This window comes from Anguilla rostrata, chromosome 3 (genome assembly GCF_018555375.3).
Source record: "Anguilla rostrata isolate EN2019 chromosome 3, ASM1855537v3, whole genome shotgun sequence".
Lineage (NCBI taxonomy): Eukaryota > Metazoa > Chordata > Actinopteri > Anguilliformes > Anguillidae > Anguilla > Anguilla rostrata.
In genome coordinates, this window is record NC_057935.1 from 49,691,328 (window position 1) to 49,925,375 (window position 234,048).

General features: G+C 38.9%; 5 protein-coding genes across 8 annotated transcripts; all 5 read left to right on the forward strand.

The window, feature by feature from the left end:
- The first annotated feature begins 32,804 nt into the window (after nt 1-32,804).
- htr4 (5-hydroxytryptamine receptor 4) lies at nt 32,805-148,228 on the forward strand. 3 transcript variants are annotated; one of them, XM_064328052.1, is made up of 8 exons: nt 32,805-32,977; nt 67,550-67,625; nt 79,997-80,125; nt 87,067-87,267; nt 96,878-97,031; nt 101,392-101,951; nt 122,621-122,695; nt 141,305-148,228. In XM_064328052.1, exons 1-7 carry the CDS (start codon nt 32,887-32,889, stop codon nt 122,682-122,684), a joined length of 1,275 nt encoding a protein of 424 aa, XP_064184122.1. In that variant the 5' UTR covers nt 32,805-32,886; the 3' UTR covers nt 122,685-122,695; nt 141,305-148,228. The 3 variants fall into 3 exon arrangements, with proteins under 3 accessions (XP_064184122.1, XP_064184121.1, XP_064184123.1); XM_064328051.1 differs by lacking the exon at nt 122,621-122,695; XM_064328053.1 differs by lacking the exons at nt 32,805-32,977; nt 122,621-122,695 and adding an exon at nt 45,391-45,639.
- Nucleotides 148,229-160,510: 12,282 nt separating this feature from the next.
- Nucleotides 160,511-169,936, forward strand: lman2 (lectin, mannose-binding 2). Of its 2 annotated transcripts, none has more exons than XM_064328055.1 (8): nt 160,511-160,741; nt 160,887-161,005; nt 161,647-161,764; nt 162,110-162,189; nt 165,770-165,931; nt 166,100-166,214; nt 167,421-167,540; nt 168,231-169,936. In XM_064328055.1, exons 1-8 carry the CDS (start codon nt 160,543-160,545, stop codon nt 168,389-168,391), a joined length of 1,074 nt encoding a protein of 357 aa, XP_064184125.1. In that variant the 5' UTR covers nt 160,511-160,542; the 3' UTR covers nt 168,392-169,936. The 2 variants fall into 2 exon arrangements, with proteins under 2 accessions (XP_064184125.1, XP_064184124.1); XM_064328054.1 differs by lacking the exon at nt 162,110-162,189 and adding an exon at nt 161,981-162,063 and having other exon boundaries at nt 160,513-160,741.
- Nucleotides 169,937-170,481: 545 nt separating this feature from the next.
- Nucleotides 170,482-175,109, forward strand: tmed9 (transmembrane p24 trafficking protein 9). Its single transcript, XM_064328058.1, has 5 exons — nt 170,482-170,689; nt 171,722-171,822; nt 172,170-172,295; nt 172,554-172,700; nt 172,867-175,109. Exons 1-5 carry the CDS (start codon nt 170,542-170,544, stop codon nt 173,014-173,016), a joined length of 672 nt encoding a protein of 223 aa, XP_064184128.1. The 5' UTR covers nt 170,482-170,541; the 3' UTR covers nt 173,017-175,109.
- A 391-nt stretch (nt 175,110-175,500) lies between these two features.
- Nucleotides 175,501-181,771, forward strand: b4galt7 (xylosylprotein beta 1,4-galactosyltransferase, polypeptide 7 (galactosyltransferase I)). Its single transcript, XM_064328057.1, has 6 exons — nt 175,501-176,144; nt 177,577-177,909; nt 178,354-178,579; nt 178,686-178,769; nt 178,947-179,051; nt 180,545-181,771. Exons 1-6 carry the CDS (start codon nt 176,092-176,094, stop codon nt 180,698-180,700), a joined length of 957 nt encoding a protein of 318 aa, XP_064184127.1. The 5' UTR covers nt 175,501-176,091; the 3' UTR covers nt 180,701-181,771.
- A 9,720-nt stretch (nt 181,772-191,491) lies between these two features.
- On the forward strand, nt 191,492-204,986 carry emx3 (empty spiracles homeobox 3). The gene is made up of 3 exons (XM_064328059.1): nt 191,492-192,378; nt 201,521-201,705; nt 203,244-204,986. Exons 1-3 carry the CDS (start codon nt 192,036-192,038, stop codon nt 203,409-203,411), a joined length of 696 nt encoding a protein of 231 aa, XP_064184129.1. The 5' UTR covers nt 191,492-192,035; the 3' UTR covers nt 203,412-204,986.
- The last annotated feature ends 29,062 nt before the right edge of the window (nt 204,987-234,048 follow it).

Genomic DNA, 234,048 nt, shown 5'->3' on the forward strand with positions numbered 1-234,048 from the left:
TTTCACAGTTATGACCAAATATCGACCTTTTTGCCTCACATGTCCTCGACTTGGAGGAAACCAGCCATGGGAAAAAAAAAGAAGCAATCACGCTGAACGCCGATATGCCACACGGCCTGTGATCTCTCCATCAGCAACATCTCTGAGGGGCTACGGTCAGAGATCATGCCTGGGTCACTGGGAGAAAAACATCGTCCCTGTGCTTAATTAAGAGTAGCTCCGTGTCCACACTTGCCATTGTATTGAGTCATATGCAGGGGTGTAGCACAAAATTCTGGGTCCTATACATAAGCAGTCTCTGTGGGCCCCTTTCCTCTCTTGATCCATGTCTCTCATACATCATTCCGGGCTTTTCGAGGGCCCTCCCCCCCCATTCGGGCCCTGGGTAGTCAGTCCCACTTTTCCCCCCACTACGACGCCCCTGGTCACATGGACGGTGGTGGATAGTGTGATAGGCTAGGGGGGGAGGGCCTGTAGGAGAGGCTGCTCTGTAGAGATACGTACGGGGCACACTGAACCAGGCGGCAGAGTGGATGATGCAGTGTGGATGATGACCTTTTCCCCGTCCCTGAGGAAAGCGGATGCGCCACTGTCAGAGGCCGGCTTCTACCGCAGTCACTGTTGATGCAACAAGACACTGGGGCCCCACAACAGTGGGAGGGCCCTCCAACATTCTTCCAGAGCGGGCAGGTCAGAGACCTCCACTGGCCTTCATTCGTCATGCTGTGGGACATGTGACATTGCCACCACACTCACCAAGCTTCCAGGCCCCATAACTCTCTAGCACCACAGGATCTGCAGTACAGTGCTCCTCATATATTTTCAGCCTTTGGAGAGCATAGATCTCCGTTGAGCTTAGAGGATTTTTTTTTCTTTTTATGCGCTGTCAATTTTCCAAATAAGGAAGTCAACACAATGGGAAAAAATAAAACGACAAACATTTCAATCTAAAAATATCACAGCTATAAATGTAAAAAAATATATCAAAAGGTCTGACATACATCAGTACAGTACAATTTACTGACAAAAGTGATGCATACTCTCACAAACATAATCCTATCAGCATTGCTGATTTACAATAAGGTGCTTAATATGAGAAATCCCCAAAACAAACAGAAATTCAGGATTTAAACGCTGTGTCTTCATCACCAACTATTTTAGCTGGCAGCTATACCACATGTTGACTTTCTCCTGCCTGATGACTGAAACTAAGGGCTGGATCAGTGACAGCATCAGCTACTGTAGTAGTATTGCTGGCTGTTGCACTGCAGTCTTACAGTACATAACTATGGCTCTGACTAGTGCACACTTGCTAACAAGCCAGGAAGCCAGCTGACAAGCCTGCTTACTGCTAATAACAATTCAATGTTAGCCCTTCAAATAAGTTGGATCTCGGTCAAGTTTAGACCATCAGAGCCAATGTTAGCAAATGTTAGGTTATCTTTGGGGCATGTGTTGAGAAGCACAAAGCACATATAATAACAGCTACTGTTTCATGCTTAAATGAATGAATTCATTTGAATGCTTCATTCTGTCGGCTAGCAGCATTGTCACATTTTTATTGTTTGCCTGTAATTGAAGCACATTATTTATTTGTTTTCCACTTTTTAGACATTTAACACTTTTATCTTGAGCACATTATCACACAGCTTTGCATTTCTACATTCAATGCATTTATACAGCTGCATATTTATTAAAGCAATTTGGGTTAAATATCTCAATGATACAACAGCATTGTACCAGCTAGGAACTGAACGTAAAACCTCAGAAATACAAGCCCAGGCAGCACCTCTAGCTATTAGGCTATACTGGCTGGATTAACGGTAATGTTTGTTGAGCAGGAACAGCATGTTATTTTTATTGCATCAGTAAACTGGACATAATGTGTTTCAGATAATTCTGATGTAAATTCTGATGTATGTCCATGTATGAGTGGGATATGCTTTTCTGATGTGGTGTCTGGGCTGACCTGCTTTGTGTGCAGGTCTCTTTTCTGTCTGAAAATATCTATAAAAATGTATATAAAAGTAAAAATTTTTTTTTATATAATACAGCCTTTTATCTTGCCCTGTTTAATCTAATATGCGTCATAGAAGTACATCCAAGACTATAGTACATACAGCTAAGTGACATTGCCCCTGCAGGCTTGTCACCCTTTGTCACCCTTTTGTCACATTTACAATGGGCTATTTTGTTCTCTTTCAGTTTGCTGCTTCCTTCTCTGAATAGACCCGTCACTGCTGTTATCTAATAAAATTCACTATCCAATTTGTTTTGCAAGCTGTTATTGTGTTCATCAATATTCTGTTTCCCTTGTATGTTAATTTCTCCTTGATATTTTGCATGCATTTGAAACAAGCAGCAAGTAAATATGTGAGTCCGTAAAACTGAATGGCAGAAGCGTCAATCATTTAAAGCACGCCAGGCATAGCACTGAATTCCTAGTGTCTGAAATTAAACTGAAAAAGAACTATTTACATTTAAACAACTCTACAGAGCCAGCACTTCTCCTGACGCATCTCGAATAAGCATAAGCTCTTGAGCTATGTGTACACAGTCGGACTTTTCGTGTAGTCTGGGTGAATGTCTCTCGCAGGTAATACAGTGGGCAGCACTTTGATTTTCAAGTTGACTTGAGAGAAAAAATACATTTCAGTGAAAATAACAGTCAAAATTCCAGGTTCAGGTCAATTGTGGTAATTGACTGTAATAGGAAAGGTTTCTTTTACGGCATCCTAGTAGTAAGAGGACACAGCCCTGAAGACACATTCATCTGTCAGAATACCCCACATGAAGCTGTTAAGTCAAGTTTAAAGTGTTTTAAAGTGGCAAACAGCACCAGCCCCTACAGTGGCACCATAATAGAAATGATCTCTTTCAGAGCTCTGGAGGGAGAGTACCTTGAAACCGGACATTTGTTAAAATTATTTGGGCAAATGTCTCATTTGACAGCGAGAACAATACATGCTTTTAAAAGCAAAAAGCGCAGAGGAAATTATTAATGGGTACGTGTTGTAAATGTCGCGGATGCTATTACAGTGCAATACACACTGTCTAAAGAGCCTTTTATAAACAGAGCCATTACGCACACTATGATGATATGAGTTGTCTTTGGCTAGAACGTAAGGATGCTAAATCTGAATCCACCCCTGCACAGACTGTTTATCTGAACTTACGCAGCATCATACGTTCTAATAGATTTGAAAGATGCTGCATTTAAGATTAAAAGCAGGCACTCTAATGTAAACAGTTGTACAGTACTTTTTGTAGTCGATATAAATTCATCATCACAAGGAAAGCTTTTGCAAAGTGGTTTCTCATTGCTGAGACTATTTCGTAGATTTATAGGGTATGACTGTTGTGTCTAGGAACACAAACATAAACTGATGTGGGATTTTCACGGGAAAATTCATACATGGTATGTATCCATAAAAAAACAGTTACATAATTGTCGTAAAAAGGATTCATAGCATACTTTTCAAAGTACAATTGCTGACTTTTTTTGTTCTCTGTCTGCTTCCTTCAAATCTGAAATATTATCGCAGGAAAAAATGACTCGAGTGTAAAAACCTGACAGAACAGGGACCTGCACTTCTCTGTCTCTCAGCACTACACATGGAAATTGGCGTCAGGTAATCATCTCCAATCATTCTCACCGAAATAAAATGCACCATCTTTGTTGCCCTGTTATAGCTCCCTGAGGCAACTGCCTAACAAAACATATAATTTGCCTGTGGTGAAAACCACAGAAAGTATCAAGACAAACTCAAACACCTGCATAGGTGCTGTTGAATGGCACTGACAAATTGCAGATGATACAGTAACAATCTGGACGGATTAGAGTAGGGATACTCATATCTGACCCTCAAGGCCGTCAGTACTGCTGGTTTTCTTTAAAATCACATCGTTAATTGATTGATTAATGTCACTTTTTAGTCAGAGACTTTATTTCCCCATTGTCTCAGCTCTCATCAGTCCCTGAGTCAAAGGTAAGAATGAAAACCAGCAGTACTATTGCACCGAGGGCCAGAGTTGGATTTGAGTAAGAAGCATGGGACCCATGTTACCTGGGTTACCAGAAAGAAAGAAAAATAACCTGACTCCTGTGACACAAGCACAGCCTGCTTTGCCAGCGCACCCATATCCACAGAGTGGCAGGACTGAGAGAAGAAATACTGTCCTATTAGCTGACTCCAGATTTTATGTCAATGCATCTAACCCAGCACATCGAAAACTGTGCATGTACTGCAGGTGTACAGCTCACCAGTGACATCACAGCAAAAACACAAGGTATTATGTTCATTGACACATAGCTGCTGCTAATGGGTGGCAGTGTAACATAGTGGGTAAGCAACTGGGCTTGTAACCGAAAAGTCATTGGTTCGATTCCTGGTACCATTGTACCCTTTGCTTTGCTTCTGTATATATATATATATATATATATATATAAAATGGATACAATGTAAATGTAAAAAAAAAAGTGTAAGTCACCCTGAATAAAAGCGTCTGCTAAATGCCTTTAATGTATTGCGATGCAGTGCTTCTGAGGAGGCTAATACGCATTTCATCTATTCCAGTGGACTGGGTCTTTCAGGACCAGGTGCGTGGCCATGACTACAGCACCTCAGTCCAGGAGCGCCCTGCGTCAGAGCAAACTAAACCCACAGGGATTTCCTAGGAGTGCCGTGTGGGGGGCGGGGAGAAAGGGCTCTCTATCCACACGCACGCTGCCAAGGACAGACGTCAGACTGGGCCATTCTTCTGGGAAAAGACATGCGCTGATTAGAGGAGACTTTGCAGAGGATGGCGATGGCGAGACTGCCCCAGCGGTGTCTCCACGGAGCCCACACAGGATGATGCTAAACTGTCCTGATCACAGAGGGTGAGAGTTCGCTCGGTGTGTAAGAAGCTGCTCATTGACAATACTGCAGTCTACACTGCTCTGCCTGAGAGGAGAAACCTATATTCTGCTTTCAAGGGATTTAAAATAATACGGTACGTATAAACACATGTTTAACACATATAAAATAGCACATGCAGCCAATATCATTTTCGTTTATGTAGAGATGTAGCAAACAGAACAATACTGATGTATCTGTAGTCCATAAATGAGGGCATGACCTCATTGATAGACATTTATACTAAAACATACAGTAGATATTTCCTGTAATACAGTGCTACTCATATATGAATCAATAAAGCAAACAACTTATTACATTTCATATGTAAAGAATGATTTCTCTTTTCTATTCCAGTAGTCACAGACCTGTTGTTCAGAATTTGTTTCCTGCATGTACTACTCCATAATTTGCTTGTTAATTTAAGCTACCAGGCTGAAATGAATTACAGCTCAGTGTACTGCAGGCCTTGAGGAAGTGCAAGACTGATAGAGATAATTAATTAGATCTGAGATTCTCCTCATCGCATCTTCCCCTCCACTAATCACAGTAATGAGGTGTACATCCTAAAAAAAATGGGCTGAGCCGATGACTCTGAGGGACAAGTGAGAAAGAAGATTAAGTCATTCCGAAAGACATGCAAAAAGCACACATTCCTTTTTTTACGATCTGAATGTAGTGTTTTCCGTTGGAAATGACTAACATATTGTTAACACTGATCCACTCCGGTATGCTTCACATATTGAAAAAGAAAAACAACTCCTGCCCAAAACCAATACCAAGGAAATGTTGTCCTTGTCAGTGTGATTAGTGTGTCTAATATCGGTGCTGGCTGAATTCATGGAGGGGAAAGAGAAAAAGAGGGCAATTGAATGTATTTATGGGAATTACTGTGCATTTCCTCCTGGGAAATGTTTTCCTCCAGAGCAGGGTGTCATTACAGAGTTGGGTCACATGACTATTTGTAGGTCTTTGTTGTTTCCATACATCTTCAACCCGAGAATGCCACTTATGTGTTAGTACAGAGCTGGTGGCAGTGTACACTATGGCAACAGTGGCAGAATACTTGGTCTGGTGGGTATTTACTTAAATTTATAATTGACTTTTGTATAGTAAAAGGAATGCTGTAGTGGCACATAACTCACTGGCAAAAAAAAACAAAAAAATTGTGTCATGATTTTATAGGCTAATTTCCACCAAAGAATCTACATTTCAACTCAGAATAATCTATTTCAACTCTAAAACACTGTTTTTATGAATTCACATTTCTTTACAAAAGATTCTTGTCAGAAAATCAAGCCTGTCACATCCTTACAAAATGTGGCTGTACATGATCCCTGTCTGAGCTGGACTGGTGAGGGACAGGGGCAAGTTACAGATTATGTTCAGCAATTCTGTTGCTACCCAAACAATGTGAGAGATTCAGCGTGATTATGGTTGCCATGGATTCTTTGGTAATTGCAAGATGGCTGTCAATACCGTACAGTAGTTTCATGCCAGACCACTTTCCCTTTCCCTTTACCTTTGCTTGTCTGGTTTTTATTTTTATTCTTGCTTTAGACAAATGAATGCACTTATCATTGAAAACTGAAAGACATCACTGCAAACCTGGATAATAATAATTTCAAACATTTCACGCACTTCAAATGCATTTAGTTAATTTATTTATAGAGACAATGTACAAATAAAATCATTTAACTTTGTTAATTTTGAAATTTCGCAGATGATTTGATTTATTTCAAAGCATTCAAATATTTGAAACAAGATATCTTCAATTTTTATTTCATTTTATAAGGTCATTTCAAATATCCAGTGTCCATTGTTACTCCAACTCTAATACAGCACATACAGTACTGTGAGAAAGTATTTGCACCCTTCCTGATTTCCTCCGTTATTGCATATTTGTCACACTAGTTTCAGACCTTTAGACAACATGTAATATGAGACAAAGGGAACCTGAGTAAACACAAAATACATTTTTAAAATGTATTATTGCATTTATTTAATGAAAAAAGGCATCAAACACCAATATCACTCGTGAAAAAGTAATTGCCCCATAGTATTAACAACTAGTCGAACCACCTTTAGCAGCAATAACTGTAACCAAACGCTCCCTATAATTTGGTATAAGTCTTTCACATCACTGTGGAGAAATTTTATCCCACTCTTCTTTGCAGAACGGGTCCTGCCACAGCATCTCTGTTGGAATCAGGTCAGGACTTTGACTAGGCCACTCCAAAACTTTAATTTTGTTTCTTTTCAGCCATTCAGATGTGAACTTGCTTTTGTGTTTTGGATAATGGTCTTTCTGCATAACCAAATTATGCTTCAGCTTCAGCTCACAGATGACCAGACATTCTCCTTCTCCTGTGGTACAGAATTCAACTTTTTAATATCAATTGATTCAGGTCCCGAGGTGCATGTTTTCATGAGTTGGAATGATGGAATGATAATTTACACACTGTTTTAGACATGATATACCTTGTCATCAGCCAAGCTTTTAATGGATAGCCAGTGTCCCCTAACAGCCATACCTCCAGGGATGACAGAGCTGGTCAATATAAAAGAATGATGGCTTGATCCAGGATAATTTGTGAACATGTGTGTAAGCTTCCATGTAGCTTTGCAAATCACCTGGTGTTACGAGGAACTGAATTTACAGCAAATCTAGCCCCAGGTAGATTTGACAAAAGCACAAAATAAACTGAAATAAACTGCCATCTAGTACAGAATATTCAGCAAATTCATTTAAATTTGTTTAAATGACACCTTTCGCCAAAGCCTGATTTATATTTGTCACACGACCATTTCGACAAGTGTCGTGCTTCAAAAATGAAAGTGTCGCACAACATTTTGCATTTATACTTCGACAAAAAAATTGTGGGGAGATTTCTGTTGTCTAAGGTAATGAGATGCCAAATTGCTGATGTTTCATCTGTGAAAACATGGTGGCACCCAGTGAAATTACTTGTCAAAAGGGTTGTGCGACAAAGTATAAATCAGGCTTAAGGACTACTCACAATGGTTTGTGTATGTGTGTGTGTATGTCTGTGTGTTTTGTATTTAGAATGTAATTCATAAGTATATATCAATGCCGTTCTTATTCTGAAAATAGATGGGCAAGAAAATTCCCTATTAAACTCATACATATAAATAAACTGAAAAATATAAATGTATAAACGTTGACCATGTCCTGTTTCAATTAATTTTCATTGATAAATAACACAACAATTAATTAACCAAATACTCAATACCATTAGCTCTCCAGTTCTTCTAAATTAGGCTGTTTAGGCAAATAATAAATGTATTTTTATTCGCATCACAGAATTGCACACATTTCATCAACATTATTTAAAATTATGGATACATATACTCTTTGTTCTCTGCACTGACAAGCAGAAAATATAAAGTGAATGCAATGCATGCATTCTTTAATTTAAATGACCCTGAAGTGCTTGTTAGATGGCCTTTACTGTGGGCTTTGCTGAAAACCAGTGTGGTTAACAGAGTGATGTACCTTTACTCGTTTAGTGCATACTTAATGATCAAAACCGATTTTTCCAAGTTTAGTTTAGATGAGAACAAAGAAGCAGTGTCTTTAGCTGTCAATAGATTATTCAGATCAATGGCACCTGTGTTAATCAAGAAAAATCAATGAAAACAGGTTGAGGCTGATAATCAGTTTCAAGGGATTTTTTCCACTCTGTTTGTTGGCAGGTCAACAACCATCACTAATACATATAGTCAGTACATCAGTACATTACATCCAGAGAGGAAGTGGCTTATCAAAGACAGAAATAACAGTTTGGTGACCGCCTGCACGAGGCAGATAAAATCATTTATTAGGTACAGCTAAGGTCAACTACTGTGAGTCATCATGAAAAACATCCCATTCGTTAGCCATAGCCAGACAGGGCACAAATTCTTTCAGCAATATCTTTGGACCAGTGATATCCACAGTGATCCAGAAGGCCATAATAGGCTGATAGTGGAGGCAGGTTCCTTCGACGGGCTGAGAGGGTAAGGCAATTATTTCTTTAAACAATTTATTGATTTGCAGAATGCAGATTACTGACTTCCTGCTGCACGAGAGATTTATAAGGATGATTTTTGAAAGTCCATCTGTAAATGCAACTTGTCGACTGTGGTGTGGTTATTTGTGATGCACGGCAGAATATACAGTCTGGGCCATTACTATATTCATTGGCATGTCGTTCTAGGCTTGAGGTAACTGCATGTGTGGCCAAACTTGCGTCAGATTGGGACAAGCCTTTAATTGAGCTTAGGGGACACTGGAACAACCCACTGGTAAAAAAATAATATAGCGTAGCCGTGACTTTCACCGCACCGGGTAGTGGATTGGAACACCACGCATTCTTCTCCAGCTCATCTGCCGAGAGATGACAGATGTTTGCTACAGACGGTCAGCATAAGCACAATTAAAGGCGCCATTCCCCTTTGCTGAGGAACGGGTATATGGTCTTTGGCCAATGGACCCTCACAGCCGCTAAACTAAAACAACAAACTAAAATAAGAAAGACAATAGAAAGTAAAATGGAGCTCTGTCATGGAGCCTCTATTCAGCGAGCCACTTGTAGCTCCTACTTTTCAGTGGTTATTTAATTTCTCTGTCACGTTCAGACAAACAAACTTAAACAAAACAAAGCAAAAATCTAAAATTGCTCTATCAGTGTGTGTGCTCTCAGTATGGAGCCCAAACTGTGGAGAGAAAGACACTCCTTTAAGACACCTGGGCTGATTAGTTAATGTAACCCAGATGCATGTGCTCTCTCCACAAGCCGGCACAGCTTGGCATTGTATTGACATTTTTCGCTTGACAGACACCGTCATACTCATTCTGTTTAAATACTGATTAGCAACTGTATTGCCATGATTGATTGATAATGAACTATAATTAATTTTATTTGCCATTACTGCAATTCTCTACTTCGATCAATATTATGAATAACCAGTATGACATATTTTTTATTATAGTATATAGTACTGTAATAATGTTTCATATTGTAATCTTGATGTTTTTATTCATGTTTGTGTACACTCCTGTGTGCACACTCACCTATGTAGACACATTACAATCTTAATACTGTGCCCTCAAAGTGACAATAAAACAGCCGCAACATGACTTAAAACCAAGTTTTTGTTGGTTTTACTGAAAACGCTTTCAGTATCAAATTAGCAATAGGGCAACAATGCGCCTAACCACACCTCACATTTAAACCAACTTGCCCACTGGGTGCATGTTCATTTGGACTGCATTTATATAGCGCTTTTATCCAAAGCGCTTTACAATTGATGCCTCTCATTCGCCAGAGCAGTTAGGGGTTAGGTGTCTTGCTCAAGGACACTTCGACATGCCTAGGGCGGGGTTTGAACCAGCAACCCTCCGACTGCCAGACAATCGGTCTTACCTCCTGAGCTATGTCACCAATTGCTACTTAAACAACAACGTGGGTACTCTGTGTCAGTCTAAAACTAGCAAAGACACTTTCGTTTGCGTTAGCGTCACTTCGCGCCAAGTGCAAGAGCCCAGAAAAGGTAGGAAATAATGATTAATTTGGAGACACTCCTATTGAATCAAATATATTTAAAATTGTATTTTTATTTCTAAAGTATGCCTATTTGAAGTAATTATACAGAACACATTTATACTTCAATATTTTATTAATACCTTAAAAATATGTCAAATAAAAGGAATTGGTCTTCCCTGGTTTATTTCAAAATCACTGCAATGCACCAAACAAATATTTTAAATGAAAATGATTTGATTAGTGTCTGTATTCGATCCAGGTCTGCTGTAAACAAGATTTCAGACACGTGAGCTCAATCAATGCACCCACTGGGGAATGCCCTGAGATCTGACTGGTTGATGTCTCTCTAAGAAGTACTGAGAGTTAACATGCCCTCATTGGAGAGAAAAAATTGAGCAGACTGCAGATGGGCTACATTGGATGCATCAGGCCCCATGGGTACCCACTGCTCGCATAATTTGGCAGCAAATCAAAATTTGGGCATTTGACTTTACTCAACCATTTTAAATAACCTTTTTTATAAAAAAAAAATGGACTGGAAAATATTCCTGAGAATATTAATTTCCTAACATCTCCTATTTGTCTTCTTCTTCCTCCTCTTCCTCTTCTTCTTCTTCCTCATCCTCTTCTTCTTCCTCCTTTTCTTCTTCATCTTCTTCCTCCTCCAAATAATAATAACAACAACAACAACAATAATAATAATAATAATAATAATAATAATCATAATCCCAATCATAATCATATTAAAACCTGGCAAGTACAGCAAATGTGATGCCTATCCTGGGGTTATATTTGCATGGTTCCATAGCAGCACCTTCACCTGCTATTATTTCCTCCGATGATATTTTGAGCTTTTTGTCCCGTTTTATTAGATTTTTCAGCCATTACAACCATACCACAGCACCATAGTGACACATATTTTGTCCTGTAATCATGTGTTGAGCATGCCTCAGAATGGTTCTTATTTAAAACGTGAAAGCATAATGATTATAGCACTGTTAAAATGACAGCTGCATGAAATATCCAATTTCTGTTTCTGCTTGTGTGACTCAACTTGTTCTTTATGTACATGCAGGCTGGAAATCAAACGATATTTTAATATATGCAAGACAGGGAAATGTTTGAATATATTCAAGCCTCATATTTCATGCTAAATATGCCTCACGTTGGCTAAACTCAGTTCCATTAAACTGACAACAACTGTGCAATATAAATTTAATACACTGTATAAAATTATGTGTTTTAACGTACACTATGTAAATGTGTACGTTACATTTTCTGAAATAATACATCACTAAATTCAGCTGTAAGAGGAGATGAGTTTAAAGTGTTAAGACATAAAAACACAAGCTTGTGACAAAATATGTTTGCACCTGTTATTTGCAGCAGTATCTCATTAAAATTCCTGTAGCATTTTATTTTCCTGCTGAATTATAAAGTAGGCCATTTGATTATTCTGTTAGAGAATTCATTTCAAAATATTTTTTCTTCATCAGTTAACATCTATGCTCATTTTCTTCATGGACATGCAGTTTAAAAACAGGGCAGCATTAGCAACATACAGGCAAATATTGATTATTGGTACCGACCCCATAATCTCAACCTTTCCAGAGCATTCCTAGTCCTTATCCCCTCATTAAAATTCAGTTCCTCATTGTGTTATATTTTGTGCAATATATTATTTTCAGACAGTTGGTTGAAAACGTGTTGAACTACTTTTAAACTAGGAGGGTTTGTGCACTAGCGCAACTGAAGGAATGCCTATCTTGTGGGGCTTAAATCTTACTTTTAAACCAATAGTTGCTCTCAACAAGTTTTATTTTTCTTAAGAATCAAGCAATTAATTTGCTGAACAATCCCCATCAATTGCTGGCTAATTCTACTTCAGTATATATACATATTATTTCTTTACATCTCAAGTGTTTAATTAAGATGTTTAATAATGACAATATATTATTTTCTTTGCACACCTGCAACCAAGAAAAGGTGATGGCGTAACAAAACAAAAATGTTAATATTTTGAATTTTAAATGCTTGAAAAAAAAAAACACACCCACAGATTTTTCGATATTTTGTGTTAGCCCCTTAGCTTTTGTTGTTCTGAATATGTGTGCGACATGTGGTTGTCCCTTTGAGTTAAAAATGTATTCTGTGTGAATGTGTTTCCAAGTTATTTATCCGTTTTAAAATTTTGTTTTTAAGCTTATTTTTTATATCTTTGGTTTTTATAATTACATACTGTGTTTTTTAAAAACTGTGCTTCACAATTAATTGCTCTTCAGGGACATTAAGGATTTGTCGATTGAATAGATTTTACTGAATTGACCTTTGTCCTATCATTTAAATTCTCTAACATGAGATAAAAGAAAGCTAATGAAAATGCTCAGTTAAGCAAAATGGATTTACCTGCCAACAGACATGGATTATTCAGATAATTACCTGATAAAACACCTGTCTATCAAGCTTAATGAAAAAAAAATGAAAAAAAGAGTGAGACCAATGATGAGTATAAAGGTACTGCTTTGTTATCTGGTAAAAATGTGTGGTAAAGCTCAGTCTTTGCTTCTTCTCCATTCTGGCTCCACTGTTCATTATGGTTTCTCCTCAAAAGGTTCCACTGATGATCATGCATGCCAGGAGCAGATATCTTTTATAATAAATAAATAAATTAACTAGTTCAAAGTACTAAGCTGTAGACAGATTATTTATTTATAAGTGATTTTGAGTTGGATTGAATAACCTCCCATGACCTGGCAATTTATTTTTTAACGTAGAGGACATGAGTCTTTGGCCTTAATCTCAAAAACCAAATTCTGCTCTTCTGAAATCTTCACAACAAGGGACTATAAAATACAATAAATAAAAATACAATAAATAATATCTTTGAAAATATTTTCACTGCAGCATGTCTTTGTCACCCAAGACACTTGTATTATGTAAAGCACTGTGATATATTTCTGCCAAGTGTCAGGAGAACATCTGAGTGCTTTACCATTGTTTCAGTAGAAAAGCGCATCCCTGGAAGTTACTTTACTCTGTAGCCTAAAGTGTCTTTGTGACAGTTCTTTGTAAAAAGCGGCACACAAATAAAATTTAATTGAACTGAATCGGAAGTTGAGTGGACTTACCTCACATAGCAGTGTCCATCTGGTCAGACTCATTATTTTTTAGGATTATGAGCTTCAGAAGTAAGGCCAGATTTAGAAAATCCTCAAAATTGATAATGAATGCTGTACTTATTGCACTTTAATTCATCATTTCATGTTCCATTTTTAATGCTGTGAGAACCTCTTAGACATTTGATTTGCTGGTGTTGTTATCACTCTGTTATTACTATTAATGTTTTTCTTTTTAAAGTTTGGTACATTACCCCTTTGTTCATTCAATGCTAAACTCAGTATATAACTCAGACTATAACACTTTTAAGAAAGAAAAAAGGATGGTAATAGAGAATTACATTTTTAAACTGATACATGTAAGCTGGATAACTGGTCATCCTTAAATTCTTTATTTATTTTGTGGGGGCGATGGCTGTTTAATGGGAATAATAAATGCATCACCAAACCAAAAAAAACATGGGAAACATTTCTTAGAGTTAACGATCTGCATCATCATAACCATAACATGTCCCTTTGCACTAACATAGCAGCTGCACCATTGTGTCTCACTGGCCTGCATCAATCCCCCCATGATATCAGAATGCAATTTCCCACTGAAAAAAATTATTTCTGTCCAGAAGAACGCTGTGCTCCTCCAAAACTCTCGTCCCATAGGAAGATGACTGTGTGTCCGAGCGTTCTGGAAAAATTGAGGCATTATAGGGTATGTGTTACTTCGGTGAGGTAGATGTGGCCCATAGTCCAGCAGATTACATGGTCCACTAACTGTATTGGCAACATGTAAATAAAAGCGCAGTTTCTAAGTGGTTACGTGGGTCTGGCCTTACTGGAATACGATGACATGATGCATGAATTTGTTTGCTTCCTGGCTCCAGTAGATTTGAGTCATTAACCTCCATACGTAATGGGCCGTCACTGCGCATTCGCGGCCATATACAACTGGCATCTGTGGGTCTCAACCACAGGTAACCTTTCACCTTTGCACATACATAAAACAAGAGTGATGGGTTAGGCAATACTCCCCTTGGGCCTCTTGTTTCCTAACTTTCACTCAAAAAGATCTCTTTTTTTGTGCATGAGCCCATGGTGGCCTTTTACATTATTCTAGAGCAATGGGAATGCTCGGGTTTGTATTAATAAAAGTCTTAAGAATTACTGTCAGAGGTAGAGCCCACTTATTTTTGGCGATCCTCTGTCAGGTTGTGCAATTTTGTTTCTCACAATCCATATGAAATATCCATCACACACATTTAAGCAATGCGTTACAGGAAAAGCCAAGGGTACATTAGCCCGTGGGGAGAGAATTCATCGAGCTAACCAATCTGAACTTGATGGGAAAGAGCCTTCGTGGGCTTGTCACCTATTTTTAGTTAAGATTTATTTCACGTGCACTTATGTATACACACGTGCATACACAGCCAGATACATTCATTTACATGCGTATACACATCCAAACCCACCCTTATTGTAATTAATGGCAAATGACAACATGATTATTGGAGCTAGACCTAGACCTACCCTCCCAACAATAACCTTATATCTGTTGGCATGTGAAAAATGAACATGTCTAAGAGCAACTGAAGCATTAACGGCAGTGTATGACGTATGCAGTGAGCTGTTTTCAGTTCTGTCCGTCTCCCTGACAATGTCAGGAATTACATTGTAATTTATGGTTGAGTGTATCTGTGTGGAAATAAGGAGTCACATTATCTGGAGTTCATCAGAATTTCTCAAATTCCTCCCAAACTTTCCCACTTTCTTCCTCTCGCAAAGTTGTCTAGTATCATGCCAGCTGTCATCACATCAATGCATAATTATTAAGCCTCCTCAACAGTCAAACCCCACTGCTACAGTGTCATATTTGCATGCTCTTGTGTCTGCCAAGAAATGAATGTGCCAATCAGATACTGATTTGAGATTCAACCTCATTTCGCTCTTCTAGGCCCCGGAGTTTACAGCGAGCATGAGGGCATCATCACGGTATTCACATCATTTTTATTTTCTTTCTGCTTTGTTGCACACTCATTTTCATCAGTTTCACACTGCTGATGCTGTGGGAAGACATTATGGCGTAACCATAGAAAAAGGACGGGCTTGCCGTGTGTGATCACAAATGAGGAAACTGAACGCAACAGATAAGTCAAAGTCATAATAGTAGAATTTGAATAAATAGAAGGGCTTAAAAAATATGCTGGAGAAAATTCAAACAGAATTTAGGGTTGGTTGATGCTGGAGGCACATCAAACATATTAACATCTAACATCATATTAAACATCTCTAGTAACTGAACGAAACATTAAAAAGCCACGGAAGGGTAAATGTTTAGCGTCTGATTTTTACGTAAGTTTTTTTTTTAAACCAATCTGTTTAGCTCCGCTTCTATTTCTGGTGCTGTGACGGTTTTGTGCATGACAGGGACACCCCTGCTATGCTGCCCCCTGCACCTTCATACCAGATCTGTCGTATTGTTCCTCCGGCAATCAAATTAAGTGCTCCTTTCAATCGCACTGTGGGTTGCCATTGAAATTCATGAGAGCTCTATTCAAAATCATGGTTCATCACACTCTGCATTGTATTATTTTGCTTAGTTTATTCTAGAATAAAGGATAAATATTGCTTGTGTGTGTGTGCATGCGTGTGTCTCTGTACGTGCCTGTGTGTGTACGTGCGCGTATGTGTGCACGTGTCTGTTTGCGCACGCATGTCTGTAAACATGCGTATGAATATGTATGCGTGCGCTCTGTGATTCATCTACCGCCCTAGCCACTTATCTTGAATGATGAAAACTGTCACAATTATCTGTCTAATCCGTCACAAGCATTGTGAGTTGGATCCCATGGTATGTGCAGCTTTGATGAGCGGCAATTGACATTTCCGTTGTCTCCTCTTACAGACACCTGAAGAAACCCATGTGTTTTTTAATGCATTGGGGGGGGGGGGGGTGTAAGTGTAAATTCCAATGGAGTGGTGTAACATCTGAAGCAATCTGACTGGGCTTCAGTGGCTCAATTCTGTGCATAAACCTTGAAATTGAAAGTGAACACTGTTTGATAAAATGAGCCGTGTTCAAGTCTTCATGCTACCTTGGCCATGGGCAAGTAACCATACTGGTTAAATCTGCAAAACGCAGACCATAAGCGCATGCTTTGCATTTGCATGTAACTTACAAAGTGGTTTACACGTTGCACTGCCTGGCACAAATATGCAAACATGGCTGCAGCAGTGATATTAAGAAGCATATGAACTATGAATACCAGTGCCTGGAGACGATATATCGGATTTTTGGGTCAGCGAGGCCACAGATACAGTATGTAGAAGAGTGGGTCAGCAAATGACCTGTGGCTAAAAGAAAGCAGGTTCGTTGCTGTCAGCCCTTGAGCAAAGTAATTTGCCTGAAATACCCATGTGGAGAACTCAGCTGCATAAGTGGGACAGAAGGGTAATGCAAGCAGTCTAAGTCACCCTAATTTAGGGTGAAATAATGAGACTTCCCTCCACACACAAACATGAATGCCTTTATAAAGGTTATGCTTGCCAATATGGCTACCAAAGTTAGCAGACTGTGGGGTCAGAGACAGGGCCTCCGCGAACGCACTAACAACCCCTCACCCCCACCCACCCACGCACACGCACACACACACACACACACACATAACTGAGCTCTCCCGTAGCATATGCACACTCGCATGTTGCACAATGAGCAAGCAGGGTAGATGTCAATACAACAAAACTTATCCTTTAGGCAAGCCAAAGCATTAAAGTGATCGCGCTAGTCCATTGAATGCTGCACCTTTGGAACACAGGACAGTTCAGAATCTGCATTTTACACCGATTAACTTAACAGCATTCTGTTAAAAATAAGTATTTTTGTGCAAGTGTCTGCATTCCTGTGCTGACTGTTTTTTACATTATGAAATTGCATATTTCCATTAGAGTAAGTTTGTACAGAGACTGAGTTGAATGAGTAGCATTACGCAATCACAGGTAACGTGGACTTATACCATTTAAGAAATCTTTTAACATTTATTTAAATGCCTTCAGTAACACTTTACAATAAGGGCACATGAATTGGTATTAATGAATGCAGTTGGTAACATGAATTAATGACGTACAAATACATTAACAAAGCCGTATGGATTAACTTCAGTGGTTAGTAGTTAACAACTACACTGGTTAATGCCAATTCATGTGACCTTATTGTAAAGTGTTACCATTCCTTTAATGCTCAGGCATGGACCCTTCTGTAAAATTGGAGATGGCAGATTTGGTTGTTTTCAGGCACTAGGCTGTTGCAGCTGAGTCACTGAGGCCATTCACCCCCAATCTGCCTTTCTCTAAAGCTAATTCTAAAGCTAATTCTGACAGTGTTCACCAACCTGTTCAGTCTCTTTTCATTTTCTGCATAGTCCCGGTAAGTTCACCGGGTGTGGGCCTGAGTCTCTCTGACAGGTTTCCTGGCCAGTGCAATGTTCCCTCCTGTCAGCCTGCTTACTTTTTGGCTCAAGACCATGGTTCAGACTGCAGACTGAAAACATAGGGTAAAAAAAAAAAAATGTGGAAAAGTAACAACGGAAAATTGTTATTTTCATCAAAATGCTCTACGCAGCAGAAACCACGGAGAATAACTGCCACAAAAAGACATCCTGATGCTCTCTCTGTGAGCTCGCAGGGAGCATCAGGAACAGTTCACATACAGTTATTCTTACTTTGAAATCAGATTTTTAACCTTCACATTCCATGTGAAATAAAATAGTTTACTTCAGTGTACTTACAGTATAATTACACTAACTTGTATACTAAATATAAAATAGCATACTTTGAGTATACATCAGCATAGATTTTGTTTTTTCCACATGGGATATCTAAGAGATATTGATTTATTTTCTAGATACTTCTGCACGTGTGATGACAACATGTAAAAGATGTGTATCATTTAATGAGCACTCCCAATTTCTGAGGTCACATGTCTGCCATGTCAAAAATCCCACAGGAGAGATTTTATATTGTTGCCGCTTGAATGGGGGATAACTAATCCTCTGGAAAACATCAGGATATAAGGAGCTGTTTATATTGATCTAGACTTTCCATTTGACTGCTGCCCAGAGACTGTATTATGGAAGGGAGAGCCCTATGCCTGTGCCAGTGCTCCAGGCATCCGATACAATCTAGCACACCTAATACAAGCCTGTTGGAGACAGCATGACAGGGGAGGGTGAAAGGCTAATTATTTTTACTGAACATTTGTTCCTACTTCGTTCAACAAGCTCCACACTGGTCTCACTTGGACTAACATCAATCCAGGATAGCGGCCATGAGGCTCAAATGTATGCAGCCGTGTGTTAAAATGTCCCCATGGGAAAGGATTTTGGGGTTTTTAAGTGGAGTTGGAAATTTTGACTTTCATTGTCATTGCTTTACCGTGTGTAGCATATGCCCTGATCTCTGTGTAATTTGCTAAGAAATAAGGTACCGATGCACAAGGACCCGCCTTGTTGTGAGCCAGTAAGTTTCACACAGCACTGTGTGAGGCCGAGTCCTGTGGGTGGATAAAATTCCAAGAGAGGGGGATTGATGGAAAAACATTGTTGTGCAGAAAAGTGAGAGAGTGACAGACAAGCACAGCACAAGGGGCTGAGGTCGACTGCTGCACAAATAACAGGAGATCCAAGCTGTACTAACTGCAAATTTCAGTAAGTGTAAATAAAAAATTACAATTTACAACATACTTTATGTATAAGCTTAGGTTTGTATTTTTTATATACCAATAATATACCTCATGCTCTGAAAATCTATTTGGTTACAACCTACTTGTTAATTGAAAAAGCAATGTATCTGTGGGTTGTGTAATTGAAGTCTGACAATTGTTGTGGTCAGACTATGAAAAGGTGAACCTGGTTATATATATATTATATAGCTTCCAGAATTCCTGTCTTCCCTGTGGGTTGCTGTTTCTGGGTAAACAGGAACACTTTCAGCAGTGAGAATGTAAATGTTTCCCTGAAAAAAGCCTCCGTGTAGCTGAACAATGTGACCGAATCACCCGCCTCCCTTTTGCAACCGCCGCGCAGTGATCTCACATGACAGGCAACGATAGTGGAGACAAAAGCAATTTCATAGATAATGGCGGATCGGAGATGAATGCCGTGTCCTGTGATGTTCTCCATTCATTTACGTGGTTTGAGTTTCATAATGTGCAGTGAAAAGATTCAAATTGCCACTGAAAGAAGGCGCATTGAGAGCCATATTGAGCCTCAAATGAGTTCCTTTTGTTCCATTCCTTTTTTTACCCTCTAATGCGACCATTTTCCTCTAAATCGGTTGACTTGAGTTTCGCGGATCACGTCGAAAAGCTGCGGATGGTGCTTGACGCATTCATATCCGTACGTTTTCAGTTGTTTTTGTTTTCCAGTTTTGCTCCTCTGTGAGTGCGAGTGAGAGATGGCAAAAATGACTGAAGTGTGTGTCAGCCTTTTCCCAGTTCCTCTTTAATGCAGATGCCTCTCATTGTGCATCTTAAAGAAACGCTTTGTATCGCCTCCATTTCCTCGCCATTTCTTTATCCCGTTCTGCACATGGTCCAAGTTATCATTTCGCAAAATATTCTGATCATTAGCTATGCACAAGTATTCAGCCAAACACTGATGGTGAATAGCCTCCGCAGAGCCTTTATCCCCTTCGGTGTAGATACAGTAGGGGGGTACATATCTTACATCACATGTTATCTGTTCGATGGGCCTGAATCCAGACCTCGACCAATTTGTTGCGGATCTGTACAAGCAGAAATACCATTGATTCATCCAGGAGAATTCAGTCTGATAGGAAACTGATTTGACACAGGAACTCTCGATCCCCTTTCACACATGCATCTAAACCCGAGAATGTTCCGGTAATTTCTCATGCTGGTGTTATGAGTTGAACAGGAGCGGGAGTCCGTTTTCTGTGTAAGATGTTCCTCCAGTTTGCCAGGACAGGACCAAGGCCATGTCTGAAGTAATGCACTTGCACACTATTGAGTAGAATTGTTGAGTACGCTGGATGAGAAAGTTGTTAAGAAGGTGAAATTTTCTCTAACTGTAGTGTACTTAAAATCTCCGGATGATAAATGTATTATTTTGGTTTCGCTGAGTATATTTTTCAGGAAGTAAAAGACTATTTTGGTCCCATAAATATGCTGTGCAGCTTGTGTACTTCTTTCTGTCACTTTTCATTACAAAGAGATTGCCTTTATAAGATCAGATTTGATACTTTTTTTTACATAACATTCTGGCTTGCCTAATGTATCTGGAGTGGTCATATTCAAGTATGAACGAACTCAACATGGAATTGTTTCATTGTAATAGGAGACCTATGTGTGAATGGAGAATAACACTACCTAATTGAACTTGGCAATGTTGTGAAATGGGTGTTTGTGTGCCCCCCCCAGTCTGTCATTTCTTTATTTCAGTATTGAGGAAAACCCCTTAATATCTCCATCGCCTTAATTACTCCATTGGATCACCATTTGTAAAAAAAATAAATAAATAAAAAAAAATAAAAAGTTGAGGATATTACCCAGAATGTGATATTTAATGTGTTTGGTTTACACAGCAAGATATGTTTTTACAAGTTTGAAAAGGGCATAACTTAAAACACTGTGATATTAAAACAAATGAGAAATTATCAGTATTCTACTGCGAAAGACATGCATTTGGAATGGATGTTCTAAGGTCCTAGTTCAAAATTTGTGCATACTGTAGGACTGAAATAAATGCTTTTCTTACTTTATTGGAGAGGCCATAACGCATTACTAATTCAGGCACAAGGTTAGCAAAGAATACAAAAATAAATACAAGCACTTAAATTATTTTTTTTTATCACTTCGGACTTACCTTAGAATGAATTTAATCTAGCAGCACTTACTGTTGCAAAATGCATATTTATTTCCACTTTAAGCTGTAGAATCTTCATTGTGCAAATGAATTACAGGCTGAGCCACAGCAGGGACCACACACTTAGTGCGACCTATTAAGAGTAGAATAGACCACTTTAACACACTATCTGTTATTCATGCAAACATACTTATTACAGCCAATGTGAGGAGTAATAATCTATAAAATGTAAATTATGTCAACATGGTATGGCAAACTAAAGCATTAATTGCCAGCATAAATCAGCATGCTTTCAATCATTGCTTTAAATATTTTTTTTTATTCTATTATGCTCTTTACTGTGGTTTGTTGTAAAGCACTTGGTAACACTTTTGAAAAGTGCTAAATAATAATAATAATAATAATAATAAAATAATAAAAATAACATACACCTAATATACACCTTTGTTATCAACACCCTAAGGAAAGGGAAATAATGGAATAGATAACTGAATAAAAACTAATAGATATACGTTGACTGAGATGGACCATGGTACTTAAATCCAAAGCCATTTTAGTTATAGTAAATTCCAGATTCTCACTGAATCATCATAATTACAAATATCAAAGGATAATGGCTGTGTTACTCCGTGTATCTGTAGCAACCGAGGTGTATTACATTTAATTGCCCTGGGGTTATCAAGCAAAGCAACACATCACTCAGCAGTAATTCAGTCATGTGTATATTTTTCAATGGCCTGGGTAATTTTAGCTTCTTCATGGTTGTTGCATTGCCTAAATTCCCTTGACAGAGGAAAAAAAGTAAAAGTATAAAAAAAGTATAAGGAATGCAGTTCGACACTGGTGTTTTACAATTTCTTGAAAATCTCCCAGGAGTTATTTGTAAAAATTGGCAGGAACATCCTGCTCATTTTTAACAACTCACAGAGGCATCATCTCGATGGTTACTGCAATCGTGCTTATCATAAATTGTTGCATTTATATGACAAGCATTTGAGCAGCTAGTCTTGTAGTGAGATTTGCAGAGTGATTGTAAGACATGTTTGTGGGGATAGATAGGTGTGATTCACCAACTGCCATAGACTCACCTGGTAAGAAGAATGATGACCAAATCTTGAAAGGGTGTCAAGGAAAGGCCAAGTTCTGTACCACAAAACTACATATTTTTACAGATGGTATGAACCTCATCCACATTATTCTGGAAATGTGCAGCCTTTTCCTTTAACAATGAAACCCAAGTTAGTTCAATTTCAAGGTTAATTTCAAGTTGTTTGTAAGCAACGTGACTCAGAATGAGAAAGCACACCAATTACACACTTTTAAATCGGAAAGTAAACATTTATTCAGGAAAAAAGTTACCACCTACATTAGGCCTCTAAGGTCACATTTAGAAAATATTCAGACTGATTTTGTCCCTCACATAGGCAACCCTGTCGAGTTTGTTAGAACAGTGTCAACAGCAAAAGCTATGAGGCAGTTTAAATATGAGCCACATCTGGATGTGGAAATAAATTGGATGCATAGTCATACGACTTGGATGTGACTTGCATGCGGATGCTGCTCATATCGAAATTGTTCAGCCCATGCATGCGTTTAGTACACCACTGTACACCAATTAGGTGGGGTATGCCACTGATGAACAGAATTGGTACAGAAGGGCATTTCTGACTTAAATTTTGCTGTTTATACATTGGATAAGAAAAGATTTTTTCATGAACGATTCAAATGAGATTTATGTCTGATCATCACAAGAGTCTAAATGTTTTGCCAAAAAACATTTTGACTTCTTTCTGTAGTTGCTACATTCCCTCTTTCTCAATAATATTCTAAGAAAAGGTCTATTTTCACATCCACAAAATCCCACCAAGGAATTGACTGATTATGGACAAGTGAAGATTCACGGCAAGGCACAAAATCATTCAACCCTTGTAACGGTACGGGTGCTGGGACCCAGGCGCAGAGTGGGAAAAAAAAACACGAAACTCAAAAAGGGGAAAATTAACAAAGACTTTACTAACGACAGGTGAACAAACAGGGAACAGACAAGGCCACAATGGGCAAAAACACAAACTCAAAAAATAATCTAATGAAACAGAAAACAACAGGAACTCAAAAACACAGGCAAGGCAGAACACGGGAAGGCAGAGCACAAGGGAAGGTCAAACAAAACACATGTCAGGAACAAAATACAGGCAGGTACATACGGTTTGCAAAAAACAGAATTCGGGAACAAACACAAGGAACCAGCACCCGAGTCAAGGGGACAAAGAACTTAAATAGACAAGACACAGGTGAACTCAAAAAACAATCAAACCAGAAGGAGGGGATAACAAGACGCAGGTGGGAACAATGATGGGATAACGAGACAATTGAAAACAATCATACAATTAACAGGGGGGGAGCAGGACACAAAACAGAAGTGCCGCCATCTGGCGGCCCAACAAGGGAAACACAGACAGGAACACCGGAACATGACAACCCAGCCATGATGTTGCACAAAAACTCATTTCAGTTTAGAACTTTCACATTCCTCAGCACCCATTTTGCAATCTGTTTATCCACATGTATATTTGAATTGAGCCAAATATTTATTGGCTTCATTTATTGAACTATTGTCACTTTTATTATTGTGACATCAGTTGTGATATCAATTACAGTTTAGTAATTCAATGCTGGGAATTGTGTATAAAAATCTGAAGATCAGTTTGATAGGACAAACTGATTTCATGTTCAGAACTATTAATTTGAGATCATGTAAACATGCAAACACATCTACTGAATGATGAACTTTTGAACAAAACCCTACAGGGTATGGACCCCCTTTTGTCTTCAGAACAACCTGAATTTTTCACTGAATTGGTGTAATGATATGCTGAGAACATTCCTTTTTGTTTGGTTTTTGATTTTGACCCATGCTGACTTGATAGCATCATGTAGTTCCTGCAGATTTTTTGGCTACACACTCATGCTGTAAACCTCCCACTCCACATCTTCCCAAAGGTGCTACATTGGATTGAGGTCTGGTGACTGTGCAGGCCAATGGAGTAAACTGATATCATGCTTGTGGAACCTGCTTCAGGTGATGCATTGTTTGTGAAGCTGATTATGCTGCTGGATGTTTCTGTATGAAAAAAGGTCAACTGTGGCCATAAAGGGATGTACAGGGTCAGCAACAATGCTATAGTACATAACTAAAAGTATATGAACACCCCTTCTAATTAATGGGTTTGACCACACCCATTGCTAACATGGGCGTAAAATCAAACATACGTCCTTTCAATCTCTATTGACAAACATTGGTAGTAGAATGGATCATACTGAAGAGCTCAGTGACTTTCAACATAGCACTGCTGAAGGATGCCACCCTTTCATCAAGTCAGTTCATCAAATTTCTGCCCTGCTAGAGCAGCCCTGATCAACTGTAAGTGCTTTTATTGTCAAGAGGAAATGTCTAGGAGCAACAACCGAGCAGCCGCTCACAAGCCTAAGATCACCATGCGCAATGCCAAGTATTGGCTGGAGCAGTGGAAGCACATTCTCTGGAGTGATGGAGGGATGGCGAATGCCAGAAGAATGCTACTTGCTCGAATGCATAGTGTCAGCTGTAAAGTTTGTTGAAGGACAAATAAAGGTCTGTAAAATAAAATATAAGTATGGGACTGGTTTCCATGGTTTTGGCTAAGCTCCTGCGTTCCAGTGAAGGAAACTCTTAATGACATTCTGGAGAATCGGTATGCTTCCAATTTAATGAGGAACGCCCTTTCAGCATGGCAACGCCCCCATGCACAAGTGAGGTCTAAAAAGAAATGTTTTTTGTTGTTTTTAGCTGATAGGAATGGAAACCTGCAGCTTCCTGTAGAAAACAAATCTTGGGTATAGGTCTTTCTAAGATGTTAGGCTGTTTGAAGATGAACTGTATGCACAAGTCTCCAGAACTCCAGAACTCTCCCCATTACCAGGAGCCTTGAGGATCTGTAGAATCAACAACTAGGACAATGCCCCCTGAGATAGAACTTCTTTTGATCTTTGACTCATTTTATCTCTCTTGCATTAAAGGCAGATATTCCTGTGTTCACCTTTTCCAAAAGAGTTCGGTTATGTATCACACCTGCCCTTCTTAATGCCTGAAATCCTCCATTCTCTTGAGTCCAGGTGGCCTTCAAGAGAAGAAGGTGGTTTGTTTCAAGATCCACTGGATTCTCAGATAGCTTAGTAATGGATCAGTTGGTCAGAATTGCTTCCACTTTGCACAAGATGGTTTGCAATCCTTAATTGTCCAGAATTGTCTGTTGTAGAACAGAATTGAACACATTGCAGACCATATGGGTAAGCCTTTCCCACACTCCTTTGTGGTGGGATCCTGCAGGGAGATTGAGGTCCCTTGACTCCTTCTTGTATAAGTGCGCTCTGTATTATGTTATGCAAGGCAGTGAGAGCTTCCCTTAGTTTTCCTTCCACTCAGAGAAAATCTGTGCCATTATCTGATCTGATAGACAAAACATAACTTTATCAACAAATAAATCTCTGCCGTGCATGAATGCAAGAGTTAAGAGTGTCAAGTGAATGCACCACTTCAATATGTACTGCCCTACTTGACATGTAGGTGAATATTATACCAAACCTCTTGACCAGACTTTGTCATCTCTTGACTTCTGTTGGGTTGAATTAGTCCACTCCCACATTAGTAAATGGTGGCATATCTAGCAGAATCCTCTCCTTTGGTAAATCCGCTATCTTTTGCTCTCCAATCCATCCTTGTGGCAGTCTCCACTGAGCAATTCAGATATCCCTTGTTGCAGTGTTTTGCATTAGTGATCCAGTATATCTTATAGAGTCAAAGGATCACAGGATGTTGCTCCTTGTGATATAAAAATTATGCTTGTGTATATATTAATGGAAAATTACTGGTTGGTAAAGAAGAACATGTGCAAAACATTGCGCGGCCAATGTTGGGTAGACACACCAACCAGAAGATTTTATCTTTGATGCACACACAGCTGCAACACCCCAAATAGCCTTTCTGTGTATCAGCTTCAAACCACCGAGCATGAATGAGCTGTTTTACAAGACCCAAACCCCTATAAAAGGGAAGTCCCTGAGATGCAACTCAGGACACTAGGTGAGCAAACATTAAAGCTTGAACTGAATATTGGGCATTAGTCTCTTGACTCTTCTCACCACTGGTGGATGCAGATGAAATTTCCACCACATTCTCAGTCAACGCGGACCTGTTCAGTCTTCCTCCCATTCTCAAATGTCCAGTGTCCAGTGTCCAGTACTGGATCCAGTTTGTAGTGACTGTTATTTTTCTGCATTAGATAGTCCTGTTGCCGATGTATTCATTTCTTCTGGGAATCACTGTTTCTGGTTGAAACAAATTATTGATCGCTCAACTTTGTCAAGACCTTCAGTTGACAAGTTTGGCTTCCTAGTGTGGCTTTGATCTTGCATCCATTGTTGAACTGAGCTTTGATGTTTACTCTGGTATCTTTCAACCATGCACATGGTGACCTCAAATCAAGTCATTCTCTCTTCCTAATCCAAAAGTAGTTGATCAGCAGGCTTATTGAATTCCCCTCTACAATCATATTGTTCACTGTGATTTCTTTCCTTACCTCTGGAACATCTCGTTCTGAAGAGAATGAACCACGGGTTATCCACAGGTTGTCGTGATCATTCCTCTTCAGGCCTCCAAAGAAAATCAGGGCCATTGATCCAACCTTTGCACCTGAAGAAGTCATCAGCCTTCAGTCCTCTTAAAGCAGCGTTTCCCAACCAGTCAGGTGTGCCGTGTGAAAAATCCTTAAAAAAATGTAATGTTCAAATTAATTTAAAAAACTTAAATGAACAAACCCCATTCACAAAAGCCAAAATAAATGTCATTAAAATGCATATCGCTTAATTAAAACCCCAAAAGAACATTTGGGCCTACTGTTGGCACGTCACATCTGACGCTGCAGGGTGTTTATTTTTTATGCTTTAGAGAGTGGTGTGCCATGAGATTCTGTAAATTTGGAAAGTGTGCCGCGGAAGGAAAAAGGTTGGGAAACGCTGTCTTAAAGCATTGTCAGTAGGATTGAGTTTGGTGTTGACATAAATTCACTGTGTGCTTTTTGTAGCTTCTTGAATGACTGAGGGCCTATTTGCAACAAAGGTGTAGAATCTTTTCATTTAATTTCCAATGTATTTCAGTACCAGTGTACTGTCAGTCCAAAAAAAAACAGATTTTTGTTGCCCTAACTGTAACTCTGGTTTCAGCATTTTATCCAGTCAAACAGTAAACACTTCTGCTGCCAATTCCTTGGTATGGTCACCTGCTTTAAAGACGCAACCATCCTGGCTAGCAACAGAGAACTGATGCGGCTGTGCAGACTTGAGTTCTCTGAAAGTCAATTCACCGGTTTACCTTGAATGCAGAGAATTTCTGTAAATCTGTTAACCATGTTTACCATTGCAGTGTAACAGTTGCTGGGACTGTGTCATCCCAACCACAGGTTCTCCAATTCAACTCTTGAAGCATTAGCATGGCTGTTGAAGTGAATGGAACAATAAGTCCCAATGAGTCACACACAGAGCGGATGACCGACAGAATACCTCTTCTGGTATGTAGTCGTTTATGGATGTTCATCCTATAACTTGAACTTGAAAACATGGTGATAGTCTCATGTTAGTTTGTGATCATAGAGAATGAGCATAGTGAAACATCTTTAGCTTTGCCTCCATGGCTGCCAACTCAGAATCCAGATTATTTTTTTCTTCTGTTTCTTTAATGCTGTATAGGGATGGGGCATGCCCCGCCATGGCATAACTTGGCTGGATGGCATACCTGCCATCCCAATTCCTCCTCTTCTGCTTCAAGGTCATGCTTTTGCTTTAAAGCAGCAATCTGTGCCCGAAGTGCTGTTTGTTTAGCCTCAGCCTGAATGCGTGCTGATGCAATTGAAAATACACTGGCATTTGATTGGCTTGATCTCCTGCCAGACACCCTGCTGGCTATGGCTGAAACACTGTCATTAGGCCCAACTTCATGTTCATCATTTTCATAGTGAATGCATGGGTTTTCAGCATCAACATCTGTCATCTATTTTTTAGCATTAGCAATGCAATCTTAATAATATGTCACTTTTGGTTCCCACCACTTAGTTTGATCACTTTCCTTTTCCTCTTCTGGTAATACATTTTGCAAAGAAGCATGCAATACATTAAACTCTTTAAACAGTGAACTGAACTTTTCCATGTTGGATGTGGCTTCATGTGCATTTTCACATGCTTCTTCACAATATGATGTGAACTCTTTAATTATATTGGAAAAGTTGTCCTAGCTTTGCCTTTCTGCAATCCTTATTCTCACAATCTGCTCTCCCAATAACTTAGCAGTATGCTCCACAATCCTTCTTTCATCAATTTCTGCATGTTTTTTAAATGACTGTGTTGGTCATTTAAACCTACACCCTGAGCCGACCAGTGGAGGATGGGTTCCCTCCTTGAGTCTGGTTCCTTCCAAGGTTTCTTCCTATCTGTTTTCAGGAAGTTTTTCCTTGCCTCTGTTTCCTTAGGCTTGCTCCAGTTGGGGGATAGGCCAGGATTGTCTGTGAACCGTACTGTGACAATTGTTTGTGAAATGCGCAATGTAAATACATTTTGATTTGATTTGATTAATATTTCATTCATTAATGTTTGGAGCGTACCTGCTAATATTGCAATCAGGTGGACATAGACATTCGTAGATGAAACACCTATATTAAATTTTAACAAAGGTGGTATTGTCATCAAACATGAACCAGGATTTGTCCAGTGTTGTGGCTGTGGCTCCATTGTGATTCTAAGCCCACCAGGCACAGCGGCAAGCATCCGTATCTACTCAAAAAACTATTTTTTCTCAACTCTTTTAGCTGAGAAAAAACTTCCACTTCCACTGCATTTTTGAGTGATATTTTCAGCTTGTTTGAAAAAGGGGTTACCTCAGAAGGATAGACTATTTTCAAAGGTTCAAATATTTTATTTGAGTGTGTATCAGGTGTTGCCCAAATTAAGTTAAAGTCTTTGTTTCCTGTAGTGTTCTAAGGTGCCCACATTGTGCATTTATTATGTGTGAAAAAAGATTTGTTTATTAATTGCGCTGATATATCTGACTATATAACATCATTCCTCCATCCCATACAAAGTATCACATTCAATCATTACAACCGTCTGTAAAGCCTAACGTAAACCATTTTTTACGTTTGGCTGTTAAATGTCTATGACCAATAAACTTCCTAATATATGATCACAAACGAATGGGATAATCACATAAAAGAGAAATAAGGATCAGAAAGGATTTCTAGAGACTAGTTTCCCACAAAATAGTCTCTCTCGCTAGATGTCTTTCAAGTTTCCTTCATGCCGCGGCGGCGCACTATTGGCAATTTGCTGTGCAGGATGAAACGAGGAGAGTCGGAGTGAATTTGTGGGAGTGTGGACAATACCACAAAGCCAATTTGTGTGAAGGCAGACGCTGCTTCCTGAGGTGCCCTTGATGTTGCCTGCGGCCTGCTTTTAAGTGCCTTGTTTGCCTGTGTGCGGTGCACAGAAAAAAGGCCTAAAATGCCGGGCAGAGAGAAGGATGCGAACTTTCAGGAAAGATGATCAAAGGCAACTGTTTTGTCGCTCCCGTAAACACTCCTAATAACAGAGGCCGCCTGACATCACACAAATATGAAATCTTGCTCTAGGCTGTTCCTTTATCGGAACACTTGCGGGAACAGGAATTTTACATAGGAGTTTTATTTTATTTTTAAATTGCTTCACTAACTATTCACAACATTTGCAATAAATATTCACTACTTATTTAATTCACATGTACCATTGTGTCACAATTGCTTTAGACAGACATAAGCATGGAGCTGAAAAACACTTACCTTCAAGTCATTGTAACAGAATGTGCTATTACAACAGACCCTCCCACTTAATGCGATACTGGATGATAATAAAGTGGCTCATTCACTTTCACTTCATGGTACAGTGCTGGGTTCAGGTTCATCTGAGAGTGTTTTTTTTAAGGGGTGGAGGGGGTGGATACTGGGACTGGGTCTTGATTCATTGTGTCCCTGTGCCACCTAAACTTGGACTCGACTTGCCTTAATTCTACTGCTGGAGCTTGTTGACTGACATTAGAGAGTTTGCCCATTTCTGCCAGAGCTTGCAATTGGTCTTTTGCTTTTAAGAAACAATACCATGCATTCAAATCCCAGGACTTTTAGTCAGATAGCTCAATTAAAACTTTCATATTCTGTAATGTGCTATTTGGCAAATAATTCCTTTTAAAAGAGGTTAGTCACTGAATAAATTATAGAATGAACAGTAAAATAAGGGTGCTAATTGCTAAACGTGTGGAAAACTGTTTACGCTAAACGTTAACACTAAACCATTCATAAAAAATCTAAGACTTTAAAGACAGATCAAATGGCAATGAGCAAAACCTACAGTACATAAATTAGGTTCTAAGGAAAAATATGCAAGAACTTTTTCAACATTTTCAAAAACTTTAACAGATGAAGAGATTGTGGTTGACAAAAAAAAAAACAAAAAAACACAGTAGTTCCCCAGTACTGAGTTTGAAAAACCCCTGAATGATAATGTGTGTACTGTCCACACATGCCTGACGGAGACATTTGGACAAATGGGTTGATTTTGAAATGGGGTGAAGTTTTGAATATAATGACCATTGAGACTTAACTGTGTTAGAAGCCAGTGTATGGCAGTTATTTGACTCCAAATACCTGGCTGACTCCTAAAAATATCTTCTGTCTTGTGAACTGATATTTTGAGTTTTGAGTTCATTCTTGGCCTGAAGTTTGAAGATTATATGCTTTGTATAACTAAGATCATATGCTTAATTATACTGATAAAGTACTGATAAAGTACATGGTTATGATGTAAATAGTGCTGATTTGGCATTTGAATTCAACATTGATTTTGTGGTTAGAATATCAGTGACTATGCAGCTCCCCTTTCGCAACCCTTTCTTGTGTCAGTGTTACACTGAAGACGTGTAGCCTTGAGATGGAAGATACTGGCCGTCTGCAGGGTATTCATTAAAACCTTCATTAAATGTTTTAATAGAGCGAGTTTAAAATGCCCCCTCAGCCCTCAGTGGTTTATTTTACGGTTATTATAAAATTTCTGAGCAGATAGCTACATCCAGGTCATTGCACACAGGTTTAATTTTTGCGTAAGTGGAATACTATCCAGCTGAGGCACTTAGCACAGTCATGAACCCAACAGTCCAGATCTGTCCTGTGCATTTCAGAAGATGTGAGTGCAATTGTGCAGTTGCCAAAATTATATAGGATGTTGCTGCTGTGATATGGGGGACACAATTGTGAATTTGTTTTTTCAAATATGGGGGAGGAAAATAAGGTCTAAAAGAAGTAGTTCTGGTTGAATATTTTGATCGAGTGTATAGTCCCCTGTTGGAAGCTTAACCAACGCATTTGTGGTTGATTTGGTTTAACATATCAAGTGGTAATGAATAGATAGGAATCCAGAACCCAGCGGTGTATAATTTCAAGAAACATTTCTTCAATTACAATTCTGATGGAGTTAACCTCTGCACTAAAAAATCTCCAGAGTGTTGTTTCTGCGTGAGAAGATGCATCAATAATTTAATTTTCTATTGAATTAACCGTGACTTCTGTTACATTTTCTGAATGCTTGACTGATAAAGAAAGATAGAGAAATAATCCCTCTTGAGGAAACAGGCCTAAAATAATTTCTCAGAAACAAGGTCACTTCAGCAATGTTTAGCAAACCTATTATTTATGTTTATACAACTCAGCTGCTGCAAAAACAATAATTAAAAAAATACAAAATGTAATCTGGTTTAAATAACAGTAACGCACATGCATCTAAATTAAACCATTTGAACACCAGTCACATGAATATTGAAATAAAACATTAAAATGTCAAATAACCTATTAGTCTAAAGGTTAAAAATAGATTGAAATTACATTTATTATATCTCAGCTTACTAAATGACACATACTTCTTTAATAGGCTGTGACTCAAACTCACTCAAAGCTCTTCTCTTAGGGACATAGAGCTTGACTGTAGCACAAATGGAACAAAATTGTGTCTGAAGTGGGTACCATAGTGCACCTGTAATCAGAACTGACTGAAGCCCAATAAATCCTAGATCCTAAGGAAAAAGAGTCATGGTTACCAAAACTCATATTCAGGGCATCACAAATTCAATTTAAAAAATGGGTTCTCAGGCTGCATCGAATCTGTCCGGTAACTCTGACAAATGTAGTTAGTACACTCCACCACTGGAGGGCGAGAACAGAGAAAGGGGATGTCTGTCTCTTTGGGGAATGAACTGCTGGAGGACAAGTCGTTTGTGGTTGCAGACCAGAGAGGTCATGCATGGGTGCAGGGTTTGGTAACATGCTGGAAGCAGGGGTGATCTGTCCCCATGGATGCTCGTGTACTGGCCAACATCACTGTTTTAAATCTATTGGGCGCTACGACCAGAAGCCAATGGAAGTTGTGGCCTGAGTATTTTGGTAAGTTCTGGACATATTCAACCGCTTGATTCAGCATAAACTGGAGAATCTTGGTGACACATGCAAAGCTAAAGTTCCAGAAGTTTAGTGCAGTCCCGAAACACTGAAGCTGTATTATTAGCATAAGACACCCTATACTGATAAAAATTGTGTTTTTATCTCACTGATGTTCTTAAAACTGAAAGATGCAGATGAAAAAACACTATTATTAATAAACCCAGTGGCTATTGTAGCATGCTATGTGTTTTGAACAGTTCACTTTTTGAAGTTGTTATATTGTTTCAGTGTATGTTTTTTAATGACCCAGGCAGCTTTTGAGTGTGAATAAGGATATTTTAGATACCTGATTAACTGCCAGGTTTACAATGGAAATTATCAGAGGATGGGGGCTTCATGGTTTAAAGTATAAAAATACCCTTCAAGTAACTACAGAGCAGCTAGCACAGTGACATTATACCCGCAGAGGAAGTAAGTGTGTATGTTTCATGATTGTTTTTTTTTTTTTTCTTCAAAAATTTACATTTATCCTGGGTGGCATAGTGGTGCAGTGGGTAGCACTGGTCGTGGGTTCGAATCTCAGCTTGTGACCTTTCTGTGTGGAGTTTGCATGTTCTCCCTGTGTTTGCGTGGGTTTCCACCATGTACTTTGGTGTTCTCCCACAGTCTAAAGTTGTGCAGGTAGGCTAATTGGAGACTCTAAATTGCCCATAGGTATTAGTGTGTGAGTGAATGGTGTGTGTGCCCTGCGATAGATTGTGGCCTGTCCAGGGTGTATTCCTGCTTCTCGCACAATGCACGTTGGGATAGGCTCGAGCACCCCCACAACCATGCTCAGGATAAGCGGGTATAGATAATGGATGGATGGATGGACATTTGTAGTATCCTTTCTGTTGGAACCAATTCCAATGACACCAGCAGTATAAGACTGCTGCACTCTAAGAAAGAAATGGCTTGGTTTTTGATAATGACAGTACGTACATAAATTTGAGAGAAGCAAATTACATTCAATTACATTATTGTATTGTACAGTGCTAAATTGCTTTAATACATTAGTTCAAACATTGCGAGATCTCAAACCATCAACAAATCTACAGGACTGAAAATGGCTTGTTATTGTACAATTCCAAAATGTGTGGAAAATAAAATGCAAAAATAGCCTTCATGTCTCTTTCTCCGACTACCTTGAGTCAACTCAGATCTGTGGTCATTTGTCCTCAAAAGGTAAATCATATCATTTCACCTTCAGCCTCTATCTACGGTAACTCCTCATCAATAAATTTGACCGTCCTTAAGTAAGGTTCAGCACTGTAACTGAAACCCTCTTCTGTTTCATAGTCTGACATAACTGTAGCTTCGATTTTAATATATAAGTAGCTGGGCTAATATTAGGCAGTGCAGTAGACTGCTCCTTGGCCTGGCCAGCTTTATCTAAAACACACCTATATAAGAACAATATAAGAACAGAATTTTATGTTTACAATTGTGAATAAAGGCCATAAATGAATTTGTTTATATGCAGTCTCTGGAAAGATGCTGCCTTTGTGCAAGCTGTCTTCAAGTTACTTGAAGTGTATTTTCTTGCTTTTTGAGCCCTTGAATGCCTTCATGCCTATCATTGTTAAACAAGTCTAAAATGTCCTCTGTGACACACAAAAACTGCATGGACCAATCAAGACCATACTTTAAAACTGAAATAATATTTTTAATAAAACTTAAGTAAGAGACTATTTCTTTTAGCTTAAAGTACAACCATTATTGTTGGACGAGGGTGCAGTTTTAGAAGTGAAGTAATAAGCTAAACTATTTAGTAAGCTAAATAGTTTTTTCATTATTATAATAATAATAATAATAATAATAATAATAATAATAATAATAATAATAATAATAATGAAAACATATCTAATAATTATGTTTTATTAGCTTTTATCTTTAAAATTCAGCTTTTTGTGTTGATTTTTATAATGCTTTTACATCGCATCCATGTGGCTGTTACCACTCTGTATTTAACTTCTCAGCATTGCAGTTTAAATCCTTCTGTGATTATAGATTACTTTCTAAACCAAACTGTATCCCCCTATTTATGCTCCAAATTTAGGATGCTTAGTCATAATTGCAGCCCAGTCTTGTCACCGATGTCCTCCGTTGATTCAGGGGGGCACAGCATGAGTGCCCTCTGAATCATGAAATGCCAACTGCCCCTTTTCACTCCGCCATGGAAAAAAGTCGATAAACAAATTTTATTTGCACACTGATAATGCTTTTGTAATGGTTATAGGAACATAACGTAAACAAAATGAGATATGCTTCAACGTAGATTCGGGTAGGTAGTGATCAAACGGTTCCCTGAAACTCCTGTTTTACACCGAACACGCAGTTTAAATCTGGAATTAACTAGCCAAGACGAACGACCTGTGACACAGCAAACAGGGATTAAGAAGATGAAAATGCAAGCAAGCCATACCCCTGCTACTAAATAAATGCTAACACAGGAGGTTAATAGAATGCTTAAAAATCAAGTGTTACTCTGTTATTTAAGAGCTAAAAATTTAATTAAATTTCTAGATCACTGAGAAAATACAGAGGATAATTGCAGTGTTAATCCCTTTCGGATAACAGGATGGCTTCTCCCTATGCTACTAGATTTCACTGTAAATTTGAACATGTGCCCAGTCATCTCCCAAGGGTTCATTACATTGTTTTGATAGAGACAGCATAAAGTGCTAATGTCAGCTTCTGGAGGATCGTTTGCAAGGTAGCAGATTTGCTCGCAGTCGTCTGTGGAGGCAGAGGTCTGCTGTTTTGGCTTTCTGTGCCAAGCGAATCCTTTCAAAATGAAGTAGGTGGTAAATTGCTGGTGAGAGCCAGCCAGCCATTGCAAGAGTAATAACTGGTGTGACATGTGCTCAAATGGCAATTTATTAAATTTTCACTACAACTGGATCATCAGAGAGCGAAACAAGAATTTTGTGCCATTGTAGGTTTTGCTGCCTCTGGTCATTGAACATTTCTTTGCCAAGTTGTAGTTCCTAACAAGAACATAAAATGCATTAAATCTGAAAGCTAAATGTGTTAAAGGGAAAGTCAGCTACTACTGCTTATAGTCCACTTTACTGGACTCCCTTCACGCTTTGTGTTACACTTCATGTACTGTTAATCTTTCACAATTACACTTGACTTCCATGATTACCAGCATACACATAGATGCCATAGGTATAGAATGCAATATAATATGCAATGGCTTCACCATTCGTCACTACAGCAGACATGAGGCTGTGAGGTCAATGCTGTAAAGACAGAACTCCGGCAAACTGGTCATTTTTGGCACTGTTCATTATTAGCATAGTAGTACCTCCAAGATACAAACGCATCTGCAAACATGTTCAAAACTATGTTTGAAACTTCAAAAGTGGTGTGAAAATACACCTGTTTTATAATCTTTTATTTTTCGGAATTGTGTAATTAAATTGTGGTAGCCTTATTTTTAAAATTGACTACTTATCATTTCATATCTACAATTCTTAGTCGAAACTAAAAACTACTAATTAAACCAGTGGCAGTCTAGATCTCACAGATGGTTTTTACACAGTGTATGACTGTGTATGCCATTACATTTCTTTACATTAAAGTATCAATAAATGGTATAAATTATTTTTTAAGAAAATACCTACAATGGTTTAAACTGGATTACACAGATTTAAAAGATCATTTGTCACTATGGTAACAACAGTCAAACAACCGTTGCTAAATTCAAAGGGGAAAAAATATTTACTATTTCATGTCCAATAGAGTGCTGACATATTAATGGCTGTCAGACCACCTTCTTAACTCTACAGTTCAGAAAAGGGTAATCTGATTGTGAATCAGTAATGGATTGATCTGGGAAGATTTTTTGTTTGTTTGCTTGATTCCAAAAAGATGCCATTGAGGTTTTGATTGGATGCGAGATTAGAAATTCCAAATGAAACCAAGATTACATAAAGAAACAAGGAATAATATTATGTCTATTGTTCTTCATCAAAAGCATATCTTCACTAACAAATGTTTAATTTTAATTCGAAATATCAGACAGGTGCTTCTAGCAGGTCCATTTAAGTTTCTGGTGGACAAATTTCATAGCTGGCTTGTAAAATGACTCACCCTTATAAAAAGCGCTGTAGTTACTGACTGACAACAGTAATAAACTAGCTTGCCAGTTATTAATGAAGTCCACCTGGCTACCTCTGCCTGGCTGCTCGAGCACAGCTGCCCATGGGAACTGTTTTCTTGTAGTCTTAAACCATCATTTCTGCAGCAAATTGGCAACTGGCTCTCTAAGGGAGCCCACTGGTACCAGGGTGCTGCATTAAGACACCAAATGATGATGAGGATGATGAAGATGATGACGATAACGGTTGTTGTTGTTGTTGTTGTTGTTGTTATTATTATTATTATTACCACTTTCTGTGGTAATAATAATAAAGTATTACAATTACACATGCAGACATTGTATGCATCATGTAAGCTTTACATAAAAAGCTTGATGACTTTAAAGTTCAGACTCATTTAACTTTGATAAAACAGCAAAACCCCGCCACTCAGGACCAGGTATGGAGTCCTCTGCCCTGATGTGCCACATCATAGTCTACTGATGTCATTCCATATCAAATAATGAAGCTTCTGTAAGGTGTTCAAATGATGTATCAAAGGTTGAAATGGTTTCACAGAGCCAGAAAGGCATCACAGCTTCGCACAACTAAAAAAAGATAAATTTCCTCAGCTTGTCAAATACTGGTTGCTGAGGCTTAGTCTTGCGACTTCATAATGACTCATTTTGCAGTACAGACACAAGGTTGAATTGACATCCACATATCTAGCAACTTCTTTTTTTAAAGTCACATTGTAATTATGTACTGCTTTCCAGCACTGGGCGTACAATGCTTGTAACACAAAGTAAAATTCCTTTTATTTTAAAAATATAAAACCATTCAGGTTCGAAACACACTGAGGAACAACCATGGGATCATGAATACAAATCTGAATTCTGGATAACAGAACCTATTAAATGAAAAACTTCAGGGCTTGAATAAATATGACTGCATTAAAAACTAGTCCTGAATTACTAAAATATCACTATGTTGAGATACTTGACTGTTACAATAAGCCCAAAGTAATAATTTTATCTGAAGCTGAAGCTAATTTTCATTCATTTGCTCAACATGTTTGCAGTACCTCGTGAACATATTAATCTGAGAATGAGAAATAGATGCCTGAATGTTTTGAATGAGAGTTTCAGGTACCTGCTTTTGTCGATGATTCTTAAATCACATTAATTTTTAGAAACGCTACACTGCAATATAAAATGAAACGTAAACAAATGATTCTGTTCCCATTATGCAAATAACATACTGTAATTCTCCCATTAGCTCAGTTAAATTCAGGTGAATAGCTTCTTTCTATATTTGGCAATTGTGAGGTCTTACAAATAGTACAGACAAAACGATGGACAGGGCAAGCAGCAATTCCCACTCAAATAGCTGTGGGGGCTATAAAAGCTAGGGTCAATGCATCAGACCTCTAGACTTTTTTATGGCTAGAGGGTAGCAGGGCACATGACTGGGTCTATGTTTCTTCAGAATCCATTTACATTTATGTCCACTTACAGCATTATACTTTTTCAAATACGCTGCGTACGTTTTTTCACTGCAGCATTGCTATCTGCAGTGAGACAGAGCTACAGATAAGCATCCTGCACCTAAATTAATTAAGCGTGGTGCTCATTATAATATGATGCAATTAGCCAGGGGTGCACAATGAGTGTACTTTTTGGAATTTCATACCAACTATTTAATCAGCCCAGTCATTTATTTGATCTGAAATTTCCTATAAAGTCATGAGTTTCAGCTGCAGACTGCACATGTATCCTGGGTGAAAACATTTTGCTCTCGTATGCTGTTTACATATTTAAAAGTCAGAATATGTACACCTTCAGGAATCAAGATGCGCACCTCTGCATTAAGTCATGGGCTTCTTCATGTAGCATCCCAGAATGCGACTAAAACCATATAGGAGACAGATGTATAACATAATAATAAGACCCATAAATAGCCTATAAATTTGGATAGTTATTCTCCTCAGAACTGATCCATGTCACTTTAATGATACAGAGGCTTTAGGGATGTTTCCAAATACCAACCATTTTGAATTGTGGGATTTAGTTTAGACCCCATGGCCAGTATTAACACAGTGGACAGGGATATGTGTGACTGTATAAATGGATTAAATGCAAAAAATATGGAAAGTAATGCACAAAAATGAGGAAGTGCCAGCAGACCTTTAAGTTGTTTACTTAAGATGGAAAAAAGATGATATGATATGATGTTATATGATATTATCTGATATTGTATTCTCTCTGCATAATATGCACTATAAAATGCAGTATATGCACCCTGGCTGACAAGAAAACATAATAATAATAATAATAATAATAATAATAACAACAACAACAACAACACAGCACTCAAACTGGAATATGGGCTTAATAAATGAATAAGCATACATAACCAGGTGCTTCTCCAAAGTTCACCTTCTTATTTAACAGTATACTGTGCCCTGATTGAACTCAGGAGCAAATAGAGCCCTCCCTCTCTGGTTACTAGAGCTGATTACACACAGGGTTGCAGACCATAGTCTGTACAGCAAGACCATAAGACAATGAAGTTCAACCCATATACGGCATTAACTATTGTTGCATGGCTTTGTCGAATGCTCGATTCTGATTGGTCACTTCAGGTGTCAAGTATGTATGGGATGGTCCTCCGCTTCGCGTTGGGACATTCTTTGCCTCTGCGGTGTTCATTATTTCCCGATAGCTGACCACCTCTTTGGGGATCATCTCTTACTTAAAGCCTCCAGGTTATTCACTTTTATAACTCTTATGAATGCACCAGCAGTTCCAAATGCTAAACTGGAGAGAGTAATTCAATTTTACATGGCAGTACTTTTTTTTTTTTGCTACTTCGGAAATTTGTCATGTTTTATCTCCTTCCTTGAAAATCCCTTTCATCTGCAAATGCTATGAATGCGTTATATACTGCAGAAATGTATTTATTCATTACTTTTTATTCAGAATAATTAGAAAGTAAACAACTCATGTGACTGATTTATAGGGGATTACAAATCGCTGACATGGCTGATGCACAGCAGGGTAAAGAAATCAGTGACAAGGTTGATTCACAGTGCACTAAAATCAAACATGCTGGCCATATTTAATACACTCAGAAACACACTTTAATACAACCATGTAATATGAAGCTTTGAAAATAATCTAAACATTGGTACATTACACTGTGAAATGAAGTTGTTGGATGGATAATTGTAAAGTCATGGAGTGCCTTTCTCCCATTGTAGAATAAGCGTGATTCACATGATTGACTGAGGAAGAGCCTGTGTCACCACTCTGGGAATCTCTGGATTGGTTTTAAATGTTTCCAGCTTTCCTGCTGTCTGGGCTGCTTGTCTGATGTGAGCACAAAATCTCAGTTGGAGGTTGAGCCTGACAATGGCTCTAGATTCCAGTTCTGGTGCTTGTTGCGGATGAGGTAGCTCCAGCCTCCAGGAGGAAGCAGGACTCCTTATTAGCTTGGCCAGAAGCAGGCACTCACTGCAAATGATGGTTGACTCCTATAGCCACAATTTCATAATTTCAAGCTTGGGCTATTTAATTTGTTGGTTATGGCTGGAACACAATTTCCTTCAAAACACATGGCACAGGGCAGCTTTAAATGGTCTATGTTTGTATGGGTTTATGCTACATTAATTTTTATTCAAGAGGCAGCAGACTACAGAATATCAACATGGTGAGTTATAGCTCATGGTAGTCTAGCTTTTACTGTAGGTGAGTGTATTAGATGACAGTATGTACTTCAGTTGCAATGGCACTCATGTAAGGTACAGGTACTACTCCAGAGAAACAATGGTAAATACCAAATTTAAGAAAAGAATTATGGTGATTATTTTCACCTCTGTCACCACTGTGGGTGGAGTGGGTGTGAATTTAGCAGGACACAAAATAAGTGGCTTTGAAACACCTTTAATCAGGAATGCTGTGAAGGGTCCCTGAAATCTGGTCATGTGGTTTAAGAAAGAGATGAAGAAATACAGGTCAGTTACATACAACTTTCACCTGGTTATCAATGCAAAACATCTCTGAACTCAGCAAACTCGGCACTGAAAAAGAGTAAAACAATTCCTTGCATTTTACATTTAAAGATTGATGTTAAATACAGGCCAGGCTTCAGTCAGGAATGCACAAGGAAAGAAAATACACTCTCAAGAGCCCCTTTATGCTTTTCCCTCTTTTCACATTAGAGTCTCAGAAAGTGAGAAATTAGTGGACTGAAGTGTAAGAAAAAAACAGCAGCCTTAGCTATTACAGCCCTCTTTGCTTCTTTTCTTTGCTAGAAACTTTCAGTTTACACACAGATGCAGATTTTGGAAACGTCATCCTGGAATGGACATGTACTGCGGCAAAACTTAAAAGAGCGGATGTTGATTCTTAGAAAGAGTTCTGCAATGAATATCAGAGTCATTTTGAAGGAGCGTTGTGCATGGCACATTATTGAGGGGTCAAACTGGTGGACAAACGTAGGGCAATTACGTGTCTTCACTGAAATGAGGGACTGAATACAGATACTTTCTGCTACTCAGTACTGTCTTTTGAATATAATTTCACTGCCTCGACTATTCAGAGAAGGGTTTTAAAGGAGTACCATGGTGGTTGAATGTGACACTTCCCAGTTGTCTTCAGGCAACAACAAAACAAATGTGCATAATTTTTTTATTCTTCAGTCATTTCAATGTACTTTAAAACATATTTTTCTAAGCCTAAATTTCCCACGATAAAAATTCACCCGAACCGTCTGGGCGTGGTAATGAGAACTGTCAGTTAGCTATGATTGACAGACCGTGCCCCGTTACCATAGCTAGCCCCATGATAAGCGCTATTTTTGGGAGACTGAATTTTCACAAGCTAGCTACCTTAGTAGTATATCAAGTATCGATAGATAGCTAAGGTAAGGACGTTGACTTATATCCAATTATAATTTTTGCTATCTAGCTAGCCAAGATAAAAGCACAACTATAACGTCCTCATAAAAGCAAACTAGCAAGCTAACGTTATCGATAACATTGCCTTATGAAAGCGAACCTCCTAGCTAGCTAACGTTAGCTAGCTAGCTAAATGAATTTAACCAGAAATAATCTAAAGCCACTCTAATTTAAGTGAACCTAACGTTAGTCAAATATTTGCATTGTCTGAACAGCAGGACGGTGTTTTCCTGTCAGATTTCTTTACGGGGCGTGGAAATGGGAGTGGTTACTGTATTCGTGACGTAGCAAAATGACAACTTTCTCAACCGGTTGAAAATAGGACGATGAATTTAAAACGCATATTTCTCCAAAAATACAGAACAGACATATTTAATACTTTGCTCATTGTGTTTCTTCAATGCCTCTTGTGCAAATAGCACATAAAACCGATAAAGTGTGAAAATCACCATGGTACTCCTTTAAAGACTGACTGCAAATGCTGTTCACTTGTCTGGTTACAGTGAGATTTTCTGTATCTGTGTGAATCTCACAAATGGAAAAGAATTCAAAAAATGAAAATGCTTTAGAGCACACGAAGGAGACTTGTAGAGCATGATGATTAAATGCCAGGAGAATGATATACACAAGCATCATAGGCTGGCTGCACGGTTTCCCATTCTCAAAACCCTAAAAGATGGATAACCACAGATGAACTGGGCACTATGTAGTTCTTTAATAAATATTCCTTTTTCGAAAGTGTAATTTGTTCCACCTGTATTCCTCAAGCGGAGTGCTATAAAGATAATGACAAGATGCTGGAAAAGGAGGCGAGTTGATTGCGTGACTAATTTTTCACTGCACGTTCTGGAGCACCTTATATTCAAGTACAATGAAATGAAATCCCATGCACACCTTTAACAGGTATAGCTATCTGAAGGCTTCCTAAATTTTTGTCTCGCAGTTTACCTCAGAATTTGGAGGCTGATTAAACTCTGGTTGGAAATAAGGCCAGAATTACCTTTGGATTTTTGAGTGCCCATTTCTTGACAATTTGTTTCTTCAAAGCTTTCTTAAAAAACAAACAAACTCTGCTAAGCAATTTTTATTAGTGGACACATGGGAAATTACATTGTTTTCCAGCTTAAATTGCAGAGAATGGGTGATTCGTCCATTAATATGGAAACTGGTTTCTGATAAGGATAGCATTTTAGCTGTCAGGATGATTCTTGTAATGCATTACTGAATTTGAATGAATTCTCAAATGAATGTCTCAAAAAGCTGCACCATTATCTGGAAGTGCAGTTTTTATTATTCCGAGAAAGGATGGTAACAATACAGCTAAAACAATCAAAATATTCAGTGCATACTCTATCCCTCTGTCTGTGCGTGTTTGTGTGTGTCTGTGCATGTGCGTGTGTGTGTGTGTGTGTGAGAGAGAGAGAGAGAGAGAGAGAGAGAGAGAGAGAGTGTGTGAGTGACCGGGTCCCTGCAGAATCATTGGGTCACACACGCTTTGCCAGCAGTGGAGCGCTGTGGTAGAACAATCAGGTTGTCACTGTGAATTTTACAGAACATGCTAGCTTGCTCAGAGGTATTATAACTAAAGAACATCTTTCAATTCTGTGCAATTTGGGACTGCAAAAGCTCTCACATCATTTCTTACCTCATAATCTTGCTGGATTCTGCTTTTTCATTTTTTAGGTGTGTATAAGAGTAAAAAGGGAGGAATGGGGCTGGGTTAGATCAATACACCTTTCCAAAATCAAACCATCAAAGAAATGAGACAACCCAACTAAGGACACATTAATGGTGAGCCATGCCTTTCAGGATTGATTTAGTCAAAAAAGTCCGGCCAAAAAACATGCATCTTGTGTATATTTACTGGAATTGCATTGCAATCCCCAAAAGCGCATGCATGCACCTCTATTTGCTACAAATATTAGAGCACATCCTCCAGTAATTTGGAAAAGGACATACTGCAGGTTTTCTTCTGGGCTCTTGACCATATGACAAATCCTTGCCTTCAAGCTTAGCCAGAACATTAATAAGTTCTCGGCAGAGGAAGCCAAGCGGAAAAATTACATTATAGAAATTTACCAGCTGCGATTATCCAGAGCGACTTACACAACTCTTTTGCTTTGTCACATTGTATCAATATATACAGCTGGATATATACTGTAGCAACAGTAGGTTACGCACCTTGGACTTTGGTATTCTTCAGTTTTCAACCCAAGCCCAGCTTTCTAACCATTATACTACAGTGTCACTATATCAAACTTGATAAAGCTTTTGATGAAGCTTTTTTCGTACTCTTACTGAGGACAAAGCACCAGTGTTATCCAAGGTAAACGTTTTGCTAAGCTAATAATAATAATAATAATAATAATAATAATAATAATAATAATAATAATAATCAACATGTATTTATATGACACATTTCACTAACAGTTGTCACAATACATTTGACCGACAACCCTGGCCGAAATGCCCACAGGAGCCTAAGGCAACTTTGGCAAGGAAAAAACTCCCTGGTAACAGATAGGAAGAAACCTTGGAAGGAACCAGACTCAAGGGGGGAACTCATCCTGCTTTCGTCAGCTCAGGGTTTATGTTTAAATGACCAACACAGGCATGTTCATATTGATTAATTATTATTATTATTATTATTATTATTATTATTATTATTATTATTATTATTATTATTATTACTTTTTAAAAAGTACATATATATGTGTTCACACATTTAGAGAAATAATCAACTTAGTGCCGCCATAATATTACCTACGACCTTAGAAAATAAATAAAATTTGTTCTTTGTTGTGTAATTTCCCTTGTTATCTGATATTTAAAATTTTAAGGAGCTATTCAACTAAATGCTCGAGGTGTAAACAAACTTCGAACAACATGCATCTTTCCATCGTGCATAATATGGAGAAATTTGGGTGAAAACAGCTTTGCGCGACTGTGTGTATATTAGTCATAGTATTACCATGGGGACTGCTTAGGTATAAAGAACACACGAGAAACAGAAGCCAGATCAAACAAATATGCAGCCATGCAACGGCGAGACTGTACTCTTGTCCTACTGCACGTCATTATCATGGGAGACTCATACAGTGTTTGCGTTTTGCTTCCATGGCACTTAAAGGCGACTTAATTTTTACTACTATTTCCTTTAACTTGCCATATACTTTAAAAGCATGTTAGAGGAATGAGAGTTTTTTCCGCATGCCGGTGTTAACTAGCTGTGCCTCTGCCCACAACGACACTTGAGTCAGAGAAAAGAGGAGGGACTTGGAAGGTGCAGGTTCAGTTATCTGAAGCGGACGGTCTATGTCTACTTCCACGCGCTCAAAGGTTACATCGAGCCCTCTTTTGCGCACAGGCTTTTCGTCTGGCTGCGCGCGGGCATCGCGTAGAAAGCGGTTCCTCTTCCTCTTCATGATAACGAATATTCGCTAAATTAACACCGGGACTAAACAAACATTTTCAGTTTCCTGAGTCGCATTATTTTTGAACGCGAAGATGTGATTTCTCCAATAAGGAATTTGGAATCATAAAATGGTATTCAAACCTGGGGTCTCCACAAAGAAATGGTAAGAAATGGCATTTACTATACATGAACGAAACAGCTTCACGTTTATTCTGATAAGTTAATTTTAAAGCATCTCACCATTGATTTGCTATCTCACCTGTCTAAAAAACTTCATTTCAGGGTATGCGAACAAAACGAAACACTGAAACACAACACTAATCAACACGCTTTAGCGGTAATTATTTGAAAGAATACCAAAGGTGGTATTGAACTGACTATCGGAATACAATGAAATTGAAACTGAAGTGTGCTTTTATGTTGTTACCTTTGACAACAGTGTCCACTTACCAGAGTCAATACACCGTAAAGTACTATAGACATATTTTTCAGAAGCAGTTTTATGAGTGTTTTATTTGCGCAAGTTTGAGCCCTCACTAACACCACATTTAATTTGAGCTGTAATGATTTTGTCAGCGTATAAAATATGATAAAAAACGTATACATTAAATAATGTGGTATTTTTATTAAGACTAAATTCGGTTCACCAATTAGTTCTTCAGTAAAATGAAAATGATTACTGATTGAATTACATTATATGACCATGTTTTTGTATGGCTCAGTATACTCAAAAAGTTTCTACTACATAAAGTCAGATATATAACATTACAAGTTATTACAAGTATAATTGTAATATCAACAGGTTGTATAAAGCAATCATTGTTTAATTATTTATTCAACATATATTACCACTTCATACTGCCAAGCAGTTGCCAAGCAACTATAAGGATAATCTAAACAAGTGATGGAAATGGCCCATGCATTCAATAACAACTTTTAGCATTGTGCATGTTTAATATAGTCCAAGAGTTTATTCTTTCCTGTATTAAATTAAAATACAACATTTCAAAATGTCTAGATTAGTTGAGAGGCATTTCAGTAGAGTTTTCGGCATTAGCCCATCTAGGAATAACTTAATGTGTGTACACTTGTGCTGACTGTCATGGTTATGTTCAAACAGTTCATATACTCAATTTTTCAAATATCAAGTATCAAATCATGAATACGGTTATTGTTTTGTGGCATGCAAATCCAAAAATAATTAACTTCTTTGATTTTCATTATAAATCCAAAATATAAATAACTACTCATTGGCCTACCATGAAGTGACTTTAAAACAATAACTAGTCCCAACGTATGTGATCTCAATGATTGTTACATGCCTTTTTATATGTCACTGAACTGTATGTGCTCCTTCTGGATTTAAATAGTTATGGTGTAAATCTAGTATTTTGAATGGGCAGTACTCATTTGTAGCATGTGAAAGGTGTGAAACAAAATCGCACCTGCGAGTCTTACTGAAAGGATTTTGGTATTTTATGGCTCATATAACACTGTAACATGCTTACTAATTCATTTATTTGTAGGTATGATTTGCCTTACTGTGTCTGATGTCCAGATAAAAATCTGGTTTCTTTATATTAGCAATTTCTTTTCTCTCTGGGAAACGTCAATCCCAAATGACTAGCTTGCACTCTGATTGCAAATGATGCTAAGCTAAATAAAAGTGATTGATACCTCTAGTAATTTATTTATGCATTAGAGGCTTTTTACCCCACCTTTTTTTCAAGAGCAGAAAGGTACTGCATGTCACATGCAATCGTCGTCACTGGAGAGAACTTAACTTTTTGCCATGGCTAATGAGATGTTTTGGTCTACCTGGATGAGGTGCTAATCTGTGTTTATCAGCAGGCTATTTGACCTGTGAGTAGCTGGCGAGCGTTGGGTTTACAAACCACATGTGATTTTTAATCAATATCTCAGCAGAATGGCTGGGGAAAGGCACTAAGCTGATGAATTAACTGAGACCAGGGGAATTCACGACTGCTCCTCGGCGTGGGGCCTGGTCAGAGTCGGGGCGCTTATGCAATGGTGAAGCACTCGATACTGTAGCGCCAGGTATAGTTGGGATGTGTGCTTTTGTTGAATAGAACGGCACGAACTGGCTTCCGCAGGACCGATCGATATGGAGCCACTTTCAGATAGCATTAGGTGTCGGCACTGAGCAAACAAAGCCAAAAAACTTGCTAAAAAAAAGAAAAGAAAACCAGAATGTGAGCATCTGAACCTTCCAACCTTTCTCAAAACTTCGCAAAACCCATTCCACAGATGAATTGCTTTTCTGCAACCAACCAAGAGACTGACCATTTTGATTGATTGCACATAGAAATGTATGCATGCAGAAACAAAGCAAAACTGGACATTTAGTGTTTTTTGTTCAATGGTGCAGTGCTCGTTAATAAAACATTCTGGAGTGGCATGTTCACACATGCAACACACATCCTTACTCTGGAGTGGCATGCTTGCAAAGGCTGCACACATCCTAACACCGTCCGGAGTGGCGTGTTCACAAATGAAACACAGGTCCTAAAACCATCTGTAGTGGCGTGTTCACAAATTAAACATGAACTCTAAAACCAGATGTCTGAGATATCTGGAAATGCTGAGAAAGCATTTGGATGTCTTTCCCATCCGATGTTTTATGTCAATAATTCTGTTGAGGTCGGAACAAAAGAATGCTGTGGAAACGGATATAGATGCATTGTGGTTGAAGCAGGTACTTTATTTTTGCCAAGGACTTGTGGTCATAATATTAAAATAAAATCCCAAGAGGTTCAGCCGTGAAGTAAATAACAGCCTCATCCATAATTTACATTCTTAATTAATTAATTATAGATGGCTGTATTTTGTTTTCTTTCTACTGTTACACCAAGCCTGTTCAGAAGTTATCTGATTTAAAAAATGTACATCAGTTCAAAGTTTGTCATAGAAATACCTCTTCTTAAAGGTACTTAATGATTTTATTCCATGACTACCGCCCCCCCCCCCCCCCAAAAGAAAAAATAAATTAAAAAGATCTGCTTGTAATATCACGCTTTACTTTTCCACTTCATTGCACGTTGAGCAAGTGACTTTGCTGGGTCAAGGTTGAGCTGAGTGGACTGAGTGGAGTGAACTAGGTATCATTTAATATGTGTTCTTCCCTCTTTTGATAGGAAAGTGTAGATGCAAAAAAATCCTTCCATAATTACACTGGACTGCGACGGTGTGGTCATGTAGGACAAATCTCAGACTGACCAAACAGATTATTGAGAGAAACATTTTCGCTGGACGTCAGGAATAATTTTTTCACTGAGACACAGTTGTGGTTCAAACAGTGCCGATTCAGACAGATATAGTGCAGGCTGGGACTAATAATGAAAAATAAATAAACAATATACTATTTTTAATGTGACTGATAGTATAATTTATCTTGCATAATAACTTTGCTTCAGTTGAAACCGTAGTCTGTTGCAAGACTCTAAGATCTAAAGTCTAAAAGTTATTAAGAGGAAGTAATCACAAGCAGTTGCATATAACAATGATTAACATGCAATTGTATGAGAGAAAAGTATAGTGAACCTGATTTTTAATTCCCTAGTTATTTTTATGAACTGCAAAAGGGGATTGAAATGCAAATGACCATATCATGAATTATGCTCATATATTCAAAATTCTAATCTGAACTGCCTACGTACATTTTCAGTTAAACTGATTAAAGTGGCAACATAACATCCTTAAGGTATATCCAGTTTAGCATTATTTGTGATTTCAAATCTCACTGAGACTGTCACTTGTCTGTCAGTGTGGGGGCTAGGCTGCTACATTATAGTTTTTACAAGTTCAGACCTATGAAAGGAGGATATTTACAACAGCCGTTACCTTACAGTACGGCCCACCTGTCTTTTAAGTGGTTCATACTGGGATGAGCTTGAAACCATTCAATCAAGCAGTCAATTTGGAGCAGCTTTAGAAATACAAACTTTGTTTCTTGCATGCTTTTGATAATGGTGACACACAGTGCAGTACTTTCCGAGCCCCAGAGAGCTTGAACACCTGACCTACAGGACACTGAATAAAATACACACACACACCAGTGCAGATTAAATTTATGGTTACTAAACTGCAGTAGATTTATCGCCCCCATTCAGGCTCAAGTAGTTCATTTCTCAGTTTTGATTAACTTCCGATGAGTCATATGTTACAGTAAAAAAGGCACATTGGCCAGACCTATGTTCAAACAGTTTTTTTTTTTTTTTTTTTTTGAAGAGGTACTGGGTTATAATGTAACACAAGTCTTTGCTTGGTAGTTCATGATCATTAGATAAATGCAAGGGGTTGATATGAGGAGTGAGGGTACATTTTTTGTTTACTGTATGTAGTAAAGGACATCTATTTTTCCAGACACTGCTCCCATGCTATCTTTAGATATTTTATTAGGCAGGGGGCACAGTTCACTTTATTTTGTTTTGCAAATAAAATGCCTATCCTTATGAGCCCATACCTATAATTAGCTATTCCCATCAGCAGTTTGAAGATGCATAAGGAAATGAGAAATGGAAAACTACAATAATACCCAAAAGTAGCAGGAAGATTAAGAGCCTTTATACCTGTGCTGTCATTAGAGATTGTAGCATTAATGAATACTTTTTTAAATTCCACAGGCAGCTGAGGTTTATGCCAGCTTGTCAGTGGCCTCTCATTGGCTTCTGCAAACCTTTGCCTTGCTTGCTTTCATGTAAGGGAACCATGCGTCTTCTCTCTGTCCTGTCGGCTCGTATTCAGACACTGCTGAGAGATGAATCAGTGCCCAATTAATTTCTGCCACAAGGCATTTGGCAATGTCTACAATTCAGCATTTCTTTCTGAAAGCCCTTTTGTTTTTGGAAGGATCAGTGCTGTTTTTTTCCAGTTGTAAGGCTGTCATGTTTTTTTTTTCCCCCACAAACATACAGACAGGACACCTTACCCCCCACATCATGACCTCTTAGATTCTTTCCTATTCACCGTGTTTACAAGGCAGGCAACAGTTCCAAATGTGAATGTTTGACTGAAACACATATGATTTCCATTTGAACGTCTATTAAAAAGAATCAAAAACATATTGACAAAAGACAAGGGGTTGACATTTATGTCGTCCGCATTTCATTGGTATAAATAGCTCATTTTGGTGTTGTTATCACTAGAAATTTGAAAAGTCTTTTGAAAGAGTTTATCCCATTATCTTTCTTTACACAATACATTTTTTTACATACACACACACGCACACATGCACACACACCGCTAATTTACTCCAAGTGGACTAAGCAATCAGATTATTCAGTTGACATTTTTACATTTAAATTGGTTATTCACAGAATGTTCCAGCCAATGTATTCTTATTCTTTCACATTCAGAATGTTACCTCACCCTAAGCATTCATTCTAAATGGGTTGTGGGTATACAGTAACCCTATATTGTTTGAGTTCTGCAAAAATATATAATTAAATATACTAGAATATTGAGGTGATTGCTGAGCCCAACCTGCATTATTATTTCATGCAACTTTATCTTTTGAATATACTTTTTCTGCTGTTTACTGTACAGTGCCATGAAAAATTATGTGCTTCCTGATTTCCTCTGTTATTGCATATTTGTCACTTTGTATGGTTTCAGGACTTTTAGACAAAATGCAATATTAGGCAAAGGGAACCTGAGTACAGAAACACATTTAAAATTTTATTTTAAATGAATATTTAATTAGTTTTATAAAAAACACCCATATTTATTATTCTTGATAAAAATGTTACAGAATATATTTTCCTAGCTATATGTTTCTGCACTTTTAGAAACATTGCACATGTGAAACATATTGCATGCAGACATTGGCAGGTGGAGAAAGCATGACCATCCTCAGAATTATTTTTTAATTGTTTTGGATTTTGGTGATGAGTATAATATCAGTCTATTTTTTTCCACTACATTTATTAGATTTGTCTGTCTGAACTTAATTCCCACCTTGCTGTGGACAAGTGAAAAACAAGAATATGAAGGAACGCATTCTAAGAGTGCTATAGTAATCATATATCAAACAATATTTATTTCCTTTCCAAACCATGCAGGCCACTTTCAGTTTGATAACATACAGAAAGCATGCTTTTTAAGACCTTTACTGTTTCCTTTTAGTAAAGGTCAGTAAGCAAATTAACGGGCACTGCACAGTACAGGACGCCACAAGGCAAATTCCAATCTCATTGAGAGGAGCAGAGAAATGGCCCTTCCGTGCAATTTGCAGTGAGTGTCAGCAAGCCCAGATGGAGTGAATTCAATTTAGGCACTATACTGCAACATTCTCATACATTATCTTTATTGCATTTCTCCTGCATCACAGTGACCATTCCAGAGCACTGCGCTGCGTGGTGTGCTGGTCATAACAGCGATAAAGCCAGTGCATGGAGAGCTGAGCGTGGGGATGGGGTAGCATAAAGTAAAAGGCTCAAAGCCTTTGCATTCTCTCAGACATTACTGTGAGATGTGACTCTTTCTGAGCCTCATGACAAACGGAAAGTCCATATCCCAGCACGTGTTTCATTAAATCTGGAATCTAATGGCGACAGGTTAACTGATAGTCTCTGAGAGTAGGTGATTTGTTGCTAATTGGTGTTTGTTTGGAAGTCATTACCCACTGTCAGACCGGTCTGACAGAAGAATGACTTTACTCTTTAGTCCAGAGCGACTTAGAATGCGGGGTGTAGAAATGCAGAAACAGAAATATTTAAGAGGTTTTCAGTACTGGGGACTGGATTTCTCAACAGCTGCCATAGGCGTTATCTGTCACTCATGTTTGAGAAAACCTGTTGGGTTTTACTACATACTGTCAAATGGGCTCAAGGGTAAACAATGGAGTGAAACCTGTGGATCATATTGATTATTTGAGAAGCATGTGCACAGGAGGTTAATTTAACATTGGTGTTACATAGCATACAGTCAGTAACCTGGAAGGCACATTCTTGCTATGCAGCCCATTTGGGATTGTTTACAGTACATCCAGAGATATTAAGAAACATAAACTTGCTGGGCCAAAAGCCAAAAATCAGGAGAAAACAAAACCAGGAGAAAATAGAGATAGAGAACAAGCCCAGGACTACAGTGCTCGTGTTGTTGCTCTACCATCGGACAGCCTACCTTGCGCAAACTCAGTTGACTCCGCCCCTCAAGATTTACAGCCGTAGGCCTGTGCCATACCTGTCACTCATAATAGGGTCATGGACAGTTCCTCATGTTATAGGCCAGATCAGTATTGTTAACTGGGCTCAAAAACAAGATGTAAATTTGTTGAAATACACCAATGAAAGTGTGTTGGGAGTTTATCGGCATGTTGCTATGGCAGGCTGGCGTTGAGTCAAAGCATGGTTCTTGAGTGCCTTATCTACTCTTTGTTTTACCCTTCATTGCCCTCCCCCATTACCTTTTTACAGCTTCTAATTTTTACTGGAGTCTGATGAATGGAAGCGGTGGCAGCATAAACCAATAACCAGGCCAACTGGTTAATTTCCAGAACAAGCAGGGTTTTGGTCTGCCCGTCATTTCCCTTCTCAGTCTCACTCTATTCATACAGTTTCATTCCGCCATCCTTTGGAAATGATGAAAGAGAAAAAAAAATGAAACATCATTATGTCATCAGGCTTCAGCCAGTGTACATTATGTCAGAATTAAAAAAAAAAACAATGTAAATGCTGCGTTCTGGTGCGCACACAGCAATGCCACGGCTATAGTGCTGCTTCAGGGTACTTTTAGAGCAGCATTTGTATGATGCATTAGAACTGAGTGCTAGATATGCAGGAGAGATGAATCTCGTCTGTATTTGCTTTCCCCCCAAACCTTAACTTATTAGGTCTGTTAGGAAGGGACCGGATTGCATACATTTAGTCCAGCAGAGACTGCCCTGATCCATCATGCTCTTCTCCTTCCTGCCTGGGTGGATGGTTTGTGTATGCTTGGGCAGGAGGTGCAAAGTCAGAATTCCTTGGCCTTGCAAAAACCAAAGGTCCAAATATAACACTTAGACATAAGAGTCTATGAAAACCAGACAGCAAACTGTGAACTATTTACTCTAAAGCAAGGCAAGTGAGAAATCATCGTAATATGTGCTGGCAGTGGCTAGCGTGCACTTCCTTACCTCTGTGTGAGATGGCACCCTGTCTTCCCCTGGTGATCCCTGAGCTCTTCACCATATTAAAAATAAACATTTGAAAATTTCTGAACATCTGCTTCCCCAGATTGTGTTTTTCTTCCACTGTAAGTATCATCTGCAGTTTTGAAATTTAATGATGTACCATTAGCTTGAAATTTTCGTGAAGATTACAGAAGCCCAAAGAACTCCCCAATTTGTCATGGAATGAATAGATAACACAACAATAGCAATGATTAAAAATTAAACACACAAATTGAAATATTGGCTGTGTTTACCTTTCTGCAGTCTGTAGCTATCTTCACAGTCGTTGATGTGTGTGCCCATTTTTGGAATCTCCCTCAAGTTTATTGTATTTCTTGGAAAACATGTTTAAAGAAAGTCTTCCTTTATTAACTCAGCTGGATATTGGAAAAACATAAACACATGTGAATTTATAAGTATTATTTTTAATATACTGGAGAATGTTGCTTGTTTTCAAAGTGATGACTTCAACAATAATAAAGTCTCTTTATTGGAGTGTAGAGGCTGGGTTCACTAATACTGATTTATAAATCATGTTAAATTTGAAATGATTCAGATGTTTTGTCATAAGCGTCTGATTTTTTGTACAAAAATGGTTTAAAACTGCCGATAATTTCCTGCTCGCTGCCCTTATGTCTCATCCACCTGTTCATCAAAGTTATAAAGCATGTCATTGAAGTAACTAGTTAGATGTACGTGTAATACAAATTTTCTGCAGGTTTTACAGAGCCGCAGAAGTTTACTGTTTTTGTCATTTACTTCTTAATAATGTCATTTTCTTAGAAGTGGGAAAACCAGACACAGGGTCTAAGATCATTCTGTTTTTAACCAAAACAACTGTCCAGTACTGTGTCTGGAATGCTACTCTGGAGCTGTGGCACAGGGAGACCAACGCTAACATTGTGCTCTCATTAGCACACTGGGGCTGAACAGAGCAGTGGACTGTTACACCGTGACTGGGAAGATAAATGCTAACTTTTGATGTGCAGTTCTTGTTTGGACCACATGCCTTTGAAGACGAACAACCAAAACAAACCTTTTTCATCTGAATAATGCAGTATAGACAAATTGGAAAAGAAAAAAAAAAAACAATAACAAAACCATGCAGCACTGTCTTGCGTTTTCTTCTGTTAGTGACTAGAATTGGATTATGTGAATGTGTCCCTAGCATGGGTCAGATGCTACAGTAGAGTGGAGTGGAGGATGGCATCTGCTTACAAGATGAGGGTTAGGGGGTGCCTGGGAAGCTGGGATATACCAGTGGCTGATTCAAGGTAGTGATTGCAATGAGTTTTCATATGGAGCAGAGTTTTGCTCATAGTGAACCATCCTGGAGCCAGACACTTCTGGACCGGAAAGATGATGACATAGAAGTCAGGGCCTACAACGCTGTATCCTGGACAGTGCGACTGTACATTCATTTATCAGTTGCTCTTTTCTAGAGCGCCTTAGGACGTTTAGCACAACTGAATGCTAAAGGCGGCTTGACCATTATAGTAATAACAAAATGTTTGAATGTCATACACCCATTTAGGTCCTTGTTGATTGACCTGGTGTTGACTGATATATATGGCAAGGGGGGTTAATCCAAATGATGTCAGTGATTATTATGTTGATGCTGTTGATTGCATTACAAACACAAACCAAGTCTTTACCAAGTTCCAGTGTAGCATGCAACTTTAAACAGATAATGAGCAAGCATTTCCTCATGATGCATTCCCTTATGATTTGAGTAGTATGAAGCTTACCCCTGATGTTGAATTAGCTTGGATCCAATTTTGGTCCTGATTCTTAGCACTCAAACAAGCGAGGCCCTCTGAGGAATTTCAAACTGAAACGGGAGGAAACCCTTGGGTTTCAGAGGATCTTATAAACTCCCTACACTCTCTGGGCAAAAGCTTATCAATATAATTCAGTCAAGCTATTTCTGGTTCAGCTCAGTTCTTAAACTGTGCTATTGTCCATTTTCATGTCACTGTCTGGCTCTGGTTTCATGCCACTGTCTGGTTATTACATACTTTATGTACTATAAGGAAAACATTTTATATTTGTTTTTAATTACTGTGGTTGCACTTTCCCTCATTTTTACCACCAAATGCAAGATATCAATTAGCAACTTGTGGGCAGAGTTCCACGATACTCTTCCTAAACAAAGCGCATGTTTAGAAAGCTTTATTACGATGGAAAATTAATATTGTAGAAGAACTTTACATTCAAGGAAACAGGGCCCTCAGATTCAAATGCAAGCGACATTGCTACTTATACATAGTGAAAAAACAGATTAGCTTTTGGCACCACTGCTCAACAATATGCTATGGTAAAGGCTTTTAAAACACTAACACCATAATAATAACAGCATTTCTGATTGCGCCTGGAGATTGTCTTTATTAATGAATTTGTGTTATGCGAAGTTGTTCTTGTGGCTGTTTCCAGCTACAGTTGTGTAAACGTAATTGACATATCGATATGATTACACCTTTAATCTTCGTAAAGGTCAATGACTCATTAATGATGTCTGATCTTTCTGAAGAAACCAGGCAACTGCAAAGCAAGCCGGGTTCTTAATCCAGAATGGGTTTAATGCATGACCTTTACCTAGTGCACTGTAGACACAGTGGAAGCGCCCTGTCTGAAATGAAGATCTGTTCCACGTGCTAAGAGGCTCAACTGGGTAATGGGGAAAAACAAGTGCTATTCCTTGTCTGAAATTCCTGTGGGTATGTGCTTTTGAGGACAGGGACCTTCTCCATAAACCATTAATGGCGTGAGCAAACACACTTTAAAGATGCCATGAGTCACAGTGGCAGTTAAATAAATCACTACCACTAATCTAAGCTCAGGGGATTTGCATTCAGACTATTGATTACTTGAGTGTTTTTAGACAGAATTCTGTTTGTGGTTTTTCTTTCACTTAAAGAGATGTTATACTTTTTTTGTAATTCTAGCATGGAAGTTGTTTTGTGGCTGCCAGTCTTATATTAGGCAAATTTTTTCAGATGAATGACATTTGCTTATTTGTTTCACGAAGTTAGGACGGTGGCCAGTAGACAAAGCAAAAAAAGACTGAATTTCCATCTGAGCTTCACAGATCGACATCAAAAACTGAAGCGTGCTATCTCTCCCACATTTATCTGTTGGCCCACATATATAAAATGAAACTAAATACTGGAAGTCACTGGCTTCTTCCTGAAGATTTGGAATTCAGAATCTCTGAAGATAATGGACTGTAAAATTTTTGGGGGTGTGAAATTGTAAAAAAAAAAAAAAAAACATTGGGTCAATTAGACACTATGCTGGAAGCTGCATTGTTCCAGTGGAAGTATATTACATACAATAATACATTAACAAGACATGTTACCTCCCCGTAGTAGTAACTTTGACATCCAAAATCTGCTTTTCGTTATGGGAAAAGACCCCCTCCCCCCCTGCATAAATGTGGAAAAAACACCCTCTGGGAGTTTTACCTCATTATGGTTTTACTGAAAGTGCAAACCAACTCCATGTCAGTGGATACTGTGTAGATTGTCAGGTTAAACGTTGATGGATTTTGATGGATTACTCACAGCTTGCTCATTGTTAGGCTTAGCAGTGAGCTGCTCATTGAGCACAGATGCTTATTTGTCTTTATGAAGCTGGAAGCTAATGCTCAAGGAATTAGTGTAAATCAAACTCGATTGACAGCTGCCTTACTCTTTTAGGTTGTAAGTGTAGGTTTGAGGTTTTTTTCCTTGCAAAATCACTTTTGTTTTCTTTTGAATTGAAGGGGTGGGACCACACCGCAATCACAAATCCACAAAAGGTACCCTTACTGAAGCTGTAAGGCACTTTAGACACTTTCTCTGGGAATATGTGCCGTGTGCATCTGTCATTTGAATGAGGTAAATGGAGGTTTTGACAAAACTAGGACAACACTGTAGATCAGACAGTGTAATCATCTGTCATTTGCATTCCCTGTCCACTTTGTTAACCCCTGGTCATTACTGCAAATGAAAAAAGTTCTTATTTTACCAACCTGTTAAATAAAGACAAACACTGGTTTGCAGTTATTGTGAGCTTTTTTGTGCGTTGGCCTACATATTTATTTTCTGTTTTGTGTGTAAATAACAAAAATAAATAAATATTCTAGTATTGAATGCATATAAGTACAAGTGCCTTGCACTGATTAGGTCATGCCATTATTTTAAATGAATCCAAATTGCGGATTGCTGTGGTTTCAGTTAAATATTTTTTTTGAATGACCAGAGATTGTGTTATTGCAATGTTCCTTGCAAGCCTTTTCTCACAGAATCAGTTGCCATTTAAGGCTCAGATGTGATACTGTGCCGAGACCACTCTGACAAGCTTGACAATTGTTGAATTCATACCAACGGTGCACTCAACACAACTAGCCTGATTCATTCTTCCTTTTGTTAGATGTGCTGCAAGTGCAGTCTGACATTTATATATCTGGGAGCTAGAGAGTTTGAAAGGGTAGTCGAAAAGGACGGAGACTTAGACTGAGTTTATCCCTCTAGAGGCACTTGGCTAAAGAATGGCCTTTTATTGGTCTGCACTAGCATATGGTATTTCATCAACAGATGAGTCATTGTAAAAGCATAATTATAAGCATGGCCGCGGCATGGTCCTGTAGGTATGGTTTTGAAACTTGATTATTGGGGCGGAATTATTGGATTCATTTTGCTTCAGTGTGGAGTTAGTATCTGTTTTCTGGAGGACTACATGGCACCTGTTGGATTACATTTTAGTACATTGGGTTTATTTCCCAACATTATTCACCCTGAACTATTTTTTTTCCATAATGACTGCTATAGTGATACACAACCTCAGGGGCTGAATGTGGACTTGGTCCAACATTGTTAGGTAGACATTGTTTCAGTATGTGCATTTTTATGCATGGAACATCAGCATTCCAAAATGTTCTGTAACATATATCTCTCGAAAATGCAGGCTGGCTTATTGTACTGTGAAATATGGCATACTCATATTGTAAATTGTTGTGATGCATTGTGTTCAGTGCTCTGTAATTTCTGTGAAAAATTAAGTCTTCTTTGAGCAGACCCAGTATCGGAACACATCGGTGCAACAAGCCATAGACTTCAGGGAAAACCGTCCATAGAAGTAACACCAACACACTTAATCGCAAGTATAATCGCAATATCAAGTCAAATAATTGGAAGAATCAACCTGTCTGAGCTATAAGTGTACGTCCATTTTAAATGATTTTTTTATTTTTGGATTCAATTAATGCAAAGCGGTTCAGAGAAAGCTGTGTAAAGAGACGAAAGACACATTCTGCTCTTGGCAAAATAAGGGCCAGTTTATAAGCACTGTGAAAAAGTACACTGGAGCCCTTGCTTCCAATTAGAGGGACAAAAAAAGTAATAGTAATGACAGCAGTGAGCAGAATTGCTAACGGAGTAGAAAGAAAACATGAGTTAATTGCTGGAAGCACTGAGGGTCACTGGCTGATTTAACCCCAGCCTCGGATGAGAACTAGCAAAGCACACACGATTCTGCTCCAGTGAATTTCTGTTGCATCCAGAATGGTGATGTGGAAAATTATAGCAGGGCACAGGGCTGTCAGAGAGGTCAGATTCTCTCTGTGCAAAAGGTCCTGATTAGGTTCTGGGATTAAGAAGCTCCAATCTCCAGTGGTCATGGGAGACGGGCGATTCCACACGGCGCCCGGACGTGCCGTCCTGTAGCCATCCCACGGAAAAATCTGGCCATAACGCACGAGAATGTGAAATGTTACTCTTGCTTCCTGTATCGGCTTGCAGCAGACAAATCGCTCCAGTGAGTCAACCTCACTCACCCTCCCAGTGAAGAGGCACAAAATATCTGAATAATGGCAGCTGGTGTGCTGCTTTCAGCAATCGTTTCTGTATTGCTTAGCCCTAAAAGTGGGGCTCATTTAGTGCTCCAGTAACGATGATGGCTGTGCGCTCTGAATTTCTTCCATAAGGAATTTGATCCATAATGGTGAGATAGACAGAGAGTGTGAAAAGGGAAGAGGTGCCGAATGTTTTCAGTGAAAACGAAAAAAAAAAAAAAAACTGGCTACTGCATTCTACCTTTTTTCTTGCCCCAGCTCATATTTATAGCCCCAAATCAGCGTCGGTTTATTGCATAGACATCTTTGTACTGTTCAACGGATCAAAAGTCAAACACTTAATTACATGTTATGCAACTGCGAAAGTGCTGAAATGACTACTGAAAACATTTCTCTTGAACAACGTTCACTGAGTAGGGACGTTCTAATAGTTAAATATCAGCTGAGATTAAATATATATAAAAAAGGAAAATTACATAGGATGATGCAACGTTAAATAAATCTTTAAGTAGCCTACTTTTGCAGCCTTTGAGCTATTTGCACTTGAAATGAATAGTAAAAGCCTGTGGGACTTGTAATGTAATTTACAGTCCGTCCGTTCTTCCTTTTTTCTTGGTAATTCAATGCAGAGTGAAGGAATTCTCCAGACATCCTCCAACTTTCCCAAGAATCACTGGACACTTAAGTAAAGTAGAGGTTTCTGAACTGTCCTCCAGGCTGAGAAATGGACCTGTCCTTTAAATTGTACAAGCAATTTTAGCTGGAAATGGCATTTGAAAGTGATTTGTGTCAGACGGAGGCAGATCTTCCAATGGTCGTGTTTTGTCTTTGAAATGGGAATAGATTGCCCTTCTAAGGCAAGCCCCATGTCACACATTATGAGAAAACCTGAGCGGGCTCAGTGATATTTGCCCACTCATTTCTCTCTCTCTTTGGACCTCAGATTCTAATCATTGGCATTTGAATAAAAAAAATAAAAATAGCAGGGCCATCTTAAAACATCTCACACTGTCTGACCCCTGGATGACCAGCCCCTTTCATTATGCCGTGAGCCAGGAAAGAGCATTGTCATTCATACTCTATGCATTTTGGAATTTATGGCAGCATTTAAGGGCACGGCAGGTTGGACTGTGTACCAGGGATGGGGTGTGGTGTGTCATAAACTGGGTTCAGCCTTTGACCTGCTTCAGTGCCTTGGCCTGCTGCTATCGCGCCCCTGCAGCGAACAGACTGAGCACGCTCAGCACTCCAGGCTCCATCTGTCTGCTCGGGGGTGCCGGGAAATCACCTGTGACTGCTCTGCCCAGTCTGGGGAAGCACAGGGACACCCTGCTGCTGCACACGGACAGAGAAAGAAACTGAACTGCCGTTCAGTTAGTTACTACTACTTGTTTTTCTGTGTATGTTACTCATTTGTTCAGGTTTTCTGGTTTCACATGATTTTCTTGAGGAAAATTTACTAACGTTTTTGGAGACATTGCTAACTTTCTTTAAGTAGAAGCAAGACTTTCTCTCTTGGTCTCTCTACCTCTCTCTTTCTCTCTCTAATTCTCTCATTCTCATATATTTTTGGGTGATGGTCATGGAAAGACCATCGTCTTACAGGAGAATATGATTAACAAGGAACTACATGAAACCTGCTGCTGCACATTTATTTATTTGAATTAGAAACACATTTTGAAATTAATGGGGTGGCAAATTTAGTGTGGTACCGTGCATTTTAATCAGTGCATTGCATTGTCCCAGAAGTCTCCTTGGAACAAGGACAAACTGTGACCTAAATACAAAGGATTGTTGACAAGCAAGTGCGTCATTTGCCTGCAGAAAATGTGGAAAAATTAAAAATTAAATTCTAAAGAAATCAAAAAATGCTAGAAATTATATTTCAATGAAGATTAAAAGCAACCTCACCAGGAAAACTAACCTTCATCTCTAAATATAGAATTCTGCACAATATGCTCTCATTTTAATGCACTGCTTTTTTTCTTCCTCTGTCCTTTCTCACAGTCCTCTTATCCTCTATGTGAAGCATAAACACCTGTGAAAATCAATCAAGCAGACCACCCTCTCATTTCTAATGGCTATTAGACACCTTATTCTGAAGAACCTCACTGTAGAGATTAGAATCACAATCACCACTAAACACAAACACTTAATCTATTGTCCCTTGAAGTGCTAACGCATAAAAGGAAGGCTCTTGTTGATTGCATAAGCTTAGTTAACAAAAGGGTGCCTGAAATGGCTGAATTGAGGGGAGTATTCACATAATGGGGCGACATAGCTCAGGAGGTAAGAGCAGTTGTCTGGCAGTCGGAGGGTTGCCGATTCGCCCTGGGCATGTCGAAGTGTCCCTGAGCAAGACACCTAACCCCTGATTGCTCCCAACAAGCTGGTTGGTACCTTGCATGGCAGCCTTTCACGTTGGTGTGTGAGTGTGTGTGTGAATGGGTGAATGAGAGGCCTCAATTGTGAAGTGCTTTGGATAAAAGCGCTATATAAATGCAGTCCATTTACCATTTTAAAATGTGTATTTACAGTAAAGAAAGGGAAGTATCTGATTGGATGGCTTGTATTATCAGTGTACAGCATGCTGAAGTCTGCAGTTCTAAAGTGGTCCCTGCATCACTGTCTTTGTGGTACTTGTAAGAGGTTAAGGCAGTGGTGACCAACGCTGTTCCTGGAAAAGAGCTCTGTCATCCTGTAGGTTTTCATTTCAACATTAATGTAGCACACCTGACACTACTAATTAGCAGGTCGACAAGATGTCTAGCTTTCGAATTAAGTGTGCTTAGTAAATTCAAAACAATGAAACAGTTTCAGTTTCATATCAACTCCTTTCACTTAAAATGTTTTATTTTTTATTTTTTTAGTTTCAAATTTTATCAACCAACTTTTGGCCTTGTTTTGGAGTTTTAGAGTGGGGTGAGGTTTAGAAGAGAAGGGCATGATGGGGTATGGTATCCACTGAATGACAGTATATGTCATCCAAACCTCAGAAACTAGGCTATTGACTGGGAGCATTGTCAACACGCTACTGTAACTTTTTCACATTTATTGACTTAATTTGGTTATCATACTGTGGCACATGGGTTGAAAACTATTGTCTGAATTATTCAGTCTGGTATTTATGATTTAATTCCACTCCTGGGGCAGATAGTCAATTGTCTCCTTTATCCTGAAGCTTAAACAGTTTAAGACAGTGGCTGAGGTTTGCTTCTTTATCCTTGTGGATAAGTTCATCAGAACATTATCTCCATATATTTGTCTCTAACGTCTCTGACTTCTTTGAAGTCCCAAATATGATGTGCTTGAAAACTGAATTAACAAGGATATGGGTATTAGAACTGGGGATATTTAGTTATTTTGACAACTAAAGCTGAAAATGGAAAGTGTGTATTAGAACACTTGAATGCACAGTGATTTCCTTAATTGGTGCAGGGTATGCAGTCCGTGTAAATAACGGTTCTCCATGTGGACGTCTGAATGAGAACATGAAAGGCACAAAACGTTTGCTTGTTTTTCTGTCTTATCTTGCAACTACTAGGCACATCTATAGAAACAAATTCAGAGCAGTACCAAACTCCAAAATAAATCCTGTTTTACCTTTTCCGCAGTAGGCATAGCAGGAGATCACTTGGCTATAATTGACGGCTTGGAACCAGAAGGGTGTGTGTGGCATTTGGAAAACTTCACAGGAGAGCCAAAAGCAATGATCACCTATCATCTGAGTGAATATTTCTGAGGAGAACAGTGAAAACAGCATTGAATCAACAGCAGAGGCCATGTTCAATGAAGGACTTGATCCCATTTTATATCGGTGAGCATCTAAATACATTCTCATAATATTTGTATTATTATTCAGTACTCTTATAAATAAGGAGCAGGCATACTGAATGACAATAAAAATACACTATATGACCAAATGTATCTGGACACACCTTGGTCTGGGGCTGTTTTTCATGGTTTGGGCTGGTCCACTTTTGTGACTTTGGCTGCATTGTATTTCAACCTAGTCCGCCTAGCACAGACACAAGCTATTTCCACTTCAAAAAAACAAACAAACAAAAAAAAAAACCTTTCAGGTTAGAAAAAAATACTTCCACTGTGTTCAAGTTTCTGTTACTTTATTTGAGTAATATGTGTAGTAATCTTCCAAGTCTCTTGGAAGACAAACTCCCAAGGGTTACCTTTCAGACGAGATCAAGTCAAAATGGTTCAAGAATAGCAGCCATTTTATTTTGGGCATGTCACTTACAGGCTTGCGTTAAAAGGGGGTGCTACTTCAGGGGTTAAACCATAACACTGGACCCACAAATGTGCATCAAAGAATTATTACTAACTGAACAACATTTTTACAATTAAATATAAAAAAAATGGAAAAATATTAAAATTATGGCAAGACAGTATCAAGGCAGCAAGAATTTCCTTGTCCTAATGTGTAAACAAGGGTGCAATTTTGTACACATACTGTGTACAGATAATACTGTACACAGTATTATCTCTGCATGAACACATTTCATTTTCAATCATCATTTCATGTAAATGTGTCCAATGCATTTCTCATCATTTTTTTCCTCGGTATGTTCCATTTTCAATTTCCATTCAGTTTAATTCACATTGTTGTGAGTCTGTGCATTGACCACATTCAAAGCCTCGTAGAATTTTACATATGACTGAGGAATACTCCCTTTCATGCACAGAGAAAACACGTCTTTTTTATTCAAGGCATTGATTCTGGGAACTCATTCATGGCTTTAAATGCAAAGTACTTCCTTACTACTTCCTTACTTGGGGACATATGAAAGGGAGCCTGTACAAAACTGTCTTTCTGTACAGTACAGTACTGCTGGATGTTCTTATTTTCAGGGTCATTTCAGTTCATGTTTTGTGAAAGTATTACTTGCCATAATTCAGTGTAATTAACTGTTCTTCATCAGTAAACACAGAACTTTCTGTAGGAGCAAAATGTGTCACAAGCTGTGGGCAGCAGCTTGAGTGTGCAGTTATAGCTCAGGACACTTGACCAGAGAGAGAGCAGGTGCTTGCCATGCCAAGCCATTTTCTACAGCTTGGGAACTTTATTCCCCATCCACACACACACACACACATACACACCTACACACACACACAAACACACACACACGAACACACACACCTACACACATGCACGCACACACACGCATGCACGCACAGGCACACACCCACACACACACACAGGCACACCACACACCTACACACACACGCGTACACACACACACGTACACACATACGCATAGATACACACACACAGCCACACACACACACGCACACACACTTGTAAAAAGTCAGTTATACATTCACCTCTAGAATGCATAAAAACATTGCTGTTTGCGTTTTTATCTGGAGTTGAACAAATGAATAATGTAAACCTTATTTTAGAATTCTCTTTAGAAAAAATATTCCATGATGCTCTCAAGATGCATTTCGTATTGCCACTGAAATGTCTGATCAGCAGCCGTATCTTGCTTAGTAACTATTTAATGAGAACAATATTTGCTGCCATATACAGTCAGACCCAGATTATTAGCACCCTTGATAAAGACGCACATACCATGAATAGAAACCACATGACAGCGTTACTGCAGTATATTGTAATTTTCCCACATGCAGCCCTGTGATTAGTACTTGGTGCAGCCTCCCCTTGCAAGGATAACAGCACTAACCCTTTTTCTATAATGTCTTATAAGGTTGGAGAACTCATAGATGCATTTAGAGCTTCATCTGCATGGAGGTGGTGTTTTATGGTTCATTTTAAGACTTGGTGGACTCTGCAGTTCTTGAACTGTGATTATTGGGTTCTTCTTCACTATCTTCCTCAATGTGCAACATGCACTTGTGTCTTCTTCCTGGAGACAGCACAAAGTTCTAGATGTTTTAAATTTTTTGCTTAGTGCTGTTTAATCAGTTATATATTTTGTACTCATTACCTGATTTGTGTAGGTCATCAACCACCTATCTGCTTTAATTTGACAATGCTTTGGCTTTCCCCATGGTGATGGATGACAAAGGAATTTAACTCGTGTGTTACCTCATTTTTATACCCTCCTGAAACAGGAAATGTTAGAAAACCACAGTATTTTTCCTAAATGCTGATATGCATTTATTTAAATTAAATTTTATTACAGATTAGACATTATTTAATTAAAAGGAATCTTTATGCGAGCCAATAATATTGACAATTATATACCAATAAAGCATATCATTTCCCATGTGTTTCCATGAACTCAAATATACTGAATTATTTGTGTTTTGCAATGTGTACAGGATTTTTGCTAATTTTCCTCAAGGGTGTTGATAATTGTGGACCTGGCTGTATCCAAAGGGGCATCCGAAGGTCAGCATGGGGTTTTAGATCCAGTGAGTTTAAATAATACAAAATGATTTGTGATTATGTGACACCACTAGCTGTAATTCTCTTGAATGGGTGGACAAATTAACAATATTATCAATAATTTAATGATTATTGTTTTCTTTCAATTATTCAATGTGAGGTCCAAATATTGCTATAGTACATACATACCGGGGAACAGAATTTTGTCACAGAATAATCTAATTAGCTTAGTAGTTCTTCAACAGCCAAACAAGTTGCCAAATATGGATAGTTGAGTGCATGTTCCAAATTCCATGTTGCGTGCTTCCTGCTGAAAGATGACATGAAAACAGATTGGATTGGTTAACATTTCCTCTTTGACTGGTTTGATTCCATGAGTGTGTAGTATTCTCTAAATAGTCTCTAAATGTTTTAGCAACCAGAGAGAGGATTTTCAAGTATGATTTAAAACTCACAAAACATTTCAGGCACAAGCAGCTCATTGGCTTGCCAGTGGGGACCCAAATGAAGGCCCGTTAGATTACATTTACACCTACAGATTGCTGCCACAGTCGTGCTGGAAAAGTGTGATTCAGCTCTTAACAAATTGTTATTTGCTGCAAACATAAAGGTTATGGTCAATTTGCGAACTAATACATTGACAATAGTACTCTCAGGTGTTTGATATGAATTTATTGTTTAATTATAATTGAACTGCAGACCCACGGCCTGTGTAATATGATTTTGAGGTCTTTCTAAATAAATTCACTGCTGAGGGAACATGGCAGCTAGTACAAGCTGGGCTATCAACTTAACTTTGTACAAGCTATCTGGAGCTACTGTTTGGTGTGCTGTTATTGTGACTTCCTCTTCAGCGAAACCTACAGGCTGGAGCCCGTATCCAAGGAGCAAGACTGGAGCTGGACTCTGCTGATAATTTAGGTCTTTCAGTCAGACGTTCTTCTGACCCGACCCGACCCCAGCTGACTGTGTGCATCTGTCGCCTTGTACTGCCTGCTGCCCTTTCCTTGCCCCTCCATTATACAAAAAAATACAAACCAAAAAGCATGTTTGTAAGGTCACCGTCCAGCTGTGAAGGGCGGCATGACACCAAGTGGCGTCGGCTGACATTTAACAGCTGGGCCAGCATATATAATTCACGCCCGTCCCCAGAAACTGCTTGTGAGATTTTGTGAAGTGGGCGAATATGACCGTTTCTGGTCCCTGGACATTTGTTAGCTGTTTACCTGAAGCTGCATGCTCTTTAGTCATTACTTAGGCTAGTTAAGTGCTTATTTATGATAAAAACCCACATTTTTCAGGATCAGTGGTATTTGCTTCTGCAAACAGCAGGTTGTTTTTTTGTTAATAATTGATGGTACCTGTTGAAGCTCAGTGGCTGCTCATGTCTACCAACCGAGAACAGGGGAACAGTGCTATCGCTACCCTGTTTTACATCAAGCTAATGTGTCACACAGAATTATTCAGTCATTTTATGTGAAATAATTTTCATTTCTGTTTGAAATTTGAAATGGCAGGCTTCCTCACTGTATATGCACTCTTTGCATTGAAGTCCAGTGAAAGAGCTTTTGGGAGTGATTTTAAGGCCACTATATAAGCAACAGTAAGACAAGCTCTGCGTGGTATTATGGGCAGGGATGTGCAGGATCCAGTACATCCCCCCTCTCAGTAACCTTTTCCCTCTGCTTGACTGACAGGGAGCCTGCATATCTATGGGCACATGAATCTGAGATTGTGGGGCCAGATGCCTGTGATGGACAATGCCAATGAGAGGTAAGAAACGGTGATTGCCGCCTGTCCATTGGCTACTGCTTTCTGTGAATGAAATGAATGGTTTCTAATGAAATAACTGGTACTGTGAGGTTTGCACTTTGAAGTTGTTTTTATTATATGGATGGTTCATAATCGGTTGGTCCTCAATAGGTTTCTAATCGTTATGTCTTTGACGGTGTAATTAAATCATTTAAACTAATAATAACCTTTCTCACCGGGACTAAGGTGCATCTCTGTACTGAGCAGTGAGGCTTGGTTTCCTGGGTACAAATCCAGACCGGGAGAGTTTAAGTCACTGGTGGGTGGCCTTCAGCACCTTTCCATTGCTGTCTATTTTTCCATTGTCTCTGCAATGGGAGATTTACTCATCTGAGAAGCACATATAAGAGAGTGCATAATACTAGAGCAGATCAGTGAGTGGACCATAAGAGGAGCCTTCGCGTCTTAAACAGGAGGGGGCCAAGAGGCAGGAGATGGGAGAGATAGGGGAAGTGGAAGGTGAAGCTGAGGTCCCAGGAAAGGTTAGCATTTGTGGCTAGCCCCAGGATAAGACAGCACATGTGGTTAGCCCAGGAAAGGTCAGTATGTGCGGCTAGCCCCAGGGTAAGATAGCATGTGTGGTTAGCCCAGGAAAGGTTAGCATGTGTGCTCAGCCCCAGTATAAGATAGCATGTGTGGTTAGCCCAGGAAAGGTTAGCATGTGTGCTTAGCCCCAGTATAAGATAGCATGTGTGGTTAGCCCAGGAAAGGTTAGCATGTGTGCTTAGCCCCAGTATAAGATAGCATGTGTGCTTAGCCCAGGAAAGGTTAGCATGTGTGCGTAGCCCCAGGATAAGATAGAATGTGTGCTTAGCCCCAAGAAAAGAAAAACTGCTTTAGAATGCTGGATTTTGTAGTGCATTGATTTTAGAACTGTTAAAAGGCCAAGGTGTCCCTTTACTGAGAAATAACTTGTTGCCAGGTTAAAAAAAAAAATGCATTAAAAAAAAAAAACCTGGACTGGAAGAAAGAAAAAAATATGGACTGGACAAAAAAAAAAACCCGGACTGGAAGATAAAAAACATGGACTGTTTTGAAAACAATTCAATAGTCTGCTAGCTAGCTAGCTCGCCAGCCGGAACAGTAAGCATGCCGTGAGACCATTCTGACCTAAAACCAAGAATATTAATATAGGCTAGGTAACCAGTGAGGCTGAAACTATTGCAGCAAAACAATACTCCATCAGGAAGCTGCTCGTAGGCAGCTCAGAACTCAATGAAACTTTATTGAGGAATAAAACTGTAAGTAATATAATCCAAAGATTCACACTTCGCCATAGCGAACAGCAGAGAAGCCCCCCTGTACAGCACCGCTGGTTCACTCAGGGCAACATATATAAAACTAAACTAAAAGAAACAAACACAATTCCGCTAGCACAAGAACACATATTTACACACAATGAATTCACTTTTTACAGGTATTTACAATTTACAGTCACACACAAACTATTTACAAAAGTCTGCGCGCCGTGCATTCTGGGAGCTGCCGGCACAGCCTGCCGGAACAGGCCCCGGACGTCACACTATCATAAAGCTAGCTGGCATTCAAAACCCATTTCAGAGGGTTTTCCAATAACGGGACAGCCTGTCGTGGTTTATTCCTTACATGTAACCAGACCCGATGCAGGTCTACATTATTTTCCAATAACGGGACAGCTCGGAGGGGTTTATCCCACTGTTACAACGGGTTACCAACAATGACTATATATGGTTACTTTTATATTTATTGATTTTTATAGATTTAATCAGCTGAAAGTGAAATATTCCTCCGCGGTCGTTTGGGCATATTATTTTACCGTTGTCAAGCAAAACTCTGGTTGGTAGTTCTATTTGGACCGTCGTTATGCAGAAACTCTGGTTGGTAGTTCTATTTGCACCGTTGTTGAACAAAAACCTCTGGTAGTTAATTCTATGAAAACAATGATTCTATCAAGCAAAAAATAGTTCCTTTTTGTTTTATACCATAGCCTACAATTAGTTTATACCAGGTATAGGCTCCATACATTTTTTGTCATTACATTATTTAATAAAACTGCATGAATAAGTCAAGCAAATTCATCTCCCTAGCACTGTCTTGCTTATTAAATGGTGTGGTCGCGCAGTGTAGACATAACGTCTTTCTAAGACCCTCTGAAACGGGTTTTGAATGCCAGCTAGCTTTATGATAGGTTCGCCGTCACGAGGCAGCTGCTATGTGCCGGAGGTCCAGATACTCTCTCTGTCTCTGTCTGTAATGTTAGATAGAGGCTATGAGAGCTTGACATCGGCCATTTAAAAAATGATCTCCTCAAATTTGTTAATGAGTTAGCTGTCAGAGACAGACACAGTGTGTTTATGACGCTACTCCTCTCTGCCTTCCTGCAGACATCGCTTTCTAAAGAAGATCCAAAAACTTCAGTGCCTATTTTAAGATGAACTAATTCAACTAATGTTTTCTGTCATTTTGACAAGGAGTCCCTCTATGAATACTTATTATAAAAATAAATATATAAAAATAAAAATTGTCTGGGCATCTCTCCATGTGTTGATGACAAATCAGAGTTCTGCCACAATCCAACAAAGCGGTTAAAATCCTCCTCTGATTAAACACAGCTCTCCCAATCCTGGTGGAATATTCTCACTTCCAGCCAGAGCCCAGAAACACAGTCTGTTTTTTCACACTCTGCCATTCAGCTCCCAGAATCTGGTTCCATTGCTTCATAAGTTGCTGTATTTATCTGTTCTGCAAAATTACTTTCTTGGTTTGAAATAAATTGATTTTATTCAGATCATTTATTAATTATTGAAGATAAAGAAAACCTAATTGTGAATAAATGATTAAACTATTAATTTCTTAATAATACAGATATGTTTTGCCCCATATTTAGAATTTGGGAGGACATGGAACAGTTACTCTTTGGTGTGGGCTTGGACAGTAGAGCTTCAGATGACTGCTGCCATACGTATTTATGTGAGGATGTAGCCTATAGCTTTTGATTCTGCCATAAGGCAGATAAGTTGTACCGTTTCTGAAAGGTCTCTCAAACGTGTAAATGAGCCACATGAAGGGGTACGCTCCTGTGTGTTACCTGGGTTGTGTCCCTGTCTGCAAATGATTACATCAGAGATATGAGAAATGCTGTAAAAAGGACTACGAAGCTCACTGAAAAGAAAAGAGATTACTGTATACAGGTAGAAGTGTTGAGGAAGTCTTTGCTCTTTCATGTGCTGTATGGGTTGGTGGGTGTGTGAGTGCATGCATGTGTGTTTGTGTGTGTGAAAGAGAGAGAGAGAGAGAGAGAGAGAGTTTTTGTAGGTGTGATTTGCTGGTTGATAGATTTTACGGTTGCTCTGTTTCAGTTTGACCTGCATTTCCATCCAATGAAGCAGTCATGCCCAAGAGCCTTCATCTATAACTGATCATTAAGTTCACAGCCTGAAAGCTTTTTTTTTTCGTTTATCGTTTCCCCCCTCCCCTGTTCCACAATTTAGAACTACCAGGTGTAGTTCTCAGCTTACTGCTGTGAAACCTATTGAACACTGTTGCTAAAGCATGTGCACTCCCCTGTGAGCTAGTGATTTTTATGCATTTCCCCTTCATACCATGGCACTGAGAAAGGGTATAACATGGCACTGAGAAAGGGTGCAGCATGGCACTGAGAAAGGGTGTAGCATGGCACTGAAAATGGGTGTTGCATGGCACTGAGAAAGGGCATGGCATGGCACTGAAAACGGGTATGGCATGGCACTGAGAAAGGGCATGGCATGGCACTGAAAACGGGTATGGCATGGCACTGAGAAAGGATACATTGAATGTTGGCTCCCTTGGCTCACAGTGAGTAGAAAACTCCTTTTTGGTGCGTTTGAGAGAGGAAGCCAGCCAATCAAAGCTCTGAACCAGACAAACAAGGGTGACAGTAACATATATGTGAGGAGGGACTAGCTCAGTGACTCCCCTCTGTCTGGATCCTAATTAAAGCAACCTGGACAATGTCCTCCCAAAAATGGCCCCTCCAGAGACTAATTAAAAGGGACGGGAGCAATTCTAAGGGGCTGGAGGTGTTTTGAGGGAGTTCCAGGAGAGGTAATTGTCCTTGATGCTTGAACTGTCGCTGCTGAAGTGTGACACTCTTCACAGGTCTCCTCCCATGCTGGAAAGATTACCTGAAGGGAGTGGGAGAGACCTGCTCACTTCAGCCGGAGTTTGATGGGCTATGACTGGACGAGACGGCCACACTGAGCCAGAGAGTGAAGGGAAAGAGACAGAGAGAGATGACAGAAAAAGTGAAGGAGAGAGACAGAGAGAGAGAGTGAGATGGAGAGAGAGAGACTGACAGGATACTTCTGTCCTGCTGCACTTTACATCCTTCTCCAGTGGAGTTTTAGGAAGTGGATAGAGCAGTTCCCCAGCATTGCTGGGGTCATGCAGACTGCCAGGCCAGCCTCCTCCTCCACCATCACCACGTGGGAGGAGCTCGCTCCGAGCGCCTGGGTCACTCTTGTGAAACCCCGCAGCTGTGCGACCCCCAAAGGGACGGAGCCGCCGGTGGAGGAACGGGCCGGAAAACAATGGGGAGACACATTCCCAGCCTGCCTCCCGTCCTCCCCGCGGCGGCCGCCGTCCCCTCGCCCCCAGCGCTTTGTTCCCCCCCCGCCCGTCGGGCGTGGGAACGCGGGGACGGGCCCGAAATGAAGCGATCGGCGGAGCAGGCGCCGCTGGTGAACGGGCGGGTTCAATTTAGGACGGGGGTCTTGGGCTGCCCTCCGCCCGCTGGACGCTGATGGAACGTCTAACGCCCGTCTGACGTGTCTCCAAGAGCAGCCGCCTGATGGAAAGGACTGATACTGCCACACATAATCAGTCAGGAAATCTCTAATTGACTGGCTGGAACCTTGCCTCTCCATTTACAACTGGCGTGTAAGGAGGGATTCCAGTACAAAATGGGGCCTGGGCGAAGTGCATCAGTCCGGACGCCATGCTGATTATCGTTATTGGATAATCATAAAAGTCTATTTTTTTGTGGCTAATGAGGTAGTAATTACATGAATCACTAGCAGTTGCATTCATATAGGCCTGATTAATATTAGACGAGGCTTGGCTGAAATACAATACTTTGAAACTGAAAAACTCACATTTATGTGGATGGGTTTGTTTTATTGTTCTCTACAGTACATTTCCAGTTGAGATTTTCTGAGTTTTTTTAAATAGATATACTCGGTGCACTGTGTTCTTTTCATACAAACTTTGCGCAGAGTTTGAAACTAACAGAAGAGAACAGCACTTTGGTTTTTTCCATTTTTACCTCGCTCTCAAGATTCAGACAAACACCGATGCCCGTTCCTATAAAGGACCAGCAGAACAATAAAGTTTTTCCTCTGCCGGTAAACAGGGTTAATTCTGTTGTCGCCGTGCATCAGTGCGACAGCAGGGCGATCATTGTGCCTAGCATGGCATCCTTCAAAACTTAACGTGGTTAAGGGGCCGTCTGGCGCCATGACAAAGGCTTGTGTTTATCTGGAATTTTTACATGTAGGTCAGAGTGATTTGAGATTTTAGCGGAAAGGACTGTTTATAGATTTGTACCTGTCTTTCTAATCAGGAGTGCCGGAGCTTTCTCAGGTTCGTCTGGCTCATCAGCTTCCTTTTGTGTGGCTGGGAAAATGGCGGGCCGGCTGCGTCATACCCGGTCTCCTGGAAACTGCCGTGTGAGGGGGCGGGCCTCCAGTTCTTCCAAGTTTGAGCTGTGAACCCCAGTGTGGCGAGAACCTCGGGACAGAGAATATGGCCTGTGCTTTTCTGCAATGTCCTGAAACATCTTCTCTCCTGAGACGTTGTGTTTATTAGAATGTGGGTCTTCCCCCGCTCTGGTCCCAAAGCGTGAGCTCCTGCCAACTGCAGTTGCCGGAGAGGCAGAACACAGTGATTAGGAGGTTTATGGGGGAGACTGTCCCTGTGAGAACATGAGAGTGAGGTCATGCATTTGCTGCTATGCCACATGAGCATCGGCAGAGCCTGCCGAAAGGAGAACTATGCTATCTCCTGTGCTAACCTATGCTATTTCAAGTCACGTTTTGTTCTCATATGTGAAAATTGTAGTACACATTTTAAAAATTCTGTGACATCTGAAAATGTGAAGATGCAATGACTCAATGCGACTTATTTTCTTTTCCCATGTGGAAGTTATCAAAAAAAGCAAATCACATGTCAAAATGTCCAGCACATGTGACATGTTCTTTTCACGTGAACATTTTAATTCATTAATTGTCAGAATGTTAAATTCACATGTGAAATTGCATGTGAAAAGATAAATTTGACATTTTTTCGTAAGGGTGAGAGACCCTTTAATCAGTAGATGATTGCTGACACCCAGCTGCTTGAGTGCATGCTGAACTGATTGCTTCGTGTTAACCCAAATGCCTTTGCGACTTTATTTTCAGAACAATAGGAAGCAGAGACTCATGCTTCTATTAAACATGGAGGTTGGCAACCATGGAGGTTGCTTTTTGCTGTCATCAACATCAGACATGTTCATTCTTTGTTAGGAATGAAATGAAAATAAATTGATTCAAAAGTCTGACTGTCAAGCTCCATGTTTGGTGATGACTGTACGGGTGCCCCTGCTTCCTTTTCCCCTTTTCTCTATTTTGAAATACTGTACAGATGCACCAAAGTCTGCATCTCATTTTTTATTATTTTTTTATTTTTTATTTTTTATTTTTTTTGTGCTTGTGGTGCCTGTGAATGATGACTTACTGTATATTAGAAAACATAGATTGTTGCTAGGCAACCTGTATTACCAATGCATTTTTTTTCAATAGCAGAGGATTATCATTATTAACTCTGATTATCATCTTGAATTCTGTCCTAAACCCTAAGGGATATAATGTGTGTAACTATGAGTTTAAACTTATTGCTGGCCTCAAAGCATGTGTAGCATTATTAACAATGAACAAAGAGTAATTTGTGACTATTTACAATAACTAATTACATTAACAATTACAGTAACAAAGCTTCTCTTTTTTACCTCACTCGGTAGCATCCCTTTATATCCATATTTTATAGGGTCAAGTCTGAATATACAAAATTCAATTGATTAAAATCAGTTAAACCATTTCAAAGAATATGTTCAATTAACATTAACAATGTTAAACGAATTAAATCTCGAAACATTTTTGTGCCAGTTTTAAAAATAACATGCACTAAAGAATAGCATGCAAACTTCAGAAATGTGCTGCTTAATTCTGTGTTGTATTCCTTGATTTTGTGCATGGTGAACAACAAGTGCATTAATCAGTTTGAATCATCCATTCCATAACAACTGCACAATTTTGTTATGGAATAAATATAATTCTTGTTATACTGGAATATGATAAATCTTGGCTGTGTACCTGGGTGAGTTGGTGTGGAAATGTGAGAGATTGTTTATATACAAAATTGCATAGGTCCAACACAAAAGTAAAAGCAAACCAAGCCTGAAAGCTTTTTCATTTATGTGCCATATACTGTACAAAGCATTTGCAAAAAAACAAAACAAAAAAAGTTTGAGATTTACTACATAGTTTTATTAGCTGGTAAATTGTGCTGAAATTTAATTGTGCTTGTGTTATTATCATTGGCTTGATTACTCTGAAAACCAATTAAAATGTTGGTAATGAGGTAATAATTTTAAAATGCCTTTAGGTATGGCATCTTTTTATAAAGTGATACCTAAGAGTAAAAATAGCAAAATTACTTTAATTCCCTGCAATAATAATACTGCATTCACAATGCTGTCTCTACCTTAAATACTCCTCCATCTTTGCCAAGACCATCAAATACCTTGGTTTGAATTGAGACTGACACAAGGTGCAGTCATCCCCCTCTCCAGGTGCACGCAATTTCCTAGATCAGATTTCAGATTTCCATTAATTAAACACCGCAAAACATGACGAGGAAAACAGATGTCATGTCATTACAAGGAAATGGATTAATCGCTGTGATTCCACTGTAATTTTATGCGTACGTCTGCCGAAGTTAGAATCAATTGACCTTTGACATTTCCCCCCCCCCCACTAGATCGCCTACTTCCTTTACATGTGTGCTAGAGCAGAAAGCATTCACGTGCGGATTACTGGTGTTTGAATTAAGGCACGCCGGAGGATATGTGCTAATGAGCAAATTCTCTCTCAAGTAAAATTTAAACCTTGACATCCTGTATCCATTTAATATTCCACCCTCATATTACTTGCTTCAGTTGTATGAGATGGATCGGCGCAGTGCATGTTGTGCATGATGCATACTAATGTGTAACACTGTGTGTAAAATCACATTGCAGTGCCACCTTTTTGTTTGGATTTTTCTAAAAAGAAAAAGAACCAGATTGATTATCGTCCTTAAAAATTTTTTAAAAAAATCTTAGGATATTGCACGTAGCTTAACATCTTGAAAATGTTCTTAAAGTCTCAGGGTCCACGGCACTCCCACAGTATATGAGCAAACCCACCCCACACAGGATCTGGTGGCTTTTCTCGCAAGAAATGAAAGCTGCTGATTTTGTGATCATTTTGTTTGATTTTCATCGCAATGTTGGGTTCAGTCCAGCTTAATTAGAGATAGAGAGTCCAGCGGGACCGTTTCTCTGGGATGTTATAATCTGAGATGGTGTTGCTAACACAGGGCAGTGTCTCGGGAGGAGTATGTACCTCTGTCTGAGAACAGCCTGCTAGGGGTGTTGTGCTTTCACACAGGCCTCTCCTCGCTGCTCTGCAAAGCAGTATGGGGCCAAAAGCTCACTGACCTAAATACAGCATCTGATGTAAAGCCACCGTTGGCAAACTGTCTTTTCAGAAAAGTGGACATGTGCAACTTAACAGAGTGGAAAAGTGGGCATAATTGGTGTTTGCTATAAGCTTGTGGGGAGGAAATGTCCTCTCATTACACTTGGAGGGGGAGAACCAGCAAAGTTACGGATCTTGATTGTGAAAGTTTGTAGACCCAATGTAATTGTTGGGAGAGCCAACTCAATTTGTTGGACAAATATACAGCATAGCATGGTGAGTCACCCTACATTCCCAAAAGTCCAATTTTGTTGCAGAGCTCTGAAAATGATATGCTACATCATCTGCATTATTGGATTTCTTTGCAATTGATGCTTACTGTAGGTACCATCTTCTTACTTTTCCGTAAATTAATAACTGGAATCACGTGAGAGGAAATTAGAAAAAATGTTTTGTGGTTGTAACATTTGCAGCCATAACAGTAAGTGAATAAAAGTGCAATAGCAATGCATTTTATGACGTTTTATTGCTGAGCAATGGCAGTAATGCTTTTTGCCAAGGCTGTATTGGCAATCTTTAATTCTGCATTTGTGAAAAATCAATGATGTGAAATGATGTCAAAATTGCAGACCTCCTCTCCATAATACTTGCCTATTTTCTGGACTACTTTGAGCCATGTCAAAGGGCAGTCGGTCCTGCTAAATACAGAGAAGTTTAATAGTAGACACATTTTTCAACATGAAATTAAACTAGAAGTAGAAGGCTTAACAGGCAAGATATAATTGCCTTGTGACCCCTTCTGAAAAACACTGTCTTTTCTCCTTTTTTTTGTCCTGAAACTAGCAGAAGCTTGTCATTGAGAGAACAATGTTTAGCAGACTGGAAATCCCGCATGGCTTGACATAAAAAAGGAAGAGATCTGAAAAGCTTCCAAATAGTCAAGATGCAGTTAAGGAAACAGATGAAGCATAAACTTAAGTGGTGAAGCCCGTGAGCTGGGATGACTAAATGATACTTGGATCATTTAACTTTTTACCATTACAAAGAAACAGATGCTGAGCTTTTTTCTTATGTTTGTAGCAACATTGGTTGAACTGCGGACATTAATTGGCAATGGATAGATATTTTCATATGGATTAGTATATGTAATGGACATCTCATTTAATGAAAAGATAAGGAATTTGACAGCATTGTAGGTTAAGTCATGTTTTCTCATTTCTATCAGAATGAAACTCCAGTAAAGAAGATCCTTACATGAATCTCAACTCAAACCATGGACCAGCTCACAGTATCAATGTTCCAACCCTGCCTTTATGATAACCACTTACAGTACAGTATTACTTTGCATTACATTATATTACATTACATTACAGTATTATACTCCTGGCGAGTCTCACCTCCACTCTTCAAAAAGTATGGTTTTTGCTGTCGTTTGTGCTTAGATAATCATTGCTTCCGTTTACTGTGTTTAAAAAAATAAATTCTGAAGGTGGATGCAGTATTTCATTTCAACAGCTTTATTTTATGGAACCAAGAAAATAGTCATTATCCCCAAAATTCATTGTGACAGGATTCTAAATTTAGAGTTTTGGGCAATATCATAACTGTGCAGAAGATTGAAATGAATATATCAGACTTGGCACCTGGCACAATGTGACAGGCTGATTGGATTTGCAAATATTCAGCCATTGTGATAACAATTCTGGTAACAGTCTGCAATGAAGCTAACTACCAGTGAATTGCGCTATTGGAGTTCAAACTAGTTTGCTTAGTTTTGATAATCCTACCCCAAAGAAAAATTCACTCTTACAATAAAATAAGCATCTGAACCTATTTTCTACACACAAGGGTCAACTGACTCTCAGTGCTTGACTGACTATTTTAGATCACCGTACTGGTAAACCAAATTGGTAAATATAAATGATCAGCTTTAGACTTCTTTCTCTCGGTCAATCCCATATTACTTGAGTTCAACCGAAAACTTGACTATAACATGGCATTTAAAATGCTATTGAATCCATGAGCCATTAATATGTATAATTGTGTGAAATGAACGAATCAACCATCATTATCTGTATGCTTAAAAACGGTATTTACTCCTTTGCTCTGTAAAGTTTACTTCAGTGCTTTAACTGAATAAATAATAAAAAATGTATATAATATACGAACAACAACACTGTGAATTGTGTAGCTGTATTGCATGTCTGGGGGAAAGGCAAGGTATTGATAAATGCTCTTGGAAATGTGAGTCATTCTAAAAAAATACCAATACATTACAAATGTCATTGCTTTAAAAGCTGTGGTAGATTGCATGCTGTTCATCTCATCTGGAATCAATGTTTAAACTAATTGGAAACACAGGGGCAATGCATCTTATATCAATACATGTGCTTGAATGACTAAATAGTGTGTTTCACTGTCTGCCTACTAGTATCTGTGGAGAAGCCTTCAAATTCATTTGATAGGGCAGTGAAAAATTAAATTGTTTTTCTGCCAGTCAACTGGAAAAGTAATACAAAGTAAAAGTTTGTAGCTGTTGCCCTTTGCTTTTATAAAGCTTTCACACTCTTGTAGTTTTTTTGTTGTTTTACTTTTTTTTTTAAGAAGGGCAGTATTTCATATTTCAAAAACATTTTTCATTCTTTCTGAACCATACCTGAAAATGAGATGTAATGTTTTCTATCTAAAACCAATCACGCTAGATAGAGCAATGCACCTAGAAAAGGAATGCAGTTGCGCCTCAGACCAGACCAAATGCTTAATGAAACTGCCACAATGAGCGCACTGCCCAGTGGAGGAGATGATAGGGGTGTTTTAGAACCCTCGAAAAGCCTTAATGGGAATGGCCTCTAATTCAATTTCTGTGTCTAGAAAGTAATTATTGTGTAAATGGTCAAAATGATTGCAGTGTAGAGAGAAGGCCTGTGACACCAAGAGGCCATTCACAATCTTGCGATGAGCAAGTGTTTCTGAATGTGAAAAAAGTGTGCGTAGTCACAGCCTGCGTGAATGATTCATGATGTCATTTCACTGACAGTGAACATTTCAGAAGTGCATTTATTTTGGCTCAGTTGCACTGTTCTGTTGTGTTTGTCTGCCTGATCAAAATGTAAGCTGTTCCTCTAGGCCGTGTAAACTTTACGAACCATTCTCATCTACCAGTGACCTTGACCTCATTAAAAGTATACTGAGCCATGTTGCGATAAGGAACTGGCTAACCCATAACTGTGCTACCGATTGTATCTGTTTGCCTCATTATATTTGGGAGTTGAACTTAAAGTGAAGGTAAGAACTACAGTCAATATACATTCATAAAATGGCCTACCTGGGAGATATTTGAACACCGAACACATGTTTAAAACATAGATATTGTTCAACACCGCTCAACAGCTTTTTGTCTTTACTTGGTGTTAAAGTATAGCTGCAGTTCACCACCGGCATATGCGTTGTGTTTGAATCTGCAGCCAATCGACAATCCTGAACGATGATTTCTCCTGACACAGAGGTGCCGCCCTCTGCCCTCATGGTTTGTTTTTAAAATGCACTGCGTGTGATTGGTCGCTGAAATCTCGTGTGCTTGTGTTCCTTCTCTCCCAGTATCCCAGCGCCAGCGTTCAGCATGCCGGAAAGGATCGCCCTCATGGCCTTCCTGTCCCTCGTCATGCTCATGAGCGTCCTGGGGAACCTCCTGGTCATGGTGGCCGTCTGCAAGGACCGCCAGCTGAGGTCAGTCAAGCCCTTTTAACGCGCAGCCGAGCCTGCTGGGTAATACCCTGTCGAGAGGGAAGCCCGCATTCTGATCCTGCGTGGTTTTAGCGGCTTGCTCATTACTGCTTTGAGCCGCCATGTTGTGCCGCCTGGTCTCACTTTTAGGTCGTTCTGAGGTGAATGTCAGATTAAAGAGTGCCTACGGTCCTCCATGATCCTCCAGTAGCAATACTAGCATCCCTGGCTCTGCATTTAAAGCAAGGCTTCACAATGCCTTCACGGTGCTCTGCAATGCAATGCCTGAGAGAGAGGATTCGTGTTGTGCCTGTCTGTTGTGTTGTCAAGATTCAACCATGCACTTTGCCACATTAATTAAGCTGATATCATCATTATTCCTAACCCAAACTCCACACATTCATTCAACATCCGAGTTCTATGAACACTGTTTAATGAGCTATTCATGGCCTGGGCAGGATGGTCAGTTTATTGTGGTATATGATTTTTTATCTTTTTTTTGTCAGCAAAACAGTCGGTACTGTCTTTATTCTGGGCCTCTGCATGTGTACAGTCAACTATCTGGCATATATTTACAATCCACTTATCTCCCCACTCAGTCAGCACTAGGTGAATACTTATTGCTCTTGACAGGCAGAGATGGAGAGTGAAAACTGTGATCGGTAAAGATAGGAGCCCCAAGAGGAATGGCTTTGAAATCATATCAAGGGATCACTTAACTTCACAGGCCACGCCGCTGAGTAGACTGTGGGATTGTTCTGTACAATGATGGATGAATACTGTTTCCAGAACAGTGCTTATCCATGTAGATCACAATAGCTCTTCTTCAAAAGGCCTACTCAAAGCCAGTGGAATAAAATCACTTATTTAGCTTTTTTTTTTTTGCAGTGTATGTCCTGGCTTATGAGTTAAACCCACTGTACTAAACAATGTCCTGCTTTATCATAATTAAACATTTCCACACACTGCATTATATTTTTTCTACCCTTTTTCTGTCTGGGTGAATACTTCAGTTTCCGCCTATTTCTCTTCATTAACTGTTTATTAACCAGTTAAAAAAAAGTATTATGTCTCACAGGGGAAACGGGAAACATTGTGATGAAGTAGCTTTTTTTCTGAAAAATGTAATTGTTTACACATATGGTAGTTTATTTACACAGCTGTTAAAGGATGGCCAGATATCATCCATCAGTATGGGGTGTGTGTCCTGGAGATAGTGACTGTGGACCCATTTGGTGACCCCCCCCTCTCCAGACAGATGCCACCCTAGGCGTGTGTGACGGCCTGTGTCAGCTATGCCTAGAGCCAGTCCTACTGCAGTAACACGGCTTCTGGCTGAATGACAGTTCAGTTCTAGCTGGGTTCAAAGTTCTCTCTGTGCGCTATTTATAGGATCCTTTTTTTACAGTGCCTTTCACAGTCAGGTACCTCACCCTGTATTTCATTAGGCACTAATGGAGTGCCTAAGGCTCTGGTCTTTCTCATGTTGAATGAAATGGGGGTGAACTCCCCACTGGCAGGTCACCATCTAGCAGTGTGTCACATACCCTTCTGTCATGTTCTTATTCTTTCTTTCTTTCTTTCTTACTTTCTTCTTTCCAGATGTGTGTGACTAATTCATATACTGTGTCTTTCGCTATATACAATGGGCTGCACAATGTTTTTGACAAAGACATATTTTTCTCTTGATTTGGGTCTGTACTCCACAATTTTATATTCGTAATCAAACAAATTAAATGTGCTTAAAGTACAGATTATCAGAATTTATTTAAGGGTATTTTTAATACATTTTGGTTTCACCATGTAGAAATGACAGTTTTTATACTTAGACACCCCACCCCCCCTCCTCATTTCAAGGTACCCTAATAATTGAGACATATTAATGTTTATGTAAATGTAAGTAATCATCTTCAGCCCCTGGTTGTTTTGGGGGCTAATTGCCTTAGATTTTCTCTAAAGCATACTGTATGAAATGCATGTTCAGGTGGATTCAGATTGGGTGAATAACTTGGCCAATCAAGAATTTTCCATTTTTTTCGTTTTGCAAAACTCCTTTGTTGCTTTAGCAGTATGTCTGAGATTATTGTCTTACTGTAGGAAGAATCGCTGTCCAGTGAGTTTTGAGGCATTTTCTTGAAGTTGAGCAGATAAGGTGCTTCTGTACACTTCAGAATTCATTCCGCTTCTGCTATCAGCAGTTAAATCATCACTCAAGACAAGTGAACCAGTACCCATGACACCTCCACCAGCATGTTTCACAGGTGATGGCTGATGATTTGTATCTTTGGAAATTCTTTTTTGCCTCCACACACTCTGATAACAAGTGATTCTTGGTCACATCTGTCCACAAGACCTTTTCCAAGAACTTTGCAGGCTCTTTTAGGCACTTCTTAGCAAGCTGTGACCTGGCCATCCTTTGCAGCTAATAGTGGTTTGCATCTTGCAGTGTAGCCTCTGCACAAGTTTTGGTCTATTTCTCTCTTTTTTTCTTGTTTCTTAGCCTCATAATGGCTTCCTTGACTTTCACTGGTGCAACTCTGGTCCTCATGATGACAAATGCCAATAACAGACTCCTAAGGGGAGAATCAAGTCTAGTTACTGAAAGCTCTCCTATACCTGAACGAAGGAAACAATTGAACACACTTGACTAATCAAAAACATATGTGAAGCCATTCGTCACTAACTTTATGGTGCCCTGAAATTGGGAGCTTGGTATGAAAAGTGCTGTAATTTCTACAGTCCCGAAACCAAAATGTATTAACCCTTTTATTAAAGGGTACTTATTAAAGTACCCTTTAATAAAAGTTGAGAATGTGCTCTATATATTATGTGCATTGGATTGTTTGATTACAAATCTGAAATTGTGGAGTATAGAGTCAATTCAAGAGATGATTTTTAAAATATGTCTTTGTCCCAAACATTATGGAGCTCACTGTATATCATGTCTCGCACTCTCTATCTCTCCCTCAATCATGCTCTGTCTTGCGTTCTCTGAATTTGACAATTTCCATTTTCATTCTTTCTGTCACTAATTCATATTCCTCTCACCATTTATCTTTTCTGTCTTGCAGACTGCCAGTCTCTTTCTCTCTTTCTGTCTCACTCTCTGTCCAATTCCAACTTCAATTCCAAAAATGCTTCATTGGCAAGAAAAACTTTATACAGCAAATATTGGCAATGCTTGTAGCAGTAAAACAACAACAGCATAATACTACTACTACTTCTACTACTACTACTACTAATAATAATAATAATGTCAACAAAAGAGATGATTGAAAAGAATGATGAGAAAAGTAATGAAATAAGTGTTTGTGGTCACTCATCATCCCTCAGGTTGATATGTATTTTGCTGCATTTTGATTAAAATCCAAATAACATTATGCCAAAAGGCTTGGAGATCATCCAGGTGCTTTTATTTATTTATTTTTTTTAAAATTATTATTATTATTTTTTTTACAGATGTGAGACAAGCATTAATGTTTTTCTTGGTCACCAGTGTTATCTCCCTTGCTACTCTCCCATTAATCCCATTTTTGCCTAGTCTTGTTGTGGAGTCATACACACTGACCTTAGCTAATGCTAGAGAGGCCTACTGTTCATTGGATGTTCTTCTGGGATCTTTTGTGACTTCCTGGATGAGTTGTTGCTGCAACCTTGATGAAATGTATGCATCCTAGTAACTCCTAAGAAGATTCGGCAAGTGTTCTCCATTTGGAGATATTGGCTCTCACTGTGGCTCGGTGGAGTCCCAGAGCATTAGAAATGGCTTTGTAACCTTTTTCAGGCTGATGTACTTCTCATCTCTTCTAGAATTTCATTTGATCATGACATAGTGTGCTTGTAGAAACTTTGGGGTGACTACTTCACTGTGATGATGAGGTTCAATATGAGTGAGGTTTAGATGCAACAGGACTGGGTCAGCTTAGTCTAATTTAAATAAAATTTTGTTAATTTGTTGATGGAGCAACTAAGGGGGGAATTACTGTTTCACATGGATGATATGGGTGTTTGATAACTTCTTTCATTTAAAAAATGAAATTAAAAAATTTGTTTGTGTTTATTCGGTTTCTCTTTGTCTAATATTACATTTTGTCTAAAAATCTGAAACCATTTAGTGTGACAAATAAGCAATAATGGAGGAAATCAGTAAGGGGCAAATACTTTTTCATGCCACTGTATTCAGCTCACGTGTAGTTTATTTTAGGGCCTGATAGCAAGCAAGTTTGTTTTGTGTTTCGGTTGCATCATCCCAATATTCCGGATAGGTGGTTTTGGTTTGTTTAGTGATTTAGTTTGCTCTGGTTATTTGCTGGTAAGCAGTGCTTGTATGAAACTGGTGCGTTCATGGTGTTAATGCTGCCTTCAGTGCTAGCTGACTGAGGGCTGTTTTCATAACTGAGCTCGTGGGCTTTCATTGCCTTGAATAGGATTGTGACTTGAGGGCTAGATTTGAGGTGTATCCATAATTTTAATGTTCTTTTTTGCATATGAATCATCAATAAATAATAGCCTAATTCTGCCCTGCATGCATTATTTGAAGTTTTCCTCTGCACTTGCGGAATGTTTCTACAGAATTCTGCATGCAGGGTCTTTGTTGGATGCTTGTCCCATAGCTGTGCTGGCTGAGTGCACCACATACAGTACCTCATTTCTGTACAGTGAAATGGATTGGATGACACTGTCAAAGATTTTTAACTGGAATTTAATTTGTATGTCAATTTTATTTTATTTTTATGGCATAGAGTTCTCTTTGAGCTTTTTATTGTAATGCATTCAGTGCCTCGGTAAAGCTCCCTGATCCTGTGATTGTCAGTGTAATTTAGGGTGTGTTCTAGGATGGTGATGCCTAGAAAAAATTGGAGCCTGTTTTCCTGACATCTGGCTTTTTTGGAGGATCATTACTTTTGTATTTTTTAGGTTTACAGTCAGTGACCGGTTCTAACAGAAATCCTTCATCAGAGCCAGACCGTTTCGAACCACGTTCGGTGGATGGCAACAGAACCAGGTTATCAGCATAGAGAAGGAATTTTGCTTTTGTGTCATATAAGAGAGGGGCCAGGGCCAGGCACTGTAGGCTGTTCCAACTGCACTACTTACTCTTTAATATAAATGTTTGACAATGTTGGACTCAGGTTACAGCGCTGCCTCACCCCACATTTTTTATGTGAATAATTCTGTTCTTTGGTTGCCCATATTTACTCCACATTTATTTGTGACATTGGTTTAACAGCATCTTTAACAATATCTTACGTTTTTCCCCACTTTGGAGAATTTTGCAAAATATCACCGCCTTTTGATTCATGAAGGATTCAAAGAAAAGGATAAAAAAAAAAAAAATCCAGGTTTTTTCTTTGATGGGCATGTTTATTACAGTGTGTGGGGGTAAATATGATGTGTGTATGATATATTTGGATGGAAACCATTTTACCTTTCACTCAGGATGTTGTGTTCATTATGGAAGGTTACAATTCCTGAATATCTTCCCCAGATTTCTGCACAATTGCCTCTGCAATTATTAGGGTCTATTTTGTCTCCAGTTTTATAAACTGGGGATATAAGCCCCTGAGATTCCAGATGTCAGGGAAGCATCCTGAACTTGTACTAGGTTGAACAATTTAAGCATGGCCTTTTGCATCTCTCTCTCTCTCTCTCTCTCTCTCTCTCACACACACTCCAACTCCACTGTCAAATGTGGGTAAATGTCTACGGGGGGTAATTTAATCTGCTTTGACAGCAGCTTCAGTGCACGGTCACTGCCATATTCAAATCAAGTTGGGCCCTCTTGTTTCGAGTACAGTGGGCTACAGAATATCCTGTGAGATAAAATAGACAATAAGGCTTCCGTTAGAATTGCAGCTTAATTGCAGTTCTGCTAGGATTGATTGTGTTCCGAAGCTCAAAAATCACTTTCCCTATTCTAGTTTTAGCGTGGGCCAGCGCTAACCCACTGTGATGGTTAGTTGAGATTCGAAAACACATTCGAAGGGTTAGCCAAGCCACCCAATTAAAATGGAAAATTAAAAAAAAAAATTACAAGAGGGAATTAAAAAATAAAATTCAATATGTAAAATGTTGCCAATGCCGATTAGACAAAGGAACGGTTGCTTTCTGAAGGTGAGGATATGAATTAGCTGCCAATGAACGATGGTGATTACCTCACTACTTTATTTGTGGCAACATTCGTCAAGAGCTATTATCCACTTTTGCACTTGCCCATGTCACAGTTTCACACTTTCCCCGATGTCCACCTTCGCTCGGTCATTTATATTTTTATGATTTTAGCTAAGTGAATTTTGTATGCTAAAATAATTGTTTACTACTTTTTTGCAGCAGGTAAAAATGAGTGGTCTTCTTTATCCACCTGCTAGTATAAAAAATACAATTGTAACACTTGACACTGACACAGCTTACGGCGTATGATAAATATAAATACACTTTCATAATTAGTCAGCTTTTGTACAAGCTCATTCGGTCACATTAGATTAAATCCAGTTTGGTTCAACTGACCCAATAAATTTGTTTCATTGAGCATGAATGTATTTTCATTTTTTGAACAGATCAATAACTATCACTGAAAATGCCTCATTAATTAATACTTGCTTACAAATTAATTGTCTTCACTTGCAAGGCCAAATCTTTGCGCCAATCTATATTAACCTAATAATTCTTGAAGTCATATAATTATAATTTGTTTTTTTTAATAAATCCTCAGTGCAAGTCTGTGAACAGATCAATAACTACCCATGAAAATGGCTCATTAATTAATACGTGCTTACAAATGAATTGTCCTTCACTTGCAACAACTGAATCTCTGCATTATTCTGTATTAACCTAATGATTCTGGAAATCATATAATCATCATTCGTATGTTTTTTTTTTGTTGAGAAAATGGTGCACATTTCCGAATGAGCGTTTCAACCATATCTCTCTCTGCCCTTTCGCAGGAAAATCAAGACCAACTACTTCATAGTGTCGCTGGCGTTTGCGGACCTGCTGGTGTCGGTGCTGGTGATGCCCTTCGGCGCCATCGAGCTCATCCGCCAGAACTGGAACTACGGGGGGACGTTCTGCCTGGTCCGGACCTCCCTGGACGTGCTGCTGACCACCGCTTCCATCCTGCACCTGTGCTGCATCTCCCTGGACAGGTGAGGCGGTCGCAGTGCATTATCGCAGCGGGGGAAGCCAGAGCGCGAGGCCAATTGGCTCTGCTTCAGCTCCCAGTGTTTTTGTCCGTAATGCTGGATAATGGGGGCGCCGGGCTGCTTTGATTGGTGTGTACGTTGGAAGGCTTGGCAGCGTTCCAGCTCAACCCCGGAACACAAGTCGTGACTGTCTGCAGGAGTGGAAATGATAGAGTTTCATTCAATTATCCAGCAAGGGAGCACAGAGTACATGCATTACTACCAATTTATAACCATTTAGTGTTGAGACACGGGCTATTTGCAAAACATTTTTAAAAATGCATTTTCTTGTTGTTTTTTTTTCAGATTTCCCTTTTTAAATATGACAAAGAAAACAACCCACATTGTTTAAATTTATAGGTGGCATAATAGAGCTCATTACAGGCTGTCTCCAAATGTCTGTGATTGAAGCAAATCGCCAAATACTAGCTGCTGCTTTTCTGTATTTTGAGTGGAATTTGCATACTGCAAGTGGGTTTAAGAATTGTTTGGAAAATGTTTTTCAGATTCCATAGAATTTTTTATCAGTGTGAGTAGTGGGGAGGTGTGGAGTTGCATGGCACTGCCAAACATTATGCAGATACACAATAACAACTAATTTAATAATGTTCCACACTCAAAAACCTAATTGAATTTCATACAGTAAATCCATCTGTTCTCCATGTGTTGTCATTAGCTGCCCAGGATCCTGTCAGCAGTGGAGGTTGCCTTATGAGCTCCTGGGGACAGAACTGCTTTCTGGCTTATATAAGCTCCCAGGACCCTGCAGCTAAACAGGCAACCTTTAGCTGGTCATGGCAGAGGTCAGAAGGCCAGATGTGACAGAATAGAGACAGAGACGATTCGGACATTATTGTACTTTTAGTCACAGTTAGCTAGAGAGTTAGCTGGGAATAAGCTGTTCGAAAAGCAATGCTTTTCATATCCATCCCACTTCTCTTGACAGACATAATCTGACATAATATTTTATTCACTTTACAGGCCTGACTTGGGTTAAATGATTGGTGTGATATTCCCTGTAATATGTTCTGTGCTGATATAATTCTTTGTCCTGTCCCCTGTCAGCTGTTGAACATTGTACAATTAGGTCTGTACAGTTAATGATCTCCTGTTAAGGTTTGGGGAGGGGGTGTTTATATTCCAGTAAATGGGCACTCTTTCCAGCCTGGCAGACAGTTTTTACAAGTGCATCTTTTCCCTTTTTTTTTTGGTAATTTCACAACCAATTTGTCATTGTGAGCCTTAACAATGAGGGAGGTTAGTGCAACACAAACTGTTCTGGCTCCCGGAAGCTCTGCTGGCTGTCACTTATAAGCCAATATTAGCCGTGTCGTTTCATTTTAAAGTGTGCGAAACATCAGGCGTCTTGTCTCTGAACAGCTCTCTGCTTTTATGTTTCCACCACCCCCCTCAGGCTCTGAATACTCAAATCACATCTCTAGATTCTTTTATTACAGTCTTTTATTTGGAGAACTGTGTGCTTTTGAATGCTGGATTGGCCTTTCTCGCGGTTTGCTTTGAATCTCAACGACCTACCGAGTTATTTTTGAGCCTCATAGGTCCTGACTGAATATTTTACAGATTGTGAAAAGATAAAGTGCCCCTCAAAAAGTCATTCAGTTTTGCAAAAAAATAATAAATTCATGAAAAAACTCCGAAACTAATGACTAATATAATTTCATAGAATTTAAAGATTTTAAGGAACAGACAAGTAGTTTAAGACATGTATTTAACATTCAGTTGCTCGATATTTGTTAGAAGGCAGCAGGTATTTTTAAGAAAATACTTTAGAAAGTACCCAGTGAGCTGCCTCATGCGGTCCCACTGTAAAATTAGTCTAAATATAGCACGTAAGAGCGGCGAGGTTACTCAGCAGAATGAAAAGAACACGAGTCCCCATTAATCCCCCATGGCACCACGTGGCCTAATGGAACCGGCAGTCTTTTGCATAACAAGTGCCTCTCAGTGGGCAATCATAAATACACATTCAGTTTGCCTCTCATCCACGGCCCCCCCGCCCGCTGCAGTTCTGTCATCCCCCATTATGGATTGCACATTGTGTTCCTAACCTCCGTCTGAAAAGCATGCTTTGGAGTGATCCCCCCAGCATTCTGCCACGCGGTTTGATTGTAGGGTGATTGATAGCGTGAGCCAAAGCAACGGCAATTTACTCAGAGGCCTGTCATTGATTTCAGCTGCTCCTTTTCTTTAAGCCCCCTCCCCCCTCATAGGTAAATGGGCTTTGCGGTGACCTGGTTTCGGTGAATACCTTTTGTGCCTTATCGCGGGCGCGATCAGCGCTGCCATGTCAGGACTGGCCTGCGTCTTATCCGGGGCTGGATCGCAGACAGAGCCCTCGGGGCGAGATAAGGGGTCCCCGCTATCTTGAAACGTAAAGGTCAGCCAATGCTGAGACTGGCCCCGGTTAGCCTGCAAACAGCGTCTCGAAAAAAAAAGGAAAAAAAAGGCAGGATTCAAATTCGTGAAGCCGGACGATTGAGTCGGGCGTCTGCGCGGTACGCTCCGTAAAAGGTGGCGGAGACGGGGGGAAGAACGCTCGCGCACGACGCCCGCGAACTGCACGGCTTTGGACTGGACGGGCTTTAAAGTTTCCTGGGGAAAACAGAATCCACATATTTTAACAGTGCGCTGTGGTGACGCAGCACGTCAGCTCTCACATAAGTCAGGGAGATTTACCTCGACCGACGGGTTTGTTTGTCACGTTCGCGGTGATGCATTGGTCTGCGAGCGTAAAGTTCCTATTTTCAGGGCCTTCGTAGGAGACAGATGCCTTTCTCGTTCAGTCAGGCTTTGAATGTTCCATTCCCCCCCAGAGGAACACGCTGTCAGTTTTTATGGGCGTGTTTTATGGCGCGGGCATGGACTCCTTGTGACTTAAATTGAGACAACCGCTGCGAGAGCGATGTAGATGATGGTCAAAGTGCGGGCCTTGACAGAAACTGGAAGCTTAAAAGCCGCGGGATTTAGAGCCGTTCACTCACTCATAGACGCCGAGAGAATAAAAGCGCAGGGGCCAGAAATAGCAGCCCTGACCGGTGGCGGCGTTTCCAGGTGCTTTGTGATGACAGCTAAATTCAGCCAGTCTGTCTCCTGGCAGAATAATTCAGAGCTGAGGAGAGGGCGCTTGATTAATCACTGTGTTTATGCAGCGCAGAGAGGGGGGTGGATGGGGAGTTTGGAGGTGGTGGTGGTGGCGTGGGTGGAGGAGACAGTGTGTGGGGGCTTCCCTGTAATCAGAATCTAACTCTTGTCATGTCTCAGGAGGAAGACTAGAATAGCAGAATACAAGTGATTAATGTCTTTTTTGTTGTTGTTACAACTCCATTTTAAGGATGCTTTTAACTGTGACATTATCATGTGATTTAAAAATAGCAAATAGGATACCATATAGCATCTTCCATTTTTGTTTATCAATGCTTCCTGCTGTTTATACTGCCTCTGTCATATGCAGAGATCATAGTAATTAACTGGCAGATTTGAACTGTGGCAGTCCGAGTAAACAAATTAGAGTGTTTATAGGCAGCTAATAAAAACAAACAAAAAAACCCCAGTCTTCACTACATTGTAATAGGAATACTGTAAAATTTACAGTAACTTGCTGGCAGCAATTAGTTTGTAAGTTGCGGTAATACATTTAGCAAATTGTCTACTTTAATAGCAATTATGGGACTGGGTGCTGTAATTGTATTTACACTAAGCTTTCTATGAAATGTGTTAAAGCAACTTACGAACTAATTGCTGCCAGCAAGTTGCTGTAAATTTTACAGTATTCCTTTAACAGTTATTTTCTGGCAGCTACACAATTATTCAAAATACATCTTACTGATATTTCACTTTTACCCAAATTATAGCCACGCATTATCTAACCCGCTTATTGTTGGTCTGGGTGGGGGGTGGGGGTGGGGCTGGAGTCTACCCCAGCATGCATTGGGTGAGAGGCAGAAATACACCCTGTGCAGGTCACCAGTTCCATTGCAGAGTTCACACACTCTTCTACAATTTACAGTCTCCAATTAACCGAGCCTGCATGTCTTTGGACTGTGGGAGGAAAACTGGAGTACCCAGAGAACATGCAAACAGCTTCTACTGTACGGATTTGTTCATTATACAGTAATATTTCTGGGGAAATAATTTACAGTATATGCCTGAACTGAAGGCACTCAACTGCATTCCACTCAGGGCGCTGCTCTTACAGAACTTCCCTTGCATCTGCCCAAGATTGACCGCTCAGCTTGGGGCTAGCAGCCAGGTGGACAGACAGACAGGCAGACTGACAGGTGAGCCCTCTCATCTCAGCGGGCTTGAGCCCAGGTGAAAGCGCACGTGACCGGCTCTCACAGAAGCTCAGACCGCCACGGGCTCGCGTCTGTGAAAGACTGCGTACGGCTCCGCGCGGGAGAACCAGTGACGCTCAGTTAGCTGAGCCTGGAGATGCAGCTCAGGTCCGTTTGCTCCCGATGGCCTCCAACGAAAAAAAACCACTGTCAAAAACAGAGGAAAGCAACTCGCAATTTCAGAGCTCGATGGGAACAGGTGTCAGAAAAGTAGGGTTTGTATTTTCTGTTCAAGTAATTCTCGCCCACAAGATATGAGCAAATCGCTCGTTTTCAGATTACTGACTTTTTAATCTGGAGTGTGAGTGAAATTAGCCAGGTGGTTGGACCTATTCAAGACAAACGCAGCAGCATTAAGTGAGCTGATTCTCAGTAATACGCCAGCTCTATGCCAGCTTTACCCTCAGAGGTGCACAGAGCGGTGTGATCAGACAGTAAATCGGATCAGTGGATCGAAAGATGATGCTGCGTCTCAAAGTCAATGTATAGTGTTACAGCCGGCCTTCGCCTCTTCCAGTGGCCAATGTGAGCAGCGGAGAGATTAAAGCGTGCTCGGAATATCACACGGAGCGGCTATACCGGTGTGGATAAACACTGGCTGTGGCAGGGCATGCGCGCGTGACAGATCTGGGTCAGTTCAGAATGAAATCCTCTCTGTCCGGTGAGATTGACAGCGGGGAGATGGGCCTCAGTCCTCTGTGATGACCAGCTTGTTTGTCCAGAACAATAGTCTCAGTAGCACTGACTGGAAAAATCAGGACATTCTTAGCCTTCCCCTCAAGCTTTCAGACCTCTATATTGTATGTAATCTGGCCATAGTCCATGCCATGTAAAATGGTGTAAATGCAGTTCTTTTACAACGGATTGCAGGATTGAAAAGTTTGTGACACATACTGCAAAGGTGAGACACTACCTCACCATGTAGGCCGGCTATAATTTTGAGTGGAAATAACCATAGCAGAAAGATAATTATGTTATAAAGTTAATTATGTCATCAGTGGCCCACATCCTGAGGTTTCAGCTGTTTAAACACAGGTAGTATAAACGGTCGGTACATGAAGGCATACTCTGGTTTTAAAAGAGGGAAGAAGAGAGCAGGATGGACTGCTTTGGCAAGATCGCTCTCACAGAAAAGGGTAAAGACTTAGCCTCCACGTCCTGTTCAGCATGCCTGAGTAGTTTAAAAAGATATCTACTGAGTTTCTGTAGATATCTGCTGTTGTTTCTGTATGGCTTTAAGAAAAGGTGTTTCTATATTACTTTAAGAAAACGGTGTCTCTGTATGACTTTAAGAACGGGGTGTTTCTGGATGAGTTTCAGAAAAGGTGTATATGTATTACTTTAAGAAAAGGTGTTTCTGTATGACTTTAAGAATGGGGTGTTTCTGGATGAGTTTTAGAAAAGGTGTATATGTATTACTTTAAGAAAAGGTGTTTCTGTATGACTTTAAGGATGGGGTGTTTCTGTATGACTTTAAGAATGGGGTGTTTACGGATGACTTTAAGAAAAAAAATTTTTTTACTTCTGTATTATACCTGTTATACCAAGCAATATTTCAGGCATCTGAAACTCCAATATTGCAGTATATCCATGGTGTGACAATACAACAGGACACATTTTAATAGCTCTGTGGCTGCATGATTGCAACAACAGCTAAGTGTTTTAACAGCATTTTCTAAATGAAAGACGTTCATTCAAAGTAGCAATTTCAAAATTGTATCTGAAGTAAAATGGCAACAAAATATAGTCACACATATTATATAATAAATCATGAAAAACCATCTCTGCCTGGTTTCCATGGTCACATTGCCATAGAAACACATAGTCCCCAGTAATCTTTGGGGACTTGAGCTGAAGTGGAACAATGCGGCCATAGTCCCAGTTTTTAAGGTTCTGTTGTAAATATGGCATACACAATGCAGTGACATTCTGAATAACATTGATGCATATTAGTGCAATCAGCACATACTATTAGCATCATTTTTATAATTTGAAAGGCACACAGCATGCAGCAGGGAAACTACGCTCTGGAAAAATGGATGAATTTTGGTCAATCCATGGGTCCAGTCCAAGTTACAGCCAGAGTACCTGCAAAAGATGCTAGCAAATTTTTCTACATGAAATTTATGTGAATAAAATAATGCTAAGCATTACCACAGGTGAACTCTCCCTTCCCCCCATTCATTTTTTAATGAATGCATTTTCTATTATTTAAAATTAATTTCTTTGTTTATTTTTACAGTACACACTATATACACTTTAAGGCTCTTTTTTCACACAGACAAACTCACACACAAATGCACACATACGCACATGCACACGAGCACACACACACGCACATTGTGGTAGTATTGGAGGTCTAAAACTAAAAATAATTAAAGCTGTTCAACAAATGTAAACATGGAAAGCATTATTAAGGGCATGGATTACTGACAACTGGAAGCAGCTTTCAATAGGCTTAATGAAAAATGTGAGTAAGTTAAATGCATTTCCTGACATTTTGCCAGACCTTGCTACTGATGGGGCCTGTTGTTATGGCTTCCACAATACTGAATGCCTGGCTGAACTATATGTACATTTATGCATAACAATACATTTGCTGTTGCTTTTGGTTCTGTAATTTTATAAAGCTGGGCTAAAATAGACTGTTCATTATAATGAACTTGCCTTTCTGTCACACGTCTGTGTCAACCACAGAATTTGTGTTTATACCAAATGTAGAAACCCAGAGTAATCATTTTTATCAATTATACTTTTTATTTTTACACATATTGTGAGGTATATTAGCATATAATTTAAATAGCAGTTACAGACTGTGTGTGTGTGTGTGTGTGTGTGTGTGCGTGTGTGTTTGTGTGTTTAACCATGATGCTACTTAGTTGTATGGATACTCCTTTGGCATTGGAGCTTCAGCGTTGTGTTTTATTTATAATTAATGTGGAAAAATGGCAGTATTATGTTGAATAAAGGTATTCTCTGATTTTCAGTCTGGCCACCTGCCTTGATTTGTAAATACTGTTTCATCACTGCCAAACAATCGTGGTTTTATTGGGGTGTTTATGGGGTTATAGGACATACAGCATTAAATATATACATAAATATTGTCCCATCTGTACTGAGCTGTTTTAATAAAATACCACCAGGTTGTGCTCCATCCATTGACACTCTTATTTACAAACATTGAGAGACTTTTTTTGGCATACAGGAATACCTAATTTGCAGTATATTAAATATAATATAAGTATTACATTAAGAGTATGACAGAAAATACTGTTTAGTCCCCTCATTTAAGTCCAAGAAGCAGCAACATTTTTTTACTTTATAGATTGTATATAATACAGCAAAAGAGTTATAGCCGAACTGGAAATGATTAATTTCTAACAGCTGTTCCCCATGTGTGGATCGGAGATAATTGGGTGGAAATTTGAAAGTTAATCAGTAGGATTATCTTTCATATACATATATGTCTTTGGTTGCCATATCATTTTCAGCAACAACAACAAAAAAAAACTGATTACATTCATTACTCTTGGTGTGAAAAACAACAAGGACTGCAGCCAATTGCTTAAAAAATTACTGTGTGTGGATATTCTCTGTGTTTTGGAACACTGAGAACATTAAAACTCTTCTTGAAGTTGTCTGGTAACAACCTCATTCAGTCTTGCCTGTATATTTTACATTAAGTAGGCGGGATAATAGCCTTTCTCAGCAACCATGTCTAACCTTTCAACAGAAGAACGGAACAGAAGAAGGCACAGAGGCTGGGTCATATATGGTGATTGTGGACCGCTGGCTTGAATAACAGTCCCTGCTTCACTGAACCCGCAGACAACCCATAATCCAGTTGAGATGCTTAGTTTGATTGTATACAAGCAGAAGACCATGATTGCAAGAACAGGCATACAGAAGACATTTTGAAAAACAGCCAAAACTGTTAGATTGGCTCTGAATAGGCAGTTCCGGCCGAAGACTTGGAATCCAAATGTACTTGTTGGCTTTTGCGTGTGAAAGATTCTTGTGTGGTGCTCCTAGCCAATTTTTTCCTTGCTCTTCATTTGAGATATAGGTTGTGTGGGTGAGACTACTGTATGACCATGAATCAGAGGGAATGTATTATGAGGTTCAATGTCTTAAGAATAAGTGTTAAGAGACAATGTAGCAAGAGTGTGAAAAATGGCAGCAGGGGGGTGTTTAACGAGACCACAGGTGTGATGATGACAAATATCAGCGGCGATTGAGCTGAATTCAAAGAATCTGTGGGTGGATGAAGACAGAGCGGAGTCACATGTCATGGTGTCATATGCATTATAATAAAGCCACTGGTCAAAGGGCCGGAGATCACAATGCCTGGCTCATAGTCACCCGTTAACCGTATAATAATCTAAATAAAATTTAATTTTACATGTCATAGACCAAACATTTAGATTTTCAATAGACATATTCATAGCCAGCTGATTGTTGTAGGGGTGATGTGAAGATCCTATACATCACGTGTCAAGCTTGCAGGCCTTGGAAATTGTGATCCTGCATATTTATCCAAATAATCAATTAAGTCTAGCCTGTGATATAGTGTGGATGTTTAGCCCCTGGTGATATTCATTTGCAGCACAGGGCATGCTGTACACTATGCAGCATTGGCGAAAGGAATGGTGTGGCGTAGGGCGAGCACCCACCCTCCCAAATCCACCCCTTCCCCATGCGTACCTACTCTCATTTGCTTTAAGCAATCTTGGCTCTAAGTTAATCTGATAGATCTTTCTCACGTGAGTGCTGTTCAGAAATTTACAAAAAGTAGTGTGGCAAAACTTCAGTCAGCTGTTAATAATGATTGACAACAATGACGCAAAACAAAGTTTCCAGTTTTTGTTGTATACCTTTATTCACCTTCAGTGAATGACTGAACTAGAAAATGAAAAGTCATTTTCTACTTGAGTGAAAAAACTAGAAGCTTTGCCTCATTGTTGCCAATCATTGTTGACAACTGGCGAAATTTGTGTTGCTGCGCTACTGTTGGTAAACTTCCTGGTTCATAGTGCTTACATGATCGTTAGAGATTAGCAATGAACAACTGAATACTGTGGTTGTAAATCTACAATGATTGCTCAAAAAGGGTTTTGAAAAATGAGTCCAATAACAAGAAGATTTTAAAAACTTTGAAAGAAAGCCAATGTCCTAAAAGCCACCTTTCTGCCATGACACCACCTGCTTTCTCTTCTCAGGTACTATGCCATCTGCTGCCAGCCCCTGGTCTACAGGAATAAAATGACTCCCATGAGAGTGGCTCTCATGTTAGGAGGGTGCTGGGTAATCCCAACGTTTATATCCTTCCTGCCCATAATGCTAGGCTGGAACAGTATCGGAATAGAAGATTTGGTGAGTTAAACATTAAAAAAATATCTTGTGTTGAATCAATGCATTTCCCCTCTTCCCTTTTCTTGAAAATAGTTTCAGAATCAATAAACCCGCCAAAAGCAACATAAGGCAAGTGTAGGCTTTGCTTCAAAGATTATAACATTTTTGAGAGCCCATTCTTCTATAAATCATGTCTCTTAATAACAGTATCCTCTGAGGTAATCCTTTAGGTTTTGCTTTTAAAATGGTGTACATAAATAATAAGTATATTCTGGGGTTATCAGTAAACAATCATATTAAATATACTTTTGTTAGACTCAATCAGTAGAACTAATTTCTGAGTATGAGCTTCATAAAAGCTTTCAGTGAATGCTATCATGAACTTGTTAGAATGAAACTGGCCAAATGAATGTTGAAATATTAGTCCATTATTTCTGTCGAGACAAACGCGTGCTTTGGTTAGATAATTAATGCAATGGCTTCCACATATTTCTAGTAAAAAGGAGTACTTGTCATTTGAGTCATCTAATTGGATTTACATATTTCTGCCTATTAATAAGACAGCGCTCTGCCAACATTTTCTTTTTTAGATGAACGATGGGTGTTACAGGCCATGAGCACATTTGTTCTTTCTTTTAATTATTCTCCTGACGCTTGGCAGAAAGTTTCTGCCATAATACAAGTATCTCAGAAAAATCTTATTGCAGTAAAAATATTTTCAATTTTTAAAAAATTTTTTATAGAATGACCCTTCTAGTGCAAGATTAGACTGAATGCAAGACCAGAGACTCACGTCTGCTACATGGGACAAAAATAAATCTTAGTTGGATAAATGCCCAATTATATTTGTCAGCCATTTACAGTGCAACTATGGCATCCTCTGTAAATTACAGAGTGCGTAGGCTTGAGCACATGTTCATGCAGGCAAATGTATGTTGCCAGCTGCCACTGATTATCTGTAGCTGTGCTTCATGTGTCATTACACTATAGGACTGCACCACTCACACTATTGTGCCCAATGAGAAGGGGAAATTCAGCCGACTGACACCCCCTCACCCTAGGAGTCACTCCGGTTAATTAGGTCCCGCCCTATGGGGCTCCTGGTCGCAAGGAGCACTGACGACAGTAGTGCAGGGCACATCACTCCACACAATGCTTAGCCAGAGTACTCATGAAAACACTCATTCAGGGTAAGATAAGTTACATCATTACTAGCACATGTGCTTGACTTGACTATGTTTCTGTGTAGTTAACAGATACAATAAATGGAACCCATAACCAAGTAAAGAAAAAGTGCAAAAAATATAATGAATTATAAAAATAATAAAATAATGATCAAGGTTTTTCCTTTGTGCATATATGCTCATTGAAAATATCACAGTGTGAATTCTTTATGTCAAATATGGTCCCCAAGAAAACCATAATTTCCACTGGGCTATTTATCCATAATTGCACATAATTGCACGGGAGTACGTACATCTTCAGTGAAGACATTAACTGATGGGTAGATTTGTCCAAAATAATTTTCATTCTAAGAGGAAGAGATGTTTTTTGCTTTTGGCTTTTGCTTTTATGTGCTTAACTTTTAAGTTAATTTGCACAGATGAAATTCTTAGTTCATGATTAAAGGAGCTCTTTCTGTCTTTGCTTCAACTTTTTTCTCTTTACACTGTTGATGGGCTACCCTTCGCAGTACATTTTAAAGATAATTAATCAGACTGTTAAACTTGCTCAGTTAATAAACACATGTGTTCATGTTCAAGTTTGTTTTTACTATCATGTTATCAACCCTCTGAACTGACAATTGATCTTTGACAATTAAGAATTGATTGTTCACGATCATACTTTATTGCATTACATATCAACATTTAGCAATCCCTCTTATCCAGAACATCTTACAGCATTTTTTTTTTCATTTTATCAATTTATACAGCCACATAATGATAGCTCCCCAGCTGGGAATCTAATCCACAGCCTTTGAGTTACTAGACCTGTTACCTGACCATTATCCTACGCCGATGTAATTGAACAGTAATATTAATCCTTTTAGTTTCAAGGGATCATCTGGATGGGCTGTCATTCTCATTAAAATGATATGTTCGTATTCCATGTGATTGCTAAATAGAGCACTGTTAAAATGGAAACTGCCCCAAAAATCTCAAACAGCATTTCACACTGCTTCAGGCCAAAGGTGCAGTTCACCTCTTTGCTCTACGTTGTGCTTTCAGTGAAATATGGCTCAGTCAGATAAGACCGTATACACTTTAAATTCATGGAAGAACTGCATGGAAATCACGTGGGAGTCTACAAAGCAGCACATCATGGTCTATGAGAATCTGTGTGGATGGAGGTCAGCTCTTTAAAACCGTCTCCGTGACGCTTCATCCCAGGCACGCAGGCTCATTATGCAAATTAATTTATATTTCAGACTGCCAAATAAACAACACATTTGATGGTGAGAGGCATCAGGCAACGGGCCATATTTTCAGACTGGCCTCCTCAAAGGAGCTAATTAGCTTTATAATACTGGCCATGATGATATTACATGACATTACATTGCAGATGCTTTGCTGATCCTAGTTAAAAAAAAAAAAAAAATAATAATAATTTTACAAAATTTAAATTATTTATTGTTCCTTTGGCCAGCTCGTTTCAAAAAGTTTTGGGCTTTTTTAGAAACAGAGACGCAAAGATTTAGAGGCAGAAAGGTAGGAAGTGGGGATGGAAAGACATTTAACAGTCATTTTTGCAAAGCTAATTATATTCAGAATGTATCCTCCAAAAATGAAATGGATCGTAATTATGCTGTCACAGACATGCCAAGAAATCTTTTTTAATTTTTTAATTTTACATTTTTTTAAAAATACACTTAATATAACAAAAGGAATGGCTGTGTTCAGTAACAATTCGCCGCTGTTCCGCACACCAATGAAGGCCTGGGACTGATGGATATAAATTGTTAAAAGGAATATTAATATTTTAGTCTGTAGTAGTAACACAATACCCAATGCCTTATAATTAATTACATAGGACAGAATTCCCCAAAGGGGCTTATGCACAGGGGGAATGATAGTGCAGATTTGGAGAGGGTGATAGTTGCCAAGACAAGCCAATATTTCAATATGGTAATCTGCCAACACTAACCAATTAAAAAAACTCATATACATGTCATGCATAAGTATTTACATTGCTCTGTAAAAAATTAAATAACGTAATGAAAAAATAAAACCAATTATCTTCCCCATGCATGGAGAGGGTTTATTTTGCTTGAGTAAATGTTGCAGTTTGCAAACTGTTGTGCCTTGCAGACACAGGAAGTGTGGTGTGATTAGGAAAGAGGTTAAACAGCACACAGAGAGAGAGAGAGAGAGAGATATTTGCTGCTAGATGGTGAGCACTTGCCATTGGACGATGGGGAGTCAACCTCCATTTCATTCAACCTGAGAAAGGGAGAATAGAGAGAGAGAAAATAATGTGAGTATGAATATATGAATATATACTCAGCAAGATAATATTAGCATCTTTTACGGCTCACAACTTGGGGGCAGCCTTATGAATGCACTGCGGTGCATAGCTTGGCTTCACAGAGCAATAAAGAGGATCGATGATAATTACAAATGAACTCAGGTAGTCTTTTATATAAAGTTAAGGTAGCTTTAATTAATGAGATCGGTTTCAATCACACCATGACTATGACCCCCTGTTTATATCAAGGTTGCCGGCATTTTGTTGGAAGCGGTCATTCCATAAAATAATTGAATAGGCTATTTATATCCATTGCAACGAGCCACATGAGTCAGACTCCATGATTCAACGCACAAAGCTCAGAGGCTTCCTCAATCTTCATCTTGCTATTTCAGTGAACCAATGTTTTTAAATAATGTATATGTGTTTTGTGTGCGTGTATTTTTATGTTCATGTATGATGTGTGTGTGGGTGGGTGGGTGCGTGTATCGTGTTTGTGTGTGTGTGTGTGTGCGGGGGGGGTGTGCGTGGTGTATGTGCATGTATGTATGTATGTGTTCTGTATGATGTCTATGTGTGTACATGTATTTGTGTTGTGCGTGTATGTGTGTGTGTATGTGTGTGTGTGCGCGTGTGTGTGTGTATGTTTGTGGGCACACTGTGCAATCGTGATGTGTGGGCGCATGTGTGTGTACATGTGTGTGTGTGTGCGTGTGTTTGTGCGTGTGTGCGTGCATGCGTGTGTGTGTGTTGTGCATGTATGTATGTGTGTGTGTGTGTGGGTGCGTATTTGTGTGTGTGTGCGTTTGTGTGTGTGTGTGTGTGTGTGTGTATGCGTGTGCGTGACTGTGTGTGTGGTGGGTGTGTGGGCGCGCTGTGCATTGGTGATGTGTGGGTGCATGTGATTCCTCGGCAGATCGAGCAGCGGACGAGCAGCGGGGACCCTAATGTGACGCAGTGCGTCTTCATGGTGAACAAGCCCTACGCCCTGACCTGCTCTGTGGTGGCCTTCTACATCCCGCTGGGCCTCATGGTGCTGGCCTACCAGCGCATTTATGTGACTGCGCGGGAGCACGCCCGCCAGATCAGTGTGCTGCAGCGGGCCGGCGCCTCCTCGTCCGACAGCGCCGACCACCAGCGCAACCACCGCATGCGCACCGAGACCAAGGCCGCCAAGACGCTGTGCATCATCATGGGCTGCTTCTGCCTGTGCTGGGCGCCCTTCTTCATCACCAACGTGGTGGACCCCTTCATCGACTACACGGTGCCGGACAAGCTGTGGACTGCCTGTCTGTGGCTGGGCTACATCAACTCCATGCTCAACCCCATCCTCTACGCCTTCCTCAACAAGTCCTTCCGCCGTGCCTTCCTCATCATCCTCTGCTGCGGCGACAAGCGATACCGCCGGCCCTCCATCCTGGGCCCCGGGGCCCCCTGCACCGCCACTCAGATCAACGGCTCCACGCATGTGCTCAAGTAGGTGGCCTTTCCCCTGTTCTGCTTTACTTTTCACTGCTTTACTCAGGGTGCAGTCTCACCAAACCCGACAGCCCACCTCAAATGAAAAGAAAGGTCCATGAAACTGAAATCTGTCAGTTCTTTGCTGTTGTCTTGTTTTAATACTTTCTTTGTATTCCCAGAAAGAATTTAAGAAATATTTTTAAGTGATTCTTGCAAAAAAAAAAAAAAGAAGTATAATAGCCTGTGCCGAAATTGACTTGGTTTCCCCCTTGGCTAAATGCCAGATTTTCAGGGTGGGGTTAACTGGGTCTTCGTTACACAACAAGAACTTTAAGTCCAGTAAAATCCTTATAATTTATAAATGATGTTCTTTCCACTTTTGTGCCCCTTCTCTGGATGCAGAGAAAGCAATATGCTTTTTTCCCAAAAATTAAGAGACCCACGGGGCGCTGCAATATTACAATAACCTGTACTATTTGCAGTGCCCATCTTTGCCTGGAACTTGTCGCAGAACATGGTGGATTGGCAAGTAGGCCTACCGCTAGCTAGCTATAATTAAATACCTTTCAAGCTTAGACATGTGGAATCAAAGGCCTTATTTATTTGGGTTGTACTGTCTTGTAATGGCTATAACTGGATTAGTAACTATAAATTAGAAATATTAATATTACAATCAATTGTCACTTCAGGGGAATATAACCATTTGAATCCAGTTTTCTGGACCTTTAACGCAACAAAGCAGTTGTACGCAGTGCAATGTTTAATGTCTCTAACAGAGTCCATTTTGGATCATATGTGCAGATATTTTTCTGAGTACATATGAACCTGTGAAAGTGGGATCATACGTGGTATTTGCTCTATCGCAGTTTATTTAACACTGAACATTTTACTGCATACCAGTAATTTCCAGCCTTTAATACCAGCGCTGAGTAAAGTTAGGTGCACCTTCTTTTATAGAGATCCTTTCTGTATCATGACATAATAATGGCTGTATAAGGTAATTCATGACAAAGGTAATATTTTGACAGAAGATTATTTGTGGAGAAAAGCCATCCTTAGGCCTTTATTTAAAATATGTACCTTTTCTTGACTTGATGAAAGTCTCGCTTTCTGAGACTACATATTCTTGTGATATTGTCCTTTCATTCACTGTCCATTAAAGTTTTAGCAGACTTATCGAATTAACCTGTGTTTGTACAGGCTATATCATGCTCTTCGTATCATTTTTATTAATTCAGATATTTTTAACTGGTGTTTTTACTTTCAGTCCTAGTCATGATTTAATGGTGAACGTATTTTTTTCAAATCATTTAGAAAATTTTGTATTGGCATTAAAAATGTCATACTGAAATTTTTTAATGATTGGGGTGATTTTAGATTCATTCTTTTATGCATGCTGCTAATTTCATTGCCTCAAAATTATGCTAAAATATACAAATTACTGATATTGACATACATACCAACATTGATAAGCATTTTGGTTTGGAAAGAATGCTAATAATTCTCAAGGTGCAAACAGATTTATTTAGTTGGATATCATGTGTTGGATATTTCACATTGCAGGTGTTTCTAATGGCCTGATTCTATTTTGCCATTGTGTTTGCCTATTGCTCTAGGTACAGTGCATCTCCGTTATTGCTTTCATGGTTACATAACTAGTCTTTTTATGTGTTGCATTCCAGGCATTTTATTGCGGGCGAAATCCTCAGTTCTTTTCTTTCAGATAGAGTCTCCATAGAGTTGTGAGAGTAAGTGGTGTGCTGCGACTGAGCGTAAACCTTCTGTTCTGTGTGGGTTTTTCTGCCTAATTATAACGGTTTATTGTGTAGTTTCATTCCCATTCTCCATGTCACAGGAGTAGCAGGGCTGCCATGCTATGGGTAGATGGTGTATTGTGCATACATTACCTCTTCCAATCTGTTGTTTCAGAGTGGTGTCTGGTTGCTGGTAATGTCCAATGATGTCCCTCACCTAGTATAGGAATAATTTTTACTTTCACTTAACTATCTGATGTTATGCCCAGTCTGTTTCTGTTTCGTTAACCGGGGGAAATATTTTTTTTCTTAGCCTAGAGCCCTGTGATGAGCCTTCAAAACCTGCTGCCCTGGTCTCTCTGCCTTTTTTGTTGGAAGTTTTACAAAGAAAGACTTTATACTCTTCACAATAGCCTAACCCCAATGCAGCATTACAGTTTTGAGTGATATTTTAAGATGGGTACAAATAAAACTCTGACAGACGGTTTCTTTTGAGTCTTCATCATCCCCTGATTCCATGTTACAGATAAGATCCTGTTTGTGTGGGTGTCAGGTGGTTCATCAGGGTGAAATCTGTGAACTCACATATTGTGGCACTGTTTCTGTGTGAAACTGTGTTCTACTTTGGCATGATTTGTTGCCTTTGGTTTTCAGATCTCTTGTGTTTGACAAAAATGTATTTCCTATATTTCAAGATAACAAAAAGAAAGGAATTTAATCACACATGCTTGGACTGTTTACATTACATATATTGCTCTGGATAAAAGCGTTTATTTTACGGATGTAATGTAGGCAGCATATCTCACTGAAGCCTGCTGTGCTTGTGGAAGTAAAAGGTTCTAGCCAGTGAAAATGAGTTTTTATCAAGTGACTGACGCATAGGAATGTGATTGATTGATCAGATGTAAAGATGTTTTTGTTATATTTGTAAGGGATTTATAATGCTGGACTCATAGGGAGATTGATTTCTTCTGCCTGCAAAAGGAGAAATACAGTGAAACTGAGCATTAGTGACTCCCAGCTCAAAAAAAGAACAATATAGAAAAACTGTGACTCAGTCTGTGAGTCAACGCACATTCTGGCCAGCTTGAAAAAGAATGGCACCTCTTTTCAAGCTCTCCTACTGAAAGAGGCAGCAGCTGCACCTGCCTGGCTATGAATGGAGCACTGCTGTCTCCGTGAGCATTGAAATTCTACCTCTGTGTGAGCATCTGCCCTGAATATCTTTGACTTTCACATTCAGACTCACTTTGGCACAAATAGCAGTGTGCAAAGTGTTTCCTTTGCAATTATTAAGGCTACATTCAGATCAGTGAGTTGACAGGTAGACAGATAACAGGGGACTTGACGTCAGGAGGTGCTTTTTATGATGGGTGTAACGCGGCTATATGTGTATGCCTTCAGTGGAATTTTTTTGTGTTTTCTATAGTTTGGTTCCAGTGTCACACAAGGCTTTAGTTTGTTTCATGATGTTTATCTGGTTGATGGTGCTGAGACTGGGTTGTGTGTGTGTGTGTGTGTGCATGTGTGTGCGTGCTTGTGCACACGTGTGTTATGTTTTATGTGTTAGCCAGCACTAGTTGAATGAGTATTATCATTCAAAACTGGCCTAATGCAAAACCCACCCTCTGTGTGTGTTTCAGGGCTTTTTCCCTGTGTGAGGTGTTGCTCTGTGCTCATCTCATATTGTCCAGTTGCACACTGGTCGTCCCTGTGTTATTTTGTATTGTTAACTTTGGTGTGTGGATGGTTCTATTGCAGCTTTACAATATTTTGCTTTCATGATTTTGCTTTCAGTGTATTTGGTGCAAAGCTGAAGCTGAGATTATGGAAAATCTGTACTTAAATACAGAGTTTTCTGTCTATATTGCTATTGCAGAGCCAAATTATTCCTGAGCTCTAAGTTTGTAAGCAAAAGCATACTAGATCTCCTGGACCGATTAAAATGAGGTTATTCTGTGTCCTATAGAATGTTCCAGCAACACAAATGAATTAAATTAACGAGTAAATGTTGAAGACTACAGTAATGTTCTGGTTTAGCCCTGCCCCACGTCATTGAGAGAGTCTGCCCTTTCCATGTCTCGTTTTTTGAATCTACTTTTGAGTAGCTACTTCCTTCAACATACCTTGCCTTGCTGTTTTGGAAATGCAGATATGCTTTAAATCATATTATAAACTTTCTGTATGCAGCATACTGCATGAATACTGAGAGGAATATACCTTACATTTTTATGCCATTTGTCATTTCATATCAGACTGATTTTTTTTAGTTTATTTATTATAGTCTGGCTGGTTTTGAAGAGTTGATTCTTCTCCTGCTGTTACATAACTTTAATATTGCAGGTTCGTCACTGAGGATATTGAGTAGACAGCCTCTTACAATGACGAGGGATGTCCCTACACTTGTTATTGCTTCCTTTGCCCAAGACCATTAGATGCCATTAGCCCATCGTTCAGAGGAACATGTTATTTCTGACAGAGCTTAAATTGGGATTTGAGTCAACTCTCCCTTGAGTCTCAAAGAGAAACAATAAAGCAAATTAAAGAATCAGTAGTTTTATTTCTCTGAAGGATTTTTTTTTGTGTTTGTGTGTGATTCATCTTGGCATTATTGATAAGTCTGAGGATGTTTTTTGACTGGCTGTTACAATTTTAGTTTCCATGGCTCTGTGCTAATTGTAGCTATTTTTAATTTGCCATTTTGAATGATGTGCATTTTAATTCTGTTTGATTCACCATGCAAATTTAAGCAGATTTTCTCTCATCTTCTTACATCAAACTCAGTATACAATAAATTCCTAATTGACTGAAGAAACAACCGGGAGACAGCGCAACAAAATAACAATGAAAAACACATATTGAACTAGTTTAATTTCATGAATGTCTGTTATTCAGAGGTTTGTCACCTTATAAAAATATCTGATGCAATATGAAATGATTGTCAATATTTTTAAATTTTGAGGGTTCGATTGACATTGCAATAATGTAATGAGGCTTTAGTTTTGACAAAATAACACCATTGACTGAAATATTGAGTTCTGGCATTTCAACGCTTTTAATGGAGCTACCAACCTTCATAATTTGATGTCATCAGCTTGATCCATTATATTGACTTTGACTTGACTTCATCTTGAGCTCTCATAGAGGGGATGTCTCACTGCCCTTTCAAACTAGTAGGGTGATCCAAGCATGCTTGTATGTCTCATGTAACTTCCTCAGATCTCATCACTGCTCATGGTATGAAAGCCATTGTGTGCCAACGTCAACCTTGTTGACGTTGGCATACAAGGTTGTTTTTTCGAAAGAAACACAAAAAAAACTGTCACGAGGAAGCATGGAAATATAGTTTCATACTGGTCTAGTACTTGAATAGATGTGGCCATGTTCAAAAATCTTGCAATATATTGGAGGAAATGTAGGCTGACATCCTGTTTACATCCACTATACATGACTAAAAATGAACTATGCATCATTAGTAAGTCTTATGAATCATATTATTTTATTTGCAAAGGAAAAAGCTCATTCATATATAATAAATAAGGGATTTATTTTCTCAATTATTCAGTAGAACACTCTGAGAGAGTTTTGTTTAAGCACGTGTGTTTATGCATGGCTTGTTGGTGACATTTAGTGGTGTTCCCTTTCAGAAAAGGAAAGTACATAATTTAGATGGTGCACAAAGTTCAAATGAAAATAAATCTGTCACCAACGTGCACCTTTTCCTTATATCAGCCAGAAGAACCGTAGGCATCTTTTGTTTTTAAATTTTTGGGATTTTTTAAAGTACGAAGACTGCATTTAATAGTCCAGAAATTTAAAACTATTCCATGATTATAAGTGACACATAATATTTTTTATCGAGGCCTCACAGTCAGTTAGGTTGTTGTGCCCTGCTTTTTTTTGAGTGACCCTTTTTTAAACCTCATGGAGGAAGTGCTATGGGATCCTGCCATGTTCTCTTTCCATGCAGACTGTGCCGGAGGGTGTGTAGTTTATTCCTGTGCAACCTTGAATGTTTAATGATGCTGAGCACAAGATGAATGACCCTTTGCTCCAATTATTATGCCAAACATATACAATTATGCATAATACTATTGGCTGTATGGAGCTGATTTATTTTTATATGATTTCTCATATATCTATTCATGTAACTATTACCCTGTCTGTAGATGTGTTTATATTAATTTCACAGGAATTGTTGGGTGGGGTTGTTTGAATATTTACAATGTGTTGTGTTGGACAGTTCTGTATACTTTTCATTATAAAATCTGGCAACTGGACATGGACATGGTTCTATGGAGAGCAGTGACAGGACGAGCTTACTTGTCAGTCATTACTGGAGCTCAGTCTGGCATTCACGGAGATGTGTTGTCATGACGATGGCCATTACAGTTGGAGGATATGAACCCTAGACAAAGAGGTGTCTATGGAAAAAATCATTGACACTGCCTGAAATACTGACTTACTGTAGAATGCAGCTAAATGCAAAAGTATTTGGACAGCGACACAAATTTTTTTTGTTTTGGCTCTGTACTCCAGCACATTGGATTTGAAATAAAGCAATGAATGTGAGGTTAAAGTGCAGACAGACAGCTTTAATATACGGATATTTGCATCCATATCAGGTGGTCCATGCTGGAAATGCAGCCTTTTTTCATTTTAGGGGACAAAAAGTAATTGGCTGTTTGGCTTTCTTGGCTAGCTGTGTGTCTTTGCATCATTAGTGCGCAAGAAAGCTAACAAAAGGACTAGAGTTGATTCTAGGTATGAAATTTGCATTTGGAGTCTGTTTCTGTTGTCTCTCAGCATGAGGACCAAAATAAATAAAGAAGGCCATCATGAAAAATCATAATAAATTTATCAGAGACATTGGTCAAAATGGTTTGATACATTGTTAGGAAGCAAGAATGCTCTGATGAACTCAGCAATATCAACAATCCTGGAGGACCAGGTTCACTGCTAGATGCAAACCACTAGTTAGCCTAAGGGACAAAATGGTGAGGTTAGAGTTTGCTAAAAAGCACATAAAAATGTATATAATGTTTGAAAAAAGAAAGAAAATAAAATGTATGGTTATGATAAATGTGTTTATTTGACAGGTTTATTGTGTTTTGACATTTGCTGTTGGATTTCATTTCACTTTTTTTTTTTTCTTTTCCAAACATTCTATACACTATTACCATGTATTTTCAATATTATGTTGCTTGGTTTATGCAGCACTCTTTGAAGCTTGTGTGGCAGGAGCAAATCTCCTGCACCAATGGGAGACTTAGGATGCAAGTTTGAAATTGACCTGCTTGAACAGCAGCCAGGGTTCTGATGATGACTATGTGGTCAAAATGTCAACAGCATGCATGGTACATTAAACATCATTATTTGTTTATTGAAGCATTAAGCAAGTGTCTTTTCTTGCTATTCTTACCATGCTCCTATGACCCAACGCCTTGTGCAAGGCTTTTGTTGGTGTACATATGTTTGCGGTGATACTATGTTAGGAAGTTCAACAGAACAAGTTTCACAGTGCCCGGTAACTTAATTGGAATGAGGAGTGGCGATTTATGATGAAAATTACATTTTCAGTAACTCAGTTCTCAGACCTTCATTGGACAGAAGTCTGGAGTACCAGTTCATTGGCCTTATCAATAAAACATTGCGATGTATTTGGGGCAATATGCATAAATTGGGAAAGGGGAGATAGGCCTTGGTTAAAATAAATATTTGCCCGTGGTCCTACAGTAAACATTTACAGGGCGGAGTTGGCATTGTGGCAGTGCACCATTTTCCCATTAGCTGTCCACTCCAGGGTTCATGTTTGTTCTACAAACAGTACTAAGATAATTGAAGGGGAAGGACTCTCTGTACAGCTGCCTGTATTGTAGGGTACAGCAGAAACTCAGGTTATGGTGACCTTTCTAGCCCCACTGTACTTAAGTCAAGCCATATTCCATGCCTTCAGTAAATAGTGGCGCAATGTGTTTTTTTTTTTTTTTACACTCTAGTCATCTTACCCCACATTATTAATGCAAATGCATTGTGTGCGCAAGCAGAAAGGACAGATGTTTTTTCTTCTAACATGGCTGTCTCAAACCGAACCACTTCATTTGTGTCTCATGGTGCATGGAAATTAAACTTGCTGAAGAACACTTTTCCCGTTTATTGCCGGGGACACTTCTTTTGAAAAAAATAAAGCAAAATGTTTTCCAACTTTATTGGGTAGAAAAAAGCAGCCACTTTCAAGTAAAATGTGTCCATTCTCTTGTTAGAAAAATGAAACTAAAACTAAAAATAAAACTTTTCAAGAGTGATTCAGTGAAATATTGACTAAAGCTTTTTATTTTGCTGGATGTCTGGACAAAATGTATATTAATACAGGACTCATGTGAATTTAAAGAGATCAATGAAGCTCATTTGAAACAGTTAATGAAGCGGCTGAACCACACCGTGAATGATGCTATGCAGTGGGCTTTGGTGCAGCTAGAACTAGCGTTGAAGGGATTAGTTACTCATTACATTACATTACATTACATTACAGGCATTTAGCAGACGCTCTTATCCAGAGCGACTTACACAACTTTTTTTTTTTTTTACATAGCATTTTACATTGTATCCATTGATACAGCTGGATATATACTGAAGCAATTTCGGTTAAGTACCTTGCTCAAGGGTACAACGGCAGTGTCCTTACCCGGGAATCGAACCTGCAACCTTTCGTTTACAAGTCTAGTTCCTTACCCACTGTGCTACACTCCGTCCTCATTTCTATTAAGTAATTCAGCTTTGTTTTGTTATTCTGGTCACTTTTTATGAAATATGTTATACATGTGTTACTACAAATATGAAACATTATTATTGTACTCAGCAGAGAGATTGAAACACAAAAGAAATAATTACATTTCAAAATAGATTTGCCTGGACTGCTCATTCACTCGTTTCCAGCCTCCAAAGTGCTTGATTAGCACTGAATAAAGTAGTTATGTTTAATTCATGGGTAGCAATGGTCTTCAACAGTTTTCAAATAGGTACTTCAATTAAAGTGTGACCATTAATTAATCATTCGGTGGGAAATTGGCATCATATGATTAAATATAAAACATCTTTTGGGAATCATGAAAAATAAGTGTCTGATTATTCAACAGATAAAAGCAAAACAGTACAGATATGATGTGTTTCAATTGCCTCTCCATAAAAGCAGACAGAAATATTGGGTATTGTGGAATAATGCACCAACAATTCCTAAATGGATCTTACTTTTATTTCCATAATTGTCATATTATTGCTTAATAAACAACATGCCATTTTTTTAACTCAATTTTTTTTTAACTTTTTTTTTTTACTTTCAACAATCTTATTTACTGAATTTTAATCAGCCATCATTCTCCTGAATATTCTTTAGTAACTTCAAAAAAGGGGTAGCATAACTGATAGTCATAACATATTCACGCTAAATATTTTAATTTAATATTTTTAAATATTTAAATATTTTACTGTTGTTGACCACCTTCCCGACATAAATTCAGTTACTCCTGCAAACCCCAAGCAGTGAAATATTCTTCGTTTACTATGCCCCCGAAGGGCTTACTGTCCGCAGAACCAGCTTGGTACCGCTCACATAAACGGCAATTGAGACTTGCTGATATCAAATCGCTAATTAAGAAAAAAATTCAGAACACTCAAGAGGAACTATCAGCGTAATTATGCAATAAACACTTCATCACTTCAACACTTTTGCAAACCTGTTAGACACAGCCCAGAGCGCACAGGAAGAAGGTTGTGCATAAAGATGCAGTTTTAAAGAGGAGTTTACTCCTGTTGTAGAACTCCAGTGTGGTCATGAGCAGCCGAAGCAGATGTTTGGGGGGCTGTGAAGGCTCAGGACAGCTTGAGGGGATTTCTGCAGATAAGGTCAAGTCTGCATAGTTTGATTTAAAGCATATGCATTTGTGTGTTAGCACGTGTTCGGATGTGTCTCAGCCACAGGAAGCCGTCCTGTAAACAACAGTTGTTGAAAAGAAGTTCTGACTGAAATGTATAAATGACAAAGTTTCTCAGTGCCCCCCACCCGCCAATTGTTCTTTTGTGCCTGTGGTTCCTAAATACTCTCCATGAACATAAACGCTGGAACTGCTTCCAAATGGCATGCCTGCCAGCATGTTAATCCGCCTAATAAACACAGAAGTGAGGCATGCTGGGGGTTACAGAGAGACTTGAAGGGGGGGTTACAGTGAGACCTGAGAATGAGTGGCAGCTGTTGAATGGACTATGGTGGTAACAGTTTACTCAGAGCCCCGCCTCTTTGTTTCTTAATAATCCACTGCTTATGAATATCCTCCAAAGACCCACAATTCATTTTAGAAAGATGCCGTACACAATCGGTATATACATTTGGACTCAAATGTCTAGCAAAAATGTATTTATAATTTATTTTTTTAATTGCAAGTGCAAAGTGCTAGACTGAACAAATTCATCTACATGCTTTCTTCAGTGTCCAGAAAGATACACACATGGTTCACATAAAGCAGAAATCTAGTAATGAGGAAATAGCATATAGGTGAGATAATAAGAGGATCACATAGGGGACATAAATCTCTAGTTTTAATATCAATAATCATATATTTTTTTGTGCTGAAATCTGAAGTACAAGAGACTTTCAATAAAAATAAAAGATAGTATTTTTGAAAATATTTTCATTACAACATGGTTTTGCCTTCACTTGCCAAGACACTTGTAAAATGTCAAAAATGTATGTCAAAAATGTAAGTACTCATACCGTTTTCTGTCGGGTCAGAGGAGGATATTGGCCTCATTGTAGAAACATCCCGTTAATCTGCCACTGAGTATAAGATTCTTTGATTCGCTCAAGCCTTGTCTGGCCAAGCTGCCAGTTTTTGAGAAGGCCGCTCTGCAAAGTACTTTCTGTGCGCTTTCAGTGTTCAGAATAGTTTCTATTGTACCCTCAAATGCCATGTTACCCATACCATTTGTACGAGGTGGATAATAATGTATAAGTCTCCTTCATTGATTCAGCTAAATTGTGTGGAGTGTTAGGTATTGGCTTTGCTGTATCTCTCTGAGGTTCGAGTCATAGAGATAATAGCAATGAACATTTTGGCGTAACCTGCACAAATCGATTCACTTTGCTCCAAAGTTGCACCACTACTGTGCCAGTACTGTAGTAAAGCTACAGTAAGTACCAGACTGAAGGTGCAGACACATTCTTGCAACAATAGCCGCCTTTGTTCACTTGTCTGTCAAGCGATTACAGTTGAATGGTTGAGAATGCGATGCGAAGGCAAGGTTTTGTTTGTGAGCCGGTGATATGATTTCTTGAAAGCTGTATGAGCCTTTGGAAATGAACATTATGCAGTGTAAAACCTTTAAAATGAGTGCAGAAAAGAGGGGTGGGTTTATGGTGATGCTCTGCTTGTTAGTTTGTGGTTTCTGGAGAGGTACCAGGTGCCTTGTCCTTTGCTCTTGGAGATGAGGTGTGTTTATTAGTGCTGTGACAGGCCTTGGCCTACTGTGGATTTATGAGCCTCTTTGGACATTTTTCTTCTTTGCACCTCTTGAGTAAACATTCCTGTCTCTCCCCCATTCCATGACTGTGGCGAGGCTCTCTGGCAGAGCAGTGGCTCCCAGGGTTCCCCTCCATGCCAGGCGCCTCCCCTGGTTTTACCTGCACCTGCATTGTGGGGGGTACATTGCCACGCAGGTCGGCTGGTGTGTCAACCAACATCTGGCCTGAGCAGGTATTCATCCAGCCGGGCCACAGGGCAACATGTGCTTATTCCCCCATGGAGTGTGCACATTCACAATCACCTGGTTCTTAATCCCAGCCTCACTGGTATGTAAATAACCTGCGCTTGCTCATGCTTTAAGGAAGGGAAGAAAATGCTGACCTGGAGTGGGGATTAGACTGTGCCGATCAGTTAACATTTTTGGGAGTTAACAAATGCTTGCAGATAATTAGCTCATCGTGTGATATTGGGAAAACACTATCTTTCATCAGTAGGGAGCCAGCTTTTCGAGCGTTTCTGGATTGTTAAGAATTTGCGTTGTCATTTACCTTGCACAGCAGGTGGGACGGTTATAGACATCTGTCGCTAAGTGTGTAACAAAATTCTTTTAAGCATCCTTTATTTATTAGAGTTCAGGCAAGAGTGCTTCACAATCAACAGCCTACAGCTTTGGGTGAAGATCCCCAAGCGACTATTTAACATTGTCTTAAATTTGCTGCCATGCTGAAATGTGGAAGAAATGTGTTAACAGAGAAACTGGTTCACCCCACTTGTATGCGGTGCCCATATTAGGGCACTCATCTTACTTCATCCGTCTATCCTTCTAATCTCATGAGGCACTTGAAGAATGGAGAAGGGAAATGTAGATGTCTTAACATGGACACTGTACTCTTTAGCGTCTGAGTTGTTGACAAGCGTTGACTGCCATAAAATGCAGCATTAACTGTGAGCATGCCCCCAGCATAGCTTTTAAGTAGTTCAGCAGTTCAGTAGTTCAACGTAGCTTTTTCTCTTTTAATGTTATGCATTTGACCTTTGATTTGTAAAGGATGTTACGAGCCCTGATGCCTTGTATTTACTTTTCTATTGGCTTTTCCCATAATCACAATCTTGGAGCATGCTTTTCATGAAGTGCATGCAGTGCTCATCTCAGTTGGATGAAACTAATTTCATGAAGGTCTACATTAGCGGAGAGCTGAGCAAGACAATCTGAGCATTTTTCAATTTCCCAAGTATTACAGTTCTAGACATGTTCAACACAAAATTGCCATAGATTTGCATATACAGTATAATTTACACACATAGTTAATGAACTGGTGCTTAATGCTAAAATAAAAGTAAAAACAACAACAAAATGGTGGCTTTTTAGAGTACGTGATGCAGTTTGGGTATTTCTGTAACCACTAGGGATAAAAATATGATTCAGGTAATCATCTCTTTCTCATTTCCATCCACTGACTACCGACTATATCAGCACATATCAAATTCAAATCCTTGGTAATAGCCTATCAGGCAGTTAAAGGGACAGCTCCCCTCCATTATAGTTTCAGAAGCTCATCAGACCCTATGCTCCAGGCAGACCTCTCCATTCTGCCCTGAAATGGGGATCTGTGTATAAAAACTGCTGCAATGTCTACATGGTGAAACCAAAAGGCAGAAAAATATCGTGCAATAAAAGCTGAGAATCGGCACTTTAACCACATGTGGATTGTTTGATTACTAAAATAGAGGAATACAGATCCAAATCAAGAAAGAAATATGTATTGGTTCCAAACATTATGGAGGGCACTGTATACGTCACCTCTTGTTTTTGAGGGGGATCTACACGTTATTTAAACTTCAGTAGACTGTCAACATTTCAGGTGATACATCAAAACAAGTAAATAGAGCATTGAAAACATGAGCAATTGGTTTTTGGGTATGAAAATGAAGTAGATTTAAACAAACCAAAAGAAGTAATCAATCATATAATGAGAGGGTAAATTATGGCAATGGGATGGAGCCTTAAATGAAAATGTTTTTTTTTTTTTTTTTTTTTTGGCAATTTCTTTTGAAGTGAGTTTCATAATCGTTGGGACAAAGACATATTTTTTCTTGATTTGGCTCTGTGCTCCACAATTTTAGATTTTTATGAATGCCTTTTGGTTTCACCACGTAGAAATTACAGCACTATTTTAAAAACATTGTCCCTGTGTGTATATATATATATATATATATATAATGCATTGTATACACTTGACTAAACAAACACTTTTCCTTTACGTCTTAATGCTTCACATTAATAGCCTTGTTTTCTGGTGGAGTGCATCGTCCATAATTAGGCCCAGTATTTTATTTTTGATGCATCTCTCACTCTTATGGTTGGCAGGCTCTTGATGCCTGTAGCCATTTTTGACCATGGGATTAATCATCATAATTTAATAACTTCATCTCAATTTCCTATTTTCCATTTCACTGTGGATTACACTCCTTAATTATCCTTTTCATGTTCGCAGTGGGAGAAAAATCTATTCAAGGACATACTCAGGAACAACACAAGTATCTTTTTATAATGTTTAGAAAGGATGCTTCAGTTACCATGGATTTCATTACCTTTTTGTATCTGAAAGTATTGGATTTCATTCAGTGACCTGTACAGATTTCACCTCATTGTAAATGTGTGACTCCAGTGTAACAAATCTGTTATTGAATTTTGTAATGTCATCCAGTTTCCAATTTAAGTGACCAAAACTTCACAGATTTACTCATATTTTTTTCCACTTTTATTGTATGAATATTTATAAGTTTCCAAAATGTGTTGCCACTGTTGGTAGTACAGCCTCAGAATGCATTCTAAATGCAGATATTGAACACTGAAGAGATCCACTGACCGTCCGATTGTTTCATTGTAGCCACCTGCATTCGAAATGAGAATGTGTTGCAAATGTAGCCCAGTGTATATATTTGACAATTGATGTATAACTTCCTGCGTTTCTTCTCAAGTATGATTTATAATGTTGTATTCTTAGAATATTAGCCTTCTGTTTGAGTTCCCCTTCACTTGTTGGATCATATTTTCATCGCATGATGTAAGACAAACATGTGGGTTTGTCTCTTGAGAGCCACATTTCAAGGGTGTGCTGAGTGAAGCTGGGAAGGCAAGGTTTTGGGCTGAACGTAACGTCTGTAGCAGCAGGGAGCAGTGTTTGTCTTGGTCGGGGCACATGATTTATCAGCCATACTGTGCTTTTTTAACTTAAGGTTTTGCATAAATGTGGAAGCTCAATCATTTATGACATTTGGCTACTAATATACTTTCCTGCTGTACATTTGTAAAAAAAAAGAAAAAAAAAAAGACAGTTGTTAGTGTCTTTCTTGGGGATTGCATGAACATATTAGGATGGGCATCACAAGCATGTTTCAGAGACATATTAAAGCAGGTGAGAGGGGATTTTTTTCCTTCCCTATTTTCACTCTGGCCTTTTGGGAAGCCAGTGGCCCCCAAGTTACGCATTCAGTACAAGAGAGCAGACTGAATGTGAGAAGCACTGAATTTAAATACCTTTAAAACATTGGCTCATTTAAGTAGGAACCATCGAGTGTGTTTTCATTTACATATACCACTTGCATAATTTGTTGTCTGAACATATTTGATAAATACAGTCATGGTAGTTTCAAATTCCTCCGGTCCTTTTTAAAATGTGCTGTGTTGTGTTGTATTGAATTAATCCTGGTTTAGTCAGATACATTTCAGTGGGAACACTAAAATTGGAGCACTTTCAATTGGAACTGGTGCTTAGAGTTTCAAGGGCATTATGTCCTTTATGGTGAGGCTTTTATCAGGAGCAGCTGCATGCATTACCACTGACTAGTAACGTGCTGGTATTCTACTGTATGCTGAGTAACCAATGATGACTTTCCCTCATATTGACCACAGCCTGTTGGGAGCCTGTCTACCCACTTACTTACCAAATCAGTCCCAAAGCCTATCAGCAGTTCTTTGAACGCTGCTTTTCATTAGCCTCAGGTGCAGATATGAGTATGGCTGCGGTGATTATTTGCTATATCAAAGAGAAATCAATCATTCATTTTCAGCAGCGGGATTCTTTCTGTCTCCCTTCCTTGCTGTGAAGTGGTATGCATTATGGGTCGTAATGAGGTGTTATTTTAGTCTTAAGCAGCAGAGGGGGGTTATCAATGCTTCTACACATTTCTCTTTTTCTTGTTTGATCAGCTATTTGGCTGCTACAAAGCACAAAGATGGTGGTGGTGCTTCCAAAGACTTGATACCCCACTGAGCATCCCTCGTCCCTGCTGGAGTTAATGCATTTTTTCCATTACAGGTTTTTGTCACTTAATTAAATGGCTTCATTGGCAACTGGATCTGCTTCTGTCCTTTAGTACGTTCTAATTAGCTGCTGGTTGACAATTATATAGAAAATCTGTTAGACTGTTCAGCAACTGTTTGTGCTGGGGATAATTTTGTTTTCAAAATCCAACCTCACTGCAAATTTATAAAAGGTAATTTAAACACCAAAAAGTACATTTAAAATTAAAATAATGATTCAAAAGGATAAGTCTGGCATCTAGTTCACTGCGCATAATTGTGTGCCATTTACATTTATGGAATTTAGCCCACTTCCCACTTTAGGTCACATGACTGCACTATTACGAGCCACAACTGCAGTCCCAGGAGTTTGGACATGGATGGCTCTTATAAATTATGCTCATGGATGACATTTTGTTGGCAAAATGTTTGACTTATCTTGGAGAGTTAATGCAGCTGGTTACTCCACCCATGTTTACATGTTTTTAAAGCATTCATACAACAGCTAAACCTAAAACTGCATTTTAGGTTTGCATTTAGCTAAAACATACACTGTGTACACATGTATTGAAAAGGGGATTTACCCACACAGATTAAGATAAATACCCCTTTTAACATATGCTTTTTTATTTAAGAGAACATAAATATTGAAGGACATTTCCAGGGACAGTTGTGTTTTTTGGCTGAATTGTGGTAGCATGAAAACCTCAAGTCTCCAACCTTTGCCTTACATTTTACTGTTTAAATAAAGCATGCTTATTTCTATGTGCTAATATTTCAAGCCAATATTCAGCTGAAATTAAAAGGAATGTGAGATGAGGGCACATTGAGTGGGCTGAGCAATCCCCTTAAGGTGAGATGTGCCTGCCTTTAATTTATCTGAGCCTGCATATGTTGCCATGTTATTTTCACATTTCATATTATTCAGATGAGAACATGGTAAATGGACTGTGTCTTCAAGTGGAATAACTGCTGACTCTGTAAGTGCATGTCGAGTGGCACCCCAAGTTGTTGACTTTAAGCATATGGAGTTGACTTTAAGCACATGGAGGCCTGCACCCCCTTTTTAATATAAAACAGGACTTTAATTCTATTCTTTATTCATATTGCTTTGTCTAAAGCAAAATAATGAATTGCTGGTTCTCTTCTGGGAAATTGTCATTTTCCAGTTGTTCCTTTTCCCGAAACGTTGAGAAAAAGTTTTTGGTCTGATTATCTGCATTTGCTACACATTTGACATGTTACATACAGACATTTTGGTAACAGACTGGCATCCTCTTCAGGAATTGCCCAAACTGGCGCCAGTCCAGGACCTCCAACCAGAGTGACGTCATCTGTGACAACAGAGTTTGTATGAGCCAGTCAAATTGCAGTCATGCAGTGAATTCACAGTTACACAACAGTTGTACCAAACATATGGGGTCACCCTGATACCCTTTCGAGACACCCCTGGGACTGATGTAGGTTATTGATTTATGTGTTTAAATTGTTCCCATGTAGGGGCATTAATGGAATTTATCCACTGTCTGATCACATGCAGCTGTAATTGTGTACAGCCAGTGCTGTAATGTTTTTTAACTAATGCACTATACGCTTACTCCAAGCTGTTTTTGTACTGAAGACCTGAAGGACATTTTGAGCATACTGTATTCTTAGCTCTTGTCAGTGCTGTTATTTTAATGAGGGTATGGAGGGTGCAGTGAGAGTATGGAGGGTGTCTGACCATCACTTACCCTTGTCATGACTGAGGTGGACTCTGTGCGCTGTGAGTGTAAGGAATGCACCTCGAGGAGGCTAACTGAATTTTGCTGCGGTGTGGCTTCCGATGGCCCTGGAGGCGGGGCTCAGCTGAGAGGAGAGCTTTCCCCTCCTCATGTCATCGTGTGCCACTGCCATGATGTAATGGCATTCGGGAGGAAGTGTAAAACAGTGTAAAACATTTCAGTCTTACAATATTACAGCAGTTAAGCTCCTGTAATAGTTATATCAAATTATATATATATATATATACATATATACAGTGATATAATATTATTATAAAATGGCATTAAAGTATTATATTTGATGATATTGCTTAGGAAACTGAAAACCCTAAAGTTAGCAATAATCATGTTGTTCATCTGCAAGAGTAGTTTAGAGTTTATAACTAATTCATATGAAGCTGTTCCTCTCCCAAGATACTTGACCTCTATTTTCTGATTACTTAACAACCCTTCCTTCCTGCCAGCATGCCGATGTCCACTACCCTCAGTAGTGTAAATGAATAACTTCTGCTCATAATGGAATTCCTGTCTTCACTCACTTATCGCTGAATGTTTTGTCTGGTTCCAGAATGTTCTGTTGGAACAATGCTGTGCACATGTGTGTCAGGTCTTTTCGTCTGATCTGAGCTAGCCTTGGGCGCTTGGTTTCTTTCCTCATTGACTCACAGTCTTTTCATTTCTGTTTTATCCCGCTAGCTGGTTGGTAAATAAACCCTCTCAATATGAGGCAAAGAAAATAAACAGGAAGTGCTGTAGGTAAAGTGCAGCTAAATGTTTGTGCCAGGATGGGAGAAAGCCTGAAAAAAATTGTAAGAAATCAGAGAGCCTTTCCTTGTGATAAAATGAGTTTGTTGGTTTGTTGGATTAACGTATTACGCTGCTAATAAAACGAATAAACATTCTCATTGATTTTAGATGGTTTACTGGTATAAAAGTTGATTCTACATGTGCATTGTATTGGAATAATGGGTTGCTGAGGTCCTAGTCATTGTGGTGGTTCCATTTTGAGGTACTTCGCTGCAGTAATGTTTTGGTGGTTGGGAAACTGGCCTTAAAACTCAAAGAGTGAAATCTGTTCGTGCACTAGGTCTAAGTGGAGGTAAAGATTGTGTGGTAAACATATGAGTGTCGTAGATGACTTAATGACTTTAAACACAATAAATAGATACATCTAACAAATAAACCTTCATCGGATGTACAACAGAACATGCATCACTGTGCTCTTGTGTTGGAATGATTAGAATGTTGAGCCACAGTTTTACTATGAACTCTTTGGCAGCTAAACTTCCTCAGTTTTGTTTAGACAAAGAATACGCAGAAAGACATTTTTAAAGTTTGTTTTCATGTCTTTTTGAATCAGAGTAGAAGAGCATGGTTAGGCTTGCATTCATTGAAGATTGGTCAATGTTTTTGTTGGTTGTCATGTGTCTTCTTAAAGATCTTGTTTCAACCCCAAGACAACAATGTGAAAATATTTGTCAAAGTCCCCAGTTTCTGTGCACTGTTTTGGATCAAGCTGTCTTTTTCTCTCCTTCCTCTCACTTTTGTTGACTTCCTTCCATGTCCTGTTTTCTGCTCAGAACTCAATATTCCCCTGTGTTTGGGGGATCGATGTTCTTTCTGAAGAGCAATTTCACAGCCAGAGATGAGAGAGTTTACTCTGCTGGGTCCACTATAAACTCCCCCACAGTCATATACTGTCTAGAATATTATTAATCTAAATAATAATAATAAGAATAATAATAATTCTGTGTGTGTGTGTTTGTGTGTGTGTGTGTGTGTGTGTGTGTTTATTTGTGCGTGTGTGGGTGTGTGCACGTGTGTGTGTGTGTGTGTGTGTGTGCAGAAAATGAGTATTCTATGGTTTCTTTGGCCCTTCTCCTGCATTGACAGATCCGAACGATGAAATTGTGTGCATTATATTCCTGAACCTATAGTGCTGTAATGTGTGGGCTAAATTCTACATTGACTTTTTTCAGCTGTGATTAAAATGGACTGGTGTGTGTGCCTGTGTGTAGGTGCATATAAGTACATGTTTGCACATTTTGCACACCATGCATATTTTCCATATATTTAAAAATGCTTTACATTTGCTTTCAGAGGATTGATATTATGCATATGTACAGTATTTTCTCTACATTTTGTCTTATGTAACTATATGGAAAGATTATAGGAACTGTGATATATATATATATATATATATAGTCCCCCCTTCTCATGTGTGTAAATATTGAGTAAAGAGCCAAATCAAGAAAAAATACATCTTTGTCCCAACCATTATGGAGCTCTCTGTAGGGTTTAAGTGATTCAGACAATTCATTCTCATTTATAATACCTCTCTTCAGAGCGAAGAAATTGCCAAAGCCTCTCACTCCAGAAGTAAGCCATTGATACTATCTGTTTCATTGTCACTGTTTCTTGCGATGTTGTGGGTCTTTAATTGTTGCTTTGTATTTTTATCCCAATGTTTTTATCGCTATGGCAAACACATTGAGATCACTGGAATATATAGGCATTACTTTGGCCACTCACAATATTCCATACATCTATGTGTATGCAACAAAATATATGGATTTCTGTTTTATTGCTTTTTTTTGGGGGGGGGGGGGGGTACTGGGATGCTGCTTTTGGGTTCTACTTTTTGCACAGCACACATCGTAGCAGATTAACAACTTCATAAACAGCAGCCTCTTTTCGGTGACTTGTTCACAGGAGCGAAGGCACATTCAGACATTTGGCATAAAAAGAGTACAGACAGGCAAGAAATTATATGCATATTAAGTGTTGTAGTGACAGAGAGGATCGGATTCACTTTGGCCGTATCCTAGCTGATAACAATCTTTAAAATATGGTGTTATCAGAAGCCGATCCATGGATCCATGGGCATCACAAATATTTTTATCAGAATGCTTTGGAAAAAAAGAGAAGATGAGCACTGCCACTGTGCAATATTATAGCATAGCATCCTGCCAAAGTCAATGACAAGCATGTTTTCTTTGGAAAATATTTCTGAAGGACCACAACCTTCAGCATTTGACATAGTTATTAACAAAGTGTTATCAGCAAACCTTACCTGTCTTCTTAACAGTATTATGTTCTTCAAGATATTCCATAATAACATATTGCTGTTGAAAATGTGGTGAATGAAACTCAGACTAAAATATGTCCTGTCAAGGAACTCTGATCTCTCCTGCTGTTACCTGCTGGTTACCTGCCTGCAGTGAGTCTTGAGTGTTGGGATTAATGTGAATTTATTTTTGTTTCTCTGTTTCCTCTCCCTGTCCTTCCTCCTCCTCCAATCTGTCTCTCCGAATCCCTGCTGTTTCCTGTTGCCTCTCTGGTCCAGTGGCTGCTCCTCTGTCTCCAAACTCCTGCTCTGGTTCTGCAACACCAGGCCTGTTCCTGTTTAGGAAGCCTGCAAGTGAGTCTGTTCCTTGCCCCTTCCCTCCTCTTCTGTTCTCCCTGTTCTCCTCTAACATGATCAGAGTGCAAATGGTCCTTATCATTGCAGCTATTACGTGGAGGCATGCAACGTGATGTATGGCATGTTGTTTTTATCACTTGTCTCCAGCGCTCCATGTGAGCTTTGCATGATTTAATGGCAGGGGGTCTATGACTCACCGCTCGGTATATGTGTACCATCGTCGAGGTCGACCTTAAAGATCACTCGCTGCAGTGCTTCGGGTTTCGTTCCTTGCGTGGGTGTGTGCTTGCGCATGATTGTTTGACTTTGTGTTCGCTGAACTGCACTTTTCTTGCGCAGGGTCAAAGAATCCGCCAAAGGATTTGAAATAGCTTATGACCTGTCAGCTGCTTATTATCTTCAAAGATATCTGCGTTCTCCTTCGTCGCTGGTTGTTATCCATTACATCCCCTGGAATTGCCTTTTGAGAAACTAAATAAGCTTGTAAGCCTTTGTGCTGAACTCTTAATGAAACATCACACGTTCTGGATCTTTATCTTCTCCAGTTGGATCTATTTATTATTTATTTACTGAGTGTCAGGCAGGGCTGCACATCGTTGTCCTTGAAATTTTAGGCTCAAGGTAACTCCCCGGTGTAAAGATGTGCACGACAGGATAATGCCATAATAAAATGGTTCATGCCTGTTTAGAATGAATAGATCACCCCCCCCCCCTTCAACTAATTATTAGTCTCAATCTGTTTTCAATCATTTCCCTTGATTAACAATATGATTAATTCACAAAATGCCATCAGATATAGCCAGTTATCCTGAATTAGGCTATTTGGTGAATAATACACTAATTTTTTAATTTGCATCACAAAATTGTGCATATTTAATAAACACTATTTAAAATTGTGGATACATGTACTCTTAGTTCTCTACACCCACACTCGGAGTATTCATGACAAAGATCTGCAAGTTGCAGATTTTGTCATTTTAATTATCTTAAATCGCAGGTTTTTCTGCCTTTTCTGAAGGTTTGCTGAAAGCAAACACGAGAGTGAACAGAGTGAGTATCTTTTACCGTTACGTGTATTTAGTGATTTTCCTAAATTTTATGAATCATTTAATATCCCTAGCATGATGTGAAGAAAGAAGCTGTGTGTTTATCCATCAGTGGATTGCTCAAATCATTGGCGCACTTGTCAATCAATGAAAATGAATGAGAACAGGCTGAGACCAGTGAGTAAGAAGGGAAGGGTTTCTGCCCCTTCTATTTTCAGCTCGGCAACCTTCGCTGTCAGGAAGTAAGCTCATTAGCGAATCCTGCTAGTGTAGTGCATGCTGGGAGCAAATACCTGCAGACACTGCAGCCCGTAGGACCGGGATTTGAGTAGTGCTGATATTTCTCTGAAGTGGGCCAAAGTAAATAGAGCTAACATTGAAACAGCCTCTTTATTCACACTGTGTAGCCTCGGAAAAATAATGATTAAGCCAACATAAATAGGCTTACACAACTGAAATGAAGTCAGATTTACACCTGTAAATACTGTTTGAGAATATTATGACAAGAATGACAAATACCTCTCAGCAGGCGAAAATAACAGGTCCCTTGGATCCTGAACTGCAGCCTGAGTTTATGGAGAAATATTTACCTTCCAGCAAGTTATTTATGTATTTATTTTTGACAAATTAAATGATAAAAAATGTATCATTAAATTTCCAATTACAGCTGTCGTATTTTAAAGACTGTTTTCCAACAGGTAATATACAGTAACTTTGAGTGTTCATACAAGTACAGTCCAAGTTGCATACAAATATCAGTGTTGGAATCCAATATTTCATCATTCTCTATTTATCATAATACTGTATTTAATAGTAGTATTTGGATCATTTACTGTGATCATTGCTCTATGACAGTGGTTCTTAACCTTGTTGGAGGCACCGAACCCCACCAGTTTCATATGCTCATTCACCGAACCCTTCTTTAGTAAAAAAACTAACTAACTGCAGACTAGACTGAGGGGTGGACCTCTGCGGCGGAGGCTCCACCGAACCCCTGAGACCGACTCACCGAACCCCTAGGGTTCGACCGAACCCAGGTTAAGAACCACTGCTCTATGAATTGTAATAGCACCACTCTGCAGACCACTGAATGGGTTTATGTTAAATGCATTACTTGATCTGCAAATCATAATTGGTCAGTCCATGTTTCTCTCAGTGTAAATCCAAGCTTTTGTAGCCTTAATTTCTAGTGAAGGAGTGTGTCAGCGAACGAAAATGATAATATTCACGCATTATTGCATAGTTCTGACACTGTCATATTTATTTTAATTAAGTGTGCGCTGCCAGTGAGCTTTCTTCGGTTAAGACTGGGGGCGATCAGCTGCTTTGTTTCTTATGTCTTTCGGTGACATAGATATAGTCGAGCACAGAGTAGTGGAAGCAATCTGGCCCGCCGGCGCCATTGCGTTCTCACGGCACGGCAGACGAAAGTGAGGAAGAGGAGCCACAAAGGAAGGGTCGGACACCAGTTCAGCGCCGAGTTCATCAGATGTTAGAACGGCGGGTGATTTCAGACGCCCTCGGGAAGCCGGCTGTGTTCGGCGTCGCGCGGCGATGCTGCTTCACCCGCCGCGTGCCGCGGCCTCAGCGCTAAGCGGCGCTGCGATCGTAGCGGCGATTAAAAGCGAAACAGAAAAAGGAGTCACAGCCCTAACGCACGAACCCGGCAGTGTGAGGAATATTCCGCAACGGCACAACGTCTCGAATTCCTGAAGCTCACCTTCACCTCGTAAACGTGCGGCTGTAATTTTTTTCTTTTTTTTTTCCCCCCTCTCTCAGTGCTCCAGTGAGCTCTGAGAGATAAACACGCCAGCCCAACTCTTGAGTGTGCATGTTTCTAACAAATACAGATGTGCTTCCTGGAAACTTTACTGCCACAGCATGGATTCTCCTCCTGTAGACAGATGGGTGTGTGGGAGGACATTTGGCGAAAGGTGAAAGGAGTTTAAGAGATGGCATGTCTGGCTTTTAAGTAAATGCGTATTTAAATACAATCTGCCTACTATGATTGGTGGACTGCCTGGTTCTGCCTGCTTCTGCTGTCCATGCACATTGCAGTTCAAAAAATGGTAATTTAGCCCTTGATGTTCTCATATTGCTCCTTATGCAGCTGGCAGGCAGAGAAAAATATTAGTCTGTTTTTTGTGAAATGTATACCAGAAAAAAAATGAATCCATCAAGGTGACGATTTATTTAATTATTCATTTTTGACAAAGAAAAATATTCCAGGCCACATTCTTGCAGCATAAACCAGGTCTCTCATATTTGAAATCTCAAAGACGGGTCCTTTTATTTGAGATGGATGTTTTATCTTGGTCATCTTTTAAATGGTTTCATAGCTCATCAATACATCCAATCTGAGTACCTCTACTTTTTGATGCTTTACTGAATCAAATTGCTTTATTAAATGGAATCTATTTTCACCTCAAGAATTCAAAAACTTCCGTCATGACAACGGAAGTTGCTAGAAATTTGTGTTAGTTCTTATCCTCCTGAAACATGACAGAAGAAATAAGCTAATGTATTTTTTTTTGATGTGTCAAAAACAAACCGGACCATGCATACACATAATATTTGATAGTTGACTTGTTCATAGGAATCTATGACATTTTTTCCAGTTTCAGTAGGGTTATTTCTATATAATACACATGAAAGGCCTTGTAACCGTGGAATTGCTGCAAGCTGAGTAAGATTAGTAGAGACAAGGCTAGAGTGGTAGATTATAAACAATTATCAGTGATTTCTTTAATATGTAGGTTATATATAAACATATTTGACAGCAGCTGTTATATAGCTGGGAAGATCATGGGCTAATAAACCTAGACATAATCACCAGTAAATTAAATTTTTGTGACTGCTGCATTTCCAGGCAGAAATCACTGTTTTTGATGCTGTAAGACCTAGGAGCAGACTACCAGCTCCAGTAAAATTCCCAGATCAGCATGAAGCATGCAGTGGGAAAGAAATAATCTTATTTTAGGCAGTTACCATGGGAACCACTCAAGACCAGGTAATTGGCATCTAATTGGCTTTGTAATTGTTTGTTTTCTTAGGTCAGCTCATTTCATTAAGAAAGGGAGAATCAATGGCACAAACAACTTAAAATTGAGGACCCCCCATTCAAAACTAGTAAAGTGTTTTTTGCTTACTTTTGTGTCCCCAAGATACTTCTAATTTGCAGCACTTTGTTCTTGGACTTTAAGCTATTCACAGCCTTAAATTAAGTGGTCTTCCAAAGGCAACTTATTTCTTTGCAAATTGCTTTTCTTTCTGTGGAAAGTTCAAATGTGTTGCATCCCCAAAAGGAGCAGTTATTGTATTTACGTTGGGATTTAGGCAAGAGCTATGGACTGCGACTTGGTGTACTTTTACCAATAACAGCACAAAGTCTAAAACACAGTGCCCAAGAATTCCGGTCAAGCTGGGCCAGCACATATTAAAGTCCTTTGATGGTGATTGTTTGGTTTCTAGCGTCTGTGTATTTTCCTGTGCGGTTGGTTGTTGCTTGTCCACCAGACTGTCAGCAGAGCCTTTGAGACGCACGACCAGGATCATGCTGTGGTGCAGATTGCAGCGCCATTTCCAGAGCTATAAGCATAATGGTTGTCATAGCTCTTTGAATGGTACTGCCATATGTACTGGAATACCTACTCCACGCTCTGACTCCAAGATGCCTTTAACTTTGATGATAGGGGATCTATATACACCCACCAGGACTTTTGCTTGATGTAAGCGGGTTACTTGTTGTTTTGAAGAAAACGCTGTGTGCACCCTTCTGCCGTGGATGGAGAATGCGACCCCTAAGGCGGTGTCACATCTGAGCGGCAACATCTGAGGGCCAACAAGTCGACCATGAGGCCGTCCGCCCACTGCTCCTCTCTGCTTGAGACTATGAGCATTAACAACAAACGCGACGCAAGGGAGGGTGTGAATCAATAATGGGAATGAGAGCCTCGCTCAAAACAGCTCCTGTACAGCGAAGGATACTGTTGTTCTCTAGTCTCACTGAACTCTGTATAATTTATGCACTCCACACTGGATTCTCAAACTACTGAGGTCTGCAAAATATTGTGCTGAAATCTGATGAGCCAATAAAATCAATTTTACCATTTACATTTACAGAGAAGGACACCTGCATATTTTCTTTTTATCAGGTTGTAAAGTAAGGAGCAGAAAAGCAAGGCTATTATTAGAAAAAGTGCTTATGCAACATTTATTGCACAAGAGAAGTAAAGGAGATATACTGTTGCTGATTGTAGTCACCAAGTGCCTGTTACAACAGTTTGTAATTTGAAGTATTGATTCTGAAGCTGTTCGGAGACAGTGAGTCTGCTGCATGGTAGAAAGCTGGAATGGGGGAAATGACTAAGGCATAGCCGTTGGGCCCGTTTTTCAGTAAACCCATTGCAAGGAGTGGATCATGTTGTGAAATTCTCGCTATCCTATAATGTCCTGAAAGGACAGGCAACTGTGGAAGATGTGGCATACTCAGTCTCCTCTATTGTCAGTAACTGTGATAAGGTGAGAAGAAGGTTGTCTTCGTTATTGCTTTGGCACATTTCATTAGTGACTTCCATTATATTTACTGTTCTCTAGTTATTATGTTCTGACAGACAGTATTTCCCCTACCATAGGACCAGAATTTCACAGGTATCGTCCTGAAAAATACAATTCAACTTTAGGAGTTAGGTCAAACATAAGGTGCCATCTAAGCATTTTGAGCCATTCATTCTACAACTTCTTTCTTACATGTTAAGACTTTATGTTACAAGAAAAAAAAATCTCTTTCTAATCTCACTTGCTTTCCCTGTTTTTGAACCTCTCATATTGCCATCTCAGGGTTTTTCCTGGCTCAAAATAGGGCATAGGTGGTGACTTTTATGTGACAGCGACTGTGATTGGAAATCATGTCTATAGTGGATTCGTGAGTCGGCCCTCTCTCTTTACTGTCTCATTCTTTAAGGCAATTAGGCAGATTCTACTGAAGTTAATTTAGCATGGCTAAGGTTGCATGTTAACTTGAAACCAGTCAAACCTAAAACATTTAGAAATGAAGTATTCACTACCAAAATGTACCAATAAATGCACAGATAATTTCTAATGTTTTTTAAGGTTTTTCTTTGTGCACAATGTTTCTTATTGGTGACTTGGGTGACATGAAAAAAACAATAAGGTGGCTTGCCTAAGATATTTCGATGTAGGAAAAACTCTGCACCTGTCAAAACCTAAAAAAAGCCTTTTCACTCATCCTACTGAAATGTCAGATATTAATGTTTCTGCTTTGAGACCAGGTTTAGTAGACAGGCTTGGTTACTAAATAAGGGAATATGATCAATTTTATCAGATGCTCTATCTCACGGTGGACTGAGATTTATGGTCAAATCAGTATGACTGAAGACTGGCATATCAAAACAGCCTCATTCTATACCCTGTTCAGTCTAACTCTGAAGAGGAGGGGAGCGCCAATATCGGTAGATAAGGAAATGGATTGGCCAGATGCTTCAAATAATTCAGAGAATAATTCAGTCAGAAAAGTCAGGCAGTCAGGCTTTTGAAGGCCAGAGATAATGGAACTCATAGGGATGTTGAAGCTAAATTGACATACCCGATACACACCTGAGACACACCTGAAACACAGTTGTGAAAGTGGCCAGAAGTTGTCTGTGGAAATTATTTGTTGCTACCCTGAATAGCAGATGTGTAATGGGATTGGCAAATGAGTTAATGCGATATTGTTGATTCAGTATTATGAAACAAATGATTTCATCAATGCTCTTAGTTAAAGCATTCAGTAGCTCTGTCAAATGCACGACTACCATGGATTTTTCATCCCTTTGCATTTTACATGCACTGTTATTTATTTATTAAAAAATAGTTTTTGAACAAGGGTAAAACTATGGGTTTTTCAAGCCTGCAATCTATTCTCATAATAAACTACTTTAAATGCTGGGACTTCATGTGCCAGGGCTTGTTTCAAGGTGCTTAGAAATGTGAATATTGAGATATTCAAATATTTCTCATGTAGAGATATTTAGTAGTTAGGAATTTGGGATATGTGACTGGCCAAATTAGAATATGTAAAATATCTGCCAGGGATGAGCATTATGTGTAACACTTCTTGTTTGAGCCAGGGAGAGACCTATGGATGGTGTAGTGGCAGCTTTGTGTAATGTGTGATAAACACAACCCATTCCCATTAACATGGCCACCCTGAAGAAAACACAAACACTGTCATTGCAAAATCTGGACCAAGTCACACCAAGGAATTTTGCCAGTTGCACATGCAGTCCTCTCCAAAAGGAAGTAAAATCTAGCTTTAGTCTTTTCCAAGATGTGGTACACGTTTGATTAACTACAAACATATGATTCAGGCCTATTGGATTTATTCTGACAGTACATCACATAAAAAGAAGTGTTATCCTTCTTTCAAATGGATTGTGTGATCCTCAGAGCCATATTTTTTTCTGGTTAAATGAAAAAAATGGATACTAAAAGGCATAGCTTGAGGTTGTAGTGGATAAACTCATATATGCTGTAAGTTTTTTTGTTATATTTTCAGATAAAGGTCTTTCGAGTATCTCGGTCACCTAAATTTGAATTTGATTTGGTTAATATACATTTATGGTACATTAAGCTAAAACTATAGAACAAAATGTATTCTGATGTAATCTTTTTTTTTCCTTTATCAAATTAGCTGTTCTGTCATCATCAAAGCCAGTTCTGTGTATGCTTAAATGCCGACATGGAATGTACTTTTTGAATGGTTACTTTAATACAGAGCTAAATATTTTATAAATGCTCAGTCACTAGTGACTCCTGGCAGCACAGACCATGTAAATGCTAGCTGCCTATTTTTAATCTGTCACGCACGGGGCTTGAAAATAAGAGTATCAGCAAGGGATGCTTGTACCCACAGAAGGCTTCATTATTTATCTGGCAACAATCTACAGTACCCATAATCCTGCGTTCATTAGTTTCCATTAGAGTCCCCTGGCCTCCTCAGCAACGGTTCAGCCTGCTTATACATGCTAAATAAGACAGTAATAACTGTTTTATGAATCATTATCAAATACATCATTGATGTTTAGTCCTAGATAAATAAATGCAAGAGATAAATTTCCATATTGAAAAAAAAATGTATAGTGTTAAAATATACACCTCTGAGATCTACATATAACATAGTAACAGTAAATATTTCTATGGATCACTCTTAGCCTATCAGCCCTGGCTTCCTCCTTATTTACAGATTTTAAGATTTTTCAGATTTTCTCATCTTTCAAAAATGTTTTCTGAGACTTACTTTGTTTACATGAAGGGAAGAACATCAGGAAATGTGCCTTATCTCCACCCAAATCATCAGGCCCCTGTCATCCACCCATAGAGTGCCTTCTCTGGTGACCTTCACTAGTGCAGGCTGCAGTCCTGAGTTTGCATCCAGGGACTTTACTGAACATTGCAGTACCGCTCCTTTCCCAAAGTCTACTTTTCATTCCAGTAGAAAAAACACAATTATTTGGGGAATGCACCTGTCACTCTTTCATTCCCCTCCACAGAAATTAATTACAACTCTGGAATATTTGAAATCAGCTCCTGTACAACTACTGCACGTTGTTCCCCTCTGAGGACATGGACACCCACAGTTACCTGCCATTTCGTGCCCTGCCAGAGCTATGATTGTACGGGGGCTGCTCCCGGGATTTGCCCATACACTGGGACCCTTGCTGGGAGATCAATCAGACAGCTTTGCTTGTTCCCTCTACTCTCGGAGCCAACCCCGTGCAGTGCTTTGCGGAGGCTTCTATTTAGACACACTCCGCTGGGCTGGACTTGGCTCAGCTGGCCAAGCTACCGTCTGAGGTTAATACTGTGCCAGATCAAGCTTCCAAATGTCTGCTTTATGCTATTAAAATGCACCACCTCAGTTGCTGTGGATTTTGATGACCACCAGGTGTTTTCTCCCAGGCTTTGCTGGAGGCCAGACATCGTGACACCTGCTAGAACACTGCAAGGCTGGTGGGTGGGGCAGGAGAGTCCAGGCTGGTATGAACCTGCTGGCCGTGTTTGCCTGGCGATGGGGTGTTTCTGAGTTGAAACCACAGGTTTCAGTGCAGTAATTATGTCTGTCAGTTTCAGAATGCAAAGGAACACAAACTCTTTGTGAATTCTGAAATAAAGGCACTTTTTATGAGTGTGTTTATTGCACATGTTAATTTTGGGAATAAAGAATGTGATGTCGGGGCAAAATCCCCCCATGTATTACACTGGCTTAAGTAGTCTGATACGGGATAATTTGGTACTGTTATGCTTGAATAGTATAAAGGTCTTATGTTTGAAGGGTTGGAATATCAGGGAATTTGTTAACACTGAGGTATTCAATTAAAAATTCAAATTCAATTCAAATAACTTAATTTTTTTTTCCATTACTTCACTTGTGAAATAGTGTTGGTGCATAACAAGACAGACACAAACACAAACACAAACACAAACAATAAAAAACATACAGTGCAGCTGGACCTCATTCGACTAGCCATTACAGTTCCAAATATTCTCGTAACTATAAGAGGGGGAATAACGGAAGGATGGGGGATTAAGGGAGAGGCGGTTTTTGTCAAAACTAAATCATTCTTTTGCTGCTGCGGTTGCCTGTCACACTATAGTGCCACGTGTACAGAACCAGCTGTGTGTTTTCTCTGGGTGCACAGTGCATGGAAATCAATTGTCCAGCCTTCAGCGACTCATGAAATATGTGGAAACATGCTACAGTCATTATAGCGCCAAACAACCAGACTTTGTATGAACACATTTGATTGTAGTGTGTATGTATATTTTCACAGAACGTATCTGACATATTGATATGAACATGACAATTCCTATGATCAAATATTTTCACATTTTTGTTGTCGTAGGAAAGCAACATTAAGGGCATTTGGAATTTTGGCTGAAGTGATATCGCGCAGTGCATAAATGTTATTATAAAAGGAGTTCTTGTCAATTATGTAGTTCGCCACAATATTTTGGAAATTATTTTTTTAATGGTAGTCATTGAGTTGATTTATAGTATGCTTGTGTATCTCAGTCTCATGATAATGTATACCAAATTTGATGCCAATGTAATACATGACAAACAAGCCTATGGAAATAAACTGTTTTGCATATAAAACAAAATGGCGGTAAATCAAGATAGATAGATAGGTAGATGGCGGTAAATCGAGTTGTAGATCTGGAATACCCAAAATTTTTGTATGAAAGTTATGGACCGAAATGTTGATATATGCATTAGAGCACCACCATCTGGTCAGTATATGTGCAATACCATTCCTAAGTAGTGGGGTGCCATAGCAGCCCACCTGCCTTATTAGCTTACTCTTGGACTTACAGGTTCTGAGCTACAGATCAGAGAAAAATAAAGTGCTTATCCTGAGCAAATGTATTTATTCAAGATCATACAACAAAGAACCTCCCAATATCAATGATAAATTCATGCTGGAATATATAATACCCTGCAACCTGCATTTTAGTAGCCTAACATCTCTTCAACCTGCATTTTTCTGGCTGTAAAGTAGTGAAGTTTTCAACATAATTAGCACCATCAAGGACACAAGCAAGGCTGTGCAAGTCCTGCTGGGCTATAATGAGATGTTCTTACATGGTGGCAGTGTGAATAGGGTCTGTAATGAACTCAAATAAGCTTGCTTCAAAGGAATCAAAAGGACTTACAGCACTACAACTACACCGATCAGCCACAACATTAAAACCACCTGCCTAATATTGTGTATGTCCCCCTCGTGCCCCCAAAACAGCTCTGACCCGTCGAGAGTTTTTAAAATCATGTGGAAATAATTCACCCTCTAACAATATCGTAGCTTTTTATAGCCCTGTAGCAACTAATAATGTAATAAACTACCAATAGTGTAATAACTCCCAATAATGTAATCCATTTCTAATGTTTTATCTAATAAAAACCAGTAAACATAAGTAGCAGTAGTAGTAGTGTACTTTATTGATGCCTGGGGGGGGGATTTGCACTGTTGCAACATCAAAGACAACAAAGTAACACAATCAGATACAAATTTACAGTCGATACAAAATATTAGATACAAATATACAGTAGATACAAATATATACAGAAATCCAAATATACCAGAGGACACCTTCAGAGGTAGAGTCCATGCCTCGACGGGTCAGAGCTGTTTTGGCGGCACGAGGGGGACCTACACAATATTAGGTAGATGGTTTTAATGTGTGGCTGATCGGTGTATATTCTGTGTATATATTCAGATGGGTGACAAATTAGAGGAAAAACCTTAATAAATGAAATTGAAAATTAAACATTATTTGGTCATTTGCGCACAGTGCGCACAGTGAAACATCCATTTGAATGCATTTATTGATCCAATGATAGATGCATTTATTAAACAAATCACAGTGCAAAATGAATACTTGAATTACTTGAACCTGGAATACATATCCCCTTTCAGTTGACAGCTCATCCCCTGCTTCCCCAGTTCTAAATACAGATACTTTTGTAGGTTGAACAGATATAGATAGTGTTGTCTTTGCAACAGTACATCTGTGTTGCGTTTTGTTTAAAAGAAGAAATGGCTCTGTTCAATCTTCAGTTTTTTTAGTTTATTTGGTGGTGCGTTCCTCACGCTCATTTGTGTAGATATAAAATGTGCAACGCAGCCCCTGAGCCAAGTTCAGACTAACATGAGGAGAGGCTTTATGTGTGGATTTGGCAAGCAACCCACAGGCACCAGCGGGGTTGCTACTGGAGAGGCTCGGATCCTGGCCAACTGAACTGTCCCTGACCCTCCTATTATGTCCCGTGGGGCTACTGGCCTCTGTCGACACTGGCACACAGGATTCGATCTGTCGCTGTGGGGTCCATCCACACACTAGGACAGTGCTTTAACAGGATGAGCCTCCCAGCAGCCCAAAAACCAATCATTATAACCGCCTGCCCCTAGCAGGACTCATAATGTTAGTGCCTTCTCTGGCAGACCATCCCCTCAGGGTGATGACACCATTCAGTAGTGCATGAAAAATAGTTCTAAATTTGGCACCCTGCATGACTACTCAAAGGGTATGGACCGGAAGTAACATGATCGACATCAGAGAGAGGGACACAGTTTTTTTCTGGTCTCTGGGTCTATGAGCTCGTGTTTATCTGGATAGAAGAGTCTATCAACGATTCTGTCTCCCGCCCCTGCAAAATCAGCTTGAAATTGCAGATGCTATCTCTGATTTCACTCTGCCAACTAATCCAAAATAGCTCAGAGGAGGATTGTCTGTTTTGTGAGTACGGGCTGTTCCCTAGAGAAGCATATGGTGTGACTTCACTTCCTTTTAGATCAATCAGGTCACTGTTTAATCAGTTCAATAGTGTGATTTTTTTAAATGTGCATTATTACCGAGGAGAAAGTGAAATGTATAAATGACAATCCTTGGCGGAATTGTTTATTTTTTTTAAGTTCTCGTGACATGCTGTGTGAATTTCTGCATTTATGCACTTATAATAACCATTAATGATAACCACACTTATGGGCCAATTTAGCTATGTATAATAACCTTGCTTAATGATTCTTGTCTGTTTTGTCCTGTCTCAATGTTTTATCATTTTTACTGTCAATGTATAAGAATGCCCTCAGGACATGAGATATTTGTAGCAGAAATAACCAAATCCACTAATTATAAGGGTTGTCCACATACTTTTGGAAATTTAGTGTAATCTATGAATAGGAGAAAATGCTGTAGCTGATGTAAATAAAAATAATGCTATTACAAAATAACAAATAATTAAAGAATATCTTTCTTTTTAATAGTATATTCATTTTCTATTATTCAATCCTCCTAGGCAGTTGACTGGGAAGTTTAGAATGTTAAGCAACTGAAGCTAATCTTCTAACAAGAAACAATATTGATCTACTGCAATATAGATTCCATTTGTTAAAGTCTCATTTTATGGCTCTCAGTTTTGTAGCCAGAGTTTACTTTGTGTGGCATCTGGAAATTTCCTTGCATCAAATTCACCACTGGTAAAAAAAAATCTCTCTAAATGTGTTCTGCTACTGTGAGACTGTGAGAGTTCATGTGCATGTGTGTTGGGGTGTAATTTCCATCAGTTGCCTAGCTACATTTACAGCATTGGACAGAGGGGCTGTTCTCTAAAAGACTACATATGGATTACCAGTGAACGTCTAATTGCAGCTTATATCCTGTTTACATTTCAAGGAATCAGGCGGTAGCCCCAGGGAATCTGATTTTCTGGGCATACTGAGCGTGCTCCAGCTCAGAAGCCCTCATAATACTGATTCATTAGTGCCTGGTGTGTCCAACAGAAGGTTTTCCCTGGGTTTCACTCTCTCATTCTCTATTTTAAGCACCGCGGTTCTCAGCGGTGGAGCTGGGTTGCGCTCAGCGAGAGGCACTCGCACTTAATGGCGCGTGACTCCATTCTGCCGTCGACAGCTGTGGTCACAGTTGAGCAGTTTTTGTGCAACAGCTTAGGAGGGGGGTCACTCGTAATGAATCATTACCACTAAAGAGACGAGATGTGAAGAACAGTCATCACTCAGTTGGAGTTTAGCATCTCCGATGGTTTCACCCATAGCATCATTACGCATTTGTGAAAGCTGGCAGCCTTTACATTTTTACTCTTGGGAAGGAGAATTTTTTTCCCCCTTTGTGAAGATGCCAGTGAAAGATGTGCTCACGAAGGAGCATCAAGGAGAGCAGTTTTTAAAGCACGTCAGCCACAGCTGTCACAGCTTTTACGTGTCAAATAAAATCAGCTTATCACGTTGAAGGACCATTAGGGAACTCCTAAGTATTTGTGGACAAATGATCCATGAAATGCTTTTGAATTGTTTTTTGATTGAGCATTTAGCGAGTTAGCATGGTCTTCAGGGACAGAAGGCAGAGAAACTGACTGACAGTCGTATGTGTGGAAGCAGGTTTTGAGAAGCAAGAAAAAAATAATTAAAAAGTAATGATAGTGACTAACTTCCTGTTAACCATTGTTCTGTAAAATGTGCATGCCACTAATATGTGAAATTAATTTTGTGAACTTTTCTTGCTTCTTCTGTATCCCTGTTCCATAGGTTAAGCAAATAAGTATGTTTCTCTAGCATGTACATGTAGATATGTGGTACCTGTGCAGCAAATGCTATAAAGAGATTCTAAACATATCTGTAGTCATGCACTTCCTATATCAAATTCTTATCTCAGGTGAGGGCTAGGAATGAGAGCTCAGATTGATTGAACTATTGCACTCTTTTACCACTAGATATAATCTCAGCTGCCTCTCCCATGACCTAACCACATAGTGCTTTGTGTTGGGGATCATGTTGCAACCAAAGACCCCAGGTTATAGCTGCTGAAGTGCTTTTTAGAGGTTTTAATATCTGTTTAAACGTCCTTGCTTGATATTTTGAAAGGCCGCTACCTATCTGAACACATACCCAGGTGGGAAAAAAGGCATAAATAAAAGGCTGTTGTGGGACAGGGCCCTTTATACTGTAGCTTTTTGAGAGCGATATCCAAAATCTTGTTTTGGGCTTCATTCCCTACCTCAAGCAATCCTGAATATGCACAAAATCTACATTAAAAAATGGAATATGCATATAAATGAGACCATATGCTACATTTTACACATTAAAAAACACATTTTAATGCCAGGAATATTGTTAAGAAAATAAAGAAGTGTACATACAATTATAAATAATAAAGACATACATTGTCTTCCAGTGACTTTCAATGAATGCATAAAACATAAGAACACTTTACATAGAGATGCTACTGTATTTTCCTGTGAAATAACAAGGTACCGACTATTCTTTAAAAATTCTTCCATTCTACTTGATGTCACTGCATTAAAATAAGTCAATACCAATATATGTATACTGCTATTTAAGATAATATAGATTAGAAGAGAGGTCACATAAATCTAATACACAGATGTGTTCAGATCAGACTTGCATCCGTGTAGTCCACGTATAGCAAGAAACAACCTGGATGTGCGGCTCAAGACAGGGAAGCACGGAGTCGTTCTGGAGCCCAGGTCTGTGCGTCTCTCTCTGGCACAGATGACCCGCTCTGAATCTCTGTACATCATGGCCTGTTACGCTCCTGAAATGAACGATTGGGGGGGGGGGGGTGGGGGTGGGGCGTTAATGAGGTTAAGGCACAGTGAACGAGCGACTTCGTCACCCCTGAGTGGAAGTGAAAACAAACGGTCCAGATCTCTCTCCCTTCTGGCGGTGACAGCTGACGTGCCAGGCCAATCCCAGGGGATTCCGGGGTCCGAGTGTGGACGTGGTGCATTTATATGGTTAGGGGGGAGGCGTTTTCCCTATGGGATGGTCCAGGGTGTCTATTCGGTCTCCAGAACACTCCTAATTGTCTGGAGGTGCAACTGCCTTTACTCACCCTGGAACTGTCTGTCCTGCATGCAGCGAAAGTTGTGCCTTTCTGATGGTGCTGCCTTAGGGCATAGGTACATTCAGCGTGTGTTTTGCCCTGAAGCAATAGTGCTGTGTGATATGTCCGGCCAAACATGACATTTGCATATCTTGAGAATCATTACTTGTGCATCCGCACAGCATTAAACTGTGGCAAAAATATAAGGGGAAAGCCGTACTATAGTACACAAGTTTTGCGGGTCCTTATTGTCTGTGCCCTTGTCTCACACCCACACGTTCGTTGTACACTTGAGCCATGCCGTCCAGGCGAAGGCGACATCTTTAGCAAAAGCAGCTGCAATGTGGCAACAATCTGGGGCTCTGCTTCAATGACATCTTGCAGCATATTTCCTTTAGAAGTCTTTCAAGAATGTAAAAAACTTTTTCTTTTTTTTTTCCAGGGATAAATTTCAAGCCCAATTTCCAGACAGGAATTGCTGTGGCTTTGCTTGTTTATGTAAACAGCTTTTAATGGTTTTAGTGCATGGCTGTTCCTGCTTGCTACTACCGTGGACACATGGAACATGCCAGTCTGAACGCAGAGCTTTACACTTCATTTGATGCAGACAGATTATGAAAGGAGTTTGTTTGAATTACTGACATCCTAATAGCTTCAAAGACCGCCTTTGTATATGTAAACGTATTTTGTCGTTAACATTATGTTTTCATGTTGCCTTCATTAATTATAATGCTCATTGTCAGGATTCGCCTCTGAAAAGCCATTTCTGAATGTTGCTTAATTGCAAACACAAACGTAATATAAACAAACCATGCATGTAAATGCCGTACACCTGCGTCTCCAGATTTTTTGATATCAAGGTTGAATGCAGAAATTTTGCATATGACCACTGGCTGTCAAGTGGCAAAAAAAAACTGTCCCAGCTTATGATACTTTTTTATAACTTATTTTAGAGAAAATAATCCCTCAAATAATGAACTAATGAGGAATTTATAGAGAGTTTGTAAGAGATTTTGTGTGTGGCATAGTGTGTTTTTTTGTTTTTTTTCAGGCGGTTCTCTCAGTCTCTTAATGGCCTCCACATTCTACATCCCTCCAGGCCGTGGGTAGGGATGTGTTTACTCTTTGTTAAAAAACACAATGAAGTCTGCATTTGGCATTATCACAGTCGTTGCTGAGCCAAAATGTACAGACCATTCTCGAAAAATCGTTCCATTGTAAAAGGCACTGGACCGAACAAGCATGAATTATACCAAAGCTCACAGGAACCAATTTCTTTACAAACCCTTTGTGTCATAATTCTTACTTTCTGTTAGCCAATTTCAATTTTAACAGTTTTCTCAGTTAAAGTACATACATGTACTTAGCAGTACCTCTTAAAATAGCTTTAATCTAGGACTTTCCAAATCCTGGGACTAACATCCAAAAATGTCCTCATTATCAAACCTCTAATACGTGTAAAGCTGGTTAGGCTTACTGGTGGGTATCACAGTAAGTGACATGGCATGAATAGAAGTTCATTAATGCAAATTCCATATCCATAATCTTCAAAGGAGAACCTGCTTTTATACTAACTTGCTATTGATTATTTGAACTGCTTTTCTTTTATTTACCTGGTAGGTCTTCATTTTGTAACAAATTAATAAAAATTAAATATAGTGTTTTTATAGCTCTGTTTTTGTATTGCATAGACTGCAAAATCTACTTGGAAACTTAACATGCATTCGTAGTTTGCTCTTGAAGATGAAAGGGTACAGATGAGTTCCAGGTATTAAACTGATAATTTAAGGAATTAAGTCAAAGGTTCACTCAATAATGGAAGTAATTTGAATTTTAAAGGTGAGCACAGAAATCATTTTTACTTCTAATTTCTGTTGTTTCGAATTATTTTCAAATAAGCCTTCATTAAGACTCACAAACTAGCATTTATCATATTTCTGATTTCCTATTCTGAGGTTTGTTGCAATGTCAGTCCCAAATTCTGTTGTATGGGGTATAGACAAAATGATGCAGACCTTTTTTTCATTTCTTAGAAAGAAGACAATACGTATGATACATCTGGCTCCTAAACGCTTTGAAGTGAGAAGACAACATGCAATAAAAGTGTTAAAAATGGATTTGGATGGTTTTTCACTCAAGCCTCCTCATGATGATCCATACTGCAGCGAGATGCTTGGCTTCTCTCCATAATATTACAAAAGAACAGATGTTTAGTGAGGAAAAACAGATCTCGCAAACTGATATTTTTTAAGGATATAGCCTGATTTTGTTTCAGGGTGCAGGGAGGAGGAAAATAATGGCAACATTGCTGTCTCTTCTCTCACTCGTATCACAGCGTGAACATACCTCTGTAATGCAATACCGATAAGCATAGTCTGGGCTCTGTGGACTGTGGCGCAAACCTTGAAATATGACGGCAGGCTATCGATATCGTATTTCTCTTTGCTGTGGCCACAGCCCTTGAAACATTTCTGCTCCCAGAATAAATAAGCCAAAAACAATGGCTTCCTGGAATCAAGCTACCCATCAACTGTGCCAAGCCAAACTATTTGTAAGCCAGCAACATGGTTCTATGTGTTTACCAGGCTCAGTGCTGGCAAAAGTGTGTTTCCTCATTCATAGCTTTTCATATGGGACTAAGTTACTAAAACTGGTAACGGTAAGGAAAATACCAATAATCCTGACGGTTCTAACTTGCAATGCATTTTGTAACACCACTTAAAGTTGCCAGTCCCAAATCATATTTTTGTTATGTTGTGTTTCACAGTATGTTGATTGCTTTTTAGGAATGGAGACGGATTGTTTTTTTTAGAAAACTCAGATACTGTAAAATAAAATTTACATTTGAATTGAACATTTCATAAACTGGTTTGAATTGTCTGTGATACCTGACCTAGGGAAAGTCAGAGTAAGATTCTGAGCTGTGCTTAAATACCTCATTAAATCTGTGCTAGTTGTTCAATTCTTACACATTTGTTCACGGCTTCAGTGTAATATCTCAAGTATAAGTCTTACCTTGATGTCCTCGTGGAATAAGCCTTCTATGACACAAAGAAGGCGTCATCTCTCTCAGCGCTCTCTGGGGTGCATTCGCGGGGGACTAAAAGTGATTCTGAAACATGCTCTCCTGTTATTCCAGGTACTCAGTCCTGCACAATGGAAATCACCTTGAACAGGAGAAGCTGTCCCTGCAGAACGACACAGAATCCCAGGAGTCGTGCTTCTGATGGCAGCAGAGACAATTCCATGCTGAAGCGGGACAGACCTGGGCCAAGGCCACCATGCTGGAAAGTACCATTCCATTCTGATAGCCCCTGTGTGACTGAAGGATGGAGAATTCCAGAACCTCTTTGTGTCTGGCCCTTGGTCACAAGGTTAGAACTGTACAGACTTGCAATTCAAAGGAACATTACTTTGCCAAAGGTATTTAATACAGTGATATGTTTTTTTGAGATCAGCAAAATAACATATTTCAGGCAGTGGCGTGATTTTATTTTGATCAAAAAAAGGAAGTAAAGGAGAGAACAGACAGAAACTCTGGAAATCTATTCAGACCCTTTTTCCTGGATAATGGAAAACATTTACTGAGGCCTAGTTAGTTGGGAGTTTCTGTCATGCACTATTTCATCAAAATTACACTAAATTAAAATGAACAAGCCCCTATGAACAAAGGTGATACCGTGCCACAGTGACAAAGGGTAGAGGTCACAATATTGACATTCAATTTTGTGTGGTACTCAAATGCTCCCTCTTCTTCCCTCTCCCTCTTCTTCTTTCTAATTTATTTTCCTACTGAAACAATGGCAATGCAGTCCTACTTTTTTACTTTCACTTTGCAATGTCTTAAATTTTGGAAAATGGCTGAATTTGGGTAACTTATTTGTATGGGAACAAATATGCCCATTTCATAAGAAATGTTTACCAGATATCTGTGAAGAAGTACTATTTTATATAATAGCATAATTTCCTTATTGCCAGGAAATTGTATCACAATGAGCATTGCACCGGAAACGCCACCAGGTTACTATGAAAACGCAGTGCTTGTCAAATATGTCTGACATTGTAAAGACATTCTTTCTTCCATTTGTTCTGTTTTTGGACAGGTTTCTTACCAATTCCTTTATGATTATATGTTGTTGTTGTTGTTGTTGTTGTTTTCAGTTAAATTTAACTTTTTGTACAGGATGTTTAACATGTTTTTACACTAAATTGTATTTTACACTTGGCCACAGAGCTTATGATCATGGTTGTGTCTGGCACCTGGGCAGCTCTGGCTGTGTTCTCTGGTGTGCCACACCTTGTGCAATGTTCTAAACTAAAAACTGCCCTCCTGCCTGTCTGTTTTACTCGCAAGTGCCTAACATGACCAATGCCCCTGAAAAACCTCTCCTCAACTTTCAATATCCACTGACTCTATCCCTCCATTCGAGAGCCGTCACTTATCACACTATGCTTCTCACCCATTAATGATTCTCTTTCTCTTTCACGTCTCACCACATTCCTCTCCTTCCTGCCTTTCTCATTATCCAGTCATCCTTACTGTACTCTACATTTCTTGTTTTTCTTCTCCGCTCCACTCTCACCATCCTTCTCAATGTCCTGCACCCAGTGTGGTGTGTGAGATTCTTGAATTTGGAGATAAAATACAGAAACAGTTTATTTGGAAGTATATTTAATATATTTATTCTAGCCAAAGTTTACAACTTCATGCTCCAATGAATGCCTTTTCTTATTTAACAATAACAGACAGGGAAATGTCACAGGTGGTTGTCGAGAAAATATGACACTGCCTGTTGGCATTCAGGATAATTAGGCCCAAAAAATGTCTGATGAATTGAGCCCGCTCAAAAGATGTTCTGGGGATTGTGAAGTGATCCAGTCACCCACATCGAAGCTGTCCTTGGACACTGCATGACATTTTACAAGATGACATTGAGTGTCTCGCCCACAGGGAAAGGCTGCTCTTTTCTTCATAGGTTTCAAGATGTCAGGACCACTATTTTTGGATATATATTGCAACAGGAACACAGAACTCCCCTGTATGATTCAGACAGATTAAACCAAACATTTGCATTTGCTTGAACGCTCCAAGCATCTATCAAGCGGTCAGTGTATAATGTTTTGGTACATTCTCGGTACAGTATATTTCATTGGCTCTTGGAAATCCTGGAGCAATTAAGTTTCTATGTTTATTCATAAGAAGCAGAAGTCATCCTCTCCAGATGGCATTTCATATCCTTGAGAAAATGTGCAGCTCAGTATGAAATGGAAGCATGCAGTTATTATACAAATTGCTCACAATATTGCTCTGCTCCCTCAACACCAGTTAATTCTGTCCTTTCCATGAAGAACTTGAGGGAGTTTAGTGCAGCATTGCACTGAGCATGAGTCTTTGTCCTTCTAATTTAACATGAACCCTTTGGCCCCATCATGCTCTGTTGACAACCACGTATGCACTTTCTTTTCCTTTGAAGCATTTGATTTCAGGAGCATTTTGTCTATGCACAATTCTTCCTTTTTTCAGCTCTGCTTGGTATAAAAGTCTAATGTCCATTTTCAGTCAGCAACATTTGTATATTTATGTCAGCAATTTGTATGCTGAATAGCAATGGCGGATAATCATTGTTTCATCACAGCTTTGTGTTGCTGACTTGCCATAGCATGACACTGAAGGAATGGCATGAGTTAGAATGTAACCTTGACCTATAAGGCGATGTGCTGTGGTAACAAAAAAAAAGGCCAAAGCACCTCAGATCAACTCTCAGACTCCTACACCGTCATATCACAGTCCAGAAGGCAGTAGTGCTATGAGAATGCTGTCCCAAATTCAAGTGACATCATTAAAATCAGTTTGTTTGAATAGTTATCCCTTTTGGGTTTTGGTGCATGTTTTCATCTCCTGTGTGCATAAGGTACTATTGCTGTACTTTTTTTGCAGCCATTGTCAATATTTCCTGAGACCAAATGTTCAATGAGAGTTTTACAGAAGCATTGTATGCTTCTGCTAAATGGTTAATCTCTGAAAATAAAAACATGTAACATGCCACATGATACAGTCTTATGAAGCCTTCATAATGCCTTTATAAATGCTAAGTAAATGGGGACTGCTAGGTTGCTCATTTAGTTTAGGCACCGCTCTGAGGTGCATTAAGGAGGCAAACAGTCTCTGTTCAAATCCGGACTGTGCCAGTGCCAATTGTGGCCTGTCGCTCCATAGGGTAACGTGCAATTTTCAATTTCCTCGTTCCCGATATGAGAGGATTCTGTCATTTAGAGGTCTGTGTTCATCTTCCTCTGACTCCACTCTATGCAACCTTAGCTGTAGTCTGTGGTGTAAAAAGAAGCAGCTGGTGACTCTGACTTTCGGAAGAGAACCGTTCATGTCTACCCTCTCCCCAATTGGCAGTTTGCACATGAACATGGCTACAGTTGCAGACAAATTGGCCATTCCAAACTAGGGTGGCAATTGGATATGCTCAGTCCCACTTATTTATTTTTTTAATTAAAATATTAAAAAGTAAATTTTAAGTAAAGATCATAATATTAGTCAGAATTCCAACATAAATTGTGAAACAATACATTATAGGTTTCTGGGTCATAAACTGGTTAAAACATTTGTGATCTAAGAGGATTATACTTATTAAGGTTTATGAATGCTGCATAAGAGCCACTTTTGTTGTAGTATTATTAAGCACATTGACAAGTGATGGTACTTTTTGAGAGAAACTGATTTTAATGATAAATTCCATTTTCCACTTCAGTTTATAATGTTCCCTTGTGAACAGTCAAATATACCTCATTTAAATGTTCTTGTTTTTTTACTCAGATGGTTAGAGTATATTCAAATGTTTGTATTTTTAGAAGTAAGGAGAGAGATCGGGTGCAACTAAATTGCAAGCATTGAATTAAATCTTTGCTTTGTTACTTTGTTTTATGGTGATAGCCAGGGATTTTAAAGTAAAAAAATGAAGGATGACAAATACAGCGTCAACAAATATTGTACGTTTTTCCTTGAATTAATTTAAAAGTTATTACCCTCCTTTACTTTTTTGTCTGGTCCTCCTCCTTTTACTCTTTTAGTATTATTATTGAACATCTGGAAAGAAGTATACATATATTTAGAGACTTGTATTAATATTAATCTTGAACATAAGTATGTGTAAATTCCCCTTTATCAGCCTCTTTTAACAGTAGAAAGACCGTCAGACTCATCCAGCATAACAGCATTGATTTCAGCCGCCACGGCAACCTAATTTCATAAAGATTTGGAAATATCATGTTGCAAAACTATTTTCTTAAAATAAAGAACACAACAATATCTATTTCAACATTTTTATTTCTAATTTATATCAGTTTTGTTATATAGGTATGTGATCACAGTCAATCAGATATTCCTATGCATTTTTCTGTTCTTCTATTTAATTATGGTTTCCGATTCAACCAGGTGTTGTAATGGACCCACATCTTTGCACATTTCGCCACCTATGAATATGGGCAATAAGCTGGAATGAAAACCTATATTGTAAGAACATACCCCATGTTATTTCTAAAATGTTGTGATTAGGTTTGTTCCACATGAAAATTTGAGCTAGTGTGATATTGCAACCACTTCAGCAATAACATTATTTATAGATGTTCAATACAAGATTATTCAAAATGATTATAAACCTCTTGCCATTACAATCAACCTTTTGCCACTTGTTGTGGTTTACTATGTTCATCTGCTATTCATTCTCTATTTATGTTTTGAGCCCAATTGCAACAAATATTTTTTATTTTATTTTTATTTTTGGTTCATGTGAAAAACCTGTTAATTTGCTACAGGTTGTCTTTAATTCTCAACTGCAACAGTCTTTAAGTGTCTTATTATCCCCTTGATGAAGAAACTAAAACAGTGAAGGCCTTGAAGCAAAAGATTTTTAGGATGGTAGGCTAATAGTTTGTGAGGGAGAAATCACACGCTTTGTGAAAGGCTTCACTATAATACCCAGAATCCAAGAGCACAAATGGTGCAATGCAACCTCAGTTTTGAAAAGTACTGATGTTCCTGACTCAGGCTTCATGTGATACAAGTAAAATAATTTTTGGTTGTATGCATTTCTTTTTCCAATGAGCGTGAATAGTTAGCCTAAATGTAATGTCCAATGCATACATTGAAGTTAATTTAAATCACATTTTGACTCAAAACTCAATAATGACAATAATGAACATAGCACTATTCTTATCGTGCATATATGTATACATGAAATCAAAAATATATTTCACTAAATGCTGCATGCAGCTATTAAAGTATGAATGGACTGTCATTAGGCCTTCATTCTGGTCCATGCATTTATATGTTAAACTGGGTATTCTGCACTGTTTTAGCATGCTGTGTCCAATGGCACTAACAAGTAAAACAAAGGAGTGCGGTGGAGGTAAAGCCACTCAAGCTTAATATTGCCCTGGAGCAAAGCAGCCAACTTGAGTATAAAACTTGCTTACATTTATTTCTTTTTTTTTCTTTGTTTTTACATTTGCTTCCAAAAACATTTTTTGCATACAAAGCTGGCTAGCTGTTTAGCCCTAAGCCTGTTTTGCAAATGGTAACCGTTTCACATAAAATAATATTTCAACTCGCAATGAAAAAGGTGTATTTCATTTGCATAAAGCAAGGATTCTCAAACTCTTGGGTCCCACTGTTTATTCTAGTTTTTTCTCAGCCCCTGAATTGTGAAATTTAATTGTTCTTTTAATCTCTGTCGTGGGCTTGTTTATCCTCTTTCGTTGATATCATGTCAAAAATAGCTATGCATGACATGAAAAGTCCCAAATTCCTTCCCATATTAATTCCAGGATTTCTAGCAAGTCAAGTCAAAGTTTCATATAACGTGCGGCATGACAAATGATTTCTTCAGAAAGCTGTTAATGTGTTCATTGATTACATTTCAAAGTGATAGATGACTGACTGGAAACATCATTGATGTACTAGTTACTTGAAGTGTATTTTCTTCCTTTAGACCTCAAACCACCAAATGCCCTATACTTCCTATTGTAAATCTGGCAGGTTTACAGAAACTTTTTTAAATATCTAAAACAATCTTCCCCAAAACAGACTGGGTCAAAACATACACAGAAACTGAAATAAACCACAGACAGTACAATATCCCTTTAATTTATCAAGAGACTGGCTGCAAAAAGAAGAATCGAGAGTGGGACCCCAGAACTGTGTCTGGGAACCCAAGGCATGAAGCAATGTAGCATGTGCTAATAAAATCAGTTTAACGTCACAATTTCACTTTCTTTAGTCAAAATAGAGAGTAGCAGCACTTTCTAATAATTTTTAACACATTCATAATCACTTGACTATGGGTGTATGTTTATATTTGAGTTTGTTTCACCAGATGTTGGTCTAAAGAGAGGCAACTGAGGTCAGCGAAACTGCTGACAAACGTCCTTTAAAGACGTGAAAGTTATTATCAAACAAGTGCGATGCTAGTGACGCTTTAACTGAATCACAACAAGGACGTGTCACGAGTTCACTGCAATATATTTAAGAGATCGAGATGACCTTGTGGTTGGTTCCATCTTGTTAGCAACATGCTTAGCTAAGTTCAACACAATTAGCTATTGTTGCCAGGAAGTGCAGTAATGCAGGGTTATGTCCTTGTAGTCAGTAGTGGTCTGCGAGTGGTATGTAGCTACTTATGCCAAAGAAAGACAAAGTACATACAAGAAAAGTTATGTGTAGACCTTAAAATAACTTCCACATTTACCTGCTAATGCCATAAAAATGCAAAACTTTTTTTTCTCAATTTATTATTATTATTTTTTTGTTTGTTTGTTGTGCTTGCCTCAGTACTGCTTGTGTACTCCAGTGCAACATGTCATTGTGTTTGTGTGTAGCACTTAAATTCCTGAATAATCTCTTCTTCTTTTATTCTTGGGGAAAACTAAGTTCAACCTGATGAAATTCAAATTACACTATTTAAGATATATAGGCCTGAATTCTGTAAGCATTTGGTCTGAACCTTGACTCCAAATTATATGTAAATGCTGATATTTTCATGAAAATTTGAAATTGTGACTGAGAGGTAGGAGGTAGGGGAAACAAACTCTTTCATTTAATTGTGAAACAAAGTAGGACAAACGTTGATTGAATCCAGGACATAGTGTTGGGAATTTCTGTACATAGTGATATATATATATTTATACAAAAGTATAATGAGGGTCCTATGTTCAATTCAGTTCAGTGGATTCAGCAAGTCACTTCATAACATTCATACCAGCTGCACTATAATATAACAACAGGTTGATATATATATATATAACGCAGTATATACCATACAATGTAATACAGAGTCTCGCAAAGCCGCCAAATAAGATTTTTATTCATGTTTTTTTTTTCACTTCACAAATGGGTGTAATTTGTTTATTTACTGATGATCACCATGGAGAAATGCCCCCAAATATCTAAACGCAGCTTCTCCATGATGTGATATTCCAGTTTTCACATTCAATTAAGACAGTTTACAGTATATGAAGAAGATACTTTGTGTTGGTGTGTGAATGTCCCTCTTATGGTTTCCATGGTGCCCGGAATCCCAGCCTTAAGATAAACAGGAATGTGTGGGGAAGACAGCACAGAGGCCAGATGAGATAAACAAAAGGAAATACCTGAGCGAGATCTGCTTTTTCTAATTTCAACTAATGTTTGTACTAGTTATCTCCTTTACAAGAATTGTAACATTAGTTCATAAGCATCTGTCCATCAGTAGTTCCATTACGCTACCCTGCTTTACATTGCCAGTTTGTTTTCTATGTAATGGAAACACCTGGCACCCCGGTCCTGCTGTGTGTTTTGCTGGCTCCATGCATGGTTCTTGCTTGCTGCTGGGCCTCTTGGTGAAAACTAGCCGCAAAGCTGATGCTGTGCCCAGGCTGGCCTTTCAGAGAGAGGACATGCAGATAATTACTTTTAGCTCCACCGAGAAAACAGAAGTAGAATAAGCAGAATGTACGTTGTCACCAAACAAACCCTGGACAACTGTTTTGTAAATGACACCAAACAACACAGGGAAGTCTCAGAAATAAGGTGCATTTGTGTTGTGTAACTCATCGGTATCGATGAACTGTAGCCATGTGGTACACCAGGGATCACATGGATGCAGATGTTAAGCAATCTGACATACAGTAGGCCTTCGGATGCGCACAGGTCGTATTAAAGTGAATAAATAAATGTGGGTAATTTATGAATTTCTGCACAGTAATGTATTGCCACTAATGATGTGGAACCTATTTGGTGTTGGTGTAAGCGTTGCCTGGAATTTGTCGTTTCAAGTCATGCACTTGGTGAATTTAAAGCTTTGATGCCGTGGTATGTTGCAGTCCCTGAAATGACCTTTGACTTTGCCCTGACCTTCTCACCTCAGATTCTCCACCAACTATCATCACTGTGTGGCACCCCAGCGCCCTGGGGCAGGACGTCACAGCATGAATGCCATGTAAATCTCCCAAGAACTTGTATAAGAAATTTTTGTAACTCCTCAGTATTTATTTTGATTGAATAAGATGGGTATTTTCATGTAAGGCTTCTCTTTAAGGGAGCTATGTGTATTACTTTTTTCTGTTGCTATGTGACAGCTCTAATAAATGATGATTATTAAAGGATGAAGATGTAAAATAAAATAAAAAAATACTTGTCTGTGGTTTTATTTTTTGTCTTGAGCTGCTTGATAAGAGCATTTATTTGATAGGAGGGGGCGTAGTATTATCAGTAAAAACACAACCCACATTTATTTCTGCAGGACTGTTTTTTAAAATGTATTTATAGTCCTGCCCTTAACATTAGTCAGACTGAATTAAAAAGAATTAATTGAATTTAACAAACACTGGGCAGCAGTGTGAAGTAATTTATGGAGCTTGGTTTGTTGCCATAATGTTTTGTTTTTGTTTTTGTTTTGTTGCCATAATGTTGTACTACACATTCAAATAGATTTACAATTAAACAGTGTACCTCATCTTGTTTCAGTAAGATACACTTGCGAAGATATCCTTGCTATACCATATTTAACTGTGTATAAGTGTTCCCATCTTACCACCGTGTCAAAGATAATATCAGTATCAACTTTTTATTGTCACAGAAAAGAAAGAAATATAAATCTTCTTCTAAATATGTATGTGCATCAAATCCAGACCATGCTCGTGCTGACTGTGGCCAGTAGCTCCATGGGGGGACGAGCAAATGACGATTGGATTTCCCAGGGTATTGGAGGGTTCGGTCAATTAGTGATACAAATTCAACGCTCCCTATCAACCCCCGCTGGTTGATCAGGTGCTTGTGGACTGCATATGACAGGTCTTCCTTCAGTTCTGCTCTGTGCAGGCTTAGCTGTAGTTTGTGGTGTGAAAAGAAGCAGCTGGTGACACCACGGGTTTTGGAGTAGAACCGTGGGTACCATGGATGTGTATTCTTTCCCAAATCGGCAATGGGGTTCACAGCATGAATGTGGCTGTGGTTGCAGATGATCCCACATTATGGTGAGAATTAGAGATTCTCAGACCCACATTGGGTCCAAATTTAAAAAAAAAAATAAAAAAAAGTATATATATGCATGCATGTGCATATCACCCCAATACCTAATTATGGTTGCCATCTCATTAACGGCCAAGGAAGAGTCATGGTTTATAAACTCTTTCTGGTGTCTGAACTCTCCTTCCACTCCACCCAAATAGACCCACATCCAAAAACAATCTAGCCTATTGATTAAGCCAACAGGTTCTGACTTACTGTTAAGACCATAGTGGTTAGCTGTGAGCATCAGGAAGTAATCCACTCCAGTTAGTTTACAGTGAATACAAAAAATGCGCAAAAAAAAATGTAAGCTGTGGAAGCCACAAGGGCTTGTTAAATGTCAAGGACTTGGATATGTCCAATTTTGAAATTCTGTGCTAAATTCAAAATGTGGGCCAAGCAGTGTTTTCAGGTTCACATGAGTGAGATAATTGCTTCTGTGTGTTATATGTTTGAATTGTCAGAATTTTATTGTGTATCAGACTTAACAAGTTAGTGTTACAATAAAGAGTGGCCTTGGACAGCCAATTGAACATTTTTGGCAATGTAAAGCAAAAATCTGTTTTGAAATTTTTGGAGATTAAATCTTGAATTGGAATAAAAATGATGGGCACACACCCATTATTCCAAGAAACTACAACTAAACTGAGAAGGGAATCTTTTAATATAAAACAAGTAAAATAATGTTAAAAAAGAGAGATAATTTCCTGATGGTTTTAGTTTTTATGTCATGTAATTTATATTTTAAAAATGATAGAGCAAATCGCTCACCCATCAAGTTTTTATGTTGCTACAGCCGATAGTTAGTGATATACTACCTTGTGCATTACAGTCATTCTAGCAGAACTCTTTGGCTTTAACAAACCAGCAATCAAACATTTCTATCATGACAGGAGCCTACGCACTGAAGCCTGATATCAGGCAAGAAAGACAGAGTGCAGCATTGAATTACAGCCTTTTGATTTTTGAAATCTATTCATTTGAGTAAATTAAAGTCCTGCATATATACCGTAGAACTGAGTTTTTCAGAGTCTGATGAGTCCACTTGCAGTTTAGTTTTTCACTCTCTTTCTCAAAGGTTCTTACAGAACTTTAATTGAAACATACATTCTTCCCCTGAAACTAAAATTAAATAATGATGTATAAATATAAATTAGTTTATATAAACAAAATATTATATATAATATAACTAAATATGCATGGATCTCAAAATGAAAACTAACCCAGAGGACTAAACCTAATTGGAAATAAAGTTCAAAAATAGTTTAAAATAATAATTAATACAGTAGCCAATAACAAGATTAACGTTAGAATCACTTTTTACAATGATTTTTAATACAAAAAAAAATTATTTTAAGGAATTAGTTGTTCAAAGAGTGTAACAAGAAACAACAGTGAACAAATGTGAACATAGAGTGCAGCCGCTACGTCAATGCTTGCGTACAATAGCCCAACTAGTCTAGTCATGTCACTCTGTGCTTTTAGCAGTTGAGCAGTCCAGTACTGAATGCTCAAAAGGACAAAACCGGTAAAATCCTGCAGGAAGACATTTTTGCTCATATAGAACATGATGTACAATATACTGTGTACTCATTGAAGCTTGTGACTAACAAAAACAGATTTCATTGCGCAAGAACCTTGTCAAACCATGAGGACTTTGCTGTGAATATGTAGTAAGTCACAGCCAGTACTAATCGGGCATGACTGGAAACCAAAGTGATCATTAAACTCAGTGGACCGTTTGGGCTCACCATTAGTCTCCACTTCATTGATTGACAGATTGCACATCTCAATCTCTCATTTTCCGGTCTGGCTCATTCCCTTTCTATTGTTCTCATTGGCTCACATGATCTCTTCTTACTCATCTGCATCTCCATGGTGCTGTAAAGTTGAATGTTTTCACCTGAATGACGAAGTGCAGTTTCGTGTGGGATTATACTCTTGTTTATCACTCATTATTAGAGGCGAACATTTAGGACAGAAATGTTTTATAAATGTCATTGGCAGGGCCAATTAGTAATTAGCAATTAGCAATAAATCACAGCTATGCATAATGAAAGCAGAGTAAACACATTTTGATGATGAAGTCACACAGTCAAAGCATAAAATGTGATTTAAATATTGCAATATTGCAGAAAAATACCTATGTAATGCAGAAAGTGTCCCCCCCATATGCAGAAATATAAAACTGCAGTGGGATATTTGTGACTTTTTCAGTTTCTTTAAAAAAAACTGTAATCACAATTTGAATTCTACCTCCTTCGCTATTCTTCTTCATCACTGATTTTGGTGTTATTGGTGTGGTGTTATTGTTTTCGTTAAGGGTTTGGGAACTCAGATTGGTTATCAGTGCAATTGAAACTTTACTCTACCTAATTAGAAAACTTTCTCATGAATAACACTTTTGGCTATAACTTTCATGAAATGTTGCTTTGAATATTCAGCACGCAATCCTTTCACAATACTACTTTCCTGCTTTGTGGCACTTCATTATGCTTACTCACCCAATGAACACTCTTCATGAAAAGCTGCATAATTAATTTCTCAATACCATTTTGTGTTATATCAGTCAACTTGAATCAACTTACTTGAAATGAACCGGTTTAATAGAAGGTCATTTCCTACATCCATTGAATCTATTATTTACATAAATTATGATTCATAGCTTTGGGTTGGGTGGTTTAAGTTTGCATCATGTCTATATTTGTTTATGGCTAAGTATTAATACATGTTTGTGTTGGGCATCTTGTTCAAATTGATTCCTTCATTTTCTTAGAAAGGAAATACAGACGTAAGCTTTAGTTTCGCAAAAAAAAACATATATTTCTCATTCTTTTCACATAGAGTTAACTCCGGGGGAATGCAGGGCTAAAATGTCATTTTTACACCCTTTATGTCATTTTGTACAGAATGTTTTCTCACAACAAACACAGAAGATGAATGTAGCTTCATCTTTAAGTCAAAAGACTGCCCAACTAATTATCCAAAATTCTATTGTAGGATAATTGGTGAATAAATTATCAATGTACATTTTGCAAACAATATATCGCCAGCAATTAAAAAGATGATTAGCCACAGGATTTGCAAGCCTGTTTCTAATAACAAAAGCATCTGTGCTCATTGATTTACTGTAATCAAATTGGGCAAAGCCACTGTCAATCTTCAGTTCTCCCTCTGATTGGCCAAGCCGCACGACGGCAAACCATTTCCTCCCTGCTTGGCTCCTTCTATGTGCATTTAATTTGACCTGGAGCCCTTTGCTTTCCTTCACAGGATAGATTAGCCCTTAAAGACGTACTGTATATTCATGATTCTGACTGAAGCCACGTGAGCCTGCCTCCCTGACACTAGGGAGAACGAGGTAAGACAGGCGTTTCTCCTGATTGGTGCAAGTGTCTGCAGTTGTCAGGATTTCACATTTTCGGAGATTGATGGGCCATAATTTTTTTGGATCTTGACCTGCATTTTACCTTGGGAGACATTGACGATTTCCCTGATTGTCAGAGCTGTAGGGTTTTTTTTTTTCTTTTTCTTTTTTTTTTTTGGTTCATCACAGTCATCAGGCTTTCCTTTGAATCCACCTAAGTAATAATGTTAAGGGGCTGAAAGAACAAATTTTGCTCTGATTGTAGTGCTGGGTAAAAGCGCTTACGTTTTTCTGCCTGTGGAGGTCAGACATAACCCCCTCCCCCTCCCACCCTCTTTCTGTGATTAAAATGTTAAAGCACAAAATTATTTAAAAGCAAAAATGTGAAGTGTACTTTGGATGAATGCATGCTGTGTGCAATTTTTAATAATGCCCATAAACAGGAGGCCAGATTTGGCTAGAAGGGTGAAAACAACATGCACTCGAAAATTATAATTAAAATTTGGAAGTCCTCAGAAGTTTTAAGAGCTGCGCTGCATCTTTGAAACTGCCTGAAAAAGCATTTAAGCACAACCTTTCAGTAGTAGTAATAATACTAAAAAGTGTAAACTGTTTCAACCTTTCCTCAGCCAAGCATTGCCCGTTTTATTTTGCTAACCCTTTTCATCTAACCCATTGTTGCCATTTTAGTATATCCTCCCACAGCATTTTCTGATATTTTCTTATTCATTTGGTTATTTGATAATTCTTCTGGGTACATTTTTATAGCACATAATAATGCAACTAACCTTTACAAATGCACACAGTGCCACCCTAAGCTGCCCCGCGCCTGACATTACCCTACATGTGAGTAATAACGTTACAATAGTGATGTCCAGGTGTGAGGCCATCTGGCAAAGGGAAACAGCGCTCTGGTGAGTGTATTGGGGATTGGGGGGGGGGGGGGAGAGCAGAGCCAGCCATGGCAATTTCAGCTATATAATCCCAGCATTTCTCTCTTGGTGCCGATTCCCTGACAGCATCGCTTACGTATCAAAACAGAATCATACCTTTCTGTTTTGCTTTGACGTATTGAGTTCCACGATGGATCCAAGTCACTGCAGGGGCAGGATTAGAGGTAATGGGGGTGCCGTACTGGTGCACCCACACTGTTGGCGTAGTGACGGAGGGCTGAAACATGAATGAGAACCAGGTGCATCCGCTGGAGACAGTCACAAAGCCATTACTGTGCCTCGGCGGGCGAGATGGAGCCGCAAACACGGCTCTGTGTCGCTGTCCTCTCCCTCCCACCTCACGCTCCCGTGTGCTCTGCCCGACCGTTTCTGCCCTCAATTTTATTTTCAGAAATTTTTTGTTTCTTTATTTATTTATTTTTTGCTTTTAGTTTGTTGTTCAGTTCAGTGTTTAGAATTTTGCTGTACTCATGACATAGTTTGAAGAAATATCCAAACACATGTTCCTTTGGATGTGTCCTTAACATATAAGTGAAGTTTACACATTTTATATCTATAATCCCCCGCTTCTGTTTGGCACTAATTTTTTTATTTTATTCTTTGCAGTTATTTTGGAGGCCATTTTCTGTAAGTGAAACTAACCGAAAGATCAGCAGGCTAGACTTTGTGGTTATGCTTCACAGTTTGCATTTTATTTGTTAAAACTTGGTCCAAGGACATAGACTGTTTTTGCAGCAAAGCAACTGGAAAATATTACTTCACTCTAGCATAAAATATTTTTCTTTAATTCTTTAGGGAATGTTTTTGGGAACTGACATTTATCTGATTCCATGATTAAATCACCTTCATAAATCTATCTTTCTCCCTGTATGATCTTTCTTTATAAATAGACCTGCAGTCTTCCTAGGGACCGATATTTCCCAGATGAAGGCTAGAAAGAGTGGCCTGTGGACTGGTGCTGTTATAGTCACCCCAGTTTACTCATGAAAAGTCAATGAGGGTCAAAACTGATGCCTGTGCTCACCCTCCTGCTCCTCATACACCCTCATCTCTTATTATCTTTCACATTCTGTCACCTTTGGACATGGAGAGAAAATGACTTCATCAAAGACTTCACAAAACTAAAAGGTTTGTCTTAATATCTGCCTCATTGAAGTTATCAACAGTTATATAAAACACTGCAACAACATTTGTCACATGGCAAAGCAGCTGACCTGGCCCCAAATTCCAGTTTTTAGGATGGATTGGGGTTAGTGACTTCAGTGAGGTGGATGACTGGTGCACAGCCATGAATAAATCTATACTAATGAAGAGTACTGGATTCTTTCTGGAGATCAATAATGCCATGATGTGGAAGGCATTATCATTATCCATTTGAATCGCCCAGCAAGACAATGTAATAGCCATCTATGTTGTAATGTCTGTTTGAAAGGTCAATTTGTGTAAGCACTGCAGCTGTAATATGACTAGCCATTGCCAACTGTTCTGTTTCTTTTCAAGAACAGTTGACAAGTTTGGAGAGGTTATAAGAAGACAAAGCCGTAACTGTCAGACTTTGTAGATTGGGCAAGAAAACACTGATATATTAAATACCAGCCTGATGAAACTGTGGCTGGTTCCAAACTGTGGATGGTTTGCCATACATCAGAGCAGAAGAATGAATGCGATGAGAGCTTGAGCTAAAATCAAAACACAGCTTTGACTCTAATGTTACACACCTTTTCATTTACATTTTCAAGGGCCAAAACTTCTAGCAAAATACATAAATGGCCATTTGGAATGCATTGTTTTGTGAAGCAATGATGGCATATCTAGATCCTAGACTTCCATCATCCTTCATATTTTTTTGAGTATCCAGGAGAAATGTTTGCTTTGGGCAAAACCACATGTCCAAATTTCCACTTTCACGTTTCCCTCTCACACAAACCCTGTGTAGGTAGGAGGAAGGAAGCTGGGTCCCTCTAGAAGGCAGAAACTCTGGGTGTTTTCAGGACCAGGCTTGATACAGTACCTGATACTATCTAGTACTGTATGCTATGTTATTTTATTTTATGTTATGTCATGCCATGTCATGTCATGTCATATGTTATATACATGCAAAGTGTAGGGTCTATGTGTGAACCAGTAGTCATATCATGATTACACTTTTGTTATCCCAATGTCGTAGTATGATTTTGATGTCACATATGATTGAGCTTTTCCCACACAAAATCCCAAATTTTGTGCAAAAATTAATAAATAAATAAAACTTTGATGTGACAGCTGGACATTTCAGTCAGCACAAATCATTATGTCATAAATCATTATGACAGGTCAACCACTCTGAGTACAAATGCATCAAATATATGGAATCTCAGAAAGAGGCCAATTAGTTTCGCTGGAAAATAGCTTTGCTTTACATCTTCAAGATTTACGATAACTTTTATGGCTGAATGCGCATTGTTGCACTCTTTTCCAACAGAGCCTAGAACTGCTTTTTCATGCAACATGAAATTTTGTGTTGCCTTGTCAATCGAGTCACAGGAGTTAAATGTGACCAAGGCTGATGGTCATTTGCCAGTCTGAGATTTCTGTATTTCTGTATGAAGTGTCAGCACCTTTCAGGTACTGGTTGTACCTAAAGTTTCTTACCCAACTGAAGGTTGTAGTTTCAAATAAGCACTGCGTTGTACCTTGGCAAGGTTACCCATGCTAGTAATATCCAGCTGTAAATGGATGCTATGAAAAGTTGTGTAGTTCTGATAGAGGTTGCTAAAGCCTAATGTAATTATGTATGGTTGAGTTTCCCCAAAGCATGCCATGGTTCACAGTGAAGAGTCAGGTGGCAGCCAGCATAATGAAAAGTAGAGTATATACTTCATATACTTATATACTATATATGTAAGTATACTTATATACAGTATATACTAGTATATATTATACAGATAACTGACATTCAGCTTTCATGAATTTGAGTTAAATGTAAGAACATATAAAAATTTTAAATTAAAAAATTTAGCTTGGATACCATGAATCTATATAGCACTACTGGTGTTGAGCAGTGAATGACAAAGTGTATGTCTATTTTGCCACTTTATGTTTCTTGTGTAGAATAACCGGAATGTTTCAGTCAGAAAACAAAACAGCGTGAACACTTTTTAATTGCCTTTTATGTATCTAAATTGAATAGTGGATGCGGCTTGCAGATGTGTGGGTGAAAAGACTGGGTAGCAGGAATGTTTTCTGAAGATCAAAATGCAATACATCAAGAGAGCTGTCCATCTACTGCCAGTGAAACCCTGTTAAACTGTGGCTTTCATTTCAAATGCACCTGATGTCACAGCAGCAGCTTATTAAAATATGAGTACAGCCAGACTTCTCTGCTTTTCCTAGAACTGCTGCTAGAATCATTAGTCATTTGAACACAAAATGTTTATAATGCATAATTATAGGGCATTTTAGTACAGGGACAAATTTGTGAACCTAAAAGCTTTTCCTAATCACATTTGGATCAAATAGATTTGATATAACGCTGTCGTTGTTGTAGACAGCTGTTGAGACAGTAGCCATTGAACAACACCAGGAAAAATGCCTGTGCTGAAAATCACTGCATGTGTGTCGAACAGGGCAATTTAATAAATCTCTGCTTGACTATTAAGTTAAAATTAAGCCAAAATTAAGTTAATGAAATATATTCATGGCTATGTATGGGAGTATCACAATGCTAGAAGTCTGGCTCTTTGTTTGTGTATTAAACTGACTGAATTACAAAATTCACATCAATAAAACTCCTTGTTCCAACAGCATTCTGTCAGTGTTGTAGTGTGATTAACTGGTTGGCTCTACAAAAGGAAAATAGTCTGTAAGGAGAGGAACTCATCCGCTTATTTTGCAGGCATGATAAGCAAAGGTGATTTGATGAAAAGGGCCATTACCCTTTGTTATGAAGTCATCACAAAAACTCCACCCCGCTGCCTACAGCCAATCACTGTTCTCAGACCCTTTACCTGAGCAAACCATGAGGTACAGAAAAACAGAACAATTTGGGCCTCACACCTCTTTCATTCAAAAGCCATATATGACTTATTGACCGAGGGCACTCTTTAATGTGAGGTGCTAAAAACACATGTAATCAATTGCTGTTTGTATAAAGTGCACACATGTTTGTGTGTGCATTCACATTTGCACAACTGCACATATGTGTACATGTGATGTGGGGTAATAGTTGTGTCTTAATATTTTAATATTTTTACATACCCGGACAACCCATTTAAATGTTCCCTTTTTTCAGAGGAACCACTGCCTCAATGTTTATTAACTTCACAGTAGCATTAAAATTTTACACGTGTATATAAGTTTACGACATTTTTTTTTTTTCATTTGTCCATTCTTTTCGCTTTGATTTACATAGAGCTGCAGTATGTTTGCCAAGTAAAATTAATGCTCTTACGGTATTTTAGAAACAAGTGCCCTGGTCTCTAGCATTGTAGTGCCATCTTGTGGAGACTAAGTTGTATTACATAAATTATTTTATTTCATTTGTAAGCAAGCAGTAAGATTCAACAAAGTAATGTTTAAATGCAGCCCCATGTTGTTGGGTGGAATTTTTTTTTTTTTTTCAAGTAATGTTTAAATGGATGTCAGCCCACTATTGATAGTCTTCTATATCTACCCAACATAAGCCACAAGGGAAGGCTAGAGAAGTTGCCTTTACTTTTTGTGGTTCTTAACAATGGAACAATTTCACATCATATATTAGGATCTCAGTTGCTGAAAATGAAGCACAGAAAAAGAAAAAGAAAAATAAATTAATGAACAATATATTTAGCCAATTTTTTAATACATAAATGTAGATTTCATAAGACCGTACCCTTAATGTTGACTTTCAAAAAGCTGTCTGTATTTGTATATGTAAGACTAATTAAGAGGGAAAGCTATTAAGTTGATGAATTATTTTATATACTGAATCTCTGCCATGACCCCAAACTGACATGTGAGCGTGTTTGTGCGTGTGTGTGCATGCGTAGTCATTCATTGTTTTCATTTATCATTCAATTTTTTTCTATTATTTAAATTTATATTACTGAATCATTTAATGTCAATTTACGTGTTCCGTTTTTCAATATTATCGAGAGCTATGTTAATGCAAATTTTTGCCATTTTTTTTTTTTTTTAATGCTATACTAATACCGTATCGCTGTCACGTAGTTGCGGAGTTATGTGCTCATTTCTGATTGGTCTTTTAGACTATTTGCAACAACAAATATATTTCGTACAACAACCCTTGCCACTGAGTAAGAACTAGCATATTCAGACACATATTTTTTACAATTTAATATTTACTAACAGATACTTTAGAAATTTTAACAACTAAAAAAATAATTCATTAAATAAGCGCAGCGTATAGATATATGAATTCGTACATGTTAATACATTCTGTTCTACAGGAACTCTTTTTAGAAAATGTAATGTTTCTCGACCGGAAGAAGGAAGCAGGAAGTGTTGCTGACTAAATTAAACAGAAAATGGCGATGGGAGGGTGTGAAAGAGTTGTGTCTACTTTGTTTCAGCAGGGTGTACTTGTCAAGATGTATAACCTCAGAACAGGTGCTAGTATTTACTTGCTATTAGTACTCTGTTCTGTCTCCTTAGTCTATGCCGATATCACGGATGGCAGCAATGAGCATTTAAAGCGGGAACATTCGCTCATGAAGCCATATCAGGGTAAGTCGATTTAGCGAATCCTCCTTAGTTGGGAAGCTAACTTTCTGTTCAGTACGTTTGTGCTAATGTAGACTGTCTGATGGTTCTTCAGTATACTTCAACGTTTTGGCGCTTGAATGACCAACTTCTGTATCATGCTTTGCAGGTGTGGGAACTGGTTCTTCAAGCCAGTGGGACTTTTGGGGTAGCACATTGGTGACCAGCCAGTATATTCGTCTGACACCTGATGACCGCAGCAAACAGGGTTCAATCTGGAATACAGTGGTGAGTAACAGATTAGTAAACCGCATCAACCAGCTACAAATGAGCAAAGCATAAAATCCAGGAGGATCATGCACTGTTATTTGTTTACTGGATTACTAGACTTTAAACTTCGTAGGCTACAGCTCGTCCAAAACGCAGCTCTCTCGTTGAACAGATCACACTTGTTCTAAGAGCACTGCACTGGCTGTCTGTTAAATTTGCTTATCGATTATAAGGTGTATTTATACATAATAGGCCTTAAATGGAAACAAAACTCTGAATTGCTGATGCATTTGCATAATGGTTAGCAGAATCACAGTTTGAACCCTGTGCTCAGAATCTGGAGAGTACTGTCATTATCCATTTATTACTTCAAGTTGTGTGGACTGAGGACCTTCAATTACTAAGCTTCTAAATTGTGGAACTCTTTCAGCTAAGATCAGTTGATTGTGACTTGCTTTAGTGTAGTTATTTTTTTATTTTAACTCTTCAATGTTTTAGGAGACCTGTGTGAAGAGCACTATATGAAAAATAAACTTGATTGATTGACCACTGCAGTACAGTTCATGGAATTTGTGCAAAATGTCTTGGGTAATTTCTGACCGGAAAGAGTATATTGCTCACACGTGTAAATGTAAAAACATTCCTGCCTGTCTTTGTAGCCTTGTTTTCTCAAAGACTGGGAGATGCACGTTCAGTTCAAAGTACATGGGTCAGGGAAGAAGAATCTCCATGGAGATGGCATTGCCATTTGGTACACAAGAGAGAAACTGCATCCTGGTAATTTGTCAAACTTAACATTTATAAAATGCACACTTAATACATAATTTCAGTTGCACACTGTATTGCATACTGAATTTTGCATTTCATCCATAGATGATTAACCATTACAAAAAAATACATTTTTGTAAAATGTCGATATCTGTCACTTGTTAAACTGGTTGACGTTTTTGTGTGAATTCTGATCTCTGTGACGCAATCTCTACCTCCACTCAGGGCCTATCTTTGGAAACCAAGACCACTTTGTTGGCCTGGCCGTATTTGTGGATACCTTCCGTAATGATCTCCATGGAATGGACGTAAGTTCTTCTGCTACGCGACTCACCGATGATTCTTTCTCTGCAGGGCCTGTGTTTGGAAGCAATGCTAACTTCCATGGGCTGGCCATATTTATAGACACATACCCTAATGATGAGTCTTCTGACGTGAGTTCACTGGCTGAATTTTTCTTATTTTGATCCTGTTCTTGTGTGAAGGGCTTTGTCCTGTACATGCGTTCATTTTCAGTTGCTCATTATCTTCAGACCTGTGGTGGCTTGACCTCTGTCCAGGCTTATGGACAGAGCATCCTACTCCTGTCATTGCTCATTGCTGCAACCTCCTCTGTCAATTCTGGGTGACTGCAGTCAAACACATTTTCTCCTCCAAAACATACTACTGCTTTTTTTTTTTACATTGCATTCCACAAGTAGAGCTGGTACTGACATGAGGTGGAGGAAGAAGCCTCATGTACAGCTTGAGCAAGGAGACTATGAGTAAATGACTGACTGCCATAAATTGCAGGTGAGTGGCGAGATGCAGTCATCCTGGCCAACTGTTTCCCTCCCTCCCTGGGTGACACAACGACCAATCGTGTCACCTTGTGTGGCTTCTGGCAACAGTTGGCACTGGGACAGTATGAATTTAATATTATAGTGGAGCCCGTCCATGTAATGAAACAATGCCTTAATTGGATAAGCCAGCCAGCTGACCCCCTTTATTACTCTTGGAAGTGATGCGCACTACCACCAGCACTGTTGAAATTTGAAGGCCGTTTTGAACCCCCCACCCAACAAAACGGCATAATCCATTGATTCTAAGTACTGCCTTGAATTTCCTTACCTGTTTGACCTATCTGTGCAATCTCAATAGCATTCAGACTGTTTTGTAAAGTTTCAGTATGGAGCCTTCCTTCATGAGTCAGCAGGTTAGGGTGTGTAGCATCACACATGTCATGGGGATCACTTGTCCAGATGACATGCCTGAACTCGATGTTTTAAGTTTGGCTTTGTGCACTGTAGCTAGTGATGCTTTATGTGGCATGCTTTGCTTGCATCAGCCTGTTGTTTGGTCAACACTTGTAGTCTGCCCTCTTCAACCTCAAATTTTTGAAGGGTGTGAAGTCTGGAGTCTGAAAACATTGCAAAACAGTCATTTTGTGGTCTGTTAAGTATTTCTCACTTGATTATGAGGTATGCTTGGGATTGTCGTCCTGCTGAAAGATCCTTTTACTGGAAAGTTTGAGCTTCCTGGTGGGGGGGATACCAGCGTATTAGGCAAAATGTCTTTGTACTGTACTTGCTGATTGTATTGACCTTAACAAGAACCCCTGAATCAGTAGATTGAAAAAGCAACCTCATAACATCAAAGATCCATCACCATATATCAGCATAAGTGTGATGTCCTTTTCAACATGAGCAGCTTCCTTCAGTGCCAAACCAGCTGCTGGTGTGCATGGTCAAAAAACTCCATTTTAGTTTAATCCGACTATAACATCTGGTTCCAATCAAAGTTCAGCAGCGATGGATTTATCGTGGAAAAAACTGAAAGTAAGTTGCTTTAAATGTATCAAGACAGGAATGAGAGTTTTGAAGATACGTGGATTTCTGCGTTTCAGAGCTCCCAGTGCCAATTATGAGATCGTCAGCAAGTAAAGCAAAACTTGTGGTGTTGACAATCCAGCGTGCCAGTAATGGTTATTTAATTCTCACTGAATGGGTGGATTAGGCTACATATTTTCTAAATTGGTGCTGGTGAGTTCTCAAAATCTCAAAACAACAAACCAAGAGTGTATTCTGTATTAAGCAGTAATGCTCAGCTAGAGTAATTTTGACATTGACTTAATATTACACACATTAAAAATAGGAATTTGTCATATCATTGTCTTCAACCAAGAATGTTAAAATGTGCATTGTTCAAAATGTGCCAAATTTTGGGGAATTAGCTGTTTTATGTGGTTCATTTCTGTCTTCTGTATGTTTCGCTCTTTGTGTGGCACTGTTGAGTTTATGGTAGCATTATCAGTTTTAGGCATCACAATATTTTGAATAATGTAGCCAGGATTGGATTATTTTTTATTTTTCAAACATAAGCCACGTTTCCACCAAAAGTACCCGGAACTTTTAGTCCCCGGAACTACTTTTCAAGGAACTAAAAGGTTCCTTCAGCCCATTGTTGTCTGCGTTTCCACCACGGTCTAAAGTCCCGTGAAGATTAGGCAAATTAGCCCACTGACGTATGAAAAAGCGACGTTGTCGTCGGTCCATCTGTCCTATGATTTCCTCTGTAACCCCATACTACCACCGAAGTAGCCTACATTATTTTCTAATAACTGGGACAGCCCGGAGGGGTTTATTCCACTTATATACAACGGGGTACCAACAATGACTATATATGGTTACTTTTGTATTTATTGATTTTTATTGATTTAATCACCTGGAATTGAAATATTCTTATGCAGCCGTTTGGGCATATTTTACCGTTGTCAAGCAAAACTGTCGTTGGTAGTTGAACTTGGACCGTTGTTATGCAACAAATAGGATATAACAGGCCAATAGTCAGATTGTAACTGTTTTATATATCTTCTCAAACACATTCATCATGTTTTTATGCGAACATTCACTTTCATGTCTTGACATCCGAAGCGACAGAATGCATTCACAATTCCAATATAACTGGCAACAACAGCAGAAAACATGCACACGTTGTAAACAATTTGCTGTTTGATTATTTTGTCATTGTCAATTCCATATAGGCTAATCGCAAAATGACAAGAATAGAACGAAAACTCGGACTTGCGTGAAAATTGTACAGCCACCATTTGCTTTCCTTCGAAGTTACTGCTAGCCGAGCAGCGAAGTGTGCCCTCCAGATGCGAACCATGCACCATAAATTAGTCCATAGTCTTCCTGGTCTTTTTGTGGAATTGAAGAATGGCAGAGTAAAATTACCTCAGTCTGAAAAAGCTAAAGGGACGATTACTATAATTAACCTGTTATTTTACCCTGACAAAAAGTGCGGAAGGTGATTTCCAGTTTGCTTTTACTGTATCATCAATGTGAATTACGCAGAACTACCGCATACCTCACATAACTGTATCAAACGTTTTGAGTTAATTACAACGGGCTAACAAAGAAAATATTCAGCAACCGAATTAATCCGTTTGAATGTTTTGGTACGTAGTATGCTGTCCCAGCACGAATGCTTAGCGTTTTATAAAACGAATACTAAAGCAAGAAAAGAACAGAAGAGCACACGTTATAATTCCAAGACGTTTTTTAAACATGGCGGTTGAAATAAAACAAATAACACTGCAAGTAGTCGACCAATCAGAAATTTTCAGCGCTTGCGCCCCACCCCAAAAGTTCCGGTACTTTTGGAAAGTACTACCCCCCGAGCTTTTTTGGGGGTAAAATAAAGCCCCCGGAACTAAATTTCCTGCGGTGGAAATGCACCGAGTTCCTCAAAAGGTTCCTAGTTCCGGAGTAAAGTTCCTGCAGTGGAAACGCGGCTATAGAAAAAAGCTGGTCAGTTCATGTTGTACCATTCATTCAAATAATCTAAAATTGACTGCATTTGTGTATTGGCATCAACAGAAATCAATTTTCTGTGTCTATGAGTAAAAATCTTGATGCCCAGCCCTAGATACAGACTAGAGTGGGTGCTAGAGTGGGTGGGCAGTAGGCCTGACAGCACGTGAAAACGCCATGAAGTCTTTATAGCTGACCTCGTCTCCCTGTTCCTCAGCGCTCCTTCCCTTACATCTCGGCCATGATAAACAACGGCACCTTGTCATACGATCACAGCAAGGATGGCCGCGTGACGGAACTGGGGGGCTGCTCGGCAGAGATCAGGAACAAAGACCACGACACGTACCTGGCCATTCGCTACTCCAAGGGCAGACTTACGGTAAATGGAACATGTGCATATTTTCATTCTCAGTGGTCTGCTATTGACCCCCATCTTCATGTTGGTGACATGTTTTGAGTAGGGAAATTTAAATTTATCTGTTGCTTGGTTAAAGCTTTGGTCCATTATTTGGCTGTTGTTCATTCACTGCAACACTGTTTTTAATAGGTTATGGTCGATGTCGATGACAAGAATGAATGGAAGGAATGCATTGATATTGGTGGTGTTCGCCTGCCTACAGGGTACTACTTTGGGGCCTCTTCTGCCACGGGGGACCTTTCTGGTATGTTGGAGGGGTTTTGGCAGGACCAAAGCTGGGGCAAGTCAAGGGGCATATTCTGAAAATTCAAAGTGACAAGTAGCAATTAAGTGCAGAAAATGCCAAAAATGATCTGCAATTTCCTCAATTTTAAGAATCTATTTTAGGGTTGTGTTTGAACAGTATACATGTTTATATTTACTTTCAAAGTGCTAATAAGGATCTAGCCCTTAGTTGCTTTAAGGCACACACTGAAGGCACATCTGTATATTCTGCCTTTTGGGTCTCCATCAAAATTCAACCAGGATTTCAGCATTTTACAGGTGTATGTTTCCAGTTTTCCCTCATACTTTCTTCATGCCATCTTTGTGTATTTAAAATGAATAAAACATATCTTGATCTAATAAGCTCTTTGGACATAGGAAAGGGGGGTGACATTTCACAACTATAAGCCATAGGAAATATAATCTTGCACATTGAGCTTCTGTTCCATCCACAAAACAATTATATATTATAAAGGTTTATTTTATTTTAATTTTATTTTATTTTATAGCAGAACCAGTAGTTTATAACAGTGTGGGTTTTCTGTTGAAACACTGAACCAGAACAGCTAGCTCTGGTGGCCAGAGACTATATTACATTGAAGTAGGCATTATAACATTGTAAAACTTAATGTATCATTATAACACGAACAAGTTATGTAAGGGTGATACCCATTTTCACAAATTAGCTGTGCACATATCTCAATGAAATTATGAAAGAATAAGGCTGAGAAAAATATGCCCACATGTAATTTTCTTCTGTTGATGAAGTATAACCAGTATACATGTATAACCATAATTTTGGGTAGATGACTTTTGATGAGATGACTTCTTGGTTAGACGTCTTTTGCATTTTTAAGGTATGAATAACTTATTTTGATTGCCCTTGTAACATTACAAAAAAGAATTAGATTCTTATCCTTATTTTTCCAGAGATACAGACATCTGAAAATGATGCCTCTAAAAAGGTTGCCTTTATGGATCATTTATTTTTGAGTAACTATTGTGTATCTGGAAGTTGAGCTTCAGTTTTAAAAAATATTTACATAAAAAATGTAGAGACTCTGAGGAACAGGTCCGACAGCCTAGTCCCGTGGAATGACTCTATTGCAGGCACATGTGTCTATGTGTGTAAGGGCTTATTGGTATCGGACGCATATAAAATGCCAGTGTGGTGCCCCCCTCCTAGATAATCATGATATCATCTCCATGAAGATGTACCAGCTGATGGTGGAACATACCCCTGAGGAGGACAATCTGGACTGGACTAAGATTGAGCCCAGCGTCAGCCTGCTCAAGTCTCCCAAAGGTAGCGCACTGTCATAGTCACGTTCTAGGCAACCGCTTGCTCCTATCATTGGCATGCTAGATAATTTTGCTGCCGATTTACAATCTGCACATGTAATGGCAGGGATCTGGCAAAGCTCGAACTCGGAGTGGCTGCTGCACTAACTACTGCACTAAAGATTAATTCACCGTTAGCGGATGAACGGACTGCTACACACAACACCCTATATTTAGTAGAACTTCAGAGATGCAAACCTCAGAGCTGACCAGTCAAGTGAACAGGATATAAACCAGGAGGTAGCATGTTCCAATTCAGCTTTTTAATTTCTTTATTATGGATGACATGGATTTTGTTTAAAATAATTACTTGATGTTGAAATTATATCCTGCTTACTGCTGGTTTCATTTATCATTAAGATCTATGGAAATAATTAAAAAAATATAAAAATATAACAATAATAAGCGTAGTGTAAGTAAACAATCCTATCAAGGCAAATTCTTAATTGGTTTATTAGTACTCCTGTTTCAAAGTTATGATCAGTTCAGAGTTCCAAACCACCCTCATCTGCAAGTCGCGCCGTATGAGATCTGCCAAATAGCAGTAACGTAATATAAAGTAAAAATCAAGGATATTATACTTGAATGTAACTATACTATGTTGCTGATTTTGTGATCTCTTTTGTGATTTTGTGGTTCTGCTTCTCTCCTTCAGACAACATTGATGATCCAACGGGTAATTTCCGCAGCACTCCTCTCACTGGTTGGAAGGTCTTCCTGCTTCTGCTATGTGCCCTTCTGGGGATTGTGGTCTGTGCTGTGGTGGGAGCTGTAGTCTTCCAAAAGAGGCAAGAAAGAAACAAGAGGTTCTATTAGATGGGAGAAAACTTAAGAGACACCAGTTGAAGAAAGCAATGTGAATTTTTTAAAGATTGTATAAAATCACAATGTTTATACTGCTGTTCTGGAGTAAGAGGGTTACTTATGGTATTTTCCCATATTTTTCACGCTGTATAAGTGGCCCATGACTACAAAGCATCCAGGTGACATAATTGACAAGGTGAAAGCTGAATTTTAAATGTTTCGTTTCTTATACTTTTCTTTTTACATACTTGTCTTTTGAGAAAGTTTAGAATATTTGAGTTTTAAACTGGAAATCATTCAAACCCCTCTTCCCCCCTGAAAAAATTGGAATTAAATTTTAACATTTTGTCTTCCAATGGAATTATGTAAAGAATCATGATGGTTTTACTTCCCTTTTTGATTTTGTTTTGTTCCCATGCACTCTGATTGCACTTGTTTACAAATGTATAGAAGGTTGTTGGTTTTGTTGCTTTCTTTTTTTCCCCAGACCAGCTTGTGCTTTAAAGGAGATATCTTTGTTTGAACTGAACCCTGGGACAGTGTGTAGACCCAGCCTTAAAGCTGTTTTTGAATGTTAGCCATGCCTCAAGTTTCTTTTGAATTAAGAGCTGTAGGGCTGAACTGTGCAAAGAGATTAAAGAAAAACATATGGTGGGGTCCCCATGGAAACGGTGAGAAAGCAGCAAAACTTAAGAACTTGTTTTCGTGAAGTCCATTGTGATGGAACTATATGAAGTGTTGTTTCACATATGAAAGAAATAGAAATTGACATGTTAAATGTGGGATCCATCTATGGTTTATATTAGAACTTGTGTGATACAATGCAACACGTTTATGGTAAACGTTTATCAGGTTTATGGCGTATTGTGTTGCTATCAGCCTTACCCATGCAGATTTCAGTTGGGTTGCAGTGTTGGGGTAATGCAGTTACTTCCATCTGTCAGACTACAGAGTAGTCTACCACTGTTAATGTAGTCAGTGCTGAATGCTATCAAGAGAGTGGGTGCTTTATTAACATCCTCATACAGTTGTCTATGAGTAAATTACAGTATGTACGTAAGACGGATGAGGCCAAACTCACAACTGGTATAGCAGTTCGTTTGTAGACATACCCTTTGAAACTGCATCATTAAATGAACATAGATTTTTTTTTTTTTTTTTCATTTAGGGCAAATTACACTTTTGTATGAACCTAACTGCAGAACAGTACTACTCTTAAGACATTACATGGAGGTGGCATTCATCAAGTGCAAACAGTGTTTCCGTCATCAAACATGGCTGCTAGTACTCTACACTTTTTTTTTTACAAGGCCTCCCTGAATCTGCTGTAAACACAAGAATTAAATCTAGCCCCTTTAATTTGCAATAGAAAAGTACCAAATATTTGCACATTTTTTCCTGTGTAGCCAGAGAATGTGGCTGCACAAGGCTGTCTATTCAACAGTGCGTTCAGTTCAGTTTTGTACCAGGTAATGAATGCAAACCTGTGGTACTTACTGCTTTTCAGTAAATAATAAAAATGTACAATATTGGGTTGTGTGATATTGGTGATTTCAATTCAGATTGTTTATTGTCTTTATTGCTTGTTTGTGGAGGCTTACTGAGTGAACAGTGGAAAAGAACTGAGTTAATGTTTGTCTTAACAGTATAACACCACAGACAAGGTTGCTCACTTTAAATCGCATTCACACCTCAAAGATGAACTGTGGCCATTTTCATTTGTTGCATTGTCAAATGCACTAACCTACACAGACACGTCATAGATGTAAACAAAGTGTTGTCATTTTAACACATTTGATTAAGCAAGATCACTGTCAGAATTAGCTGAGTACTTGTTCTACTCTAGGCTAAAAGAGCCCCTATCTACCCCTTGGTCATGACTGAAATATTTGTGAAATCTCGACCCGTTTATTTCTCCTGACAAATGACTGGCACTTCGCAGGGTTTCCCATAGAAATAACTTACATTAAACTACAGCATCCACAAACCCGCAGTGCTTGCAAACCGTCTTGAACATGGCGAAGAAGAAACGCCCACTGTTGAAACTCCAACATTGATTGGGTGATGCTGAGCGATAGGTTACGTGGCATTGGTTTCTTTGCGCACACTCAGCTCTCGCAACCTGTCTTTTTCCCTATCACCGGTAGCAAGTTAACGTTAAGATGGTGGCCGTCAAAATGCAGTTTAGCGTGTTTTCTGTTTTGTTGTTTAACGTTCTATACAATTTGACCAGCGCGTTATATTTTCACATAGGGGAGACAGAAAAGAAATGCTTTATAGAGGAAATTCCGGATGAAACCATGATCATAGGTAATGGCTTCTATATCCACTGCATTTTGCTTGCTGTTAGCTGCCAGTTAGCCAGGTCATTCGTCGAGAAGATAGTCAGCTAGCTAACAAAACGTTTTGAAAAAGTATTGGTGTAACGTTAACTGGTTAGCTAAATTACAACGTTTCGATCGCGTCGTTTTTATAAGTCTGGCTCGTTTCTGGTAGTTCGCTAAGGTTAGTTAACGGAGTTGCTTTCTCAGGCAATTTTACCAGTCCAGTAGTAGAGCTAAATTGTAGGCTAGCAGCAGGGCTAGTCAGTATACGCAATATTGGCGACAGTAGCGTGGCAACGTTGTCGTGATGGCTTTAATCCTGCGAACATGTAAACTGTCAGCTCAAAGCTTTTACTCAAGTAATCGAATATGGAAAGTTAGCAATTGAATGTGATAGCTAGCTGACGGGAAAATCGAGTACATAAGTAGATAACTAGTCACAAAAGTTGCTAGCTAATTGTTGGCTAGTGTTGGTAGTTTAGCTAACGTCAGCTTCTAAACTGCGGACAAGGCCGAACTATCCTTATTCATTAACGTTAACGATGAAGAATCAACTTGCCTAGCCGTTCACTGAGACATGATACTGTCAGCTATGTAGCTGTGTAGCCATGTAGCTGTGTAAATGTTGGATTTGTGATCAAGGCCCGCCAACTTGTGCAGGGATGTGGAATCGGACTGCTGCAGGCGAGACCTTGCCCTGGTTTTTTTCTTGCTTGCACAGTTGACAGTTCGCAAGCACTTCCTGTTGTAAGAACACGAGCAGCACCACTCATCTTGGCAAAGCTTTACAGCCATGTAGTTATTTTAATAATTTATAGGATTTAAATACATTTGCAAATAATAATTGTACCTCCTGTTTTTCAGTTTATTTATTTTTTATATTTCTTTATCTTATATTTTGGTTACGTACACTATAATGAGTAAAATGCGTCACATTGACAACAGCTTGACTGACACAGTGGGATTGTGGTCACCTTTCTTATTGATCGTTTCATACCACATTCTTTCTTAAATCCAGGGAACTATCGCACACAGTTGTATGACAAACAGAAGGAAGAGTACTTGCCTGCAACACAAGGACTTGGGATGTTTGTGGAAGTGAAAGACCCTGATGAGAAGGTATGCTGGATCAGGTTAAATCGCTTCTCTTACCCCAGGGGTATCCAGTCCTATACAAAAAAGGATAAGAATTTTGTTTTAGCCCTGCACCAAGTCATCTGATTCTGCTTATCAAGGTCTTGATTGATATCAAACCACGGTTAGTTAATTAGTTGAAACCAGTGTCGTGGTGCTGGGCTAAAACAAAAACCGGCACCCACACTGCCCCTTTTCAAAGAAGATTGGACACCCCTGTCTTACAGTCTCAGTAAATAAATATGTATGACGTTTTGCTCAGTGTCATTGTTCCCCCCAAGGAACTTTCTTTTTTTTTCTAACCAATATTGATTTTCATCCATCATTTCTAGGTGATTCTGTCTCGCCAGTATGGGTCAGAAGGCCGATTCACATTCACCTCTCACACCCCTGGTGAACACCAGATTTGCCTGCACTCCAACTCCTCCAAGTTTGCGCTCTTTGCAGGTGGAATGCTGGTGAGAAAAATGTCTTTAACCTTTAGCTGCCTTTAAGTGTCTTAATACATGCACACTGTAAGATCCAGAATAACTGTCCCATGTGTTGTTAAATCTTTGAACACTGTGTTTCATGTAATCTGTCTTTAATGATTAGCTCTTTGGCAACTGATCTGCCAAATACTTTGTTCTGTATTCTTTTGTCTCAGTTTTCTTGGTGACTTTGCTGTATATTTATTCTTAGTGTGACTCCTGTTTAATGGAAATTATTTTCTTCAGAGGGTTCACCTGGATATTCAGGTTGGGGAGCACACCAATAATTATGCTGAGATCGCGGCCAAAGACAAACTGACCGAGCTGCAGCTCAGGGTGCGACAGCTTGTTGAACAGGTTGACCAGATTCAGAAGGAGCAGAACTACCAGAGGGTGATTATTTTTCTCTTCACTAGTTACAGTTCCAGTGTTGGATCTTGCTTACGTGCATCAGACTGTTATTTAACATTTGTATTCATGATTTATTTTTCATTTATTTTTACCCATTGGAGGAAAAACTATACATATGTATGAACTGCTGACCTTCCTTGTCTTTCAGTACCGTGAAGAACGTTTTAGGCAGACCAGCGAGAGCACCAACCAGAGAGTCCTGTGGTGGTCCATCGTCCAGACACTCATCCTCGTGGCCATTGGCTTCTGGCAGATGAGGCACCTCAAGAGCTTTTTTGAGGCCAAGAAACTAGTCTAGAGTGCACTCTTATTTGTTATTTATGCATTTTCAGTTCATGCAGTAAAAGTAAACGTTACTCGGCACGTGTCACAATCCCAAAGATCTGGAGTGGTGAAATTACCGTTGAAACTTATTTTAACATTGCATTAGCCCCTTTCTCCCTGAGGAAGAAATAGTTCTCTTTCAGAGTTTATTTTTACCTTTTTGTACAGTTTAATGTCCTCAATTTATAATTACATCAGACTATGCTGCATCAATTTAAATTTTAGAGACAATTTTACACCTCTCTTTACCTTAATAGGATACTGGTACCACATTTTACTGTCGGATTAGCATGGTTTTATCTGCGATGAATTGGTTGTGTCTTTGCTTTTTGTTGGTATTGTCTAATCGGGTATGGTGCCCTTCCGCAGTTTAAATCATGTAAAGGTCGATTGCACTTCTCAAGGATATCTTTGTTTTCTTTATGAATCAAATAAACCACTGGAAAAGAATGTGCCGCAGTTCAATATGGAAAGGATTAAAATGGCTGTCATTAGCTCAAATGCTTATATAAATAAACAGTGTTTTGAAACCCCACTGATAAAACATTTTGCTGCCACCATTTGGAAAATGGTTCTTTGTTAGCGCAGTGCAGCGAAAGACACATTCAACTTGTTTAAAATGTGAAGAGTATTACTCTTGCTCTAGAATTTGAATACTATGTGGCAAAAGGGTATTTTTGTAGTTTAAATAATTGTAGATTAATTTTCCAAAATTGCTTCATAGGTTCATATCGTTCCTGCGTACTTTGGCATGCGTTGTGCTGTGATTTGAAACTTGGCCCTTCTACTGACCTATGGTTTGATAAGTACTTGAAAGTCTTTACCAGTAACGAATTTAGTGAAGTGTCTGAAGCTGCTTGATATCCCATATTTCCTGAAAAATAATAAATGAGGAAGGCATCTAGTTTTTGGGCTAAATTAAGCAGCGTTGAAAGCACTATTAATAAATAAAGGTTATTACCAGTGTTTGAATTTGGACTTCTACCAGCCAGACTGAAAGTTGTGCCATTTGTAGTAGTTGCTGTGTTTTTTACGTTTGCTTCTTATTCCATAAATAGTGTATAAAGTCCTTGAAATTATGAAGACCTACAAAAGATTTTGTTAATGTCAGTTTACTGAGCCTACAAATTAGTTGATTGGATTCAGTGCTAGTGTCTGTGTGAGCTAAATTTTGGAAGCAGGATGTGTTAGGTTAAGGGTAAGAACATCGCAAATGGAAATTGAAATTAAACATTTGCATATTATTTTTCAAGAATTAAAGCTTAAAGAAATGTACTGTTCAATGAGGGGACATGGTTCTATTGGTGTAACGTTAACTAGCTAGCTAACTTACAACGTTTCGATCGCGTCGTTTTTATAAGTCTGGCTCGTTCCATTCTATTCCATGGCAAAACTGGATTGTGGGTATACTTCCTAACAGATGAAGATTTTCCTGCCATTCTCTTTAGATAGCTTTCACCAATGCTTACATCAGAATATCCATATGCCCATGGTCAGCTTGAAAGTGGAGAATATTATATGAAAAAAACGGATTTAGCTTTGCCTTCAAAACAGCAGTTTTTTACACTGTAAAAATGTTTTTAAAAGAAGTTGAGTTTGAATGTATGTACTATAATGGCAGTCGGATTTGTGCATACTGCGTTCTTGAGGGTTTCATAAATTTGCTATATATATATATATATATATATAATTTCTGTATTTGCTATTTTCTTGCAGTTTTTCCTGAATGAATTCTGAGAACCAATCCCATCCAAGTGTCTGTACATGTTGCTACCCGCCTACCCCAAACCACTAATGTTTTATGGATAATTTTCATCTGTTGTAGACTGATTTATTAATTTAGTGCCATTTCCTTTTTTGCATTTGTATTACTAAGAGGACTCTGTCTGATGATTCTTTTATATTTTGAAACTAAATTTTTTAAGGACAGTGGGTTAAAATGGGTGAAGGCTTTGAGTTTCTGAATATCTTGGGCTTTTGAGTGTTTAAATTTGGGTTCAGAAAATTAAACATTCTGTTGAAGTTATTCTTTGTAAGTAGACCTGAAAATAAATTGTTTCCCCCTAAGCCGTTGTGTTTTAATATACATATTAAGAAATAGTGCCATGTGATCTTCTCAGCGCTGCTGCATGAGAATAAGAAAATATGCTTAGGATAAAAAGACCTACATAATTTGAAGTGTGTAACGTAATACACCTTGCAATTGTGAAAAGTATGGTTGTCAGATTCTAAAGGAGGAGTGTTAATTTAACAATAACCAGAGACTGATACTCCACTAATCCTTTTTAATTCCTGGTGTAAATGGGCAGAACTACAGAACTAAAAATACTGTTTTTATTAATAATTTATCAATAGTGTGTCAAGGGTTGTTTTAGATAAACTTTTTCACATTTTCCACATTCACAGGTCCTCTCAGTATAAGCAGTGCAACACATAATATAGTCCTACTCGGTATAGGAACTCGTGCGTTGCGGAAAGTTTCTAGTGGGAACAACATTTGTAACGAACCAGATTGAAAATAGCCAGCGTGTAGATTTTTAAGCGGAGTGAGGAGGGGAGCTGTTTGCTTGTATACGTCAGCGGTTTTTATGAAATGTCATTCTGAGAAAAACGTTTTATTTTTTACTGAATTACAGAAGCTCTAAAAAACTGTCGTTAGCCATTTGTATGAGTTTGCAAGCTAACAACAGAGAGCCTGGTATCACAATCTAGCTGAAACGGAAATGTAGCATGCTAGCTATCCAAAATGAAATTAATCACTAGCTAGCTGCGTTAGGTAGCCAGCTAGTAAACCAGCTATGTTTGTGTCAAGATAACGTTAAAAGCCAAAAGGTTTTTGTTTTCCAGATAAGGACAGTAGAAGGAATGGGTAAATGTGCATTTTAAAAGTAACAGAAGATGAATATTGAGATGGAGAAGTCTAGATGTAAAATCACAGCTAAAACAACGTTTTCTTAGACATTAGAATAGCGTCAAAATCCCATTCCTTATTTTTAAAGAGCTTGTTACTTGGCTAGTGTGCTGAAGTTCACTGAAGGCAGTTGGGAAGATGATGTATTCTTCCCGAAGGAAACCGGTCCTGTACTTTAAAGAGGACCGAAGGTAAGATACACGACTAATTTTTGCTAATTAGCGGTTTAGTTGACAAATCTGAAGTATAATAGTAATATGCCGCAGTATCAGTTACGTTAAGCTGCTCTAAATAAACGTTGGCTACATATTCATCATATTCAATATTAGCTAGGTATATTTGTCTTAATGTGTGTGCGTATTTGCATTGAATTATCCCATAATTTAGTTGGTCAATTACGACACTTGTGATATTTCTAACTCGCTTGGTATTACTAACTTATTAATAGTAATTAGCGCGTGTGAAGTGATGTCTGTGTACAACGGCGAAATGTTGTCAGGAGTCACGCTCTGTGTCATTTTTGGGACAATTTTTCAGATTTGAAAATCTAAAAGGTCGTCGTCAAGAAAATAGTTTGTGAGTATGGTAGGAGTGTGGTTTTTCTATATTTGTTTTAGGATGGTGCATCAAGTGAATACTACGTCAGATACACTTAGTGCATGCATTGTGTTTTATTAAACTGGATGTTTCCACATTTATTAGTTATACAAGCTCGGCCAGGGAAAGTTTACAGGAAAGGTAGACCGATTCACAGCAATATTTACATCATAGTAATGCTGTAATTTTAGTTAGGCTATACCAGGTCTTTCGTTGCACAGTGAGCCTGAAGCCTGTTGGCAAAACTAATCATGTACAGTAGGCCTCATGCTACAAGAATGTACGCACAGGCAGCACAGCTTGAGTTGTGTAAACATCACCCTTGCCTTTCCACCATGTCACCACCCCTAGCCCTTGACTTAACCCTTGTCCTAAATATACTTTGCCCAGACACATGGTCTTGGTGTGTTCCATACAGTCGAAATGACATGTAGGCTAAGCCTGTTATAACCGAAGTCAAAACTCCACTCTGTTCATACACGTTGAGAAAGAAGGCAGGTCACAAACATTCTGTGTCACTTTGTTGTGAGAGAGCTCAGCTACCAGCTACGGTCTGTGTTGATTATAAACTTGATGTTGGTGGTCACTGGTGGTTAATCAAATAATAGCAGCCATTTGTGTTTCACATTTAGACTTGCTCCTGCCTCACTACCTACAAAGCTCTGAGTATAGATGTTTATCTTCTACTTCTTGCGTGACATGCATGGGTTTTCCAGGAAACGTGTTTGAATGTGTTGGGGAGGGGTGGTGCTAACCAGTTCAACTAGGCTCTGTTTTGGAGAATTTGTTTCCTGTTTAATCTTACCTGTGCTGTGATTTTTATTTCGACGTATGGGGCTTGCTGCTTGATTTTTCTGTTCTGGTCTGAATTAACCTGCATATATTCTGGTCCAGACAATGCAGCATGGAGTTCACTATGGTTATGGTTTTTCACTCGATGGTTTCTGTGTACATGCACAGGCTCCAGTAAATATTCAGCCAGTTTCAGACATGGAAGGATGTTTAAAAAGCTTATGTCTTTTTCAGATTTCTGTCCTGGAAATGCAGCATATTGAAGCTCTTTGGCCTGTGCCTGGTGCTCGTCTTGGTGCCACTGCTGTGGCTGCAGCTCAGCTGCTCTGGGGACATGAACCGGGCTACAGTGGAGGACAGCCACCTGCCTCATCAGCCCTGTTCACTGGACAGACAGGCGCTCGTAGCCGACAGCCCCTCATGGGGTCCACATAAGATGGCCCTCCTCATCCCTTTCCGGGAGCGCTTTGAAGAGCTGCTGGTCTTTGTTCCTTATATGCACGCCTTTCTGAACAAGAAGAAAATTCGGCACAAAATATTTGTTATTAACCAAGTGGATCACTTTCGGTGAGTCGGAGCCAGAACAATCTTCACAACTACACTTCTCACAGTTGTTTAATCTATTACAGTAGAGAATATACTGTAATTTTCATCTTGACTAATCTGTGCGATGGGATGACAAGAGTATGGCTGCCATTGGCAGCCGTGCAGCGCATTAAAAGAATGTGCTTGGCTTTGGAACTGAGGGTCACAGGGTACGTACTTTCAGCTATGGACTGAATCTTGGCATTTAAAGTTCAATAAATGGTGTAATGCATAAATTGATGATGTAAAGTATGATAAATGACGTAATGCATACATTGATGATGTAATGGATAATTACACGCATATAACTAGACGGAGAAAGTCTGATAAACAAACTTACGCTATTGTAATGTGAAGATTCTTAAGCTTAAGCAGTGCACAGTTGAACTCAAAAGAATGTTTGAGAATGGCCTCCTCTTCCTGCAGGTTCAACCGAGCTTCTCTCATAAACGTGGGTTTTGAGGAAAGTGGAAACGACACAGATTACATCGCTATGCACGACGTGGACCTGCTGCCTCTAAACGAAGCGCTGGACTATGGATTCCCAGACCAGGGGCCCTTTCATATAGCCTCCCCTGAGCTGCACCCGCTCTACCACTATAAGACCTACGTGGGAGGAATACTGCTCCTTACCAAACGGCACTATCAGATGGTAGGGCCTTGCCACCTCTCTCTCAAATGGTGACTACTTTGAACTGTGGATTGAATTTAAAAAAAATGTACTTCTAAATTCTTCCCCCCCTTTCCCATGGCTGCAGTGCAATGGTATGTCCAATCGTTTCTGGGGTTGGGGAAGAGAGGATGACGAGTTCTACCGGAGACTGAGAAAGGCAGGATTAGAGGTATTTTCAGGATTATTTTAATTAACTGTGTACAGTATGCTGAGCGTGTCACTGAGACTGAAGCGCAAGCCACTCTTGCACTGTGGCTATGGAAGCAGCGATCATCAGGTTTTAAAATTTCAGAGGATTTCAAGTTGTCCTAGCACTTCTGTTGACCGCCACATTTTCTCCCTCTAGCTTTTCCGGCCTGTTGGAATTACCACAGGTTACAAAACCTTCCGACACATCCATGATCCTGCCTGGAGGAAAAGAGACCAGAAGAGAATAGCTTCACAGAAGCAGGTGAAGTTACTTCCCTGACAAGAAGAATATATCTAGTATATATACAGTAGAGACCAAAAGTATGAGGCCACCTGTGGTTTAAATGTATTTAATTTTTTTACCAAACCAGAGTAAACATTTTTTTTTTCAGTTACTACGTACAATAACACCAAAAGATAAGTTTTACTTAAAAATAATCTTAGACATGACTTTCCTCAAAATAGCCTCCTTTGGCTTTAATTACAATTAAGCAAATCATTGGAAGTCTGTCCAATGGTTTTGCAAATGGAAGGTGGGAGGGTGGTGGCGGGGTAGTTAAATGGACTGAAATCTTATCTACCTTAAGGTTTTATTAAAACCACTGGTTGCCTAATACATTACATTACATTACATTACAGGCATTTGGCAGACGCTCTTATCCAGAGCGACGTACAACAAAGTGTATAACCATAACCAGGAACAAGCATGACGAAACCCCTAGAGAGAAGTACCGGTCCAAGTGCAGGGAACAACCGCATAGTTCAACTTGGACCCTGAAGGTTAAACTGATTAACACTAACACAACGAGAGCGGCAACAACGCGGTCTATGGAAAAAATACAAGCAGTAGTTAAGACAGTTAATGCACCTAAGTCACCTACGAAACAGCTGCCTAGTTACAACCCTAAGCTTACAGTCATTTACAGGGGGGTAGGGAGGGATGGGGAGAGGTGCAGCCTGAAGAGGTGAGTCTAATACCATTGGCCTGTAGTGAAATGGGCATTAAGCTGAAAGAAATATGGTAAATAACGTGGCGTTAGGCTTAGATGTGTGGGGCCGAGTAAACATAATGTGTGGCAAGGTTATTCCCCTCGATAAATTGCAAAATTGCACCACAACTACAGGAAGAACTCAATGCAGCTGGAGAGAAACCAGTTCCCCTTGCTGCACTGAAATGGCAACTGTGATCTAAAAGGATGTGCATCTGCCTTTTCACAATCTTTCACAAAGATGTCCAGTGTTGATGGTGCTTGGCTCATTGGAGTCTTTTCTTCCTGTTTACAACACATAGCAAGGACTTTTTCACAGATTCGCATCCTTTTAGACCAGCAGATTGTATTTGCCGTTTCACTGTAGTTAGGGAAACTGACTTCTCTCTAGTTGCTCTGAGTTCTTCCTGTAGTTTTACGATGGTTTCTGTTGCAAGATAATGCAATATATTTGTCTTCTATCTCTTTATCTACCTGGTCTTCGCCTGTTAACATTACTGCCAATCAGCTGGAATTTTCTGAATGTGTACTGAACACAGCACCTGGAAATAGTGTTAACTTGTGCATGGCCTCAATTATTTGGATCTTCATCTACTGTGCTTGCCTTTATATATCTGCTAAAAAAAAAGTTTAAAAAAACCTTTGAAAAATAGCTGTTATTTTTGCCTCCTGAAATGGATTGGATTCATCAGTTACAGTAATATTGATGTAACCCAATACAATGTGTCCTACTTTTTTTTTTTCTTCCTTCTCCTTGGCAAAATAGGAGCAGTTCAAGGTGGACGCTGAGGGCGGGTTGACAAACCTTCGCTACAAAGTGGAGTCACGGCAGGATCTGACCATTAGCGGCGCTCCATGCACCATCGTCAGTGTTAAACTAGAATGTGACCAGAACCAGACTCCTTGGTGCCTGCTAAATTAGTGCCTGTCACATGGACCAGACAGACAGAGAGGATGACAGGTGACAGGCGGTGGGTCGAAGAGGGGTGGGTGGCCAGACCCTGGGTTCACCTTCTGGCTGTGCCAGGGTGTCTGCTATCCCACAATGCACAAAGCCCTGCAGGGAAAAAGAAATACCTCTTAATCGCGCGACCACACGCGTAATGTACGGGACACAGGGAAACAGCCGGGCATATATGGCCAATATATGGCCACTGTGGTAGAAGCATAATTTATGATGAACTAGTATTCCCCATTACTTTATCTTAGCTGCCTGAACCGCTGTCACAAAAAAGCACTGTCTCACGGACTAAGTTTCAGCTGCTTTTCAGAAAAGGTCATAAAACTGAGCCTTGTTTTAGAAACTAATTACAGGCTGCACTTGCTGTCATTTATTTTATTTTTTTTAAGTTTTTTTTTTTTAAAGTTTTTTTTTTAATTTTTTTTTTTTTAAGTAATTTATATTGCATCTGAGCTTTGACACATTTGGAGTAAATTTGCCATGGTACAATAAGGCAACATAGAATAAGGAAATATTAAAAAGTACTGCGCAAATTTAAGTAATTATTTCTGTGTACATCAGTCAGTATTATTGTTTCCTTGTGAGGTCTGTAAATCATGTATTACAAGAATGTTCTTTCCTTGAAAAGCACTGGAAACAATATGACACCTTTTCAGAATGGGAAGATGGATGCTTGACTGGGAGGGCCTTCATGTTATTGCTGTCCTCAGTTGATACAGGACTTCCGGTTCTGTTTCATTTTGTGGCCGTTGAACGCTTTATTTTGCTTTTTTGTGGCATGATTGAAACAGAAGAGCAGCAGGAGCATTTTTACATGATACAGTTATAAATACGCATCTCTTTTATTGTGTTCGTAGTCTGTAAACACAACCTGTGTTTAACCTGTTGACTTTCTTAAGACAATGGTGAGTAAAAGGTACTATATGTGTGTTTTCACAGTATTTATATAAAGCTCAGATTCAGAGACCTGACGTGTGGTCTTTTCGCTTTCGCTTTGCAGTTATTTTTTTATTAAATGCAAGTTTTCAAATATTTATTAGCACCTGTCATTTTATGCTGTCCAGAATTAAATTGTCTGACTACTATAGCACAATAACTCATAACTTGGAATTCGTTCGGTGGCACCTATTTTACGCGAATCTGACATTAAGATCCAGAACTATTGTCACTGGTCAGTACGTATAGAATACCTTTCTTGAAATATGCGAACAGGTCCGACCGAAGTAGCTGCAGTGATAAATCATCCGTAATATGGTTGACGAACGTCGGCGCATTGCCCTCATCGTGCACTAGATGGCACGATAATGGTTATTTGACCTGGGCGACTTATTGTAAACGACCCTTATGTAATCATGGAAAGTGGTGTGTTGGCATTAACGCATGAACATTCTCACTTGGGTCAACTACAAAAGTGGCATGACAGAAAATAAACATGCGCACATGCTATGAGTTTTCCTTCTGAATACAAAATTATGAAATGTCCTTTGAAAATATTCCCTTTTTACAGATACTTTAATACAGAGCGACGGTGCGGCCCCCTCAGCTAGATTTAGGAACACCCCCAGGAGCACTATTATTGTGTGTAAAGTAGGTTAACAGTACAGAACAAGAACGTTCGCATTCGTCAATGCTCAATAAAAATTCGATCTTAATGTTCTTTGGAAGACTACTGAAGACATTTTCTAAGTAAACTTGAAAAATTTATATTGGCTCTTAAGGGTATATCCTATGCCTAATTCAAGTAGGAATCTAAGATCAAGGTGGAACTACAGGTCAAGGTGATAAATTCCAGATACTCAAATTCATACAGTAGTCGATTGTCTCTTTAATCTTGATGATCTTGTGAAAAGTTGCAAACGAGGCTTTTCGGGACTCTTTGAACTCAATGTGGTGGTGCCTCGCACATACATGCATGGTAACAACAATGGTAATTACCATTCTATTCAACGTGGAGATTACAATCTCTGAGAACTTCATGTCGAAACTAAAACGTAATAAATTAGATGGGCTAGTCTGTAGTTCGTTCAAATCCTTTTGCCAATGTTATTTACGAAAGTTACTTACAAGTTGTAGTTATCCTTTGCCACGGAACCTTAAACCAATGCCAAATTTCAGTCGCCTGTCAGCGCTATCTGAAATCAGTGTAAACTCGTATAACATTTTCCGTACTGTTGCGCTTGAGATGCTTAGTTGTATAGGCTACTATACCCATCCCAGGCGACCGATATGCTTAGCCCTATTTGTCATTGCAAGCCAAAATAGCCTAATCAACTGCGCATTGCCCACGTTTAGCCACCGTACATAATAACATGAATCGTAATTAGGGTTAATAACCAATGAACTGTACCAACAGGCTACATAAATCACAACTAAAACGACCAACAGGACTAATGTGCAGAGTTCAGTGGTGCAATTTGTGAGTTGGCTATCTGGTGACAGTCATCAATAGTTCAACTAATTTCCTTTAGAGATGTGAAACTGAAATGTGGCAACGCAGTAGGCCTACTTGCCTGCTGGTGGATTTACTTCTGTTTGCACAAATGTATTATTTCAGTTAGACATTGAACCTTTCCGGTTTTGATCTTGAATTAATTTCCCTTCTTTTGAAATTTAGGACCGTATTATCTAAACTGATAGGGTCTAATCCATATGCACGAGCATATGTTAAATTAGATCTAAAGTTATGTTGCATTTTCTAACATTTAAGTCTTCTGTATATTTCTGGTAGGAGTCCTTGTTTAACGTTGAAGTCCAAACCCCACCTCTCGTTAGACAGATCCTCCCTTAAATCACATTTTTAAATGATTAAAGTATTATTATTTTTAATGCGTTAGGCTATAACATTGAAGTCGTCTTTTTTTTCTTTTTTTTCGACAACTCTTCCGACTTAGCCTAATATCGGAAAAAATATAATGACATTTAGGCTAAATCTCGCTGCATCGTAGGCGTTTGTCGAAACTGCCGATAATGCTGATTAAATAGCTCACATTATCTAAAATATAGGTCAATAAAAGCAGTCGTTGACCTCTTTTGGCTTTGCTCTTAGTTTGATTGGCGATATTGGCACTTCATCAGTGCATTGACAGTAAATCTTCAGAAGTCTTAAATTCGAATTTATCGGGTCGTAGATGATCCATTAGCACTCCCAGCCTGCAACAGCAGCCATCATCAAGGCGGTTAACCCTAATCTCTTCAAAGAGATTTTTTCGCCTTCATTGTGACAACACCCTGGGGCCCACTTCATCCAATCCGACGAGGCGGCGTATAAAGCCTTGGTCACTTTAGCCTGTGACACTCACACACTCGCAGAAACAACTCTACTCACTGAAAGAAAGTGTAATGATCAGCATGGATGCAGCATTTTTTTGCGGGCAATCTTATGCCTCCCCAACACAATATTTTTGTGGCGAAAGGGACGATGCGTCAGGACTGCCCACGAAAGCCCCGGAGACAAGACAGAAATGCTCTTTCAGCATTGAGGCTATCCTCTCTACAAGTTCCCGGGAACCCGGCCAGCTCAAGACGGAACTGCATCAGGGGCTAACGCATCCAGCATCGCTTGCCCCTCAATTATGGCTTCCATCGGGATATTCCACCCCGGGCTCCCCATATATTCACAATTACACAAGTTACCACCCAAACGACATCCAAAACCATAATGGTAAGATATAGTTTCCCAAAATATACATTTTACATTTGCTCAGTCCATCTTTTGACTATTTGGTCTTCGTAATCCTATTTAATTGTATCGACGCAGCCTTTAATATTGCTTTTTCATTTTAAAGGTTTTGCTGGGCCGTGTGACAAGCTGATGTCAAGAAGGAGTTATGTGCGCAGAACCTGCAGAAGAATCCGTACTATCTTCACCGATGAGCAGTTGATGAAGCTGGAGGAGGTATTCAGCAAACAGCGCTACATGACAGGGACGGAGAAAGTGCTCCTCGCCTCCGCTCTGCGACTCTCCGAGACTCAGGTGAAGGTTTGGTTCCAGAATAGGAGAACGAGGTGGCGCAAGACCCAAGAAGATATGGCTGTAGCTAGCTCTCAGGACAGCAACGGACTCAAACAGCGTAGCTCTCCAAGGGAGGACGAGTTTAGCCCATCTCAGTGGACGAGGAAGATTCATGGTCACCTTGAAGAAAAACATGTTCGACGTGTTTTATAGTTGCGTGCAAGGCTCAAATGAATGTACTGTAATTTAAATTCTTGTTACACAAGAAACGTTTTTATTTTTTTATTATTATTTTTTAGATACTTGTAAAGTGAAATGTTCATTGTTTTATCGATGTTTTTACAGAGTGCATGTGGTCCCTATCTAACTCATGAACTCTGTTAGTGTTGAATTAACACTGGACATTTTACAGTGCTGAGATTGTAATCTGCGATGTTCCACCGTGTGGAGCAAGATTGAGTCATTGCTGTGTCTTTACAATAAAATTGAATTTTCCGCCATTGTTTACTCATGAATAAAACCTTTAATTCAATAATAAAACGTCATACAAATTACCATTTGAGTGTTTCAGTCTTCATTTAATACAAGATATGCGACTGTATTATGATGTTTAACGTAGTGGGTGAACCTACATGTTCCGTGATACAATTTCTCGTCACATAGCCTATTTAGTCGTCACGATAATATAGCCTACAACGCATAACCTATAGCCTACTAACTGGTAAACTGCCTTCTATGAATCGATAGTCTGATCACATTCAGAACTCAAAAAATGAATTGACATGCATCAGGCCACAGATGTACATTCTGAGCATTTATCTACAAGATTATTTATTTATTGTGTGAATCTATTCAACCTAATCTGTATTTTAACTTGTTTTAATATATAAAATCACACCAGGGCATATTCTGTAGGTCACACACCAAGCCTGTTTATTAGTCATAACCAACTGGCGATTTCGAAATATATACTTGCCTCCGTTCAGGTTTGCAAAATTATCGATTTGTTCTTCAAAATTACTTGTTTAAAATTTCTTATTTCGAGACATAGGCCTACTGCGCGTAGGCTATAGACTATCTGTCTACTACGGGTTATGTTAGTCAGCTAATATAGCCTATGATCAATTATAGCCGTTTTAGCCGTGTTTTATTTCAAGTGCTGATCATAGGCCTATATTGCCTCTGCACTTAATTCATTTATGTCTCTTAAAGAGCACATTACTGCGCTACATTCAAAGAAACTGTTGCCTTTGTTATTATAAAAATGCAACACACATTGGTATATTGCTGTTCTCAACTTATAATTTGAATATTTTGTAGGGAAATACCTTAACACATGCCTAATAATACGGATGCTGATGTTTTTAGATATTTGTTTTTCAGATATCTCCCAATCCTTAATTTTAGAAAACGATTCTTACCATTTTTACATTTTCGTCCAAATAATATAAAAGTAGCCTTCATCCGCAAATGCATACGTAGAACAACTTCACATAGCTACAGATGCACATCGCAAACGGAAGCCTATAATAGCTGCTAAGAATAATTTCCTTCGAAATTATTGTTACCATTTCGGAATATATTCATAATGAGCAATTATTTTGCACGATGGACTCTTAAATTCGAAAACGATTTAATCTATTTCTAGATTTATGATAGGTTTGCATATTTAATAATCCCTTAACGACTTGCCGTTGTGCAGTTAAAATTATTTAACGTCTGACTGAAGTTCTGCGCAGTTCTGAAAATTGTCAATCTATTTTTAATGTTTTTTTTTCAATTTAATGTATTTAAAGTTATATGAACGGGTAAAATACTATAATATGGCAGACCAACCAGCAGTTTTATAGAAACAGGATTTTAACGGTGACGTCTGCAACATAAGCAGGCCTTCACTTAATATTAAAACAGGATAAAACAACTAATTGTGAATGTGTGATAATTTAGAGGATAATTCAATCATTATTTGTTATTGATTTTTTTCTGAAGTTTGCTGTTCTGATTATCCTCATTCACCTGGATTTCTGAGACCTCCATGCTAGGCTATCTCTGGCAGAATGTCCCATGATCAGCTGCCAACAGACGCACTTGTCTTATTCTCCAAAGTCACCTTAAAACCAAATATGGATTAATTTATAGGTCGTACAGTCTGACACATCGAAGTTGTAGTCACTTTAATAGTGATCCGTGTACAGTCTGATTAATACAAAACTAGTTTTTTACAGATGTGCTTTGCCATCAAATAGGCCTACTTTTGTATTAAATGTATCGAGGTACAACTTTTCTGTAGTTGTCTGAATGAATTAAGAATATGTTTCCTATTTAGGCAAAGTGCCAGAATTTAATCTTGAAATGTCCGATGAGAGCGCTTGTCACAGGTAGCTATATGTCGCCAATGTATAAAGGCATCAATTTACCCAGCTCCCCACGACCGATGCGAAGGCATTCTCTAGCCCCTATGGTTCAGAACCCTCCCCGTAGGCAGTCTTCGTGGCAACGCAGTATTGGGTTCCTGGCAGCCAGGTGTGCGTAGACATTCTTTCCAGTAATTGACATTTATGGGCTCTAGAGGGTGGCGACAGGAAAGGTTTTGTATAGCGAGAATTGCAGAAGTGATGGAAATCATGAAAAGCATTTGAGATTCGAGTTGTTTGTATAGGCTACAGGTAACAAAACTCCAGTTTACTGTTCGCAAATTATTTGTAGATCTTTGGATTGACCAGTGTCTTTGAACTTTTGTTAATTCACATCTCATCTTCAGAATGTTTTAAACGTGATATAAACTAATGTCAACGTCCTAAAATTCATTCTCATTTCAAAATAATAATTCTGCTCCTTACAGCATTATTTCTCGCAGATTGTTTGCATTGTATAGTCGCAGCTGGACAGCAAGGCCATCAAAATGAATCATCTACCGTTAAACTCAAATGTCCTCTGCTCATTTTACGTCTGGCTTCCGTCATCTGGAAGAGGGTGCTTATTTCTCAGTGGAATTTCCGCTGCTACATCACGTTTTTAGTTATCATCTGCTCCGGGGATTCCTTCGTTCCAAGTGCCATCTACATTTGTTTATTTACATTAACATTATTTATATATCTTAATAGAGGTTTCTGCAAGGAATATTTCGACTCATGTTTTTTTCGCAGTGTTATTGAAAAGATTAACGATTAATCTCTGATAATAATTGAAATCTGTTGTGCTGGCTGGGATGCAAATATGAACAATTAAAAAAATTCTGATAAAGCATTTGATGTTTCTGTACATTTTCATGCATGCTAGGCCTACTCTTTTAGTGTCACTACGACATGCGGCTTTTCTGAGTTGAGGAAAGAGCTAGAACTCACCGTTTAATTCAATTTATTCTGCAGTAATCTATTTTACTGAGGTTTAATGGTGCATATTTGTTGATCTGTTTCACTTCCATTTATTTGCTTAAACCAGTACATCGAGTTTGCAGTGTCAGGTGATCCAGATACCATAAAGATCACCGCATCTCAGCAGGTTTTATATAATTCACAAATTAAAAGGAAAGAAAAAAATGCACCCCTTTACAAGCAATTAAATGCAAGATTTTCATTGGATGTTACTGTTTCTGTTTTTCCTTAGGCAATGTTTTGTTGTCGCAGTTGCTCTGACAAACAGTCAGCTGCATATATAATTTACAAAATGTGGAATTTAACCTTGAAATGTCCCTGCTGTCCAACAAGTAATTCTGCTAAAGTGAAGTGTTTCCACATATGCAACATGTATGACCTCAAAATGAGTAATATGTCACATAACTGACGTCCTTTAAAAGTGATATATTTGCTGAATTTACTTGTCCCGTAGGGTTCTTAATACATCACTTATTTCATGATGTATATAGATACATTTGAAGTGGAGTGCATTGTTTTTTTAAAGCAGGGTTAGTAATATAAAAAGTACACATTAACAATTAATTTTACGGTGGGTTCAATTTCAGCATATAATTGGCTTTAAAAGGCGTTTACCTCTTAGCGTAGAAGCATAGACAAAGCGTACGCGTGACATGACATTACATTTCATTCACTTATCCAGAGACACATAGAAAAGCAATTATTATCTTATTGAATTTACGACCATAACTATAGCCATAACAGTAACCATTCAATTATATTTATTACATAGATAATAGCATAGTGTTTATTTCTATAAACTTTGTGCAAAAGACTTAGTAGGTAAATACTGTGCATTTGTACTCGTCGTTTTTAAAGAAGTTACCCACTAGAGGGCACTATTCGTATAGGAAGAATTATTCATCTGATTTTGAGGTTGGAAGTGAGACATACAGTTATATAGAAATTATATTAAGCTGTAACATATATTTTGCATCTCTAGTTCTTTTTCTAATACTGTAGAAGAATATCCTGAGTAACTAAGGCAAATATAATTGGTTCTGGACTGCAGATACAACCAAGTATAGTATGAAAATGTTATCTTTTAAGCTTCTGTGAATTGATTATTATAGCCCCTTGTTACTTTTTAGCATACCGCTATTTTCTGATTGTAATCTGGAATTTCATTTGTAATACTTTATATAGGCCATAAAATGTGTGAACATACATTACATTTGACTTTTAAGGTGTAATAAAAGACATCATAGGTCCATAGCTTCAGCTACTCCATCAAAGTCAGGTAACTGTATTATCCCTGAAAAATAATACCTCATTAAACTAATTTAGTAACCCTTTACAGGGGTTCTTTAGCAAAAGACATTCAAATGCTCCCTTTAAAGCATTACAGGCTTTTGTATAGTTTTCACCAAAGACTCTGAGTTACAGAATGTGCCCTTTGAGGACACTCCTTTTGTGCCCACCATTCCAGTGAAGTTCAATTTTGCTCATTTTGCCTGTGTCAGATCTTTTCCTCTAACTTTGAGTCTTTGGGAAAAAATGAATAATTGCTGGAATCTCCATGTGATGTCCTCCATTCTCCAGGAGTCTTGTAGTGTGTTAGATTTGCTGTACTCTTTGGATGGCAGTCTCTTTCCTCTTAATCTCCTTGTCTGCGCTTTTGTACGACCGGTAAAATAGCCAACGCTGCCTTATTAAGGTGTCCCCCTTTTGTGAGAGGGCTTAACATCAGTTAGCTGATTCTAGGCAGGGGGACAATAATTGCTTTTTAACTCAGCTTCACACCTTGAGTGCCTACAAAAACTCCAACTGGTTAATGCCTCCTTTCAGCGCTGCACAATCTATAATTAATTGCCAGAGGCGAAATTAATAGATGTTAATGGCCGTTTGAATCAAAAGCAAAGGGGCAAAAAGCTGCAAGTGAAAGCTATTAATTGTGCGTCGAGGGATTGGGCGGGCAGGCACCAGAGGGGCGGGGACACGGGGCTACTCCGGGACCCGAAAGGGTCTCTGGCCTGTGCGGTTCACATGGGCTTCCGCCAAGCTACCCTGAAAGGGGCGAGCAGGGGGGCTTTTGTGACTGCCTTGAGCCAGGATTGTTCAATGTGAAAGGGGTGACATCTGTCCTGGGGTGTCTGGGACTCTGATCTACCCCCACAAGATTTAAGGTTGCGAGAGACAAAGGAGGGAAGCCATGGCACCCAGGCACACGGAACTGTGTGACAAATTTCCTGGTACTTTGCTTTGATTGGAGTCAAATGAGCATGTGCCTAACCCTGGTTGCCATCCCCGCTGCAAAAAGAGTCTCAGTTAATTTGAGGAGAACATATAGTTTTGTTCTGAAAGGTCCAAATGTCTAAGAGGAAGAGTTTAACATTTTTGGATGATACTTTTTCTGTAAGACATTTCACCGTTGATGTATTTTTTCTGGGACTTGTGAAATTAATATGTTGATTTTATTAGGGAATTTAGGTTAGAGAATGATGATTCTCTCTGTGTCTTGCAAGAGTATCATATATGTTCTTTGATTTAAAGAGCAGGGAAGCAAATCACAATGTTACCAATTATGTTTTATATTACAACGTCATTATCACATTTGCACCATAGGTCCTTTAAGTGACAAAACCAACCAAGGGAGCCATGGAAGCACTAGATCTTCATATAATGTGGCGTACGTTATGTTATGAGCGAACAAAGATATAATTCATATGGCTCTGTCATCATCAGAGTCACTGAAATCATCATATTTAAAATAATTTTTTTAAATGAATCTTACAAGCATTGTGATTTACATCAATAATTTGGGTTGTCAAAGTATGAAACACTGAATTTCTTAAAAAAAAAAAAAAGAATCTTTGTATCTGTCTGTGAGTTGATGGAATTGGCGAGAGCTTATTAATTCATGTAATAAAAATTATGGATTTACAATAATAATAATAATAACAATAATAATAATGTTGTTTCTATTGAGTCATTGTTATGTCCCCGTATAATTAAATTGTTATTGTTGTTGTTGCTTTTGTGCTGTGCACTTTTCAACAAAAATAAAATACCCAAGTTAAATATAACAATAGATTATAGCATGGTAATAATCATTATGATGATGTATATCAAAGCTTCTGTACTGCTACTGATAATATAAGTCTAATTGCATAATAATAATAATAATAACAATAAGCAATATTATTATTATTATTACTTAGGTTAGTATTGTTATTATTGTGTTTTATTTTTTATTTTTTAGTCTTTCAAGTTGTAGGCTCAAAATGTTAGTTGTTGCAAGATTTGCAGTATGGTTTTGCTTTCTAGTCTTTGCATGTGACCTAATCGACGCAATTATCACGGAATATAACCGCGACATTATTATTTTGTACCAAGGTGGCTATAATTGGTGCGATATGGTTGTGACTGCGCATGCTCACCACACCTCTGTGAACCGAAAGCCAAAAGCAGGTAGCCTACTGAGCTCAGTGAGTGACAGATCTTTTATCAAAAGCTCAGTGATCCTCGATCTTATTAGCGTTCAAAAATGTGTTCTGGAGATGCGACTACTCCAGCGCTGTCATAGAAAGTAACATATCTGATATCTACGGTTATAACTTAACGTCGTAAAAGATTAGCTAGTTTACTATTTCATTTGAAAAGTGATACTTACAAACTTGCACGTTCTTCCTTCAAAATTTGTACGTGGTTCCAGAAATAGTTACTGCGAATTCTGACGCTGTAGCCTATACCTCGGGGAGTCTAAACGGCACTGCGTCGGGAAATTGTTCAATCAACGGCGTTCAGACGAAAGGATCGGCATCAAGTTATGGATTGCTCGGGGACTATTAAGAATAGGTTTTCGCTGCTCGGATTTTAGTGACAGAGCCGTTTTCATCGTACATCATTCTAATTTACCTGTGGTTAAATTATACACAGTAACATTTAAACATCTTATAATAGGACTGGACAAAAAATAACGTTGGAGATCATGTACCAACACAGTAAGAAATGCTTCACCATCGAATCATTGGTTGGCAAGGAAGCTAATTCCTCGACTGCAGGGGACGAACCTGTCAGACCCACAGCATTGCGATTCACGGAATCAATTCATCCTTCTCCATTTTCGACTTGCTTTCAGAACTCCGGCAGGACCTTGTACAGTAGCCCGGATATGATGTTCCCAGACCCGGGTACACACTCAACCAATTCAACTTTGTCTCTGCATCCTCTCCAGTTGCCCTCTCAGCATTTTTTTAATCCGCACCAGAGAGAGACTTTGAACTTCTACCCGTGGGTTCTTCGAAACCGATATCTTGGTCACAGGTTCCAAGGCAAGTATATATCCATTTTTCATGTTGTATGTAGGCCATCATTGACATAAATGTTGAAATGTCAGAATATGATGATGGAGATGACAGATAATTAATGATAATGGCGGTAACCGTTGTGAGGGTGACAGAGATAATATAATGCCGACAACTCAAACTAAAATAGGCTGTCATAGCGAGGCTATCGTATTACGAAACAGATTCAATAAGAAACTTATATTTACAAAATAAGATGTATGGTGGATGAAAAAGTACCCAAAGGATGGCATAGGTCTGTATGGTTTTCTCTGCATTAGTTTAAGTAGCCTAACCATAAGCGTATGAGCTTTTTCATTGTAAACATCAATCACAAATTATATGAAACAAATCGCACTGCATTCTGTGAATAATACATGCTAAACATGAGATGATATGATAATGCTGTTCGATTGAGTAATTTAAGAAACTCAAGTGTAATATGTGAATTGCTGAATATCAAAACAAAACATAGGCTATAGGCTGTATATTGTGTTATAGGCTATATAAGGCAGGCTCTCATATGTTAGACCTAGGCTTATTTGATCAACCTCACAACGTTTTTTTTTTTTTTTTTTTTTTTAATCGGCTGGTCTAACCTACTATTAAAATAGCTGCTACAATTAGCCAGGCCATAAAAGCACTGGATATTTACTCTGCATGTCAGGGGCCCAGGCCTACTTCCATGGTTAAAATGAGGGGTTAAAAATACCTTACGTTATTTGTTTACGTTAACACGCTATATATCTTAAAACTGACAACTTTGGTGTCGGCTCAGTTTAATTTGCAGATATGTCCAGGCAATGATCCGTTTAGCATCAAAAAGGTGTCATTATAACATACAGAACTCACCGGTAAGTGGTCGCAAGAAAATAAATGTAATATATAATTTCTTCGGCTTGTTCTGTTGTAATTTCTAATACTTTTCAAAACCATTTTCTTGATTAGCTGGCATTCGAATAGAATTTGATGACTGGACTGTGAGGGCCATGTTTTATCTTGAAAAAATAATGGCCAAAAGTGATGATAACCTTTACAGAAGCTATTATATGCAGGCCCAATTACACAATTTTTGTAAGGCTTTGTGACTTTTGTAACTCTTTTTAAAAACCTTTATGTCTTTCTAAAAGAGAAAGTAATTTAAACTTTAGCCAGTTAAACCATGATTGTATCATGCGAGCGTATTCACGTTGGCTAAGAACTACCGGCTATAACATCTATAATTGATATATAATTGATATAAAATCATTAGGTCATTAGAGCAACTACAATTCAAAATGATGATCAGCAACAACTACAACAGCAGCAACAAGAAGAACAATAATACAACAACAACTAATAATAATTAATCTCGTCCTCGCTTGTTGTTGTTGTTCTTCTTCTTCTTTCTTCTTCTACTTTATTATTATTATTATTATTATTATTATTATTATTATTATTATTATTATTATTATTCATAATGAGTCACTGTTACATGCCGGTGTTATTAATTCCGATTTGCGTGGGTGCATCTCTGCTTGTGAACCCCAAACAAAAGTATATTTTCACCGAGCATCATAGTATCATGACAGAATATCTCTGCGAACAACAGAACACGTTTATGTTTCGTGCGTGTATTAGTGTGTATTATGATTATGAATGACTGAATTTCGGTGTCCTGAGTTTAAAGAATTTTTCTTTAGGTAGACTGCAAAAAGTTTGTAGGCCTACATATTTTTGCAAATGGTTTGATGTTATTATTCGGTTATACGAATCGAATTGATTTACAAATTACACATGAACTGGAATTTAAAAAATAAAGCACAAAAAACAATCCACTGCAAAGGTTAACATGTAAATGCAAAAGTTACTTTCACTGACCGCTGGGAAATACAAAACGTATTTTAACAGTCTGACCTGCAGTCTACTCTTCAACTATAATGTCTAAAAAATAATATTAAGCTGTTTAAATCCATTACACACACACACACACACACACACACACACACACACACATATATATATATATATATATATATATATATAGAGAGAGAGAGAGATCAATCTGTACAGAAACATATTTGAAACATCGCACTTGTCTTTACCTTGTTATTTGACGTTAATGACTGAACAACAGGAGGGACGAAAAATCTTTGTTATTCAGATGCATGACAAAAGTATGAAATGCTCAGGATACGTAAACTGCGTGCAATTAGTTTTATACTTGTTTTCTTGTCCGTCTAAATGTAAGGCTCAAGTCAGCGCTGAACATACCTGTTAATCTCAGATTCAAGTTCAATGATGTTCCAATTTAAAGACTGGATGTGCCGTGTTCTGCAGAATACCGTATTAATATTTTAATACTTAATAATAATAATAATAATAATAATAATAATCTAAAAAATGTATTCAAAAAAGAAAAAAGGAACAAAGCAGTTGTGTTTCACAAAGCAGTTAGTGACAGTCTTTTTGGCAATAGACTGCTGGAAATATAATTTTATTCCTTTATTTGGGCACAGTTTCATAATTTTAACAACTGGCAGTACAGACAGTAAGCGATTTCTCTCTGGAACGTTTTTAAGCAATGTCAGAAAATTGATGACATAATGTTTTTTTTTTCTCCCCCCTGTGCAAACGAGTACAGTAATTCTTGAATTGTTACATCTGTTACCAAAATGAGGTTCTATGATTGATAATATTTTAAGCTGCATGTTACATAGGGTTTGTAGTGTATTTATTTTGAACAAATACCTATAGATACTATGAAAGAACTAGTGAATATCATCAACCATGCTCCCTCCATTCTTTCTTAAACTTTAAACTTTCATCTCAATGCAAAAATGTAAAAATCCCCCTCCACCTCCAGGCCTTTATTTTGACCCCCGGAACACAAATGAGTTTATTCAGTGAGCTGCTCGTAATAGCCGGTGCCCATGGCAAGGGATCCTGATAACAAAGCAATTTGTTAAACCGAAGGGCTCAAGAAGTTCCCACTCCCTCTGCTCTTTGGCGAGGGGTTCGTTGGCCGTGCCTCTGAGCTGAGTCGTATCAGGTGTGCCTGGGGCAGGACCACGCTGTGCCGCGTCGCGGTCCTCCGGGGCATACGCCAGGTAATTGGTGGAAGTCAGAGGTTGTTGTTACTGTTACTCAGATCCGGGACTTAGATAAAGCCCTCTTTGTTTACTGACAGAACAGATTCACTCACTAATGGTGTCCAATAACCTTGAAAACTACTGTTTAGACAAGCCTAAATATGGCCAAGGGGATTGAGTGGGAGAGGATTACTCGTCGAAGGTGTCACTTATTGTCGAGAGAAATGCGCGTGAGAGTTTTTTAGCTCGGCCCTGCTTCCTGGACTCTTTGAAGGGCCCGCGCGTCTTCAGATCTGTCATGCAACGCAAAGTAAACAGGATCTCGGACAGACGGGTCCGATTCGTGCGTACGTTTTTCCTCTTTAATACAGTGCCTTTCTGAGCGCATGAGACTGTTGTCGTCAGGAAGCAGCCTCGGCGGAGCTTTTGACCTCAGTCACTCATCTGCGTGCCGGTCTGGGGGTTTCCTTTGAGCTGACATTTCACCTTTTGTCAAGACTCATTTGATGTCAGCGAGTCGGAGTGGTGCTATTAATGCACACAAGACATTTTATACTTTCTTATTTTCCATCACAATTCCATGCCATTTTTTGAGTTGTGTTAATAACAAGGGGCCTAACTAGCACATGTTAGTTATGGAATGCAGATAAGTCAAAATTATGTACGAGTTGTACTACATTGATATTCAGCTTCCTCTTTGAACTTTCCTCAGATCTGAGCACAAAACCACCTCGGGCAATGGAGTCTCGCAGAGTCAAGTTTAAGTGCATTTTGTTTTTGCGACCAGTACCCTCCATTCATAAAGTATTGCTTTTGATACTGTCCGCAAACTGTTAGGCCAAAAGGCGTAGTGTTTAAACTGGTCAGAGGCCTAGCCTGTGCATACACCTCGTACATTGGGGAGAGTCTGGTTGTGTCTCAGGGGTGCTGGGAGAGGCACCTCCGACTTTAACGAGCAGACCAGTGAATCCATGGCTTACAAGAGCATGGACTGGCATTCCCCTTCCCACCATGCCTCACTCCTCCTATAGCAACTGAGAATTCCCCCCCTCCCCCCCCACCCCCTACCCCAACACACACACACACACACACACACACTCTGACAAGCCTGAGCTTGCCCATGCCAGGGGAATGGTGGCACTGCCGATCCGGGTGCCATCTGGTTCTCTTTCAGCCATGTTGGGGGTGCGCTCGCTGAAGATTGGCTAGTGCCTGCTCCAGTCCAAACCCCTGGAGGGTTCCCCCAGCTCTTCGGGAGGGCTGAGCCTCTGTAAGATTTGGGACTAGGAAAGTGCTCCACTGCGCAAGTCGTCCTCGGGGAGAATTGGAGGTGACGCAACACAGCAGATGATGCCAGACCGAAAGCACATCCGTTTTCACACCGCAGCCAAGGAAAATATGCATGACGACAGATTGGAGGAGCAGGATAATAACAATAACAGAAACTACAAAATGCAAATCCATACAAGCGGCTGTTCGTAATAAGAAATAACTGGGGAAGCGGGAACAGGAATGGTTTGTTGATGTTGTGCATTATCGCAGTGCACCCCGCAATTTAGATCTTTGAGCGAAATAATGATAATTGTGTTATTTCCTCCATGGTGAGATACAGATATCATGAAAAAAAATTGCTGGTAAAATTTGTGACCAGTCAAATTTTGTTATATACGTAGACTCATTTTGACTTTATTCTTTGCATTTGTTGATAGAGGAACGTTTGCGGGATTATTTGTTCTTGATCCTTGACCTCATAGTGTGTGTTGTTTGCATTCCTTTTCTTAAGCAGAACCACGTATCTCTCGTTTCTTCTCAGAAGTATTTGCATTGCATTGATCCCTGATGTTCAGAGGACTTTTAGCACACCAGCTGAAGACAGTTGTCAATGACAGTCCCGTGACAGAAAATATGCAGTCTTTGCCTGAGAGACAAAGTGCATTCTTCATAAGCCAGAGCCCCTTCTGTTTTGTGGCTTCTTGAAATCACGACTGGGAAGCATTTTCATGTCGATTCTGTCAACCGTTCACGAATATGTGAGCTAATGACAACAGTAGTGTAAAAACAGTGTGTGTGTGTGCGTGCGTACAAAAGTTAGAAAGGTAAATACCAAAAATATAACTCAGTAGCACAAAATGTAAAATGTCCTAGAAATCAAAGCTTAAACGGTTAGTAAAGCCGCATTAATATTTTAATCTAGCAATACAAGTACCTGCTTAAATCACACGTGAGTACAAGTGGTTTCTTTTCATAAGCATTCAACTTAATGCCTTATTGAAATGGGCCTTTCAAATGGCTTGTCTGTGTAAGAAATAGACAAGTGTTTGATGCCTTTGAAGAAATCCACTGTCAGCGGACCGTAGCTTTCCAAATCTTTGTTCATGTTGTTGTGCTGTCAGATTGAACAGTTCAGTCCTCTCTGGATGCTTCCTTTGATTTGTGTCAGACCTGGAAAAGGGGAAGAAATGCCATGAGGTGTAAATAGAAAGTTTGTTTGGTTTTATAAAGATATAAGATGTTCTATAAAGATTACAATCATTAGAATGCACATTTACTTTGGCTCCTTAAACAGAAATGAGACAAATTCAGCAAAGCTTCATGATGTGATTGAAGAGCTGAAAAGAAAATTCTGTAATATTGATGCAGGTGGCTGAGGACCTGATGCACTGGTTTGGGCTGAGAACTGAAGTGCATAAGAGGTGCTGCTACTGTAGTCTGTCTGCTGTGGTTCAGTTTTGCAGTTTATTTCTCCTGTGCTGCATTTTCAAAAAGCATGAAACTCTGGAAAAGGAACAACAATTTATTGTAACAATTAATTAATTGTTTAACGGATGATTTTAGTCGATGGTAATGGTTGCTGCAATGGCAATTCATTTCCCCCCAGATTAAAAATAAATGCAAAAATACTGATGGAAAATGAATTAGTCTGTGAAATAACAAGATGAGAGTCTGTACATAGGCTCTGTGGTCTGATTACTTTAAAATTGCGGTCACATGCATCGATTTTGCAGATGCTTCAGCCCAAAGTAACTTCCGAGTGCAATAGTGCAGAGTAACCACAAATGACTGATATCGTTAATCAGTTATTCTTTTTGTTTTCATCCAATGTGTTCCACATTATGCTTAAATTATCAGATTCTCTCACAGTTGCAACAGAGGCCAAATCCTTATAGCAAACAGTTTTCATGGTTCCCCGTGCCATAAATGGTTTTCTCACCTTTGCTCAAGTCCCATGTAAGCTGAGCTGTTTACAAACCCTCAGCTGTGACAAGCATCTTAGACCAATTTTGATATTCAATGCTCGCTGAAGCCTATTCAAATCGAGTTGCAGACCCAGTATTTGCCTTGCTACCCCTTATTTGGGTCCGAGAGGCATTCGATCCGAATGTATTGTCGCTCATGTCTCATATCGTCCAGTTGGGCCTCAGCCCTTACCTCCACCCCACCGTTTCGCCCAGCTTTGCTTACACGTGACTGAGGTAACTTTTGTGCCTCATGTTCCTTTTAACGTCAGCATAATGCACTTGAGTGGTGGTCAGGCAATTTATAGATCTATTTGCTTATGTAAAATATCTCATTTTTTTACTAACGATTTTAATAAACGGACCGCGTACCAGGGACTCCAGATGTTGTCTGTGGATGGTAACATCATATTAACAATGCAACTGAAGAATACCAAAATTTTACTATTGCCTTGTGCTGAATGAATTCAGATGTAAGGACATCAAATTTCGATTTGCTTAGCTGCATATCAATTTCTTCTCGACAATTGTTTTTGCATTTGTTCCATGCTATTTACTTATGATGGCTCGCCAAACTAAACCGGACGTTATGACCTAAATGCGTAGCTAAAAAGAAACCACTTTACTATACAAATGAGTGTAAGACCTTAGTGCTCACGGTTTAGAACGTTGGCCTTACATGCCCAGTATCACCTGTGGGAATGGAATCGTTATTTTATTTATTTATTTATTTTATTATTTTGAAATTCTTACTACAGTTGGCAAACCTGACTTGTCGTGTGTGTGTGTGTGTGTGTGTGTGTATATATATATAATTATTATTATTGTTTATTTATTTATTTCCTATGTAAAACCGATAAACTGAATTCAGAAATTACTAAATTAACTTTGGATTTATAAAAATGTGAAGCATAGAAGGTTATACCTCTATTTTGTATGTTTAACAAAATGAATGACATTGACTTTGTTGGATTTATATGTCCTCCCAAAATAAGCAGCATTTGTTTATACTGTAACAAAACTTTAGTTAGGCCATTCCTAAAAAAGGGGGAACGGGCATGTAACTTTATTGAAATCCATGTGAGCTGAAACAAAATGCTGAAAAAGGTTTCAAAATTTCTGTTTTAAAAACAAGTTGCATATATGTGCCATGAATGACAGTCAATAATAACCAGCTGTGGAACACCTTGTATTCTATATATAATTCTTTGGAATGTTATAATTATGGATTATAACCATAATCTCAGATGGCACTTCAACAAGACGCCATGCTCTGTTGATGAAGAGGTAGAATGGAATGATCTGTTAAATACCATTAAAATGTCTGACATCCTTCACAATTATGAGTTATTGACACGATATAGTGGGTAGCTTTCTATGTGGCACATTGACGAGGGGATTTTCCCCCTCCAAACACTATCCTGAAGAGGCTTGTTGCCACCTGTCTGTGGCCAATAAATCCAGTTAGTTTCACTTGTACCTTTTGGCTGTTAAAAACAACATGAGTATACTCCAGAGATGTCAATAGAGTGCATGGGATTCATTTTTTATTCTGTTTGTGGTGCAGTCTAGTAATGGAATAAAAATCCCGAGCCTTAGAAAGATGAATGAATTGAGAATGAATAAGGAAACCTCCACGAAAGCTAAGCTTTTTCATGCCTGCTCAGATAATGGTGCTTCACATCCTTTTTGTCATCAGGAACATAAATCCACACATTTGTGCGGAAGAGTTTTTGAAGTGGATTGTTTTGGGGTACTTATCAGGAATACAAACATGAACAAATAATTTCAATGGAAATGGAGATATGAAATAAGATTATTTCGGGAATATTGGAAAATAATTTGGGGAACTTAGTCTTCTGCTACATGCACATTTAGTAAAGGATATCAATGTAAGACATGTAATCTAGATTCTTAATGGGGAAGCAGTAAATGTAATAGAAAATTGGCAATGAAAGTGGTCGTATGTATTGGATTCAGTATGTGCATACATCAGATCAGAGAAGGTACCGAATCTCAACATCTTTTTGGCTTCTAAAATTAAATTCTATTTCCTATTTTCCGGTGGTAAAGTGAGAAGCATGTCAATGATCTGTTTTTGAAACAAATCATAAAAATTACCTGAAGGCTAACTGCTGGTGAGGCTTGGCGCAGTCAGTAAGTCAATATCAGCGTGTCAGTTATCCAAAGTTTAAGAATGGAGCCAAAACGCAATATGATTGGTGGAACATGTGCGGAACAAGAACTGTGTAACCGTGCCAGTACAAACACAAACCAGCAGAATCAGCCATATGGAATGTTGCTGAAGCTGCCTGTGCTGATCAGTGAAAAATTCAAGGTCTTTTTCTTGTGAAGTGCCCAATTCAAAAGTGGCATAATTCACCCAAAACTAAGATCACAGGTGACATGTCTGTTGTCACATATAACTTCCTCCTCCCATGTGCTTAGTGTAGTTTTGTTGCTCCCAGTTACACCCTTTCCACCCCACTCCCCCCCCCCCCCACACACACAACACACAAATGCACACATACATAAATACACATGCATGCACACACACACACACACACACACGCACAGATATACAAACGCACTTGCAGGCACACACAAACACAAGTGTTGCCACACACTCACACATACACACACTCATGCACACATACACAAACACACACGCACTCACGCACACATATATACACACACACGTAAACACACACGCACACACACAAACACAGTCGCAGGGCGATTCCTTCATTCCTACCTGTCATCTCTGACACTCCGGCTTCTCTCTCACGCCTCTCCTTGTCCCGTCCCGCCTGCCCTCCCCAGGTGAAGACAGCAGCCCGGAGAACCTGCTCCTGCACGGGCCCTTCTCCCGCAAGCCGAAGCGCATCCGGACCGCCTTCTCGCCCTCCCAGCTCCTGCGGCTGGAGCGGGCCTTCGAGAAGAACCACTACGTGGTGGGCGCCGAGCGGAAGCAGCTGGCCAACGGACTGTGCCTGACGGAGACGCAGGTGAGGGAGAGGTGGGGTGGGCCCGGCCGACGCTCCCCGTCCCCCCTGGGCGCGGGCGCATTCCACGGGCCTGAGAAATCCGGGGCCCAGCGGGATGCTCGCTCGCACTGGATGTGAGTCATCCCGCGTAGCGTCCGCTCCACGGGGCACAGGGCGCTCTTAAAAGCAGGTTTCATGGAACAGAGGAAGTGATTCGCCCTAAAGAGCATCCAAGCGGAGGCAGCTGACTGTCATCAAAGGGGATTCATAATGATCTGTCATCTGTTGATTCCACAGACATGTTAAGTGACGGAAAAACATGCTTACGCTAAAAAACCATGATGGATCCAAACTATGGATGAAAATAAGCCACTAGCTTATTTAGCATTTTCTCAGAAACTGTTGCGAAACTTGCTCATTTATAGATAGATCATGGCGACGATGAATTTCAATTTCAGACAGGGGAGAAAAGTGAGAAAAAAAGAAAATATACATATATAATAAATATAAAAATGATATAATAATGATGAAAGATTTCTATAATAATAATTATTATTATATTATTAATTCTTGTTATTATTGTTATTTTGCTTCATTTTTATTTTCTGCAGAATATATTGCAAAGTCTTAGGCAATAATCTTGGGCCTTAAGACTAAAAAATGTATTTCATCTTTTGCGCCATATATTCTTTGCAGCTGTGTCTGTTATTCAATTCCTGAGAGATACAATATTTAAGGTGCATCAGGAGTCACATGTAAGAAATGGTTCATTCTTAATGTGGGCTTGTGTCTGTGAAACAAATCACACACACACACTGCTAATTCCAGTGAGTTAACTTGGAATCCTTAATTACCATCACAATAAATTGGCGGGTAGACGACTCACCTATGAAACAGCCGACCACCCCTGTAATCATTTTTTTTTTAAATTCAATCAAGGGGTGCATTAAAGAAATAAATATGGCAGTAATTAAAAAATATTGGGATGGCAGGTATGCCATCCAGCCAAGTTACGCCTTGGTGGGGCGTGCATATATACCATGCTCATAAAAATAAAATAACAGAGGAGTTACTTTGTTATATAATGGAATTTGGAATTACCCATCTTGGCTACATAATAGTTTTGACTAACATCAAATTATGTCTCTGGCACAGTGACATGAAGGGCTTTTATAAATGCTTTTGGGCCCAAAAGACTTCAAAACGATATTAAAAATATACTGCCATTGGATCCGGAGAGAAACTGCCTCGAGATAAATGTGATTTAAAGAGTGTTTAAATCCTTCTGAAGAGCTTCTAAAATTCCCTTTTTAGCAAGTTAAGTCCTTTTGGTTCACTTTAACCACATGCATGTTCTTTGTTACCCCAAGCAGTGGGTTACTGCAATTGTTTCTTGTTTATTTTTCTTTCCAATATTTGTATATTTTCAACAACTTGAAAAAATGTAAACAAAAAGCTCAAGCTGTCTTAAGCAAACTAAGTGTAGATGTACAGTATAATGTATATGTGTATATCTGTGTGTGTGGATCCTGAATGCTAAAACACTTCTCTCCCAACAGGTGAAAGTCTGGTTTCAGAACAGAAGGACCAAACACAAGAGGCAGAAGTTGGAGGAGGAGTCACCTGAGTCCCAACAAAAGAGGAAAGGTAGCCAGCATGTTAGCCGCTGGCGTGTAGCCACTCAGCAAGGTAGCCCCGAGGACATTGATGTCATATCAGAGGACTGATGACGCCTAATCGACAACCATCATAATTACTGTCTGCCAATGTTTGGCAGAATTTTAAAACAAGCATTTAAATGTAGATGTGTGTTCAGACTGCAGTGTATGACTTAACTTCACCACGCTAGACAAAAGCACTCAATGCGCAAACAATGCAGGCAGGCAGGTCAAAACCACACTCTGTGGCTTGATTGACACTTAAACAATGAGAGAGAGAGGGAGAGAAAGAGAGAGAGAGAGAAGCTCCATACAAAATGTGGTTGGGCAGCTCAGAAAAAGGCAGGTTACTCAATAATCTGCTGGCAACACCGAATCTGTAGTGTGCTGTTCTCTGTAGCAGCACAGGTGCAACTGTTCTGGAAAGAGACAAAGAAGCAGAGAGCCTTGCTGTGACTTTCATCGTCCGTTCAGTTGAAGTCGTCTTGCTGCCAACATGAACTCTGAGGTTATTTTACCTCACTATACTTTACACTGTCCTTGAATTAAATGTGGTTATTTTTGTTCATTCTCTGTTTAATGATGTTTTCTGTGTAACTGATAATTCATGTTAAACAAGCACAATTGTGGTCAGATGTAAGCCATTGGTAGAAGATGAAAGAATTGTAGGTGATGATGGGGTAGGACATCTGTCTTTATCATGGTAGTCTATGCAATATACAGTGAATTCAATCAAAATGTAAACATATGACAGAGGTAAATGAAAATCAGAAAAGGCATAAAATGTTGTGTAGATAAAAATGTGCTTTGAGACTATTAAAACATTTTCCTCTGTGGTCATTTCATGAAGTCATGAAGTATACTGATTTGCTATTTCTAATGACATGACATGAAAAGTCATTTTATATGCATTTGAATTATAAAAAAGAACAAAGATGAAACGACGAAAACTACGTTTTTTTGTATATGTTTTTTATTTTTATTTTTTGGCTTGAAGTGAAAATGAGTTATCAGGGTGTGTGAGGTTAATGGTACTGTAACTTAAGTTTAGTTTGAAAATTGCATTAGTGTATTTAATAACATTTTGAAGCAAACCACGCGTTATCGCAGGAAAGTACCCCCAAGACGTTATTCTGATTCCAATACATCGAGAAACAATAGTCAGACTGATAGAGCCGTTATGTTATATAGCACTTCGCTTGGACAGCATAGGGTACATTTTTAGCATTATTTTTAAAGTAGTTTGGGCTATAGAATTTCTCATAGAATATATGCTCAAACTAAGTTAAATGACTAATTACTTTAATAACTTTGAACGAATAACGTGAGGTTTAAACGTTTCAGTATATTGTTGCATTGATACAAGTCTTCTACAGCAATACCTTTTTTATTTTACTTAGAATGAAATATACATTTCAAACGAAGTCAATAATATGTCTGAGAAGAAATGTAAAACCAAGAGAATTGTTTTCCCAATGTGCCTAAAAGCATACTTTCCGAAAGTGAAACCATGTTAAACGAACTCTACAAATACAATCTGTAAGTTATAAAAAGCACAACTTATGTACATACACATGTGATTTGTGAGTCTCCGTTATTTTTCTGTTTGGCCTGGTCGTAGAATATATTTTCTGTGTAACTATATACTTGTGTTGCTTTTTTTTTTCTTTACAAAAATCGACTACATTAGAAATAGATTGTTGTCTTTGTAAGACTCATTGTGTTGAATTTTATCATTCCAAAATATGTAGTTTATTTTTCTGTGCTTTTGAATGCAGCATATAATTTCCTATACTAAGTAATTAAAATGTGAAACCAAATTAAAGTGGAATGCAATAACAGGAGACTTCTTTTAGCTACACATAAATGCCTCATTTTAATTTGATTTAAACAAACGTATAACGTTCAGTCAATAAGAATAAACAACTATCGCACATGAGCCAAAACACAGATAGAATCTATTTCGTACGAAGTTGTACGAAAGAGATTATTTTTTGCAGTTTATTTTTTCATCTCATTGATGGATTTGCTGTGGGGAAGAAGTACCGCGTTGAGTCGAGCGACCATTCATAACTCTTTTAGGGTTGTGGATTTTTTTCCCCTCACCAGCCGTAAATGGGCGTGTCAAAACAAAGGTAAATTAGTGCAGCAATGAGTGAAAAAAGCGCTTAAAAACATTAACTGTAATAATAATTGGAAAAAAAACGTAATGTATTTCTTGGCCACGCCAACATATTAAATGCACGGGGCTTCTGAGGTTTACCAAATTGCACGAAACAATTTCGACAAATTAAATTTTAAAAGTTTTAAAAAGTGAAATAAAACACATTTTAAAGTACTTCAAAAGCGACGTTGGCGAGGCACAATATTTTTTGTTGATGACGTCTTGTGGATTAATAAATAATTGTCAGTTCATAATTAACACATAAAGTCCATTTTTAACACCCCGCAGTAATACATAAAAAAACGAAGTTCAAAATATAAACAACCACTCCTAAACTTGAAATATTTAATTGAACATTTTTTGTTGTGGACATTATTATGAGATTCCATTGAAGTTGTTTCGATGGGAAAATATTTTAGGCATAGTCTACTTCCTACATGTTCATTTTATTCACGTTATATACATGTTCCACTGAATATTTTACTTCTGAGATTGTGCTGCTCTAAAACACACAGTTCACAATTTTATGAAATGGGTGAGACAAATGCATTATGAAGTCAGGTTATGGTAGAGCAGTAGAGAGCAGTAGAGGGCAGTGTTACTTCTGGTCAAAACAGTGAAACCCTCCCCTGAGGAGTGGGCATAAGGTGGGGGTTGCACCCCAAATGTATCATATTGTGACTCAGGCTGATTTAGCTTTTGCCGTATTCTGAGAGGAATAAGAGGACACTGATTTTTTACATTGGGTACCCGAATATCAGCAGGGTTCTTACCCTAATGCCTTATCATATTGTCTTATCCTATTTCTCTAACTTTAGGAACCTTACTCAGATATGAGAAGCATAGCAGAACCTTTCCAAAGGCATAGGTGTGCGAGAGTAAGGTAGAGAGGGAGTGAGTGGGGCGAAGTGTGTGTGTGTGTGTGTGTATACACATCTACGTATGTGTGTGTGTGAGAGAGGACAGAAGTGTGATGTGTGGGATGAAAGTACTTATGTGGCTCCTTTCGCTAATGTGAGGATGACCATTGTGGCTCCTGAATCACTGTGGTTTGAACACAGCTGCTCTGTAAGCTATTTTTCCTACAGTAGCTGTTATTAATTTAATCTGCAAAGGTTATGTGGAAAAAAAGAAAACATGGCACATTCTGTGGATGCCTTGGCTACACAAGTCGCTGCACGAACAATATTAGAAACGCCAATTTGGGGTCTTTTTTCCCTTGAGAGTTTGGGACAGAATTGTACATTTAAAGCAGAATTTGGATTAAATTCTTTATCACACACACACTCACGCACACAGACACACACACGCACACACAATCTGTTACAGTCTCTTTAGCTAGTTTACCATGTGTTGAAATGAAAGCCTCTAAGTTTCACACTTTTAAATATACTACCCACGTCAAAAAAAAAAAAAAAGTAAATAAAATGGAGATAAGGAAAGAGCTCATTTTTGGATCATGTGATTGAGAGACAGAGCTACTGGTTTTACACAGAGCATAGCCTGCTATACCAGCGATGAGAAAAAAGCAACAACAAGGCAAGCTTAAATGTGAATGCAGATTTCCTCTTCACACATGCTGATGCCGGCCCTAAATGGACTTACCTGTCATCACATCCTTTTGTAATGTTGGGATAAGGTGTTCCTCCTCCAACACCTGCAGGAATCCCTGATGATGGGATGCAAGAGACAGGCACACCTGATTAAAGTTCCCCTGGCCTCTACTTAGCACCATATCAGGTTTTAACCATGTTTTGTCACTGAAAAATAAAAAAAATAAAAATGAGGTGCTCATGCAAAACCTGTGAAAAATCTTATAACATTTCCATCCATAGGCAGTTGGAAACACAGAAGCCATTCCAGCAGCGTTTATATCAGTCCAAAGTAGACTTTAACACTGAATTAACATTTTCCAGTGTAATGCCACGGGTATTCACAAAATTGTTTTTGTGCCTTTGCAAATGAATGTGTCCCTGGGACACATATTATTGTTGAATGGAAGCTGTTCATGCTAAGGGCAATGTTCGTGTACTTGCGAAGTCTGCATCGTGGCCTAAAGATGTCTGTAAATTGATCCAGACCGAGTGAAATATTTCCTCATTCCATTGCAGGCTCAACTGCTTGAACAAAAATCTCTGGTGCCATTCCTGTACCTCTTCATTTGTCACACATTCTTTAGCGTTAGAGTAGGAAAGGGGATAAGGCAATTACAGCCATCACAGGTGAGAATGTAGGACAGGAAGCCAAGTCAAAACACTGTCTAAATGAATGAGGAGGGGAGAGGTGGTCTGCGATATGGGGGCACAGCAAGGATGTAACTGTAGTTTGAACATTGCGGGGGTTGAAATGCATAGAACCCGAGAACTGCAACCCTGTAGAGTGGTCCGGGGGCATGCTCCTCGGAAGAATCTTTTTGAAAGAACCGTAAAATGGGCATTTCTGGTGAATTATAAGGGGGAAATACTGCAGATTACTGATCAGTACGGCTGGGTGTCGTGGAAAATATTGGCTCAAGCTGTGGAGAAGTCATGGCAAAGTTGTTTAAAGTCACAGAAAACGAAGAAAAAAATAATAAAATGCGTAACTCATTTATTAAATGTATTAATAGATCTCATACGCAGCAGTAGGGAATAATTGACATGTGCGACTGTTGCAGAAACAAGTGCTTCAGGTTTTTAAAAAAATCAAGGGGCAGTTACCGGCTGCTAGGAACAGCCTATATGAGTGAAACACATTGGTAGGCTGGCGCATTTAAATTGCTTAATTCGGTTCGACGCAGAGAGAAATAATGGTATTAGAAATAGAGCATGTTCAAAATGCATTACTAAATATAAAACTAAAACCGTGTTTCTGTTTTTATTACTTTAAAGTTTGTTTTGATACAATATGTTGTGGGCCTACATTACAAAGATTAAGTCTTTGATGAGCGCCTGTTGTCACTGATGTTACTGTAACAGGGAGCCCTGGGCATCAACACTGTTGATGTGGGCCTTCAAGGATCTGAAGGCAACAACTGACAAGGATGAGAATCTTGATCCCATCGCATTCTAGAATACATTGTCACACTTTGTTTCTCCCAACATTTGGCGATAGACTATTGTTCAAATGCCTAGTAACACCACAGGCATCATTAAGGTTGACAGTACCATACAAAACTGCTGAAAAATCACAGAAAGCACTGGCAAAAGCATGGCAAAAAATGGGTAAGGTCACAGAATCTGTGCGACCTTTGACTTTCGTGATAAACACCCAGTCTTACTAATTGGTATATACCAATCAAATCCTGAAATTCCGTTTTTATTATATGAAATTATTTTTCTCATTATCATGTTATAGCCTTACTAGGGGGTTATTTGGCCTGTGATATTGGGGGTGGGGTGTAACCCCCCTATTTCCCCTATAAATTAAGCCCTTGGGGTACTCTGTGTGTGTGTTTTTTTTTGGTGGGGTGGGTGGATACATAGAGTTTTGCTCCAAACATCTCAGAGAACAGAAAAGAAAGAGGGACAAGCCAATATTGGCCACACTTCACAGAATCCTAATGCCTCGACTGTACAACACAAAGCATTTGAAAAGGAGTCGTCTCCATAGTAATGATTTAAAAGCGCTTGTGTTTAAGACAGATTTTTAGGTTCTATCTGTTTTGCAATTGATTCTCAAAATTAAATTATGGTGTCATTTTTTGATTAACATGATGCACCTGGCCAGTTGTGTTTAGACAAATACAGTCTGCATGCAATTAGAGGCATTTTCTGGATGAAATCCTGTACGCTGAAATGATTTATGCTTTTGGCTGGTTATATGTGATGTATTATCAGCGGTTAATTTATTGCTGGGTCCTGCCCTGTGTGATCATGCACTGTACTTTAATTCTTCTCACTCAAGTTATCCCCTGAGTGAAGATTTCCAACCGTATGTTGTGGTTATCACTCCAAATCCAGCTTTTTTTTTTACTTTTTTTTTCCTGAAGAATTTATTTCTGAGGTTACAGATTGATGGTAAATTGCTCATAAGAGTCTCAGGGCTGTAGGCTCTTAGTTATACCAGCTGGAAAATTAATACATGTCACCTTTATGCACTGTGATCTACACCTGCTAATTCTTCAAGCCCGGAGCTATTGTGAGGTGTTACATTTACATAGTTCCCATCACCTTTTTACAATAGACAGTCTCATTATCAGCTGATATGCATATAAACTGTGAAGGAAAATGTATGAGCAAAATACACACGGTACTGGTAAACTGGGGGAAGTGTACCGTATAGTGTTCAGACACTAGAATCAGACCTTTAGATATGTTCTGCAAAGGAGCATCTCATCTAAAGGAATATACTTTTTATTACTTAAAAAAGATTATAAGTCAACACACCACAGGTGTATTTTTTATCTACTCAGTTTGGTCGTGTTTTTGGTTTTGGGTGAAGGGTGTACCCTGGAGATGTAGGGTAGATTTGAGCTGTGATTTCATATCAGTAAAATAAGACTCTATCATGTGTGGGCGTTAAGCTGTACTTGCATTTCAGAATTAGTATTTCTATATTGATCTGCTCAGATTTTTACTAAATTTTACCCAGGCAGCTAGGGCTTACTTAATGCTGTCTTAGAGGAATTAAAACAGTGTGCTTACAGCCTTGCTCTCAGAAACCAGTCAAGAAATAAATCATTTTGTTTGCACTTAATTGTCTTTAAAAAAAGAAAACAAAAAAAAATTGTTCACATACTTGTGTACGTAAAAACTGATGTCTTACATGTTGCATTTATTTATTTATAAAAGGAGAGTGGACAATCCGTCTCCTGTTGTATTTGTTGCTTTATTCAGACAAGGATAAAGCAGATTGAAACAGACAGAGAAGCGATGACAGGTCAGAAGGGCCCATGGAAGGACTCAAACCCCTGCCCGAGTGAGGGTTGGCCACCCTACAGACTAACTCACACATCTAACTGCATTTACATGTAATTTTATATTGGAAGTGACTCCATTTCCATACTTCAGGTGGACATTCCCAGTCATATTTCTTCACGCACAGGGAACAGCTCCTGATTTAAAAGCCCTTTCCTTTGTGGCCTTCACCCAGTCCACAGCCCATGGGTTTACTCGTGCTACTTAAACGGCTCCCGCTACCTGCCTCCCAGGGTTGCCATGGAAACCAAAAGGTGTAAACAAAAGAACAGATGGTTGGATGCACGTAGGTGTAGAAACCACTCCGCTTTGCATCTCCGCACTCTCGAAGACCTCAACATCTCAAGGAAAAAAAAAAAAACACAACAATGACGACCCCCATGTTCCTGAGCGGTTTAATTTCGTTGGCATTTTATCACTTCGTTTTGGATATGGTTTTCTGCCGGCTAGTTGTACGCCCTCTGCTATCATTATGCATTTCATTAGATATACATGTTTTTTCTGTTGAATTCACATTTGCCTGGTCGTAATTACTGCCGACAGTGAACAAAATAATGATTACTTGTTTGTTAGAGATGCTTGTAGTCTCCAACCCCCCACTGCAATAATCACTGATTTGTTTTGTAAGCCTGTGCACCACCTCCATAAAATGCCTTATTTATGCATTCATGTACTGACTAAAACCTAAGCATGTCTGCGGAAATGACTGGTATGAAACAATTATCCTATTATGAGTAGTCATAACCAATTACATGTCATTGACATCTAATATATAATAGAAGAGTTCATAACTCCATTCCTGGAAGACTGACGTGTAAGGTTTTCCAACCGCTTATCCGGTTTAATTTTCTAAAGAGCTGCATTCCCCAATGCTGGTTCAATCCAGTACAGGATCATAGCAAGGCTTTATTAAGCACCTATAATACTAGTACAATAGTATTACATGTGCACTTTTACAGGTCTTTCACATTTATTATTTTAGCATGAGCTGTGATACATTATGGAAATAGGAAATTATGACGCTAATGATTATGATGATTCAGCTTATTATCATTATGCCTATTATTTTTCTTGAAAGGCATATGCATTAGGAAACATTTTAGTGTTCAGGATGTGTTGCAACATTACAAGTACATACCTGCAAACACTCAGCTCTGTAAGTGTGTAATTTTGATGACTAATCCAGCATATCCAGTATATGCTCACTGGCATTTAAATGAGGGACTTCATTGTGATATGTCATTAAGGCCATTCATAATCATTACCTGTTTTCACAGCAGGCATTTGATGCTATCTGTTATTGCACATGTTTCACTGACATTACCACAGAGCATATTTGTGAAGTGTGTCAGGCTTGTGTTCAGATGATTAACTGGCAGGCGCCTCCCTTGCTATGAAACATTTTTCTTTTTGTTTTGCAGTGACACACTTACTGTAAGTGTAGGATCAGAATGGAAAAACAGGAATGTGAGGGCCAAACTATTAATAATGCTCTGATTATTGACGGCTAACTTACTTTCTCCAGACAACATTTTTCCTCCAATTCATTATTTTTCTTACAGTATCACTCTATCACTAAGATTTTTCTTTTCATGGGTGGGACAAGCAACAACCCCCCACCCCCCCCCCCCCAAAAAAAAAAACAAAAAAAAAAAACACATAAATTACAAGTCTTCAATGCACATAAAGTAGCCCAGACATTAATCACTGCAGAGACAATTCCCAATCACAGAAGATAAAAAGTTGCATGGTTCATAATTTAACGGTCATTGGATATTACTTCTAGCTTTCCCACATGACAATGACACAAATATTGCCTTTGTCTAAACTATATTTTTACTCTCTACTAGGTGAATGGGAATAAATTAAAAAAATCTATCCTGGATAAAAAGGGGCCTAGGATATTGAATCAACACACACTGAGTGAGTAGCAGTGCTGCTTGAGCTAATGACATCTTAATCTATGAAGCATACTTGCCAGCATAGGTAAACATTATTTCACAGTACAAAGTCAGAAGCTACACTTCCACTGACCACCTTTATCTCTGTCTTCTGAAACAGACAGCACCCTGAGGGTAAAGAAGGCTATTGGCCAATATGTAAAAGGAATCCTCAGGCCTTCTCTTTATTTTATATACATATAGTCTTTCCATTGCTGTATCTGGCTAGTCTTCTATATCGTAAATGTTCATGTTTAATACAAATCCTCTTAAAATACGTAAAGACTGATCTCCAAATGTGCTCCACAGATAGCACGCTTGTACAACACAATTAGCATTTTCAGCCAACTCAGATGATAAATCCTTGAGTGTAACCTTATACATTCAACCCCTCAATCTCTCCCAGGAGTGGTTGTAGTTCAAAAGGAGCCCTTTGTTTGAGAGCCACATAATGGCTCAAGGTCTGCTTTTGGCTCTCAGTGTCACTGTGGTTTGACATTGTGTCAGTGGCACAGTCTTCTGCCATCGTTTACACCACATGACGTGTGAGCTCATGTGCAAAAGTTTGGAACAGTTCGGTGACGTAGCCTATTTTTTATTTTTATTTTTTACCTCACACCTTCAGACAGTGAGAGTCATTTTTAGTAATGTTAACAGTGCTCAACTGGGATCTATTCCAGAGCCCTCATCAATCAAGGTCTCTCTCTCTCTCTCTCTCTCTCTCGATGGGTCTGCACACACAGCTACTACAGGTGCAGACTTTAACTCGTCCAACACTGTGGGGAACAATGAAAGCTGCTGAGCAATACATGTGAACTCATGTGGAGAAAATGGCTATCATGGCATTTCCAAAGATTAATAAAACAGTTGTTGATATGTTTAAAAAAAATGTATTCATCATCATTGTGAAACGAAAGAAGGAATCAATTGGAGCAGTCTCTTTCTGCAGCACAATTAAACCTGCTTAAGGCTGACACACTCCCAAGTCCCTTTGGAGATGATGCCTTGTCAATGTTGGAGTTGGCAGGGAGCGGGCAGAAAGGATGGGGATTTGTCGGGATGAATAGGGAATTGGCACAAGGTCTCTGGAAGCCTGTCCGACACACCGCATTGGGATTATTTACAGATACACTTCCAGCTCGTGCTTTATTTTTGATTTGTACTATTGCAGTCACTAAAAAAAAGGTTGGATTCCGTTTTGTAATTAGGCCCAGTACCTGTGTTCAGCAGAGATACAGTTCACACTGTGCGTCTTCCACACAGTAAATATGTCCAATGCCGGCTTTACTGCACAGTTACTGACGTGATCCAAGGACGCGTATAATTAGACTCCATTAATCGCTGATTGGCGTCCCTGGTGGCTTCATTTGTGGGTCTCATGAGTCGACAAAACAGACCCAGGGATACAGATAGGTGCTGCATTAGAGCTGTATCCGGGCCCTCTGTTCAGTTAACATAGTCTTATATCATTATATTGACTGAACATGGTAGATCTATATTTTACTATTGTTGAACTGTATCGAAATTCAGTGCACTACCCTTTTTAATTATGTGGCATTATTCATGAGAGATACTGAGATATCGTACTGTACTGTATTTGTAATGAAGTTGACGATGTGCATGTTAACAACAGTAATGGATATTTGATGTGGTGACACTTGGCACACACTTCCCTGTAGAATCTTTAATGTAGATGGTTAGGTAATCTCACTCTCAGAGACTATGAACACAATGTCGGTTAAATGATCACACCCAACATTTAAGGGGATTATGCTTAAGTGTGAAGTGATTTAGCCACAGGGACATTTTTTATGAAAACATGATCAGAACTAAATGAAACTATTGCTATGTATGTCTGCTTCATTAAAAAAAAAAAGATTATTATGTTCCAAGAAAAAGATACAACGGATGACACGTTTCTTTGTCAGCAAAGGACATGACTAAGTGTGGGAGTTTTACCATGGCAAAATCATTTCCTGATCTTATCAACAATGATTGGGCTTTGATACATGCTTTCTGATGTACTTTTTGTATTGCATTTACATCACATTTACACATTTAGCACACAATCTTATCCAGAGTGACTTATAAAAGAAAATGCATACATTTAATCTAATGAAATACGTGTTTCTTATTTATCAAATAAAAGTTTATTTTCAAAAATAGACAAAACAGATGTGAAAACCATTGTAAACATGAAAAGAAAGACTTTATGTTTTCCATGTAAGTTATTCAAGCATCTACCAATTTTGGACAATTTGAGCATGGACCACAAAACATGCACACAGTCTGAGCAGTGCAGAAGGGAGTGGCAAAGCCGAGGACAACGCTTTTGGAACTGACAGCAGCTCACAACAAGCCCTGCAACCCCATAAAGTTTCCCTGCCAAATCTCTCACACTAGCAGCAAAATGTTAGCTGACGTTGACATGCTATAATAAATCTTTTTGCCACGCAATGTTTAGACTGTAATCAGTGCCACTTTCTGCATTTCAGCCACCGAGTGGACATGCCGTTCTTGCAAAATGAAGGGAAACAAACCCATAATTATTTCTTTCAATTTTCCATAATTTTGGCTACACTAAAAAGGAGCCTGGATCGTGGGGGAGTGATTGAAGTATTTAAAAAAATTCGAAAATCATTAATAAGTGGGACCACTGAGGCTATATCACTAAGTTTTGTGGATAGAACTGGGGCATACAGGTGGAAATTAATACAAAGTAAGTTTCACACTAACACCGCAAGTACTACGCATACAGTAGGCTATGTCTTCACACGCAGAGTTCTAAGTGCACAAAATAATTGCTCAGAATTGAAATGGTATCAGGGGGGCCTCTGATGTCTTCCAAAACTTTACTTTACTGGCATTCAGCAGACACTTTTATCCAGCGCAATGTACAATGCGAACGCAAGTGCAAAGGTTAGGAATCAAACTAAAATAATTCCCTAGAGAGGGAAAGTATAATCAGTAAGTGCAAGAAGTGCAGATTTGTTCAACGACTTGCATTATGCTAAATATGCTAACAAGAACAAGACTACCCCAATGAGCGTTAAACTACATTACGAGAACAACTGCAATGAACCTTTTTTCTTTAAAAAGACCAAAGTCAATTGTTTAGGTCTAGATAGAAGTACTAGTTGTGGTGGAGGAGCTATGGTGCAGTCCGAAGAGGTGTGTCTTAAGGGTGACAAGGGTTACTATGCATGCCACAAATTACGGGCCGCAAAATTATGCATTGCCGCATGTTTTCATTTAAGCGTGGTATTACTAAGACTGGTTATGCAAATGAGTGCCGCCAGAGTGAGTTCATTTAAATCCACTGTCGTTATTTAAGAAGCGTCTGGCGCTTTGCAAGAAACAGAAATGGAATGCAAAAGAAAATGGAGCTGGAAATATTGATCGATGAAACCACTAAACACATTTCAGAAGTGCAGTTATGCAGTGTTGCTCCAGCAAGAATAAAGTTGTATGGGACAAAATTGAATAAGGGAAAGTCGGTATAAATGTAACACATCACAAATGCAACACGTTTTTGTACACTGTTGCTACAGTGGCCATTTCAGGTTTGTACACGTGCAATTCAGTCATCTACTGCATGCCAAAAGAACAGAGCAAGTCAACAAACTTTGTGGGAAATATTTTTCTGAAAAAACAGTTTTTCAGTGTGCTAGTAATTTTTGGATATAAGATATTATTTTTATTTACAATAAACCAAATCATACCTCATTCTAAGCAGTCACCTATTCTTAAAAAAGTTAGTATGGTTTAATGAGTGAATTTTAGCAGGTATTGTTTGCTAGGTGACCAAGAAAACGTCCCCATCTGTATAAATGTAACAGCTGTTATAATTATGCCGCCTCTGAGTAGCTATAACAAGCAACATGCTATTTTGGTGTTGTATGTTTACAGAACGGCATCTAAAGAGAAAACGATGTGGTTGGTATCCAGGCAGGTCATGGAGAGGGTTTCAGATTTGGAAATTAGGGACTATAGATAATGCTGAAAAACATCTACATGCAGTGTCCTTTTGGGGAGATCTTAGACATTTTAAATGGAGTTTAATATTTATTAAAGAAATTAAATTCACTCATTAGCGTGTTTTTAAGTTAGTTCAGTGTTTAAGGTTAAATGTATTCAGCTAATTTGCTTTCTGTGTTGACACAGCCTCATCTTCTGGGTGCTCCAAGAGATTAATGGAAAAAAAAACAGCCACCTGATCACAGTCATTTATAATAAGTACACATCAGATTGGTCTATATGTTGGGTTATTTGCTTTGCAAAACCATACCTGGGTTTTAAAGAACAAACAAGCAGCTTTCCTCATTGAGTTGGACAGTACCACAACTCACTTCACAGCAAGTTACAAAGTTACTTGTGTGTTAATGTTTACATAAGCTCATGATGTGGCTGGCCGCAGATTACTATTGGAAATGCGTTCCCTTGATTGACAAGAGTATGTGCAGAAAAAAACCCAAACATTATAGGGTGTGTTCATTTTCAATGACAATTAGTCTGCACCTCTTTTACAATCATACCAATTAGGTGGTATAAATGTAACATTGGACAGTGTGTACTTGTGTTTTAATTGTATTCAACTTATGTATCCAACTTCAATTAGTTATGAATCTAATTGAAACTGCTAATGACTACTGACATGTCAAAGCTGTTTGAAGTAATAATTTCATAGTGCTAGGGAGCACTAGGCTAAACATTTTCGCAGTAAATAAATGAAATACAAAACTGTTACATTTATAGCAACTATCCCCTATTCTACCACGCTGACAATGTCTCCTCCCAAGAATGGCAACTGCCTCAATGTAAATCTTGTGCAGGAAAGAAGTTAACACTTTTTTCCCCCAGAACTTAAAAAAAACAGCTGCAATGGGCCACCAGCCATGATAAATCAGCAGTAGCATGTCATATGCATACATTTCCATTCTCTCCTCCCATATTTTAATTGTCTTAAGAATGCACCTATGCATTAACCCAAACATGCACATTTTAGGGATGCTGCTTTCCTCTCATTTTACCAACGCAAATCTCCAGTGCGGCACCTTAGTATGTAGGAAAAATGCTATTTGCCTTGTTAGCGTCTATAAAAGCCCCACAAATCCTAAGGAAATATGGCCCTAAGTCTGCATAAGATGGCCAATGTCTCTGCTGTTCCGCCTACTGTGGGGAGCTCAATCCACCAACAAGGGGCCAGAACAGACAGCAAACATGGCCGGAAAGTGCAGTGAAGTGCAGAGAGGGGGAGGAGCTACAGGTCCTGAGGTTGCAGAGCTGAGGGGCTTGCCTGGTGTGTGCTCTGCTGATCTTCTGAATGTGTGAAGAGACTGTCCCAATAGGCTAGGCCCAAGGTTGATGCGAGTGGTTACGGGTAGTCAGGGGAGGACAGTGAAGAGGAGGGGGTTGTAGGAGTGTCTGGATAGTAGCAGAGGCCTGATTGCAGAGGCAGGGAGGCCAGCGGGGACATAGATGCCATAGTCAAGATAGGAGAAGACCAGGCCCTGGCTCAGAAGCTGGGTTACAGAGGTGGTGAAGAATAGGTTGTTTCTCCTGATGGTATGCAGTGAACATGTCTGGCTGACTACCATGATGTTCCCAGTGTTGTTATGTTTGACATCTAGCACCACTCTGTGGTTCTTGGAACTAGTAGAAGCTGACAGAGTGGTTTTGAGCAAGCAGGCTGAGAGAGGTCACATAAGGGGGAACACATGGTGGGCATGTAGGACATCTCAGTCTTTATCATATTCAACTTTTCATGTGATGACTTACCAGCCAGCTCAAGATGTCATTCGGCTCAAGATGAGATAGATGGTGGTAGGAAAGTGGAGAGCTGATTGGAGATGGTACACTCAAGTGCTTTAATAAGAAATGGACCAGAATGGACCAAACCTGACACAGAGATAGATTCTGGATTAGAACAAGATGAGCTAAAATGGACTGAAAAATCTGTCCTCATCATTACGTATTCTAATGTCATGTCCAGCGTATATTTTGGGTGCAGTTTCAGCAAGTAAAAGTCAGTTAATTGATTGATACTCATTTTCTTATTTTACGTTTAGTCATTCTTTAAACAGATGTCAGACATTCGGTTTGGTGCCAAAAAAAGGTGGACCAGATACTTGGTTTGGTTCCAGAAAAGGTGGACCATATCATTAATCATGTTGGGAAACAGACCTGTACATAATGGAAGCCTTTCATCCATGCAGTTCTCACAGCCCCAGTAAAGGATGTGGCTCTCCCAACTGATGATTGACAGGTTTTATCACACAAGTCGCCTTAATCATCAGTGACTGAGTTGTCTTTTGTAAAACGGTAAATAGGGGGTAGCCTATGTACACTGTGTACCTTTGCACACTATAAACTAAAAAAATAATTAAAAAAAAACTCCAGACAGTTATTTTTTTTTACTGCAAGATGAGATTCATTACAACACGTCTCTGCTCTTGACTGCTCTTAGCTATCTTAATTTTTGCCAAAAGGTCTAATAATAAGAATATGAACAAATAATATGGAGAGTTTAGGGTAGGATATGCTTATGTATATTTGGGATTAAAACAAGTCATGCATACCAAAATTATGCAGGCTTTTTTGCAGACTTTGTCTTCCTTTCTTTAAAGCAGGTTCCAGTGGAAAGTGTTTTGCTTATGGCGTTTTCTCATTGTCCACTTCCTTGTTAGTTAGCACTGAGATCTTCAGAAGTGTGACACCAATAATCCCTTTATAGTTTTGTGCCACATTACCTGTCCAGCTTTGCTTAAGAAATTACCTGGTAGATTTGCAGCACATAATTACTGTGTGTCTGATGACACCATGACAAGAACCAGAGTGATTTACAACACAAATGATGGGATAATTGCTGGCTGGCAGACATCAGTTGCTAGTTACCCTTTTTTATAGACTGGAAGAGCTTGTTTCCTTTGCTGCCACCTGTTTGGTCTATGCTGATTGGCTGGGGGTTGGTTGAAGAAAAGCAAGCAGTTGCCAAATTATAGAGTACTGACATTCAAACCCAAGATTGTACCTCATTGATTTGGTGATTTAGAAAAGGGCTCTAATTAAAGTTAAATTAATATTGATATTTTAAATAATCAAAAGCATGCTTTGCTCCCATTCTAATCGTTATACATGTGGCAAGTAACTTGGTAACATAACTACAAGTACAAAAAAAAAAAATCTGAATCTTATAACTAAAAACACTGAAAATGGAGGCTGTTGGGTGGCTCATTGCGTTACGGAGCTGTTACAGTGCAAGAATGGGCTCAACAGTCTGGTCATAAATCCAGACCAATGCCAGCCATTACCAATAGCCTGCAGGCACTGGTGTCACCAAGGGAGGGAGAATTTGAGTTGGCTGGGATTACAGTGTCTCATCATGTACCAGCAACCCCCGCATGTTGATCAGATGCTCGCAGATCACCTATTGAGCTGAACATAAAGTTTCTTCCTCTGACTCATGCTTGTGTGAGGCCGACTTGCTGATCACGGCATGAATGAAAAAAAAAAGCCTCAATGACATCACATGCTTTGGAGAGGGTGTGCTGGTCTGCCTTCTCCTGAATCGGCAATGGAGGTTGTGATGAGGTTAAAAATATTCAATATAAGTAATTAGCTGTGTTGTTTTCTCAAAAATGGGGAAATTGTATTATTTCTTGTGAATACAAATGGTCAGAAACATATATTGTTTAACAATTGATTCTATTTTCCCAAAAAGATACATCACAATTACCTCTACTCATTAAAATGACTTCAACTAAAATTCTAAATCTGCATTTAGCATGCTACTACACCAAGTTAATCTTCTATTGTGTCCTCTTGTGGCTTCTTGTTTCACTGGGTTAAAAAAAAAAATCGATAATAAATGTAAATCCACGTGACATCCATTACCATGGGGAGAGGCAAACACGCAGAAGAAAAAAGACAAAGCGTTGACCTTTACGAGTCAAGGGATATTCAGAAGCAAATAAAAAACTAACAATACAACTTTCTAATTAAGATCAATAAGCAAGATGTTTAACCCCTTCTGTAGCATCCCCTTTTTAACACCAGCATGAAAATGACATACAGTACCTAAAATAAAATGGTTGTTATTCTTGAACCATTTTGACTACTGGCATAATCTTGGTCTCTTCTGAAAGGTAACCCTTCAGAATTACTCTAAATATTACTGAACAAAGTAACATGAGCTCCAACTCAGTAGAAGAGGTGGATTTTCTCACCTAAAAGATTAGCATTGAACAGTATGTCTACCTAATATATAAGAGTGCTGAATAATAATAAAAATATTTTGAGAATGCATTTACATGGTCACTAATATAAAGTGGGATCAAGTCCTTCATTGAACATGCTTTCTGATGCGGAGTCAAAGCTGTTTTCTCTGTCCTCCTCATAAATATTCACTCAGACTAATTTCTTGCAAGTCCTCCAAATGTCTTCTGTTTTGACAAGCCAACAGGGCTTGCTCAAGAACAAGAGCGAATTGCTCTCCCTCAGTGGCGTCAGTTTGCCATGGGGATGAAAAGTGATGTGGAGTTGCCTTGTTTTCTATTGGACCTGCAAGTAACATTACCTTTAGCTATCCAGCTAGGGTTGCTAGACATCTGGTTTTTTGACTAGAATTTAAAATTACTTGTACATGCTGTGGTCCCGACTGGACAATGTAATGTCTGGTCTGAATAAGTGATGGGAGAAATTTACCGGTAGTTTCTCATTAATTTGCATATCGCATATGTGACTTGGTCAGAAACTCAGGGGTGAGTGGGTAGGGTTGAAGATGGAGGAGGAGACTTCTTTGATTGTAAACACTAGATTGTAAACAGGACCACAGCAAGGCAAAAAATACAGCATAATAAGCCTTTAAGTAAAATATTTAGCAAGATAAAATATAGCTCAGCACTTGTATTGTGTTTTAATACAAGGGTGTTAATAATTTTGCAGGACACTGTGTGTGTGTGTGTATGTGTATCTGTGCGCACGCGTAAACAACTAATAAGCACATATAAACACACATATTAGCATGACAATGTCTAGGAAAATACAAATTGTATGATGTAATTTCCTTGATGTATAGTGCCCCTCAATGATACACACACTCTTGATAAAAATGTGCAAAAAAGACTGTATATAATTAACAATACAGATAATGAAGTATATCATATGCTGAAATGGGAAATGAATACAGGGAAAAATACTTAGTTAAACAAGTAATAGCAATTTTATATGATCTTCTTTACTCATCTTTATCAAAGTATAAATAGTTCTAGAAAGCATTGTATATTCATATCTCTCTGTGCTTTACCTGAATGTGTCTATGAATACAGGAGAAAAAAAAACTGCAAAAAGCACTAATGGGGAGGGAACTGTTTAACAAACTCTTGAAGTGCTGCACTCAGTAACAGTAACTGTCAGTGCAAATTTAAACATGTGAAGGAAAAAATAAATAAATTAACAATAACCACCCAATAATCACTAAATGTGGGCCCATATTTACACATTAACACACTTCAACATGAAACCTTCTTTGGAATGCATATTACTATTCATTCTGAAGCTAAGTTCCTTTTGAACACATTCATTTATAGCATGCATTTATTTATTTTTAATTTGAACAAGCAAGGGAATAGTGTGATTCAGGAATGTTTCATGTGTGGAAAAAAGGAAAAGGGATGGGAAAGTTCAACTTACCAAAATTCACCTCTGTCAGTTAACAGATTAAAACAAAAATAATGTGCTTGCATGCAACACACATGGATGTAATTAAAGCTATTAAAATTACTGGAAAACATTTTGGTGAGGAAGAATGTGGTGAAACCTGAAAAGGGGGAGTGCTACAGATGATGTGACTGTAAATTACCCTGTTGTAGCACATTGGAAAAAGGCGACAGCAAATTGAGTGGCTTTTTGTATTTGTGAGTTTAAAAAAAATGTATCTTGTATCATATATTTTAAAGCATGTATTTCACCTTGACTGAGGAAAATGCCCCTTTAACTCCTGTGGATACTGGTATTCAGTGCAATGCTAACTGTACAGCATGACATTGCTTTCTCATAACACATATCTACAGTCTGCCATAGGCCTCTCGAAGAAAGCACAAAGCGTTAGCTTAAAGCTTTAAAAGCTGAGGCAATCTGAATGTGGCAGAAAAGTTAGAGGCAGAGCAATCATTCAATAGCCAAATAATGGCCAGAAGAAAACTTTTTTACACTGTATTACAGCCATAAAGGGAAAGTCACCCTTTATGGCTTTAATAAACCAGAATTTTGTCAATAGAAAAAAAATAGAAAATAAAACTTAATACTAATCATATCTGTCTGGCAGTCAACTCCAATTTTGCCGTCAGTGCCACTTTCAACCACAGCCGCTATATCTCATAATGCTGTGCTGTCCAGTTCAATTGCAATTTCACTGTATTGTGCTGTAATATTAGCTAGCCTGCATTGATTTCACAGTAATATTCTGATTATAATATTTTTTGGTGAAATATTACAGTTAAATCTGGAGAAAGTCAGGTCATTCAAAACAGCGTAGCATTAAATGTGTGGCGTGAGAAGAAAGTTGATTTCCCACCATGGGTTGTGAATGTGAGAGCAGGACAGTGACTTCACTGTGTGCTCCCCAGTGAGGCTCAGATCTGTCAGAGTAAAGGGAAGGTCATGCCAGTGCACCGAGATGCATCTTGAAGCTAAAACCAACAATTAGTTAGAAAATGGTGATTGTTGCTCATTGCCATTAGTCGAAGAGATGTAGGTATGAAGAGGTAAACGCTCATTCCTAACTGAAATGTCAGGACACACAGACGCTGATACAGCCTATAAACTGCCTGCCTGCACTTGCAGCAAAGATAGACAACTCTGATGACCCACGTTTATGATTTTGATGGATTGACGACTTCCCCTTGTGTTTATAACGACAGCAGTTTTGCGTGGCTTTTACGCACAGACGTGTGACTAATTAAGTCAAGCCTTGATTGTAGCCAAGCCGCTTTGTGCGGTTTCGTTGGTGTAAAAATACCGTGGCTATTACAGTATCATATCTGACTGATGATTAATAAACACTGATGAGAGGCTTTCTTTCCGCTGCCAACGCCTCTCCTCCAGACCCTGTTGTAAGACTGACGCGTTTCTCCCATTGGCACTTCGCAGACAGTGAGAATCAACACTCAACAGCAGGCTCCCTTCAATGCGATCACGCGTTCCTCCTTTCCCTCTTCTATTTCACTAATGTTCAAAATGGCCCGGCTGTTTGCTCGTTTCCCCTCCGGCTCATGACAGCCCTGGTCTCCTCTTTTTGATCAGGTCAGCCCGCGGACGCAACTGCAGGTGTTCTTTCATTATTAAATAAAAACAGAGAAATAATTTGGTTATATATAACAGTATTGTGCAACTTGTCCATGCTCTCAGGGGCACTTCACTCACAAGATCAATGCTTCCTTAAACCAGCATATGTGCCTGGCAGGAGAAAGGGGGAACTTCCAGAGGTCCCCAATTTCAAACAGGTCAGAGTCTGGAGGAGGCAGGAAAGGAGCAATGCACATTTGCAAATACACTCACAAATGTTCTGTACATGAATGTATGATTGGCTAATTGTGATGAGAGAACTGAGACAGCAGGGGAAATTGAATTTGATCATCAGTTCTCAACTGTATTTCCCTTCATTCTCTGTTATGTTTGCCTCTGGTTGTGGTAAAAAGAGAAGGGAAACAAAAAGCAAACACCTCTGCCATCCCAGCTCCAGTCCATGCCTAGCCTCCCACCATGTAGCGTATCTGATGGGTTCATGGCTGTTTGGCTGCAGGCGCAAGAGATGTTTTGAGCCATGATGAGGTTAAGAGACAGGGGGAGGTTCTCTGTCATTAATTCATCCCACAGCAGTGCACCACACCAACTTGTTTATTGCTGGAGGCACAATCTCACAGCACAGCTGTCTCGCTGGGTCTGGAATACATCGTTGGTGTTAATAGGTGGTATGAATGAGATAAAAAAGGGAGACATTTTGGATCTTTCTCAATAAATAATAATAAAAAAACAATTATGGGACTGAAAAAAAAACATTCTTAGGTATGGAACAATTTGTTGGTGAGAAAGCATTTGCCCTAAGTGGGTATTCAGCATGTAAAGCTGAAGGATGTTGTGTGAGAGTTTTTACTATCTAACACTTGTTTCACAACACTCCCTAATTGCTGCTTTATGTGGCAGAGCTCTCTTTAATTTCAGACCTGAGGTGAAGTCTGAATTCCACTACATTCCAAGAAGAAAAATCCTGGCATTTCCCTTTTTCTGATCTGCTCGGCCATCAATGCATTCTGAATTCCACGTCGTGTCATTTATCACCACTTTACCATTACACTTCTTTGAGAATGAACACATAAATATTGTAATCAGTGAAGTAAAAATGAAGTAATTGTGAAGCAGGGTGGTGCTAAATTATAGCTGTCTCTCCTATGTCTTAACTCGTATAAATTATAGTCTATAAGTTGGTGTAATAAGGAACACCCGAAGTGCTGCTATTTGCATGTCTCTGGAATTATTTTCATAATTCTTCAGGACAGGGTGATCATTTGAGTTTTACGTCAAGTAAATGCTAAATTCCTGGAAAAAAACGAAAACAATAAAAAAATAAAAATAAACAACATTTTAAAATTGAAACAATAGGCCGAAAGACTGACAAACAAGGAACATACTGAAAAGCATAAAAGTGAAATTTGCATTGTGGCATATTTCAGGTTTTCTCTTCCAAGGTGTCATCATTTACTCCGGCATTGCTAATTAATTTTCCTCTAAACAGGGTGATTTTATTCAAATGAGACTGCTTCTTCATTAGCACACCTGTGCTCAGCTGCCTCATTAAAAACTGGAATCTTGTAAATTTTTACATCCGCAGACAGTGGCTCTGTTACCAAATATTGAGCAAGGTAGCACTGTGTTAATTAATGTTATAACGAGAAAGTGAGTCAAAGTTGCCTCATTTGCATAACCTGTGCAAAAACAAAACCGTCTGTGAGGATCTGATGACTTTTACTGCAGTTCTGCTACAGATCCTCCTTGACCAAAATGCACACCACACTTCTGTCTGCCTTTCATCCAACATTTTTAACACCATTACTAATGGTCAATGGTAACAAAACCTGGGATGACACTAAATTAACCATAGCTAATTTTGTGGTGTTTCTTATTCCACTATTCCAAATAATAATAATAATATTTTTTTGACAAATGAAAACTCTTGTTGGTAGTAATACACAGCAACCCAGAGAGGATGTATCACAGTGACCATATACATTTACGTCTCTGACCACCACATAATAAGTTAAAATAATAAGTCATGCTTCAGCAACATAAAGTGTAACCAAACTATAAGCAGTTTGAATATAAGCCAAGGAAGTAGCCTTTATTGAGCCATCAAAACATTTGAATAAGAGCCACTTAAATCTATCACAGCAATAAAAATGAGAAGACATGAAGATAAAAGTTGTCCTGATGTGACTTTGTCTCTGAAAGGCACCCAAAACAAATAAAGGTTGTTGGAATACCCAAATAAATTGTCTGTTGTGGAAACATGGATAATCCCAGTACCACAAACAACCCAGCCAGGTGGTGTGTAAAACTGTTTTCCAAAGGCTGCAGGGTAGCTAATTCAGTAAAAGTGCTGCTTGGGGCGCATGAGTGAGCACCACGGTCTCAAACTGAATCCAGCCAGTGCCAACTGTGGCCAGCAGCACAATACACAATATGTATTTATTCACTCCTGCGTATATATTAGCTAGTAAAAGATATAGCTAGTCCCCAACAGAGATAACTACATAGCTCAATCTATATCTGTCTTTCTAGCTATCTAGATCGATGAATTGCTAACCAACAAGCACTAGCTGACTATATCTTTCACTGGCTAATGCATACACAGGAGTAATTAAATACATATTATGTATTTACTTCTGTGTGTGACAGAGGAATGACTGAGCGTAGACTATATGTATTCACAATAGTTAAACTATCTCTCTTGCTAGCTACCACATAAGAGGATAATAATACATATATGTATTCACAAACTAGTTATGTATCACTATCTATCTCTCTTGCTAGCTACCACATACAGAGGATTACATAAATACATATTATGTATTCATCTACTCCTTTGTGTGACAGAGAAAAGACTGAGTTCCAATCAGCGCCAATCTAACCACGGTGGCCCAATCACAGCGTGTTATGCAGTGCCATTCTGAAAGCTCTGCCTTGGGGTCAACATTTGTTTCTATAAATACATCTCAACGAGGAGACCCAATCATACGGTGGACGAATGGATGGCCAGCTGGAGTTGCTCGAGCCCTGCCCAGGGGTCAAACATTTGTTACTCAGTGGTCTCCTCCGCCCTTGCTCTGTGTATGCGTGGCTTGTGACTACTGTGTGAAAACAAGCAAGTGGCAGAAACCGCATGTTTCAGAGAAGAACTATGAGTTGTCTCCTGAGGCGGCAGCAGGGGTCATATATGAGCACGCTTGTACGTAGTTTGCAAATAGGGCACTCCAAGTTTGAATGGGATTAGGGATGCCAAATTTGGAAGAAAAAAAAGGTTTTCTGTCTTTCAAATCTAATTCAGCTGACTGTGTGTGGCTAGCTAATTTTCCTTGGCATTGATGGACCAGAGGTGGGACTGGCTGAGCACAGTCCAAAAATAGCAGGTGGGACATGGGGATTGTGGGTAGCTGGGGGCTGATTTGTTTAAAATGGTACATAGAAACAGACAAGGCCCCTGCATGCCCTCCTTGGATCTGTGAAATTAGCCCCACATCCTGCAAATTAGATGGCCAATTTACATCCAAGAGTTTAAACAGCAGAAGAATGAGCGGAACGTCCCGGCTAAAGAGGCGCCCATGGTGGCTGCAGTGGAGTTAGGAGTGGCCTTCCAGGATTCAAAACATGCTGCAGAGTTATTACAAGGAAGGATTAACCAAATCATCTTCCTATGCTCTATTAACTTTGGTCTACCTCAGCCAGGGCAGGATGTACTTTCTATCTCCATGTTTTTTCAGTCCTCTTATTGCCTCATTAGTTACTCGTTTCAGTTTGGAAGCAAGTGGAAAGATTCGCGATTGGTTCTGCTCAGGTCACTGCTAGTCTGATTAGCACAAGGGCAACACAATAATGTAAAGCTAGAACAGCAGGTGACCTCCCTACTGCCTGTGTTTTGTTTGGTCAGCGTGAGATGAGCTCTTGTGTTGGATCACTTTCACTTGTGAAAACATGGTTTATTCATTCACTTAATGCAGGATATACACCAAACACATGTACAAGGGTTCTTGAAATTAAATAATATCTCTCAAATATGGTGATGATCATTATTATTGTAATTATGATTGTTCAGATGATGATTATTTTTTATATTGTTGTGATAGATATTATTGCTGTTATTGCTATTTTAATTATTGTAGGTTTTGTTTTGAAGAACATACTGACCCAAACAACTGCATTAAATTTGAAATGATTGCATTTTAATATAGTGGCCCATCAAAAGATATCCTACTACCAAAGATAAGAGCAATCATACAGTATACAGAGTATAACAATGTGCACAGCTATTTTAGCTGATACAAATATAATTACACTCAAAATCTAAATGTAAAACTAAGGTATAAAATTGCCTGAATTAGATAAAATGACACTTTTTTTTTGTTTGCATCATCAGCATATGTACCACAGGCTGTTTTCTTATTCTAAAGCACATTATTCATAGAAATGAACAAAAATTGTGGTCCTGCATGTAAAATCCCAACAAATTCAGTAAAGATTTCACAGTTAATAATTCATAAGTGCGTGCTAATCTCACTCTAGGAGTCTAATTAACGCATCATTAAAAGCATAATTCTGATAATTATAATTTCTCACTTCTTAAATGAGAGTGCCACAGTGCTGGGTAAAAGAAAAAAGGGTGTCAAGGGGTGCCAATTTGGTGATTGAAACAGATTTGGAGAGGAAGGGGGGAGGGTCAAAGAGAAGAATACTGCTATGGTCTTACAAATTTTTTTCTCCCTGAACAACAACAAAAAAATGCTCTTTTGTTTTAATTCAGCCATGCCTCAAATCATATAGGGGCATGCAATATTTTATGGGCGTATTCCTTTTCTCAAACAAAGGTCACGCTTACGTGCACATGCACACACACACACACAAATATGGATGCAATGTGCACGCGCAAGCGCAAATTCTCTTTTAAATGTATTTAGGTTATAATGTCTCCTCATGTATGTATGTGTACATCATGATTCCTTCAATGAAGGTTGACAAAGTTGTGACAGTTGATTTATACAAGATTTCCCCCTTTCACAGCATCAGCCTTGTCAACAGCAGGTGTAGTGATGTAATTGTACGCCCAACAGATGTTCCCAGCATGGCAAGCATCCAAATCAATTATTCTTGTCTTAATATGAATTCAATCCTCCATCACTCATCAAAGGCGTGAATAGGTAAGCATCATTTCATTTTTTATTTCCTTCTTTTCCCGAAAGACACATCAATGCACAAAATGAAACATGAGGCCCACCATTAAGGACAAGTTGCCACTGTGTCCTGTTGTGTACAGTGGAAGGAAGCATGATGCTCTTCCTTGTTATCTGCGAGAGGTTAAGTGTTATATTGTCATTCCATGTGAAATTATATATATATATTTACAAACACTTTAACTGCATTCATGTGCTCTCTTCAGCACTTTCTGGAACAGAACAATGAATAATGAGCTTTCATTGTGTCCTTGCAAGTGGTGCTTGTGCTCACTTACTTACCTGTGCATTAACCAGGGAATTAATCAGACATTAACTTTTTCTCTCCTTTGCAAAATTCTAGCAGGCTTGCAAAAGGAGCATGTTCTGATTGGCTGAAGAGAGGAACCAGACTCATAATAAATGACTATTGTTCGTATTTTCACACCTAGCACCACTTAGGAGGTGAGAGCTCTGTCACCTCAGGAAGGAAGACGATGTCACTTTTTCATGTGGCTTTTTTCCTCCCCTTTGCCAAAACAACAGAATTATTCAACACTGCACTAGAGACAAGCTGTGAATGAGACACGATTACAGCTGAAGTTTGGGTGTGGGAGGAAGCAGGTAAAAGTGATCCTGAGGGAAGTGCTCTAAATGGGATTTCTGGGTCTTCTTTCTCTATGCGTGGATCTTTTTCATGATTAGGCCCTGAACATGGTCATTGAAGCAAGCACTGGGGGATGCTTGATATCAACCATGTCAGCTCAATTGTGAAGCACTGTGTAGAAAGTCAAGCTGAGTGGAAAGACCAGCTTTCCTTGCAAAGACAAATCTCTAGGGTCAGACTAGTCTTGGGACCTAATTTCTTCTAGGTGATGCCACTGAAGATTGCAACCTAGGTTCTACCACTAATAGTAACCTGGTTAGAGCTTAGTTATAATGGTTACTTAGGGAACTAGACTTGTAACTCCATGGTTGTAGCTTTGATTACCAGGTGGTGAATTGAAGGAAGTAAGCTATGTAAGTCATTTTAGAGTGTCTGCTAAATGCCTAAAACGTAAAATTAATAATGATTCTGTCAGCATTTGTCTTTAAGGGTTGACTAACAAATACATAGAAGTGTTTTATCACTTTAGAAGCAAGAAAGCATGATCATAGAACCGTATGTAGCTCAGTATGCCCTTCATTGGTGCTGGTCGAGGGTCCATCTTCAATCTCTGTGTGCAAAATACTCCCAAGGACAGGTGCTTCAAAAATTACATTGCTGGGGAAAAACAGAATTATGTGATTGCACTGAGCCAGACAAATCTGTATCAGAAAATTACAGATTTTTAAAAATGATACATGGTTCTGTGCCTTCACGTGTTATGTATGAACGGAAACTATTTCTGTTGTTCTCAATATCCATTCTGAACCATCATAGTTATGGAAAGAAAGGCAGAAAATATTATTATTTATGCTGAATGCAATTCAGCATTTCACCATCTGCCTGTTCCTTCCTATCAAAACTTTTGGTGCCGTCATCTGTGCTACATTGACTTCCTTGCTGTCATATATCAGTGTGTTATATCAAATGGAATGTTATCTCAAATAACACAACCCATTCTATTAATAAAATACATTTTTGGTAAAGAGAAGCTACTATGACTGTTTGAACCATAGGCAGAGAACAGTGTAGCACTGCTGAGGCTGGCGTGGTCCAAGCTGGCTGCTGGCACATGAGATTAGACTGGTACAGATGGCAGCATGAAGTCCAGTCCTATATTTGCTGATCAAGATGGCTGGATTGGCTCCCATTGCCCGACAACCTGGTGTACACAGTCCAGAAGGCCAGTCAATCAGCACATCATGGCCTGTACCACTCATAGCCTATGACTAATGACTCTTTGTTATTTCAAAATTTGACGCAGCAGATAGTCCTTAAAATGGGTCAGCAATAAACCAGATCCAAACCAATGGGGCCACCTCATCCAAATAAAGCCTGTGTGGTTCCATTTCTTAGTTGTTACTGGTATGCTTTTTTAAAGTGTTGATCAGAGCTCCAGTCATACATTTCATACAGTTATGTAATTATTTACATTAAATTTATATATATATATATTTAAACACCTTCTGGCAAGATCTCGGAGTAAGAAGAAGCAAACTGACCCCTGATCTAAAGGCATATGAATAAAATTTAAGCAAAAAAAGAAATGGCTGTGGCTGATGAAGCTGAAGGAGCTTAACTCACTGAAGAAAAGACAGGCGATTAAAACCGTCCTAACAAGTTCAGCCTTCAAAACGTCTTACTTTAAGTGTTCCTAATTTAAATCTTTTCAACCTTTATCTAAGCACTCTCTATCTACTATAATTGCATTCATTCTTAATCTAAGCACTCTTTATCTCTCTTTACTATTAATATAAGCATAAACACTCAGTTAAACCCTTAACTCTTATTCTAAGCAGTTTTAATCTAAATCTATAAATTCCTAATCAGAGCACCGTTTATCTGTCTCTATTATGTATTAATCTAAGCATAAACAGTCTATTAGCTCTTAAAGGTGCAGTATGTAAGTTTGGCAAAACGAGCAAGAGATTTGGGGGAAAAAAAAACTTTTCACCACCTCCCGCACCTCCCCTCAGCTCTCCCGGCTACGTCTCTCTCTCTCCACAAGTATGCACACTGTCTGACATCTGAGCACAAGAGTGGACATATGTATCAGAAGTATCTAAGGCTAATTTTGATTGGTGTTAATGTCTTTGCTTTCATTATCTGTATGTCTTAATGTCAAAGTTTTGCATCATTTCAAGGTCTAGCACAATCTCTGTGGCATCTCTGCTCTGTTCTTATCTGTGTAGCCCCGCCCTGCCTATACTGACATTGCGGTGAACACGCAACAGGATTGACAGGCAGGTAGGGATGAGAAGGAAATTCAACCAATTATGAACAAAAGTTTTTGTGCCACACAACTTACATGCCACACCTTTATGACAATCATCTGCACTGTAAATCAAACTCTATTCACTCTTAATCTACAGAGACTATTATTGTATATTTGTCACACTGAATAGTTTCAGATATTTAGTCAAAATGTAATGTTAGACAAAGGGAACCGGAGTAACCACAAATCACATTTTAAAAATGATAATTTAATTTATTTAATGAAAAAAGTTATAAAACACACAAATCATCTAAGTGAAAAAGTAATTGCCTCCTTAGCTGCTCAATCAACCAATTAACCTAATTTAATTTATAATTATATTCAGCTGATTGAACACAGCAAGGCTTAGTTGCAGCTAGGCCTCTAAACCTCACTTATGTTGAATCTTACCATCACAGTGAAGTAGTCACCACAAAGTTTCTACAAGCACACTATGCCACGATGAGAAGTAAATTCCAGAAGTGATGAGAAAAAAAGTTGTTTCAGTATCGAAAGGGTTACAAAGCCATTTCTAAGGCTCTGGGACTCCACTGAACCACAATGAGAACCATTATCTAAAAAATGGAGACCACTTGGTACTGTGATGAATCTTTCCAGGAGTGAGTGGTGTCATTACCAGGACAGTGAAGCTGAACAGACGGCATCACTTTGTTTCCAGTTCAGAGGTCATTTGTATGTATTGACCATTTTATTCTATACAAGGCTAATCAAGTGGGAGTGCATCTATGTTCCCAGGATCCTATGTTCCCCAGGTCCTATGTTCCCAAGGTCCTATGTTCCCAGGGTCCTATGTTCCCAGGGTCCAATCTCGCAGTAGAATGGGTCCTGAAGAGCTGAGAGACTTTCAACTTGGCACTGTCATAGGATGCTACCTTTCCAACAAGTCATTTTGTCAAATGTCTGCCCTGCTAGAATGGCCCTGGTCAAATGTAAGGGCTGTTGTGAAGTGGAAATGTCTAGGAGCAACATCAGCTCGGCCGCGAAGCAGTAGGCCACACAAGTTCATAGAACGAGACCACCGAGTGCTGAAGCGTGTAGCTCATAAAAATGATCTGCCCTCCATTACAACACTCACTATTGAGTTCCACACTGCCTCTGGAAGCAATGTCAGCACAAGATCTGTTTGTCGGGAGCTTCATGAAGTGGGTTTCCATAGCCAAGCAGCACACACAAGCCTAAGATTATCATGTACAATGCCAAGTGCCGGCTGGAGTGGTGTAAAGCACACCGCCATTGGACTCTGGAGCAGTGGAAACGCATTCTCTGGAGTGATGAATCACACTTTGCTATCTGGCAGTCTGATGGACGAATCTGGGTTTGGCAAATGCCAGGAGAATGCTAACTGCCGAAATGCATAGTGCCAATTGTGAAGTTTTGTGGCGGAGGAATAATGGTTTGGGCTAGGCCCCTTAGTTCCAGTGAAGGGAAATCTTAACGTTACGGCATACAATGACATTCTAGAGAATTGTGTGCTTCCAGCATTCTGGCAGCAGTTTGGTGAAGGCCCTTTCATGTTCCAGCATGACAACGCCCCCTTTTAACAAAGCAAGGTCCATAAAAAAATGGTCTGCTGAGTTTGGTGTGGAAGAAGTTGACTAGCCTGCACATAGCCTGGACCTCAGCCTCATTGAACACCTTTGGGATGATTTGGAACGCTGACTGTGAGCCAGGCCTTATCGCCCAACATGTTTGCCCGACCTCACTAATGCTCCTGCGGCTGAATGGAAGTGAATCCCTGCAGCCATGTTCCAAAATCTAATGCAAAGCTTTCCCAGAAGAGTGGAGCCTGTTCTAGCAGCAACAAGGGGACCAACTCCATATTAATGCCTATGGTTTTGGAATGAGATGTTTGCACGCAGCCCTGAAATCGTGACTACAGGCTTTCCTTGGGATTTTGTTAACTTGAATCAATAGTATGATATTTACCTGTCCTAGAGATGTGATCATACCCACATCAAAGTGGGATTTTATAAATAACTACTTAGTACCATACACAGAAAACCTTAAGTTTCAATTTGATTGTAAGACCACTTTATGATGCCCTCATATTTCTTAATTCTGATTAATACCGATACTTAATTTTGAGAGCCATTTTCTGGGTGAAACCAGGACATGTGCCAAATTGAGTTCATTCACCACTGCCCTTAGTTACACCTTGCACCTTGAATGTGAAAATAGGGGCGGCGCTCTTTTAAGGAAAAAAGTAAACTCTGCTGCTGTTTTAGCAGTGTACATTTTTGGATGAATGCTTCTTTGTCACACATGTAGGCAACTGGTTCATAATGTTCAGGTTAATCAACTCTGAAAT

Coding starts and splice junctions, on each gene's coding strand:
- tmed9 (XM_064328058.1), top strand. CDS start 170,542: ATGGTGGCCGTCAAAATGCAGTTTAGCGTGTTTTCTGTTTTGTTGTTT. Junction 170,690..171,721: donor GGATGAAACCATGATCATAG/GTAATGGCTTCT, acceptor TCTTAAATCCAG/GGAACTATCGCACACAGTTG. Junction 171,823..172,169: donor TGAAAGACCCTGATGAGAAG/GTATGCTGGATC, acceptor CATCATTTCTAG/GTGATTCTGTCTCGCCAGTA.
- lman2 (XM_064328054.1), top strand. CDS start 160,543: ATGGCGATGGGAGGGTGTGAAAGAGTTGTGTCTACTTTGTTTCAGCAG. Junction 162,064..165,769: donor ATGATCTCCATGGAATGGAC/GTAAGTTCTTCT, acceptor CCTGTTCCTCAG/CGCTCCTTCCCTTACATCTC. Junction 165,932..166,099: donor ACTCCAAGGGCAGACTTACG/GTAAATGGAACA, acceptor TGTTTTTAATAG/GTTATGGTCGATGTCGATGA.
- emx3 (XM_064328059.1), top strand. CDS start 192,036: ATGTACCAACACAGTAAGAAATGCTTCACCATCGAATCATTGGTTGGC. Junction 192,379..201,520: donor TCTTGGTCACAGGTTCCAAG/GCAAGTATATAT, acceptor TGCCCTCCCCAG/GTGAAGACAGCAGCCCGGAG. Junction 201,706..203,243: donor TGTGCCTGACGGAGACGCAG/GTGAGGGAGAGG, acceptor CTCTCCCAACAG/GTGAAAGTCTGGTTTCAGAA.
- b4galt7 (XM_064328057.1), top strand. CDS start 176,092: ATGATGTATTCTTCCCGAAGGAAACCGGTCCTGTACTTTAAAGAGGAC. Junction 177,910..178,353: donor AACCAAGTGGATCACTTTCG/GTGAGTCGGAGC, acceptor CTCTTCCTGCAG/GTTCAACCGAGCTTCTCTCA. Junction 179,052..180,544: donor GAATAGCTTCACAGAAGCAG/GTGAAGTTACTT, acceptor TTGGCAAAATAG/GAGCAGTTCAAGGTGGACGC.
- htr4 (XM_064328051.1), top strand. CDS start 32,887: ATGGATGCTCGTGTACTGGCCAACATCACTGTTTTAAATCTATTGGGC. Junction 67,626..79,996: donor ATGGACAATGCCAATGAGAG/GTAAGAAACGGT, acceptor CTTCTCTCCCAG/TATCCCAGCGCCAGCGTTCA. Junction 101,952..141,304: donor GGCTCCACGCATGTGCTCAA/GTAGGTGGCCTT, acceptor CTGTTATTCCAG/GTACTCAGTCCTGCACAATG.